The following is a 288,358-nucleotide window of genomic DNA, read 5'->3' on the forward strand; positions in this document are numbered from 1 at the left end:
AGGAGAATTGTACATACGTTAGGGAAGGCCATCTGTATTTGTGCAAGCAGAACTGGGCTCTTTCACATGCAGACCAGTTTGGTGCTTACGTGTACTGGATTTGCGTGACTGGAGAGTGCATGAACACATGAACAGCTTGTGTGTCAGCAAGACAGCTTTTTGAAATTTTGACCTAAGGTACAAGTAAACACACGTACCTGTGCCACTGTAATGATAAATGGCATTACCACCAAATTGATTTTGCTAGGTGTTAGAGAACTCTGTACTTACTGAAGCTTGAAAGACTCTGCTACCTACTAAGTGGCCATTAGTACCAAACACAAGTAATTTAGTTTTGCTTCAGTGCAAGGTTGTGGCTAGGGAACTGAACTGGGATTCATTGACCTCCTGTGTAACAGGCCATAGAACACCTCCAAAATAATTCCTTTTGAAGCTAGAGCATATTTTTTTTAAAAAAAAAATCAGTTTCTCAATCAAGATTTAAAAATTGCCAGTGATGGAGAATCTATCACAACCCTTGGTGAATTATTCCAGTGGTTAATTATTCTCCGTTAAAGGTATGCCTTAGTTCCAGTTTGGATTTGTCTAGCTTCAAATTCCAGCCACTGTACCCCAGAGACTTAAGTTCACTTGCTAGGTCATCTTGGGCAAGTCATTTAATCCCTCTTATTTACACTGTATACTTTAAGTGACCCAGTACACTTTAGGATCTTTAGCACTTATTTGAGTATTGCTCTTATCTTTCCAGTTCATGTTTAAGTTGTCGCCTCATTTTGTTCACAATAAATATTTGCATATAAATGAAGTACTTGAATTTAGGCACATCCAAGGCTAGATTTTCTGAATACTGAGTACAAAACTGCACCTCCAATTACTGCTACTGCACCCATATTTGGAAACTGGACATAAAAATAGCCAGTTAAGTATCTAATCATTTGCACGTTCTTAGCATGACTGCATTCACATTTACAACCAGACGGCGAAAGCGTTACAACTCAACAAGTGGAAAGAATTACCTGGGAAACCAAAGCAAGAGCTTCTCTGTGATCCTGTGTGAATTCAAACAAGTACACATTCACCTTGTACACAGTGCAGCCAATCTAGAATACGGTGCAAAAGTATGGAACTTGCCCAGCTGCCTGATTTCTACTACCACTGCAGAAGCTCCTGTTTAATGTTAACTGTTGCTTCATGCTTATACACCACCTGGAGCAAGGCTATCACTTTCCTGCGATACCAACCCCCCTGTTCTCTCCCTCTCGAAAAAGCTGACCAGCTGGTTTTTAACAGCTTTTTAAGATAAAGCTGAAAACTTTATTTCATCTCTCCCTCTACTAGAAGCTCTGGTTCTATTCCCCAGTCAAAACTGCTTTCACCTCCTATGCTCCGCTTCAAACACCGGTCCATGTCACTTCTCCCCAACCAGGCTAACAGCCTCAAACTACTCAAGACCTGGCTAACCTTTGCTGCTAGTTAAGCTTGCTGTCTAGCTTCTGCCATCTGTTGGCAGAGGCTAATATTCCTCACTCTGTGCCTTTGTTCTCATCCCCAGTCTCCATTTTAATCTGTTACTTTAAACTCTATAATGCATACAGACAACCGAGGCTTTGAAGGGCATTAGCCTTTCCTACTCCTTCCCCCTCACACACACAAAACATTTGTGCCCAAACTTTCCTCTCATGGCCCCCCTCCCTTTTACCTGTAATGGAAGGTGCTGTGCCCTTCCTCACCCCCCACAGGCCAGGGCAGAGCAGACCTGGGTGGCATTCCTTCCCTGTCCCCTGTGGGGGCTGGCCCAGGCCATGCCGTGCTCCCTGGGGACCACTGTTCTAAACTGTCACAGAAAACTTGCTCTGTTTAATAAAGGAGCTGCATTGCCTTGGAAGGGGGGTGGGGGGGAAATGACACACACAAAATGATGAAGCAAAGGTTTGTTGCATTCTTTTCTATATCATTTGGCCTCCTTTAGCCTTCTCCAGTTAGAACCACTTGAGCTAGTAATGATGCTCCACCTAAGCTTATTCTCCAGGAACACAGGTGAAGGATTCTTAGCCAGGGACTTTACTGCCACTTTCTGGACAAAGGTAGCATGAGGAGTGACATCAAGTATGTCTAATATAGGAGTGATGTCAGCACAGCTCCACGTTTTCTTGTCTCCCCCCACAGGCATTACGAAACAAACCCACTCGTCTAGGCTGGAGAAAATAGTTTTATGGGGAAAAAACCATAGGTTTGAATATTGACTCAATGTTATAATCAAAATGGCATTTAAATGCTTGTGCAAATAAAACCCTGCAATAAGAGTAAAACCACAAAATTTAATAAAAAGTCTGGTTTTATTTTAAAAAATTTACAAGTCTCTTTTTTAAACCTCAAACATCTACATAGCTGAATTATTCACATCTTCCATTAGATGTGGCTTATTGCTTCAGCCCCTCTCAGCAAAGTACCACATGACTAGAGTTCCCCCTCTGCAAAAATGTATCCACCACTTTACAAAGCTCTTGTGCAGACTTAAAAAAAACAAAACAAAAACCTTTAGTAAAGCCAGCTGTGCTTAAGTATTTTATATATATATGAAAAAGGTGACAGCAGGTTAACGATAGTGCAGATGGCAGCAGTTTCACTGGAGGTTTGCTTGACTTGCTCTTTGCTCCACTCCAGAATCCACTGCTCACAGGGCGGTGTATGCAGGCTAGCTGGGATGCCAGAAAAGGCCACTGAAAGCATCCTGTAGGGCTCGGTGACAAGCAAGGGAGGAAGTGTAGCCCCCAGCAAGATCCTGTGGAGAGGTAGCTCGGACATGGTTTAGATATCTGAAACAAAGAGAAACATGGTTTTAGGCCAAAACCAAATATCACATATACTGTGGGAACCCCAAGTAGTTTTTAAGTTCTCACCACTGAAAACTTTTCCAGTGATGGTAAAAATATCACTCAAAATCTAACTAAGACCATTAGAAACTACAGTGATCAAATATACTTAGAAATCATTCAGGATACTTCGCTTATTGAACAATTACGGGAGAAGCTAACATACTTAAAGCACAGATTATTAAAGAGTCAGACCACATATAAATATATTTTGTATAGTCTCAAAATCTAGATTCCTAAAAGTTTTACTGATTAAATAATACAACATAATGGCTTGTAAAGTTCAGAAAACAAGGGTTCCAAGACCTCGGGCACGTTTCAGAGGCCACGCACCTGGAAGAACCTGCCCATGCGCGTATAACAGTGTTCCCAACCCTTTGTGTGCCGCGACACACCTTGATGTACCTTCCATTATTTTGAGGCACACCACATGGTCTCCAAATGAACTCATGAATATTCATGACCCAATCCCAAACAAGGCTTCCAAATGTATTGGGTAGGAGGATTTTGGCCCCTGCAGCAGAATTTCTTACCCCCCACATCTGCCCATCCCAAGCCCAGCAATGAATTCTGCCCCCAACCTCCAAATCAATCCTGTTCCCCAGTCTCCAAATCAGTTCTGTCCCTACCCTCCAGTCCAGCCCACACCTCCCCCCAATTCTGCCCCCCACCCGCACCAGCTGTACCGCCCCACCACCTCACACCCATCCCCCACACCTCACTTCTGCTTCTCCTGGGATTCTTCTCCCCTCCCAACCCTGGGGGGCTGTAGCAGAGTCCCTGCTCTCCTTCCAGGCTGGGGAGGGGTGGCTCCAAGAGGCTCTTTCCCCTCCCCCAACCCCCAGCTGGTGGCTGCAGGAGGGGGGGGGAGAAGAGGGAGACTGAGTTCTGATTGGTTGCTCTACCCCTGGAGCAGGCAGGGTAGTGAGGCAGACAGCCAATCAGAAGGCAGCTTTCCCCCCATTCCTTTCTTCTTCGCTTCTCCCACTCCACAGGGCTCTGAGCAGGGGGTTGGACTAGATGATCTCCTGAGATCCCTCCCAACCCTGATATTCTATGACTCAAATTTGCTATCTTAACCTTACTTTGGGGAGTGGAATGTGACGGATGCATAATATTCGCACGGGGCCTGGTCCTGGAGAGCAAAAGTACAAACTGCAATCCACCTTCAACACTAATTAAAGTACAAAGGAAGGGTTTTTGGTTCTAGTGTAGTTTTTCAAAAAAATTAGCAGCACACCTGTTCAGGCCTGATGGCACACCAGTTGGGAAATACAGGTATATAATACAGCCTAGTATGTGTGAAAATGCATCCCCAGGTGTGCTCACAAATTTCAGGTTTTCTGGGTGCAGTTAGTATCTATGCATTTTTCCCCCAGTTGCTTTTGTCACCGCTCTTGAAAATCTAGCTATTTGTGGTGAGTAAATTCAAGCACTTAGTCAAGAACGTGAAAGATATCAGACTCTATAGAAGTCTATGGAACCACCTGCGTCTGAAGTCCCCTAGTAACTCACAGGACAAGCCCGGAGGGACAATGGCAATACAAGCTTCCCTGCATTGCTGTGAAGGGGTCTTTGAGGAGTTCTGTGTCCAGTTAATGCTAGACTGCCAGTAGACTGCTGGTGGGTTTGGTGACGCCAGTAGACTGCGTTCTGCTCCCAGAATGTCTATCTGAAGCAACTCCACTGAATCCATGAAGTTACACTGGTGCAAGGTGATTGCAAAACCAGACCCATTAGTGAATGAATCCTTACAGCACCCCTGTGAATTAAGCATATTCCCCATTTTACAGATAGGGAAATTGCATCAGACAGGTGTCCTCAGAATCCCTATTAGCAAGTGGACAGAAACCAGCAACTCATTTCACCAGGGCTGGAAATATCCAGACCAAATTTGAACCAGTGACCTGAAGCTGGAAGAAGCTACGCTCATTGTGTGTCCTTGAGCTCTTGGGCTCCCAAAAAAAGGGCTGGAGAGAGCAAACACTCAGGTTATTTTGCCCACTTAGAACTACCAGTAAAGTGGCAGTGTTGTATGAAGCAGAATGGGGCTAAATGGGGCTTGAATGTTTCATTTAGTGCCATAAACTCATAATCCCTGCCCTGGCATAATAAAGATGTAGGGCCAGATCCTCACCTGGTGTAAATTACTTTGGTGCAGCTATACCCATTTATACCAGCTGAGGATCTGGTCCACAGAACCCAATTAAGCACATCAAATCCCCAGGGTTACAGCTTGTCACCACCAGGAGAGTGGCTGCCTCAACCTTTAAAAGCCAGATACAGTACCATACATGAGAATTGGTTTTCCACAGTTGTAATGAAAGCCACTAAAATTAAACTAGCTGTACCAAGATGTGATGAATCAAAACAAGTTGCACCCGGGAAGGTTGAGTCATTCCACCTCTGGCTTGGTAATTCAAGCATAAACTTGCAATGCGCACACAGCCTTTTTATATGTTATCCTGAGAAACCCAAAACAGCTGCACTTCTGGCAGGAAAATACAGGACCAACAGTAAAATATCCAAAAGAGTTGCATCTTTTAATTTATGACTGCACTGTTTCCATAAAGAGTACATAAAACAGGTCAGCCTTTTTAGGTAAAATGTAATAAAACGGTCATACCCATTGATGCCATAAATGTGTAAAGAATGTTATTAAATAATGATTAATTACAGTCCGAAAACTGTATTTCTCACACCTAATAACTATAATGCACCCACGTGAGCGATATTTCTAACTGAGTTATTGTTAGTAAGATGCTAAGTTAACAGAGTGAGTTTGTCTTTTATTGCCAAATCCAGGTACGTACCAGTGCTTTATATTAACGAGTGCAGGGAAGGCTTCATGGTGCTGAAGACAAGCTCTCAACAACATGGACATTACATAGTACAAAGAAACTCCCTTTCAACATCAATGTTAACCTACAAATGGGGGTGGCGGGGTGGGCAGGGGACTGGAAGTTTGTGCCATTTTTAGCTTCTTTATGACATATGAAAGAAAGCCTAAGAGAGTTCCTGGTTTTGTTTTATAAAGAACAGATTTTTTTTTTTTTTGCTTGTCCTTTAAAACATTAGGAACAAAAGTCTTATGTTCCCTGATTTTACTGGAGGATATCTGACAGCTTTTCTCCTGAGTTAAAAACACCCCCATCACCCATAATACCAGTGAGTTTTACATAGTCTTAATAAAAATCATCTCTCATCTCAATCAATCAAGTTTTACTTGCAGCATGTTTTTCTCTTGGCAGAACCTTAATAGTTCTCCAGTCTTCCATAGAGTCTTCCAAGAAAAAGATCTGAATTTTTAAAGTAAAAAAAACCCAAGCAAGGTGGGGTAATACCCCCAAACACGCCTTTTATTGAAAAGCTTTTCAAACCTTCCTCAGACATGGGGGAGGGGAGGGAAGAATGGGAGGACAGTCCGTTGTTTTCCCCTTTCCAGATCACCTTTAAATGGGAGTGTCAGTCTTATAAAGAAGTCTGATTCTACAGAAATTATGGCCTTCACAATCAACTAGTATGTGATCTCTGAAGCAGCACAAAAATCATTACTGCTGAAAAGGTTTTAAACCTAATTTTACCATGGCAACTTGCATTAATTCTTGTTTGTCCAATAAAACAAACAGGATACATTGTTGGCTTTCAACTGAGGCATTTATTTTCTTGTTAGGTAATGTTAACTTAATGTTCTTAACCCCTTTAATTACTGTGGTACACCAGAGCATTTTAAAAATGCTCTGCCACACTGAAACCACACAATGAGAATTAAGTGTTTTGCCTACTTTTTCACATTAATCTACATCTGTGTTATTTTAATTCCTTCATGACCATTACCCAAGTTCATCTCTGAACGGGATTCCTGGGGTTTCTGGCAGAGGTCAGTATCTTTTCATGTACACCTTTACAACAGCACCAGGAAGAAGAGCTTGCCAAGTCTATTTCCAAAAGTCAAGCTCAGTTGGGTTTTGGAACCTGTAGATAATTGCTCCGACTAGTTAGCAAATTCCAGCACACTGTGTCTGTTTTTCATAGGTTTATTTTAAGTATCTGTAAATCTTATATGCAGAAACCAGGAAAAAGAGGTTTGCTTATTCTGGTGCACGGTTTTTCATGTATCTTGTTTTTACTGAGAGCAGACTAAACTCTAAGGTTAAGAAAAACATGCACTATTATTTTTGAATAAGGTTAAAGAGCCATGTGTTCTCTAAACCATGGCTTTATACTCTTTGCATTTGCCATGTTGCCAGTGCTCTGCTTCATACTCTGCCCAAACAAGTCCCCTTTCCGTAGCTGCTGCTATTGATCTTCCCCCATTAACCTAGCGCATCAGTTAAAAACACACTGTATTTTGTACTTCGTGAGTCTTGAGGAATTTCGTTCTTGACCAATGGTTTCTCATCACAATGTGAAATAATCCTCCTGTTTTCAAGGAAAAGGATGTACTTTACAATTATCCTAGAATCTTCAAGGCCAAACTGGTCATTTCAGGGGGTGAGCTTCCCCTTATATTTTCCTCCTCCCTTCAAAGGCCTTGTGGCCACTCCTCTAGCAGGAATGGCTGGACACCACTCAAGCAGTGGTCAGCAGTATGCAACATGTGAATGGAGCACTCCCATTTCTGAAAGGCTAGGGGACCCCAGACTTTACTTTCCAAGATGGCAGCACTTCATTTTGACTTTGGCTTTCTGATAAAAGCTTCTCTGGTAGCCCTTTTGCATGGTCACCTTTTATAACTGCAGTAAGAGGAACATAATCAAATAGTTTAGGCTTAAAACTGGGCCTGCTTAAAAGCAATTCTAGTGTAAAGTTACAAGTTTGTCCAGATGTTTCTTTTTAAATCAATCAGTTTTAGGTAGAACAATGTTATCAGAGATCCTGTCCACTTTCCAGTTTCTAGCAAAGGGCCCAAACATTTCCTTACTCCACCTATTCCCTTGCCCACTGATGACACCCCTATCCCCCCGCCAAAAAACACCCCACCTCCTAGCTGCTGGACCATCATTCCTCTGCACTTTAAAACGCTAAGGGAACTGGGTCCGCAGTGCCAAATGCCCTCTTCAACAATTGTATTAAAAATGGTTACTAACCTTTCTGTAACTGTTGTTCTTCAAGATGTGCTGTTCAGATCCATTCCATGTTAGGTATGTATGTGCCGCGTACACAGTCACTGGAGATTTTCCCCTCAATGGTATCTATTGGGCAGGCTCTGGTGTCCTCTGGTGCCATGCACTCATGCACCAGTAAAAGGGGTCCGGCCAGCTCCGCATCCTCACGATTCCTTCTTGCCGGCTAACTCCAACAGAGGGGCAGGAAGGTGTGTCATGGAATGGACATAAGCAACACACCTCGAAGAACAGTTACAGAAAGGTTAGTAACTGTTTTTTCTGCTTCGAGTGGTTACTCATGTCCATTCCATGTTAGTCTACTCCCAAGCGGTACCTTAGGAAGTGGGCTCAGAGTTCATGGACATGCGGATTGCAACACTGCTCTACCAAACCCAGCATCACCGCTAGCCTGCTGGGTGATGGTGTAGTGGGATGAAAAAGTATGCACTGACAACCAGATTGCTGATCTGCAAATATCCTGGTTTGGGACCCGGGTCAGAAATCGACCTACCATCCACTGGAGGGTAGAAGGCCGAGATGGCCGGTAGGTGTACCTTAAAATCAACGAAATAGCTAGGCCCTGCTGTCTCAGATGAAGCAGATATTCCAGCAGACACAACTACATTGAGAAATGCTTCCACTGGCGAGGTAAGTCACTCCAGTAGATAGTTTCCTATTACGTAGCAAGACTTGGCGGAATCAGCTGGGTTTAACCATGGTTAGCGGAGGGCCTTGAGGTTCAGGTGAAGCAATTGGCTGTGATCTTGTGAGATCAGGTCTGGGAGGAGAGGGAGTGGCATCTGCATAGCTACTGACAGGTCCACTAACGTATAAAACCAGTGCTGGCATGCATGCTGGAACTATAAGGATAACCTTCGCTGTGTTCTGCTTGACTTTGAGTAGGACTTTGTGCACGAGAGGAATGGGGAGGGAAACACATAGAACAGGTGCGTTGTCCAAAGAAGCAGGATGGCATCTGTGAGCAAGCCCAGGCTGCGCGCATGTAGAGAACAAAACCGCTGACACTTCCCTTGTAGACCATTTTACAACCAAGCAAAACAGGGAGTCCACCACCACTGGAAGATGGTCCTGGCTATATTGGTGTGAAGGGACCACTTGTGGTGAAAGGAGAAAGATCTGTTGAGGTAACCTGCCAGATTGTTCTGGGCTCCCGGAAGGTGAGAAGTTTCAAGGTGGATCGAGTGTTTCACACAGAATTTCCACAAGTGAATAAATAGCCTCTTGACATGGAGGGTGGGGTGGAGAAGAGAGCATATCCCTCCTTGCCTGTTGATGTAAAACATGGCAGCTGTGTTATCCGTAAGAACTTGAACAATCTTGCCTACAATCTGGGGTAAAAACACCTAGTGTGCTAAGCAGATTGCTCTGAGCTCTCTGATATTTATGTGAAAGGAGAGTTCCTCCTGGGAACTTGAGTCCTGAGGTGCTCAAGATGAGTCTCCCAATCTATCTCAGATGCATCTGAGATTAGGGATACTGAAGATGGGGGAATGACAAAGTTAATGCCCAAGCCTACCGATTGGGGGTTCCCTCAACCAAACTAAGGAGACAAGGACCTGAGCAGGAACCATAACCACAGAGTTCAAATGACGATGGTTTGGCGAGTATGCTGAGGTGAGTACACCGGCCATGTTTTGGTTTGGTGAGTACGCCAGCCATGTTTGAAGAGGTCTGAGGCGCAGTCTCGTTTGCTGTACCACATATGTGCACATGGCCATATGACCCAATAGTCTGAGGCAGAAACGGGCTGTCATGATGTGGCAGACCTGGACCTGTGATAGCAGGGATGACACTGTCTGGAAGCAGGCCTCTAGGAGGAAGGCTCTGACCCAGGTGGAATCGAGCACGGCACCAATAAACTCTATCCTATGAATGGGGATGAGGGTTGACTTCTGCTCGTCTATCAGCAGGCCCAGTGTTTGGAAGGTAGCTTGGAGCAGGTAGATGCTGGCTGTCACCTGGGTCTCGGACCCGCCCTTGGTCAGCTAGTCATTGAGGTAAGGATAGACTTGCACCCCTCGCCTTCTGGAGAAGGCCACCACTATTGCCATGCATTTTGTGACTACTCACAAAGGGGAGGACAGTGAACTGATAGTGGGTCTGGTTCATGGTTTGCTGAGAAACCTTCTGTGGTTTATGGAGATGTGAAAATACAGTCTTTTAAATTGAGGGCAGTGTACCAGTCCCCTGGATCCAGGCAGCAAATAATGGAGGCCAGGGAGACCATGTGGAATTTCAGTTTCTTGAGGTAATTGTTGAGGAAATGGAGGTCTAGTATGGGTCTGGGACCCCCTTTGGCCTTCAGGATTAAGAAATAATTGGAGTAAAACCCTTTCCCTCTCAAGATCTGAGGTACCTCCTCCACAGCCCCTACCTGGAGGGGGGCTTGTACCTCCTGGGCCAAAAGCTACTCATGAGAAGGATCCCTGAAGAGGGACAGGAAAGGGGGCTGGGAGGAGGGATGGAAATAAACTGGAGAGTAACTTTCCTCCACTGTACTCAGTACCCAGCTGTCTGATGTAATGAAGGACCACACTGGACTGAAGTGGGAGAGATGGTCCGAAAACAAAAATGGGGCAGGATCTGGTACAAGAACAGATATAACACCCTTGAGCACCCCATCAAAAATTCTACTTGGAGCCTCCCGAGAGTGCCTGGTAGCAAGGCTGAAGTGAATGGGAGTGGTTGTCTGCGTTTAACCAGTTTAGCTTCTTAAACAGGTCCTGACAAGACAGTGGAGCTGAGAAGCGGACCAGTTGTTGACGTCCGAAGTGTGTCCTCAAACGCACCAGGGCATATAGACCCAGGGACTTGAGGGTGTCTCTAGAATCCTTTAGGCCATGAAGCTTGTTTGTTCATTCTTCTCTGAACAAACTGATGTGGCCTCCGAAGTGCCTTCAAATGGAAGGTCCTGAATGGACTGTTGGACCTCTGTTGTGTCTCCTTGCGTCCTTTGCTTTGGAGGTCGCTCCTTGTTGTCCATCTGTCCCTCTCAGCCGCTAAGGCCACCAGGAATCCTGAAGGGGAATAAGAGTACAAGTATTCACAGCCTTAGGTGGGAACAAAGTACTTCTTTTCAGTCCTTTTGGCAGTGGGAGGGAGGGAGGACAGAGAGTTTGCCAGAGGTCTTTAACCAGTCCCATAATGGCCTCATTGAGAGGGAGGGCCACCTTTGACGGGCCCTTGGTGGTCAAGATATCAACCAGGCTGTGGGAGGATTCTTTGACTACCCCCATTTCCAGCCCAAGGTTTGAGATCACCCTTTTCAACAGCTCCTGAACAGCTGCGAAGTCGTCATGAGGGGGAATATGCACACCCCAGACACTGCATCATCTAGGGAAGAGGAAGAAGAGGCCTGCACCGGCACGGGGTTCATCTCCTGCTCCTTCTGCACCAACCAGGTCCTGCAGGTTGGTACCGGGCTTGGTACCGGAGTGTGGGTCGGGTGCCGGTCATAGGGATGGGGGTGCTCTTCTTCCTGAAACTACAGAATTTCGGCATCTGGAAGAGGGCCTTTGCATCAGCGGAAAACCCCGCAGTTCCAAAATGGCCATTGCATCTGCATAGACCAGTGCCCACATGTACTTGCAGTGCTCCTGCACCAGATCCACCAACTAGTAGGGCTGCCTGGGAGGAGAACTGGCAACGGTTCCTCAAGTGGGAATATGACTCCACTTTGAGTCCGATGACAAGCCTTCCACCTGGGACCATGGAGAGGCAGTATCCATCGATGCCAACGAACGATGCTGAGGAGGGAAGACCTGCATTGAGACAAGCAAGGATGGTTTCCCTTTAGATGGTACCAAATGGGAGCCTGGGGCCACATGCTCCCTTCTGCACCCCGTTATTGATGCTACTGACTCTTATACCACTGGCGACATCAGTACTGATAGCACCAGCAGGTTCCTAGCTGCAAAGAACACCTCCAGGGTAGATGCTATCATGATCCCGCTTGTGCTGCTTTGCCCTTTTAGTGCTGAGGGATGGTCTGGGACAGGACTCAACAGCGTCTGTACATGAGGCGGAGTCACCGGTGTTGCCCTTGGAGCAGGGGCAGAGGAGTGGCCAGACTCATGTCGCACTCCACTGCATGCCCCGTGCTTCGTTCTCTTCAGAATCGGGGAAACATCCACACTCAGCCAGCTACTTCTTATGTTTTTTCTTTGGCACTGGTGAAGGACAACGGTGCTGAGAGATTCTCCCAGCGAGAGGAGCACTTTGTACCAACACTGAGATACTGAGTGCCAAGTCTGACTGGGTTGGCTCTGATGAGGGATAGAGCACCACCTTGTATCAGGAGGGACTTCAATCTGGCCTCCCGGTTCTTCCTCTTACAGGGTTTGAAACCCAGGGACCAAATCTGGTAGCAGTTCCTAACAGGAGTCTCTCTCAGGCACTTCAGACAACTGGAGTGTGGGTCACTCACAGGCATAGGCTTGTTGTAGGAGGCACTGGGCTTGAAACCCAGGAACCGAAGCGTGCCCCGGTACCAGGAGCAGATGAAACTCCGCTAACAAGGTGAGAAGCACAAACTATCTATATACAACTAATTTACAACAGTCTAAACTGAGAAAAATTAAGTACAGGGTACGGAGAAACATAGGAAAAGGACTGAACTAAGACCATTGAGCAGGAGTTTGCCAAAGCAAGAAGAGCTGTTCCAGCAACTGTTGCGGGCGGTACGAAGGAATTGAGAGGTACTGGTACATCAGCACACAGGACCAGAGGACACTAGAGCCAGTCTGATGGATACCACAGAGGAAGAAATCTCTGGGGACTCTGCATGCAGCGTGCGCACACCTAATGTGGAATGGACATAGGCAGGCACTCAAAGAAGAATACTAGGTTTTTGTTAATACTTAAAAAAAAAAATTAGGGCTAAACTACTGACAGTCCCTTTGAAGTAATGGGAAGAGATGATGCGAATACATTTAATTCACACTAGTTTACTAGTGAGGTACACTCGCAAAATTAAGTTGTCTGAAAGTAATGTTTGAACTCTCATTAGCAGTAAAATTTAACAAACCCTTGAAGTAAAATTGGATGAATAGAAGATATTTAAATGCAAAGACTGTTTAGACGCTGGTGCTAATCGATAGATTTTCTTATTCAGACATTTATCTGCATTAGGACAGGGCCTAGAGTCCAGGATTGAATTGGGCACTATAGAAACCTGTAACAAAAGGTGATATAGCCCATACAGAGGGCTCCTTGGAGCCAGCCCATATTCAAGTTAGTTAACATCCAAGGAGTGACTGTAGTAGTTTATAGCTTTGAGTTATTGTAATTCAGCAACATTACGAAATAGCCTGAGTCAGCGCTGAGATAAGAAAATACATAACGGTGCTGTGGATTATCTCATGGATCCTTCTCCAAACCCATCCCAGATTAAGAAACTCCCATTTGGGGTGTGCTGTGGGATCATCTGTGGCACACATACAGCTACATTTTTGGAATATAGATGTTCTTTATTTTTAAATCTGCTAGCCAGATGTTTTATGGGAAATGAGGGGAAGATAAGAATAATTCACAAGTTGTTTGACAAGAAGAGATAAAGTAAATCACAATTCACCCTGTGATTCAATTTACTGCCCGTCTGACCCCAGCATCTAAAATGTCGTGAAACGGGGCAGACAATCCATCTGGGAAATCTTCCAGATTCAACGTTTAAATAAGAATACAAAAATGATAACTCAAATACTGGCTGCACAAAGCAAGTGGATTCCTTCAGTGTTGAACAATGTCACTAGTTACAGTGCTTGTGGGACAGTCTAGTTAGTGACCAAACCGAAGACAGGAAAAAACAGCAACTGCCATAGCTACTGGCAAGTTTTCAATACCTTCCCTCCCTGGTGCACTTAACTCTTTAACTACCATCAAAATGGCGTAACACCAATTCAAAAACAGATTGGGAATAAGGGCTATTTCGAGAAATTCACTCTCTGTGACACAAAGTCAGCTACTGCCATTGTTATTTTATGAGCATACACCTCCTGAATCTTTCCACAATATGCTGGTTTCATTAGGCGCACGAGGCCTCTACAATAAGCTTCAAACATATTTGTTCGTGGAGCCTTTCAGAGACGCGTCCTTTTCAAAAAGCGTCCTTTTGGTACCACGTCCTTTTGGTACTACTTCTGGTTTTGAACATAAAAACCAAGCAGTTATTTCACTGAGAACTTCTTCGAGTTAAGTATATTGCTGCACAAAGCTCAAGCTCAAACCCAGTGGCTTCCCAGGTTGTTAGTGTAACTAGGTGGAGGAGATTTATACCAATCTAGAAATAAGATGTATAAAGAATTAGGCTGTATCCAGTCTTCTGTTTGCCCACTGGGGCATGCCTGGCTTTTGTTATTCCATATATCTCCTGAGCTGATGGAACTCACGTTCCAACAAGCAGTAACTTTTTGCTTGAGTTGATAGTATGGCAAGCTTCTCTATCTCCATGCAATTGAGGCAGGATTTGTTTATAAAATACATCCAATTCTAAAAAGTCTCAAAGTGCATTATTATGTTTTATTATAGTAGCACCCTGAAGCCCAGCCAGGATCAGGCACGTTTTTGCTAGTTGCTATTCAAACATATATTGAGAGTCCTTTCACCAAAGAACATATAGCCTACGTTAAGAGAAAATACAACAATTGTGCAACCAACACATGGGAAGAGCGTGTGTGGACGGAGAGAGGCAGCACAGTGACAGGAATACTTGGTTACATATGGGCCTGTTCCAAAGCCCTTTGAAATCAGTCAGAGTCTTTCCATTGACTTTAAAAATGGGCTTTCAATTAGGCTCTTAGGATACAATTTGTTGGGCAGGGTTTGTTTGTTCGGCTTTTCTTGTTCTTCAAGCTATAACTAAATGAGCTATTAATCACGCCAATAATCCTGCTGGTGACCTGCCTACTCAATTGCAATTATAACTCAACATTTTAAACAGCAACAAGAGACTCACAAACACAACACACTTGCACCCTCTTTCCCAATCCCCAACACACATTTAAATGCCTGCGAAGAGCCTTGTACCAGGCCTGTCAGCAAGAACCAACAGGAGAAGTGAATTCCAACATTTTATTGGAAACACCAAGCCATCCTGGGAGACGGTTAGCTCAACAGCTTCATCTCATCTCAGTTGCTATGGTGGTACGTGGAAGGAGAAGCAACCTCTCAACATAGCCAAGACATAACCCATAATGGTCTTCATAGACCAAAGTTAACTTTCAATTGCACCTAAAGGGAACAGGAAGCCAATGAAATGGATAAAACTGGAGCAACCAGCTCTTTGCTGCAAACCCTAGCAAACAGGCCGGCAGCTGCATGGTGAATGACACTGGGCGCATTAGCTGAAAGTTTCAAGTGGTCTTGTAGTGGCACAGATAATCATGGCGAGAGGTCCAGGTCTGAGAGAACCAGCTGTAGATGAGAAAAGTTTGCTTTTGGTCAATAGCACCACCAGGGCTGTCCTTAGGAGGTGCAGGGCCTGGGGCAAATCAGCCTGAATTGGGCCCCCCTTAATATTTTTCATACAGGTGAAATCTGGTCACAGAGAACTTCAAGGGCAGCTGCTGGCCACAAGTTATTATTGATAGCACTCAGCTGTATAATTATGTTATATTATATTGTAGTTCTTTTTTATAATTATAATGAAGTTCATATAATTAAAAAAAACCTTCACCAATCACGATCAGTGTCGCGCCGCTTACATTCTGAAATCCACCTTCCTGGACCTCCTTGCAGCAAACTCACTTCCCAGGTGCATATGGTCTCACTACCCTCCGTGGATTTTTTTAAAAAAATGTAATTATGCATTTGCAACACTGAGAGCCCATGTCTCTATATGTGCCCTGGTGCTGGGGGACCCCAGGACTATCCAGCATGGAGGGGGGGCTCTAAGATCTGTTTTCTCTGGGGGTGGGGCGGGAGACAGAAAAGCAGATGGATGGAGGATCCCAGTCCTGGTGGGTGGTGGAGACAGCAGAGGTGTGAGACCCCAGGTCCTGGTACTGCGGAGAGGGGGACCCCAAGGCTGGAGAGCTGAAAGGCAAGGAGGATCCTGAGGCAAGGGGCGAGATAAGGGCTGGGCCTGGTCAGGAGATGGCATTGGAGGACCCCAGCCAGTGCTGGGGAAGGGGAGAATGGGCAGTGGAAGAGGGAGGTGTGGGGCACTGGGGGGACACCAGTGCTGGGTAACAGGCAAGGGATGATGGAGACTACTGGCTGGCACTCACCTGTGCTACGGGTGAGAGGCCCCCTGTGCTGGTGGAGGGTCCCACCAGAAAAGGGAAGGGTCAGGGTCAGCCTGCCCTGGCATGAGTGGTTAAGGGGTGCCAGGACCCCGTGGCGGCAGGCGATGCCGGGAGCCAGCAGAGCGGGCTAGGGCCGGGTCACTTGCTGCTGCCGCCGCAGAGACTGAGCCCAAAGCCGAGCCCAGGGGGCTGCAGGCACCAAAAAGAAATAAACGCCTGGGCCAGTGAATGTGGGTCGCGGGCGTGACCCCCTGCTGCCGGCACCAGGCCCCCCGCTAGCCCTTCAGGCCGCCCTGCCTCCCCCCTACATCCCTCTGCAGTGAAGGGCCCAGGGCAGTTTCCCCGGTCTGCCCTATGGTCAGGACAGCTCTGAGCGGCACTTAGTGAAGTAGCAGCAGGGCAGGGATCCAAGAGCAACCTGTAATGCAGTGTGCGACAGTAAACAAAGGAAGCAATCGATCTCAACCCTGCATCTCAGTTTTTCTTCTAGAAACCATAATCTCAAGATGACATCGCTATTTCAAACAGGCTCCAACCTTGAAAACCCAAGGATGTCTTTGAACCACATCCTCAAGGGGCCTATGCCAGCTGGACAGAGCCGGCTGCACTCGCACCCCTCCCCCAGCCATACCACAACGCATACCTCCTCCCAGGGGGCCAGCAGAGTGGAGCCACGGAATTAACTCTGGATTTCCACTGGTGCAAGTGAGGGCAGAATCAGGCCTGTAAGCTGTACTCATGGCGTACAGCACACGGTCACTGTACCGTCAACTAGGCACTAAACTGTGATTAAGAAGGTTCTACTCTTTTGGGCCCCAATCCTGCCAACACTTAACTGCTGAGGGCAGTAGTTACATTATGAGCCAGACCCATCGGCTGCATCTCATGGTAATAAGTTCTGTGCTCTATTTTTGCAGGATTGCACTCTGGTTGATTAAAGTAAATCCACATATACCTACACAGTGTCAAGGAACACTATATGTCCAGTCCCATAGACACAGTAGCATGCTGATAAATTCAAAAATAAAAGTCTATGGGCCAAATCCTGAGGTCCCCAGTCCTTTCTTACCTCAGGACTTCCAGGACCAAGGAAACATTAAAGCCCTGATTATGCAATGAACTCAGCAGAGGCAGAACCTTGTGCTCCTGTGAAGCCCTGTTGACTTTAATGGGGATCCAGATAAATCTCATGGCAGGACTGGGGTCTAAGGATAGACTTCTAAATTGGAGTGACCCACACCACTTTCATTTATTTTAAAGTTTTAAACAGAAAACAGACTGTTCCACCAACAATAATTTCTCCCAATGGGAAAACCAAAAAAATTACACATCCAAAGCATGAATCCTTAAAGGAAAACTAGAACCTCTTGATTCTTCTCCGTCTCCTCTGTCTGTCTTTTCTAACAAGCAATTGTTTTCAAATGCCTGCCAGGTATCTTGGGCAGGCACACGAATGAGCTCTGTTTAGTAAGGCAAAGATCTTTAAAAACAAAACGCAAATGCCACAGTGTGGTTCAATTAAAATGAAGCAGCACAGAGGTCAGCTACTGGACATCAGCGGAGGGAAGACAAAACTGCAGTGCAAACCAAAAGAAAAGGACAAGTAACCTTAGCCTTGGAGCAGCTGTTCTTTGATAAAGCCAGTTTTAATTCCAAAGGTGGGAAACCAGTTTAATGATATGGAGTTATTCCTACCTCTCTTCTTCCTTTCCTTTTCTCTCTTTGATCAAGGGCAAACATTTCAGAGTGCAGCAGTCTGAAAAAGTGCATGCCTTGCTGTAATAGCAAATGCTGACAAGTTCAGTGGAGCAAGTTCTCGGAGTTCCTTGTTTCAGTTATGAATGCAACAGCGTTGGTCCTTGGAAAAGAGACAGCTAAGGGGAGAGATGACTGAGGTCTATAAAATCATGACTGGTGTAGAGAAAGGAGATAAGAAAGTGTTGTTTACTACTTCTCATAACACAAGAACTAGGGGTCACCAAATGAAATTAATAGACAGGTTTAAAACAAATACAAGGAAATATTTCTTCACACAATGCACAGTCAACCCAGGAAACTCCTTGCCTGAGGATGTTGTGAAGGACAAGACCATAACAGGATTAAAAAAAGAACTAGATAAATTCATGGAGGATAGGTCCATCAATGGCTATTAGCCAGGATGGCCAGGAATGGTGTCCCTAGCCTCTGTTTACCAGAAGCTGGGAATGAGCGACATGGGATGGATCACTTGATGACTACCTGTTCTGTTCATTCCCTCTGGGGCACCTGGCACTGGCCACTATCGGAAGCAAAAGGACAGGATACTGGGCTAGATGGACCTTTGGTCTGACCCAATAGGACCATTCTTATGTTCTTACCATCACTACAGCTACTGTAGTGGCTTTTTAAAGTATCCATTAGAATGTTTCACAAAAATCAATGCACCTTTGAAGTATTTCCAAAATAATTGGTCTTCTAATTTAATCACAGAACGTATGTTTAAACCAAAAAGTCATACCTATTCCTTATACTGGGAGGTTGTGTTCAAGTGTGTCTATGGCTTTTGGGGGTACAATTCTGAACACAACACACAAAAATTCCTAAATCATGAGAAATAAGGTTAATGCAGACTTTATGTCAAGGTCTCGATGCACGTGAACACAGGAATAAAGATATTCACAGAGTAATACGTATTAAGTAGAGCTAATTGGAAAATGTTATTTCTTCTCCCCTCGTAAACCCCCACTTTTTTTTTTTTCACTTTTTGAATAGAAATTTTTCAGAGGTTTGGTTTTCTGATTTTTAAAAAAATGGAAAAATTTTCAAGGAAAGTGGATGCTTTCTGTGACAAAAATTTCGTTAACGTTTTCCACTGAAAAAAAGTTAATGGAAAATTTTCAACCAGCCCCAGGTCCTGATTCTACCCTCCCTGCATTTTTAAATCAGTAACTCCACTGACTTCAATGGAATACATTCTGATTGGCACAGGTCTGAGATCAGCACCAGGGTATTTTTTTTTTTTTATTTAGCATACATGTAAACTGTAGCCTTTGGAGCAGCACAAATTCAAAAAATTGTTGATTGCACATAATATGAGGAAAGGAAGGAGAGAAGCCTCATGGTTCCACAGAAACTAACAATTCATAATACTCTGAAAGCTATAGATTGTTTAAAGCATCGTGCTAACTGAAAGAACAATGAAAAAAGTAAATATTTGTAAGAAAGCTAACTTTCCCCCTTTTCTTTTTGCCATAAACTAGAAAAATCACTCCATGGGTCAGATCCTTAGCTGATGTAAATTGGCGTAGCCCCATTGACTCCAAAGGAATTACATCAGATTACACCAGCTGAAGACCCAGCTGCCATCTCTTGTTTTATACTTGGATTGTAAGCTCTCTGGGGCAGGGACTGTTCTGTGTTTGCGCAGTGCATTACACAAGGGGGTCCTGGACTTGAGTAGAGCTCTTCATCACTATGGTAATACAAATTATAAATACTTAACAATAATAAAGAGATCTCATTTTAAAAAGAAAACTTCTTCCAATAAGGAATCATGCAAGCTAGAATATTCTACCTGTAACTCATACATGTAAGCAGAGAATACTTTTGAAATTCATACTCCAGGCCACACATGAGCATGAAATTTGCCATGTGTGTCTGCACATTAACATGGAAAATAATTAAATGCTACATTTAAGGAGGATATATTAAAATTTGACTGGACAGCACTACACAGAAAGGCTAGAACTCAATTTTTAAACAAAAAAATGGGAATGCAAGCATGAGTAAGAACCCACTTCCAGAATTCACGGTAAGATTTAAATTATTTTTGCTAATGCAAAAAATCCTGAAAGCACTTGTAAAAGCTTTGTAAAAAAGAAAATCAAGCAATGACAGAGTTAATATACATGTTCTTTAGGAAAATGAGCATATCTATAAGTGTGCATTGTAATTGCAACAAGTCAAACTTAAAAAAAAATAGGCCCGATTCTTAGCTGGTATAAATTGGCACAACTCCATTGATTTCCATGTAGCTATGCTGAAAATCTGGCTCAGTGGTTACCTGAAAGTTCTCCTTGTTTTATAAAGTGACCATACATTTTAAAATAAAAAAGGGAAATGGAAAACAGAACCTACAATCAAGTCTTGAATGTTGGAAAACTATATGCTTCCTGATTTATTTATGTTTATTCACACGCTCATACTTTATAATGCAGGGATATCTTAAGTGAATTGTATGCTGGCTTCTCCTACTATTCTTTAAATGTTTGAGACACAAGATCGGTGAGGTAATATCTTTTATTGGACCAACTTCTGTTGGTGAAAGACACAAGCTTTCAAGCTACACAGAGCTCTTCTTCAGTCTTCTTTAAATGCTAGGGATATTTTTTCTTTTCTTTAATAAGTTAGTTTAAAATGGACTTAAATATGCTCAGCTAAGAACCAGCCTAAGTTATATTGTACAAATTTTTTATCTTGTTTCTAGAGCAGACCCTGGCATCTTAGATTGCTATTGTGATATCACATTTTATATTCCACATGCTGACTGTTTTTTAAACACAATAATAAAGCATGAAGGGTGTTTGTTTGTTGTTTGAAAGCCTTCTCTAATGCAAACTGGAATTAATTTCCCCAGACATTTAGCTGGTAAAATAGGTTAATGTTTATTTCTAGAAGGAAGCCTTCCTTTAGTGCAAGTTAATTTTGTCTGTCGTGCCTGTGGAAATGGAGGTTTTACAGGCATTCTCTGATGATCAGGGCACCTGGCCCACCATTTGTCATTTTCCTGAGGTCAACAGCCAGCTGTCTGTCCTCTCAACACCCTGCTTCACCAAAACAGTGATCACATTCTGCCTCACTCAGATTTCTAGGTCTGAACCTCCAGATATAGCAAATCAATCATCCATCGCAGAAACTCCAGAAACAACTGCAAGTAAGCATTTTAACATCCTTGAGCAGCTTTACTGCCTAGCAAGGACACTGCAGTAATAGCTGGAATCCAGCAAAACACTCACTCTGCATGACTAGTATAGATTACACTTTAGAGGACTGCAAAACTGCAGCTACATTTAGTCTATGACTAAATCAGGCTTCACTTGTAATTGACCCTGAAAAAGAATGTCATTGAACGTGAGGGCTACTTCTCAGCTATAATTCCACAGATTCATAGATTTTTAAAGCCAGGGGCCATTAGATCATCATTTTAAATAACTGAGGAGTAGTTTGCTCTTTCAGACAGAATTATGGAGACTTTTTGGCATAGATTTACCTTGTTTTTAAATTTTAGTTATTCTTAGTATAAAGACAACACCCCTCCCTACAATGAGACTACATAATTTCAGTTCCCTATTATACACTATGTTTAGGACAACAAAGAACTACTAGAAGAATTTGGGCATAGTCAAATAATTATTCAAACTTTATTTCATAACTATAAACTATGGCCAATTATCAATTTACATTAGGTAAAAGAAATGTCTACTAAACAAAGATATGTATTAAACTGATTCTGTACAAAGGGTCAAATTCCATTTTGTGTTATTGTCCATGGACTGGGACTGCAAAATTAGGGCCATATTTGCCCCTCAGTTCATAAGGGGATCTTCCACTGGGAACAATGGGAAGTATGCACACATACTGAGAATAGAATATGGCCCTAGCTAACATTACCTTTGCATTCAGCATCACTCAGTGAGGAAAATGGTCACGCAGGGCACTTACTGAGCCATCATTCTTTCTACCTATTATTTGGCAATTTGTGCATGCAATTTGGCCATTTGCTTTCACAAATACAGTAACAGGATGCAGCAATTCAGTTCAAAACTGTGTACCTACATCGAAGTTATGGAACTTAATAGATCATTAAGCTTAAGTTCACACATCTGAGACCTGGGGCTTCTGTCTAAGGGTCTATATACACACCGCAACTGGGAGGTATGTAGCACATGTAGGCATACCTACATGAGAACTAGCTTTAGTAGTAAGAAGAAAAGGAGTACTTGTGGCACCTTAGAGACTAACCAATTTATTTGAGCAGCTGCAGTGACATGAGTGGTGACAGGCGGTGACACAGGCTAGCCACCTGAGTACAAACCCACCCAGAACCCTGAGTACGTACTAGCCACAGCTTCACTGCTATTGTTATTTGAGCAAGCTAGCTCAATGCCCACCCATGCTGCAGTCACATCTCCTGATTGCTGTGTAGACATACCCTAAGGCAGTTCTACATCAGGTTGTATTTGGAAAGTTATCTTCACAACCATAAAGACTAGAAACTTATTTTAAAGTAATCTTGCATTCTGCAGAATCTGAACTTGACATGCTGGCCAGATAAATACAAGCAGGCCAGAAACAGTGTATGCCCTACCATTTTAAATCATAACTGTACAAAACATTAGAAAATGTAGTGTAGGGAACAATCTGCCACTGGCAAGCAGATGGGACAGAAGTGCTAAGAAGTTTTTATCACCCTGAATTTCAATGAACTATACAACTGATTTTTTGGTAGAGTGGCTTAAGTTCCATAATACTGACAGAGGTATTAAAATAACTGACAGAAAGTCATAAGTGGATTTGGATTTTTGGGGTGTTGATAAACGTAATGATTTTTTCCAGCAACTCTGATTTTCTCAGATTTGCATCTATATGTTTCCCCCATGTTCCTATTTACTTCCAGTTTGTCTGAAGTATCATTTACATTATAACTAAATTTCACTGATAGTCTCATTTTATTTCCCTTTGGCATTTATTGAGAAGAGAACACACGTCACTGCTACTTTCATTGTTCAGCCATTAGACCAGTTCCTAGACCCCTTACATCATGCAAGTAATTCTGACTCACATCACCACCTCCCAGTAAATGGTACTATTCACACATGTGAGGATTACTTTCATGGACTCAAATTTTGCAGGGTAAGACCCCTAAACTGCAAGTCCAACCTTAAACACAACCTAATCCTCACTCACTCTTTATGGAATATTTTCTTGGAGTTGAACTCTGGGAGTGTGTTTCACCTCCCTAGACAAAGGGATACAACACAGCTTCTTTCAAGCAAATTCTCTTTGTATTCATCAGTTATTCTTTTAGGATAACAATTCCCCACTGTTCCTCACTCTGCCCTTTTTTGACTTCCTTACACCCCACTGCGCATCATAAATCCTCCACTGCACAGCCAGAAGCCCATATTGATGAACTGTGTCTTTGAGTTATGTGAAAGACTCCATCGAGCCAGCTTACATGTAAATTACACAGATCTCAGCCTCACGAAGGTCGTTATGAGTGCTCTGTCTATAAGTCAGGAATACCCAAAGAAAGAGGGTGGCGTGAAACACATGGGGACTTTTCTTTTTATAGCAACTTTTACTTGGATGTGCAGCTTTGTGGCAAATGACTAAGAGCGCAGTCATTACTTTGCCACAAGCCCAGAGTCGTCGTGCTGTCCCTCAAGCAGCACAGGAGGGAAATATTGACTCAGCATGAGGGGTTGAGAAAAGGTTCTGCCCACCTGTGCAAGCGTGTGGGTGAGGTATGGGGTACACAGCAGCTCCACAGAGCTTGCTTCCCTTCCTCTGATGAATGTTGCCAGGGCAAAACCTTACCTAGCTCCCCTGCCCTATCATGCTGGTCAAGCCACAATTTGGCACTAAAGAAGTGGGACAGAAAGATATAAACCCAAGAAAAAGTAAATGTGTAAAAATGTCAGTGCTACATAGATTTCATTATTCAGGGTTCATTAATAAGAACCCTGAATGGCTACATCAAGGCTACAGACTGCTCTGGTTGGCATACTTTTCAAGATTTATTTTTCCTTGGAGACCTGTTTTACCATTGATGTGGCATCATGAAATGACCTCACATGGTTTTTAGCTCTATGAGGGGGAAAGAGATGAGGTCAGAAATAAACAGGAAGAAAAGAGGAAAGAAAACCACACTCAGAAGAGAGGACAAAACAGGGGACAACAAAAGGGAAAATGTATCCTACCAGAAGCAAGCACTTTCTGTCAATCACAGAACAGGCTTCCAAAAAAGCCACTAGTGGAATCACATCACTTAGTGAAGGGAAAAAACAAGACTCTTATTTTTCAAATCTTGACACCTATATCTTTGTGTTATCAGGGGGATATTGCACCATTGTCACACATTTTGGGCATCAATTCACATTGTGTGACATTTTCAGCTTAATATTACCCCCAAAAGAGAACAAAATGTGCAATGAATTTCTGGAGCCAGTTATTCCAAGCTTTTTATGTCAATCAAGCAAGTGGGTTGCAAACTTGCTCATTCTGAATGAACAATTGCAAGCTGGGAATAACCTTTTTAAAGCTGTTAGTGTAGGTCTTTTTTAGACAGTACTGGTGGAAAAGCACAAGTGTCCAGAGCAAAATGATGGCTGTTTGAATGACTATTTAAAGAAGATGAGGGAGACTAGGTCAAAATGAGGTGAGAAAAAACAGCCAGCATGGGATGGCAGCTGACTAATGCTCTAATGTATTAGACCCTCTGCTTCTTAATTCTCTGGTGCTGCTGATTGGGTCAGCATTTCACTCTGGTGTTGAGGATCAAGTTTACAGCTCCCAGCCGCACTGGCATTTGCTTCTGGGAAATGCTGGGGAAGGGGGTGGGGAGGGAAGAGCTAGGAGTGGAGGGTTATCCCATGAAACTACTATTGGGATAAGAATTAAAAGCATCTGCTAAAGTCATGTGAGCTTTGTTGGCTGAGCTCACCAGAATGACAACCTACAGAGGATCAGTTTTGACCCACCACAAGTCTGTGTCACACAGCAGTCAAGCAGACTTCATACAGAGGGCTAGGAGAAAAGTCAATTTGCTATCTTAGAAAAGCTTTTCTAATTAAGTGAGGGGGGGAAAAAACCCCAAGCCCTCAAAACCAGCCTCCTCCTATCTGTCAGCATATGGTAGGACCTATTACTCTTTGGCGTAAACATAAAATAACGTTAAGCCTGTTTTCCAATTTTAACATAGTTTGAGGTTGCTGTTGTGAAATCTGTACATAATTTGTTCGGTTTTATTGTCCCCAGTCTATTGTTCCGTGATGGAATTTCCAGACAAAAACAATAAAAAGGAAATTTTTTGCTTTGTTCTTCTATTATAAAAGACAATGAATTAGACTATTAAAGGAAATAGGCTTATATTTTAAAAGTTTTTTTGATTAATTAAATCCTTCTCACTGGTAGTATTTAGGCTCTCATACAGTTTCCTGAAACAGCAGGAGCACAGACTTCCAGACTCACATGTGCTGATTTAAGGGTTATTCATTACTTTCATCTGGAAGAGAAAAGTGCTAACAAAGTCGTTACACAGAAGCAACATGCAAGGTCTATTGAAATTCTCCATGGTTTATATGAGAAACATAATTTAAGCCAACTTGCAAGCTGTATCCTTAATAAATGTAAGAAAAGTAATTATTTACTGGTGCAGAAACTGCCCCCTCTAACATGCATGGGCAGCAAGCACCTAAGCATATTAGGGGCACTATGAGGATATGATTAATAAATAAATGATGATTAATTTAATTGCTGAAACCCTGTAGAAGAATTCACAAATTAACACTAGGTGGCAGAAGGCTCTGCCATACTGGAGACACCTGCAAGCAAATATACAGACATACTACTAAGTCTTCCAACAGAATTTAGAAAGCCAGAGAAATATTGAAAAGGCAGATCAGTTACAAAAATATTTGTCTGTTCCAGTCTGTATAATTGTGATTTTCACACCTCCAGAACAGACCTTTTCCATACTCAAAGATGAATGCTATACCTAGATTTATGTACACCTTTTAATCTCTGTCTCACCTGAATTCAAGTTGATACAGACCAGGTATTTATATGGTCAAAGTGAAACTGTGCATGTGAGTAACTAGGCTTTTACTTAAACACAAGAATAAGTGGTCCAATGAAATAACACAGCCAATTGGATCTGATAAATACTCTGCCAAAGCAAGCACTCCCTGTTCCACCTGAGGGATTTGTTCTTCTATTATAAATGAAATGAGGTTTAGGGCATACTTCTGGTCATGAAAAATGCTGATGGTGAACCTTACCCAACCTGTCTAAAAGGAACGGTCGAGAATATCTCCTGAGAATGGCAGCAGGTAGTTTACGGACATGCAGTGGCAGATATTGGAGATTTTGCTATCCATGGCTACATACAATTTTCTGTGGTAAAACCTCCTTATTCCATTTACCATTCTCCATCTTTACCCACCCCTCTTCCCCAAACTGTACACCTCAATACCCACATTTCATCTCTTCTCACCCGACTCTTTCGGTTACAGCCACCATCTTTTTACCTTTTCTCTCTTTTCTCCTTATCCCTTTTTATAGCGCGGTTGCTGAAAGCCATTGAACAAAACTGTAACCTCTGTATATGATGGAAACCACTTCAAACCAGGAGGTGCTACCGCATCCCTAGCATCTGTGGTTGCAACTCCTATGCTATTTCTGTTTCTGATACATTTCCCATTTTTAATCATCTTTAACTAGCAGAAGCTGAACTTGAGAGACAAATGAGTTTGACCTCCAGAGAAGGGGGAGAAAGAGAGGTATCAACAACTCTAATCTGACAGCACTACCATAGGTCAGCTCATGAAGCTGCTTTAATGGTGGGTCCTACCAACTTGGTTAAAAAGAGGAACAGAGGAGAACGCGGAGAGGTGAGGGGAGGAAATAGCTGTGAGAACAAAAGGTTGAGGAACAGACCATGATTATATGCCAGAAAATAAGGGATTGGAGATGGGGAAGGGGAAGTACATGCCATTTCCTTAGGCCAAGAAGCAATGCAGCAAAGAAGATAGAATTGACCCCCACCAAAAATCTCCTAGGATGGCCTATGGCTCAGATCCTCAGCTGATATAAATCAATGTAGCTCCACTGATTTTAAATTAGTCATGTTGATTTACATCAGCTGAGGATCTGGCCCTACAAGTCTCACTATGCCAACTCAGAGCTGTCTGGCACGGTTGTAAAATTGTCATCAAAGCAACAAGAGAGGAATAGGTTAGAAAGTGAAAAAGTATCGGGACTTGTAACTGGCTCATTTGAGGGGAGAGGATCGAGCCACCCACTGCAAATTGCTGTTCTGATGTGCAGAAAAAAAATAGTAAGTAGGAAATCCTATTCATCAAGGTTTCAGTCACTGCCAGCTGAAAATTAATGTATCTGTCTGCATTATGTTTTTTTAAGCAGCACACATGTGAACTGAAAAGGTGCAATGTGTCACCAACCCTTCTCTCCTCTTCATTTTCCTTCTTTTTTAAAACCTTGACTCCCACAGAAAACAATCACATTTCACCTCATCTTTTCCCAGGTTTTCTGAAGTTCAGTTCCTGCTCTGTACCACTGAATACAGTCTAAGTACTAACCCTGACAGCCTATTATTTGACAAATATATATTGCACATCTACTTTACACCAAAAAGCTCTGCAGTTGGTAAGGTTTAGATAGGAAACGAGGCCAATTAAAATAAACAGAAAGAAGGTTATCAATGAATTCCTTAGAAACACATCAGACAGATGCACTGTAACCTAATTAGCATTTACCCAATATCAGAATTTTAGGGCTCACTCACGAGGGGGATAAGCACTCTGGCTTAGAACCAGGAAAAACTCCTGAGCATATGTTTAACTGTGTATGAGTAGTCCCATTGTGCTTTCTGACTAATACTAATGAAACTATTCATGTGCTTAAAGATAAGCACACACTTAAATGATTTCCTTTGAGCCATCAGGGCCAGATGGCTCAGTACCTCGCAGAAACAAGTCCAGAGTGCAATTACCATTATTTTACCACCTCACTATTTTCTTCCAGAGAAATTTTTAGGTATTTTGAAAATATCACATTTATAAAGTATTAAACTAGCGATGCCTGATAAACCTAATAATTTCTGCTTTACAGCTATCCTCAAAGTAATAAGAATTCCTTTCGGATAGCTATAATCAGGATAATCAAGCCGCACAAGCAAATAATAAATTGATAGAAGAAATTAATTAGAAAAATAAGGCCCGTGATCTCTGTCAGTTTTGTCCAGATTAATGATAGAAGTGTAAAGTGAAGGGTGATATTCCTTTAATCTTAAGTGGCAGCTTATGTTGCAATAGTGCTTCAAAATCCCATATCATAGCAGGCACTGAATAGCAATTTACACAATAAGGTAAGTATCTTCACTTTGGTAATTTATACCAGTCAACAGTGTCATTGATTTTTGTCTTCTCATATTCATATTTGAGTTCAAAATTTGGAAATCCCACTCTTATGCCAGCAAGTATATGAAAAAAACCCAAACCATTGATATGCAAACTTGTGACTGCTTCATCAAGACTAACCCTTCACATCTGAAAATCTCAAGTATTATCGAGAAAAATTAATACCTTTTTCCCTGCTATTAAGAAAATGAATGACCTTCACTCAGCCACAGGCCAAAATTACAAGGCAATAATAATGATAATTATCTAGTTGCTTTTATCTGAGTGTACACCATCAGTATTCCATCATGAACAAACACCAATTTAAAAAAAAGCGTATCCATAGGACTGGGAAGGCACCAGGATAAGTTGTGCATATGTTATGATGAAATTTATCTTACTGTTTACTTCAGTACTTGACTGGTTTTCCTTAAATGTTTAAAGAACTTAGTGGAAAATGTAAATAGCATTCAGAGAACAATATATGAACAAGGCCAAATTAAAACGTCAAAACTTCAGGTTGATTTTGCATCACAAGTTTTACACTGGTGTAACTTCATTTATTTCAATGGCATTAAATCAGCATAAAACTGGAGTGAAACTCTGGTGAATCAGAGCCTGTGATGTTTAAACTGTGCACAGCTGGTGAGTTCTGCTTCATGCCTGAACCAGATTAAGGGGAGAACTCTGTCATCTTGGCCCCATGCCAATGAGGAAGAGGTTAGGGAACTAAGGAGCTTCCAGAGTGTTACTCAAGATGATTTTACACCCAGATAAGAATCTCATGCACCTGATTCCAAAACTGGACCTATAAGGCCTTGTCTATACCAGAAAAGTATACCAGTTTAACTATATTGGTCTAGTTAAACTAGGGCAAACCTCTATTGTACACACATTTAAGCTAAATCGATATAAGCAAGGGTTATGAAGCTCAATCTATTTAGTTTACCCAAGAGAGGTTAAAACGGGGCTTGATCATGGTTTGTAAGTACTTAAACAGGAAAACAATACCTGATAGTAGAGGGAAAGTAGACAGAGGCATAATGAAATCCAAAGGCCAGAAGCCAAAGCTGGACAAATTCAGACTAGAAGCAAGGTGCAAATTTGCAACAGTAGACAGCAGTCAATCACTGGAACAACTAATCTAGGACTGTGTCTGATTCTCCATCACGTGAAGTCTTTAAATCAATTTAGGATGTCTTTCTAAAAGACATGCTCTAGCTCAGTCACAAGATATGTGGGCTTGATGCAAGAATCACTGGCCTATGTTATACAGGAGTTCAGATGAGGTGATCATAATGGTCACTTCAACCTTAAGTATCAGAGAGGTAGCTATGTTAGTCTGTATCCACAAAAACAACTAGGAGTCCGGTGGCACCTTAAAGACTAACTGATTTATCTGGGCATAACCTTTCGTGGGTAAAAAAAACACTTCTTCAGATGCATGAAGAAGTGGTTTTTTACCCACAAAAGCTTATGCCCAAATAAATCAGTTAGTCTTTAACGTGCCACCTGACTTCTGACCTTAAAATCCATGACTCTCTAACTGGTTTAAATGTGTCAACGTTAGGGGCTTGCCTTGGTTTAACTAGATTCTATTTTGAAATCAACAGGTGCACTTTAGTATAGACAAAAACTAAGTGTTTCTAACCAAAAACACTGGGCTTTTTCATTTTTATGGTGAATTTTCTTTTAGGCAAAGAGGATTCTGAATTCATGATTTTTTAAAAATCTTGTAAATGGTTAAAATATCTCAAACCACTCCAATATTTTCTTTAACCAACACAAATTATGAAGTAATTTATTTGAACAAAACTATTCTAAAACTGTACCTTCTCTTAATAGATGAGACAGGAACACAGAGATTCTAGTACTGGAATGTGAGCCAGTTGATGAAAAAAAATATAGTTTTATGCCATAATTATTTAATGATGTTGTACTTATTGCCAGAATTAGAAAAAAAAATCTAAAAAGCTGCCCTAAATAGAATGCTGTCCTGTTAAATTGAAAACACATTCCAAGAAATATAAAATAATACCAAACTGACCCATGGTGCCAAATCTAAGTTGTACAAAGTAATGGGCTTATTTTAAATAAAGTACATTTAGTAGTAGAATTATAAGTTTTTCAGAAGTTATATTAAAATAATAATTAAGTTGATGCCCAGAGTCAGAAAAATATTAATGTCACATGAAATTGCCTCTGTGTTTTATGTAAATTAACCTTCATTTTAACCAGCTGCAATTGGAATCAATTGTGTGTCAATCTGAAAACATCTCTTTAAGGCAACAAAACTAGAGGCAAGGATGAATGAATATTAGCCCTGGTCTACAGTGGGGTGAGGGGGGCAGGGAGAAATCGATCTGAGTTACGAAACTTCAGCTACGTGAATAACATAGCTGAAGTCGACCTACTTAGATCAACTTACCATGGTGTCTTCACCGCAGTGAGTCAACTGCTGCTGCTCCCCCGTCGACTCCGCCTGCGCCTCTCGCGGAGCTGAAGTACAGGAGTCAACAGGAGTGCGCTCAGGGGTCGATTTATCATGTCTAGACTAGACACGATAAATTGATCCCCGCTGGATCGATCGCTGCCCGCCAATCCGGCAGGTAGTGTAGACATGCCCTCAGAGTCACAACTGAAAGGAATTTTCCATCATTGCTACAATTTGGAACAGTAACATTGAAACAGAGAAAACACAAAAGAATGAAAAAACTGTGACCACGTTTCTGGCAAAATTGACAGAGTCAAGCGCGGGCTTGCAAGAAAATGGAATGAGAACTGTTTTGACAATGGCTTATGGCTTTTATTTAAAGAGGACATTCAGCATTCTATTAAACCATATACAATACAATCATAGCCCTGTGCTTGCTTACTTACAATAAATATTCTTGAAAAATACTGTAAGGACAATGTTCAGCAAGCGTCTAAGAAGGAAATATGTTTGACCACACAGAGCAGATATGAAAATATAAAAAACATATACTGGAGACAGAGCTTATCACCAATGGGAGAAAAACAGTAGAGATTGGTTTTCAGAGGTGCTAATCACTTGCAACTCTAATTGAAGGCTGGGAGCTGTGGGTGGCTCTGCACTTTTGAAACTCAGGCCTAGAAAGCTAGGCTCCAATCACTCACACAAAATGCAGAGAAACCCCTGCTAATGTTTACCAGCTAATACCCCTCACCTGCATTAACAGCCTGTAAAATCTCTCTGTTCCTGCAAGAGCTCCCCTGTCTTAATTCCAGTGAATCACGTGGCCACTTGTTATAGCTGCCAGAAAAACATAACAAAAACCTCACCAGTCCCTATTACTAGATTTTCACTAAACATCAATTTTTATATATGTAGAGATCTACCTACATATCTCTCTCTCTCTCTCACACACACACACACACACACAATTAAAGGTATCACAATGATGGACAATACATTTTTGTATACACATTCATTAGATCCATCATTGTGATATCGGTTGTATATGCCCATTAAAAAAAAATTCCCCCAGAATTGGCAGAAATCAAATCCTTGCTTGCCTCATCACTTCCTGATAATACTGTTTATCAGCTGAAGTGATGGAAGAACATACAGACTAAAAATTGAGGGGAAAAACATATGCCTGAAACAAAAAGGAGAAACCGATTGTGGTTTATTTTGCAAACTACAGCCCATAACAGGACATGTACTCCGCTATCCCCCACTTCTCAGTCAATGGCCGTCATAATATAAGGGAAGGGTAAACCTGAGACATCTTTACTTGATGTGATTAAAGAGCTCCACAATAAGATGGATAAATTGGAGAATTCAAATAGTACTGACAAGACATTAAAAAAAAAAGTGTAGTACAGTATTGTCAAGGAAACAAAAGGCTTGATCCAAACCCTATTCAAGCGGGTGGGAGTCTGATTACTTTGATGGGCTTTAGATCAGGCCAGTCATGTTGAACAATAGTCAAAGGAACAGAACAGAGCAACGGCTGCTAGATCAAGTAGAGAAGTAAAAATGTCTAAGAGATAGCTAATTCACCATCTCCTGAAAACCAATATCCTTACAAAAGCAGGTAGAAAACCTTGGAGAGCAAGGAGTTTTTGAGTACTAGGAATCCCAAAGAGATGCAATTGATCTATTTGGTTCTATGACAGATTTAATCCATAAAAGCTTACCTTAAAAACACAGAAAGCACCCATCATACTTAATGTTGTCCTTCATGCATGTTTCTCCCCTACCTGAAAGGCTCTCTGACAACAAACATACTCGGGAGATGAAATTTTCTCCTCTTAGTAAGTCAGTTGCCTTCAATGTGTTAGTGTAATCTGACAGAGAGAGAACTGAATCTGCAATCTTTCTGGCATCTGGGATCATATTCCTCACTCACCTACCCTTGCATACCAACAGTTTCTAAGAAAGCTACCAGTATTTTGATGGGATGTTCCATTGCTAAAGCATATCTCCAAAGGTCCACATAATGTATGCTATATATAACAGATCTTCAATGAAGTCAAGTCATAAGGCTGCAAGGCACAATGCTTCTATGGATGAATGCAACAATTACAGAGAATAACAAATTTAATACTTATTCTTATAACATTAAGTACAACAACATATCCTTTTACTTACTCATTTAACTTTTATCTGGAACTTGCTAATATACAGACCTCAACAGAAGCAGAGTATCAACAGAACAAACTATGGATGGAGTTAATTTTCACTCCATGCATCTGAAGAAGTGGTGTTTTACCCACGAAAGCTTATACCCAAATAAATCGGTTAGTCTTTAAGGTGCCACCAGACTCCTTGTTATGTTAGTCTTAAGCAATATCATAAATGTAGCAAATTAATAAAAGCAAGGTCATTTGCCTGTATAGGACACTTGAACATTGTAATTTCACAAGTTAGAGAGATACAAATTTAAGACAATGAAAAATGACTCTAGCTTGGTCATAGCAGTGCACAAGTCACAAGACGCGTGCTCACAGTTTTGTTGTTACCTTAACAAATAGCCATAAACTGTGGTTCCTGTCCCTCTAATGTTACAATCAAACTTTTTTTCTTTTAAGTCTACATAAAATGTTAGTGCCTTATGCAATACACTATGATACGAAGTCATTAGATTACAGGATACACAACTCTTTGGCATTACTAAACCAAGTGCCAGATCTCATCACATTTTATGATCACTATAACTCAAGTCCAGACTCATTTCCCATTAGCCCCAATTTAACATTTGTGTTCATTGCAGGTCAATGTACAGGCCTCCTAATTAGAAGCAGTGGAGCAGAAAAAGATAACACAGAAGTATGTTTAATGTATTGCTTGTGTAAAAATAGAAACTAATACTTACTTATTGGGTCTTATTATTATGGGTCTTACTAATACTTAGTGGCAAGGGGAAACTGCAACAAGTTCTTTGCTATTGAAGTGCACTTCACTACAGAGATTACTAAGGGTAATGGGACCAGTATTTTAGTTCAACTGTCCTGGATGGCTACCCAGCTGGATGGACATTTGGGAAACAACTTTAGCACATAACGGTGTCTGGGACCAAAAAACTGAAAAAGGCAGGTCCACAGGATGGGATGGAGAAAATTGCAAGAGGAAGAAAATTGTGTTTTTTATTTGGGGTTGGGTCTTACTATAAAGCCTAAGTCCGTCCCCCTCCCACCCCAGCCTGCCATTCTGCAAAAATTGTTTTTGCTCAAATAAACCTGCTTTTATTACTAGCAAAATGAGGCAAATATTTTTGGTAAGCAAGGCAGGCTAACTTCTGATAATTTGCTGGAATGGCTTTCACTCTAAGAATTGAAGCATGTACTGATTTCTTCCACCAGAAGGAGAAGAGCTTTAGTGGATCCCCTTTCACTAGTGTATTGTAGGATCTCCTACACCCAAGTAACTAATACAAGAACAGAGGAGGAAATTTTCAAAGGCACAAAGGGCAGTTAAATACCCAAATCCTATAGAAAGCTACTGGGAGCTAGAAACCTGACCCCACTTTGGGCCTCTGAAAAAATATCCTCCTAAATACACCCAAATAACCAGAGATATTGTCTTATAAAAGAATAAATACCGAAAACTGATTGCCATCTCGGCTCACCTTTGTAGTATCCAGAAACACACATTTGACCATATTTAAGTGCAATTCTGAGCTGACACACAAACTCAGTCCCTGAAACTAGTCCTCTGATGTTTCTAGTGAGTGCTGTTTTGGACAATTTCCACAGTGTTCATCATAGATATCAAAAGCTGAGAAGATCTGTATCGAATTCCTCATCTTTACAGAAAGAACTGTGTTCCAGTTACCAAATCCTTACTTTCTTCTTAAAACAGGAACTAATGGTCTTGTGTTTTTTTCTTTAAACTGGCTCAGCAGTTTTGATGAACATTTGACTCCATTTTTTTTTAAACATACTATATATAAAAGATTCCACTAAGCGCTCTGTTCACTAAAAGCATTGCTGCAGAATAGTATGGCTGTCTGTTGTACCCAGTGATGACATCACAGCATCTCATGTGTTCTCTTGTGGCTATATAGTCTGATCTGTGAGGAGCAAGTTCGCAAACAGATATGACATAGGAATTTGTAGGCTCCCACTGAAGACTTGGCTTGACTGTTGGCCCTTTTTTTTTTTTTTTTTTTTTCAAATCAGTATGTCAGGTCTGTCTCACTCTAAGTGTCTGCAATGTTTATTGATAGTTGCTCTCCATTCATGTCTGTCCTTGGCTGTGTCTTTGAAGTTGTCAATATTTAGGTCACATGAGTGGAGACTCTGCTTAAGGGTGTCTTATAAAGTGTTTATGTTGATTGCCCTTCCTGTACTTTCTGAGTTTCAGCTCACCATAGAGGATTTTTTTGGGGAGTCTACCACCACCCATTCTGATAAAATGACCTGTCCATCTATGCTGAGATTTGATAATCACTGCCTCAAAACTGGTTGTTTCTGTTTCTTTCAAATGTGTAAATATTTATCATTTTGTCTTCCCAGTGGTAACAGCAACACGGGACATTTTTCAAGTTGCTTCATGTGTTTGCAGTAAATTGTCTATGTTTTACACCTGTATAAAGGGAAGGTTACCATTGCTGAACTTATATAATCAGTTTTGTTGACAGTTTGATGGTGTGCCAGTTGAGTATCCTATGATGAAGTCTTCCAAAAAACCTGGCTTGCCTTTCATATTCTGTTTGATAATTTTGATGCAGGAAACTGCCCCTGGAGATGGTACTGCCAAGGAACGTAAAGTGATTAACATTGTTAATTTTGTACCATAGAAAGTGATGTTTGGGCGGTGGTAGTGGTTGACAGGGCTAGTTGAAAGAGGACTTTTTCCAGGCTGATGGTGAGTCTAAACTGTTTTAACTTTATTTAGATGATCTTCTGAATATTATCGGTTGCGCACTTAAGAATAGCTGCAAAGAAAAGACCAATGAGGATCAGTGACAGCACACAGTCTTGTTTCACCCCATTATATATGGGAAATGGTTTAGAGAGCAGTCACCATCTGAGAGCACTTGACCAGTCAGGTCGTCATAGAGTTAATGTGTGTTGTTAACGAATCTGGTGGGGCAGCCAAACTGTCCTAAAGTTTTCCAGAGGCCATTTCTGCTCAGTGTCAATACTATTTTTTAGATCAAGGATTCAACACACAGTTCCAGGTTTTGTTCAATGCATTTTTCCTGAATCTTTCTCTCAATGAAAATCTCTGACCTAATTTAAATCCACATTGGGTATCATGTAGATGTTTCTCTGCTACTGTTTCTACAAGCAAAGTAAAATACAAGCAAGGATTTTATCACCTGCAGATAGTAAGGAGATGCTCCTGTAGTTGCCACAGTCAGATTTTATACCTTTATTTTTGTAGTGTAACTACAATTTCACCTTTGAAATCCTGAGGATTTTTCTTAGTTTCCCAGATATCCCTAATTTTGTACACATAGTTGACAATTTTGGGTCCTGCAAGTTTATTGTATGCTGTCTTTGCTTGGTGATTTACCTGACATCACTTGTTTGATAGCTTTTTGCACTTCTTAAATGGTAGATTACTGGTATATTTCTTCATATATGAGTTGTTGGGTTACTTTCCATCTAGTGTCAACCCATAGATGCAAGAGATTGTTGAATAGCTCAGTAAAGTGCTGCAGCCATTTGTCAAAGAAGTCTCTCTTGTCCTTGAATAATGTAGATCCATCTGAACTGTTTAGTGGAGCTGCTCCTGATTTCAACTGGCCATAATAGCCTTCAGGGAGTCATAAAACAACTTTGTGCTGTTAATATTACTGTAATGCTGTATTTATTTGTTCTAGTTTCTTTTCCTACCAGTTGTCCTTTAGAACATGAAACTGCAAAATATACTTCACACAGCCACACAGATTTTTTTTTATTTTTTTTAAGGAGACATTGGTCTAATTCTTGCTCCTACTGAAGTCAGTGATAAAACTCAGTGACTTCAGTGAGAACTGGATCAGGCTCCATATTTTTAACCAAACTGGGATTCACCCAAAAAAAAAAAAAAAAGTGCCATGCCTTTTTTAAAAGTAACATTCAAAATATTGATCAACGTGGCCATATGAAATGGATTAAGAATTGGTTAACTGATTTTTCTCAAAAGGTAGCTGTAAATGGAAAATCAAGCATCATTATCCAGTGGGGTGTTTCAAGTCACATCTTGTTTTTGTTCCAGTGCTATTCAAAGCCTTTTTTCAATGATCTAAAAGAAAATCATTGCTGGTGCAAATTTCCAGATGACACAAAAATCACTGGAGTGGTAATAATGATGGGGACAGGTCAGTTATAGAGACAGATCTGGATCACTTGATAAGGTGGGCTTTTTTGAACAACATGTATTTTAATACAGCCAACTGCAAGGTCATACATCTAGGAACAAAGAATGTGGATCACGAACTGTATCTTGGAATGCAGTGACAGTGAAAAGGACCTAGGAGTAATTGCTGATAACCAACTGAACTTGAACATCCAGTGTGATGCTGTAGTTAAAAGGATTAACACAATTCTTGGATGCATAAGCAGAGGATTATCAAGTAAGAGTAGAAAAGGGATATTCCATCTATATACAACATTGAAAAATGGGAAAGGGTTCAGAATAGAGCACAAAAATGATTTGATTACTCGAAAACCTGCCTTACAGTGACAGACTTAAGAAGCTCAGTCCATTTCATTTGTCCAAGAGAGGGTTAAGAGATGACTTGATCACAAGCTATAAATACCTACATGGGGAAATAGATTTCTTATACTAGATGGCTTTTTAATCTAGCAGAAAAAGAAATAACGAGATGATTGGAAGCTGAAACTAGACAAATTCAGACTAGAAATTAAGGACAACCTTTTAACAGCGCACATTGGAACCACTTGCCTAGGGATGTGGTGGATTTTCCATCCCCTGAAAGCTTTAAATCAACACCAGATATTTTTCTAAATAATATACTCTAGCTCCAATAGACTCATACAAATGTAGGGCTGAAAGGGACCTTGAGAGGTCATCAAGTCCAGCCCCCTGTACTGAGGCAAGACCAAGTAAACTGAAGCCATCCCTGACAGGTCAAACCTGTTCTCTAGAAACTTCCAATGATGGGGATTCCACAACATCCCTTGGAAGCCTGTTCCAGAGTTTAACTACACTTACATTTAGAAAATTTTTCCAAAAATCTAACCTAAATCTCCCTTGCTGCAGATTAAGCCCTTCTTGTCCTTCCTTCAGCAGACACGGAGAACAATTGATCACAGTCCTATTTATAAGAGCCCTTAACATATTTGAAGAGTTATCAGGTGCCACCTCAGTCTTCTTTTCTCAAGACTAAACATGCCCAGTTTTTTTTTAAATTTTCCTCAGAGGTCAGGTTTTCTAAAACTTTTTTGTCAATTTTGTTGGTGTTCTCTGGATTCTCTCCAATTTGTCCACATATTTCCTAAAGCATGGCGCCCAGAATTGGGCACAGTACTCTAGCTGAGGCCTCACCAGTGATGAGCAGAACAGAACAATTACCTCCCATGTCTTACATACATTTCTATTAATTCGTCCCAGAATATTAGCCTTTTTCACAACTGCCTGACATTGTTGACACACATTCAATCTGTGATCCACTAGAATCCCCAGGTCCTTTTCAGCAGTACTATCACCTAGCCAGTTCTTCCCCACGGAGTGGTTGTGCATTTGGTTCTTCCTTCCCAAGTGAAGTACTTTGAACTTCTCTTCACTGAATTTCATCTTGTTGATTTCAGATCAATTTTCTAATTTGTCAATGTTGTTTGGAATTCTAATCCTGTCCTCCAAAGTGCTTGCTACCCTCCCAGTATGATGTCACCTGCAAATTCTATAAGTACACTTTCCACTCGATTATCCAAGTCATTAATGAAAACATTGAATACTACCAGACATAGGCCTGACCCTGCAGGACCTTGCTAGATATGCCTTCCCAGATTGTCAGAATCATTGATAACTACTCTGAGTATGGTCTTTCAACCATTTTTGCATCCATTTTCTCATAATTTCATCAAGAACCACATTTCCCTAGTTTGCTTATCAGAATATTTTATGGGACTTAACCTTTTACATCCCTAACTGGTTAACCAGTAAGCATTAGGCTTACTGTTAACCAGGCTTAACTGTTAACCCCGCACTGGCTGGAGGGACCCCAGTCCTGGCCATCCCATGCCGGCCCACCAACCCCAGCCCCCCCCCCCCCCCCCCCCGGCACTGGTCAGCCCACTGACCCCAACCGACCAGAGCAACTTCGGTTAACCGGCTAAACAATATAATTTTAATAGTTTAAATGGTTAACTTTTAACATGATATTTACATCCCTAATGGGACTGTGTCAAAAAGTTTACTAAAAAAAAAATCAAAAAAAAATCAAGATATGCCATGTCTCCTGCTTCGCCCCATCCATTAGGCCAGTAACTCTGTGAATGAAGGAAATTAGGTTGGTTTGGTATGTTTGTTCTTGAGAAATCCATGCTCACTATTCCTTATAACCCTATTATCCTCTAGGTGCTTACAAACTGATTGCTTAATAATTTGTTCCAGTATTCTTCCAGGTACTGAAGACAGACTGACTGGTCTAGAATCCCCAGGGTCCTCTTAGTACCTATCTTTAAAAAGGGGAACAATGTTTGGCCTTCTCCAGTCCTCTGGGGCCTATTCTGTCATCCATGAATTCTCAAAGATAATTGTTAATGGAAGTTATGGGCCTGAGGTTCTATAGCAGGGGTGGGCAAACTTTTTGGCCTGAGGGCCACATCTGGGTATGGAAATTGTATGGGGGGCCATGAATGCTCACAAAATTGGGGGTTGGGGTGCAGGCTCTGGCTGGGGGTGCGGGCTCTGGGATGGGGCCAGAAATGAGGAATTCAGGGTGCGGGAGGGAGCTCCAGGCTAGGGAAAGGGGTTGGGATGGGGGGGCGGGCGGGGGGAAGTGAGGGCTCCAGCTGGGGGTGTGGGCTCTGGGGTGTGACTGAGGATGAGGGGCTGGGGATGCAGGAGGGTGCTCCGGGCTGGGACCGGGATCAGGGCAGGGGCAAGGGGTTGGGGTGCAGGAGGGGATCAGGGGTGCAGACTCTGCGCAGTGCTTACCTCAAGCAGCTCCCAGAAGCAGCAATATGTCCCCCCTCCAGCTCCTACGTGGAGGCGCAGCCAGGCGTCTCTACATGATGCCCTGTCGACAGGCGCTTGGGACGGGGGCAGGGTGTGAAGCCCCCTGGCTGCCCCTACACATAGGAGCTGGAGGGGGGACATGCTGCTGCTTCCGGGAGCCAAGTAGAGTGGGGCAAGCCCCTGACCCTGCTCCCCAGCGGGCGCTCAAGGGCCAGATGCGGCGCCCGGGCCGTAGTTTGCCCACCCCTGTTCTATAGCCTATGTTATGCAAGAAGTCACACTAGATCTTCATAATGATCCCTTCTGGCCTTAAAATTGATGGCTGTATAAAGTATTTATATTTGCATATATCTATTATTTTATCTCCACTAGCTTCCACTCACTGGACTACTGTCAGGCATAAATTTGTTAATGCAAATGAACAGTTCCAGAAAATCACAGGAGTTGATTAATAGGACTTCCTACAATACTTTAATAAGATTATTCTTTGTGTTAAAGAAGAGGGACAATGAGAATATAAAGGAAAGGACAATCTAGAGAAGTGAGAGTCGATCTACTAACCTTGAAGGATTTGATGCTCAAATTTATAGATCCTTAGAAGCTTGTATTGAATAAGATTTGCAATATTGACTCTGGGTAAAATTTTCAAAAGCATCTAAGTAATTTAGGAACCTAAGTTCCATTGAAAGTTAATGGACATATTTGTAATATCCAATTTTCAGACAGTGAAAAGTTCAAAGCACCTGTTACAAACACGCTCACCAACAGGACTGACAACGTTTCAATAGCCAAAAATATGTTTTCTGAGAGAATTAAGTCGTCTAGTTGAAATTGTGGGCTTGACTTATCAAAATGCAGAGGGCTGGCACTTAAGATCATGCCCTTGAGTATCATCAGAATTATAAAATATTGTGCAAGACAGAACCACAGCCTCCTCTTAGGGTTAAGGTTGAAACACTTAATAGATCTTTTGAATTCCCCCCTTTTTTTCTTCCAAGATTTGCAGACAACACTGGAGAGTCTACTCCAGTTGTGGTTTTCTGAAGACAGTAGTTTTTCTCTCAGAAGATGAAAAAGCATTTACAATTCTCTTTCCTTTCTACAAATGTCCCTGGAGACCCAGCTTCAGATCCAGTCTCTGGTGACAAATTAAAACACATTTCATGGTCTCATCCTAGTCCTTGTCTTTAAACATAAGGTAGCCATTATAACATTTGGTATAAGTGCCATTGCTCCACTGTCACTTATGCATTTAACGAACACTAAGTGGTGAGTGAGCAGCCACTGTATATATAGAACAAAATTACCCAACATGGTAGGTCCCTGACCCCATAGGGGCCTTTCTGAAATTCCACAACTGTGTGTCATGGCAGACACTCTGCTCTACCCGAGCTAGTCTGGTCTTTAACAATAATTCTAACCTTTGCTGCAAGGATGAGCCCCCCACAGATGCCACTAGAACTTAGCTGGTATTCCCCCACCAATAAATCAGAGCTCAATCCAAGATAGTACATTCAGGTCCAAATGTCAGCTTCTACACCTGAGAGGTGTATGCCACATGGATACATGAGTTCAGGCCAGACATAGGCAATGTCCTCATGCTTCAGTGTCTGGAGCCCAGCAGATCTTCTTTCATGCTGTCCCCCATGCCTTAGGCAATCGTCTTAAACTAAGTGCGGTCTCTCTCCCTCTGCAAACTCACTTCTTACACAGATCCTTTTGGCAGAGTAAAACTTTCAAAAGCACTTACGTGATTTAGCAGCCTAAGTCCTATTTTCAAAAGTGACAGACACTTAGTTTCCAATGAGACTTAGGCCACTAATAGGATTTAAATTAATAAGTCACTTTAGAAACATTCTTTGGAAACATTTATGCTTTGGCTACTCACTCACCTGATCTGTTTTTCTGGGTCAAGACGTGTCGGGGTTAGATTGTAACACCTCCAGGGCAGGAGCCATGCCTTATTCCATAGTTTGAACAGCACTTGGTGCATCCATATTGAATTATAGATCAGCAGCAGTGGCAATGACTTATTACCCTACACAGTGATGTTCATCGATAAAACAATCCTAGTGGTAATAATATTTGTTCTATTTTTCAAATTCAGGAGGGCTGGGCTGCTTTCAACAAGTCCATGAAAAGCCAAATCCCCCCTCTATTGCCCAGCCCAAGCATCTGGGCTTGGCATGGGGAAGGCGGGGGGAAGGAGCAGCAAGGGATAGATAGGAATACGACTGCCTTATGATTCTCCCCATACCTCACTGTGATTGGCTATTCATGCCGAAGCATACTACTTGCCACGGAGGGTGTGTCTGCTAAACAGGGCTCTGTGCAACGCATGGGATGCATACCTGTTACAGCCCCTCGCCCCTTCCCCAAGTCCTAAAGCAACATAGCAGTACCTGCAGCTGCCACACAACCTGCCACGATGGTGAAGAAGGATTTGCCTTTGGGAGTCTTCCCACATATCATTACTACTTTTCTGGGAATATCTGGCCTATTTAGCAGAGTAAAAATAAAATCCATGGAAGCGCCTCACTAACAAAAGGTCCAATTAATGTATGTGGGTGAGGGGGGCAAGTGTGTTTATTTAGATGTCCTTTTTTGTTTCTATTTTTTTTTTAAAGTTACTAAATTTAAACAGATTTCTTGCCCAGTAGGTTGTGGGGTATCCAGGCTATTTGATGTGTTTTACAGCCTCTCCTTTATTTGTATTTCTTGCTTTACCTATTGTTTTTGCTTTCCTAAGGCAGCTGGCTGCTGAAACACTGTTATAAAACCAGGTTGCAAACATTTAGTGGTGTTGCCATTTTAAACACGAGGCTCAGCTGCAACAGCTGTGGGGCAAGGTTTTGCTGTTTCAGCTGCTGGATCCCAGAGAAAGGGCAAAAAATGCTGAATAAAAACAAAATATAAAAACACGAATCAACAAGATTGTGGGCTTTGCACTTGATCACCATCCGTCAGTGAGGCCCCAAATTCAGTAAGTACTTCCTTCCATCCATCCATCCTAGGCACTTACACAATCCCATTACCATAGTATCTGAACGCCTCACCTCCTTTTCGGTGCATTTACCCTCACAACAGGGCTGAAAGTCCTATTAGCCCCATTTAACAGACAGGGAATTGAAGCAAAATGAGGCTAGGGCCATGTCTAACACTAGGAGTGCTTTCCCAGTATACTATACCAGCAAAGGACATCTCCTGCGGACACAGCTTGTAACACAAAAGCTGCACTTCTACCAGCATAGCTTATTCCATATACTCCTGAGTGAAACAAGCTATATCGGTAAAAGTGCAGTTTTGCCATCTACATCTACACTGGAGGCTTTTTGCCAGCACAGCTCTGTTGGTCAGGGATTCATACCTCTTCAGGCCCACAACCAACATAACTATGCCAACAGAGGTCTGTAATATAGATATGGCCTAAGTGACTTACCCCAGGTCACCTAGGAAGTCTTATGGAGCAGTGAATTGAACCGGGGCCTCCTGAGTCCCAGACTACCACTCTAACCATTGGGCCATCCTTCTTACATGGGCTGTTGGACTCCTTGAGAAAGGAGTAAAATGCAGCGATGAGTTCCTTTAGTGTTTATGGGCCAGACCGTGCCGTCATTACTGACACTGAGACTCCATAAACAGTCCCACTGAAATGCATGGACGTACTTAAGGAGTAAGGTCGTACTCCATGAGAGCAAGAGCGGCGCAATCCGACCCATGACAAAGTGACTCACCAGTCTGTTTGCTGCCTTGTGGCTGGATGTGGCGTTATTAGGATTTTCCTCACCCTCGATTTGCTGACCCACTGTTCAGGTCTGCTGTTGGCCCTCTCTCTCTTGTGACTTGGCCCTCACTGTCATGTCTCACCCCTTTCAGCATATGCCAGGGTCCAGTCTGATAACAGTCTGGCAGCCTTGTTTCAAGCTCCAACACCACATCCAGGCCCACTAGGCCTTATGACCCTTGTCTGGAGCCTTCCCCAGGCCTTATAGGAAACCCAATCCCTCCCTCCAGCCAGGGCCCCGTAGCACATGGCTAAAGTCTACATGTTCCAACCTCCTTTTCTGTCCCTGGGCTTCTTCCTATGGCAGCCTGCCTCTACACCTTCTTCCCTAGCTCCCAGAGGAACATTTACAAAAGAAAGACAGAACACAAAAATAGTCCAATGTGCCCTGGCCTCCCTCCTTTCAGGAGATCCCTGGAAAGCAGTACCTGACTCAGCATCCTCAGGACTACAGTGCAGCTTTCACAGGAAGCCACTGCTAGCTGTGTCCTCTGCAGCGCTCCTTCCTCAGGGCTAGTGGGGAGAGGTCTGTCCATCTCTCAGGGCTGGGCTTCTCCCCCAAGATTGGCATACCTTGCAGGTGCAAAGGTGGGGTGAGGCTGCCTGAGCCCAAAGCTGCTCTTTACCTCTTTTTGCCTGGTGTGGGGTTGGTACATCCTGTGACATGGCCCTATGTATTAGTACTTCTCTCTAAAAGAATTTGCTACCATAGCTCACAAAGTAATTTTCTCAGGAGAAAGTCTCCTACCATGAATAAAAGCCTATTCTTCTTTTCTTTTCAGGGCCAGATTCTGATCTTAAGTACACAGCACAGATCCTGTAAAACCAGCTACTGTGTATGTGTACATAAAGGCAGCTGATCTTACCAGATAGCTCAAGATTTTGCAACACTGGTTTGTGTTGTGAAACACAGACAAGTCAACCAGCAGGCAACAGCACCTGAGAAAGCCCTGATCTCTAACAACATGGCTGAAGTACTATTCCAGTAGCCAAACTCAACCAGTCGACACGCTCATTGAGACTCCCGGTGACACAAGGAGCTGCAGTAACCACAGTCCTTTTTTCCCAACCTAGCATGTGAATGGTCTCTATCAAGTTGGGTGCTCCTGATCAATGCCATATTATGAGTGCTATAAGTACATGCAATGCTGTACAATGTGTGAACTGCAACAAACAAAAAACAGTCTCTGACTCACAGAGCTTAATCTGAGGGTGGGATTTTTGAAAGCACTCAGTGCTGGCCTACCTCTGCTCCCATCAAATCTATGTTAAAATTCCCATTGACATCAGTGGGATCAGAGTTAGGCCAATGCTGAGGGTTTGTTTGTTTTTTAAAATCTCATCCTAACAGCCCAAGTGAGTGCAATACCAACAGTTTGGAACGGTGTTTTGTCGCTTTATGGAACAGGTGGGATTCCTAGAGCTGTATGAAGACTGAAAGGAAGGGAACTTGGCATATATTAAACGGGAGGCTGTAAGAGTGGTCTGAAGGAACGTATGAAAGTTGGGGAGGAGTGAAGTAGTTGCATTGCACTAACACAGCTGTTGTCCCCAGGGCCTGCTACTCCTTGCTCAACATTTTATCCAGTTGATGCTTTTTCAAGCTCCCATTTTGGACCAAGAAAAGGAGTACTAGTGGCACCTTAGAGACTAACCAATTTATTTGAGCATAAGCTTTCGTGAGCTACAGCTCACTTCATCGAATGCATCCGATTTCAGGCTTGACAAAGCCCTGGCTGGGATGATTTAATTGGGGATTGGTCCTGCTTTGAGCAGGGGGTTGGACTAGATGACCTCCTGAGGGCTCTTCCAACCCTGATATTCTATGATTCTATGATTCTTTTTGCAAATACATACTAACACAGCTGCTACTCTGAAACCTGCCATTTTGGACCAGCGACTTTGGCAGAACAGGTTCCCTTCATCTGAGTGCTCATCCCTACCAAGTGATAACTGTCATAATGGATTGGAACAGTTACAGGTTTCCCTAACAGCACATCATCTTTCAGGCAGCCTGTTTTAAGAGTGTGATGGAGGCAGGATAGAGGCAAGGTACATAGTTTCCACCCTGATAATCCCAGATAAGGAGTAGGGAGATTTATAAATGTCTCACATAAATGAAGAACCAAGGGATTGTTTTCAACCAAGAAACCAAAAGGCGTAGGAGATGTCCAATGGACTCCTTGGGGTTGGAGAAGGACTGAGCCAACTACTGCAAATCCATGACAGTCTCTTAAATATGTCCTCCAGTATTTTATCCACTGGATCTCAAGATGCCATTATCCTTTGCTGGGAATCTTTCTTTTGGTGAGAAAAGAAAAGGAGGCAGCTACACAAGGTCCTAAGAAAAATGTAGAGGGCTTTTTACCATTTATAGTTTAAAGGCAAAGTCTATGAACAAACCCCATATTTGTGGGACCTTCCATTCCAATTAACTGTGCACTGAAGTGAAACTGGAATAGGATCCCCCATGTGCTTCCTCATTTTGAGATCACCTCAGAATCCAGATCCTCTCACACACACACACACACACACACACACACACAATAGGGAGATTTAAAGTGAAGTGAAGTGAATCAAGGTAATCAGAGTTGAATAGTTTGCCCATTCCATTAGTGCCTGACTGTGCATTCTCAGCTTAAGGAAGAGGAGGTTCCCCCTTCCTGCTCTTAGAAGAGGGATGGATTTTATCTGGGTTTATTCCTATGCTTTCCTCTGTTTTTGTACCTTCTGGAAGAGAGAGACACAGGAGATAAAGGCAGTGGCCAGGGTCCATGTTCTGAATTCTCCTCTGGAGGTGACATAGATGGAAGAAGTGGTAGGGAGTAGAGGAAATGCATGAACACAGCCTTTTCTGCGCAGATCAGGTGACACAGGGGCACAGAACTGCTATAGAACTGGGGTATAGTGGCCTCTTAGGTGAAATTCTCAAGTTACAAAGTATGACTTCCCTTCACCAAGGGAAGGTCATGCCTGACTAATCTAATCGCCTTTTATGATGAGATTACTGGTTCTGTGGATGAAGGGAAAGCAGTGGATGTATTGTTTCTTGACTTTAGCAAAGCTTTTGACACGGTCTCCCACAGTATTCTTGTCAGCAAGTTAAGGAAGTATGGGCTGGATGAATGCACTATAAGGTGGGTAGAAAGCTGGCTAGATTGTCGGGCTCAACGGGTAGTGATCAATGGCTCCATGTCTAGTTGGCAGCCGGTATCAAGTGGAGTGCCCCAAGGGTCGGTCCTGGGGCCGGTTTTGTTCAATATCTTCATAAATGATCTGGAGGATGGTGTGGATTGCACGCTCAGCAAATTTGCGGATGATACTAAACTGGGAGGAGTGGTAGATACGCTGGAGGGGAGGGATAGGATACAGAAGGACCTAGACAAATTGGAGGATTGGGCCAAAAGAAATCTGATGAGGTTCAATAAGGATAAGTGCAGGGTCCTGCACTTAGGACGGAAGAACCCAATGCACAGCTACAGACTAGGGACCGAATGGCTAGGCAGCAGTTCTGTGGAAAAGGACCTAGGGGTGACAGTGGACGAGAAGCTGGATATGAGTCAGCAGTGTGCCCTTGTTGCCAAGAAGGCCAATGGCATTTTGGGATGTATAAGTAGGGGCATAGCGAGCAGATCGAGGGACGTGATCGTTCCCCTCTATTCGACATTGGTGAGGCCTCATCTGGAGTACTGTGTCCAGTTTTGGGCCCCACACTTCAAGAAGGATGTGGATAAATTGGAGAGAGTCCAGCAAAGGGCAACAAAAATGATTAGGGGTCTGGAACACATGACTTATGAGGAGAGGCTGAGGGAGCTGGGATTGTTTAGCCTGCAGAAGAGAAGAATGAGGGGGGATTTGATAGCTGCTTTCAACTACCTGAAAGGGGGTTCCAAAGAGGATGGCTCTAGACTGTTCTCAATTGTAGCAGATGACAGAATGAGGAGTAATGGTCTCAAGTTGCAGTGGGGGAGGTTTAGATTGGATATTAGGAAAAACTTTTTCACTAAGAGGGTGGTGAAACACTGGAATGCGTTACCTAAGGAGGTGGTAGAATCTCCTTCCTTAGAGGTTTTTAAGGTCAGGCTTGACAAAGCCCTGGCCGGGATGATTTAACTGGGAATTGGTCCTGCTTCGAGCAGGGGGTTGGACTAGATGACCTTCTGGGGTCCCTTCCAACCCTGATATTCTATGATTCTATGATACAATGCCTGTAAGAAACAGTTCAAGTTTCTTAAGGTCAGGCTGATGTACCTGAGAACGGAGGAGTCACGGAAGTTCCTGAGTGAAGAGAGAAAGGGTCTGGTATGACAAATCTTAAGTCCCCTGGAGAAATCTCCAGACAAAAAGGTGTTCAAGAGACTCTTCAGAGGAGGGGAGATCACCTGCTTTGGAGCAGGGACCGAGCAATCTCTCATCCAGGGCCAGCCATTTCACATGTAGTTTCCTGCACAGCTCTGTTGGTCGTGCATTTCTGCCTTTCCAGATAGGCTTGCCTACCATTTTGGAGTGAGAAAGCTTAACGTGCCATTAGCCAGCCTCAATTGTCTAGCCCGAGCTGCAGTGGTGGCCTTCCAAGGCGTGGGAGCAGGCACAACCGAGCCACATTCACCCTATAAACAACTGAGAGCAGAGAGGGTCATTTTCTAAATGTTTGTACAGTGCCTAGCACAAAGGGGCCCCAACCTGGCTGGCCTCTAGGCATCTCTGTCATACAAATCTTAAGTAATAATCATCCTCAGGTGGATGTGCATTATGTCTGCAGCCACCTATGAGGACGGGGGAGGGAGGGAGGAAGGAAACAGAGAAGGTTAGCTACTAATCCCACCAAGCCCCATTACCCCGATGTTTTCCAGTTACTTAGCGAAAGGGCAGCTAGCGAATAAGCTCACTAAAGCAGCATACCAGAGACATAGACTATGCTCCTGTCTTGGGCAGAGCGAGAACTTTGCTGCTTAGGGAAAATATCTTCATTGGGACTACAGCTGACTGGTCCTCTAGAAAATGCTTTCCGTGTGGCAACTCCAGATCAGCTGGTAAGGAAATAAATGTTACTGAAAAATAAATTATTTGGATTTTTTGTGGAAACATTTTAAATGTAGAAAAATAACACTACTTTCATACTGAAAGTAACTCAAGCATGTAGAAAATATATTACATCAACTCTAATAAGAAATCTAATCCTGTAATGTTTTCAGGATCACACTTCGTTCAGACACTCATTTGAATTACTATCAAGCTATTTTTAAATAAATCTCTTCTACTGAAGAAAATATCAATAAATCAAAATTATTTTTTAAACTAACGAATTTCCTCTTTTGCAAAGCAATTTGTTAGGTAATGGAAAGGTTTCCAAGGTAGCTTACATTTTCAAATTACAGACATCAATAATTGCTAAGACTGAAAGAGGACAAACAAACCTAACAACGTTTGAATTAAAAAAAAAAATCTGCTTAAAAGATAAACAACTTATTTTTCTTAAAGAAAAAATATGTATGCACACCTGCTGTTCTCCTATCAATTTGAGCAGGAAACCATTTCACCACTGCATCATAAGTAGAAGAAAAGTACTTATTAAAACATTAATCACAGTCCATTATATTCTGACTCACTGCCAAAAGTTCCCATTACATCACTGAAAATATCTATTAACCAAAACCTGATTCTGACAAGTTACAGAAGCGTAGTGTTTAGCCTTTAGTAATGTAAAAGTCTGTTTTAAAAGAACAGTTACACAATTGATTTTGCAGTTGCAAGCAAGTATAATTAATTGTTTTTCTGACATTTATTACTGCAAGGGGGTTGATTTAACTGGTGTTTCTACTGTAAAATTATTCAAAAATTATTTCAAACTTCACTCACCTTTATTAAACACATTTATTGTGACGGTATTAAATACCCAGGGATGGCTAAACAATTTTAAAATGTGCTGGATATACTACTACTATGTAAAAAACTGTATTGTCTTATGTAAATATGGGCCTTATTTAGAACTATGTCTCACAGGAAATTATGCCAAATGAAAACCATCCCCCCTTTTCCACTCCCACTGCATAGGATTTATGATTTTACATTTAAAACCATTTAGGTAAAGAAACAAAAACATGGTAGCATTACCTTCAAGCCTGAGCAATAGCTAATCCGTGAAGTCGGAGTATGTTTAAGTCATTATATCATTATTAGAAACACAGCCTGACTGGAGTATTTTGATTCTGAAGCCAGGAAAACCAACATCTCAATATTTTTTGCAAGCCCAAATCTTCACTATGGGTTTATGTAAAGTATCTTAAAAATATTATTGCCTTAGTTTTAAAAATAGAAGCCTAAAATGACTTTCCATGACCTCCATGACTTCTGCAGTGGCCAGTGTGGCTGATCCCAGGGCCGCCCAAACAGCTGGCCCTTGCCCTGGGGACCAGCTGCTGCTTGGGGGCCCCGGGGGCCCAGCTGTGCCAGCCGCTGCTTAGCAGTTGGTGTGGCTGGCTCCAGGGACCGTCCGGAGCAGCAGCCCCGGGGACAGCTGGAGCAGCCCCTACTCGGCGGCCTCAAGTTGCTGGCGCTGGGGACTGCCCAAGCAGGTGCTGGTGGTCCCCGCAGACAGCCCAGGCAGCAGCCAGTGGGGCTGGCCCCAGGGGACCCCCCCTCCCCCAGAATATCAGCACCCCGGGACCCCCACCTAAGATTTAGTCAGAGGTATCTACAGTAAAGGTCCTGGACAGGCCGTGCGCCGTGATTTTTTGTCTATTGCCCATGACCCATAGTCTTATTTATATATAGGTAGCTAAGCACCCAGCCCTGCAAAGACTTCCGAGTCTGCTTCACTTTACATGAGTACTTTCACTTGAAGTCAAAGTCACTGTGCATAAAGTGAAACACACACAAGTCCCTGCAGGATCAGGGCCTAAATAAGCTACCTGTTTTTCCAAAGTTATGAGCCCCTAACAGCTCCCGTAGTGGCCTATATGTTTAGGATGACAAGCCCTAGAGACCAATCCTTATGAGATACCATTAATTTACACAAATATTTACTCTGATTCTGCAAATACTGATGCAGGAGATTCATAAATTAAACATGTGGACTTCCATGTCTCAGGATCAGTTTTTTTAATTAAATTTTTATGATTAATAAAGGTATCTAGAATACATAATGCCAACAAAACAACTCATTCCTTTATGTCTGTTTTCCTTCCATTTAGACATATCTGGAAATCCAAAACTTAAAGCAAGTGTGTTCACGCGAATAATCACGTTGCCATTCCTTGGACAAATTAAAGTTTCTAAAAGGTCTTCAATTTTTTCTCCTTTTTAAAAAACAAAAACAAATCCATGCTCAGTCACCAAAACAGCTCAACACATTCACCTGGCCACTTCCAGACCCTCCCTTTCCAAAGTCCCTCCCCCACAGTCCAATTTTAGTTTTTAAATAAGAATGTACTATAAGCCTGATCCTCAAAAATCACTCCATTGACTTCAAAAAGAGGATCATATTTATTATTTATACAGCACCATACATGAGCTTTACTGACATATGAACAACATAGTCCATGACCTGCTTAGCTTGCAATCTAGGGCCTCGACCTGCAAACTTGCATCAACAAGAGTACTTTTACACAACCTGAGGCCAAGGGACTTCTTACACTCGGGTGACCAGATGTCCCGATTTTATAGGGACAGTCCCAATTTTTGGGTCTTTTTCTTATATAGGCTCCTATTACATCCCGCACCCCTCCCCCCCCATCCCTGTCCTGATTTTTCACACTTGCTGTCTGGTCACCCTATCTTACACTTATATATGTATTTGCAGGGTAGGAGACTACATTTCTACAATATTTTTCTCTTTTCATCCTTTGGGTGAGGGCAGAATGATGAGACTACAGTTGTTCTGGGATTGAAGGTGAATAGCATTCTTCTTTGATATGAATTACTCACTACTTCTTAGCACCATACCTTCTTGGCTTGGAAGACGCAGCATTTGGATTCTGCAGACAATGCTCCCAGCTTTGAAACATTCCTGACTGAGATGATCGCTGCAAAGAATATTATCTACCAACAATAAAGGTGTTAGGAAAAATGATTGACTGCGATCAAAGCAATTATAAGTAGCCTGTAAAGCTCAATTAAGGCTCCAAGTGACATTCTTTCTAGGAAGAGACTATTTCAAGAAGTATGCTGCCCGAGAGTGGGCCAGCAAAGCCACTGCAATCTCTTGGTCCATTTCATACTTTGGGAACAAATCCCATTTGGAAGGCTGTGGTCTCTGCCACTATTGCATCTATTTCTGGAACCCAGGCCAAGGAGTTGCACTGCTTCTGCGATTTTGAAGAACTCACTACTTCTCTGTTAAGGTACCTTCATTTCGCTGGCTGCTCCGATTCTGACTCGATCACTTTCTCTACAGTTACATTAATAAAAGCCAAGATTAGGTTTCTGCTCCAAAGACAATAAATATACTGTTGTTGGGGCTGCTGGAGTCTCGTTTAGAAGTGTCACCAGATCTTTGTTTCATAGAGAAAAGGATGTGGGGAAGTCTTTCCTATCCGTTCACCTCCAGTGTTTCTGAATCTGGATCCAAAACTTCCCCTTCTTCCAGGAGTGAAGTCTCAGAGTCTGAGAATACCTCATCTGTTTCTTGGACCTCTTCACTGTATTTTTGCAACTTCCTAGATTTCTTGCATGACCTGGAGAGAGAGGAACTGGGTCATTCAGAACAGGATGCCCTTTCCCTTCAACTTTTTAGTTAATTCTTTAGCACTGGATATGGCTGAAATTGCCAAGCAAACCCCTATGGAAATGCTGGTGGTGTCTAGGCTGGATGAGAGGGCAGACTGCCTGGACAGGCCGGGTGGGGAGGGCCACACACTTCTGTGATCATCCATCTAAGTACCTCTTGTGGTCTGTTGGGGAGGCTGGGGAGCTCCAAAGTTCTGAGCAGTAGCAAGAGGAGGTAGTTCTCCTGTGATACCTGGTATGGTGTTGGCCTGTGCCTACTCATGCTCTGAAGGACCGTTATCAGACCGACTCCGTTCCTTACTCTCCTTATGGCCTGATGCCACTGTAATGCTGATACTACTGGGCTTGAATAGCATTATTTGTGGCTGTGTGCCAGAAACAACAACGGAAGCTGGAGAAGGAGCTTCTGAAGACATCTGGACTCTCCAGTTCCTGGGGGAAGGGGGGGAAAGTGGGCAGGGGCGGCTGTCGTTCCATATGGAACACAATCAGGAATTTGCCCTAGCCACCATCTTGATACCAGCTGTACAATTCCCAATGCAGAGGCATGCTGCATTGTGGGGAGACAGGAGAGAGACAGAATTAAGAAGGGCAAGGCAAGGGGGAGAGAAAGGGAGATTGAAAAGGTGCTAGGCAGCCTCCAAAATTCCATGAAAAGGCAGAAAGTTATGGAAGCTTTAAAACTGCATGCACGGGTCCCACAAAAGCAAGATCTTCTGACCAGGAAATCAAGGAGCGGGCTCCCCACCCAGTCCTGATACTGAGCAGGAACTACCCCAGGTAATGATCCCTCGGGTATTTCAAAATGGAGGGTGGAGGGAGAACTTTGGTTTTGGAGGGAGACAGAGAGATCTGGGAGAACTCACTACATAGGACCCTAAACCATCTTAATGCTAATATGAGTGAGCCCCTTAGAGCCAGGTTCTCTATCACACAGGTGGCACACAACCCCTGAAGAGACATCCCCACCTGCTCCACACAGCACAACTGCACTGCTGAAGGGGAAGCATTGACACCTGTGAAGACAAGAGAAGGATTTGCCCCTTAGTGATTCCAGTAATAAAGCCAAAATATGAATCATGGCTTTTTGAAGCCAGCTTAATATTTATCGCTATTTACCATTTTCATTCTTTAGTGCAGTTTACTCAACACTCCTCTGCTCTCAAAGGTAGTTGCTGAATTTTTATTTATATATAAATATACACACGCATTTAATAAACATCATGATTTAGTATTCTGCAAGCTCACACTACAAAAGACTGTTCTGGAATAAATGGTATAATTACATTTCCTACAGTGACCTTGTAATCTCTTGAGTATTTACTCTAGACTAAACAGCCCTATTCAGCTGCCCTGTGTCTGATTGTCGATGAAAGAAGCTTGTTTGACAACTGCTTCTAGCAGAAACATATTTTTTCCATGATTGCATGAAAAAGGTAAAAAAATAACATCACCAGACTAGTATTCCAAGCACAGAGGTTCATGTTAGATCGATGAGTTAATTCTGAAGCCAAACGCCAACAAAAACAATTACTATGGACATTCTGCTGTCATGACCAGCTTTTGAGGTTAATTTAGTGGTACATATACAACTGCAGCCAACTTATACTTAAAGTAACTACATGGTGTATGCAGGCTTCCCTTCTTGTTTCTTCATACATTTTCCATTTTCTTTGCTTTTATAACTCTCCCGAGACCCTTTACAGTTACAGAACCCACACTATACCCACAGGTGGGCAGGCAGGAAGTAAAACTCTGTTTCAAAAGCAGTCCACTATTAATATATTCAATTTCTAATGATCTTGACAGAAGAGCACCATGCAAAACACCATGTACTACAGGGTGTCATTTGAAATGTTCATATGATATTTTTGCCAAAAAGTCGATTTCTTAAACAGTAAGACTTCAGACACACTACAGGCTGATTTCCATTCAGTTGAAAAAAGACAGTGCTTATCTGCCTCTCCTGTATAAACCCTCAGCATTCCAAACCCTTATAACAAAACCTGCAGGATTTCAAATAGTATGTTAAAGCAATATAAACCAGCTCCTAAATCAGCTCAAAATTAACATTGTTTATGAATTGTTATACCTTCCCTTTCCATTTGATTCTGAAGAAGGAAATGCACTAGTTATTCTATTGCATATCCAATATTTAAAATATAGTGTGTTTTCTTCACAAGTCTTTATTCAAAGCTGCTCACTGCAAAGTGCATACAAGTACTTTTTTTTTTTTTTTAAGTGTGGATACACTGCACAGAAAGGTGTCCAGATACTGTTATGTCCCTCAAAGCATAAATACTCCACCTCCTACCTGCCAATTCTCATTTATCAGCAGCCAGATTCAAAGCTTAATGAAGTCAATCAGAATCTTTCCAATTACTTCAAAGGAATTTTGATAAGGCCCTAGGACAGGAAACTTGTTGCAAATCAGAATGTGTGCCCTGCTAGCCAACAGAATTCCTATAAGAATAAAGGGACAGCAACTGCGAAGTATACGTTTCAAATCAGACCTTCCTTACCATTACTCAATCTTTCGGCTCTCTGATGACTGAGCTGGCTGAGAAACTATATTCTATTCAGAGGAAGCAGAATGAACTTAGTGTTCAGAATCAATGGGCCAAAACAGATCAACTTGAAAAGAGCTGCACATTAGAGTTTTTCTCCCTTTGTAAGGCTCAAAAAATATCTGTATCCCCCCGTCGGATGACAGCTGACGTGAAAAATCACCTGTTACAATTTTTGGAATTCAGAGGCCCTGGTACTCCTTCCAATCAATTCTCAGTTATTTTATTGGAAATTAATGCAGAGACTCAGGTTAAGCAGTTATCAGCAACTGACCTGACTGAGAAGCAGACTAACAAGGATTTAAAAACAGCTCAAAGACTAAGACATTACTAATGCTTCTTTAAAAATCACTCTGATTGACAGCTAAGAAATTATACTAGTCATTTCAAAACAAAAGTTCCAGAACACTACATATGTTTCAAATTATGCTACAACATTGCACAACAAAGAAACATGCCCATGTTTTCTACATGAAATAAAGGTTAAAAATGAAAAGCTACCGAAGTTGTAACAGAGCTGAAATCTAGCCTTGTCGTCATTGGACATTTGAAATAACTGAACTGTTCTGAACTAGGGGGAAAAAAAAAATGGACTCAACCCCATTGTTACACTTACAAAAAAGGTCCAAATCTACTTGCTTTACTATTGTGAGAAATCCCACAGAAGCCCAATCCTGTTTCAATACTTATTGTTTGCTCTTGAAACATCATTTTATGTTTACCTTTTAAAAGTCCTAACGAGGTAATATCAGCCACAATGGCAGTTCACCTACAAAAAAAAAGGGAAAGGCCTGACTTGACCACTGCTCTGAATAATGTGGTTATATTTGAAAACAAATGGCTAGATAAAGGGAAATCATATTTTTCTCAAAACAGATTAAAATCCTTGAATCTACTGTCAGCTTAATTTTCCATGATTCACATATATTTACCCAGGACGCTGCTCGAGACACTTTTAGGGGGGAAAAAAATGATAATTTCCATTACATAGACAATGTTACGTGGGAAAATATAGACATTACGATATTTTTAAACTCACAAGGCCTGAATCTCATTTACACAACAGTTCCAGTACAGCACTCGGGCAATGTAACGAGGCCTTAAAGTAGGTGCAAATGGAATAAAACAAAACATCGTTGTAATTTCAGGCCTCTTCACTCTATCAGAGGTGGTGTAAAGTGTAAATGAGAATGAGGCACACCAGGGATGATGTTTTTAAATTACAAGGCATGAAGTTCCAATTTGTCTCAAGATTTCGAATAATAAGAGCAGATTTTCAAGTTACAGAAATGGACAGCAGTCAGTAGCATGCAGCTCTTCCACTGCTGTATTTAGTGTGAGAACATAATGCAGCAAATCCTGCCAGCCTTAGGTGCACCAAACTGTCCTGATGTCCTTAAAGGACATCAGAGGGACCAAAAAAGGACATAGTTTTGATCCTTAGGGTTTTTTTGACTCAAGTTTACATAATAGCAAAGCTATTAGTACTCTCAGTCAGTGGTATTACTGACATGAGTAAGGGAAGATGATTAAGTCAGTTCCCAGTTTTCGTTTTACTCTTTGAATCTCGACATATTTGCAAGTTATTTTGTAAAATTTCTCTTGATTTATAAGTATGAAAAATCCTGCATATTCCAGGTACCAGGACCCTCAGGCATAAATTCAAAGTACAATCACAAAAACACCCAGTGTCTTCCCCCCACTTCAAAACCAAAAAATAACCAACCAGAAAGAAAATTGTATTTTAACATCTCCACCTTGAAAGCCTATGTAAACCAATGGGCCCTGCAATATTATACAAATGTCAGCGCATCTGGACTATTTTGGACCAAAGAGCGAAAGTTCCCAAGTCCCAAAGGTGTCTCACACAGAACACCATGCTAGTAGTTCTCTCTCCTTTAAATCAAGTGATGCCAGCTTGAGTTTCTCTGTTGACCACAGCCATGCCAGTACTGCATAGGTCTCAAGCAGGGAGGTCTCAAGCTATTTAAGGCTCTACAGGTCAAAACCAACACTTTAAACTCCACCCAGAAACCAACAGGCCACCTATGCATATTGCTGAGCACTGGGGTAGATTTCAGGTGTAAGTGCATTGCAGTCTTCACGGCAGGGGTGAGAAAGCACAGATCACAGTAGTAAGGTCTGCATCCAAAAGCAGTGATCTCAATCCCCTGGTCAAATGGAGATGAAAGAGACTTTTTGAATACTGCTGCTACATGGCCATCTAACAGAAAATGAAGCTCCAACAATACCTTCAGGTTGCGAACTTGAGTAACAAATGGTGTGCACAAGAACTTATTTCTCGGTTGCTTTTCATAACCCATCAGCTTCACCTCATTATTCCTAATTGAGCTTTAGCAAGCTAGCATTCCTTCACATCTCAATCCCAAACAGACAATGGGTAAGGCACTTGGCAACATGATATGGGGTTAGATAAGTCAGAAATATAGAGTTGGGCTCCATCAATATAATGAAGACATGCAGCCCAAGACTCTGCACTAACTCTGCCAATGGTCACCTATAAATATTGAATAGACGAGACCACCAGACAGAACTCAGTGAACTCATGAATGGACACTTCGGAAAGATGAGCTGGTGTTGGCCATTCCCCTCTAGGAATGCTCAAAAGGAAGACATTGAGTCACTCAAGAGCCATACCACCACCACCACCACATGAAGCGGATACATCTAGGAATGTCAGCATGGACATTTGATCGTTATCCACTCTATGGACGAGCTCATCTGTGAATGACATCAAAGCATGGCCCAGGGACTGCTCTGATCTATCCATTTAAGGTGCTTATTTGGGTCCCACCACCATAGTATGTGATTGCCTCACAATCTTTAATGTATTATCTATACCCAGAACAACAAGGTTCAAGGTGTTCAGAGGTATTCAGATTTGGCTCACCACAAATGTCTGTTTAAATTTTAACCAAATGGAAGATTAAGGATCCAGACTATCGATATCCTGATTACCAGCATCAAGGGATATTTTTTGAGAAAAAGTCCATCGTTACTCTATATGTGAAAGGGTTAAATTTCAGAACCACCAATAGGATTTATGTTCAGTTTTGTTGCTAATCATTTTTACCCGTTTCCCATCTCAATTACAGACCAGCACCAAACACTCATATTTTTATTTTAAGAACACTAAAAACCGGGATTATGAGAAAGGTAGCCTTGCATTGCCAGCAACTGAGATTTCCCAATACTAACCCAACAGAAGAGTAGTCAGGGGACTATCAATTAGCCATTAGCAATGAGAAACTTTAACTCTCATTGACCAAGTTCAATCCTTGTCTGCATCTTGGCTGGAGCAAATTAGAATAGTAATTGCCACAGAAACACACGTCATTTGGGAATATCATCTATAGTCCAGTGATTCAGGAAGCTATTCTTGAGTTGCACCAGAGGGAAAATTATATATATATACATAACATACATACACACACACACACACACACATACACACACTGCCATTCATTTGTGTTGAAAATCTATTTCTTAATTATTTTCAGGCTTTTAAAGGAGTTGATAGCAAAAAAACACTTAAGAAGGGGACAAAACAGAAGGAAAAAAAAAGTTGTAGCACTTAGTTACCCTTTTCCTTTGAGAGCCTGAAAACAAAATTTTCAAAAACTATTTGAACACTGATTTCTCCATGTGGCTTGCCCATGTTTGAGAAATGGCATGCTCTGCAGAGCTCATCAGTCCCCACACAATTTAATTATCTGAAGCCTAGTGAGTAATTGGTATAGGACCATTAAAATGTGAACCACCATTTTTTAGAAAAAAGTAACAAGAGTCCTAAAATAAGCTCTGGGAGAATTTATCCTCTTTCTTACTCTTCGTGCTAATCACCCATTTGTTCTCAGCAGACTCCAGCGAACTGCAAAAGGAGCAGCCTTCCTTGCTCTGAAGATTGATGCGAGTGTTGTAGAAAAATATGAGGTTAAGACCAGAATATTTGAAGGATCCAGCCTGTTGAGTGCTTTGAAGGTAATAAACAATATCTTAAAATCAATAAAAGATGCTACCAGAATAAAATGTAAAGGCTCCACACTAGTTTGACAGAGTATTTGCAAAAATCTTGGTTCCTGAGGTTTGGATAAACTGAATTCTGCACGTTTTGGGGAACTGTCCAGCAAGCAATAAATTGCCGTTTTCAAGCTGCAATATTATTACAGGGACAAGAAATTTTGCTGTAGTCTATGACTAACTACAGTGTTACAAAACTGAGAAATTTGAACGGTCAAGTGAAACCTCACTAATTTGCATAGACCAATGAAAATATTCACTTCAGAGGGGGACAAGGAGAGAGAGAGAGACAGATGGAGAAACTGAGAATCTGTGTCCTTCTTTTAAATTTAACCTTTGTAATATGGTTCAAGTTAAAAGGGAGCTAAAAGTCTTCAATAGGAGCATGTAACACCATTATGCTCAACTCATCTGCCTCATTCAGCCAGCTGTTTGCAGCTGCTTCTAAGGCCAGCCACGGGACCACAACATATTTGTTAAGCATTTATCATCAACAGATGAGCATGAGTTCATGCAAATACAGAAACAAATATATAAAGGAGTAGGGTACTGCATGGTCTAAGGTGTTAAAAATACCCAGTGGAATGGGATTTGAGGAGTAACAGCAGGGCACATGCAGGATGGGTATATTTGTTTTTAAGTTACAAAAGACCTCTAGATTCAATTGGAGAAACTCACAGTTCCCCCACATGTGGCAGATGACATTCGCCAAATCACTCAAACTCTTTCATCACCTGCATTTCGCAGCCAGGTGGGATTGCATTCTTGAGAACCCCCCCACACACACACTGCCAGAGTACTCCTACCTCTTCCTGAGCATCTCTGCTAAGTGGGTCTTGCTGATGGTGCTTCTCCAGAAATTAAGCATGAGCATAAGTATTTGCAAGGCTGGGGCTATTGTATGTAACATTAGCAGCTAGACTGAAGCCATGCAGTACTTAGAGGGGGTTCACTTTCCAAGAAGCTGAATTCTCCTGGAACAAGCAATCACACACACAGATACTATGGAGATAGCTATTATAGAAAGATTCCAAGATCTCACTGCACACAGGTTACTCAGGATATATGTTATACATGAAATGCAAATGCCTAGGGGGTTCCCCATAGAAAGACTTATTCCCCCCCGCCCCCCGAACATTTTCATCTGTAAGAAGGTCCATGGCTGACAGAGCTTCAGAACTCCCCCTGCAGGAGAGGGCCCCACAGCTGTGTTTTGAACAGGTGGTGAATGCTGGCTCCAGCTATGTCTGGGTTGGGATAGCTGACGAATATTTGCTCTGATAAACTTGATATCAGATAATGAAAATGATAGGCATCAGGAATACATGGGAACACAAACAATAAGTGATTCTAGACAAGCTTGAAGGTCTTTCGGCAGCACTGAGTTTTAGATTGCTTATCCATCAGGGCTGACTGTGTTTTAAAACCTTTTTTGAGACCCCTATGCCCTCCCAGGATGAGGAGTGTAATTTCTCATCTGAAAACACAACGGCACGTGTTGGCAGTGCCCATTGAAGTAAACTGGAATCTTTCCTTGGATTTCAGTGAGCTTTGGATCAGGCCCAAGATGCATACCAAAGGGTCCCTCCCAACTATACTCTCTCATTGGTATTTTGTTTCTTCCCCCCTGACATCCTGCATTTTCATTGTTCTGCAATGTGTTTTCTAGAAGTAACAAGGGTGCACAACCTTGAAGTCAGCCAGACCCAGCTCAATGACACTATCCATCTGGCTGGTTGTCTACGTGTTTAGCGGGTGTTCAGCTACTAACCTCTTTAGCGGTGAGCTGGCATGCCTCTATTGTGCTATTCAGTCTCCATTACCTTGGAACACCAGGCTCCTAAGTTCCCTTCCAAACATGGCCACACACTGCAATGCAGCCAAACTGCTGGGCCAGCCCTGCATTATACTTTGACAAAGTTAAGCTCTATGCTTCATTTCTCACAAACGTTATTTAACTGTAGATGGCAGTCAGTGAATAAATCTACCCTTTTTCATGGCAAAAGGCCCAGCTTTGATATTTTTACTGGCTTACTGCTGGGTAAATTATGCCCCGATTTTTTATTTATTTACTCTTTAATACAGTGCAACTGAAAATGAACAGCTACTTCACTACAGCTGCCAACGACAACCTTAAAAACACTAATGCAATCCAGTTTAGCTCTCCATAGATCTATAAAGGCTAGAGGACCAAAAAATTTTAGCTTATCCACCCAAACAAAACGATGGTTGGGCAGGAAGTCTAATATTTCATTAAGATACTTTTAAAAAAAAAATCTATATGCTGCTGGCAAAGTGAAGATGGTAACATTCCCAGATACAATGCCATGAAATGAAGATTAAAGTTCTAATGTGATACTTACCCTAGCCTTCCTAGAAGTTCAGTCTCTGGAACTTGTGGTCCATAGGTCTCGACTTGCAGTGGCTGATACTCATACAGTGCTTCCTCCAGTTTTTGGATGGGCGCTAATGAAATATGCTGAGTCTGTTGAAAAGGAACAATGAATCTTTAAAATGTGCCATAATTTTTTTGCTGGTTCCTTCACGGAGGTTGGGAGGGGTAAGTTTGCACTTAATGTGATGTTCAGTCCATCTTTAAACAACATATTGTCCATTATATTAGCCATTTCCTGATGGTTATTTTAATTCTTTACTGGACCTACAGTATGGAACTAATGTTTTGTTAGCTATAATTCTTTAGAGGGACAAGAGGAAGAGCTTTAGTGAAATCAGTCTTACCATCAAAGATAGTGTAGCGGCTTCCAGACTCTCTGGTGAAATTACGTAAAAATTTCACTTATCAGAAATAATATCAAACAAATGTCTCTGAGCAATTGCATTAGATTTTGTAATCAATGATTTCCTGAAAGCCCTAATTAGAAAGGGAAGTGACTTTAATTTCTCTCTGAAGGGCTTTCTAAGCTACCATATATAATGGCTCTCGTGATAGACTTTTTACAATGGAACACAACTAATTCATTCAGCAAACTCCCATTTGTTCTGTAACTAAAATATAGAAACACGCAAATATAAAATTTTAATTCCAGATGGTACTTTTTCAAGGCCTTCAGACCACAGAGAAACAAACAGCTAGAATTCCTTTTAAAGCTCCTAACACTCCAAACTCTCAAAACAGGAGATTTGGGGTTTGAAAGGAGAGTCAAAGAAAGGAGAGTCAAAGAAAGAGATAGAGCCTAGTTAGCAGATGTTGCTGTGTGACGTTCGCCACGGATTTGTTGATCTTTCACAGAGTTTCAATTTTCTACTTTATTCTATGGTGCTGACAAAATTACCAACAGCAGAACAGAGAACACTACGATACCCCAAGACAATCTGAGTACCCATTAGGAAAACGGTAGCAGCGTATGTGTGCTCACTTTAAGACAAAAGTGTTGAATCTTTACATAGGGTTAGGCTGTGTGACTCCCACTGGCCAACGCTTACTCAATTCAGTGGATTCAAAGGCACTACTCATGTAAGTAGCTACTCACCAATGGGCACAAGGGGCTCACAGCCTGGCCCATCATGTTAAAGTTAACTGAGGAAGGCGTGGAGGATGTCACGCGTGCGTGTAGTCCAGGTACAATGGCCTCCCTGAATTACAAGCTTAGAAGGCTTCGCTCAAACATACAGAAGGCAGATAAGACAACTGAGGACCAGCCGGTCAGGAGAAATACTATCAGTGATACAGAAAACTAGCCAGAGCCAGGGGCCTTCCAGTTTGGTTGAGATGTCAATGGAGGTGAAGTTTTCTACTGAAAATGGATTATGCATGTGATGAGAATGGATCATTTCAATTTCCTTCTCTCTGCACTGCACAGACGCATAGGGGCATTGCTAAGGTGACAGCTTGCATAGTTCAGGCACTTTAAAGGAGAATTTACCATGAGAAATAAAAGTTCTGAAGTTAGACACTATTCAATCTAGCTTTCATACTGTTATTTCTATGTCAAAAACACCAATGTTAAAATTGAGCAACCAGTCACTCAAAGAAATCAGGAAATGCAAAAGTAAGGTTGAAACTTTAACTGTACCTCACAATATTTTAAGGCATATACAGTGTCTCAATATCATCTGAAGTTGTCAATTAATACAACACATTCAAGTGTTCACTACTTTTATATTTTATAAAAAATTGCTCTCATCGTGTGACACCCATTATGGACTCTGCACTTGGAAACCTTTAGGTTTAAAAATTCAACTCCCGTCCTAGCTGTGCTGTTCAGTCACTAGATATTAGACTACTTCCGCTGTATACACTGCGGGTTTCCCACCAGCAGCTTGGAATAACCTTTCCCTTTGCCAGTCAGGCACCATCAGAACAGTTACAGCCTTCAAAATGTGAAAGGCCTGAAATTATAGAAAAAGCTTTTGTAGCCAGGCTACTGACTGCCCCCAGGTAGTTCTGAAATTTTTAGAAAACAAAAACACTGAATTTTTAAACTTACCATTGTCTCTGCATTTCTTTTGCTGTGATTAACCAGGCTGTGTGCAGGGAGCTTCTGTGGACTGAAACATCTCTGTCACAATATACTCAGAGTAGCAACCGTGTTAGTCTGTATCCGCAAAAAGAACAGGAGTACTTGTGGCACCTTAGAGACTAACAAATTTATTAGAGCACAAGCTTTCGTGAGCTACAGCTCACTTCATCAGACTGCATACATCCGATGAAGTGAGCTGTAGCTCACGAAAGCTTGTGCTCTAATAAATTTGTTAGTCTCTAAGGTGCCACAAGTACTCCTGTTCTTTTAACAATATACTGAATTTCAGAATGGAAAAGTAATATTTTATGCCCTTGAAACTTCCACACAGATTTTTTCTGTGCTCCTTATTTGAGACAATAATCCTGTAACTTGTCCTATTCCAGGCCCCTCAACCGGCTGTACTACTGCCATAGCTCACTCACAGTGCAGCCCAAACCTGAAACATACCTTATGGTTGATGTTTGGAGAGGGCCAACAACCAGGTCTAGTACCAGAAACAGGGGACTTACAGATAAAGAAAAGGCCTGGCAAGAGGCAACAGGAAAGCTGAGGCTGGCCACACAGCTTGAGGACAGGGTTTCAGCACAGGAGCAGACACTTGGCTTTGCAGTTCTGGGAACAGGAACGCTGGCTAAGGATTTCAATCTGCCAAAAGTACATTCAACCACCATTCTACACCTGTTCAGAGTGTAATTAAACCATCTTTTGCCAGGGCCTCTGAAATCAGGGCACAGTTTTGTAAGCCAGGACAAAAGGGGGTATGTGGGCTCCTCCAGAACAACAGTGGGGACAGTAACAACACTTATTACAATATCATTTGGTGGCAACAGTGCCCTAGCCTGTCCATTAGCGTAGACTCCTAAGCAATGAAAAGCCCTGGCATCATTAACTTTCCCAGTGCAGCACACATTGGCATTCACAACTTGACCTGTGGTCCCTGTCAAAGGGCAAGCGTAAGCAGATTTCGCGATAGCAGAAGGGAGTGTGGATATGGTTGGTTTGACTCGGGTCTGCATGTTGTAGTGTGGACATCAGAGCCCCAGGTTCAAGCCTGGGTTAGAAAATTCTTAATGTAGAGTTAACAATCAATCAGTGTAGATGCTCAAGCCCCAGGTTCTCTAACCCACGGTCAACTGACTCGAGTCCCACTAACCATGGGCTTACGTTGCCATGTAGACATACCCCAATGACCATCTCAGATTGCAAGGCAGAGGTTGGGGCCACATCTCTGGAGGGGGTTTTTGCACATCTCCACATCTCTGGAGGGGGTTTTGTTAAGGTTGCCACTGGTGCACTCCCAACACTAGCCTAATGCTAACTGCTCTGGGACTGGCTAATGGAGGTGAGGGACCACACAGGAAAGAGCAGTGCTAGGCTGAGTCAGGCTTCCTCCTCCTCCTCCACCCACTGTGCTGCTGCAAAAGCCCATTCTCCTTTTTGTCTTTGCTGTAATTGGTAGCATAGGGTATCTGTGTTTCATCAGGCTTGGTCTATGGAGTTTCACAGGTTTTAGAGGCAAGAAGAAGGAACCATTATGATCATCTGGTGTAACCTCCTGCATCACACAGGCCACAGAACTTCAACAAGGGATTCTTGGATGAAGCCCTGTAACGTGCAGTTGAGCTAGCGCCTATCTTTCAAAAAAAGATCTGCCCTAGATTCAGAGACTTGGTAAAGTACTTGCTACCTCCCTAGGTCAGTTGTTCCAATGGTTAATTATCCTCACCATTAAAAAACAGTACCTCGTTTCCTATTTGAGCTGTCAGGCTTCAGCTTCCAACCACTGGCTCCTGTTACGTTTCTCTCTGCTATACACTTTGGATTAGGGTGTGGGGTGGTTTGGTCCCAGCCGCTGGGGGCCAGCAGGCACCTCTGCACATGAAGGTAACTGGATGGGTTTGCATTGTGCAAGTACATCTGGACATTGAGGCAGCTGCACAACACAGTTCATTTGCTTTAGCTTCCCAGGATTACAACTTTAGGTGGTGGGTCTTGGCAGCATGGGATAGACTCCCCTCAGTAACAAGAAAAAAAAAACCCAGAAGCTGGGTTGGCTGGCGCTCCTGACACACAGATGTTGGGAGTTTGGGTAATGTCCTTTTCCTGCAAAGTGGGTATTAGTCTTCCTTCACTTGGGAACGGGCTAGATTTGCAGGGAGGACCTGGAACACATAGGAGGGCTAGTGGTTATCTCATGAATTCATCTGCACGGGGCTGTGGCCACATTCAGGCCTTTAGGCAATATAGGCTCCAATACAGGCAATACAGGACCAGGAATATTTGTGCTTTGAGCATCAATAAGGTATGCTGGGGGAAGGAGCAAATTAGGAGTTTGGGACAGCTGTGACCTTCTTCCTTTATACTGCTGGTGGGACAAGTTGCATTTAAAACGTATCTTGCCCAATTAAATTAAAAAGTTTAATAAAGCAGCAGAGATTTGGTCAATTTCACCTTAATCTGGTCTCCAGCCTGACTGGCCCCTATGCATTCACATTATCGTCATCATGGCAAATCTCAAAGGAACGTGGCCTTCTTGCAAATCAAGCCCCATGTGGTTCAATCACTGGCAAAGTGCTCAAGGCAGTCTGATTGTATATTCAGTTTATGTTCATCGCTGGCATTCTTGTCGCACCTCCAAAGCTTTTGGTGCCCGTGTGCTCGCCGGCTGTGTAGCAGCATTCCTTGGTGCACACACTTTGGAATTCACTGGTCTTCCATTCTAATAATAGGTCCATACCCAAGAATACACTCATGACAGTGTCTTGTTGACATTGTTCAGTTTGGTGAACTGCTGTAGCTGACGGCAAAGCTGGTCGGGCAAGAAGGAGCACACACTAGTTGGATTATTAACCCAGATGAAACTAAATCCCTGATCATTACTATCAAACACCCTTCAGACCAGATTACACCCAGCTCAATATTAACCTGTCTGGATGGGACATCAAGTACATGGCAACCGTCAAATATTTGGGCTGGGAGACAGAGCTAGATGATGCTCAAAGGGGGTCGGGAGGAGAAGGAGACAGCCATTCATGAGAGAAGGTTAAAATGGAAGCCATTATGCAACTTGATAGAGATCACTAGAGGCACACACTATTACTTAGGGCTTCTACAATGCATTACAAATGCATAGCACTTTACACTTCTGAGAGGTAGGGATTTTTAAATTTACTATACTCCACTTAGAGGACAGGGCCTGCCTTTTTCAGCATTAGGAGGAGTTTACGACTGAGCTAAAACCAGACTGAAGGTAGTGGGCTCCAAGATTTTCTTTTTGCATTGCTTTATCCTGACAGATCTAGAATTTGATTTTGTGGTCATGGGTAAGTGTTTCTAATTCCCCTTGGATGCTGTAATGTTTGTGTACAAGAAGCAGACAGTATCCGAATGGTGAAAGAAATGGCTTCCAAGAACAAAGACAACAGATATTCCTGTCTCCTCTCCCCACCCCCGATCTTTCTGGCATATTCCTTCCGTTCCGTCCCGTCCCCCCTGCCCCCTCAGTTTAATTTAGGCACTGTGGCTGTCCATTATATTTTGGAGTTTACGGCACCACAAAAACATTGTTAATTAGAATTAAGATGCGTGTTTCATCCTCATAACTTTGTTTATGTAAAAGTTTGCACAGCAAGGGATTTGTGTGCAACTGATTAACCTAAAACATACTGTACATGAATAGACAGAGACACAGGATCAGCTACTTTTAAAATTAATGTCTTTTCTTATGATACTTAATAGCAGATTTAATAATCCAATTTACTTTTTGCTACACTAGATACGCTGTTTACTTAATGCATTTCTCTGTTTAGACAATAAAAAAAGACTTGTCAGTTTCTCTCTCAAATACACTAGCACAATGCTGCAACATCTGGGTTATAGACAGTGCAAGGGGAATATTTCTGTTTGCAAAATGGTTGTTTTTACAAAGCCTAAACCTTTGATGAATGAGACCTAATAATCTCCCTTTGCTGTCATACAAGCAGGGTGACCAGATCTTGGAAACAGAACACCAGTACACCTTCTGTAATATGGCTGGGGACTGGGCATTTGACAATTACTGAACAAGTTGGTAGTTGCCTATTAGTGTACCAGTGCTGGGGTAGGAGCACTTTAAGAGGATGTGAGTTCAAGATACCCGCACTTCCTATCCCTTGGTCTCCCAGCTTCCTTGTCCCCAAAACTCCACCACATTCCCTAAGCCCTCAGACCCTGCCTGCCCTTCACCATTTCCATCCCCCTACAGCTTACCAAAAAAAAAAATCAGAAAAAAGAATCAGAGCTGAGGTTAGCAGAAACAGATTTAAAACATAAGGAATTTCTTCACACAATGCCCAGACAACCTGTGGAACTCCTTACCTAGGGATGCTGTGAAGGCCACAGATATAATTGGATTAAAAAAAGAACTTCATTGAGGATAAATCCACCTACGGCAATTAGCCAATACGGTCCAGGATGCAACCCCGTGCTCTAGGTGTCCCTAAACCTCCGATTACCAGAAACTGGGACTGGATGGCAGGGGATGAATCACTTGATTGCCCTGTTCTGTTCATTCCCTCTCAAATATCTGGTACTGGCCACTGTTGAAAGACAGAACACAGGGCTAGATGGACCATTGGTCTGACCCAGTATGGCCATTTTTATGGTTCTTATCTTTCCACTGCCATGAAGAAGAGAATGAAGGAGGAAGACAATACCAGAGACCACACAATGAATGCATCTGTAGTGGAGAGAGCAGAGATCGATTATGTTGCAGATATTTCCAGTAGTTGTAGCAGAAACCAAGGTTGCTGGGGTCATTAAAGCTTGTCTCAACAGTGCACATTTTTGCATTAGCACATGGTTGTACTAGATGATGTAACAGGTCTTTTCACGCTTTAATTTCTATCTGTCCAGGTACGTACTTACTTACGTGGCCCCTCTATTACCATATTATCTGAGTGCCTTCCATGTATTTAATAATGGAAAGAGTAATCTACAATTCTATGTGCTAGGTCTTCTTTAGTCAGACTGCAATACTGTTATGCACACTGGTAGCTGAAAGTCCAGGCTGTTGCATGGGTGTAATTTATAAAAATCACATGAATTTAAAAAAAAAAAAAAAAAGCCAAAAATGGCTCAGAACTTAAAAACTAGACAGTAACAGACCATGAATCCCAGTGATGATTCAACCAGGTGCTATTCTAAACAAAGAGCTCCCAACCATGCTCCTAGCTGTTTCCATCATATCACACTGCCTCTACAGACATAACAGACTTCAGAGTGACAATCCTGGAATTTTATTATATAGATTCCTTTAGCCACGAGGTCACTCCCCTCCAAAACAATCTATCTGGGGTAAGGAGTATGCTGTGTTTGTTGAAAGGAACTTAAGGAGTCTCTAAGGCTGGAATATTATTACTTCTATTACAGCAAGTCCTGGAACCCCAGTCAAGGACGAGAGCCCCACTGTTCTTGGCACCATACAAAGCAATGCAAAAAACAGTCCTTTTTTGATACATTATCACATAATATTGTAATTATCCAAACACTAAGAGGCAAAATTTAAAAAGAATACCAAACTATTGTAGATTTCACTTACTGGCTATCTTTGAGAAGCCATTTTACTTTTAAGTTCATAGAAATATGTAAGTTTGAAAAAGCTGCTTTGGTGCAGGAGAATTTCTGATGGAACAATGTTCCTGTAAACGTTTTAGATATTCCACCCTGAACCAAATAGCTAATTTTTGCAGTTTCCTCCCTATCCCCCTCCATCATCATTGACAAGTCCATGTCAACAGGGCTGATATAGCTTTCTAATTCTGATTAACTACTTTGTTTGGCTACAGTAATACACAGGAAAAGGAGAGTGAACCTGATAGATTTGGAGGGCTTGGTTAATATTATTTTAACCTTTACCCTCCCTGTCTTCCACAGCCTTTTTAAATAAACACGAAGGATGTCAAACTAAAATGCATAATACCGTTCCCAGGTTTACAATTCCTATACCAATGAGGTATTTCCAATAGGACTCAAACATCTGAAACCCACAGCTCTTTTCTACCCACAGCTCTTTTCCACCCACATCCTTTGAATTCAAGAATAAATCTGATTTCTTCACCAAATTATCACAACTTTTAGAGAGACAGCCCAGCAGCTGCCATGTAAAAGAACCAAGGAACTGATCCAAAGGCTGTCAAAGTCAATGGGACGCTTTCCACTCATTTAACAGGCTTTGGATCAGATCCCAGGTGGCAGTACTGGTTTTAAGGCTCAAGTGGCTCATGTGGAGAGGAGTTCAGACATGTAGAAAATAAAGCTGATCACGTTTGGACATTTACTGAGAAACAATAAAGTAGACTTGAGTTTTGAAATCCAAACAGCTTTAGAAAACACGATTTCACTAGGAATGGCTCTAGTTCTTCCTTAGAGAATTTCCAGCAATATAGGAGAAGATCAACAGTGCCGAAGAGGGGCTATTAATGAAGATGGTTACATATGTGATTTAGTATGTGCAAATAGGTATCTGGAAAACTAACCACATAGTGACTTAGGCTCAATCACATGCTTGCTTGCTTACTTACTTCTGAATTTTCCTTCTGCAATATCCTGACATAAATAATTATCTGACCAGACATTTCTTAAACGCCTGCCAAAAAAGCAACATTTCTCTAATCTCTCAGAAGAAAGCATATGTCCATTTTATAAACTGAAATGTAAAAGTCTTTTGGTTTTGAGCCAGTATCAGGATTTAGTGATTACTCTACAAGAACAAATTCCAGTCCTTTCTCTCTTCACACCAATACTTCAAATTGCCTGTTTGTTACCATTATCCACAGCCCTGGCCACTGAAACACAGTGGTGATTTTGAGGAAAGCTCGTGGGTGTTTGTTGGATTAAGCCACTCATTCATTTTCATCAGCGACTCCAGGGTTCCGACAAGAGTTGTCAGACTCTCCCTGGAGTCCCCGCTAGTGTGTACTGTGCTATTATCTGAACAAGACAGCATTGTGTCTGAGAAAGAATAAAAACACATTTTATGCCACTTCTCAATAACCAACACACAGGTCATCACTGTATTCTTTACCACTCCGCCCTCCAACTCTCTTAGCTGAGTCTCCCATCCATGGTCTCAAGTCCTAGGATCTGCTTCTTTTCTGTGCAATGATCCCTCCGTATAATGCATCCTATTATATGTGGAACTGACCTGGTCATTGCAGGACCATTGTTCTACTGCCTCTCCTACCCTGGTTTTTGAGGGAGTCTATTGGAGGGACAAGCATCTTACCCTAAACTTCACCCCCTTTGATATATTTGAACAGAAGGGTACAGTCTCCTCGCCCTTAAATTGGCTGCTAGGAGTTACTCATAGCGCCTTGCGGAAGCGACTGTCACATTTGCAAGCCTCAGGCACCGACTCACACTTCCTTTTTCCCCATTGTGGCCTTACAGGTGTTGAACATTACTTGTTCAGGCTGAAATGCCATTTTTCAGAGATTCATTCGGTCTTCAGTAAAAAACAAAGTCATTTTCAATGTGTTATTCTATTCCCCAATACTACCATGCTTTGTTCGGAATAACAGATGAAGTAAAATTAAGCAAACTCAGGTTGTGCTTCTACAATCAGATTTACCAGTGTGGACTCCTGATGCCAACGGGAGACACATACATTCCACTGAGGCTACACATAGGCACAGGGATCTGCGTTAGCAATCCAATTGCAAAGTTGAAAGCCTTAATGTAGTAAAATTGAAGTTCTACATTATCTTAATTTGGACAAATGAAAATACCCACGTTAAAGGGCCAAATTTTCAGAGAGGTATCAACCCAACTTGCCTTTACACACAAACCACCTTGCACATGGAGTTTTTGCATATAACCATCACAGATTATAGCATTTAGTACACAAAACTCATTTGCAATCAAAGTGCACACCCAAATGGAGTTCATGCATGTTAATTTCATCTAGATCTTGCATTTAAAAAAAAAAATGCAGGTGAACAAATCAGGGCCATGTTTTGAAAATTTAGCCCGAAAGTTCTGATAGCTAAAAAATGTGTACTAATAGTAGGGGGGTGGGGAGGAGCTACATGTAGTTGTAGTAGACAACATGGGTCCACCCAATACTGCCTATATTCAATGAAATTGGCTTAAGTCTTGGTCCAGATGGATTTACCAGTGTTCTTGTTTTGCTACAGTACAACTCTTTGCAGAATACTGTATGCTGACACAACATTTCAATTATAGGACTATAGTATTTAGGATTTCCTGAAGGAAGACGAAATATGCTCCCTTCAGCAGAAAGCCTATGCTTATGAATAACACAATGCAAACATTCTGACATTCATAAACAACTGTATTACGCTGTCTGTATTTTCCCCCTCCCCCAAAATCTCCACAACTATCATAAAATCATAGAAATGTAGAGCTGGAAGGAAACTCAAGAGATCATCTAATCCATAACCCTGCTCTGAGGCAGGATTAAGTACACCTAGAAATATATATCTCGAAATACTATGAAATATTGCTGTTAAGTTATATACCATATGATGGACAATTTAAAACCCCTCCTTAAAACAAGGAGATGAAATAGAAAACTGAACTTGGTCTTTAAAAGGTTAGACACTCAGTTTGTTTGAAATTAAGAGACCCATAGACATTCCCTGCCCTGTTAAATTTACACTCTGAAGCAAGACAAACTGTAAGTAAAGATACAGAACAATGCCTCAGGAGAGTGATGGTGTAGGGGTTATTAAGGGAGAGAAGAAAAGAGTGGGGGATTCCTGAAACAAATGCATTTTAAGGAGGCATTTGGTGGAGGTAGAGAATGCATCTGGCAGAAGAAAGGAAATAAACAAGGCAACTGCTATGGTGGATGGGGTCAGAATGGAAAAGAACATGCAGCAGAGTGAGAACAGGAGACAAAAGGAGGAGGAAAGTTAAAGGAATGGGAAAAACAAAGGGAGCGAGGGTGAACAGTTAGAAATAGAAGCAACAATATGGAGTGCGAGCAAAATTAGGCATGTAGGAGGTCTGTGGAATTTAACTCTGAAGCAGCAATTTTCAGGCAGCAACTGACAAAGCATCAGCGCATGTTAACCACAAGCAGTCACTATTAGTAAGATATGCAGGACACCGGTTTTAGAAAATTGAAACCCTTATGCAAAACATTTAACTCCTTGATATAACTCTTCATTATTAGCATAAAAAAGATGGAATGGTTTGTAATCTCTGGACTTTCCCATCTTCGTGCAAAGAGGAAACAACATTAGTATGAGGTCCATGTAAAAGAGCCAGAGGAATAACTGTCATGGTTGATTTAGGACTAACACGCACAGTTCACTACCTCCAGAGCAGGTTCAGGATGAGTGAGTGGTAGCACAATCATCCCAACAATACCCTACAAAGGGGGATCAATTCTGTTAAGCCAAAAGAACACCCTCCCCAGAGGTGGGAGGAAGTACTGATTTACTCTTCACACACACACACCCTTTGTTTTTTCTGCTGAGGCTGACAATAGAGGTGCTAACTGCTCTGTTGGGGTGGGTTTGTGATGTTCTTCTCCATCTGTCTAGATTTCTGAGCATGCCTAACGTGATTTTTACAAACCAAACACCACAAATCTTATACACAAACATCTCATTTTTAAGGCCCGATCCTGTGGGGCTCTGAATGCCTTCAAATCTATGACAAGTTGAATGCTCACAGCACCAGAAACTCTTTAAAGTGCTGGCTGATCAACTGAAGCCCCTGGAGGTGGTCCCTCTGTATTAGCAGCATTGAGAGACAAGGTAGGTGACATAACATCTTTTATTGGACCAACAACTGTGTGGCTCTCTCGCCAACAGAAGCTGGTCCAATAAAAGATATTACCTCACCCACATTGTCCCTCTGATATTCTGGAACAGATACAGCTACAAGTACACTGCATTAGCAGAATTGAGGCACGCTAGTAGGTAACAGCATGGCCTAGGATAGTAACATGGATTCAGTGACACACCTTTCCAGTATACTACAGGTTATTAAAATTATTGTTGTTGCAGGGGGGGTTTCTTAAACACGATGACAAGCATGTAAGGCACTTTACAAAACAAACAGAAAACCATGGTGCCTGCCTGGAAGAGTCTACAATCTAATTTTAAACAGCATGCTGGAGATAACTAAACAAGGGCAAATATTATAGCGATGCAATCACAAGGTTTCTACATTAAGGCATGTGTGCATCTCGATGGTCCAGTTTGGAAGGGGCTCATTTATTTGTCATGGTGACAGGCTCCTGTTGGAAACCTCTAATTAAAACACTGTATTAAAATCAAATCGCGGTTAGCTTCTAGCAGCCAGTTTAAGGGCGAGAAGACCGTACAAAGGGGATAGAGGTAAGTGGCTGAGACCATTTTGAACAGCCATCAACTGCATTAGCTCCCAGCAAGTTAGGGGGAAGCTGCAGTAGTGTCTCCTACCACAGGAGTATGTGGAGAGTAGTGCTTTAGAAATGAAAAAGAAATATCCAGCTACAAGATGGGGAGAACGTCATCTAAATTCCAGTGTAATCCAAGGTCCCCAATGAAGTTAATAGAACTCTATATGGGGGAAGGAGTCCATTCGCATGTAGTTCATTGCAGGATCAGGGCCTAAACCAAACGCTAGATGTTATAGTTATGTATCTGTTGCTGAGGTATGAACAAAAATTGGCTGTAATCTGAGGAAAAGGAAGCCTGAGGATAAAATTATAAACATTTGTTAGTCAAAAGACTAAACCTATAAGAAGGGTCTCAATTTTTTTTTGAATTTCAGATGCCATTTCCATATAGGAAAATATGCACTAAGCTCTTCATAGTCAATGCAAATGTTGCCTGGCACTCGGTCAAGGCAGCTGCCATGCTGAGAAATGACCTGAAATACATTGATCATTTGACTTTCCTTCAATCTCATGCTATTAGGCCAATAAAACAAAGTAGAGTTACAACTTAACAAGCCATGTCTAGTATCTTTACACACTTAGCATTACAATTTAATTAGCCTTACTTGTCGGTTTAAGAAAAAACCTCATTTTTTCTTTATTCTGAAATGATTAAGTCCAAATCCCTATACAAGAAGTAGTAAAAATAGCTGGGTTTCTGGTAGCAATAACAAAAATGAGGGCAAGATTAACTCTTACACTTTTATAGCAAACAATCAAAAGCAGATGTTTGAGAATAAAAGTGAGATGTCAAAGTGGTTAAAAAGAGCTTTTCAAAACCAAAGGCAACTGATTAATTTACGGCTTGATCCAACTGTTACTCTAGCCCTTCTCAAAGTTCAATCATGCCCAAGAAGGAGATCTACTCTAAAACTTTGGCTCACTACAGGTTGAAGTCAAGGGGACTTAAGTACTTGCTTAAGTGCTTTGATGAACAGCTGCTGCTGAATCAGGGCCCCAGGGAGCAGAAGTTTCGCACACTGCATTCCCCGGCATTCTGGAGCAAGACATCAGTTTTCAGTCACACCAGAACTATGCCGTGATAAATCTACAGCCATTTTTACACTCCACAGAGCAGAGCGCTTTTTAAAAGAGTATTTATCGATTGATTGTAAAATTAATAGACAGGAAGTTAACTTTTCACATACTTCTAAAATATGGGGAAGAGAATGGCAGTTTTGAAAATGGGATCCATCCTTACATTGTATGGTCACAAACCAGGGTGTTTCCCCAGAGTCCTATCTGAAGGTTCTCCCTCGACATGAAGGGTACATCTCCACCGCATGTTTCTTTTGGCGTCGTCTAGAGTACATACCAACGTAGCCCGCCCCTGCACAGGCATACGGAGCTGTGTAGCTGGAAACACATGGCCTAGGCAAGTAGAGAAAAGGCACGCTTAAGTACACATGTGAGTACACACCCTATGCGCCTTTCTACTCACCCAAGCTGTGTCTCCCTTTCCTCCCTGTTTTACCAGCGTAGTGTCCTGCTGCCTCCATGCTGCCAGAGCCATTCCCCACCCGAGGGAAAGACTCCTACAAAGGGGAGGCAGCAGGGAAAGGCTCTACCAGCTCCCTGTTGCTGGAGCCTCTCTCCACCGCAGGAAAAAACTCCAGTTGGGGAAAGGCCCTGGGGGGGATTTCCCCACTACCTGCTCCCTGCCCTAGCCTTTTATCCCTGGCAGTAGGGAGTTGCTGAAGCCCTTTCCCTGCTGCTGGAGTCTTTCACTAACACATGTAACTACAGATACTGCAGAGTGGACATGGTGTGCTCTTCATTGCAGCATCCCGCTACACATATTCTACACAACACTGGTGTGGTGTGTCGATCTAGCCAAAGCTGTCCAGATCTCCCTGCCTGCGAGGTAACAGAATTTCTTGTGTATGAAGTGTACATTAAGACGTTCATCTCCTGCCTAAAAGTATCCCGGGAAAATGATGCACATTATTTTAAATGGAGGGCTCAATCCTTTAAAACCTGTCTTGTGAGCAATCTTTACTCACATGAGCAAACCCATTGAAATCAATGGCATTACTCACATGTGTACATGTGAGTGAAGTTTTGCAGGTTGAGTTCCTAGCTCTGAATGCAACAGAGGCTCGCCCAAAGTAGTCCTCATCACATCCATCTACAAAGGAAACTAGATTGATCACTGGTGCGAAAGGCATTTTGTATTGTGTTAACTGAAACCTGTTTTCTCAGATGTGCATTTCAATAAGCCTTACACAGGATTACTTTGATGTAAATAATGTAAATTAGGCAAGTTTTGCTTCTGAGCTTCCCACATGTAAATAGGGGTTTTCAAGCCTTTCCAGGCTATCTGGCAGGACAACTAAAAAAAAGGGTGACCTACCTCTCATAACTGTTGTTCTTCGAGATGTGTTGCTCACGTCCACTCCGAGTAGGTGTGCGCTCTCTGCATGCACAGTCGTTGGAAGGTTTTCTCCCTTAGCGGTAGCCGTCGGGTTAGCTGTGGAGCCCCCCCAGTCGCATCTTCATGGAGGTGTATATAGGTCCCTGACGACCCACAGCCTCTTCAGTTCCTTCTTGCCAGATACTCGGATAGAGGGGACGTGGGTGGGTCTTGGAATAGACATGAGAACATCCTGAAGAACAAACAGTTATGAGAGGTAGGTGAAAAACGGTTATCCACCATTTTGTAACTGTTGTTCTTTGAGACGTGTTGCTCACGTCCATTCCATTTTCGGTGTGCGCGCGCTCACATACATGGCCGTTGGAGACTTTTGCCTTAGTAGTCCCTATACGGCCGGCTCTGGCTCCCTCTAGAGTGCTGCGTTCATGCCGCAGTATATCAGGCACCGCCAGCCCCGCGCCCTCTCCGTTCTTTCTTGCCAACAACTCCAACAGAGGGGCAGAAGGGCAGGTAATGGAATGGACATGAGCAACACATCTCGAAGAACAACAGTTACAAAATGGTGGGTAACTTTTTCTTCTTTGAATGCTTGCTCATGTCTATTCCATTGTAGATAACTCACAAGCAGAATCCACAGTGGTGGGCTCAGAGTTCACAGCACATAGTGTGAAGCAAACATGCGGATGGATGACCAGGTTGCGGTGCGGCAAATTTCCTGGATCAGCACCTAAGCAAGGAAGGCCGCCGAGGACACCTGCACCCTAGACGAGTGGGCCATCACAACTGCTGACGGGGCACCTTCACCAGCTCATAACACCAGCAGATGCAAGCTGGGATCCAGGATGAGATTCTCTGGGTAGACAGCGACAAACTGTTGTGTAGACTTACAGAATGGCTTCGTTCTCTCTATGTAGAAGGCCAGTGCCTGCCTGACGTCCAGGGAATGCGGCCTGTATTCCTCATCCATAGCATGAGGGTTCGGGGAGAAGACCGGAAGATACATGTCCTGACCAGTATGGAACTGGGAAATGACCTTGGGCAGAAAAGCTGGATGAGGACGCAGCTGGACCTTGTCCTTATTGGAGCCCCCTTATATGGTCTTCTATGTGAGCATCCTGATCTTGGACAGCCTAGAGGCCGAGGTTAGGGCAACCAAAAAGGAGACCTTCCAGGAGAGAAGCAGAAGGGAGAGTAGGGCCCCATGAGCCTGGACAGCACAAGGTTCAGGTCCCAAGGAGGGACGAGGTCCCAGACATGTGAGTAAAGGTGCTCCAGTCCTTTCAGGAACCGCACTGTCATGGGATGGGTGAAGACTGACCTGCTGTGAAACAGGGGATGGAAAGCGAAGATGGCCACCAGGTGCACCTTGACTGAGGACAGAGATAGGCCCCGGAGCTTCAGATATAGCAAATAGTTCAGGATAACTTGCAGGGGGGCCTCCTCCACCTGGATGCGGCGATCCGAGGCCCATGTGAACTGCTTCCATTTTGCTATGTAGGCAGCCCTAGTGGAGGGTTTTCTGCTGCCCAGCAGGACCTTCTGGACACTGGCGGAACACTGCCACTCCTCCCCACTCAGCCACGCAGAATCCAAGCCATCAGGCATAGCGCTGCCAGATTCAGATGCAGCAGGCTCCTGTGGTTCTGGGGCAGCAGATCCGGCCGAAGAGGCAGCTGCAATGGGTTGGCTGCCAACAGACTCAGGAGCATGGCGAACCAGTGCTGACAAGGCCACGCCAGGGCTATGAGGATGACCGTTGCTTTGTCTTGCTTCACCTTGAGCAGGACTGTGTGGATTAGTGGCACTGGCGGGAAGGCGTACATCAGCACTCCTGACCACGGGATCAGGAAGGCGTCCAACAGGGAGCCCTTGTCTCTGCCCAGCAAAGAACAGAACACGTGGCACTTCCTGTTCTGTCTGGACGTGAACAGGTCCACACAGGGAGTCCCCCGCCTGTGGAACATTAGGCTGACCACCTCCGGATGGAGCGATTGTTCGTGGCAAGACAAGAATGTCCTGCTGAGGCGATCCACCAAGACTTTCTTGGCTCCGGGCAGTTGGGCAGCCACCAAATGAATGGCATGCCACACACGAAAGTCCCAGAGGCTGAGAGTTTCAAGACAAAGGGCCGAAGACCTGGTGCCACCCTGCCTGTTGATGTAATACATTGCGGCGGTATTGTCCATTAGGACCTGCCTTTCAGGTGAGGCAAGAACACCTGGCATGCCAGGCGAACTGCTCTGACCTCCCTGATGTTGATATGAAGGGCCAGGCCATGTTGCAGCCAAATCACCCTAGGTGCTGAGCTGGCCCTGATGGGCTCCTCAGCCCAGGTCCAACGCATCTGAGACCCAAGGTGAGCGAAGGCAAGGGGGTTGTAAAAGGGACTCCCTGCAGTACTGACTTGGGATCCCGCCACGACTGACCACCATGGGCAGTAAGAAGGAACTGAGAGGGCACAGGGCCGGTGGCGCCTGATATACTGTGCCATGACCGCGGCACTCCGGAGGGCGCCACAGTCAGCCCAACGAGTACCGCTAAGGCAAAAGTCTCTGACGGCAGCACACATGGACACACGCACCTACAATGGAAATCGACATGAGCAAGCACTTGAAGAACCACCAATTCTTCTTCTAGTGATTGCTCATGTCAATTCCAAGTAAGTGACTCCCAAGCCTTACCTAGGAGGCGGGAATCAGCGTTTATGGAATCGCTGATTGTAGCACTGCTCTGCTGAAAGATGCATCATCTCTGGCCTGCTGTGTAATGGCGCAGTGCAATGTAAAAGGTGTGGATCGATGACCACGTCGCTGTCCTGCGGATGTCTTGGATAGGAGCTCGTGCCAGGACCACCACTGAGGATGCTTGCGTCCTCGTGGAGTGTGCAGTCAGTGCGGGGGCAGGTATCTTTACCAAGTCATAGCATGCCCAGATACAGGATGTGATCCAAGAAGAGATCCTTTGGGACGAGACTGGAAGCCCCTTCATGTGCTCCACAATTGCAATGAAGAGTTGCACTGATTTTCAAAATGGCTTTGTTCTTTCAATGTAGAAGGCTAATGCTCATCTGACATCCAGGGAGTAGAGCATTTGTTCCCTGTTGCTAGCATGTGGCTTAGGAAAGAACACAGGAAGAAAAAGGTCCTGGTTCATGTGGAGTTGTGAAACCACCTTCAGGAGGAAGGTCAGCACAAGTGCACCGTGTCCTTATAGAAGGCCATGTACAGAGGTTCTGAGGTTAAGGCCTTAAGCTCAGACACCCTCCTAGTTGAAGTCATAGCTACCAAGAACGCTACTTTCCAGGAAATGTACAGGGAGCATATTGCTAAGGGCTCAAAAGGAGGTCCCATCAGTCTAGAGAGCACAAGGTTGAGACCCCATGGGGAAATTGGCTGTTTTACTTGAGGGTACAGCCTATCTAATCCCCTGAGGAAATGGCCCATCATGGAGTTCATGAAAACAGAGACCGGCTAAACTGGGGTGGAAAGCTGAGATAGCGGGTAGGTACACTTTTATTGGTGAGGATACCAACAGACCCTGCTGTTTTAGATGCCGAAAACAATCTAGGATAAAGGGAATCGATGACTGTAAGGTGGAGTGTGTTTTTGTAATGCCCAAATTGAGAATCTTTTCCACTTGGCCAGATAGTGGATGGCTTCCTGCTGCCAAGGAGGACTTCTCTAACAGGGTCTTAGCATGTGAGCTCCAAGGGGTTTAGCCGTGGAGTTTCCATGCCACGAGGTGGAGAGACTGCAGATTGGGATGCTGGAGATACCTGTGTTCCTGGGTGATCAAGTCCAGGACCAGGGGCAAGGTTATCGGCAGATCAACCGACGGGACTAGTCGCATGGTGAACCAGTGCTAGTGGAGCCACACTGGTGCTATTAAGATCATGGCATGGGTTTTAGACAGGACCCACATGGCTTAAGCCCTTGAGTCCGAGACATGTCCCTCCCCCCCCGGACACTGGGAGAGGAAACAGTGGGGGAAAAGCCCCAACTGAAACTTATCTAAACTAACTAAAAACTACTTGACTAACTAATACTAAGTTTTTAAACTATTTACAGGAACAAGAAGAAAGAATCCACTTGGGGATCGCTTGCCGTAGCAAGAGAGCTGCTCTGACGACTGTCACAGTCAGTAAGAAGGAACCGATGAGGCTGCAGGGATCTATATACACTGCCATGAAAGCGTGAATCCAGGGAGCACCACAGCCAACTCACTAGGTACCACTGGGGAAAAACCTTCTGATGACTGGGCACGTGGCGCGTACATACCTCCTTGGAATGGACATGGGCAATCACTCGAAGAATATACATTTGTTTGTGTATAAGCGCTTGTGTTGGACTCACCAAGAAAGGCTGCTTCCTAAGCCTGCCAACCTCAAATCTCAGATCTCCATCAAACTGGAAGCCATCCAACCAGCAACACTGCACTACTGTGCATCTGCAGTCATATGCTGCACCACTAGGTAAGATGTGAACCCTTCTTTACAGGGCAATAGGGGCTTGACTTTGCACCCTTTGAGGCACTGGGAGCAAGTTAGAAACTATACGTTTGGAATAGACATGGCTAATCATTTTCTTCCCCTTTTCAAATGCTGAGAGATCTAGAACAGTTTCCTTTTCTTTTGACATAGGATTCTAGCCTGGAACACAATCACACAAATACTGCCATGCCAAGGCAAGCGCACAAGAAGCATTCAGCATCTTTGGCTTCAAAGTTTTTGTTTTCTTAACTTTTTTTAAATCTGTCCAAGTACTGAAAAGGAAAGAAAATGTATTGCATATAAATCTCACCAAGAAAATGATATTTTCAGCAAAAGCAGACCACAGCTGAAAGCCTTACCAAAAATCCAAATATTTTTACATCATCCCCCTCTCCTCCAACTACCTACATCTTATCTTTGCACAGGAACTTTTGTCCACCCATAATAAATTGAAAAAAGCATGTTTTGCCTTATGTATATTTTTTTCTTTTGGTTTCACATTAAACTTGGGCCAGATTCAAACCCTAAGGCACGGGGTGAATGATTTACATCCCCTGTCCCCAGAGGGGAAGCTGTGTTGGTGGAAGCATTCATTGATGGGGTATGGTGAGTGACAGTTGTCACCCACAAGAGGTGCAGGCTAGTGCAGCTTTATTTGATAGAGCTCCCCGGAAGTCTTGCTAATGGAATCTCCTCAGGAGACTCACTGAATAACTCAGATCAACCTCACCCGATTCACAGGTTGTGCCCATCAACTCCAAGGCCTGCTCAAAAGCAGCACTTACAGAGGGCGTATGCTGGTGTACCCTCTACTCCAAGAGGGAAAGTGAATCCGACCCTTTGTTCAAAGGTTAGTATTTTATTTTTAAATCAATATTAAGAGGTGACCTCCAAGTAATAGAATAGCACCTCTTTAGTTCACACTTGACTGACCGACCCATTGAGAATTACTGAATTTTGTCAATTAGTGAACAAACAATCCAAAAAGCCAGGATAATGCACCACACAAAAATGTACCTGCATTCATTTCCTTTGATGGGTGCAGTTTGGTTTTAATTATTTATAACACTCTGTACTCAGAGATGTACTGGAATATATTTTGTGAGAAATAACCAAGTCTCAGTAATATGAGAGTTGAGCACAGTGCTCGGCTATTACATTTTGGATGAGATATGAGGAGCGAGACTTTTTTTTAGTACAAATTATAAATTATGTGAATTAACATGTACTGCCCAAACACCTCCACAGAATGTTCTAACCAACCTAATTAAGGCCCTCAATCCCGCACAGACTTACACATGTCCTCAACTTTATGCATTCTGTGTAACCCTATTGAAAACAATGGAACTACTCCAAGTGAAGAAAGTTAAGCATGTGCTTGAGTCTTTGAAGGATCAAGGCCTTAGGCCCCAATCCAGCAAAGCATGGAAGCACCTACCTCACTTTAAGCATGCAAGTGGTTTCACTGAGGTTAAGAGGACTAATTATTAGCCTAATCATTCTTCTGGATCAGGACTTAAAAACCCTTACTATAAAGCCAACTGCTTACTGTCTTGCATGATCCCATCCATTTCAATGGGTTTACTTATGGCAGTAAACACTATGCTATTGGTAGCAAGCGACTGCAGGAACAGATGTCAGGAGAGACAATCAGCCTCTGGACAATTGAAAACTCAGCTCTTTTTGGTTTCCCCCTCCCCCCCGAAAAGTGCCAAAATGTTTAACCCTACCGAAGACAGCCACTTTGTCCAACCACAACCAATACTATGCCCTAGCATGTGCTATAGTCTTATTGCGCACTCCGGGTAGCTGGGCTAAAAGGACTCAAACAATGGGGAGGGGTTAAGCGCATGCTTCATTTGTAATATGTAAGTACTCCCACTGACCCCAAACCCAAATTGCTTTGCTGGGTCAGCGCAAGAGTGGACTGAGCCTTTCGTTGGGTTTACTTTAGGTCAGTTCTTTAATGTTACTTGACATTATTATTTTTCTGCAACAGGAGCATCACATCAGCATGGAAAGGCAGAATGTGGCTCAATATTTGGGACGTTTAAAGTAAGAAGAAGGTCTGTTTTCAGTTTGCTGCAAAAATGGCTGATGGAAGGAACACAGGTCCTGATCAAATGTTCATTGAAGTCAGTGGGAGCATTTCTACCATATATTTAATAGAAGACTTCTGATATTAGGTTAGTAGCTTTAATTTTAAACTCTAATGGAAACTCTCTTTAAAAATACAGGATTTCTAACTGTTTTGTAAGGCATATACGTTTATTGTGCTAAATTATTCTAATCTTAGAATTTGAACCCACATCTTGCAAAGACTTACACATATTTAATTTTTACACACTATGAGGAGTCCCACTAAATATGTACATGCACAAGCCTTCATCCTACACAGGTTATATCAAATGGATTAATAATAATCTTGGATTTAACTGATTACTAAACTGCTTCTCATACCGTTTCTAGACCACCAATTTCAATCTGAAATATTATTTATATTCTGCCTAAATGAAAACATACAACTGTAAGGAAAAATTAAGCAAACTTTAAATCGTGCAATCATTTATTTTTTGTGTGAAATAGAAGTGTTCAGGAATTCATGGCAGCAGCCTTTTTAATATTATAAAGACTGTGCTTCGAAAAAGTGGTCTACTACAATATAAATTTGATTCGTTTTAATTATGTTTTAATGTTTTTTTGAATAGATCATGTTTCAACATTTGGCTGCAAGCTTAACATTTGGCTGCGAAAAGAAGAAACTGCAAAATGCAATGCAGACAAACCACAATCCTTTGTAAATTCATGTTTGGGGATGTAGCTGTGTGTTGATGGTATGTAACTAGTTACAAAAACAATAAAATAAATGTGTTTACTGTATGTCATTTATGCATTCTTTCAACAATATAATGCATGCCAAGTTTTTAAAAAACTGTATATATATTAAACTTTAGAAGTAACTGAATAATACAGAAAAACGTATTGATTTGGTGCAATAAGTACAGATCCATTTAAAGAATAACGCGTTCCAGAACTCTTAAGCCTTTTTGGAAATAACTGTGCCTGTCAGGAGCTCTGACTTTCCACCAGTTGCTGCTCCACATGCTATTGCCAATCAGATGCATTTGCTGTAGCACATTCCAAAGTTTACTAATTAATCTCTGCACTAAACCCCACCAATGGCTGTTTGCCATTTGAAAGGATCATCGCTTTTTCTTTAAAGAGAGAGGGTTGAGTTTGAGCATGGGCTTACTAACTCCAAAAAAAAAAGTATTCAAGTTCCATTTTGCTAAATCCATTACAATCTTTTGCTGGAATTTCTCTGTAATAATTGGCCAAAGAAAACACGCTGAAACAAATAATAATTAAAAATGTCAATATAATGTAAGAGGTGATTTTTAAAAAAAAAAAAAAAAAGCCTGACTATTACAAGCTTACTAATGACTTTCATTTGGATATAAAAGAGTTAAATTCTGTAGTGGATACTTTGCAAACTGAAGAGAAAAAAAGATCAGTAGCATTTCTACAAAGTGGCATACACGTTTGAGTTCATATGGTCTGATGATTCTAAACTCTCGATGCATTTCATGTTACGTTTTAAATATTGATTTCACGCAGTACAATCTCTTTCACTGTTTTTAATAGATTGCTCCCATTCAGCAGTGCATGCTAGCTCTGTGACCTTCACAATGACCTCTGGAAAAGCAGTTGTGCATTTTACTGTAGTGTAAATCCTCACAGACAAGTCAAACCTGTTCTTTTTGGCATCCAGCCCTTCAGATGAATACTCTGCTGAGATTTATTATGAAAGGGGAACGAAGGGGCATTATTGCACAACATTCATCCTTCCCATATATCTAAGCTTAATCTTTCACAACCTCTAAAGGCTTTTAAACAAACAGATCTTCTCTTAATTACACAAAGGTTTCTTATTTATCACCGATTGTATGTCATTTTAAGAGTCATTCCTCATTTAGCAAAAAGTAGAAACAAACAGAGAAAGCATGTGCGCTAAGGTGTTCTTTTATTATTACTAAGTAATAATAGTATTTCTTGTTACTATACACTAGGGATTAGCTTTTCCTAGTAAGCCTTCAGGTCCTAAACTGAAATAATATTCCATGTTGTTGTTATAACAGCACATATTGCCCTAAAAGGGTCCATTAATTATTTTTGTGATGCCATGAAGTCGCTACAGGATGTTTGATGGTCTTCGTAGATAATACACGGACAATAAAACAATAATTAAAAGCATATCAACTTGTACTACCTATTGTCTGTTAACCTGAAATCTTTCAGGATGTGAAAAATATTTTAAAATTCACTTTCAAAGTCATTCAATGGAATATTGATGGTTGGCACTACATAGCAAAGAGCAGCTACCTGAGCATAGGTACACCAAGGTGAGATTATCTGAACCAAAAATACAGTTCTTTTCAAGAACGTAAATAAAACCTTAAGCGAGTGGAGGATTCTATGATTTCAAAGAAATCTTCAAAACATTTAATCACAGGAATCATCACACTATTCAGTCATTCTTTAGGATTTGCTAATTGATCTATCACCAAAACTTTTCTTATAGGGGTAAATAAAAGAAGAACTAATGCAGACACAGTAGTATTCTGGTCTGAGACTCAGGTTCAAACTAGCTTATCAGATAATCAGTCAGCATTAACAAAACTGCAATATGTTGATTCAGGTGAATATTCCCTTATCTAAACTGAATTCCTGTGAAAAGTTCTCTCTCTCTCTCAACATCGGCTGTCACAGGCAATTGAAAATGCAGGAGGCCAATGCTCAGACTGGAAAAATAAAGAACTGGTATGCTTCTCACACACACAGGCCATGTCTGGCACAAATATTCTCCCCTCCTCCAGCGTGCCAATAGGCCCTTCCCTGCCATTTCAGCTCCCCCTCTTCTGCCACCAAAATGTAATACAATAGGGTATCTAATGGCTAAGACTGAGCAGCATACACATCTATAAAAAGGCACTGACATTAAGGTTATGCATCTTTCATTGCTTTCCCCCCCGTTTCCCCCACTCCATTCCGTTTTTCCCTTTTCTTCTATTTCCTCTCCTTCTTCCCCCGTCCCTCTTTCCTTGCTTCCCTTGCTATTTTTCATATGAACTCCCAGGTCCACTGGGGGAATCCTCTGGCTGGTGCAGGATGTCCACTGAAGCCCATATATGCTGTGCTAGTCCACTGCAGCCCAGGTTTTCCTTCTTTAGGTTCCCTCCACTCCCATCCCAGGCAGTCTCCTGCTGCCCAGAGCAGGGCCTTTTCTTGAACTTCCAAGCCTCCCAGGCTCTGGCACAGAGCAGAAGTGGTCTGCAGGTTGTAGATAGGTGGCTGGTGTGGCATACTGCCATAGATACCAGTATATCATACCAGCCCATTTTGAGCTCTGAATGAGGGTTCTTCCCATAGAAGGCAATACCATTTTTGTGAAACTGCAAATGTCATGTTCTCATGTCCTTCTAAACAAATACATATAAAAAAAGGACAGGGCCACAGTTCTCTGGAATAGCCAAAGAAATCAATATGACAAAATTGTTCCACGTAGGCCTATTTAAAAAACACATTCCCAAAACCTTTGAATAAGATGACGAACAACAGTCCTATACAGGGGGGGCCAACCTGTGGCTCCGGAGCCGCACGTGGCTCTCCAGAGGTTAATATGCGGTTCCTTGCATAGGCGCTGACTCCAAGGCTGGAGCTACAGATGCTAACTTTCCAATGTGCCGGGGGGGGGGGGGGGGTGCTCACTGCTCAACCCCTGGCTCTGCCACAGGTCCTGCCACCACTCCACCCCTTCCCCCAAGGCCCCTGCTCCTTCCCCTGAGCATGGCATGCCCTTCCCCCTCCCCACCAGAGCCTCCTGCGCACTGCAAAACAGGCATGGGGAAGGCACTGATGGACAGGGCTGCTGGTGGGCAGGAGGAATGGAGGGCTGGAGGCGGGTAGCGGATGGGAAGCTGCTGACATATTACTGTGGCTCTTTGGCAATGTTCATTGGTAAATTCTGGCTCCTTCTCAGGCTGGCCACTCCTGGTCCAATAATATCAGAGATGTACCATGCAGGACATGTAAGGCATAAGTGACGCTAGTTTGACTTAAATTGGGTTAAAAATCAACATAGCTGAACTGGTATTTAGACCAGGCCTTTCCATAATTTTTTACCATGCAGAATGGATTTTAAAACCTCTTGAATTGAGATAGAATCTCCCTATTCCCGGTGGAAACCTACAAGCTCGAAGACTCCTCCAAATATGGGCCCACACAGCAGACGCTTGAGGTGCAGTTGATGAGGCTCAGTGCTAACAGAGCACTCTCCGCTCTCCTGCTGACCCCCAAAGAGGCAAGTGGGGTCCAGGCTAGAGAACGGGTGAAGACTGGACAGATCAGGGGGAAGAGTGGACAAGACATCCCCTCTTGGTCCTATGGAGACGCCCTCCCCATCACCAAAAAACAATGATCTTTAAAATAGCATCTCCCTTCGGCATCTGTGTGAAGCAGCAACCAAAAAAAAAAAAAAAGAATCCCTGGTAAAGTCTCTGAAGGCACGACCCTGGCAGGGAGGTGGCCAGGAATAAAGACTGACAGATACATAGGGGTATGTGTCATGACCTTTTCTGTGGGCCAATGGTAGCAGTCAAAGCCCTATTTCCCCTTAACCTATAAAATGAGGCATGGAGAGGGGCACAAAAATCATGCCAAGAATTCCCACACAGACCTTCCTCCAGATTCCCACAATGAACTCAGTGAGAGTTCTGCCACAGAATCCTAATGGGATCAGAATCAGGTCCTTAAAAACAGGAATTTCTACTCTAATAGAAAAGGATCAAGCCTTGCCTTGCTGAAAACAAAGGAACTAACGCAGAGTGTCCTGAGCTGCAAATCATATAGAAGCTTAGCGAGTGTGCTGGCGTATGTTTATACTGAAAACACTGGCATGCCTACATGTGTACACACACAGACACTGCATTGCTATCTGGGGCCAATAATCGCCTAATGATGGAAATGGTCATATGTCCACATTGCTGACCGATCTAAACGGATCAATCTCAATAATACTGGCCAAGAGGTCACGTTGACTTGAGAATTGACTCCGGCAGTCATGGAAGGAATCATGTTTGGATGATTCCCCTCCTATACTTTGGGGCAGGGACACTAGAGAGAGGGGCAAGGTATTTATTCATGTCTCCTCTCCAAGGGCTCAAATAGGAGGATGGGCCACAGCCTACCTGAAAATACCAAATCAAAAACATTTTATTTAGAAACATGGTTACACAATCCAGCAGGTATAGAAGCATACACGGATTGTGCTGTTAATACATATTCTGTAGTAAGCCATAGCTATTCCAAGGGTGTTACATAAATATGACTCTACATAATATACTATACATATTATGCACAGACCATAAAGGGTTTCTTTACTCTCTCTCACAAAGTAAAGACAGGAGGGCTAGGCCTGTCTCCAGCATCCTCTCCCAGCATTTTCAACACTCCTACACCCACCACATTAAAGTCATAGGCTCAAAGAAATGTAGGGCTGGAAGGGACCTCAGGAGGTCATCAAGTCCAGCCCCATGTGCTGAGGCAGGACCAAATAAACCTAGGCCATCCCCATCAAATATTTGTCTACTGTTCTTAAAAGTCTGCAGTGAATGGGATTCCACAACTTCCCTTGGTAATTTATTCTCCTTTTAGGTAGAAAGTTTTTCCTAATATGTAAAATAAATCTCCCTTTGCTGCAGATTAAGCTCATTGTTCTCCATGTCCACTGAAGGTAGGACAAAAGTAATTGAACACCTTCCTCTTCATAACAGCCCTTATCCCCCCTCAGTCTTCTCTTCTCAAAAAGAAGCATGCCCAATTTTTGTAACCTTTCCTCATAGGTCAGGTTTTCTAAACCTTTTACCATTTTTGTGGCTCTCCCCTGGACTCTCTCCAATTTGTCCACATCCTTCTGGAAGTATGTTGCCCAAAACTGGACATAGTACTCCAGCTGAGGCCTTACCAGTGCCAAATAGAGAGGGACAGTTACCTCTCATGTTTTACAAACAACACTCCTGTTAATACACACCAGAACAATAGCCTGTTTTGCAACTACATCATACTGTTGACTCATTCAGTTTGTGATCCAGTATAGCCCCCCCGATCCTTTTCTGCAGTATTCCCCATTTTGTTGCTGTGCATTTGATTTTTCTTTCCTAAATGCAGTACTTTGTATTTGTCTTTATTGAATTTCATCTTGTTGATTTCAGATCACTTCTCCAATCTCTCAAGGCCATTTTGAATTCTAATCCATACTCCAAAGTGCTTCCATCCCCTCCCAGCTTGGTGAAAACCACCAATTTTGTAAGCACATTCTCTACTCTATTATCCAATATAATATAATATCTTATATAATTAAATATTAAATAGTACCAGACCTAGGATTGATTCAAGGGACCCCACTAGATACGTCCCCCTAGTTTGACAGCAATGTACAACATTCTTGAAGTTAACAAAAAGCCACACACAATGACTTTCTACCTTCTTCCATCTCTTTCAGGGTCTACTTCACTATCTGAGAACAATATCTGGATTAGTATTCTCATAGCAACACTTCCAGCAAGTTGATGGTCCATTGCTTTACTTCTTACCAACTACTGCAAGTGCTGGTGAGTTCAGCTTCCTGTTCTTCAAATATAGACACATTTTCCATATGCGACCTCTGACCTTCCATCTCGTGTCCATAACATAGCACTCACCTGCTTTGGCTCACTTAGTCTTTCTTGTCTCCCTAACAGTCTAAAATCCTTTATATTTAAGGCAGAGCCTTCTTAAAGCATTACAATGAGTACATAAACTCATCTCTCTTTAAGCCCCAACTCAGACTTGAGGCAGACAGGATTTTTAATGATGTTCCTCAGCTGGCATACAACAGAGTATGTCACAAATTATACCAAGGCCTCACACATCCCATAAATAAAAGAATTTATTTACAGGCACTGGGTTTATACACACAGAAAAATAGAGTAAAATTTTTAAAAAAAGTTTACACTTCACTGTATGCTTAGGTATAGTCCCTACCTAAGTTTATTTTCTTAACAAAGAGAGCTGATGGAAATATAGATAAGCCACTAAACTTTCACAGACAAGAATTTTTACCCTTAATAAGAGGTACTTCTCTTTCATGAGCAGCCAATACTGTCAATATTCCTTTTTAGCTACACCTTGACTGACTTTTTGAATCCAGGCTGGGCATATACAGGGAATTAACCTTTTGATGTCCAATGTGGATTGCCTAAAACAATATTCTGTTCGCCTGCCCCCTGCACCTGAACAAACATCTTCAGGAACACTATTATTTAGGTTTCACTGGTACAGAACATTGTCTCTTTGATCAACAATGACTTCCACTGTGATGTTTTTGAGCACATAATGAATACAGCTGGGGGAATATGAACTACTGAATACGTAGACACCCGCTTCCCTTTTGAAATGCATTTTTAAATTTTTTTTTAGTCCCAAACATTGTATTTAAAAAGTGATCAAAAGAGCTGAATTTTTTGAAGCTCTTAGATATACAACTACCTACTTTCTATTACAGGCACACTAATTTAGGCCCAAATTTAGGATTAAAGAGGAAAAAAAGATCATCAAATCAGAGGTCCCTGAACAAGGTGCTACAAATTCCCTCCTCAAACTGAAATAGCTACCAAAAGATGTTACCTGTAACAAACACCTATGTGCTGTACTGCAACCTATAGATCCTTTACAACAGTGGAAGAGGTTCAAATGTACTAAGGTCCAGAATAAGAAGAAAAAGCATTCCTAGCTATATTAAGATATATGCTAACCAGGGTAAACCTGATGTGGGCATGGGAGGAGAGGGAGGAGGAAGACATTTAAAGCAGTTCCAAAACCACTGCTTGGCCACCTATCAGTATATAATATAGTATATAGAGCCTGGTCACAAGATTAGAACCCATGAAAGTCATCATTAAGACTAATGCAAGATAGCAATTTCCCTATGTTATTCCAAGGATTAGGGAAATTTGAAGGGAAATATTAAGTTTAAGCTTGAACCTCAACTGAAGTCTTTCACATTTACAGACCCCTCAGAACATTCAAATGAAGGAACTCAGGAACGAACACCCGTGTGAAATGATACTTTGTGGAAACAGAAAGCCACTTGGGTAAAAATCTCACCCTGCCTGTTTGCTGAGAAAACAAAATCTTTAGGAGACCTCATGAACAAGGCTATTAAAAAGAAATGGAGAAACAGCCAGCAGAAGGAACTCTTAGAAATTGAAAAAGGAGCCTAAAATGCCACCAAACTTACTGCCGTACAATACAAAGCTTGAAACAACTGTCAAGTGATGCATCATTTTATGGGCAAGGTTCAAACGACGTACAAGAGCAAAGTAGCAACTTTTGGTTACCAACAGCAAATGTCTCAAGAGCCAGATCATAAAAGGAGTACTCTCTACCACTTGGCCAAATCAAAGCTCCAGTTAACTGGAATGAAGATTCATACACAGACAGACAAATGCCCTTGATCTTGTTATTGTGCTGAAAGGATAGCATTCTCTAGATCAGTTGGCCTCATGGGCAGCTCGCTCCCTCAAAATTGGATGCAGTCCAGCCGAAAGGCCGACTTAAAGGAAATTGCATACCTCTTTGCCAATTCTCCCTTCGCAGCCAAATCAGTGAAGGTGGCTAGACCTCTCTCAAGTAAGCAAGAAGAGGAGGAAATAGAAATGTCAGACACATGACTTCAGGCAGCATCAGACCAAGAGACTTGGAGACAAGATGCAGCAGGCCATGTCAGTATGGACAACATTAAGTAAAAGACTATGATGACATACTGACACTCAGTCAAACCTCATTAATTCTTTTGTATTTGAGCCTGCCTTAAAGGCTTTGAATCTATTCCACTGTTTCTGTTTCTATGGCAAGTCAAAAGCCTCTTTCCCTAAATGAGCTTTTGTCTTTTACTTTTGCTGTTTATCTTGAAGAGTGCTTTTATCAGCCTATGATCACATTCCACATGTATTCGGATCAGCATAAACACAGCCATGAAGATAACAGGCTGGTATCAGAGGAAGAAAGTTTTATTATTTGTGGAACAATTAAGACATCACTATGACTACTTTTTAGATTATTTCTTCCAGTTTGTGACACGCCAGGTTATACGATTCCATTTATATCCAGTTTGTGATTTCCCTTTACTCTGAAAAAAACTCCCATTGTAATAATCAGTTCCAAGCTCCTGTCTGCTCTTCAGTTTCAGCATCAAAGCTTTCCCTCAAGTTGTTAAAGTATTCTCCTACCGCTCAAAACTCTAACTTTGAATATGGAGATTCTGACAGTCTAGCTTTTTATATCTATCACCAGGATAGTTGAGGTTGGAGGTTTACAAATCACTTGAGCGTGAGACAAACAGGACCATCTTCACAATTATGGAAAAAGATATATTTGCTAAGTAACTTGCCATTTACTGACTTGCTTTTCTTTTTGGTATGCTTACCCTTTAGGATTATAGTGTAGTACTGCAAGTAGCAACGTTTAGCAACATTCGGCACCAATAAAAATAGCGCATTTATATTTTGCATGCTCATGTAGATTAAGAACGGTTTATTAATTTTAATGGTCATGATTTATGTACCTTGTGGCCAAAATATGGTACCTAAAGTACAGATTTATTAAAAAGACAGCAGCACAGAAAAAGTTATATTGGAATAATCTATAATCTGTTTACAGTATATGAATGATTTGCTGTTCCTTCATAAGGCATGTAGGAAGTCAGCACTCCTCAATGTGTAAAGTATTTCCATGTGCTTAAAGCATGAGCTTTCCAAAGAAAACAATGACTGAGAAAATTATTATTCTTTATTTCCCTGCCAGCTGTTTTTTGGAATTTTTCTCCCAGCCACCTTCTTTCTTTCAGTCAGATCTCTCCCTATTGCTCACAGTAACACCTACTCAAGGAACGCAGCAAAACCAAGGACATTTTCATGGTTAGGAGACTTAGTAATGAGATGATCCAGTTTCTTATCTCAGACTCATTTAAATTACATTTTCTTAAGGGCTAGTCACTACCATAACTATACTGGTATAACCAAAAATGGCCATACTAAGGGGTTGTATCATTCTAAGAATAATACTTTCTAAACTGATATTGCTATATGACACAAAAACTGTGTAGACAAGCCCCCAGCCTGACATGCACTTCTATACAACTATTCTGTCTGGGGGTTCCCTGGTCCCCTTCCAGACACTAAGGGTTTGTTCACATGAGACAGTTGCACCAGTTTAGCCTAACGTGTGATTTCAAACCAATTTAGTTAAACCAGTGCAAGTCTGCACAGACAGGACACTCTTATTTTGTTTAAAACCAGCTGTCTCTCAATACAGAAATCCTGGGGATAGATCCTTAGCTCACGTAAATTAATATGGAAATTGAAGTCAATGGAGCAATGAGGATCTGCCCCATGGCCTATATACAAAGTTGCACCAGTTTAACTAAATTGGGTGTAACTTTTCTTTATGGACACCATTACATCAGTTTAAATCTGTCCTGCATTGGTTTAGGTTGCCCCCGTTAAGTAAAATAATAAAAATATGGTATGATTTTAGTAGGTTTTAGGCCTTGGCCAGGAAGTGTTCTTAGCAATTTTGCAAGACTGATTTATAGATCTTTTGCATGATAAATGAAAGTATTTGTACAGTCCTGTGTCTATTGGCTAAAATAATTAAGAGTAATGCTCACAGCCCTGTTGATGTTGAAAAGTGTTTTGCAGAAGAAGGCAAGTATTGACACCCCAACCTTTATCGACACCCCAACCTTACAGTTGAGTAGGCTGAGGCACAGAGATGAAGTGAGTTGAATAAGATCACAAAGCAAGTCAGCAGAGGGAGAATAGAACCCAGGTCTCCTGACTCCCAGTCTAGTTCCCTTTCCCCAGATTATGCTGCCTGACCAGCAGAGAGCATTCCTAGGGGATTATCAGGGACACAGGTGGCAAAGCTATTTGGTATCCCCCTGCTGCCAGGCATCCACATATCATTTTACGAGGTCTACCATTTTACACTTTTCAGTCTTTTTTTCCTTTTCAACTGGAATGCAAGACAACAATCCTGCAATCACACAGTGCAAGATCACTTTAATGGGGCGCCATGCAGGCACAAGGGCTAATGAGTCTCCACACAGGTCCACCCATGCCAATCCAATTGTACAAGTGGGCCTTAAAATGCTTAAGACATTTTCTAAGCAATTGAAAAAATAGCTCATGTAGATTACTCTGCGTCAGTAAAAAGAACTAGGAACATCTTTAGTTCATTGTAGTGGTAGCTTCATAAAATTCATTAGATCCAAAAGTTACAAGGCAATTCTGTAGATCAACTCAACTTGCAAGAGATCCTGTGTTCAATTCCCAGTTAAACCCTCACACAGGTAGGGAATACGGTTGTACCTGTGTTATGGAGGTGATCGGATTACACAGTCCCTTCTGGCTTTAAAAGCTAGGAAATAAACATCTATGAACAGTACTTTAGGATTAATGAATGGCATTTTCAAATTATCCTGCAATCTATTTTTGATAGATTTTCTCCCAGAGAATATTTGCTTCTCCTGAAAATGTTTTATTAATAGATTTTGTCCATCTCTACAGTGAGCTGCTCTTCCTGGGAAACCAGTGGAATAGCTGCAGCTATGGCTATTCTGACGTTTCTGCTCAATAGTCTAATAAACACAGGTCCAAATTCTGCTCACTTTACTCACCCGAGTAGTGCCATTAGCATCAATGGCCTATATAACTTAACTCCAGTGGCCAAGATAAGCCTGGTATACATTGCTTTGTCAGCTAAATACAATAAATTCAAGAGTACAGCTCTCTTCTGAAAAGTGAGAGTATACATGGCATCTTCTTTCTCAGCAGATCTACTCCTTGTGTCCCTTCACAGGTAGACCCACTGACTTTGGTGAAACAAATATATATTTTATTGTTTTTCACTCCTACAGAGCCAACTGTAACTAAGTGAGTGTGATAAGAGTTTTGTTTACTCAGTTCCAGTCATTACAGGTGTGCCAACTCATTGGCCCATATACATACTAATATATGTATATAAACAAATACCACTTTGACAGCAGTAAGGGGCCTTGAAGTGGGCATAAATGTAATTTACACTGCCAGAGCACTGTAAACGTGCACAATGGTAAAGGAGAATCAGGCCCTTTGTCTTTAGCAGGCTTGCATAGGTGTAACAAGAAGTCTTAATTTGGACTACCAGGTCCTTATCATATTACAGTACTAGTGAGGGATAAACTGAACAGCTCAACTTTCCGAGTCCAGGCTAAGTTTGCATGGCTGGTGTGAGGGGACATTTTTATATTCGTAAAACACCACTTTTGACATGGAAACAAAATGAGGTAGTGAAAATCATAGAATCATAGAACTGGAAGGGACCTCGAGAAGTCTGTAGTCCAGTCCCCTGCAATCAAGGCAGGATTAAGTATTTATCTAGACCATCCCTGACAGGTGTTTGTTCAACCTGCTCTTAAAAATCCCCAATGATGGAGATTCCTAGGCAATTTATTCCAGTGCTTAACCACTCTGACTGCGTGGGTCAGATAGTTCAGTGTGGTAACATAGTTCAAAACATTTAAATGCAGAACCTCATGATGCCATTTTTTATAGTTACTTTTCAGATTAGAACCACTCTTTCACCTTAACTGCAAACCAACATAAGGTAATAAATACCATCATTTGCAGTGGTTTATATACTTTTTCACCTAACCTTTGGGGGGGGAAAAAAAACTTCATTAAGTCAACATGAAACACCTAATGTTTAAACACTTTGATATATCAGCAGCTATATAGTAATCACAGAACTAATTAATTATCTAAGACACTGGTTTGTAGGTTGGCACACACAGAATATGATCTGATGACTGATTGCTTTTAAATACAGTATATCTAGCTTACACTTCAAAAAACCAGTGAAAAACATTTAAATGCAGCTATGCGTGTATCTGCCTGAACCCTCACAAAACATTTATTTAATTATTTTTTTAAAAAGCCACTTCCCCACCCTAAACTTTGTCTGTTGTTGCTAAATTTCTTCCATCAGGATATTCAAAACCCACAAGCATGTTGCTACATATTGGATACATATTTCAAGATGTTATAGGATATACATAGCATTTAAGTCATGGGATTCTTCAGACAAATGGTAAAATACTTAGAATACAACCCTGAAGTACCACATTGTAACCCACCATTTAATTTTTGCAGATATAATAAAACTTATGAATTCTGCACCAATGTATTGTTTCTTTAATGAGGGTTGAGTTGTGAAGGTCAGAATTTCCCTTTCCTCTCTGGCTTCTCGAAGTTGGTGTCCTGCTTCCCAGATCACTGCAGTGTTTGTTGCGGTTAATAAGGACATCCAATGCTGCAGTTTCTAATAATGTAACATGCACCATTTTTCTCAGCATGTTTTTCCTTATACTAGAGAGCACAAATATAAGGCCCAATTGTAACAGTGCTGAACTCCCAGAATTCCAAACAGAGCCAATGGGACCTGCAAGTGCTCAATGCCTTTAAAAAACAGCTCCATAGGAACTGTTCTGAAGAGAGCCACTTTTACCTGCTTTGGCCAGCGCACAAATCAATATCACTTCACGTTCTGTTTACTCTCCTACGGCAGCAATTGGGTCTTCCATCTCTGCTGTGTTTTTTCACATGCAGGATTAACTGCCCTTCGGAACAGCCACTAGATTCCTCCACCTCCCAGAGTTCACAGTAAGACTCTGTAGCATAATGACTGCACTTTTAGACTCTAGAAACGGCTACGGTAGCTGCTAGTCAGATTGAGGTCTATTAGCCTGATTTTGGAAGGTGCTGAGCACCTACAAATCCCATTGATTTCAAAAAGGGGTTGTGAGTGCCCAATAACCGAAAATCTGTCTGTCAAAGAGTGCACCTCCTCATGGCTGGGTGTGGCATAGCAAGCTCTCTCCTCTCCAGTGCCGCCTGCTGACAGTCATTTTGGCCCCACAGCAGTCCCAGTCTTCTCGAAACTCGGCCATCTGCCCAGGTCACCATTTTGTTACCCCAGAAGGTCAACAAACAGCTAGAGTACTTACAACTTACAAAGTCTTTGTCTCCAACTTTGGGCTCTTTGGGCCTTGCATGCTCTTTGTTCAAGGCTTCCCAATGTTCTCATCCCCTTAAATCTGGGGACTTACCACCACCTTCCCTGGTGGCTAGTAGGGGAACCGAGGCCCTCTCCCCACCCCCTCTCCACTGGGTTCCAGCCCAAGGTCACTTTAAGTGAGAAGGCAAGGTCTCTCTATTCTGACCCACCCCTGCTTCTACCCAGAACCTCGTTAGATTCATCCTACTCTCAAGGTCAGGACTTGCAGGGCTTTCCCCTGGAATCCCCCAATAAATCTGAGACTAAAAGCACAAACTTAAACCATCTTCCATCCTCCACAGGCTTGACCTTTCATGCCTCAAGTTCCACAGGCTGTTCCTCCACTGATTACCTCCCAGGGCCCCACTCCCTAAAAATCCAGATCCTCCCCTTTTATCAGGGCTTATCACTGGAGCCTACTCCATTCCCAGTGGCTGCTTCATCTCTCTCCTGGTGCTCTGTGAGACTTGTCTAGTCAGGAAATGGCTAGGGCCAATTCTCTCTCTAGGCTTCCGCCTTGAGCCTGCCAGTCTGTCCACTCTCTAGTCCCAAAGCATGACCAGAGAGTTCCTTCCTCTCCTCCCTGCAGCCCCCTTCTGCTCCAAACTTCCTTTCTTTATCCTAACCACCCAACTCCCTCCCCAGCTGAGCTTCATCTCTAATTGTGCCTGGCTCACCCTTCACATGCAATCAGGTCAGGTTGCTTGAGCTCTCAGGCCCACATTATCCTTTCATTTCCTGCATGGGGTACACAACCCATCATACTGGCCCATATAAATTAATTTACAAACTCCAAAACAAACACCCTTACACTGTATTTAACTCTGAAAACCCTAATACTAGACAACAGAAGAGAGGAAAGTTATGATATTTAAGTGTCACCTTCTGTTCCAAACAGCAACAATAAATCTATATTCAAACATTTTACATTTGCAGAAGCCTCATTTGTTTCAAAGAGGTACTTGTAAACACTATGCTCATGTTCGGGAAGTGGAAAATTTACTTAGTTATTGATGTCAGACATTTCAAAATGGCTTAGCCCAAGAAACACCAAAATTAAATAATGTTCACTGAACACTAGTCAGAATTTGCATATTCTCTGCTCTACTCCCACAGACAAAGTTATATCCTGCTGGAAGGTAAACAAAAACTTCCTTCAAGAGCTGAACACTCAACAAAAAAGGACCACATCTCAACAGAAACACAAATGGAACATTAAGGCTTTGTCTATATTGAGATTTTGCCCCCATTTCAGTAGTTGATGACTAGACTTTGAAATAGTTGCAGGCATTGAAAATCCTAGCACAGTGTGGCTTGGTGGAGAGAGCACTGGACTGGAGCTCAAGAGATGAGGGATCTATTTCTAGCTCTGCTACTGGGCAACCTGGGACAAGTCACTTCATCTCTGTGCCTCAGTTTCCCCATGGATACAATGGTATAAAGATGCTTACATTCTTTATAAAGCACTTTGATATTTACTGATAAAAAGCACTATATAAGAGCTAGGAACAACTAATAAATATAATAGCATAGAGGAGGACAGCTGTAATTATCCCAGTCATTGCAGGAAGACAAGATGCAAGGGATGGGGCTTAATTAAGCTGCAACACTATTAACTCATCTGGAAACTATCCAACAATAATTCATACAGTGCAGGTTATCGTAACTTCCTTAATCCTTACTTTCACAGGTTAACTTTGACCTCCCGCCCTTCCTCCGGGGCGCTCACTTAAGGTTTCAGGATCCCAGCTGACAGCTCTTTTGGGCAGAGACCTGCGTCTCCCCTTCCAGGCTTGCAGTCTCTTTGCACCTCACTGTGCCTGTCCCAGCAGGTCTGATTGGGATCCAGCACCTGTGGTTAACCTTTCTCCAGGAGTTGCAACAATGTGTACAAGTTAGCAACCAGCCTTCACAAAGCAAAATACTTTTATTCTTAGGGTGCATTCATTATCAGGGTAAAAGTGTTGCAGAGAAAACATGTGAAAACAATAAAAACATCCTGTACCCATGCTAAAACTTTACCAGAGATTACTCATCAGTTCTAAGGGGTCCCGATAAGCCAAAGTCTTTCCAACCCTTCCACAACAGTGCCCTCCCCTCAGCTCCCCTTGGAGCGAAGGTCCCATCCACTTGCTGAATCAAAAAAGGTCCTGTGCCAGTTTAAACTCAGTCTTTATGCCAAAAGCCCTTTCTTTGTCAGTTACTCTCTGGAAAATTCAGTCTGAACCAGTATATGCAAGTCTCCCCAGGGAGTGGTACCTCTCCAGAGGAGTTTACAAACCAGAGTGATTCATCTTAATCAACCCCCCACACACACACATACTGTTTTTAGTTCCTGGAGGAACTATGGTAACCCTCCCTCCACTCCCCCATAAAACTGCATATAATCCCTGCCCACAGTGATAACAAACCATCCATAAACTTAACACAATATGGTCCCCAAAGATATCGCACGTGATTGCAATATCTATCACAGTTACCACCTAGTGAGGGGCTGCCATCAGCCCCCAACCCCTCTCCACTGCTGGTACCTAGCCTGTCACTGAGACCCCAGCACCATCCCCTTGCTTGAGGCTTAAGGGGCTAGGGAAATGGAATTGACAGTCTCTAGGAGCTCCAACGCCATACCCCAGCTTCTTGAGGGGATGTCTTCCCCGTTAATCCACTTCTCACTCTGGTTTATCAGGGAACCAGACCCTGTATGGAACTGGACACCTGCCAGCTGCTAAATTATGACACCTTGAACCTTAACTCTTCACTTACCTCCCTGGATCCCTACGCTGCTGTGGGGAATGTGAAGAAAACCACTTCATGCTGGCCAATCAGGTAATGAGGGAAAATTCTTTCCCAGTCCCCAAAAAGGTGACTAGTGCAATGCCCACAGCAAATCAAAAACCTGTTGCTATACTAATCCCAGCTGTGGGAGCTGAAGCTCCGGTCAGAAGGTCAGGGCTCATATCCCTCTACTGAGTTCACAGGGGCCTATGGCTAACCTGAGCTCCACTGGCCTGCCCACCAGCCCAACTGATGCTCCCTTCCCACCCCCCCAGCCATCTTCCTCTCCCAATGCCAAGGAATGAGGGAGATTCCTCCTTTTACTTGCCATTCCAGACACAGAGTCATTGTATTTGAGGTTGCAGGGGTGTATTTGCTCTGATGAAGCTCACCCCTCAAAACTAGCATAAACTCCACTCAAGCAAATCTTTATTTTCCCTGTCTATACTTGGGGTTCACATAGGTGCATCTAGTCAATGGCTGGCCTCTGATTGCTGCATTTGGACTGAATTTGCAACCTTGACAAGGCCTAAATTAATATTTAAAGTGCCTATTATATAGAGGACAAAATTAGCCTGTTATCCCTCTAACAAAAAAGGGTAGAAAAGAATCAATAGATAGAATATCTTGTCTGCTAAAGGGCTATTGTGTTATTTCACTCATGTCAACAACAACAAAATTCCAAACTCATTCACATGCTCATGATTTGATCTGCCACTGGAAAAGAAAATCATTTCTTACTTCAATGTAAAAGATCACTAATTCTTAGGCACTGCTGCATGAAGTGCTCAGAGTTTTAAGATGGCTCATCAAATGGCCATCTAAATTTCCAGACCATTTCTTCACTCCCTCCTCCATAGACTATTAGTTCTATTACCTGGATTGGAATTATCACCAATTAATAATTAGTGCCCAAACAGATGTGAACTCTTCTCTTGAAAACGCCAGTCACAAGTTCTCAGTTGCACACTAACGTAAATTGAATCTAGATATATTAATGGCAAAGGGTTCATATAGTACCACTTTGAACACAACAGATGTCTCACATACTAGATTACAGGCAAAGGGCTCACAGAGGACACCTTCCCAAATTTACTGAGATATCCAGTTCTTAACTTTGAGTCAGTATCTATTCACTCTTAAGTATCAATAAAGATAGTGAAGTGTAAAGAAATCTTAGAGTCAAATAATCTGTATTATTAACTAATCTATAAATACCAGCCTTTAACTTTAAAGAAGCAGTCTTTAAACCAATTATCTGCAGTGTTGTTATAGAATAATGGGATAATCTTTTAACCCACAGGAACAGTTTAACATTAAGACATAACAATTGATATTGGACTAAAGTAATTAAATCATAATCTCCACACAATGTATTTTTGCTACAGGGAATCTACAAAAATGTGTTATAACAAGCCAGACACACCCTTCAGTGCTGAACGAAAAGGTTTACGCATAACACAATATATTTTTCCCCAAATCAACTAGAGTTAAAGAGGGTGGAGGAAAGGGAAGTAACCCAGGATGCTCTACGAACATCCCAAGACACACTGTCCTCTTCAGAGAGTTTTGTTTTTTATTTAGTTGATTAAATAATAGACAAAGTGAGGGTAATTATTAATGGAGGAGTATATTCAAGGCAAAGGAGAAGAGCGAGCTTTTATGGCTGCAAAGGTATGAACTACTAACAAAAGGAACCTTATTAAGTGATCTAAAAGCTTTGCAAAAGCCCCACTCAGAGGCTTTCACAATAGTAACTCCTTAAGGACTCGATCCTGCAAAGAGCTGAGCAATTTGGCCCTGATCCAGCAAAGCATTTAAGCGTGTATTTAAACTTTGAACAATGAAATCAATGGGACTACTCAAGTGCTTAAAATTAAGCATGCACTTAAGTGTTTTTCTGGATAGGGGCCAAAGTGGTCATCACCTTCCAGGATTAAGGTTTAAGCGGGGGCTAACAAATACTATAAAAAGGAGTGTTCCTTACCTATCTCCATGCAAGAAATCCACACACCATGAGCAGAGTGGAGATTGAAAACAAGACACAGATTAATTCTGCCTGGCATGCATCTAATGAAGAAATCAAATCCGTCTGAACTGTTTCTGCCTGAAGATAGACCAGCTGAAAGGAATAGCAAAGGAAGGAAACTAGATTGATTCCCTAAAAAATAAATCTTTTACTGTTTAGGCACATTTTAAGAGCACGTCTTAAAAACAAGAAAAGATGACAACAACGACGACCAGTAACAATGACCATTTATGAACATAATCACATGCCACACAAATGGATGCAAGTACTTGAAACACAACACGTAACTATCTAGATCTGTAGACAGGGGCAAACTACTGTAAATGATCGGATTAGGTTTAATCCTCCCAATTCACATAATGCCATATATCTGGGAAACTCTGACGGAACACAAATTATTAAAAAGTATTTGGAGGAATTTTTTTTGGGGGGGGGGAAGGGAGGGTAGAGAGACTTGGAGCACAAACTTGGTACTGGCTCCAAGAACTATAAAAAAACAACACAGACTGGAAAACAGAAGCAGCCATTGAACATCTGCTGGAACCTGAAGCAACAGAGGTAATAACCAAGTACAGTTAATTTGGCCTTAGTTGAAGTCTAAGTTAAAACCACATCCCAACAAAATGTAAAATAAGAATGTTATTTCTAATTAGAACAATGTTGTGAGGGTAACACCACAAGAACATTATTTCTTCACACTTGCTATGCTCAGTTTACTACTGAAATGCATTTCAATGGTGACCTAAACATCCTATGTCACCAGGCAGGAGGATTCATTCTTGAGAATTATTGATCTGACTACTCCTTCCTGTGACTTCTCTGCTTCAGGACAGCATGTCACTCACACTAACCTTGAACTAATTACAGTACAAGATGACAGCACTCAGAATGAAATGCTTGTAATATTCAGACCAAGTTAAGAGAATATTGTTGCCATGATTTAGACAGAGAAAAGCCAGGACACTGAAAACTTAAGGGTGAAATTCCTACCTTAGCTCACACTGTCATACAAGGAGAAGATTGACGATAGGAGATGCAGCATGGGACCAGTGGACAGGACACTAGTCTGGGACCCAGGAGCCCAGATTCTATGATCTTCTGTATGACCTTGGGCAAGTCATTTCACACTCTGTGCGTCAGTTTCCTTTCCCACCCTTTATCTTGCATACTTAGTCTGTAAGCGTTTTGAGGTAGCAACTGTCTCTGTGTGTACTACTATATTACTAGGAATAAATACTATTAGTATTATAAAAATAAAAAAACACAGATGTGCCAGGAATTGGGCTCATTATGCAGCGACAATGCAGTAGAGCTATATATTTCCCCTGTTCAAAAAGAAAAAAAAACTCTCCTCTCCCACCCATACTAGGGATCTAACATTATTCTATGCAGAGAACCTGGATTTGTGCTGGAAATCACTTTAGATAAGCTATTACCAGCAGGACAGTGGGGTGGGAATAGGTATTGTTTCATATTCTCTGTGTATATATAAAGCCTGCTGCAGTTTCCACGATATGCATCTGAGGAAGTGAGCTGTAGCTCACGAAAGCTTATGCTCTAATAAATTGGTTAGTCTCTAAGGTGCCACAAGTCCTCCTTTTCTTTTTGCGAATACAGACTAACACGGCTGTTACTCTGAAATCTGACATCTGATTCCTCAGTTCTCCAGTTACCTGCCCAGGAAGTGCCCTGAAGAGGTGAGCGGTTCTATAGGAAATGACAAGGTATTTAGACAGACAGACAGACAGACAATCTAGTTTCAGGTACTTAATTTTTTAACTGCATGAAATTGCCTCCAAAGAACTTCACTCCTGGAGAGCAGCAATCCTCGAGTAGACGGGTCAGGGAACCATCATAAAAATGGGGTGGAGGGAAAGAGTGACAAGCACTCTGAAATGCTGCCCTACTTCATTTAGATTCTCCAGCACTATTAGTTAGTGGATTAGCTAGGGAACGGCTAAATATTAGAAGCAGTAGTGGTACTGTCAAGCACAGACAAACTATGAGGACCAAGTGGCTCCCACCACCACCCTGTAAGTGGCAGACATGTTGAAAGGAAGCTATTATTGTGGTGAAATGAGCCCTTTCTACATGTGTGAATTGCTGTCACCAGTGCAACACACACCCCTGAATACAAATAAGTATCCTTACAAGGGTATGTTCTGACATCAACTCCCATGTAGACGGATCTCCCAACCAGAAATGCCATTCTCCAAACAGTGGCTTGATTTATTCCAAGACGATTCCTAGGATAATGGCGCATTAGTGACAGCCGTTGTCCCCTTCCACTAACTGAAAACTGTTTAGCTACTAGCACAGACCTGGCACCACCATTTTCAAGACTGTTACTGGAAGTGCAATTAAGATTGCCACACTTTCTGTAACAGCATTAAGCTGGTTTGCAGACTTGGCTTAATAGACATACTCCACTAAGGAAAATAATGTTTAAAATATTCAAATTATGCAGGAAGCTGTAGATCACAAATAAGAAGGGAAATGCCAAGATAAAAAGGTCTACAGCTCCCTATCCCACTCACTTACATAAAACATCAACTCACTAAGGGTCTTCTTCGTAAGCAGGCATCTTGAAGACCCTGTTGTCCGCAGAACTTACCATAATAAAAAAAAGAAGCTAGGCAAAATGCTTCACAAAGCTGTAAGGAAATAGCATAGATCAAGCTTAAACAGCTCTCTCTCAGGGTGGGGGAAGAGAAAAGTGGGTCCTATTCCTATCTAACCTGCGTGCTGTTAACAAAAGGAGCCAACTGAAGGGGAAGAAGTCTACCTTTTCTGACTAATGAAGGATGTTCTCATTTAGTTTATTAAAGGAAGAAAATCACCACTCCTCCAAAAGGAATGGAAACTCAACCTCTAGTATAAAGAATACACATAGGACACCTAAAAAACAGCCAGCCTAGTTGACTGTCTTTCGGGAGACTAAAATGGGCATATTCCTTGGAACTCAAGAGCAAAACCACATAAGTCAGGCTCAAGAACACCTCTGATTTAGACCATTCAAGGAAAAATCATCATATTTCAAGCCAAAAAATAAAATAAATAAATAAAAGTAGAGCACCACAATCAACATTGTTAAGAATGTAGCTGCGTAAACACAGGCTCAGAATCAGCAGGTATAAGGCATTCAATACACACTATCTGGCCTCTGTAAAATAAAAAGTGATCACCAGAGAAGAACAGTCCTAGGTTCAAGCAGCAGGTAAGGGGGAAAAAAAAGAAACCAAATGGGAAGGGTGTACAGTGCTTCCTTACACGCACGCTGCTAAAACTCTCCACTGGTGGACTTGAAGCACTACACCCATAATAGCAACACGACTTTGGTTCTAGATCTACACATCCTATTGCAACAGTAGTTAAGGTGGGATTTTCAAAAGCACTCAGCACTGGTCTAGCTCTGCTCCCATGGAAGTCCATAGTGAAATGCCCATTGCATTCAATGGAAGTCATTGGACTTCAATGGGAGCAGTGCTACGCCAGTGTTGAGCACTTGCCCTTAAAGGCTGAGACTATAGAAAAAACAACGAGGAGTCCTTGTGGCACCTTACAGACTAACACATTTATTTGGGCATAAGCTTTCATGGGCTATAACCCACTTCATCAGATGCATGGAGTGAAAAATACAGTAGAGAGGTACAAATATACAGCACATGAAAAGATGGGAGTTGTCTTACCAAGTTGGGGCTTAATGCTAACGAGGCCAATTCAATCAGGGTGGATGTGGCCCATTCCCACCAGCTGACAAGAAGGTGTGAGCATCAACGGAGGGAAATTTACTTTTTGTAGTGACCCAGCCACTCCCAGTCTTTATTCAGACCTAATTTGATGGTGTCAAGTTTGCAAATTAATTCCAGCTCTGCAGTTTCTCCTTGAAGTCTGTTTTTGAAGGGTTTTTGTTTTGTTTTTTGTTGAAGAATGGCCACTTTTAAGTCTGTTATTGAGTGTCCAGAGAGATTGAGGTGCTCTCCTACTGGCTTTTGAATAGCACTAAAACAGCTACCCCTCTGAAGACTATAGAAGAATATCCTACCTGAGAATTACCACATACAGCACAATCCCACAAACTTGTGAGGGGCTGAGCACCACAGGATTTGAGGGAGCTCTGCATCTCCTAGGACAGTGGTTCTCAGCCAGGAGTCTGGGGCCCCTTGGAGGACCGCAAGCAAGTTTCAGGGGGTCTGCCAAAATAAACCAGAGAGCAGGGCCAGCATTAGACTTGCTGGGGCCCAGGGCAGAGAGTGGAAGCCCAAGCCCCACCACTGAAGCCAAAGCCTGAGCAACTTAGCTTCACGAGGCTCCCTGTGTGATGGGGCCCCAGGCAATAGCCCTGCTTGCTACCGCCCTAACGGTAGCCCTGGTTTTTAATCTACTGAATATGCAGAAATACAGCTGTGGCAGCACAGGTGAGCCTTGGAGTTTCTATAGCATGTTGGAGGGGAAGAAGGGGGGGCTCAGAAAGAAAAAGCCTGAGAAACCCTGTCCTAGGAGGAGTTCAGTGCATCATAGGCTTGGACCCAAAAAGTGAGCGTTCACTGTACTTTTCACCACACCTACCACCCACTTGGTAAATACCACCCACTTTCAAGGTCTAGTCACAGTATATACCAGAGGTGGGCAAACTATGGCCTGCGGGACAGTCCTGCCTGGTCCTTGAGCTCCTGGCCAGGGAGGCTAGCCCCCGGCTCCTCCCCTGTTCTCCCCGCTCCTCCGCAGCCCCAGTTCGCCGTGCTGCCTGTGCTCTGGCAGCACAGCGGCGTGGCTGGTTCTAGCCTGGCAACGCGGCTGCCAGACATGCTGCTCTGAGCGGCATGGTAAGAGGGCGGGAAGCGCGGGGGGGGGGGGGTTTCGGGGTTGGATAAGGGGCAGGGGACCCTGGGAGCAGTCAGGGGACAGGGAGCGGTTGGATAGGGCGGAGGTTCTGTGGGGGAGGGCAGTCAGGGGACGGGGAACAAGGGGGCTTGGATAGGCGTGGGAGTCCTGGGGGGGCCTGTCAGGGGATGGGAATGTGGATAGGGGTCGGGCAATCAGGGGAAAGGAGCAAGTAGGGTTGGATGGGTCAGGAGTTGAGGGGGGCAGTCAGGGGGTGGGAAGCAGGGGCCAGGCTGTTTGGGGAGGCACAGCCTTCCCTACCCAGCCCTCCATACAGCTTTGGAACCCCAATGTGGCCCTCAGGCCAAACAGTGTGCCCACCCCTGGTATATACACAACTGATAGAGTTGAAGGTCAGAAGGATGAAGGAGCCATTACACCATATAGCCTGACTTCATAACACAGACCTGTAAATTTCAACTACTTACTTCTGTGTTGGGCATAATAACTTATGTTTGACTAAAGCACATCTTCCAGAAGGGCATCCAGTCTTGAACTGAAGACACAAAGACATGGAGAATCCACCACTTCCCTTGGAAGTTTGTTCCAATGGTTAATAACCCTCACTGTGGAAATTTGTGCTTGATTTCTAATTTTAATTTGTCCGACTTCAGCTTCCTGCCATTGGTTCTTGTTCTGCTATTCTCTGCATTTTCTTCCCCTGAAGTACTTACTGTAATCATGACACCTCTCAAAATCTTCTTTTTGGTAAACTAAAAAGATTGAGTACTTTAAGCCTCTCACTGTAAGGCATTTTCTCCAGCCCTCAAATCATTTTTGCGGCTCTTCTCTGCACATTCTCTAATCTTTCAATGTTCTTTTAAAAATGTGGACACCAGAACTGGACACAGTATTCCAGCATACATCTCACCAATGCCATATACAGAAGTCATGCACCTCCCAACCCCTCTGATGCTCTACTGCCCTGTTTATACACCCAAGGATTGCATTAGCCTTTTTGGCTGCCGCATTGCATTGGGAGTTTGAGTTAATTGCTTGTCTGCTATGATACCTAAATTCTTTTCAGAGTCACTGCTTTCCAGGATACTGTCCCCCATTCAGTAGGTAGGACTTGCATTCCTTATTTCCAAATGTGCAACTTTGCATTTGGCTGTATTAAAAACACATTTTGTTTGAATGGGCCCAACTTACCAGCGATCCAAATTTTAATCAAGGGTGATCTGATATTTACTTCCAGATCATTGGTACTAGGCCTGATCAACCTTTTTTTTTTTTTTTTTTTTTTTTTTTAAAATCAATCCCTGCAGAACCCCACAGAAACACCCTATTCAAAGATGATTCCCTACTGAGGGCTTTTTGAGGTCAGTTAGCTAGTTCTTAGCCTATTTAACGTGCAATTTATTGATATTTGTATAATGCTATTTTTTTTAATCCAAATGTCTTACGGTATTAAGTCAAAGGCCTTAAAAAAGTCTAAATATATTAGATCTATGCAGCTGCCTTTATGAACTAAGTGCATAATCTCCTCAAAGAATGAGAATTATATTTGTTTGACAAGATCTGTTTTCCAGAAAACCATGCTGACTGACATTGTATTTGTTTCCTTTAAGTCTTTACGAACGGATTCCTTTATCAATCATCTTTTCCATTATTTTGGCCAAGATTGATGTAGGGATAACCAGCCTATAGTTACCGCTTACCTTTTTTGAATATTGGCACATTAACACTCTTCCGGTATTTTGGAATTTCCCTGGTATTCCAATAGTTCACAAAAATTATCAGTAGCAGACCAGAGATTACCTCAGCCAACTCTTTTAGCACCCTTAGGCACAAGTTACCTGGGCCTGTCTATTTTAAAATGTGTATCCCTAGTAGATAGTGTTTAATAGCTCTCTGTTTAGAAATGACCTGGAAAGTACTTCTTCATCCTCATGTGATACAAGCACATCATTCTGCTTCTTTCCAAATACAAAACTAACAATTGTTAAGACGTCCTCATGACATACTCCAATGGTTCCTAAGTCCGAGAATTAAAAATACATAGGAACATTTTGCAGGAAAAAAGGAATAATTAATGCAGCCATCCAGTTGTTTCTAAACAAAATAAGAGTCTTTTTCTGTTAATTCTCTTTACACAATCAAATACACTAGTTTATAGCCCATACTAACAATTCCTAATCCTTGTAGACACAAATAAAATCAACAGAAGAAAACATTCCATGTTAGAGGAACGCAAAAAAAATTGTTTTTATATATAATCTTATAGCTGCAAGTACCCACCTACTATTTGTCAAAAGCTGACACTGTGCTTGGTGCTGTAAAGACAGAGTAAGATGCAAATGCAGTTCTCAAGGGGCTCATGTTATAATTCAGACAGAGAATAGTCCAGACACCCATGACAAAACAGACTGATGTCACAGAGATGCAGGGTTGGGTGCTGGGAGTTTTTTTAATTTTGTCTGTTCTAGGGATTTTTTGAGTATCAATATCGGGTTATGGTTTTGTGGATTATTCAGTCAGTAATGAGAAGATGATTTTAGAAGGAATTTTTACAGTCTTTTCAGGAGACGTTGGAAAATAGATCCATTATTGAGTAGAAAGGATAAAAAAAGATTAGTAACTTGTGATTTGTTTTTATCAAATCCTGAACAGAAGAAATATTTATTTCAGAAAAGAAAATAACATTTATATCATGTTGTGACAGAAAGAATGGAGTTATAAAAACAGGAAAGCTGACAGATCCTTATTACCACAGAACTACTAACATATTTGCCGTTAGAAAAATACTCGTCTCTGCTGTTCTCACTGATTGAGAATGTGTTCTTATTGATGTGACACAGATTTCCAGATTCTCTCTGACACACACAACCTTCTAGTGCACAAAAGAAGCAAAAGGAGCACCAGTCCTTTTCTGAAGCTTCTAGAATTTTAGCTTTCAGAACAGTTACATCAAGCGATGGGGCAAAAAAAGGAACTTTCAATGGATCGATTACATCACAAAAGTTGCAAGGGCAAAATGCACAAAATCTCTTACATTCCAACTACTAGAATGCCGATATTCTTGAATTGCTCTCTTTAAATTACACCAATAATTAGGAACTATACTTATCATTGGTCCGTGTGCTAATGCAAGTCAAATTTAAAAGATATAAATGATCTCAGACTGGGAAAAGCTGTGCTTTTTGAAACAGTGAAATAAAAAGGAAACAAAGAAGTCTTACCATTTTGATGCCAGTGGAAAATGTGACTGGTTTGACTGGTCTGGGTTTTTCCAGCTGCATTTCTAGCTGCGTAGATCTGTCTTTATGTTGAGCTAAGAGCAGGGAGGCCGGCAGATGGGAACTTTCCTGTAAACATGTTGAAAACACAGACTGAAATATTCAAAAGAAAAAGAATTAATGCTGCTCATTCTTCACGACTACAAATTGTGTCTGAAAAGGCCATCACCAGCAGAAAGAGATTACGCTAAATATTCTCTATATGAGAAACAGTTTACAGCAAACAATCACTTTCAGTAATAAGAAAAAGCTGCAGCAGCCTCATAAATCAGCGTAATCTGCAAACAACCATTTTTATAGAATCCACATTAAAGACAATATAACAGAGTCCTTATTGCAACCAGCCAATGCAACCATATTTATTAAAATAAAAAAAATTAGAACTTAATCACAGAAGGGGTAGTACAAAGTAGTATAACTTGGATCAGATGTTTATCTAAGACACATTCTTTCTACAAATGAATTCAGACCAGTTTGAAATTGTTTCCCATTAGATTTCACCTGAGGCCGTTTGGAAATGATCCTTGCTCTGCCTTGCACAATGGCACCATTGTAAGTGCAACCAACAGCATATTTATTTTTTCCTTTACCAACTTATTTTTAGGGAAGCCAGCCAATTTTTTTTTAAATATAAAAGTAATAAAATAAATAGTTAACTTGCTTAACTACTTAAAATCTTACATTTAGGTTACAACAAAAAGATTTTTAACATGTATACACATACCACATTCCAAGTAGAGGTAGACAAATTATTGGCTAAATATTTCTCTATTAAAACTAGTCCGATTATCTCTGAGCCCTGAAATACTCTGACTTCTCTTTACTGTGGAAGTGGGGCAGGGGGAGATCAGAGCGGTTTATTCCCAGACTCCCTTGCTGCAGCACTTTATGCACAATGCGCTCAAGACAGCAGATCCATTTCTGTTCTGGGGAACCAAGGAACTACTGCTTTGTGAACCAAATTTGCTACTAACTTATAAAGCAATTGAATCCTCAAAGCCAGATTGTGACTATAAATATTTTATTTTTAAAAGTTTAAGATAGAAAAATGACTTTCAATGGGAGTTAGGTGCCTACGAGCCTTTGAAAGTCTCCTGAAGTGATATAGAACCATCAAGCAGTGCCCATACTTACTACTGTAAGATTAATGTCCCCTCTTCATCTTTCCTATTGCTTGTTATGCTCACTCACTGACTTGTCTTAAAATAGACTGTGGGTTTCAGGGCAGAGATTGTATCTCACAGTGGGACCTGATCTGGGGTGAGGGATAATACAAATGACAGTGAGGAACAGCACAGTCCTGAAAATGCCGGGGTACAGGTTCAGTACCCTTACTCTCTTCTGCATAGGGACTTCTCCCCTTCCAGTTTACATGCAACTGAAAAGAGAATTTGGACCACTCATTTGCTGTGTTAGCGCCTGAATCTCTGAGCACCTGCATATCATCCAATACACTCATAGTCCAAGTGCGCGCTACAAGTGCTGCTATTCTGCAGCAAATTGTTGAGAAGACCCTACTGAATGCGATATTTTTTTAATTTCAGATTTAATGTGCACTATATGGCTGGGGGGCTCCTTAAGCTTTTTATCCTCCACCCACTTATCACGTTTGTTGTATTTCTCATGCGACAACAAAAGGCAGCCAATTTCTAAGCTAACTTCTCAGCAGTTTCTACATTAGCAGAGAGATACACAGTTCTGGGAAATCAGCATTGCACACTGCTTTTGATTCATTGTTTGTCCTATGTAATAAGCACACAGCCATTTTAGTTAACTATCACTACAGAGCAGTAAAGAGATCGATATCATAGACCAGATCCTGCAAACATTTAATGTATACAGGTAACTTTCCGTATGTGAAAAACACATTGAAATCAATGCAAGCATTTGCCCCAGGATTGTTAGTCATGTGCATAAGTGTCTACAGGATCAGAACTCACAGCTTGGAGGGAAAGGGTGTGGGGGGACTAAGATGGCTTTAAGCTACCTCCACATCTTCCTGATTCTGGGAGCAGGAGATACATCCCCCACAGCGTAATTAAGAGAACCATGGAGGAGCTAAGTCACAGAAGCCTGTCCCTACCTGCCTTCAGACAGCATCACTGCCCAGAATTCCCTCAGCACAATGTGCTTCATCCTTGCCCGGACACGCACTCCCTGTGCCACTCAGCCTCTGGCGCACACCCCCCAGCATAAAAGGTGCTGGGAGCAGGGCTGAGAATCTCAACCGTCATGCACAGGGGAATTAATGACATCTCTAGCACTATCAGTATACAATCACACCACGTGTTCAATATTGTATGTAAAGACAAGTTTACACATTTTGCTCAGACCCAGGATCTGAAAGTCTGGACAGGAAGAAGCATTGCTCAGCGTGACCCATGAAGAGAATAAAGATTTAAATTACAACTGGCATTTTAGTGAAAAGTGGCAGCCATGGAGAAGTCATTTGAAACACTGCCAGCATGAAATCCGTCTAATCCTATATTGGGAGATAGTACGGTGTTGCGGCTAGGACAATGGACTGTGATTCAGGAGACCTGGGTTCTATTCCTGGCCTGGCAACAGCCCTGCGGAGTGACCTTGGACAAGTCACATTACCTGTCTATGCCTCTGTTTCCCCTCCTACCTTGTGCCTGTCTGGTCTACTTAAATTGTAAGCTCTTTGGAGAAAAACAGTCTATTGTATTAATATAGCATCTAGCTCAATGGCTGAAGCCTCTGCTACTGTAATCCACATAAAGTGTAAGAAGCTGTGAACTAGTCTTCAAACTTGCTTTAAAATTTGAACATTAAGGGCAAAATTTTCTCTTGTTGTTGCATGAGACCTCTTAATTCTGCTATTTGTGTGCACTGCTCTCTCAATGACTATGAACTTAATATATGACTGGAGAGCAGGATATTGGAGCTGAGATCTCTTGTGTGCATCTCATATAAATATTTGCCATAAGTTTTTTCGTATTGTTAAATCAATGTTAAAGCACTTTGGAGAAAGCAATGAAAGGAGTATACACTCAACTATTCTCTGTGAAACAATTCCTAAACAGAGGGTGCATTAAGGAGAGAGAAATTTAAAATTAATGAGTGAAATCCTGGCCTCTTTGGAGTTAATGTGAGTTTTGTGATTGATCAGTGGAGCCAGGATTTCACTCCATATGTTACTAAAATGCATATCTTTACCTATAGTTCTAATACTCAATTTTTAAATCCATGTTGACAATTTTCACTTTTGTTTATATTGTGTTTATCTTTTTCATTTCTCTCAATGAAAAAAATGACATTTGTTTTACAGTTAGCTTCACTTTCAGATTTGCAACACAGCAATGTTTAGGCTTTGGGTACTGCAGGGGGGATGTTTAAAAATAAGTGTTCTCATAGAAATTGTAGGAGTTATTGAAGAAACTTATTTCTGCTGGTTTTATAAAAGCATAATTTTACAAAACTAAGCTTTGAGCCAAATTTCGCAGTCCACTTTCAAAACTAGAGAGACATTCTAAAGTTTTCTTACTTTCCTTCTCTGCCTTAATATTACTTGTTGTTTTAAAAATATTTAGATATGTTTTAATAGCAACGCATGTGCAATCAGAGTTAAATTACCTATTTGGTCATGTTATAAAGATTATTTATAACTGCTCTTTTCGCAAGCCATCTGGCGAACTGTATTTCCAGTAAAACCAACTGCTGTGTAAGAAAACAATGTTGGCCCCTACTAAATTAAAAGTGTTTTTTAAAGCAGGATTGAACACACATTTTAAAGTCAGAAACCAGTTCAAAACCTTTTTCCAAGCCATTAAGGAAATATACTAAGTGTACAGTGGAGTTATTAATTGGCCTGCTAGTCAGACTATGCCTAACTAAGCAGATCATGAGCATTACTACCTTAAAAGTTATAAGACTCTGCTGGATATAAAATCTCAGATTGTTGGGGGATTTCCCTTTCTGTTGGGATACATCCACTGGAGTAAAACAAGGGGCCTTTCTGCACATCTATGCTGATGTCTAAGGAAAATGAAACACCAGCTCCTTTCAAAGAATCCAATAAAAGGCTGCCACGAACCTTGGCCCCGGGGCAAGGCAGTTCCTCAGCACAGTCCCTAAAACCGTAAAACAAACTCCTAAATCACATAACACCAATATCTCTACATTTTAGTGGATCTCCCCTTTGGGTCAAAGAAGAATTCTGCATTCTCAGGAAGGGAAGAAAGTAAGTTACATCTTCAAAAACAACCAGAAATAAAATGCAAGAGAACTGGGTTAAATGTAACTTAAATGTGAGAACCAAATGAAAGCAAAGCAAAGAAATTCAGAATTAAGGTTGACACCACATTCTTAAAACACCCTACCAGCATAACAATATTTTTATATAGATTTCCATGCTTTTCTGGTTTTTCTCTGCCCATATTTTTATTTATAAATGTGCATGTGCGGCACACACACAGTTCTAAGACTCTCTCGTACCGCGCATGAGTGTAACAGTACGTTGAGTTGCAAATCCACATTAGACCACACATGCAGGGCATAGGCTGCCCTGTGATCCTAAATCACTACTGAATTTTGGGTGCACAAAGAATGATGGATTAAGAGGAAATCTAGAAGCAATCCCAGAAAATAGGTCACTTTCCAAAAGTTTTTAAAAATAGCTGACCACTATAGATTTCCAAGAACATACTATACCTAACTTAACAAAATAGACCTCTTTTCTCACCACAGTTGTCAATACGCCTCCTATTGTTTGCTAATATTTTCAGTGCGCAAAGCAGATATCCTGATCCTGTACAGTAATTTCTTACAGACGTAGGGATAGGGGAACAGTCAGTTGCTAATTTAATGGATGGGCTTGGTAGACTCACTGGGATAGCCTTTCTGAAATACCAGCACCTTGAATGGTCACAATGAAGTACAATACAGAACACGGACTTTTTAAAACAGGCTTGGAGAAAAAAAATGGGATGGATTACAGCTAGAAGCACCAAAAAAAACCAAACAAACAAACAAAAAAAAACAAAAACCCACACCTTCTTACTCAGTCCAATCGCCTGCATTGTGCATGATTACTCCCTGCATCATTCCTGCTAGTGTCTTACCAGATCTGTTCTCAAATGTTTGTAGGATGAAAGAAAATTAATTAAAAAATAAATATTAAATGTACAAAACTGATATTTTGTATCCACAGCATAAGTAGTACAATTCCATGTCTGAAGCCCCAAGAACTGAATTTAAAGCTCAAAATCTGTAGTTCTGTTTTGATACCCACCAGTTCATCCAGAAGTGCCTGTTTATTCTTCCTTTTTATAATCTGTTGCATTTGTTCCTCTTTCTGTATGAACAGTCGCCTTTGCTCGTTTTCCTGTCGTTCCACTTCTAAAGCTTCCTCCAGCTCCTCTTGCTCCCGAGTCTAAAACAGGAATATGAGAAATTTATTATGGAAAAAATTCTACATTTGGCAGATAAAGTGCTGCCATGGTGCCCTTCCCCCAAGTAAAGGGTGTTATCCTAATGTCTTGGGCAGGGATCTAGAGACAGGCAATGAAAATGATTAGAGACATGGGTAAGGCAAACACTTCCTCTGAAAAGTCTGCGACTCTAGTTTAAAAAAGGAAACAAAAAAAGAGGGTATAGCATAGGGAAAGTGAATTTGGTGCTCCTATTCACCCTCTCTGACAGTACAACAGCAAGGGGAGATTCAACTAAACTGAAGGGCAACAAATTTAAACTGACCACTTATTTAAAAAAATACAGTTGATAATTAACCCGTAGAATGTATTGACACAAGAGATAATTGAGGCCAAGAGCTCATTAGGAGTCATATCCATAATGAAAATAACCACAGTTACATCAGACAGGGATATAAACATGTATGCTTCAGGAAATAAGCCAATCACAAACCGATGGGGCTTAGGAAGAATGACCCCACCTTGGGCAGGTTATGTCATCGTAATCCCCTATGTTGTTTCATGAATCTTCCTAGAACATAAGGCCATACTGAGTCAGACCAATGGTCCATCTAGCCCACTATCCTGTCTTCCAACAGTGGCCAGTGCCAGATGATTCAGAGGGAGTGAATAGAACAGGGCAATTTATCAAATGATCCATCCTGTCGTCCAGTCCCACCTTCTAGCAGCGAGAGGTTTGGGGACACCTAGATCATGGAGTTACATCTCTGACCATCTAGGCTAATAGCCATTCATGGACCTATCCTCCATGAACTTATCTAATTCTTTTCTGAACCCCGTTATGTTTTTGAGTTTCACAACACCCCCTGGCAATGAGTTCCACAGGTTGACTGTGCATTGTGTGAAGTTCTTCCTTTCATTTGTTTTAAAACTGCTGCCTATTAATTTCATTGAGTGACTCCTGGTTCATACGTTATGTGAAGGGGGAAATAAAAACTTCCTTATTCACTTTTTCCATACCATTCATGATTTTATAGATCTCTATCATACTTCTCTCATTTGTCTCTTTTCTAAAATGAACTGTCCCAGTCTTTTTAATCTCTCCCCATATGGAAGCTTTTCCATACCTCTAATCATTTTTGCTGCTCTTCTCTGTACTTTTTTCAATTCTAATACATCTTTTTTGAGATGGGGCAACCAGAACTGCATGCAGTATTCAACATGTGGGTATACATGGATTTATACAGTGCCATTACAATGCCTTCTGACAGGGGTGCTGAAACAATTTTTATAGTGGGGGTGCTGAAAGCCATTGAACCAAACCGTAAACCCTGTATATAATGGAATCCACTTCAAGCCAGGGGGTGTGGTAGCACCCATGCCTTCTGTCTTCTTAGCTATCCCTTTCCTAATGGTTCCTAACATTCTTGGATGTTTGGCTGCTGCTGCACATTGAGCAGCTGTTGTCAGACAACTATCCACAATGACTCCAACATCTCTTTCTTGAGTTGTAATAGCTAAATTAGACCCCTTTGCTTTGTATGTATAGCTGGGGTTATGTTTTTCTATGTACATTACTTTGCATTTATTTACATTGAATTTCACCTGCCACTTTCTTGCCCAGTCACTCAGTTTTATGAGTTCCCTTTAAAGTCTTTTCATTCAGCTTTGGACTTAACTATCTTGAGTAATTTTGTATCATTTGCAAACTTTGCCACCTCACTCTTTACCTTTTTTTCTAAATCATTTATGAATATGTTGAACAGCACTGGTCCCAATACAGATCCTTAGGGGACCCCGCTATTTACCTGTCTCCTCTGATGCATCTGATATTGGACAGTTGGACGGGACATCAGACTACATGGACCTCTTGTCTGATCTGATATGGCAGTTGCTATGTTCCTACAAGTTATACATGACCTGAATGATCTTTGATTTCAGAAAAGGAAATACAGTGCATCACCTTTGCCCTCACTGCTTTATACACATACATGGATATATGGAGGAGCTCTCTATTTGTTAAAACAACAAGGAGTCCTTGTGGCACCTTAAAGACTAACAAATTTATTTGGACATAAGCTTTCATGGGCTAAAACCCACTTAAACTCTCTATTTGTTGGTACTACTCCAGTTCAACACCTTCCTTCACAAACAAGGGAAACTCTTTGGTTCTCAGAAGGAAATGGTTCAAATTTATTATTTTCAGACTCCAAACTCCTAATGACAGGTTTCAGAGTAGCAGCCATGTTATTCTGTATCCCCAAAAAGAAAAGGAGTACTTGTGGCACCTTAGAGACTAACACATTTATTTTACTAATGTGAGTGTTGAGTGCAAAAGGAATGCAGGATCAGGCCTTATTGTGTCATTTCTGTTACTATATTTGCCTGAATTGAAATATTTTCTTCTTGAAATGATATATATTTTTAATGCTAGAAGAAACACTTAAAACATTATAAATAAAAAAATCCTTACCAGGCTACTTTTAAAGGAGAGCAGAACTCTGTCTGAATCATATTTTAATGAAAAACCTACAGGAAAGTATGTATGGCCCCCATACAGACCACGTGTTTTATAGCCCTCTAAGAAGCAGTATCATCATTAGCATTTAAAAAGGCTTTTGTCTTGTTAAAGTATAAAAGTTTGTTTCACTATCACTTGTTTTAGATTTTGCATAAGCCAGGCCTTTGTTTTCCCATTCTCCAACTCTCTCTTGGGAGCTTCATAATGTCTGTGTCTGGATTTTCTTTTCTTCCTTTGGATGAGAAAGAAATTATTGTCCTAGAGTAGGAACGAACACAGTCTCTCCTGAATATTGTCCAAATACACTGCCAGCATACATATGTTTGAAGAGCCTGCATTTACTACCTAGCTATGTCAGTCCCTCTCTCTCTCTCTCTAAACCCTCGTCAAAACAATGAGCACACAAAATTCAGTTGTCAACATGATCTCCTGAAGCAAGCAATCTTTAATAGAGGAGAATACTTGCACATCACGTTTTTCTTACTATGGAGTGTGTCAGTGTGTGTGTCGGAGTCTCTTCTTTTTCCTTTTCTCCTCTAAGACAGCATTTTACAACTATTCCGCTTTAAAATACTTAATTCCTCAACTATTGAATAAGAATTTTTTTAAAAAACAGCAAACTAACCAGTTTTATCTTGTTTTTCTGAATGACTTCTTTGTTATCCTTCTGGTAATTATCCATTTTCTTTTTGGTGTTCTCCAAATCCACATTGTTCGTCAAGTTAAACACTGTATTGATATTTAAAAAAAGATGCATGAAATCATAGTATTAATCTGGTATGCGCACACACACAACCATAGCCAATAAGTATTATTCTTATTTAATGCTCCTTGTCCCTACTACATTAGCAGCATATACCTAATTGAATACGGCAAAAAATCACTTGGACACACAAAGGCCAGATCCTGATCTTTGTTACATCACCGTCAACTCCATAGCAACTTAATTTACTTAAATGGAGTTCTTGCAAACGTCTTCCTGCATAACTGAAAGTAGAACCTGATGTTTTGCTTCCTTCATGGGATACTGGTAGAGTAATCCCCTGAACAGCAACCATAGCCAAGACGCACAAAAATTAGCCATAAACTACTTGTTATAAAGGCCAAGAAGAACCTAGACCAGAGGTCCCCAAATTGTGGGGCACCACCCCCCATCCACACAGGGATACTGAGGGGCATTCAGGGGTGATGGCAGGCTGGGCCAGCCCCAACAGGGGGCAGGGAGGACGCGCCACCCAGCCCCCGCCCAACCCCCACCCCCATCCCCATCCCTGGCTCCCGGAACGGTGCATAACCCCATCCTCAGCCTTGGCACGGCTCTGCACCTGGCTGGGGGCCCGGCTGCCGAACCCCACCACAGTCTGACTGTGGCTCTGCTCCTGCTCCCGCCCTCCGCCTCTGGCCATGGCTCCATCCCTGCCCCCTGACCCACGCTTAGCCTCTTACCCTTTTCCACGTCCATCCCCCCGCCCCCAAGCCGCGGCCCTGTTCCTGGCCCTGGCTCCTGGGGGCCAGGAGGAAGAGAAGAGCAGGGGATTGCAGACAGGAGCAATGGGGAGCAAGATCTTCAAAAGTTTGGGGACCAATGAACTAGACTAAGTAGAATACACACACACCCCTCGTTACAAACGAGGCCCTTCCATTTCCTACGGGTCATTTGCCCTTGCTGAAAATCTCCACATTTATGCAAAGATCCATAAAAAGAAAAACAAGTTAACCTATTACTCAGTGCCATGTGTTGTGCTAAGCCTTCTTTGTACACAACAAATATTAGGAGGATTTTTCTCATTTAAGTTATGCAGCAAGATGAAGGATATGCAGCCAGGCCCTTTGTTTCGCTTAACATTCCCAATCATGTATATCTGAACTAAAGATGCCTCCAGGAATAGAGCAGCTTCTGTAGCAGGCAGATTGAAAGAACTAGGTGTGCAGGGGATTAGTAATTAGATACAGAGCCTTTCACCACTAGGTCACTGGTTCAAACTGGGGTCAAGTCAATTCTGACTCAAAGTCATTATCACATGAAGATCATTTGGTGGCCTCAGTCCAGTTCAGAGTGGACACCAGAGAGATCACCATACCCCTAAAACTAGCATAGATAGCAACCCACTCAGCACGAATCAACATGGAGACTGTACAGTCCAATCACACTCTTTATGTGGCCCCTCCAGAACATGGCTGAGGTACATTGACATGAAAGAGCAGGGAAGCTCGCACTGTCACTGTTAAACCCCTCACAAACTAAAAAGGACACAGTCCCAGCAACAAAAAGCTTGCAATCTGAATCATGAGGAGAGGAAGATGTTCCCGGGGCTAAAGTGCTATCCTGGGAGTCAGGAGTTCAGGGTTCAATACCTGTTCTGTCACAGACTTCTTGTATGACCTTGGACAAGTCACTTTGTCTCTGTGCCTCAGTTTCCCCCCACATCTGTAAAATGGGGATAGCACTGCCCTACCTTGTGGTGCTGTTGGGAGGAAAAAACATATTCAAGATGGTGAGATGCTCAGATCCCCAGTGGTGGTGCCGCATAAGTGCCTTACACACACATAAAGAAAAGGAGGACTTGTGGCACCTTAGAGACTAACAAATTTATTTGAGCATATGCTTTCATGAGCTACATGCATCCGATGAAGTGAGCTGTAGCTCACGAAAGCTTATGCTCAAATAAATTTGTTAGTCTCTAAGGTGCCACAAGTACATCTTTTCTTTTTGCGGATACAGACTAACACGGCTGCTACTCTGAAACCTGTCATTATATACACATGTGAATCACAGAAGATTAGGGTTGAAAGATCTCAGGAGGTCATCTAGTCCAACCCCCTGCTCAAAGCAGGACCAACCCCAATTAAATCATCCTAGCCAGGGCTTTGTCAAGCCAGGCCTTAAAAACCTCTAAGAATGGAGATTCCACCACCTCCCTAGGTAACCCATTCCAGTGCTTCACCCTCCTCCTAGTGAAATAGTGTTTCCTAATATCCAACCTATATCTCCCCCATTGCAACTTGAGACCATTGCTCCTTGTTCTGTCTTCTGCCATCCTCTTTCGAACCTTCAGGTAGTTGAAGGCTGCTATCAGATCCCCCTCACTCTTCTCTTCTGCAGACTACATAAGCCCAATTCCCTCAGCCTCTCCTCATAAGTCATGTGCCCCAGCCCCCAATCATTTTTGTTGCCCTCCATTGGACTCTCCAATTTGTCCACAGCCTTTCTGTAGTGGGGAGCCCAAAACTGGACGCAATACTCCAGATGTGGCCTCACCAGTGCCGAATAGAGGGGAATGATCAGTTCCCTCGATCTGCTGGCAATGCTCCTACTCATGTAGCCCAAAATGCCGTTAGCCTTCTTGGCAACAAGAGCACACTGTTGATTCATATCCAGCTTCTCATCCACTGTAAACCCCAGCTCCTTTTCTGTAGGACTGCCATTTAGCCAGTTGGTCCTCAGCCTGTAGCAGTGCATGGGATTCTTCCGTCCTCAGTGCAGGACTCTGCACTGTCCTTGTTGAACCTCATCAGATTTCTTTTGACCCAATTCTCCAATTTGTCTAGGTCACTCTGGACCCTATGCCTATCCTCCAGCGTATCTACCTCTCCCCCAACTTAGTGTCATGTGCGAACTTGCTGAGGGTGCAATCCATCCCATCATCCGGATCAGTAATGAAGATGTTGAACAAAATCAGCCCCAGGACCGACACCTGGGACACTCCGCTTGATACCAGCTGCCAACTAGACATGGAGCCATTGAACACTATCTGTTGAGCCCGATGATCTAGCCAGCTTTCTATTCACCTTATAGTCCATTCATCCAATCCATACTTCTTTACCTTGCTGGCAAGAATACTGTAGGAGACCGTATCAAAAGCTTTGCTAAAGTCAAGGAACACCACGTCCACTGCTTTCCCCTCATCCACAGAGCCAATTATCTCATCATAGAAGGCAATTAGATTAGTCAGGCATGACTTGCCCTTGGTGAATCCATGCTGACTGTTCCTGATAACTTTCTTCTCCTGTAAGTGATTCAGAATTGATTGCTTGAGGACCTGCTTCATGATTTTTCTAGTGACTGAGGTGAGGTTGACTGGCCTGTAGTTCCCTAGATCCTCCTCCTTCCCTTTTTTAAAGATGGGCACTACATTAGCCTTTTTCCAGTCCCTGGGACCTCCCCCGATCGCCATGAGCTTTCAAAGATAATGGCCAATGGTTCTGCAATCACATCCGCCAACTCCTTTAGCACTCTCGGATGCAGCGCATCCGGCCCCATGGACTTGTGCTTGTCCAGCTTTTCTAAATAGTCCTTAACCTGTTCTTTCACCACTGAGGGCTGCTCACCTCCTCCCCATACTGTGCTGTTCAGTGCAGCAGTCTGGGAGCTGACCCAGTCTGTGAAGACAGAGGCAAAAAAAAGAACTGAGTACTTCAGCTGTTTCTACATCGTCTGTCACTAGGTTGCCTCCCCCATTCAGTAAGGGTCCCACACTTTCTCTGACCTCCTCCTTGTTGCCCTTGAAACCTTTCTTGTTACCCTTCACTTCCCTTGCTAGCTGCAATTCCAATTGTCCTTTGGCCTTCCTGATTACACCCCTGCATGCTCAAGCAATATTTTTGTATTCCTCCCTAGTCATCTGTCCAAGTTTCCACATCTTGTAAGCTTCCTTTGTGAGTTTAAGCTCACCGAAGATTTCTCTGTTAAGCCAAGCTGGTTACCTGCCATATTTGCTCTTCTTTCTGCACATCGGGATGGTTTGTTCCTATGCCCTCAGTATGGCTTTTTTAAAATACAGCCAGCTCTCCTGAACTACTTTCCCCCTCATATTAGCCTCCCATGGGATCCTGCCCATCAGTTCCCTGAGGGAGTCAAAATCTGCTTTTCTGAAGTCCAGGGTCCATATTCCGCTGCTCTCCTTTCTTTCTTCCTTCTGTCAGGATCCTGAACTCGGCCATCTCATGGTCACTGCTGCCCTCTACGCACGGAAGTGCTCAGTAATTCAACAGGACACAAGTGTAGCTGATATACTATTTCCATTTTTTTAATCTAACAGTAGGCAGGAACCCATCTGGTTCCATTAGCTTGTGTTTGTCCATTTGACTTGCATCCTTTCTCCACTCACACTTTGCATAGGTACAGTAGAAGAAGTGAGCTTCTGGGAGAGTTCTGAAGTAGGCAAGAGAGCTCTATCAGCCCACAAATTGGGCAAGAGCATTCCATGCCTAGAGGGCCACAAAGAAGGTGGCAGAGTGGTGGGAGAGGCAGAAGGGAAGAACAAAGCAGGTGTCATTGGCAGAACAAAAAAGGAGAGAGACAATGACAGAGATATAGGTTGCTGCTTAGTAGCTTTTCATCTGGAATGAAGTAACAAGGAGCTGGAACCAATGATAGTGGCACAAGAAAGGTGGTGAGGGGCATGATGCCACTCATATTTCAAACAAAAGTAACTTTGGAAAAATACAGCACGCTCTTGTAACCAGTGAGTTAGCATTCATTTTCAGGAAGCGTGGCTAATTCCACTAGTCTGGGTTTTAAAATAAATAAATAAATAAATAAATAGTATAGCATCCATAAAGCATGACACACTTTTGTAGCTGCCTAAAATGTTTAGGGATAGCTAACTTAATATCTCTAGTTTTCACCCTGACACATCAACAGGAATCATGGGCCTAGGTTCCTACCCAGAGAGCTCAATACTTATCCCTGGGTAAGGGAAACTTGTAATCCCTTCAACTGGAGCAATTGGGCTGAATATGATGAATATAAAGTGGCATGGTAGATTACAGCTAAAAAACAAATGAACAAATGCTTTATACCCCTTTCTTACAAAGAAGTAATGATCGAAAGGATTTTCAGTTTATTTTAGCCCGACTTTCAGAATTGATGAATCCCAGTCTCTAAGGTGCCACAAGTACTCCTTTTCTTTTTGCGAATACAGACTAACACGGCTACTACTCTGACAACCCCAGACTGACTTCAGAGTTATTTCGGAGACAGGACAGTCTTGCGGTTTAGGCCCTTAATTGGACTCAGAAATCTGGGTTTAATTCCCAGATCTGCCACACATTCCCTATGTGACATTGGGTAAATCATTTAACACCTGTATGTATCTCTTCCCTCAGCTGTAAAAATGGGGGAAATAATACTATTTTTCTCCCACACTTCATCTGCTTGCTCTATTTAGATTTTAAGTTTTTAGGGCAGGGACTATCCCTTATTATGAGCACAAACAGCACCTAGTACAATGGACCCTTGACCTCAGCTGGGGCCACTAGATGTTGTTGTAATACAAGTTAATAATAGTGAATGCTCTCTGCCTTTGAAAACTAGGCCCCTTGTGTTTTGAGAGAGATTGCTCAACATGGATTTTCATTTCTTATGCTGCTCTCTCCCAAAAGAGACAGCATTTTTCAACATTATATTGCTCTGAAACCTTAGAATTTAAAAAAAAAAGTGCAGGGAATACTTCTACTATTTTAGCAATGCAACATTTCCTCAAGAAAACCAGTTATTTTAATCTTGTTTTGACCTCCAGCTTTCCAACCTGTAGCTTCCAACATACAAGCTGTTAGACATTTGGGCACAGTGGCTGAAAAGAATGGTCATGTGAAAATGCTGACGTACAACCACATTTCTGATCAGAGCCCGGCAATGAAAGTAGCTGCATGCGAGTGTCAGAACTTCTTACAATTTAAATCCAGCACATCAGCTCTCTAAACCTACGATAACACAAGAAAGAAAAAGCACATGACAGAGGTACACTGCCCTGGCAGGATACCCAGGTACACTTCAGGTGCATGAGGAGGTAGAAAATGAGAAGCCAAATGTCTTTGGTCACCTGAGCAGCAGGGGTATTCCTCTATAACCTCACTGCTGGATGATTTTCTAAACTGGGTTTTACAAACGTGACTGTTTGGAAAAAATTTTTCAAACTGAACCATAATAGGCTGAACAGGTCCTGACACATGCTGACAAACGTCATATCTGCATGGTTCAAAACATTCACCGTGGGACCACAAGGGCGGGGGAGGCAGAATAAATTTCTCTCTCTTTCTCACTTTATCTTCTTAAACCCATTCCAAATCCACAATCGGCCCTTAGAGCCCGTTACTGAGTAGGCTAGACGCCAATCACTCCTCTCTCCTTCCGGCCCCACAGAACAGAACATCAGATTCTTTCTTCTGCTCCCTCACCCAGACTCAAAACAAGGTTTCAGAATAGCTACCTCACAAGCTGTCTTCCCCACAGCTGTAAGCATCAGCTCCCTGCATAGGACCTCTCTGGGCTCTATGCAAGTTCCTCTCCACCATCGTCATATCATAAGAGCATAAAAACAGCCATACTGGGCCAGACCAATGATCCATTTAGCCCAGTATCCTGTCTTCCAACAGTGACCAATGCCAGGTGTTTCAGAGAGAATTAACAGAACAGGCAATTGAATGATCCATCCTGTTGTCCACTCCTGGCTTCTGAAAAACAGACATTAGGAACACCTGGAGCGTACGGTTGCATCTCAGGTCCATCAATGGCTATTAGCCAGGATGGTCAATCCTCCATGAACTTATCTTTTTTGAAAACGGTTATAGTTTTGACCTTCACAACATTCCCACGTAACGAGGTCCACAGGTTGAATGTGCGTTGTGTGAAGAAGTATTTCCTTTTGCTTCTTTTAAACTTGCTGCCTATTAAACGTAATTGGGTGACCCCTCGTCCTTGTGTTATGTGAAGGAGTAAATAACATTTCCTTATTTATTTTCTCCATACCAAAGGTTTTATAGACCTCCATCATATCCCCCCTAAGTCATCTCTTCTCCAAGCTGAAAAGTTCCAGTCTTTTTAATCTCTCCTCATATGGAAGCTGTTCCATATTCCAAATAATTTTTCTTGCCCTCTCTGTACCTTTTCCAATACTAATAGATTTTTTTGAGATGGGGCAACCAGATCTGCAAGCAGTAATCAAGATGTGGGCATACCATGGATTTATGTAGTGGCATTATGATGATGTTTTCTATCTGATTATCTATCCTTTTTCTAATGGTTCCTAATGTTCTGTTAGCTTTTTTCACTGCTGCTGCATATTAAGCAAATGTTTTCAGAGAACTATCCACACTGACTCCAAGATCTCTTTCTTGAGTGGTAACAACTAATTTAGACCCCATCCTTTTGTATGTACAGTTGGGATTATGTTTTCCAATGTGCCTTACTTTTCATTTATCAACACTGAATTTCCATCTGTCATTTTATTGCCCAGTCACCATCAGTGGCATGTGAGCCACTGCCTTGGGGAGGCTAGCCCCCAGCTCTGCCTTTCTGCTTGCGGCCCTGCCCCTTCAGAGCCCCCACTGCTGCTGCCGGGCCCAGCCTCCGGATCGCCAGGAGGGAGGAAGGGCAAGAGATGTGGCCCTAGAGCCAGCCCCAGCACATGGGAAGAGCCGGCTCACAGACCAGGAAGCAGGAAGGGAACTGGGGGAGGAGCATAAGCGGGGCCACTCCTGGCTGTTGAGGGAGGCACAGCCTCCCCCAAACTATGATACCCACCGCCCATGCCAGTCACCCAATTTTGTGAGATCCCTTTGTAACTCTTTGAAATCTGCTTTGGACTTAACTACCTTGAGTAATTTTGCCAACTCATTGTTGAATCACCACCCTTTTTCCAGTGCCTAGCCTGAAGAAGCAGTCAAGAACTGGCAATGGGGAAGGCAGGTTGCAGGGGGAGTGGGTATCAACTGAGGGACAAATCACAATTCTCAGTAGATAGGTAGGTAGGCAGGCCACAGGCAGCAAACAGATTCACTTCCTTGCCTCAACACAGCATCTCCCAGCACCTTCCCTTAATTCCCCCAAAATCTCTAGACATCAAGGTTTAAAACATTAAAGAGTTAGATTTGGTCTAACCTATATTATAAAAACCTACATTGGCAAGTACGCAAGCTAAACTCTTGGATGTAGAGCCTTCTTTGCTGGTCATTATCTAGCCAAAACTATTAATAGCATACATAGTCTAATGGCTAAATCTTCTAAAAGCACTACTTCCTAACCGAAGTTTTAAAAAAATATTTTCGCTATACAATTACAACAACCTAGCTTAGCAGGCTGGCATGCTCCTTTTTGTTAAGGGCATTTAATTGAATTCTTCTCGGTCCGTGAATAACGGCAGATATTTGAGGATTGGTGAACGTAAGCCATAGAACAAACAATACTGCAACCACGAGCATTTAAAATATGGTGTCACCATATTGATGGTTGAGCCCAATTCCATAGAATTTACACTGACCTCAGTAAGGAGAGTTGCTCAGACATGGTCTGTAGAATTTGGCCAGTTACGGGTTTTGAGAGGTGGGGGGTGTAATTTTAATAGCAACATCTAAAAAAAGTTTCAAATCAACAAGCAAAGAGTTAAAACCAGGAATCCTACATTACTCCTAGCTAAAAATTAGTAAAAAAATTTATGAGTATGACTAGCAAAGCAGATGGCTATTCTGCAAAGATTTCAAAGGCAAGCCAGTCTTATTACTTTCTATTCTGAAGCATAATATAAGCTCATATAATGGGCCTGAAAATCTTAAAGGTAAAGACACAGAAGCCAATTTGTATAGGAGAATTATTTACTTCCTTATTCATCTCACATTGGTTGCTTTAGAAGTTGACCTGCCTTTAGACAGCTGCTGAAATACAACAAGAAGCCTATTGTATTTTCCAAAATGTTTAATTCTATTTAGGCAAAACTCCACAGATTTCCTGAAATCCAGCCTTGACAGAGTGAGATAATCTCTATTTTTAACAATGCTAATAATTAATCTCATAACAAAAGGAAAAACAATCTGATAGTTTATTATGGGATTTAAAATTAACCTTTGAGACAAGTCTTAAAGCCATGTGAAGCAACCATTGGTCTGGGAAAGCAGCATTGTTTATGGTAAATATATCCATTACTGGTGTTTAAATCAGCATCATCAAAATCTCTCACACTTTCGATTGAGGACATTACCAACTTTGAGCCTTCTCTTGATAATTAGTGTTTCTTTTAATGCAGATAGCTATTGTTGCTAGAAAGAATTCTTGCCATTGAAGAATATTCAAGCAAGATTCTCCTGTGAGGTAGAATGGCTGGAGGACGTATGCAGGCATGATTCACTGGCCCAACCCCAACCCCTTCCATTCTGGGGCATAAGGAGTTCTTGCTGAAGCAGACCTAAACAGTCAACTAGGTAAATGGACAATCTGCAAGAGCCCCAATTCATGTGCCCAGCCCTTATCCACAAGGGAAATGCCTGGATTCTCCTGCATCAGGGCCACCCATGACAGTAGAATCAGGAACAAGATTTAACCCAAATGGATTAAAAAACAAAAACAGAATTAGAATCACATGACTTTACAAAGCAACCAAAAAGTGTATGGATGTCACAAAACAATCTGACAGACAGTCAATGTACTTTATAATGAAGTTTATGTTATCAGCTGGGATACAGTCAAGATTTTCTTTCCTATTTCCTAATAAGGGAAAAATTGATTTATTGTGCTGCCTTACCAATAAAATAAAAAAAGGTCAATGAATATTTCTCCTACAGGTTAGCACTTTCCTTATTCTCAAGTCCATTAATTAGCCAATAGAAATTAAAAAAACAAAATTGTAAATCATTATCCTGCGATATTTTATACACATGGACTTAGTGCTTAATGTAGATATTACTGGCTAAGACAGCTACAAATTAAGTTAAAAACTTACTGGTAAGTATTGGTGTAGCACAAACATCACTTTTTCTACCCCATCATTTCTAGCCTCTGCTTCTGAGCAGTCATCATAATGCTCATTGACACTTAGAGACTGGGAGTGGCACAGAGATGACCCCTGAAAGCACAGAGCTTCAAAACGAAGCTGATTGCCAATGCTCCACCACCTCCCCCCAAAACACTGCTTTTGCCATCTGCAGTTGATGCTGAAACAACCCAACCTCTTCTGCCCATACCCTCTTTTAGGGGGCCGGTGGAAAAAAATCAATACGCCATCTAGAAAAACCTAAATTAGGTATTATGAATTATGGATGTTCCATCTCAGTTCTCTTTTTACTGTAAAAAGATGTTTGTTTGTTTGTTTTAAAGTGCTTGCACAGTTACAATTATTTCCAATTACTCATCCCCATCAGGTCAAATAAGGGACATTTTGGCTGGGGAGGTGCAGAAGCTCTCTGTATCTCTGTCGTCTTTTACATTTTGAGAGAGCTGCATGCCTTTGCATTGTGTCGTTTCCTTCGTTAATGAAGTTAATGTGACCCACAGGGAAAACAGGGAAAAAGTCACAGGCATTAGTTCTTTACATCCAGTAAACATTCACTAGATAGTAATTTTGGCATGAACACAAGTCACTACACAATGGTTACTACAAAAAAGGCTTTGAAAAAGTAGAAATGCCCATAGGGCACATGAATAGTAGTCACTTTTTCCCACTTGACTATACTTCATGCTTTAAAAAGCAGTAATTATTAACAACTATGTGTATGGTAGTAATGCCTAGAGGCCCTACTCAAAGATCAGGACCATACTGTGCTAAGTACAGTACACACACATCCTAAAAGGACAGTCCCTGTCAAAAAGAGCTCAGAACTAAGTTTAAAAAAAAATAGTTTAAGAAGCAATATGGAAGGGAAAAGAGTAGATAGCATACAAAAAGGGTCCGGCTCACATTGTTGTACTTGCAGCAGTGTTCTTTCTAAGGCCTATTCCTGCTCTTTGTGAGGCACATGTATGTCCCATTGATTTCAATGAGTGTTGTGCCCAGCTGACCCAAAGCAGAATTTACCCCATTCATTTTTTCTTGGTGTTAATGACAATTAAGTGTCTACAATATGCTAAAAATTGTCAAACTGATTTTTCGTGGGGAATTACCATTTTTTTAAATGGTTGCATTCTAAACCACTTCAAAGTGTGGGGGGGAGGGTGGAAATATTGGCAGGTCAGTACCACAACGTTTATGTTTGTTGCTATATCACCAGCGTTCTCCCTGTTCTTTCTGTTTAAAAAAATAAAGGAAAATAGACTAAGCATAATAGGGTTCTTGTGAAGGGGAAATTAATCTTTCAAATAAGGTTATAGATCACATCTAATGAGAGAAGACACTGTAAAAGACGTGCTCAAGTTGAACTCCAAAGAAACAACCATTGGGGAAACAGCAACAAAAATGTCCCAGGGGCTGCAGAGATAGACACTGCTCCATGTTTTATATACTTTGTTCTATTAACCACATTTTTATTTTACAAACAGAAAAGGAGTACTTGTGGCACCTTAGAGACTAACCAATTTATTTGAGCATAAGCTTTCGTGAGCTACAGCTCACTTCATCGGATTCATAAAAGTGGAAAAATTGGTTAGTCTCTAAGGTGCCACAAGTTCTCCTTTTCTTTTTGCGAATACAGACTAACACGGATGCTACTCTGAAACCTATTTTTATTTTAGGTCTTACGGCTTATTTATTTATTTATTTACTTTTAAATTTACCAGGCATCCAGAGCAAGGTGAAGCTGAACTTCAATCCACTATTGACCTCTACCAACCTCAATGGAAGGTCAATTTCTGCTTCCACCTATACCAGCTTCCTAATCTGTGTGCTGTATCAGCAGTCAACAGCAATTGTCATGTATTATATAGGGGCCAGTCGGCCATGCAGTGCTATAGCATGGTACTGATTTGCACTTGGTTCACATTTGGTAATTTAACATCAACCATGAGAGCTAGAAATATAAATAGAATCTTAAAACTCTGTAGAAAACTTGATGGTGCACATACTCCTACCCACTCAGCCAAGCTTTCCATTCATCTGAGGCGAATGGATGTTTCAAGCCATGGTAATAGCAATAATGAGATGGAAGCCTATGGCAAATGCTGCAAAATATTCTCTTCTGTTTCATAAGCACAAAATAGATTCTCCCAGCATCATTTCAACAATCTGTCTAAGTTGCTAGAACCTCCCACAGACACACACACTCTACCTACCTCTCCCAAAGGCTTTGGCCTGCCTGGCTATATCTGAAGTTTCCCAGACAAACACATTAACTCTCCAGTTTCTACCTTCTGATGCCAACAACAACATGCTACTTATAGCTGAAAAGGTGGGGAATGCAACTCTCTGAAGCTAACACCAACAAAGTTTAGAGGAATGCTTACTCTTCTTTGCTGAAGAGTTAAAAGGGAGCAAGATCACCTTCATGTTTTCTTTTAAACCTAAATCATTGCCTTCCCTGAAAGTACCCAGCCCCTTCAGTCCACCTCCAAAAAGCAAACAAACAATTTAAGAGCGACTCCTCTGAACACTTCTATTTTTGTCTATGCAGACTCCATCACCTTTCCATAAATCTTGAGTAACTCTAAAAAAGTGGAAAATGAACTCCAATACAAACAAATTCCTCCCTCAAAGGGCAAGTCTCTGCTTCAGCAAATCCAAGGAGAAAGAGTTCAGCGTCTGCTCCTAAACCTTCCTCTCCCGCGTAGCAACATAAAATGCTGCCACAGTGGTATGTAAGGTCATCTGCTTCAAAGCAGCTTCCAACTACTGTACTCACAGAAGCAAAATGATGAAAGACACCATATGGCTGCTGTCATGGTAAACAAAGCTAACAGAGGCATATAATAAGAATTCGAATTTTTCTTCTTTGTTTAATCTTTTCTTTTGCAGCACCACCAATGCCCTGTGTGCATTTCCTTTCCAGCAATAGAACACCACTTCCTCTATGCATCATAGTTTTTCTTTTGCAGATAAATGTTTATTACTTAAATATGTCCCCCAACTGGACAAATATGATTAAAAATGTAAGGAGAAAGTAATTAGATAAACATCAGATACCATGATAAACCCTATTAAAGAAATGCAGCTTTGATATTCTATTAGGCAGTCGGAAGATAAAAGCCTGTGGTCTCATGAGCACAGCACATCAAAAATGTAAGCATTAAGACTTACCAATTTCTTCTACTTCTTCCAGGAAATCATTATATTCCGTTAGACTGGGAAAGTCATCTTCTCTTTTATTGTATCTGAGAGAGACGAGAAACTAGTGTTTGCATAATGCACCGAGATGGCAGTTGAATTCAACACTGGGCTCACTTCATACATGGTATATATGGCCAAGGATTATTATGGTCAGAATACTATATGGCTCCTTTAAAGTGAAATAGGACTGCCCATCCCCCAGTGAAGAGACCACCACTGTCTGAACCAGTGCTACACCTGAGTCTTTATCACGTTTCTGGAGCTGCAAAGAAGTGGAGGCATAGGCTAGCGTGTACCAATTCCAAATCAGCTCCTCAGACACTACTTAAAAAAAAAAGAGCAGACTTACTAGGAGTACTCTCAGCTAGAAAATAACCACCTCAGCTCCTTGTGGAAATGGCTAAAGAGTATGCAGTTTGGCTTTGTGTCCAGCTCTGGTGCAGCCATTAAGTGCCACCGTATTTGAGCCCAGGCACCCACACCTCTCAAAGCTCGCATGTGGGATGCAACAATGACACAAAATGAGGGACAGACAAACAAACATAAAATGTTGTGGGATTCATCTCTTCAGCATCAGTAACTCTTTCACACAATCCTTTATTTCTGACCAAAACAGTTTTCAGCAGTAAAGGTGAGAGAACAACAATTTTACTCCTGAGGGAATTCTGCACACACAAAAAAAACCCCACACCCTAAAAATTCTGTGCACAATATAATAAAGTAACAATATAATCATGCCATTTTCAATTATTTTTGGTAACTTTATTTCAAAATACCTGTCAGCAAGTATGTCTGTAATAATAAAACAAAAAAAAAAGATTCAGGAAATGTTGGTAGACTCTTTACCAACACTTGTATGTCAAACACAGAAGACTTTATGGATATGTCTACACAGCAAAGAAAAACTCAGGGCTGGCCAGTGCCAGCCAACATGGGCTGGAAAGGGTCAGGCTGTAGGGCCTGTTTAATTTCTGTGCAGACTTCTGGGCTCAGACTAGAGCTGGAGCTCCAGGACCCTCCCACCTTACAGGGTTCAGCCCCAGTCTTCATATGTGGGACCCTCACATCTTCAAACTCCATGGTTCAAAACCTAGGTCCAGATGCAACAATAACAAGGCTCCTGTTCCTTGATCCACTCACTGATTCACCTCAAAAAGGACAAAGCAACTATTGTCCTCGCACTCTAGAGCCAATTCAGTTTGGAAGGTAAACCCTTTTCAAGGAGGCAAGCACAACAACCCCACATTACACAGAGTGGACCTGGTTAGGAAAGCAAAGACACCTCAAGGTCATGATGAGCCTCTGCTCCTAATGAGGTCAACCAGTTACATGGCTTGCAGAGCAAATCAATTCCTTTTTTAAAATTAGGCACTTAAATCTTCAAACAAAACAAAATTAAGACATCTGAATCTTTAGATCCACACACACATACTCCCATTGGCAAAAATAAATCCTTTTTTGAAGATGGAAATAATTTAAGTCCATTTGAATTTAGTTTTCTGAACTACAATACTCACACTTTCAATACTTTCTTCCGAATTTCCACCTCCTTGTCGATGGCAGGGTCTTCAAAGAGCTGCACTCTGAAGTTGCTTTTCCGCAGCGGGGTATCACACTCCTGACAGTTTCCGGCCCCCCGGACAAACAGCAGCTCCACACAACTCTCGCATCTGACAGAGAGAAAAATGAGTTAAATGAAAGAGTGATGCTTAACAGTAACTGCAAGGTAAGTCTTTCCCCTGTTTATTATTTGCACATTATTTTTAATTTTGTGTGAATGAGAGTGACAGCAAGGAAACACTGTGCTCATGAAAGGTGCCAGGTTAACATCACTAGAAACAAACGTCCTCTATTCAAAGTACCCAAGAGCATCATCAATGGCAATGCAAGTTTCCCTACATTGGCCTGGTCTAAGGAAGCCCCCTCCAGGCTTTATTCTCCCTGTTTAAACTGCTTGGCCTCTTTGCTGAGAACACCAGGTAGCCTGCGTTCTCACTGCAAAGTGGGGGAGTGGATGACGTGGATGGAAAAGAAGGGGAGCTGGCGGAAGCCTCCTGGGTAATTGTGGAATGAACATAGGGTTACCTGCACTGTAAACTTTTATCTGCCAGGTAGTCCCAGACATCTAATGATGAAGTTGTAGGCTGCTTAAACTCATAACAAAATGTCTGCTGTCCTCCTTTCTGTATAGCTGGACAATAAGGGTATCACAATCTGGCCCTAGCCCTCCCAGCAATTATAAATAGTACTGTAACAGTTCTGTCACTCTGGACCTGAGCTAGATTCAAACCAGGCTCAACCACATTCAAGAGATTCTATGTCCCATTATTACCAATGCCCAGTGTTAGAGTCCCCTTATTTTTTCTGCTCATAAATTCAGAGCACTGCACATAAATAGATTGTACACAGAAACAGCATACCCCGCCTCACCCCCCAAAATGCTGATTCCTACCACATTAACGAGCATCTTCGTTTTTAACTGTCACTTGCTAAATGTCAACTGACATTTAACAACAAAAGAAGAACACCCAGAGGACACTGAAACCAATACAAAACTCAAGATGTATTTGGGTACTCGTACCATGCAAAATACTAGCACAGGACAACACCTGTTGCAGTCATGTCCTATTGTTGAGGGGGTGAGAGAGAGAGCGCGCTATTTATATCTTCGGTACATTAAAGCCATGAAACAGTTCTATACTAATGGCCAAGATTCACTGTCTCTTCCTAATCTCAGGATGCCAGGCAAATTATTAGAGAGTTCAGAGAAACACTGAGACGGCTGTGAAGGAACTTGAAACAAAACTTCCATCCCGCTGAGCAGACCGGTTCCATTACTTATTGAGGCAGAGCAGGCTAGAGTGACCTAATTTTATTCTGCCTTCATTTAAGATTGGAAATTGCAGAACAGTGCAACTGTAATTAGTTGCTCTGATGTTACTTTGCCATTCTGCTTGAATGCTATCTTAAACACTGGCCAACTCCATTCCATTAACCAATCTTCCTCTTATTTATATTTCTCTCTCACACGCACACACACACTTACTACTTCTACTTCAGAAGCACAAACATTTAAATACAATTTATCAAAGAAGGAGGGGAAGGAAAAAAAAAAAACTTTTTAGCACATTTGACCAGAAAAGTGATGCACTACAAGGATGTCAGCTCAAAAATTAAGCTTCTGTTCAAACTGTTTTGCCTACTATCATTTACAAGCAACACCCATAACTGAAATAATAGAAAGACAGTGGGAAGGAAACATTTCCTTTCTACCACTATGTTTACTCTGTGCATGTGACAACCCTACGTGTATAGACAGTTTCATTGTTCCCTTGGTTTAGGCAGTCAATTTTGTTTGTGTGGGTCTCTTGCTATATCACCTGGTGCAGAAGAGGGATGGGGGTAGGGGACAGATTTTAATTTTTAAATTAGGGAAACAAGGCTGTAAAGCTACAAAGATTTGCAGGTTGACCCAGGCGCTAATGTTTTTATTATAGTATTGTCTAGGGACCAACTGCAAACAGGACCCTACTGTGCCAGGCACTGTGCAAACACAGTAGTACCTGAAGCAACGTAACATTCTCCCTCCCTCCCTCCAAATTGACTAGATATCAAGTTCAAACTAGACCCGACTCTGAAAGCATCCCTACCTGAGAAAGCACTGAAGCAAGCGCTCTAGTGTTTTCCCAAATTGGGGCCAGTGTCTCTTGAAGGCTAGAAAATATCTGTCTATACCAAAAAGGTGCCAGGACACCTCTAGCTGGGAATTCCATTTCACGTGCTCAAGTTCCCATTTTCCTCACACACCAAATCCTGCCTTCCATTACTTATATGCAACCCCTTTTGAATTCAATAGGGGTTACCTGGGACTTTTTAAAGGGCAGAATTTGGCACAGAGCAGGCAAAAATCTCTTGCCCAACAGCAGTATCCTCACTATCCCAGAGAACGATTACATAGAGTTGAAACTCCACATTTCCTTGCTGATCGGCCATACCTGCCTTCAAGCAAAGGGAGGTCTGGCCACCTTCTCAACGACTGATCACAGACACGTTTGATCTCAAGAATATTCTTGTTTTATTAAAAGAAAAGAAATAATCTCCTGAGATCCCATCTGACTGGTTCTCTTTGATCTCTTTGTGTACCACTAAACCCAAAGAACACACTTATAAGACAAGGGCAGGCTGCAGGAAAGAGGGGATTAATTACATTTGGAAAGTGCATACAGGCCCTGATCCTGATTAGGGCCCTGCTGTGCTAGGTGTTGAACAAACAAGAAAAGAAAAATATGGTTCCTGACCCAAAAAGTTTATGAATCTCAATCCTGAAACATGCAGGCGAACTGCTGCATCCACATGGAGTCCCAGTGGGGTTCTCTACAGGCACAGCAGTCAGACCACGTGATGCATGTAGCGTGACCACCTTTTCAAAAGGCAAAAGCAGGACACATGTAGGAGATGCCGCCCCTCTCTGTGACCCCACCCCCCACTCCTCCTCTTCCCCCAAGACCCCACCCCTGGCCAGGCTGGAAGCCAGTCCAGGTTAAGAGCCACCCAAGGAGCCTTTTGTGCTGCTGTGGGGAGTCCCGGACCCTCCGCCTGCCGTGGGCAGGGGGCCGAGGGGCCCTAGAGCAGCCCCAGTCCCATGTCTCCACCCCCAAGGCAGGTGGAAGGTCCAGGGCTCTCCAGAGCAACTCGGACTCCCTGGGCAGCTCTTACTACTGCCTGGCTCCTGCTTCTGGCTTGGCCAGGGGGAGAAAGACCAGGAGATGGGGCCTCATGGCGAGTGGAAAAGGCCAACCTCAGCAAGAGGCTGGGGCCACCCCTGAGCCTCACGCAAGCATGGAGCAGCGCCACAGGAAATCCAGGACAAATGCTGTCCCAGAGTCATTCAGCCCAGGACTGGGACTTGAACTCTGCATTTCAGGACTGTCCCACCCAATTTGGGATGGGTGGTCACCTTATTTGCACATGGTAGGATCATGGCCTACGATGACATCACAGAGCTGTCCCAAGGAGGGTCACCCATAGGCTATGTAGATTCAGACAGACAATGTATCATGCATCTATTTAGCAGGAATAGTAATACCAGATAGTGTAGCATTCCCTTACCTGCCCACCTTTGGACAATTCCATTTAGGAACTGGCAAGCCACTTAGCCTTTGCATATCAGTTACTCTACTTAATCAGGACAGGCATTTTTGGCCCCAATTCAGCAAAGCCCTTAAGCATATGCTTAACTCCAACTGAAGTCAGTGCTTAAGGGCTTTGCTGAATTGGGTCCTTTGTCAGGATTTCAGGGAACTAATATAGCCTAATAATAACAAAGGTTATGGATTGCTGCTTAAATCAGGACTGTACATTTGTTCAGACCTGGATCCTGCTCCCATACAAGTCAATGACATAATTCCTAATGATCTCAGTGGGAACTGGACCCTGAATAACGATGCATTCGACAGTGACACGTGATGCTTAACCAAGTCAAAAAAAGATGGGAAATTGTGAACTCCAGTCTTAATACAGAATGTGTCAAAGAAAACTACGTATCATTTGTATTCAAAATACTTTATTTAATTTTACATTTGTGTGTGTCCTAAAAAACACTTTCTTAATTGGGAGGAGTCATCCACCAGGGTATCTGGGTGGATAGGCAGTGGGGAAAGGAGTTACTAATTTCATCTAAAAATAGTCACACAAACGTCTAGAAGAGACTGGACTCTTTACAGTAGAATAAGATCAGCAAGACCCAATTATCATTACAAAGGTCAACCAACATTTGTAGAATACTGGCAAGATGTTCTAACAACTTTTTATCCCCCTTCAGAAGTGCCAAATGTTAAATGAACATCTCATGCTTATATAAGGGCCTGCTCTATGATTATGCTGAGAAGCGTGACAGACTGACAACATTCTGCAATATCATGAATGAACTGTATAGAATGAAGATAAAAGTTATGGAATTAGGGTTAATACCTTTGGGGTAAACTGTATTAAAATGCAACTGTGTATGTGTTATTGTGGCATTATATGTACCTTCCTTAGTAAGGAGGGGGGATACTAATGTACTTCCTCCTTATCAACCCTTTTCATGCCACTCCCCTGGAGAGGTATGCATATATTAGGGATGTAAATATCAGTTTAAAAAGTTACACAGTTAAATGATTTAAATTATATCATTTAACTGGTTAACCCGGCCCAGCAGGGCCTGGGACCTCTCCAGGGCTGGGGTCCCTCTGGCCAGATAGCTTGGTGTGGTGCAGCCGGGACCCCTCCTGCCCACGCGGCGCAGCCAGGGTTGGGATCCCTCCAGCCAGCACAGGGCCGCCAGGGTTAATGGTTACGGTCGGTTAACAGTAAGCCTAATGCTTACCAGTTGACCTTTTACATCCCTAGCATATATTAGTTCAAACTGGATTCTCCAGGGATCAGCAGACAAAGGACGGGTTTTTGGATAAACAGTCTGGTTTTAAACTGGCTCAGGACCTTCTTCCTGATCCAGCAAACAGAAGGACCCCTGGTCAATGGATGGCCCCAATCCGTAGGGTAAGTTGGAAGGACTGGGCCTACTGAGGCCTTATTCTGAGCTGAACTTGTAACCACAGGGAATCCCCCTTGCAGGGGGCATGAAGGACTGTTCCTGTCAGAATCCATGTTAGGGTTAGGGTGAACCCTGGTAAGCTTATTAGCTTACTGTAGATACTTTTATTGTTTTAATGTGTTTTTTCTGTAATGCTTTTTACTTTAAGAGTAAAGCAGGCTTCCTTAGACAGTGCTGTGTGGTACCTTATACCTGGAGCAAATAAACCTATTATCAGTCTCTGAAGAGAAAGCAAGCAGGTGTCCTTGGGCAACTTGTCTATGCTGGGGGTAACCGTGCAGGCAGGGAACGGTGCAGCCTGGAAATACCCTGGTCAGACGAGAAAGACAAGAATCTCCACCGTGAGAGGCAATGGCTGGGGAGCCGGAAGCCCGAGAGTGGGCACCCTTGCTGGACTACTGATGGGAAATACAGGAGAGTTGCCCTGAACTGCATCAGCAAGATGGCATATTTATGAGGAATGCAAACAACAAAATGGGAAAATGTATTTAGCATTGTGAATGCATTCACAACACTAAATTACTTTCTACACTTAACCTAAATATTTAGTTGGTAACGGACCACGTTAAAGAGATCTTTCTCTGTTGTGCTTTGGAAACATTTTTTAGAAGTTTAAAGTTTTGTGGGGAGAACATTAGATATTTCACAAAATAAGCTCCACTTCCTAGAGCTGGGCATTTATTTTGGACAAACCATCTTCTAAAAAACAAAAAAAACAAAAAACCCAACCTTTAAATAGTAAACACTTGGGTGTGATCCAGCATTTTGTGCATCTCCCTATGGACTGCACTCGGTGTGGGTGGAGGGAATAAAGAATCAGGCCCCGCTGATGCTATTGCTATGTTAAGACAAATGGAATTAGTTCACATTTTGATGGTACTGCATATTGTTTTAGTCTGGTTGGCTGCAGAGCAAACAAAACAGCAGCATAAAGGAAGGGCTATCTCTGCAAGCAGAAGTGCTAGAAATGCTTTTTAATGAAATCTTAGATTCTGCTGAGTACAGCAAGTCTGCAGAAGAAGCCTAGATCCACGGCCATTACTCATTCCTAACAACATTTTTATGGTATTTTTTGTTTTTGAAGCAGAGCAGTAGAGTTGTTTTATTCTCCTTCTTTGCAGAGTTGGGTTGTTTTTTGTTTTAAGTAGAGATGTACGTACTTAAAAAAAAAATCAAATATTTAACTACTTCTATCTGCATTTTTTCTGGCATTTTAACCAACATTCTTCTATAGTTTAAAGTAACCTGCATTTCATCTATGAATCATTCTGCCTAGGCACAGTTCAGATAAAATGAGAACAAATCTGAACATTATCCCAGACTCAAATCAAAACCAAAGTGCTTCAAAGTGGGGGGGGAAATAGAACAATTATTTTTCTTTTTTCATTTGCATTTGTCTCAACCTTTCTAGATTTCAGATGGAGCCAGAAGAAGCAGCTCCAAGAAACCAGCAGAAGAGAGATTTTGTTGTATATGTGAATAGGAAACATAAGAAATCTCATAAGAAAAGCTTGATCTAGTAAGATTTCTACCCTGATTTCCAAGCCGCAGATGCTTTACAGAAAGCGGACCACCCTTTTAGTGCAAATAAAAAGATTTCTAAACAGCTTTCAAAGTTGTATTTATTGCACAAGATTCACATGTGGTTAATAGCCACCCATGCTCCACAGCCGTGTCTGCTGCACACAAATACTGAGTAAAGCTGTGGCTGACTGGTTATTACAGATTTGTTTTCTGAGATTATGCATGGTACAAGGCATAGACAGGGCTGCTGGGCTACCAGGCACTGCCCAGTAGGCTGGTTCTTTCCATGGGCTGAAGTAGTGCTCAGTTCTGTGGTTCCGAAAGATTATGGGATTTGGGCCATCACATGAACATTTTACGGGTCACAGACCGAAAACGTTGGTGGCTGGGGGGCAGGGAGGTGGGGGGGAAGGGGAAGGCAGGCAAGCAGTTTTGCAAAAGGGCCTGGTGCTTCTGAGTAAGAGGAGCTGTGAGAGCAGCTGATGGGACAAAATGAAGGTGGAGTTGCTATGAGGCAGCTTCTCCCTCCTCCCATCCCTACAGCTCTTTGCTCTAGGGGTTGGGAAACACTGCTCCACGGGACTGCAGCACAGGTTGGAGAAAAACTAATGGTTTTTTTTTTTGTTGTTGATTTAAAAAAAATTTAGTTATTTGTTAAAAATAAACCCAATTAAAATTAAAATAAAATGTAATACTAAATATAAGGCCTTAATTTACTATAGCATCTTAAAACATTAAATAAAATAAATATGCTGAATTGATGAGTGTCTATCAAAAACTTGAGTTAAAAGGCTGCTTTTCTATATAAAGAAGAATCAGGGAAAGCCATCTAACTTTTGAGGTAAAGCTTTCTAAATATGGCATAATAGGGGCTGTACTACCAGGTGCAAGAGACCGGCGAAGTCATCACAGGCACTGGGACCCAGCCTCGGACTCCAAACAGAAATTCCTGAGAGTAAATTTACCCAGTACCTCTGGGTTAAAAAGGAACATATGCCAAATGGAAAAAGTGCAACAGAGATGCAAGGCCTGGTTGTCAGAATGAAGCAACATTATGAAAAACGCTCCTTAGAAGGCAATGATGTTGAAGATGATGTGGACACATCTGAACAATCTGGTTTACTAATTTTTGCACCATTCTTATGTACTGCCTACCGTGTCTTACTAGGTCAGTAAATGATAACTTAGATTCTTGTCATAAATTTGCATCTTGGGTGGATTACTTATGTATTTCAACATGTGTGTGTTACCAATTATATTTTGATGTTTGTTCATTGTGGTAGTATTTTATTGATTAATTTTTTTTTTAACTGTTCCTGCTGGATTTATGAAACGATTTTTATTGCTGAGTATAATCAAATATCCTAGGTGAAGGCTTCCTGTTTAAAAGTAAAGTTGTATTAGGCATTTATGAATTTTAAAATTTTTTAAAAGTTTTTTCCCCAAGCTATTGGTATGTTGTTAGAGATAAGGGTTTAAACAGATTTAGATAATCATTATGATTTATTAATTATTTTCCCTATAAAACTGGGTTTAGAATAAATTACATCATTTAATCAGTGGTACAAACAGCTACAGAAGTACGAATCTTCCATTTAGGATCTCAACTTTTTAAAATCAGTGCTCTGAGTAACACTCGCTGACCATGACATTTTCTTAACATTTTGCTTCAGGTTCCATCTTAGACATACGGGGTTATGAATGCCCACCCTTTGCAATGTCTACAACATCAGAATCATCTGCTGGCATCACCAGCAGTGCTGCAACTAAACAAAACATCAAACAGTAAATTACATGTATCAAAGAAAAAGAAAGACTTTCTTCATCATCCAATCAAACCATGGATGTGCTGGTAATGAGGACCAGCAAATTCCAGTGAGACTCCACAGATAAAAGTAGCTTGGATTGTTTATACAAACAAATTCTCCGTCGTGTCTTGTTCACAAGAAACATTTCATTGACATGGTTCAGTCATTATGACCAGGCTACACTCTATCCAGTAGATCAGACTTTGTTGGAAGGTTACTGGATACAGGGTACAAGAAAGCAATTGAACAGCATGCAAAAAACATTGACAGGAAATTTGTTAATCTGAATCTTGATAGGTGGAGCAATATACACAATGATCCAGTGGTATGTGCTTGTGTGACAACAGAAGATTCAGTTGTCTATCCTACAGAAGCAATTGATACAATAAGGAAATGCACATACAGCAGAATATTCAAAAGTAGCAGCAGTAAAAGCTATAACAAACTGAACAAAAATTCAAGTGTATAGCTTTGTCACAAACACTGCTGCAAATGTAGCAAAGATTAGAAGAAATCTAGAATAAGATAATGAAGGGAAATTTATAACGTATGGCTGCAGTGCTCAGCTGACGCATCTTTTATCAAAGAGACTTAAGTACAACTCTAGGAATAAAGAAAAACGTTGTTGAAGTAGCAAAATACTTCTGTAACAACTGCTTTGCTTCAGCTTCACTGAACATAGCAGGAGGATGCAAAACTAGTTCTCCCCCAACATGTACAATGAAATTCAGTGGTTAACTGTCTTCAGCTATTTATTAAGAACTTGCCTACTCTGACCATTTGTGAAGAAAATCGTGGCAAAATAGGTGGAACTATCACCCCCAAAGTAGTCAAAAAAATGTAGAAGATACGCTGAATATACTGAAACCTATTTCCATCGCCTTGGACAAACTTCAGAAAGATTTCTGTTGACGTTACAGGGACAAACCATCCCGATGTGTCGAAAGAATAGTAAATACGGCAGGCGACCAGCTTGGCTTAACGGTGAAATCCTAGCGGATCTTACACATAAAAAAGAAGCTTACAAGAAGTGGAAGGTTGGACATATGACCAGGGAAGAGTATAAAAATATTGCTCGGGCATGTAGGAATGAAATCAGGAGGGCCAAATCGCACCTGGAGCTGCAGCTAGCGAGAGATGTTAAGAGTAACAAGAAAGGTTTCTTCAGGTATGTTGGCAACAAGAAGAAAGCCAAGGAAAGTGTGGGCCCCTTAATGAATGAGGGAGGCAACCTAATGTGCTTTTTTTGCCTCTGTCTTCACTAACAAGGTCAGCTCCCAGACTGCTGCGCTGGGCATCACAACATGGGGAATAGATGGCCAGCCCTCTGTGGAGAAAGAGGTGGTTAGGGACTATTTAGAAAAGCTGGACGTGCACAAGTCCATGGGGCCGGACGAGTTGCATCCGAGAGTGCTAAAGGAACCGGCGGCTGTGATTGCAGAGCCATTGGCCATTATCTTTGAAAACTCGTGGCGAATGGGGGAAGTCCCAGATAACTGGAAAAAGGCTAATGTAGTGCCAATCTTTAAAAAAGGGAAGAAGGAGGATCCTGGGAACTACAGGCCAGTCAGCCTCACTTCAGTCCCCGGAAAAATCATGGAGCAGGTCCTCAAAGAATCAATCCTGAAGCACTTAGAGGAGAGGAAAGTGATCAGGAACAGTCAGCATGGATTCACCAAGGGAAAGTCATGCCTGACTAATCTATCGCCTTCTATGATGAGATTACTGGTTCTGTGGATGAAGGGAAAGCAGTGGGTGTATTGTTTCTTGACTTTAGCAAAGCTTTTGACACGGTCTCCCACAGTATTCTTGTCAGCAAGTTAAAGTAGTACGGACTGGATGAATGCACTATAAGATGGGTAGAAAGTTGGCTAGATTGTCAGGCTCAACGGGTAGTGATCAATGGCTCCATGTCTAGTTGGCAGCTGGTATCAAGTGGAGTGCCCCAGGGGTCGGTCCTGGGGCCGGTTTTGTTCAATATCTTCATAAATGATCTGGAGGATGGTGTGGATTGCACTCTCAGCAAATTTGCCGATGATACTAAACTGGGAGGAGTGGTAGATACGCTGGAGGGCAGGGATAGGATACAGAGGGACCTAGACAAATTGGAGGATTGGGCCAAAAGAAATCTGATGAGGTTCAATAAGGATAAGTGCAGGGTCCTGCACTTAGGACGGAAGAACCCAATGCACAGCTACAGACTAGGGACCGAATGGCTAGGCAGCAGCTCTGTGGAAAAGGACCTAGGGATGACAGTGGACGAGAAGTTGGATATGAGCCAGCAGTGTGCCCTTGTTGCCAAGAAGGCCAATGGCATTTTGGGATGTATAAGTAGGGGCATAGCAAGCAGATCGAGGGACGTGATCGTCCCCCTCTATTCGACATTGGTGAGGCCTCATCTGGAGTACTGTGTCCAGTTTTGGGCCCCACATTACAAGAAGGATGTGGATAAATTGGAAAGAGTACAGCGAAGGGCAACAAAAATGATTAGGGGTCTGGAACACATGACTTATGAGGAGAGGCTGAGAGAACTGGGATTGTTTCGTCTGCAGAAGAGAAGAATGAGGGAGGATTTCAACTACCTGAGAGGTGGTTCCAGAGAGGATGGTTCTAGACTATTCTCAGTGGTAGAAGAGGACAGGACAAGGACTAATGGTCTCAAGTTGCAGTGGGGGAGGTTTAGGTTGGATATTAGGAAAAACTTTTTCACTAGGAGGGTGGTGAAACACTGGAATGCGTTGCCTAGGGAGGCGGTGGAATCTCCTTCCTTAGAAGTTTTTAAGGTCAGGCTTGACAAAGCCCTGGCTGGGATGATTTTATTGGGGATTGGTCCTGCTTTTGAGCAGGGGGTTGGACTAGATGACCTCCTGAGGTCCCTTCCAACCCTGATATTCTATGATTCTATGACTCTATGATTCTGTTGAAATTTGGAAAGAACCTCAAGAGACATCGGAGAAAGAAATAACCAACAAAGTTAAATTACAGGCAGGAAAGTGGATAGATCAAGCACTTATTCCACCATATTTTCCTGTGAATATTCTCCACCCAAAGTACCAGGATAGATCCCTAACTACTGAAGAAGATGCTACTGCTATGAAATGGACATCTAATAAGCCCCCCATAAGTCATGCCAACCGTAATAAATTTCAGGCCTGGAGGTGAAACATTCAAGCAGTAGGCGTTTGCTGATGTTTGAAAAGAAAAGTCACACCACTTCCACCAGCTCAGTGGTGTGACTAGCTTAAGACCTGGAACCAGAGTTTGTTGAAGTACTAAACAAGCTTTTGACAGCAGCAGCCTCTTCTATAGATACAGAACGAATATTTTCTTCATTTGGACTAATTCATTCGAAATTGAGAAAAATCGATTAGGAGTTGAAAAAGCAGAAAACTTGTCTCTCTTCCAGTTTACGAATAAAAATTAGGAAGGAGGGGATGAGACCTACTAGTTTTAAAAGTCTGAAGGACAGCCTAAGTGACTTAGGTGAGTAGTTACTTAAGTTCCAATCACTTTCACTTAGGCATATTTGAAAATTTTCCCAGGCTGACCTAGGAAATGCACTGACTTCAATTCTCTGTTCCTTTAATAAGTCATTTAGTTGTAAAAATGAAACACGTTTTGATAAGAAAAGTTTATATATCCAAAACATTTAATGTTGTTTTGTTTAATAAAAAATTGTATATGCTGTTTTGTGCATTTAAATTCCAGTTTCCATTTCTAATGCAGCTTAACACAAATCAAGAGCAAAAAGTTAGTAATTAATATCTAATTCACGATTTTTAACATATTAAAAAATAAAATTAGTGAGAATCTGAAATATTAAGCTATATAATTGCTTACATAAACGTATATTGTTATAATGCACCCATCTAGGCAGCAAAAAGACGTACCAAATCTAATGTAAATACTCAATTTAGTTGTAAGTTAACATGTTTTAATGGTTATATCAACCAATGAGAATGTACCTTTCTTTACAAAATAAAAGTAGTAAAAACTGATTTAATTAATCAAGGTTTTTCATTTGGAGATTTAAATCAAAGCGATTGAAATCAGCAGTTTACATCTGTGATCTCAGTCACCCTGCTGCAAAAGAAGATGCACAGTTGCTCGCACACATGTACAGAGCGGAAAAAGAGGAAAGAAGGAGCACACTTTCTTTCTGTCCGTGTTCTACTGGGTCCTCAGGATGCATGGATTTTCCTGTTCTCATCTGGTGGAGGTATGTCCTTGCAACCAGTTAGTCAGGTGCTCAGGGACATTGTGCCAGGTAGTTAAAACATTTTAATTTGGCAGGTAAATGAACCAGTCATGCTACCGTTCACACTGGTAGTTCACATACAATCTTGGGAATAGAGTTCCTCAGGGCAATGGCAATGGCACGATTTTGGTTCCAGTCAATCAGAATCATAGTTCCACTTTAAACAAAATACAAAAAGCAGACAGAGTTACATACTTTATAAGCTACCATAAGCTGCCTGCAGGACTCCTCTTGCCAGCCCCCAGTGATGAACTCTGGGTGGCAGAATCTCACACAGAAAGCGACTCCTTTGCTAACCATTTCCATTTTCACAATTCTCGTGGGACTCCCAGACAGCCTAATCTTTATTCTGACTTTTAAAGAATTCAGTGTGTGGTACTTTTTCTGGATCTGTATTCTGTCAATTCTCATTGTCGTCTGCCAAATTTTGTGGCCAAATGAATAATCTAAAAAGATTTTTTAAAAAAAGATAGACACTTCTTCCTTTGTTTCATTATTTGCTTGGTCAGACTAATCCCTGCACTATTTCCCGAGAGAGAAGTGACCAAGTGAATCCAAATATCTGTAAGTACATGTCTGCTTAAAACCCTATTCTTCTAAAACTGCTTACATATTCAAATTGTTCAGTAAATACAGAGCAGCTCATCTCAGACATAAGACATAGCAGACGGGGCAGTGCTGAGAGCAACTCAGCCTGCTGAATGGTGATTTCAGTGAAATGATGTATTAATCGTAGCAAAAACATTTGCACCACTCATTAATGTGTCAGTGTTTCCATTATAAATGTATTTCCAATGGCTTGAACTCTGCCATAAGAATTTGCTGTGGGCTGGAACTTGGCTCATACTTTCTTAGCGTACACTTGAGCCATGTTATTTTTTAAGCAGCATTAGAAGAGTCTTTTGTGTTATTAACTTGAGTGGGGAGAGAAGGAGAGAAAATATTATTGTACATTGCAGATTTTAAAAATGTTCTTAATGAGAGGTTACTATCTAGCCAATTCGTCCCATAATCTAAAAATGAGGAATATCAGTGCAGTGGATGGTAGTGTCAACTGATTGTAAACATTTGAGAGTTTGACTCAACTGGTACCACAGAGTATCTAAATATGTGTTTGCTTGACAATTCCCAAGAAGTCATTACAGCATCAGGAAATAAGTGCTTTCACAATGACTGTGCATACCAGAATACAGTACATACAAAATTTACCCAATACACCGGAATAACTACTTCAAATCCATTACAGCCTACTGGGCAAATACAAGCAAATAACTCCTTTAGTACCCATTGCTAGTTTTGAATAAGATCCTGGCAAGATTTCAGGGTGTTCTATCAATTACAAGAAATCCATGACTCAAAAAAAAAAAAAAAAATCACCTGTCTGTGGCCCGTCAAGCTAATTTATCTCCCAGGACAGCTAACAAGAGTTAGTAGCTGTCCTCTTCATAAATGAACTTTTAAAAATACTGAAGAGCATTTTCAGTTACAAGAGTCTCTATATTTGTCCTGAACTCAGCTCCCTAACTCATTTAAACCATGGTCTGATTCAAATATTGTCCATTGGCTCACAAGAGCCAAGACAAACACGTTTATTGTTAACAATTTTAAGATTGTGTATGGAGCTTCTAATGCGACACTTAGGTTCCTCCCAACCGCAATTCCTGCATCGTGAGAAACTTCCATGCCATCCTGTGCATTATTTGTTCTTATGCTACTCCTGAAGGTTTTACAATTGTTTGCTTACTTATTTTGAGCATCCACTTGGCCATGCAAAAAACACACAAAATGCAAGAAACAGTCATAGACATTTAAAATTAGGGCTGTCAAGTGATTTAAAAAAAATGAATCGTGATTCATCACATTGTTACACAATAATAGAATACCATTTATTTAAATATTTTTGGATGTTTTCTACATTTTCAATTATATTGATTTCTGTTACAACACAGAATGCAAAGTGTACAGTGCTCACTTTACATTTGTTTGATTACAAGTATTTGCACTGTAAAAAAACAAAAATATTTTTCAGTTCACCTAATACAAGGACTGTAGTGCAATCTCTATCATGAAAGTTTAACTTACAAATGTAGAATTATGTACAAAAAAAATGCATTCAAAAATACAACTAAAATTTTAGAGCCTGCAAGTCCACTCAGTCCTACTTCTTGTTCACCCAATCACTCAGATAAACAAGTTTGTTTACATTTTCAGGAGATAATACTGTCCAGTTCTCCTTTACAATGTCATCTGACAGTGAGAACAGTGTTCTCGTGGCACAGTTGTAGCCAGAAATTTACGTGCCAGATGCACTAAAGATTCATATGTCCCTTCATGCTTCAACCACCATTCTAGGGGACATATGTCCATGCTGATATCGGGTTCTGATCGATAAGAATCCAAAGCAGTACGGATCGACACATGTTCATTTTCATTATCTGTGTCAGATACCACCAGCACAAGGTTGATTTTTCTTTTTTGGTGGTTCGGGTTCTGTAGTTTCTGCAGCGGAGTGTTGCTCTTTTAAGACTTCTGAAAACATGCTCTACACCTTGTCCCTCTCAGATTTTGGAAGGCACATCAGATTCTTAAACCTTGGGTCGAGTGCTGTAGTTATCTTTAGAAATCTCACACTGGTACCTTCTTTGCGTTTTGTCAAATCTGCAGTGAAAATGTTCTTAAAATGAACATATGCTGAGTCATCATCCGAGATTGCTATAACAGGAAATGCATGGCAGAATGGGGGTAAAACAGAGCAGGGGACATACAATTCTCCCCCCAGGAGTTCAGTCACAAATTGAATTAACACCTTTTTTTTTTTTTTTTTTTTAAACAAGTGTCATCAGCAGGGAAGCATGTCCTCTGGAATGATGGCTGAAGCATGAAGGGGCATACGAATGTTTAGCACAGAGGTGGGCAAACTACGGCCCGTGGGCCACATCTGGCCTGTGGGACCCTCCTGCCCGGCCCCTGAGCTCCTGGCCCAGGAGGCTAGCCCCTGGCCCCTCCCCCGCAGCCTCAGCTCACTGTGCCAACAGCGCCATGCTCTGGGCGGCGGGGTTGTGAGCTCCTGGGGCAGCGCAGTGCAACACCCAGCCTGACGCGCTGCTCTGGGCTGTGCAGCGGCGTGGCTGGGTCCAGCCAGGCGGTGCAGCAGCAGCTCCGCCAGCCACCGGTGCTCCAGACAGAGCGGTAAGGGGGCAGCGGGGCTGGATAGAGGGCAGGGGATGGGGGGGTTGAAGGGATCCCAGGGTCCATCAGGAAGGAGAGGGGGGATTGGATGTGGCGGCAGGGGGCAGTCAGAAGCAGAGGTTCCGGGGGCGGTCAGGAATGAGAAGAGGGGTTGGATGGGGCGGGCGGGGGGGTAAGCAGTGGATGGGCCAGGAGTCCCGGGGGCTATCAGGGGACAGGGGGAGTTGGATGGACCAGGAGTCCCGGGGGGGCTGTCGGGGGCGAGAAGCAGTGGGGGGTTTGGATAGGGGTCAGGGGCCAGGCCATGCCTGGCTGTTTAGGGAGGCACAGCCTCCCCTAACTGGCCCTCCATACAATTTTGGAAACCTGATGTGGCTCTCAGGCCAAAAAGTTTGCCCGCCTCTAGTTTAGCATATCTGGCATGCAAATGCCTTGCAATGATGGCTACAAAAGTGCTATGCAAATGCCTGTCCTCACTTTCAGATGACATTGTAAATAAGAAGAGGGCAGCATTATCTCCTGTAAATGTAAACAAACTTGTTTGTGTTAGCAATTGGCTGAACAAGAAGTAGAACTGAGTGGACTTGTAGGCTCTGAAGTTTTACATTGTTTTGTTTTTGAGTGAAGTTATGGAACAACAACAACAAAAATCTACATTTGTAAATTGCACTTTCACAACAAAGAGACTGTGATACAGTAGTTGTAGGAGGTGAACTGAAAAACACTTTTTTTCGTCATTTTTACAGTGCACATATATGTAATCAAAAATATATTGATTTCAATTACAACACAGAATACAATAAGTATAGAAAAACAGCCAAAAGATTTAATAAATTTCAATTGGTATTCTGTTTAACAGTGCAATTAAAACTGCGATTAAAAAATTAATCACGATTAATTAATTAATCATGAGTTAACTGCGATTAATCAACAGCCCTATCAAAAATAAATCAAAGGAAGTTATGGAGCTTACAACAGTCAAATATTCAACTTAACAATAAGTTAGAAGTAAGGCCCATTTCTTTGCCTTATGCTCTATTTTTCAACAGAATTCATTACTTCAAAAAATGCACCTATGAAGGCGAATAACTGGGACTACAATAAAGACTCAGTTTTAATGACAGATATTTAACTACGAACAACAGGAAGATAAAGCTGGTAAAATTTGTGACTTTCAGAGGGCTGGCCACTATTTTCAGGCATGACCACAGATTTTTGAGTGCCCAACTTGTGATTGGGAAGGTGCTTAGCATTGTCTGAAAACTCAGGACCTTTTGGGGCAACTGAAGTTAAGCACGCAAAAACACACTTTTGAAAACCATGGCCCATATCCCTCCCCCTTTGGGGAGGAACCCTCAGCTAGGCCCAAATTAAGCAAGGCCTGTGCTTAATTATCAGCCTGCAAGTAAGCAGTCTCATTGTTTCCTTAAATCATGCAAGTAACAAGAGATTTTATAAATATTTGTGATTTGCAAAAAACAAAAGTGGGGTCAGGGAAAAAGTCTGGCAGGACAAGGACTCTATAGTACCAGGCACAACATCAATCCCCAACAAAGTACAGGGTAGCGAAGAACATTTACAAGCTTGTTTTGCTACTATAACTGTTATTCTATTTGTAAAGATTGTGTCACAATAGATAGCGCTTTTACACTTCCCTAAGTGACTTGGCTGGACTCAAAGTGAGTCAGTGGCAGAACTAGGAATGGCATCAATGAGCAAAATTCTGGCCCTATTGAAGTTAATAGCAAAACTCTTGAGACCTTTTACGTGACATAAACGGGCCATAACAGCCCCAGTTCCACCAAGGAGATGATACCTTCCTGGCACAAGCTACCATCCTGGTTTACAGGCAGGGCTACATTTGGCAGCACTATGGAAATTCCCAGCAGTCCTGGGGCCCATAGGAGAGGCTGCTCTAACTCAGATAGGCCCCTGGGGCCTCTCCAACCATCAAAGCAGCCCAGGATCAAAAGAGCGCCAAATGTGGCTAAGGGTCCCTTTAAACCTCCCTTTTTCTAAGATGGGAATTCCAGGTTGTGCTTCTTACAAGCCCAGCTCAGAATCTCACCCCAGCTGTTTTGTTTTCTGCTGTTACCTAAATTGGTCTTCTGAATGAACTGTTTTAAACCTGGTGTCATAAATATAAAGGGAAGGCTAACCACTTTTAAATCCCTCCTGGCTAGAGGAAAAAACCCTTTCACCTGTAAAGGGTTAAGAAGCTAAAGATAACCTCGCTGGCACCTGACCAAAATGACCAATGAAGAGACAAGATACTTTCAAAGCTGGAGTGGGGGGGGAACAAAGAGTTCTCTCTGTCTGTGGTTTGTTTTTTTCCCAGACCAGAGCAGGAATGCAGGTCAGAACTCCTGTAAAGGACTAGCTAGATATGCATTAGATTCTGTTTTGTTTAAATGGCTGAAAAAATAAATTGTGCTGAATGGAATGTATATTCCTGTTTTTGTGTCTTTTTGTAATTTAAGGTTTTGCCTAGAGGGATTCTCTATGTTTTGAATCGGATTACCCTGTAAGGTATTTACCATCCTGATTTTACAGAGGTGATTCTTTTACCTTTTCTTCAATTAAAATTCTTCTTCTAAGAACCTGATTGCTTTTTCATTGGTTCTTAAGATCCAAGGGTTTGGGTCTGTGGTCACCTATGCAAAGGAGAAGGATTTTTATCAAGCCTTCCCCAGGAAAGGGGGTGTAGGGTTTGGGAGGAGGGGAGGGAAGATGTTTCCAAGCGGGCTTTCCCTGTTATACATTTCTTAGACACTTGGTGGTGGCAGCAATAAAGTCCAAGGGCAAAAGGTAAAACAGTTTGTACCTTGGGGAAGTTTTAACCTAAGCTGGTAAAAATAAGCTTAGAGGGTTTTTCATGCAGGTCCCCACATCAGTACCTTAGAGTTCAGAGTGGGGAAGGAACCTTGACACCTGGTCTTGCAAAACATACCGCTTTTTCTGTTTGGTCCTAAGAAGAAAGAGCCTCTAAGATAAACCAGTTTCTCTCCTTCGTTATTTCAGGATACACTAAGCTGCCAAAACAACACACCCCTTGGGACAGATGTAACATCACAGAGAATACACGGGTAATGGATGGAGGAACAGACAATGGATGAAGCAGGGATTTTACACGCTGCTAAAAATAAAGGAGTTGAAAGGCACGTCACAGCATTGTTACATATACTGAACGGAAGGTGCAAGATTACAGTTATAAAAGTTACCCAACAGCATTTAGCAAGTTGAATCCAGGGATGACTACAACTTGTTGTGAACTAGTAATGAAGAGAAAAATATTAATTTTTGTGTAGAAAACTTTTTATATACATCTTAACTTGTTAATTTGTCTGAAATTTAACAGGATACTACAAATAGCTCAACAACCATTACTGTCCTTCCCTTAAGGCAGTGCTCCACCCACCTAGGAGGGCACAGAGCAACATGCAGCGAGGCACAACAGGGCCCAGGCCAGCCCCCACAGAGGGTGTGGAGGGAGGTCCACCCAGTCTCACTCTACTCTGACCCCAGCCTTGGGCTTGGCCCATGGCCCCTGCTCCCAGCCCCACTCCCGGTGGATTGTGGGCAGATTACATTAGAAGTCAGAGGGGGGCACAAACTTAAAAAGTTTGGGAACCACTGCCTTAAGGTCATAACATTAGGAGGTACTTCCTAACCACCTAATTGTAGATGTAAGCCTGTCTTTCATAGGCCATATCCCAGAAACCCCACTCTCCCATCAATAGCCTGGAATTAACTCACCTAGCTTCCAAAGCAACAGTATGGGTACATGCACACATCACATCACAGCTATCTCCGGAACACTCGATACCTAAATCTGCTTTCTTCTTTCTAAGCACTTATCAGCTTTTGGATTCCCACTCAAGGGCACTATGCCAAGTTGTTCACTTTCCTTTAAACACAGGATACTAAAATATGGAAGAAAGCTAAATAAGTCACTGTTTTTATATCTTAAAACAGGATAAAAATATAAAGTTGACACGTTTTTGTGAAATAAGTAACATGGATCCAACTTTTACTAGTTGAAAAAGAAATAGCTTAATAGCAAGCCTAAAATAATTCATTTGAATTTCTTCTCTCCCACGTCTGCGGCCACAACACCTTGTGCTGTGATCTCTCATATCTCACAAGCTAAACAAGGCTGATCACGTCAGTACATGTGCTGCAGGATGGGGTGCGGATGATTCAGCAAGTGGTATTTTTCCTTCTGAATCAGTACCATACCATTGTCCCAACATGGTTTTAGGGGCCACACTGCGACCAGAGCTTGGTCTTTCACATGAGACAGCAGAGGTATTAAGCACTTTTAGTGATTAAAGATCCCATAGTACTTTCCATAAGTGTAGTGTTGGCAACCCAAGTTTCCAGGCCAAATTCCAAAGCTGGTAATTATACCTTGCTTCCCTAAATTCCCCCTGGAGTTTCAACTGGAGATGGTATTCTTCATTTCCTGTCCTAAACCACTGGGAGAGCTGCTTGCTGAACAACTGTTGTGTTCACTACAGAAGTAGCTGTATGTCACAAGTGGGTGAAGTGATCACTGAACATGTGAGACTAACTTAGTCTACTGGTTTATACACTCTAAAATCCTTAGGGGCCTATGATGTGTTATTAATTATTATTTAAAACTACAATAAATCTTAACTCAAACTCTAACTCGCTACTATAACTAATAAAGATACAATTTTAAAATAGTTACTTGCAAACCTTACAATACTACACAATAGAAACCTCTCCCATAGGTAGTGAAAAACCCAGAATGGAAAATGGGGTGGGAAAGTTTCCTTATTCACTTCATAAACAAACACTAATAGAACATGTTTACTGTTCAAATACATACAGGAACTTCTCCTGCAGACACAGCTATCGCCACTCGCGGAGGTGGTTTTATTATGCCAACGGGAGAACTCTCTCCTGCTGGCATAGAGCGTCTTCACCAGACATGCAGCTGCACTGCTGCAGCACTTCTAGTGTAGACTAGCCTTAAATTCCACTGACTATCTTTTGAAAATAGGACTTAGGTGGTCTTCGAAACCTGACTGACAGTGAATATGAATACCTGTGTCTCAGTATCTGTCTGAGCCTTTTAAACAAAGGACACAACGTGCAGAAGGAAACAAACTCAAGACTTCTATGACAACAGCTGTTACAGTTGGTTTTAAGCTTGTTTAAACAGGGTGTGATTCCTTAGAGAAGGGCCCTGAAAACATAACAGCTAAAAATTACTTTTTTGAATACATCCTGATCTTCCAGCTATATGTGATGGAGTGGAGAGTGTTTTAAAAACTTAGTTATTACAGTTGGTAGAAAGTAGTAAAGTATACAACTGTAGTACTACCATAATTATTTTAACTGATTTAATTGGGATTATTTTGTCTTCACTTTGAAAAGGAAGCCGATGATTATCTCCCTACCCTCAAGTGGTCTTCTTCCAAGGTTGAAAATAGATACAAACAAACAAAACAAAAAACAAAATCACAAAAATGGAACACGTTTCTGCTCAGTCCCATACAACAGCACACAAAAAAGGTCTTTAGCAGGCATAAGGACAAACACCTCACCAGATGTAGCTTTCAAAAGATCTATGATATTTTGAAAAGATATATTGATGTGAATAACGGACGTGACAGGGCAGATTACTCTTGCTGTGTGAATAAAAGGTTTCTTTTCAACAAATTGTCAGACTTAGCTTGGTTCTTGGGCTTATATTTTGTATCTGATTTAATTTTTTTCTTTTTTTTTAAAAAGGTCTACAAAAAAGGTAGATTTGTAGATCTCTAACTCCAACTGTGTGTGGTGCGGCATTATGCGGAAGTTAAAAATTCAGGAGAGATTGGGATCTCTCTGGTATATTAATGCTAACAAAAATCTTGCAATTGTTTGCTATGCAATAACAAAACATGTCCCAACAAAATGACCACTTCAGCATAATGCAACAACACACAATTTTAGAATTAGGGATCTACAAATCTATCTTTTTGTCAGACCTTTTAAAAAAAAATTAAATCAGATACAAAATATAAAACCAAGAACCAAGCTAAGTCTCACAATTTGTTGAAAAGAAACCTTTTATTCACAGCAAGAGTAATCTTCCCCTTCATGTTTGTCCTTCACATCATAGGTTACCAGAAGTTGCATGTCCAGAAAGCTCCTGACAACAAGGCCTAATGTCATCCCCCATAAACAGCAAAGTTTGAGGACCTTCGGAAGAGGTAAGTCACGATATTAAAGTTACGTGTTTACTTTTTAATAGTTGTAAGCACTTATGTAAGATTTATTTCATCTCCTTTCTAGCTAATTTCTCCCCATCCTCTATTCTTTGCGTCCTTGTTTGCTAGGAACTTGAGTAGGAAATTAGTAAGAACATTCTACCAAAGGAGAAACTTAAGACACGTTTTCATTTCATTTTGGAACCTCTTGCTCAATGTGCAGCTTTAATACTCACGGCCTGCCCCATTTTCATATAATCCCAAAGTGCCCATTATCACATCATCTTTTCTCAGCATGACATTCAAATACAGAACTTGCTTCACTGCTTCAGAAACAATGGAGGCCTTAAGAATGTAGAGGAACACAGAAATGATAAATATCTCAAGGATGCCTTCATTCTTTAAGTGCCCTAGAACATACAGCCTGTGTCCAGTGAAATGGTACTCCCAGAGCTGGTTATTGTTTTATGAAATACGTATTGGCTTATTACACAAAATGTACTCATTTAACAGGGTACTTTGCTACTTTACCCTTGTGGTGGGGAAGTGTTGAGAATTTGACCTACATACAACTCAGTGGAGAATGTTCTCTTTTATCACAAAATACATACATGTAATTTTTTCAACAAAAAAAACTGTACCCTCTTGAGATTAAACTTCAAAAAATAAATAGCAGCTGCTATTTGAGTGTGATAAATAGACCAGTGTATGAGTTCCTACTACTTTTTTGTAGTTGCAATATTTTAGGACCCCATTCAGTGGGAGTACTTGCTGCCTAAGGTTCTAAATAAAAGTAAGAGTGGGATAATCAAACTGTTAATTAGCAAATCAGATTTCTCAGCCCACTTCCAATAGATTTTAGGAACTGAAGCCCAGATCCTCAAAAGGTATTTAGGTGCCTATTTCAGGATCTGGGACCAAAAGCCCAACCCAATTCACAGTGAAGTCAACAGGAGAAATCCCATGGACTTCACCACTTGTGGAATCAGTAGATTCGTTGCTGGCAGTACCAAAAAGGCAGTGCAAACCATTTCTCCCGGCTCTGTTGCACATGCCTAACAGCAGTATCACGGTGCAGATTCTACTATGCAGTCATGCTTCTGAAAATAAAAAACTGTTGAGTAAGAGGGACAATCAGTTACAACAAAGGGGTGGGGAGGGAATTGCAAAAAGACATGAATGGGGGACCTAAGAAACAGAAACTGGAGCAGGATGGATTGATTTAAATCTAGGCAATATTTATCACCAAAATCAATTTTAATCAGCTTTTCCATTTGTATTTCAGTTATCTTCTAAAGAAACAGGCACTCTCACTGGCTGATGTAACCAATAAAACATGAGCCTTTTCACTAGATTTGATGCATCTTTTTGCTACCTAGGAGGGTACACTATAACTGTATACATTTATTTAAGCAATTATATATCTCGATATTGTCAGATTACTACTTGTACATTTTTAGTATGTTAAAAATAGCAAATGATATGTTACTTATGTACTAGATAATTAACTTTTTACTCATGGTGTGTGTCAAGCTGGTAAATGGTATTTAAAACACACACACACCAGCATATAAAATCTATTTTTATTAAACAAAACAAGCCCCCAATACAGTACATGGCCGACAGTGCCACATTAGGTAGTGTGACCTCAAAAAAGTTAGATGTTTTTCCCCTGCTTCTTTATTTAAAAGAAAAAGCAACCTTTAACTCAAAGTTTTTGATAAAGGTCATGGATTCAGCTTTTTCTTTAAAATATTTTAAAAGATTATTATAATTTCAGGCCTTAATATATTTTGTATTAAATTCAGATTTAATGATATATTTGTTTAAAAGGGGAAAAAAACAAAAAACTTTATAATTTAAACAAATCCAATTTTTTTTAAATCAATTTTCAATCCACCCTGAGCTGGAGTAATCGATTATAAACACCCATGTATTTTGCATATCATTATTTGGGGGATCTGGTGAAATAAATCACTCAGTTTCTTTTTGTCAAGATTCCAGAATCCCTGGAAGGAATTACAACCATGCTATGAACAGTTGGAGGCAGGTTACTCCCTGTAGGCCAGATTCTGATACCCTTATTCAAGCTGCATAGTGCCTTACTTGACAACTGAGGTCTGTAGGGCTGTCTGTGGAGTAAAAGTACCAGTCAAAGGGTACATCTATCGGGGATCGATTTATCATGTCTAGATGAGACGCGATAAATCGATCCCTGAATCGATGCCTGTACTCCACCTCGGCAGGAGGAGTAAGCGGAGTCAACAGGGGAGCCGCCGCGGTCAACTCACTGCTGTGAGGACGGCCAGGTAAGTCGAACTAAGATACTTCGACTTCAGCTACACGAATAGCTTAGCTGAAGTTGCGTACTTTAGTTCGAACCCCCACCCCCAGTGTAGCCCAGGCCAAAGTGAGTAAGGGAATCAGAACCTGGCCCAGTGCAGCTACACTAGGATTATCAATGATTTCAGACCATGGTAGAGCTGCTTTTCGTTTTACCTAAATATTAGCTCAGCAGGGAGAAACAGTAAGAATTAGACCAAGCTGCTAGGTATTCTCATGCTGCTCTGTAATTGTACTATAGAACGTGAGATCTGTACAGAATATTCAAACACAGCCTTTTATTTAGGATTGCTATAGTTATGTTAAAAGATACACACAGGTTATATTGTTTCTTAACCAAGAAACATATTGAATAGAATTTTTTCCTACTATTTAACTAAATCACATGCAATGAAGATATTTCTTCAAATTATCAAGAACCATAAAAACACGTAACCAACCTGCAACAACCAACACCTGCATTGGATCTCACAAGAGACATGGCATTGGGTTAGTAGCAACCTGCCACTGGATTAGAAATGGATGGTATGTGACAAACGGACACAAAGCATCGCACACGATTTATAACCATTCTGTAGGTGGGCTATAGTCACCCTTGACAGATACCAGAGAGTCTGTATTTTCCTTATACTTTGACAACAGTTGTCTAACTTTTCATACCACTAATGTCTGATTGAATTGCATACCCTTCTCCAAAGCCATCATAAGAAGGTAGAGTAGATTTTTCTGATCATTAGAGGCTTTCGGCAGCATTTCGGTAATTAAGAAGTTCAGATGTGATGGCGACAGGAATTTTTTTCTCCCCTTTTTACAGAGCAGCCAAAGCAGCCAGCAGCCTAACCTATTTTACTGACCAGTTTTTTCTTTCCCTCCCAAACCTGATGCAACTCCCACTGAAGTCAACAGCCAACAATTTCAAATGTGACTGAAGATTTAGGATGCCCTGCTAAAGATGGCTTGAAGTGTGGGTGCTCAGCACTTTTTGAAAATGGGGCACCTTCAATATCTCTCAAGTACCCAAAAATCATTAGTCACCACTGAAGATCTTGGTCCGTGCAAGTTACATGTGTGCAGTTTCCTCTGGTATGTAATGAATATCTAAAGATGTGACAAGTGGTTCTCCATTGGTAAGGTAACTCCCTTCTCTTCATGTGTCAGTATATAATGCCTGCATCTGTAATTCTCTCCATCTCCATGCATCTGAAGAAGTGGGTTTTTTACCCACAAAAGCTTATGCCCAAATAAATTGGTCGAAAGGTGCCACTGGACTCCTTGTTGTTTTTGTGGATACAGACTAACATGGCTACCCCCTGATACTTAAAGATGTGACAAGATGCCAGAACATTAACTGGGTACAACCATCCACTAATGGGCCTAATCCTGCAAGCCTCGCACAAACAGTAACATTAATGTCGATGGGAATAACCTTACAAACAAAAGGCTACTTGCATAAATAAGAGCTGAAGGATCAGGCCCTTTGACGTTACAAGTAAATACCCTGTGAAATTAAGCATTTGCAGATCAGAGCCCTCCTTTACTTATTTTCCAAGGCATGCATTCAGCATTCTGCTTTGGTCTAAGGAAAGCAGTTAACTGTGTGCTTAAGTCCATCACTGTTCAGTAAAGCACTTAAGCATGCACTTAACTGCTTTCCTGAATAAGGACCTCTGTGCTTCTTCCCCTGCTAGAGGTGATGCTATTACTGCCACGTAAAGCAGCATAAAGAGTGAAGATCACTGTTCCAGTATAATTGATGTCATCAACTATTGCAAGGAAGCTCTCCCCCTGTACTTTGGCCTTGCCAGGTAAAAAGCTCTTCAATTCACCTCTGAAGCCTATAATCCTTAGTCTTATTTAAATCTACACATGTATTCTGCTAATGATGCAATTTCAATTAGCTTTTTCTAAAGCGTTCAGATCCCCATCATCAAATAAACCCACTTCCTTAACTTTTCAGCTTGTATCTAACTGACAATCCAAGCTGTTTCTAACCCATAAAACCACACATATTTTGGACAAAGGTGTGAAATGTTACACTGTACGTCTACCTCTAACTTTGGAAAATGCTACAATGCAGTAGAGCAAGAAATTCAAATCTTATCTATTTCCAGAAGACAAAATCTAGGACTTATTTAAAAAAATTGGCACCAATTTAAAAATCGGCAGGACCTGTACAGCACGTCAGCTATTTTATAAAAACCAAAGGTTATGTCCTCTCGCTACAGACAGTCACACTAAGCAGTAACAACCTGAAAATGTTTTTGTGCAGGCATATGCGCACAAAAATTTGAAGGACTACTATACCACTTTGATGACAGAATTCAACCAGAAATGACAAACAGCAAACTTCTGCAGATACAGTACATTAACTTTCTAACAGTTGACACTGCACTGGGTGTTTTCTCCGGAAAACCCTGAAAAACAAGTCTGGTGACAAGCAGGGCGACCCACAAACTAAATGTACAAAATTAACCAGTCAGACAACAAAGTTCTACAGTAAGAACTATGCTATCCTTGCTCACCAAAAAAAAAAAAAGTCACAGATTCCCAGAAGGATTGAAAGCATGATGGAGAGAAATATTTCTCTCTATTTATATTGCCAAAGCCTAACTATCGCCTCACTCCACTCATCTGAGAGGTAAATTAGCTAATTACCTACAGCTGATAGTAAATTTACATCTTTTAATTCACATGAGCTGGTGGTTAGTTCCTGACCTGGCACTACTGGTACAACTGTGCTGCTTCTCTCTCCTGCTGCCCTTGCAGTAACTCAGTAGAGGTCAGTTAGACTAACAGAATTATATCAGCTGGTGCTACTCCTCCTCCTGTGTATGCACACGAGCACAATCTCCTTCACCCTCCCCTTCTTTGCAATCCCTCTCCCCAAACCTATACACCAGCCATTATAACATGCTCTAATTTTTCAAACTTGTTTTGTACTAAAAAAGAAAATAAAAATTCGAATCTAAGCTCCTGATATTTTGAGCATGTGCGCACATTTATAACAGCCAAAAAATACATCTCAAATGCCACCCCATTCATCCAATTATTCCTAGGATTGCAGAGCAGTTGGCTGCACATACAACAAATAAACTTTATTTCAATGTGTTTTCTTTAGGGACTACAGAAAAGGTCACTGATAAAGTATTCTAGGGCAGTGGTTTTCAAACTTTATTTCTGGCAACCCAGTTGAAGAAAATTGATGCCCACGACCCAACAGAGCTGGGGATGAGAGGTTTTTGGGGCAGGCGAGGGGCTGGGGATGTGGGAGGGGGCTCTAGGCTGGGGCAGGGGGCCAGGGTGCGGGAGGAGGTCAGGGCTCTGGGGTGGGGCCAGGGATGAGGGGTTTGGGGTGCAGGAAGGGGCTCAGGGCTAGGGCACGGGCTTACCTTGGGCAGCTCCTAGTCAGCAGGGCAATGGAACTGCTAAGACAGGTTTCCTGCCTGTCCTGGCACCGCGGACCACGCTGTGCCCCGGAAGCGGCCAGCAGCAGGTCCGGCTCCTAGGTGGAGGCACACAAGCAGCTCCATGCAGCTCTCGCTCACAGGCATTGCCCCCCACCCCCAGCTCCCATTGGCTGGGAACCAGTGAATGGTAGTGCAGAGCTGGTGCTCAGGGCAGGGGCAGTGCACAGAGCCTGTGGCCCCTCCACCTTGGAGCCAGACCTGCCGGCTACTTCCGGGGTAGAGCGCAGCATCAGAACAGGTAGGGACTAGCCTGCCTTAGCCAGGCAGCACCACCAACGGGACTTTTAATGGCCCAGTCAGCAGTGCTGACCGGAGCCGCCACGACCCAGTGCCTTACATTCTGCGACGCAGTACTGGGTCACAACCTGCAGTTTAAAAACCACTGTTTTAGGGGGGGGGATCTTCCTTAGCATACCAGGATAATATGGGTTAGCCTTTTCTCTAAAAAGTGTTTAAAAGGAAGAGACATCCTCTTTCCCACAGTGGTAAGAAAGAAGTATTTCCTTATGGCTTTATTGGCCATTCTTTCATATCTGTTGTTGAAGATTCAATAATGTGAAGCTCACACTCCTGCTTATCATAAATATAGATCTCAGGAAGAGATGAGTCAAAAAAGTCTGCTCTCAGTTATGCCAGTGAGTTGGGAGGAGGATTTGAACTGTAGAATTATATTTAAGTTTTTACATACAGTAAAGTATTATAAATGTAAAAACATACATGATAAAAGTAGGATAAATTAAATGTTGTTTAATTGCATAAAGATGTGACTGCATTAAAAAGACAAAAGTAGGTTTCAGTTTTGCTAGCTAAGCAGTCATTTCTCCCGCTGGGCACAGAGTCAAGTATCTCAAACTGTCACTAGCACCTGCATTAAACCCCCACCTACACAGTAAACAATTGTCATTGAAAGACAAACCCTTGTGACTTTTGCTCAGCAGCTTAAACAAAACCAGTTTCAAGGGAAGCTAAATGGTCCTTTAAATGACCACATCTAAAGAAGTTTTGTTTTGACAATATGTGATCATGTCATTTTTTTCCTTCTGAGGGTCCAAGTGGGATGTGAAAATGTTGTATTTCACACGAGAAGGATTAAAACGGACTAGGATCTGCATTAACTAAAACACTGCTTCCTCGTCAGTCTCTCTTAATTAAAAGGTAATGAGTTGAAAAAAATACACACACAGGTGCTTTTTGCTATAAATTTAAAGCCCAATACTTCAAGCACTTACTACCAAGGCTAAAAGCCTGAGCCAAAGCCCACTGAAGCGAGTAAAAACTTCCATGGGCTTTAGATCAGTGCCCAAACACCTAAAACCATGAGCAGTTCCACGGGTTTCAATAGTAATCAGCTACTGGCCCAGTAGTAAGTGTTTGCAGGATCAGGCCCATCAAGATGATTGGACTCACAAGCAAAAACAAGTCCCACACACTAAACAGGCACAGGAACAATAAAACCTTAACACTTCAAGAAAGAAAGAAAAAAATATACAAAGAAGTAGTTTGAGGGCATTAACTTTCTGAAGCTATATGCTTCATTTATCCACCCTCAGTGAAACTTTTATACTTCTTGACCAAGGTCTTGGCCGCACGCACAACATTCTCATCTTCAAGCACATCACATATGTGCAGTTATGTTACAGCATCAAAGTGGTAATTATATAAAATATCATCATGAGATGGTGAGGTTGATGGAAGCCAGCTTTTCAGTTGTTCTGGGCCACATGGAGAACATTCGTTAGTGTTTATTCAGCAAGGAGAGAGATACACTGAAGGGAGACCTGAACACTCTTTCAGGAAGAAGAATCACACTGAGCTCAGCACGAAGTCTATATCCCTCCAGCTTCCGCCCTCTACTTTAAGTCTTTTCCAGCTCTATTCTTTTCTGCTCAGCCCTAACATTCACACACAAATTTACTGGCATGGATCCTCCCAAAAACCATGCTGTTATGCAATGCAAGTGGCTTATAGATCATTTAAGCCTGCAGCAAAGAAGAATGGAAGATTATTTTAATGGAGCGGGGGGGACTGTGGACTGGAATGCACTGGTAGAAGGGATACAGAGCCTTTTGCCTACCCAACCTGGAGTCACCAGCGAACATTTTAATTTTTTGGTACATTGCCTGCTGACACTTGGTTTCACTGCTCCCTCAAGACCCCACAGAAATGTTTCCTCTATTTCACACTCTGCTGGTGCCATATGGGGAAATGCACTGAGTCAGTCACTCCCAAAGCATTTGGGAAAACCGGTTACAACACAAAAGCCTTCGTCAACTGCTGAGGAGTGCTTGCAAATGTGATGAATGGCAGAGTGCCTCCTAGCACTCCATCCTGAAAATACGTAATGCACCTGGTCCTGCGCACAAAAGGCTGACTCACCTGTGTGACATCCACTGCCTTTTGAAAAGACACAGTCTACCACCGCAGAGACACAATGTACTTTCACCAGGCTGACAGAATGACTTTTCCTTCTCCTTCTCTCCAGCTGCACAATCATACACAGATCGTATAGCTACAAGATTACTCTCCAAACCAGGGGGAGCAGAGAGATGACCTTACACGTCTGCCCACTCGTTGAGTAGACACTCCCTGACATAACTCTTTGACTTCTCTTTATAAAAGAAGCCAACCACACAGGTTAAAAAGCCATTAGATCTGCAATCCAAGCAGCTTTCAATACCATATGAATCCTCTGACCTAACATGTACCTGAAACTTTGATTGGCCCAGCTACGCCACACATGGGTGTGAAAAATTCATACCCCGAGAGTCTTAGTTTAGTTGACCTAAGCCCCAGCGTGGACACTCCTCAGGCAATGGATGAATTCTTCAATCAACCTAGCTACTTGGAGGGGTGGATTAACTACAGCATCAGAATAACCTCTTTCACCACTGTAGTAAATATCTACACTACAGCAGCATAGCTGCAGCACTATGGCTGTAGCATATGTAGCGCAGACATACCCCTAACTTGGGGGGGTGGGGGGAGAGTATCAAATTGAGTGAATCTGTTTGGGAAAACTGTTCCTTCCTCTTTCACTTGGTATTGATCTCTGTTCTAACCTTCCCAACTCAGACTTCTGTCTGCCTTTTAAACCGTAGCTAATTAGAGAATTTTTCCATTCCCCATGAAGAACTTTACATTGGAGTAACTGGAAATTGTTCTTGTAAGTACCCATACTTGTACGATTCAAAAAAGTTTGGGATAAATGTTAATCTCTAAAAGCATTATTCTTCCTAAAAATGTGTCAGAGTACATTAAGTTAACCTCATAAGCATGAAAATAATTAACCATTTTTATTAATCTTATGTTTGATCATTTCCACACATTTACTTTCCTTCTATGGATTCATTAAGGTAAAATGAAGAATGTTACTAACACAGAAGTACCTTTATGAGTACCATTCACCCTGACGAGTAATGTTTTGTTCAAGGTATTTTATTTATACTGCTGACCATGCCAGGAGGTGGTCTGGAGGCTAAAAATGAGAGACTCAACTCAATTTAGGATTAACAAACAATTTTAAACTATGCCCCATAAAAGGGTCCCCCCACAATTTTAGACAGCAGATCTCCCTTTAGACATTCTCCAGGTGTTTCTCAGCATAGTTTTCCTTTCCTTTCAGTCTACAAAGATGACAAGCATCTATAAACATTCGTGTTATTTTCTGGAAGATCAGACAGATTTTGCATAAAATCAGAAATAAAAGCCTTTCAGAATTTAAATTATATTCAAATCTGAGCTACACAGTGTCTAAGCAAATGCAGAATAAAGCCCCTACATGTTCATACTAACAAGCTAGAAATAGTAGTAAACTACAACATATTATTCCTGGGGGCATTCTGCATGACTGTGCGCCCACAGACATACACAGCCCCCTGCAGAATCCCTGTGCTTCCCTGCAAAAAACAGCAGGGAAGCAAAGGGAAGCCACAGGGCTGGGGGAACTGGGGGGGAGAGGGGGGGATGCCCACAGGTGCAGTTTGGGGGGGGATTCCCCCACAAAGGCAAGGCATGTGGGGGGCACACAGGGTTATGTGCCACTGTCCTCCCCCCCCCAAATCCCTATTTCTGCAAGCACAGAGCTGCCCAGCTGAAGGAGGCTGTGTCTGGGCAAAGCTGACTCTGCAGCTGAACACTGCCTCCTGGGACCTAGCACCAGTTGTGCTTCCCTTTTGTGTGCTGGGAGCCTTCCTGTTTTCTGTGCAACAGTGAGTGCCCGCAGTGGGGCTGGGTAATAGGGGGAAAGAGGCAATGGTAAAGGAAGGGTGTGGAATAGGGCAGGGGGATAGAGAAGAAAAAGGGGAGAGGGGAACCATGAGCTAGCATGCAGAATCCCCTCAGCATCAGCAGGCCCATCGAACCCTCACCCAACAGACCCTACCCCCCCTACACCTGGATCCCTCTGATGAGCCCGCCCACACCCAGACCCCCACCCCTCTGATCCCCAATCAGCTGCACCTGGACCCCACCCTATCAAACCCTACTTCCCCAGCACCCTCCCACATTTAGGCTCCCCCCGCTGAACCCCAATCACTTTCACCTGGATCCCCTGCAGAGTCCCATTGCCCCTGCACCCAGAACCCCCACAATGAGCCCCTGTGCATCCAGATCTCCCACTAAACCACTTGCACCCAGACTGTCCCACACAGAAGCCTCTCACCACACACCGGGATCCCCGACACAGTAAGCCCCTCCATGCTTGGATCCTGCTGGGCTGAGCCTGCCCACCCACACCTGGTGCAGAGGGGCAGGGCCCCGGGTGTTTCTGGGGCAGGCCCAACCCTTGTACTGTGTCAGGGTCAGATGCAGCCTCACTGCCAAGTCCCTGTACCGAGGGAGGTGAAGGCTTCAGGGTGATCTCCCACCTCAATGCAACCAGTGGCCTGTGCTCCCCATTGCCATGCTGGAGCCACATTTATTTATTGACAAATAAAATTTGCAGAATTTTAAAATAGTGTGCATAATTTTTATTTTTTTGGCACAGAATTCCCTCAGGAGTAAACATATTGACTCCAACAGTGCAAACTGGAGAAATGCATAAGAACTTCTGAGAGCCGATAAAGTTCTACACATGGTGTCTGTAAAGCTAAACAATGCTGTGTTGAGCCTGTTGTACAAATCCAAGTAAGACAGGCACCATATCTACAATATGGAGCCTAGCAACATGGACATACATTAGCACTGAGCACTGTAGAAGTTTCGGTGCTTTGGCACACATCTCCAGTAGGATATGGACTGAGGCCCATTACGTGTCAGTCAGTTTCCTTTTGTGCCGTTACGCTGTTTTAATATGAATGTGATAATAGTGCATAATGGCACGAGGCAGATAATCATTTCATTTGCTATTGCTGCTTACAGAAACAATAGCTAAACATAGCTTAACATACAAAAGAGGAGACACATTCTCTCGGACAGCCATGATGGTGAGACCACAATAAGAATCAACTTTTTGAATGAGTATGATTGAAGCATGCAGGTAATGATGTGTGTGAACTTAGATTTACACAATTAATGGACTTAGCAACCTGCATTATCATTGTGCGGGAGTCACCCCATGAGTGCTCTGACAAATAAAAACCCTGTGCAGGAACATACATGATTGTGAAAGTGTCTCAAGAAAGACTCAGATGCTCATCTTTAATCTCTACTGTGCTTGTCTTTTTATACGCAGTAAAATACATAATTTAAGAGCTTGCAGATAAAATATTCAAGTTGCCTTGAAAATGTTTATATTCTCTCTGAATTAACTTTCACTGCCATAAGCACAGAACACAGGTTGGATAGCACAGATAAGTGATGTTTACTTCAACCACTCTCTCAATGTTAAAGAAATTGTTCCAACCCTGGCAAAACAAACTAATGTCCACATCGTGACCTAAAAAACAAACATATGTATTTACTACATATCCTAGTACAAATCTGTGCATGAACTCTTTAGGCAAGGACAAGGCTGACAAGTCAGATGGTCTGATGTCACTCAGCGGAACATGAAAGCCAATCACTTCAAAGCTTGTGACTGATAATATCTTAAAGACAAGTCCTGTCCCACCTCTGCACCTTCAGCGTCACGCTGTAAATAAGCCAAGTCAAATATGAAGAGAAAAGTGACTGCTCTAGGACAGACAAACAGCCTAAATCCACAGCTATCAATTTACTGTAAATAAACTGTCCATCTGCATTAAGTCAACTATTTGCCAGAAAATTGGTATCGGAATAATTGATTATAGTTTATTTTCCCCTTTAAAATTATATATGTAATGTTCTGATCGCACAAACATTTAGTGACATCTATGGGGCTACGTATGTGAGTTATTCACTTGTTTGAGTGTTTGCAGAACTGAGCCCCACATCTGTGTTACATCTTGTTTCATAGAATTAAATCATCTGTTCTGCTGTAGGCTCCTAAAAATTGCCTGGAAAACAAGAACTAAAATTTTAAAAATAGCAACACTTTTTTTTTAAAAGCCAATACCCATCACACGAGGCAAAATTCCATTTATGTGCTATGAGTATCCAGTAAAAGTATCCACATCACTAATGCACATCTGACATTTATTGGCAATCCCTGTAGAGTGGACTATGGCTGAATGGTCAGAGAGACTGAACTACCTTCTCTCAACACTAGAGATTTTAGGCAAGATTGTCACCCCCCATTTGAGACCCTTTATGTTAGGTAAAAGGGCCAGAATAGCATAAAAGTGCCCTAAAAGCTCTACATAAAGCTGAGGGAGAATGCCTCTGGTACAGGAGCTGAGGAAAACCGCTGCAGGCTGTCCTCCAAGCCCCTCCTTGCAAGCTATGGAATAGAGGTGTCATAGCGCTGCAGAGACTCCAGGCAGTGCTGCAACCCAAAAGCAGCCAGGGACAAGTTGCCATAACTTAGACTGCCCCACAAGACTGTCTCTTATGCCAGGAGGTGCTCCATCCTCCAGAGCAACCCAGAACCGGGAGGGCAAAGTCACCTTAGGTCCCACTTCCCCCGAGCTGCAAGTTCTGCGCTGAAGCTCTTAGAAACAGCACAGAATCTCACCCCACTGCCTTTAGAACAAGATTTGGCACATTAGTGGGGCACTGTTAAGGAAGCGGATACTGTCACTGCACATTCTGGGGAGAGAGGATTTCTGTCTCCAGAGCTGTCGGCCTGGCATCCCACATCAGTGCTTCTTATTTAATTAAAAGGAACCATTACATAATATTAAAATATTGACAATGATCAAGAAAATCTTAAGAGGGGGGTGGGGGACATGTTATACCTAGGATGTTTAATCCAACTCAGTTTTCACATGAAACATAGTGAGAACACATACACTATTCCTTGAATATAAGTGTTCCGTTCATTTAGGTATTCACTTACAGTGTAATACAATTCTCAAAACGACATTCAAAGTAACACATCCCATGCAAACTCAAATTTTGTAGTACCAAGTTCATCTATTAAACAAAGTAATTTCATTTTAAATCCATAGGTAGATAGAGAGAAGTAGACAAGTACACACAACCAAGTGGGGGGGTGGGGGGAGAAGGAGAAGAGAGATACTCCGTCTTCCAAATTTCCCCTAGGACTGTTACACAGGTTGTATTAGACGTGACAGAGAATTTGTCTCATTATTAAATATTATGGTACTACATTCAATGGCATCACATTATACAGGCCTCATTTTGCAATTAACTCCCAAAACAGAAGTTAAATAGGATTATGAAAAATAAGAGGATCTAAACTAAATAAACACAGGCAGAATAATATACCTTTTCATGTGACCAAAGTGTTGTATTTTCAATGAAAATTTAAAATATCATTACCACTAATGTGAGCCTATATGGATTAATAACACCTACAATAAAGTTTAGAAATAACTGGTTTTGTTTACTACAAGGTTACATCACATGCCCAAGGCTAGTAAGCAAAATAAAACTCATTGCCTTTTCTTACTCTTTTCCAGCTGAGACTTGCATTTTGGTTCAATATATTAGTCAACAATATACAGAACTCTACTCAGATTTTCATTTATTTCCAATAGGATATTTCACAATTATGCCTACACTTTTCCCCATCTACCGTAATTAGCTCTAATAGGCCATTATTTACTTTGTACAGTAAAACCTACCCCCTCACACAAACTCAAGACATTTGTAGTTCTTGTTACCTTAAAAAACCCTAGACTTACTTTTGAAAAAATACTATGCCATTAGTAAATGAAAATACCATGTATATTTATAATTAGTTGCCAACTTGCTAACATTCAATTAATGTAGGGCCAAATTCTGCAGTCCTCACTCAAGCAAGAATGCCACTGATTTAACCCCACTGGTATTGTTTTCCCTAATAGCTAAGGCCTGAGACTAAACATTTTTAACTGCCATTATCTAGAGTAGCAAAATAACAGCTGTTTGATGACTAACATTGTAAAAAGCTCTGGATGAGTTATGCATCTCAACAATGAGGAGGAAATCAGACTTAACATTTGGACAATATTAAGAATTTCAACATTTCAGATGACAATGGGATACACTGTTAGCAAATAAATCAGAGTTATGGCTATAGGCTGTTGTTCCTGTTACCCGAAATCAGAACAGAGGCTCATTAAATATGAATAAATTTCAGAATGCAGAGGCACTGCACCATATTGATAAAAGCTCCATTAAACAATTTAACTCCTTCCATATTTTGGAGGGGAGGGGGAGTTAAAAAAGTGAGGATAGATTTTTCCCCTCCAATCATGTCATCATTTTTTTCACTTTTCATTTATAAAAATGCCTGGATTTTAAAGGAACAAAATATTGGGCTAACAAAATTTACAGTAGGAGTGAATGTAAACCATTATATTTAAAAGCTATTCCTTTCAACAAATATTTGCCTTTTATTATGGATTACAGTGTGAAATTTCAAGTATGCAAAAGGACAGGGGGATTGCTAGAGAGCTGTAACTGATCTTCAAAGTCATTTTGTCACAGAAACTATAAACCTGCCAACAAAATACTGAATATCTGACAAAGGAGACAAAAAATAGACTGGAAAAGGAAAAATTTGTCTGGCAAACACTCAAAGGAATAAACTTTTAGTGCACCAAGAAGGAAAGGACAAATATAAAACTGAATAAGAGTGTTAAATAAGTTCTCTACCTAACAAAATAATTATGAAATAGAACAGGCTTTTTTTATATTTTATTTTTTTCACCCAAAAGACTGAAAACAATAAATAGACCAATTACAAAGAATACAAGTCTGATACAAGACTTATTTTATTTTCCACTATAATTATGGAAAAGGTCAAGTGATTACCTCTACCTTATTATGTAAATTATACACACAAAAATATGTGAAAAAACTTTACTAATGCTGCAAACTCTCAAAATTTAGCAGATGACAGAATCAAGGTTGCCTGTACAACCATCTATCACTGTTCAATGAGTGGTGGTCCCATGCCTTATTCACTGCACACTATTCAAATCCTACTCTGAATATAATCAGATGAGCTTTTCTATGGTGCTCATCACTATAGTATCTGAGTGCTTCACAAACACTAATTAAACTTATCTTCACTAGAACCCTGTAAGGTGAAAGGGTATTATTCCTATTTTACAGATGGGGAACTGAGGCACAGAGAGATAAAGGTCAGAAGTGTCCACTAATTTGGGGTGACCAATTTGAGACATCTAGGACCTGCTTTTTCCTAAGCACTTTGTATGTTCAAAGCACAGTTCCCATTGAGTTCACTTGCAACTGAGAGCGATCAGCACTTCTGCAAATCAGAAACGACTGTCGCAAGTCAAGTAATGCAGAAGATGAACATACAATTAGTGACAACTTGTGAAAAGTGGCTGACATGATTTGCCCAGCATCACATATGAGCTCTGGGGCAGAGATGGGGTAGAATCCAATCGTCTAGGGCAGCATTCAATTGCCTTAACCATGAGGACATCCTTTCTCTCCTGCTTCATACACCACAAGTACAGCAACAAATAAACAAGGGGTTCTACAGACAATAACCTCCTTCACTACAGAACCCTGATTCATCCCCAGAGCAGGTCCTGTGGGGGGAAAAAAACAACTAGAGGGAACCTTAAGTCTGGCATTGCCTAATTTGAGTGCTTGACTTTTCAATATTAACAACATTCTTTTAACTTAGATTTGTGCACGATTAGCTAGGTTTTTAAAATAAAAATAAAAAATAGAATTTCTATCATGTGGCATCATAATGACACCCACATAACTCATGAGCAGGGTTGGAACCTTTACATCCACCACACAGACCTCTCTCACTTGAGCTAAGCGGGTAACTGATTGTTGTAGTAGGTTACCATCCTCTGCATGGATCAGCACTAGCAGAAGATGAGGTACACTTTGCAAGTGGGTTTCACAAATGTTTACAGACAGCAAAAGAATGATGAGACTCAGGAATCCTGGGGTCCTTTCCAGGCTCTGGAGTGGTGCAGTGTATCGAGTGGTCACAGACAGTGTGGATTTGATTTAAATCACTAGTCAGGAAGACTCAATTTAATCATGGATTTCTACATAAAAGTGCATTCTTGTTGGTTGTTATAACCTTAATACATATTCTTCACAACTCAGAGATAGATGTAGGTATCATTTTTAGAAGGTTATTTCATTTACCAAAGGTAATTGAAGCAGATATTTATGAAGTCATTGGGAGGTGAACTATCTCCAATTCAACAGGTTAATAATCATTAATATTTGGAGGATTTTCTTGCCATGCTGTATTAGGAGGAGAACTTCACCAGACAGACATTTAAATTGTTTTATTTAACTAAAAACAACAATGTTCTGTATTCTGGATTTTTTCTGCAACAGTAAACATATCATATTTCAACAAAACAAGCAGATGCATTTTTGAATTTAGTTAACATTCAAGTTTTTAAAAATCAGGTTTGTTTTTGTTAAAATTGTTTTTAACTAAAGTGGTTAAATGAAATATTTAAACAAAACAAAAATTAAAATTGACTGTCAGCCAAGTCAACATGAGAAACTTAAAATATTGGCTTCTGCAGCTAACTCAGTCATCTTCACCTTCATTTTCCTGTTTGTTCATAATCTGGGAAAGAAAAAACAAGCTTTTCTGCTTGTTCAGGTCCCAAAATATTTCTCAATTTGGAATGAATTAGTCCAAAGGAAGAAAATATTCTTTCTACACCAGCAGAAGAAGCTACTGCTGTTAAAAGTGAGATCATCACTTCAACACTCTCTGAATCCAAGTGTTTAAGTGACTTCCACCAGTTCACTGGTGTGACTTCCTTTAAAACATCAGCAGCAAACATATTTCTTGAATGGTTTACCCTTAGCTCTGAAGTTTATTATAGTTGGCATTAGGTAGAGATGATTGCTGGATGTCCACGTCATAGCCAACTCCTCTTCTTCAGCAGTTAAGATTTGACCCTGGTACAGAGTACTGAGAATATTTGCAAGAAAATGAGCTGGAGACAGTGCTTGTCCCATTCATTTTTTAATGCTTGTAATTAAACTCTGTCTTTACATACTTCGCTTTTTCAGATCTCACTGAGTTCCTTCCAAATTTCAATAGCGTCAGCAATAAAACAGCTCTTTCCCTGCATTTTGTTCAAGGCTAAAGAAATAGGCTTCAGAATACTCAGCAGGTGTTCAACAATTCTCTTAACCCTAACATTGAGAACTTTGGCTGTGACAATGCCATGTATTTTTTCACAATTTTGTTCACAAACTGTCATCAGATTAGGCCAGTTCTTGATATAGTGCTCGAAACAGTCCACTACTGAGTTCCACTGCAAGTCTTGTGGGAGAGTTAGCGTGGTTCCTCCCACTTTTTTCAGAGCAGCTGCTGCAAAGTGGTTGTTACGGAAGTATTTTGCAATTTCAACAACATTAGCCTTTATTTCCTGAACACTAAAGTCTTTGGCGAGGAGGTGCATCAAATGAGCACTGCAACCATATGTTACTAGCTTGGGACTCTCTTCTAAATAGTTTCTTCTCATCTTGGGATACATTTGCAGCATTGTCTGTGACCAAGCTGCGTACTAGACATTAATTTCTTTTCCCCCCACAGTTTGTTATAGCTTTTACTGCTACTTCTTGAAAGTATTCTGCTGTGTGTGCATTTCCTGATGTATCAGTTGTTTCTGTGAGGAAGACATTCCCTTCTTCTGTTGTCACACAAGCACATACAACAGGATCATTGTGGACACTGCTTCACCCATCAGGACTCAGGTTAACAATTTTTCCCTCTAGACCTTTTGCACACTACTCAATTTCTCTTTCATACACTTTATCCAGCAATTTGCCTGTGACATCTGCTGTTGGATGGACTCTATCCTGGTCTTAATGACTGAACCATGTTAATGAAGTGTGGGTTCTCAATCATACGGAAAGGAAAGTTAGTTGCATAATCAAACCAGGCAATTTTTCATCAATTACCTCTTTTTGTAATCTGCTTGTTCTTATAACAAACTTATCTATGGTTGTTTCTGGATGATGGAGATTTTTTTCTCCTTTTGCTACAGGTGATATCATGTATGTCATATAGCCACACTATGTGACAGAAACGCTATCAGTGACAGATAACTCTGAAACTATAAAAAATGATGGTGATCTTGAAGGTGGATAGTCTTCAGAATCCTGTATGTTGAGGATGGATTCTCCTAAACAATATAAGTCAATGCAGTTATTTAATTATTACCAAACTGCTCATTTAGTATTACTCATTGCATTCACTGACACTCAGTACTACTTTAAAAGTGAAATTGTAAAAGGAAGATCTGCCTATGTCAGCTATTTATTTTTTTATTACAACTGCATCTAAAATGATAGTACCATAGAGTAACTATATTTTTTGCTCAAACATGAGAATTCAAGAATAGTCCAGAAGGAAGACAGGCAGTCCTTAAGAAAGAATTATGAAATAGAAAAGTTTACCAACCTGAAAATCCTACATGTTCAGACATGTTCTTTTCATCATCTTCAACGACGCTTCCTCCTAAGAAGGAGCACGTCTCATGATGTTGTTTTATTCGGCCAACCAGGACTTGCATTTCTTTGTTGCACTGTTTGGATTTTGCACGCATGCCTGTCTTACCCATAGGTAGAGGAACTTCACTAAAATATTACCAAACTTGGTCTCTTTTACAGCCTGCTGCCATTATAGGTTTTCCCTTCTAGTGAGAGAATGGTATGGTAGATCTCAAATCAATGAAGACTACACTCAGAAAGACCTCAAGACTTCTGGAATATGCTGCTCAAACAGTTTCACTTTTGTTTATACTGCCTGTTCCTCCCTTCTCAAATTTATCTCTAGACTTCTTCTCCTTGTCCAGATCTATTCTGCCCCCAACAATCTTCTATTCACTGAACTTTTTGAAACTTTGCATTTTTAGAGAGAGGTAAGTGTACACAAATTTGCAGAGGGACAACAGGTTTGAGGTCTGTTATTTCTCACCTCTGTATATTAAATTTAAAAACATTTTTGCTGTTAACAAGCATGTTATTTCTGGAGACATAAATCCACAGTTTGAGAACTGCAAAGCTAAGCATCTCTGATGGTATCTTCTAGACTGAGCACTGAGTCCCATTGGGTAGATAGAAAGATTAACCTAAATAATCTATACAGAAGCCCCTGAAACCCCATAAGATTGGGTCCCTAATTCATGAACTATTGGAACTCATTTACAAAACTTTTCTTAAACATTACATGAATATATTGTCTCATAGTATAGAATTAGAATTTATAATCCCTATTCCTATGATGAGATATCTTTGAGCTATAATGTATCTTAATTAAAACTATCTTTAGATAAATGCTTTTTGAGGAAAAAACCTATTTAAAAAATCCGATTTAAATAAAAATCAAAATTGTTATGATTTTTTTTAAATCATTGATTTTTATCCACCCTGGTCACAGACCTTTCTGAATATTTCCCACCCCTAAGCTTGCCCCTTCTGCCTCCTCTCCAAGTTGCTACTGTCACTATCCTCCCTTCCTCACCTTAGACGTCTCATCCCAGTCCTCATCTCCTTGATCAGCCAATTCTGGTTCCCTCACTCCTGATTCCTCATCCAATCTGTCTCATCCCCACCACCTTTGGCTCCTAGTCCCAGTCTGACTCCCCACCACTTCCCAGTTTCTTTATCCAGCCAATCCCAGTCTCCCCTTCTCCTCTCAGCTCCTCATCTGATCTCAGTCCCAGTCCACTCCCTTGCATTTTCCTCACTGGTTCCCAATCTCCTTGACCAACCAGCGACCGTCTCACCCCCCAGCCCCAAACTCCTAGTTACAGTTTCTCTGCCCTTCCCAGTCTCACCAGGATACTTGTCCCATTCTACTCCTTTCCTTCCTCTCAGTCCAGCTCTTGTTCTCCCTGCAGTCAGGTCAGGAGGGTTCCTCGGTCGTGATCCCTGTGTGCCAACAATGGGGTCCCTGAAAGCACAGGAGAAACAGGCTCCCTGCTCTTAGTTCCAGTGACCAGACTCATTCCAGCCCAGAGCAGTCATTACAGGGAAAGTCCAGATTAGCCCTGGGTTTGCAGCATGCTCAGTCACTCTGCAGGGATGGTGCATGCATGACATGGTCAGTGCTAGAAACTGTGAGGGGCTGAAGCATGTTAAATGAGGATAGAATCTTTAGAGGTTTTTAGCAGCTAAAAATCTAAGTCTCTACTGAGCATGTGCAAATTCAGAAAAAAATTCAAAGGTTTATAACTTGGTCAAATTTGGGTGTATTTTCAGAGCCCTGATACAAAGGCCACACCTTTGCCAAATTTCAAGTCTGCACTACAAAGCATGGAGCTTCTGGCAACCTTTTCCTTAAGAATTTTTTTAAATGTCAAAACATTTTTTCTTAACCTCATTCTTGGAAACAGCGGAATGGTTTTGGCTGAAACTGTAAAAAATAAATAATTTTAAAAAAAAAATCCAGCCTGAGGCAGACACCCAGCATGGAAAATTTCAGCCCAAACAGTTAATTTGGCAAAGTTATAGCAACTGAAAAGAGGGTCTTTAAAATTGCTTGACAGTTCCCACTGTAACAGACGATGCTGCCTGAATATAATTATTGCCATCTCATTTTAGGTGTATCAAACTGCTTGGCATTTACAAAGCAGTTAGAGAACAGAACATTTTAATGCTTTTCTGGCTTTGGGGTGGGGGGGGGAGGAAACGAAACAAAAACGTTTTCCTCAATACCCAGAAAAGTTACTTTCCTGTTTCTGTGGTACTACAAGTCAGCATGTTCAAATCAAAGCCATAATTCTCTTATGTACATCCTTAACTTTACTACTGTGAGCAATCCCATTATTTCAATAACTTTACTACTCTGAGTAAGCCTAAGTGTTTGCAGGGTTGGAGCCCAATTGGTTTCTGGTTCACTCATAAATAGCTACCACTATAGACCCATTTCAGAAAGTTTTCCCTGCAGACTGTGCAAAACAATTTGCAAGATGACTTTTACACACACACACAAATATCAAGGGGCCCTAGGGGTGCGGAAGCACTCCCTGGCTTGAAGTGGTTTCCATCATATACAGGGTTTACAGTTTCATTCAGTGGCTTTCAGTACCCCCACTATACAAATTGTTCCAATGCCAGCACTTATAGTATCTTTAAACTTAATAGCAACTAAGAAAGAATATTGTTCTCAGAGCTTCAGAAATATTATACATCTAGAAGGTGTTCAGAACTAATCCAATTAAATAAAAATCAAACTTTAATCATTTACTACATGAATTACTGCTAAATTCTCCCCAAAAGGCCAAAGCTCAGAAGAGATATCTGACAAAGTCAACTCCTGCAATGAATTCACAAAAATTCATAAGCACCTTTCATTAGGCAGAACAATTAATTGAAAAGGTTAAACAGCCATGGTCATTATTATAAATTGAAATGTTTGTATAGTGCACATATAGCCGTTATTTAATATAGATCATTAAACTGAAGACAGAATTAAGACTTACCACACTGAAGTATACACATGTAACTCAGCACTGTTTCTCTGATATTCCATTAATGTAGTTTATTTTATTAATTTCCAGGTTTTGGGGGGCGGGGGGGAAAATCCCTTTAGAAAGTAAGCTACACACCTGCATTGAGTATTCCTTTTAGCTGTCAAAAAGAGTTGAACTGGATTTCTTCAAACATTGCCCCTGTAGCTCCCAAAAAAAAAGCAAAACCATATACAACCACCATCACCCCAAATATCAAGATGATGTAGACCAAGTGGAAGACAGAATTAAAATATTCTGAAGAGCAACTGTGTAAGAATGGCACCTTTGTACCTGCTTTGCTACCAGTTGAAAGTGATTATTCTAGACGCACTTTCTGCTGTATTCATACACAATCACTTACTTTAATAACTAAAATCATATTTTTACTACTTTTCATTCTTCTGAGCACTTTGAAGCCAATACTGCTCTGTGAAACTGAGCTAGATACTGTTCTGGTTCATACATCAACAGAATTATTAACTTGACTTTCTGGTTCAAGTAGTCTACTGGTGGGTGTGAAATGAGACCCTTGGCCAAAGTTTTCAGAAGCATCTAGTATTTTTGGGTGCCCAACTTGAGAGGTCTCAAAAGGAATCTGTTTTCAGAAAGTGCCAAGCACCTACCCTCTGAAAAAAATCAGTCCTCTTTCAGATGTTTCAAGTTGGGCACCCAAAAAGACTAATTTCAGAGTAACAGCCATGTTAGGCTGTATTTGCAAAAAGAAAAAGTACTTGTGGCACCTTAGAGACTAACCAATTTATTTGAGCATAAGCTTTTGTAAGCTACAGCTCACTGCATCCGATGAAGTGAGCTGTAGCTCACGAAAGCTTATGCTCAAATAAATTAGTTAGTCTCTAAGGTGCCACAAGTACTCCTTTTCTTTTTGCAAAAAGACTAAGTCACATTTGAAGATTCAGGCCACCTGAATAAATAGCTGGTCTGGGTTTTTCAGGGCTGGCATTTAGACAAAAAATTATTTTACTTGTAAACTGACAGATTTGATCAACAACAAACAGAAGCTCAAAATCACTTTTCTTTTGCCAAAGTCACCTTTCCAAGCAGGACTGCAATTAAGATTTCCTAAAGACTTTTACAAAAATTTTCACGATACAGAGTATCACTTACAGAGTCTTGCTAATCTAACAAAAAAAAGATTACAAAATAGACATGCAAAAACAAGCTCAACAGTACAATCAGAATCGAGGCAAGATTTCGCACTGTTTACAAACAAACAGCAACAAAAGAAAAGAACTGTACAACAGAAACATTAATACTCCATAAAAAAAGCTGACTCAGAGCCAAACCTATAAAAATGTGTTCAGATAATACTCAAGAAAAATTCTGTGTCATTATAGAACTAGATACCCAGTTTCTTTTCTTGTGCTATTTCAATAATAATGTAATCACCTCCACGAGAGACTTAAAAATGACTATATGGGAGAGAATAGAACTCAGATCATCTAAACCCACAAAAAAATTGAATAAATCCAAAAAGCTAAAGGAGAAAGGCTGTCTAGGTTTCCAAGTCTTAAAATTCCAGTGAAAGACGCAGCAGGTCCCTCAGGGAGCGTTAACTGTAGAATGTTCTTTTGTATCTTCCTTTAAAGAAGAAATACACTTCCCATGTTAAGTCAAAGTTGGGGAGGATATAAGCTTCTGCCTGCATTTTTTTTCCCCACTAGTGCTAATTTTAACAAAAACTTCCTATGGTGAATTTGAGTAGACGTATAGAGATGAAGGAGCATACGGATCTACTATCACCTTAAACACACTCTGGGACAAATTCTGCTCAGCTCCACCAGTGTAAATCTGGAATAATTCCAATGAAGTCAACAGAATTCCTACAGATTTACACTAGTGTTTAACTGGGAACATAATTTTGTCCCCAGTTGTTGCTATTAATGTGGTCCCTGAAAGCATAGCAGGCACTTTACAGACCATATAAATAGACTAAGTCCCTGCCTCAGTTGATTATCTAAAGGCCCAATCCTACATACCCCTAGTTCCCATTAAATTTGTTTTAGTCAGCTGGGACCAGTCACATGACTAAGCACTACTCATGCAAGTAAGCGTTTTCAAGATCAGAACCTAATTTTGGACATAACGCACTGGAAAGAACAAGCACAGGAAGGAATGGGGAAAGGAAAGCTAAAGGTTGCATACATAAGGTAACATGGTTATTCAGTGTCAGCGTACAGACATTTGGCAGTTCCATTAAAGTTGGTGTGTGCGTGTTGACAGTAAACTATTGTTACATTGGATTATGTGGAAGATATAGGGTTAGGTCTCATTTTACTAGGAACTCTCTCCCAGGCTTCAGAGATAGGAAAGAAACAACCTGTTCAATTATTGCCAGATATTGCTCCTACAAACCACCCTATAAGGGCCAGAACAAGGTATGTTATCGACCTGATGCATCTGTAGTGGAAACTGAGGCCCTGATCCTTTGAATACTTATGCACATGTAACCTGACTGAAGTGAACAGTCTCACTCAATTCAACAGGAATACTCAAGGGAATAAAGTTAACATACACTTAAGCATTTGCAGGATCAAGACCTTAACCTCCAGAAATAACTCCCACTTGTTACAACCATCTTAAAACCCAATTTCAGATTTTCAGCTTTGATGTTAATTTTCTGCAGTCTCTAATTTTATTCCTACAATACTTTGCTCTCTGCTGCAGTAATTCAACAATGTAACACCGGATGAGACATTATATACTTTCACACGGTACAAATATATCCAAAAGGTTCCGGGCTACGCTCAATGCTGGCATAAACAGACCCAGCTTCACTAAAGTTGCATCCACTTATGCCAGCGGTGAATTTGGCTCCCAAGGAACAACTTAAATGTGTCTAAGCTAAAAATTAAACCTCTCCTCCCTTTGTCTGTATGGCCATTAAAACAGCAATCAGAGAAGTCTGAAAGGATGCAGCTACCCCACTCAGGAATTCCCAGAAGCAGATATAAAACGGTTCAAGGGAGACTATGGATCCCCTAGGAGAACTCTAGGAATAGATGTCTCCCAGAGCAAGCTTAAGTTAAGCCTTGAAAGATGTTCTAATTTGTTATGTTGCTACCTCTATATGGGAGCTGTATTAACAAATAGAGAAAAATTAACCCATGTCCTCCTAGGAAAAGAAAAGAGGAAAAAATAATGTAAGCTTCTAATAAGGATCCTAATCACATAACGAGAAACGTCAGGGGAGACTGAAAAGTCAATTTGCTCTAGCAACATAGACTTCGTATAAGGTAGCTAGTTTATTAGCCAGTAGGTAGAAGAAGAAAAATACGAACATCTACACTGAATTATGCAGCAGGTAGTATTAAGAACCCAAACTTTGAGTCTGTCCACTTGTGAAGTGCTCTTCTGGGATCTGCATCCCACTCTCAGAGTGGTCACTCATAGTGGCTGAAATGGTAGAAGTAGCAGACCCAGAACTTCAAAGAGTTGGCCCAGTTTTTGTGGGCTTGCAGACCTCTCCATCCCTTCTCTCCAGGAGTCATGGGATCACAGGGAGCTGGACCAGCAGGTCTGCTGCAGAAGAAACCTGGGTTTTGTGGGCTTGTCTCTCCAGGAGTCCAAAGGCCCCATTGTTGGCTGAAGCAGCAAGTCCAACAGTGTCAGGAAGGAAATCCTGGCTTTAAAGGCCAGCTTCCCTCCCCGCTCTGAACAGGAGAAATACATGAACTAGCAGTGGGGCTAGGCGGCTGGACCAGTGGCTCCAATTAACTTTTTTTTTCTCCTTTTAAATGCAAGATTTTTATGTCTTATTGTTGAAGGCCATATGGCATGTTTTACAGCCAACAGTAACTTTCTTTACCTGATCCCATTTGTGGTAACAACCTTAACATTCTTTTAATGAAGTTTTTGGTGGATGAATTACCTTTCCTTTTTTTATGTAAGCACATCGGTAGGATATGTTTAAGCTGCCCACTAAAATTCAGTCTGAGCAATAAAACCCAAGAAAGCAGAGCAAAAGATAATTCATAGTCTCAAATGAAGTGAGGTGGATTAAAACTCCATTGGCAAACACCCTCCCCCCCCCCCCCGGCCGCCACCGCCTCTGCACGCTCCAAAAAAACACATTAGAAACCATCAGAGCAATCAAAAATTTTCATGCATGCACGGAGGCTTTCTAATGCACTTCTTGAGACTAAATTTTTTAAAAGAAAGGCAAAGCCATCAGTGTACCTTAGAAACCAATGCCCTGTAAACTCTAATGGACCATTCCTTCCTTCAATTGGACACCCTTCTTTTTCCCCAAAAACCATCTTTTTAGCCAAACATTTAATTTTTTTGCACATTTATTACTGAAGGCCACACTTTCTGCTTTTTTATTTTTTTAAAAGGCATTCCTTACGCTTGGACTGAGTACTTTCTATGTCAACTTTCATTTTGCAGCAAGATTTTACTGCCCATTTATCATCCTCCCATCCTCATGACAAGATTTATAGTGGAAAAGGATAATAAAATGTTACCGTAACTCCACAACCACACACTAGTTCTTACTTAGTTACAGAGTCTATAATATTAGTCAAGCAACAACGAAGGAAAATAATTTTTTAATAAATCCACACACATTCTCATAATAGACTCAAAGACTTTAAAGACAGAAGGGACCACCCTGATCATGGAGTCTGACCTGCACATTGCAGGCCACAGTACCTCACCCACTCCTGAAATAGATTCGTAACCTAAGTTCCCTCTAAGCTGCGTGGCTGTGAGCATGCGAGCAAGATCTACCAAGCAGACACCTGGAAAAGAATTCTCTGTAGTAACTAGGGTGACCAGATGTCCCTGTTTTGTAGGGACAGTCCCGATATTTGGGGCTTTTTCTTATATAGGCACCTATTACCCCCCACCCCATCCCAATTATTCACACTTGCTATCTGGTCACTCTAGTAGCAACTCAGAGCCCTCCCCATCCAGCAGTTGACGATTTTTGCTACTGGCAGTCACCAATAGGCCACACACTGTCATAGGCAGTCCTATCATACCATCCCCTCCATAAACTTATCAAGCTGACTTAAAGCCACTGAGGTTTTTTGCCCCCACTGCTCCCCTTGGAAGGCTGTTCCAGAACTTCACTCCTCTGATGGTTAGAGACCTTCATCTAGTTTTGAGCCTAAACTTGTTGATGCCAGTTGTTCCTGTGTGCACACTAGTGCTTCACTTAAATAATTCCTCTCCCTCTCTGGTATTTATCCCTCTGATGTATCTAGAGAGAGCAATCATCTCTCACCTCAGCCTTCTTTTGATTAGGCTAAACAAGCCAAGCTCTGAGAGTCTCCTCTCATAAAGCAGGTTTTCCATTCCTCAGATCAACCTAGTAGCCCTTCTCTGCATCTATTCCAGCTTGAATTCATCTTTCTTACGATGGGAGACCAGAATTTCACACGGTATTCCAGATGAGGTCTCACAAGTGCTTTGTATAAGGGTACTAACATTTCCCTGTCTCTACTGGAAATACCTCGCCTGATACATCCTAGGACTGCATTATCCTTTTTCACAGCTGCATCACATTGGCGGCTCAGTCATCCTGTAATCAACCAATTCATGCAGTTAAAGTTTGACATTTATCCACTAAATGAAAGTTGTGACAGAAGGCTAACATATACCCTTATCTCAGTGTGCCTATATGACACACACGTGCCCCAATCCTGCAACCAATTGCACATAGACACACTCCACAGAGATCCACAGACTTCCAAGGAACCATGTACAGGGATACGCCCATACATAATCAATTGCAGGATCAGGACTATGGTATGTAAACCCTGGGACCTGATAAAGGACCACACATAATGTAATGATTTTGAGCAGGAAAGCAAAAGGGCACTAGAATAACCTTAATTCAGAATCTTGCATAATGACAGGTTTCAGAGTAGCAGCCGTGTTAGTCTGTATTCGCAAAAAGAAAAGGAGGACTTGTGGCACCTTAGAGACTAACAAATTTATTTGAGCAAAAGCTTTCTTGAGCTACAGCTCACTTCATCGAATGTAGCTCACAAAAGCTTATGCTCAAATAGATTTGTTAGTCTCTAAGGTGCCACAAGTACTCCTTTTCTTTTAACTCAGAATGTCATTCACTCAGAACCACAATAGCATATTAACACAGACTGTGTGATCTATTACCCCTTTCTTTTCCCCCCAGCTCCCCCACTGATTGGGTCAGTGGTGTCTCATCATTGTCAGGGCTGTCATCTGGGCTTCCAACTTGGTGACAAAATGTTATGAGATATAAGTTGAAACTACTAAAATGTCAACCCCTCAGAAACAAGATTACTAACATAGAAGTGATCATAAAAATGCAATATTAAACTACTCAATACAGAGAGAGAGAAAAGGCCACATTTGTGCCACAACAAGGTGGGGCGTTTACAGGTACAATGCATGCCAATAAATTCAAAGATCAGATTCCCACACTCACGTTAACTTTATCCTCTTGCATGTATGCTTTACTGTAGGGCAGTAGTTCTCAACTAGGGGTCTGGGGCCCCCTAGGGGGCCTCGAGAAGGTTTCAGGGGGGCCTCCAAGCAGGGCCAGCATTAGACTCGCTGGGGCCCAGGGCAGAAAGCCAAAGCCAAACCCCCACCGCATGGGGCTGAAGCCCAGGTCCCTAAGCCCCGCCACCTGGGGTGGAGGCTGAAGCCTGAGTAATGTAGCTTCGTGGGGGACTCTGTGACATGGGACCCCAGACAATTGCCCTGCTTGCTACACCCTAATGCTGGCCTGGTTTTTATATGCAGAAAACCAGCTACTGTGGCACAGGTGGGCTGTGGATTTTTTTATAGCACGTTGCAGGGATCTCAGAAAGAAAAACATTGAGAATTCCTGCAGTACAGCACAGTGTCAAATTGGAATGTGCTGGCCTGTCCTGAAAGAGATAGGGACCCCTCACAGCCCTGGATAGCTTTGAACAAGAATAAGTAGTTGGTAAAGTTGCAAATCTCTTTAGCCTCGTCTAGATTAGGATTTGGATGCTGTTAAATTTAACATGTGTTACAGGCCTTGTCTACACTAAAAATTGTTAGCAGGTTAGCGAACACCCTCAACATCCTAACGCAGACAAGGCCAGGTGACCGTCTCCACTGGTTTTTGGGTGGATTACCATAAAGTGCACCTACTTTTTCTTCCAACAGCTGCACTATTTCTTCAGTGGCGGTAACTAGTGCTCTCCTGAACATACATACAGTCAAAGCAGCGAGTGGAGCATCAATCACAGGAGCTAGAGAAGAAATGACTTAGTCCACAGTTCTGCCCCAACCAGCCAGGTAGTGTTGTACCCCCTCCATTTTAACAGTCATAAGGAGGCCCACGACAAATGTGAATGTGATAAGGGCAGCAGCAATCCAACATGCTCCTCTGGCAGCTCTAACTTCACAAGGACACCTGGGACTCCCTGCCTCGTAACCACTCACCATAACAAAATCCGAGAACCTTTACAGTTGGGGTTTTTACATTGTTGCACAGCAGTTACACAGGGGAATCTTTCAATGGTTTGGTTTCAGCTACCTCAGGAGACCACATCTCTTTCCATGCCCTGCCACAGCAGCTGAGGTCAGCTGATACATTATCACTAACATCCCTAGATTCATCCAGCTAAGGAGTTGCTTTCAGTAGAGGCTCTGCAGTTCTGTATTTCACTTCCCTGCACTGCAGTGATTGAGCTTTTAAAACACAATGCAAAGCTCACCTGTTTACTCTGGCCTTTACTGGAAGTGTGCAGTGGTGTATAGTTATAATGTAATCTATTATTAAGGGGAAATGTGCATTCAGCTAAAGATTTGTCGTACTGATTATATAGGACACAGTTCTGACACCCTTACTTCACATTATCAATGGCATTTACTCACTTGAGTAAGTTCTCCTCAGTAGCAATAAGCATTGCTGAATCAAGCCCATATTGCATTTGTGCACAACCTCAGACAACAGAGGTTTTTTTTAAATTACTATGCATGCATAATTTATTATTTTCAACAAAAGTGCCTATGTGTAGCTAAAATTACAGGAAAAGGATACGAAATATAAAAATTATAACATTCCACTTGTTTATGCTTTTACTGGAGAAGCAGTATAGAAAAAACGCAGTGTCTGAAGTTTACAAGCAATAATCTACTGCACCACAGAAGCATGTTTCACAGACTCCCTTTTCCCCCTTGAAAGTCTGCCAGTCAAGTACTAACCAGGCCTGGCTGGTCCTGGTTAGACTTAACCAGGAAACAGACATATTCAGATGGACACAGTTTTGCTTCTTAAAACAAAAGCAAAACATTAAACCATCCAAATACTGCCCTTTTATCATATTCAGTTCACGTGTACATCTGCTATATAATTACTTGAGTTTGTTAGCCTTCTAGCTTTAAAATTTTATAATCCATTAGAAAAATGGTGAGTTGAAAAATTGAGGAGGGTTGTTATTGCAGTAAAAAGCTTTCACCAGTGTTCACTCAAGTACGGAGGGATAGTTCAGTGGTTTGAGCACTGGCCTGCTAAACCCAGGGTTGTAAGTTCAATCCTTGAGGTCATTTAGGGATCTGGGGTAAAAATTGGGGATTGGTCCTGCTTTGATTGGGGGTTGGACTAGATGACTCCAGAGGTCCCTTCCAACCCTGATATTCTATGAGTAGATCCAACCTCTCTATAGATGCATACTATAAACTTGCATGAAAATTATGAAAGATCCACACAACCAAACTAACCATCTCCTAAACCAACAACAGTCACTAGCAAGAATGATTCCTCAAATAGGTGCATCTGAGAAAACATTAAGGTGTAATGAGTGATTGAGTTAATCATGATTTCAATTGTTCGTAATATTTTCATTTCCAAACCAAAGTTCTTCCAACAAATCAGCACATGTATTCCTCATTCAGGGCTGCACCTGCGCCCAACTTTTAAAACACCACTTTTTTTTTTAAGTTACCCAAGTGCACATAAAAAAAGCAGCCGATGAAAGTTTTAATTGGTGGAAAGTGCTTTCTCCTATTTTCCCAACTCAGACAACAACTGACAACAACTCAGACAACAACCTGGAGCTGCAGCTAGCAAGAGATGTCAAGAGTAACAAGAAGGGTTTCTTCAGGTATGTTGGCAACAAGAAGAAAGCCAAGGAAGTGTGGGCCCCTTACTGAATGAGGGAGACAACCTAGTGACAGAGGATGTGGAAAAAGCTAATGTACTCAATGCTTTTTTTGCCTCTGTTTTCACTAACAAGGTCAGCTCCCAGACTGCTGCGCTGGGCATCACAAAATGGGGAAGAGATGGCCAGCCCTCTGTGGAGATAGAGGTGGTTAGGAACTATTTAGAAAAGCTGGACGTGCACAAGTCCATGGGGCCGGACGAGTTGCATCCGAGAGTGCTGAAGGAATTGGCGGCTGTGATTGCAGAGCCATTGGCCATTATCTTTGAAAACTCGTGGCGAACCGGGGAAGTCCCGGATGACTGGAAAAAGGCTAATGTAGTGCCAATCTTTTAAAAAGGGAAGAAGGAGGATCCTGGGAACTATAGGCCAGTCAGCCTCACCTCAGTCCCTGGAAAAATCATGGAGCAGGTCCTCAAAGAATCAATCCTGAAGCACTTGCATGAGAGGAAAGTGATCAGGAACAGCCAGCATGGATTCACCAAGGGAAGGTCATGCCTGACTAATCTAATCGCCTTCTATGATGAGATTACTGGTTCTGTGGATGAAGGGAAAGCAGTGGATGTATTGTTTCTTGACTTTAGCAAAGCTTTTGACACGGTCTCCCACAGTATTCTTGTCAGCAAGTTAAGGAAGTATGGGCTGGATAAATGCACTATAAGGTGGGTAGAAAGCTGGCTAGATTGTCGGGCTCAACGGGTAGTGATCAATGGCTCCATGTCTAGTTGGCAGCCGGTATCAAGTGGAGTGCCCCAAAGGTCGGTCCTGGGGCCGGTTTTGTTCAATATCTTCATAAATGATCTGGAGGATGGTGTGGATTGCACTCTCAGCAAATTTGCGGATGATACTAAACTGGGAGGAGTGGTAGATACGCTGGAGGGCAGGGATAGGATACAGAGGGACCTAGACAAATTGGAGGATTGGGCCAAAAGAAATCTGATGAGGTTCAATAAGGATAAGTGCAGGGTCCTGCACTTAGGACGGAAGAACCCAATGCACAGCTACAGACTAGGGACCGAATGGGTAGGCAGCAGTTCTGCGGAAAAGGACCTAGGGGTGACAGTGGACGAGAAGCTGGATATGAGTCAGCAGTGTGCCCTTGTTGCCAAGAAGGCCAATGGCATTTTGGGATGTATAAGTAGGGGCATAGCAAGCAGATCGAGGGACGTGATCGTTCCCCTCTATTCGACATTGGTGAGGCCTCATCTGGAGTACCGTGTCCAGTTTTGGGCCCCACACTACAAGAAGGATGTGGATAAATTGGAGAGAGTCCAGCGAAGGGCAACAAAAATGATTAGGGGTCTGGAACACATGACTTATGAGGGGAGGCTGAGGGAGCTGGGATTATTTAGCCTGCAGAAGAGAAGAATGAGGGGGGATTTGATAGCTGCTTTCAACTACCTGAAAGGGGGTTCCAAAGAGGATGGCTCTAGACTGTTCTCAATGGTAGCAGATGACAGAATGAGGAGTAATGGTCTCAAGTTGCAGTGGGGGAGGTTTAGATTGGATATTAGGAAAAACTTTTTCACTAAGAGGGTGGTGAAACACTGGAATGCGTTACCTAGGGAGGTGGTAGAATCTCCTTCCTTAGAGGTTTTTAAGGTCAGGCTTGACAAAGCCCTGGCTGGGATGATTTAACTGGGAATTGGTCCTGCTTCGAGCAGGGGGTTGGACTAGATGACCTTCTGGGGTCCCTTCCAACCCTGATATTCTATGATTCTATGAAGAGATTTTATTAAATATTGTACTAAGCATGAAAAGTTTCACACACACCCCACAAAAAAAAGTATCTTTTCATAAAAAGATGTGACTGAAAATAAGGTTACGTAGTCTGAGTGCTATAACATGAACCAAAAGTCTTGCTGAGAAACAGCTTTACAATAGCATACATACAGAGCAGCCAAGTCTATTGTTGTGCTATTACTCCTGAGATATCAAAACCCATGAAAGAAAAACAACAGTAACATCACAAAACAGCTACAAATCCAGTTGGATTTTACAGCCGGTAGGAGCTTCCAGTTTCAAACACAAACACTAACCTACAACATGGCATCTTATTGCCAAACCACCTGGACTTTAAAACAATTTGTGTGCTGAACAGCTGATGAACAGGATTCATTGCTGGCTTTCAGGCCTTTCTGTGCAGGGGTAAACTGAAGTCCCTTTGCACACAGCAGCACTCCTCAGAGACTAGATTTAACTGAGAATCCTCCAGAAGTAAAAACACACCCATATTTAGGGCTGAGAAATTCGGGTTAATAGGGGACAAGCTATTGCAATCTGAAAGCCTGCAGTACAGTCCGGGACAAACACACAGGTGACATGCAGCTGCTTCCCACCAAATTATTGCAACCATACTGGAAGCAAAATAAGTGGGCTCATACCCACCAAGTGCTTCCCAAGGGTCGAGATGCTCAGCTGCTTTGCGTGTAACAGTCTTCACAGTCCCTTCGCCCAGGAATGGGAACTTCAGGCCGCAGTATGTGCAGTGATATCACACACACACACACACAGTTGTAGCAGCAGCAATCCCCCCCCGTCACACACACACACACACACACAGTAGTAGCAGCAGCAAGACCACCGCCCACAGCTCCTTCCTCCCGGGTGGGAGCTTCCCTCCTGAGCCTGCTCCTCTCCCCCACCTTGGGCAAGGTGCTTCACACCCACACCCCGGAATGCTTTTGGCGGAGTGATACCCCCCCGCCTCCGCACAGCAGCGGCCGCCGCCGCCGCCTCTCCCCCTGGCGGGAGCCCCAGGCACCTGGGGGGGGGGGGGGGGCGGGCTGGCGGCGCTCGACGCTCCCCATGGCAACACGGCCCCCTCCTCCCCAGGGCCCGCGTGCAGCAGCACTTACAGCGTGTGCCCGCAGACATTCACCATCAGCTTCAGGGAAGGGTTCCGGTACTTGGTGGTCTTGCACCGCGGGCAGCCCTGGTCATCCATGGTCGTCTCCACCCCGCTCCTGCCAGGCACCAAGCTCCCGCCCCCCCCCTCAGAGCAGTGTTACTCCAAACAGGGCCCGGCCGGGCCTTTAGCGCCGCAGAGCAACCGTTCCGCTCACAGGAGGAGCGTTCCCCTCATGTGCTTTGTGAAAGGCGGGGGGGGCACGAGGAGACACACACAAAAAGGCAGTCAGTTGTGCGTCGTGTCTGTGCCATACACAGCGTCTCTCCCAGTCCCTTCTCGTTTGAAAAACAACAACAAGATTTTCAAAAAGAAAAGGAGGACTTGCGGCACCTGAGAGACTAGCAAATTAATTTGAGCAAGATTTTGTCATTCACGTGCATTTTAATCCGAATGCAAATAAATAACACAGAATGCAAATAAATATCACCGCAGGAGTGTAGAGACAGACATATGGTACAATAATATCTATCAAAAGCCTGATGCAGCCTTATAAAGTCCAGGGCTTTTCAGTCTTATCCTGTACAAAATATTCAACTGATTGTTATACTCAACACTTAGCATTTTAGGAAAGGTTTCAGAGTAGCAGCCGTGTTAGTCTGTATCTGCAAAAAGAAAAGGAGGACTTGTGGCACCTTAGAGACTAAACCACTTTATCTAAGCATAAGCTTTCGTGAGCTACAGCTCACTTCATCGGATGCAGTGATGAACTTCATCCGATGAAGTGAGCTGTAGCTCACGAAAGCTCATGCTCAAATAAATGTGTTAGTCTCTAAGGTGCCACAAGTCCTCCTTTTCATTTTAGAAAAGAATTTCAGGTGCTATACAGCATGTCCTCAAAAGCACCCAGATCTGCTATTTGTATGAAGTGTAGAGAGGTAGGGAAATTGATAGATTAACCCATTAAAATGGAGGAAAGGGCTATTATTAAAATTTTGCATTTGATGACTCTTTTCTATTTTCTTTGGTACTTATCATAAATAATAAACCACACTCCATTATGACTTTATTTAAATCCTGGGGTACTCGTGACTCAAATAACTTGCTTTTGTGATTTATGCTGTCAACAGATAATAGAATCAATGGATAATAGTACAAAATGTAAAAAGAGGATAGAAAAGAATGTACACTGTGCAGATAAACTTTGTTCTTGCCCATGCACTGAACCTAGTCGTTCTTATAATCAGGTGTTTGGATCAGCTTCTGCTGCTCATCATCAGGGATTACTCGTTTTGCTTTGATATTTTATTTGCCTTGCTGTATCATGTCCATTTTACTTTACTTGCCAACTCTGGGTGATTTAAGGTTAGGAGTATAGTTTCATTTCTTTCATGTTTTGTGTATTTATGCCACGCTATTTATAGTATATGCTTTAACATTTGAAAAATAAGACGCTTCATTTAAGGGTTTGTAACAAATTCTTCTTGATCTTTCACAATCCCATTTGATCTTGGAATTTTTGTTTTGGTTTTGGTATTTTTTTTTTTTACTGTTTAATCTTCTTGGGGAGCTGCTGTGTTTTAAAGGGGGTCAGATGAATAAATAAATAAATGATCCCATCTCCACATGCATATGCTGTAATTCTGAGGTGGCAACATGTTCTCTGGTTTATATTTCTAGTTTAGCCAACTAATTTTAAAAGGTGACTTTCTCCCCTGTTTAATAATCGTTGTGTTGAGCTTTCCTTTGCGCTGCTAATGATGAAATTCTCTGCTTTATAGTGCTGAGACATCCTTTAAGTAACTTGACTAACAAACACAAGAGGAAAGAAGAAACAAAACACCACCAACCCTTTCTAACTTCAGGTATAGGTGTTTCAAGTTGGAGGGGGGGAGGAATAAGGGAGTTTGATTGACGGTTTCTATAGAAACCGCGGATCCTCCGCCCCCAAAATGTGAAATGGCCAATGAGTGGGCTCGGCTGGGCCCACAGGCTGCTTGTACCATATAGTATGCAGCGAGCGGAGGAGTCACGTTGGGGGGAGCCGCGGAGAGGAGTGATCCGTTTACACTACTTTGCTAGTGCAGCTATCTTAATGGTTACTGCGTGGCCGGGAAGAAACCTGATCGGCTAGATCCAGCCGAAAGCAGGAGTGGACTTTGCGGCGAGAGAGAGAGAGAAAGGGGGGCGGGGGGGGAACATGTCTTCTGCCTCCCCCACGGACAAGCTCCCGAGCGCGGTGGTGATCAAGCAAGAGAATGTGATGGAAATCCTCTCCGAAGCAGGCACGATGCCCCAGGAAAGGGCAGCCCTCCACCCTGCACCACCGCCCCCGCCGGCTGCTGCCCCTTTCCCCATGGAGCAAGCAGGCTCCGCGGCTGCGGGGGAGGGAGCTGCGGATCAGATACGGCTCCACACTGAACTTTTGGCCAGGAATCACCATGCCGCCTCCGCCTCCTCCTCCTCTCCCTCCTCCTCCTCCCAGACCCCCCTGGCTTTCTCCCCGGATCATGTAGCCTGTGTCTGCGAGGCGCTGCAGCAAGGTGGGAACCTGGACCGCCTGGCCAGGTTCCTCTGGTCTTTGCCCCAGAGCGATCTGCTACGTGGCAACGAGAGCCTGATGAAAGCCCGGGCGCTGGTGGCTTTCCACCAGGGCATCTACCCGGAGCTCTACAGCATCCTGGAGGGCCACAGCTTCGACTCCTCCAACCACCCGCTGCTGCAGGAGCTGTGGTACAAGGCTCGCTACACCGAGGCGGAGCGAGCCCGGGGCAGACCCCTGGGGGCGGTGGACAAGTACCGGCTGCGGAGGAAGTTCCCCCTGCCCCGGACCATCTGGGACGGCGAGGAGACGGTGTACTGCTTCAAGGAGAAGTCCCGCAACGCGCTGAAGGAGCTCTACAAGCAGAACCGGTACCCGTCGCCGGCCGAGAAGCGGAACCTGGCCAAGATCACCGGGCTCTCCCTCACCCAGGTCAGCAACTGGTTCAAGAACCGGCGGCAGCGGGACCGCAACCCCTCCGAGACCCAGTCCAAGAGGTGAGCGCCAACTTTCCTGGCTCGCCCGCCCCGGGCTCTTTCTTCCCGTGCAAACATGGCGCTTACCTTCAGCAGCCTGCTCCTGCACGCACCCCCCCCCCCCAGGCCGGCCGGCCGGCCCGCGGGCTGGGCACCGGGCCGGAGCTCAGGTCTCCTCCTCCTTCCCCGCCAGCTTTCGCTTTCTCCCCGGAGCCACACAGCCCCTGCACTCCCCGCACCCCAGGCTCTGTGTGTGTGTGTGTGAGAGAGAGAGTGAAGCGGGCGATCGCAGGGAAGTTTCCTGCAACCAACTCGGGGCAGGTCTGCGACTTTTCCCCCAACTCACAGGCAACGTGTGATCGCGGCTGAGAAGTTGCTAAGTGCCCCCCCCAGCCCCTCAAAATCACAGCTCCTCTCTCCTGCGCGCACACCCGCACGGGCAGCAGACGCTGCGCCCGGCTGAGCTCTGTGCCATGCTTGGGGGAGTCGGGTAGCTCTTTATTTGACAGAGTTAATCATTTGCGGAGTTTTTAAAGTCGTGGGGGCGGGGGCGTCTTGTCGCCGCTGCTCTGTTTTGAAATCTGATTCTGAGCGGGTTCGGATCGGGTGTCACTGCGATCCGAGCGGGGAGCACGGGCGCTTAGCTCCCACCGGGCCTGATCCAAAGCCGGGTGAAGTCAATGGGGAGATTCCCACGGGCCTCCTTCGAGTGGGTCTCCTGGAGCTGGCTGGGGCTTAGTCGATAGACTGTTGGGGATGGGGGGAGCTCTGCACACACACACCCCAGTCAGCTGGTTTTTCCCACGTTCTTCACCCTTTACGTGTGTCCCTGCAATTTTGACTCAACAACAGGATCCCCAGCTCTGTGTCTGTGCCCAGTAAGCCCTGCCCTGGCTCTGGGGCAGGGGACCCAGGCACAGCCCTGGCTCCATACACGTTGCTCCTTTGTGGGCTAAGGAGACATGGGGGCTGGGAGTGGGGCCGCTAGGGGGAATTCCACCGCCTTCAGCCGGCCAGGTGGAGGTGACCTCCCTGCATACAAGCCACATTCCAGCCCCCTTCCTTCCTTTCCAAAGGTTGTGGGCAGAAAAAGGCCTCAAGGCATTTCTCAACCAAGGGCTCGATTGTGCTGATCCAGGCCTCTTCTCCCCCCCCTCCCGCCCCTTTTTCGGGATACATCAAAGGGACAAATGGCTGTGGAGAGAGACAGAGCAACCAACAACAACAAAAACTAAGAAAGAAAGAAAAATGCACTCAAGAGCAGACAAGTCAGTAAAAGCCAAGCCCTGGGTGGCTCAGAAACAGAGGGAACCTGTGTACTGAGGTCTTGGCAGGACAAGGAGGGATTTAGATGGCACACAGCACATTTAACACCCCAACCCCTAAGGCTTGTGGGGAGGTTGTTGGGATCTTCCCTTGGTGAAAACTTCTGGGCGTGTTCCATGGAGGTTTTGATCACCAAATCCTTTCCAATATTAATTGCTCCCTGCACAAAAGAGAGAGGAAAGAGGCACCCTTCTTTTTCATTTCCAAGCACCTGGAGGCAGAGTTGGGCTGGAGCCCTCTCTGGATCTGCCTCCATGAGTCACTCTCTCTCAGACTGTTAGGTTCGTCTCAACTAATAAATCAAAGCAGTGCTGCTTTTAAAGGCTGGTGGCAGTCTGGGTAATCCCATTCTTCAGAGATAAAAATTAACCAAATACCAGGATGTTTGATCATACTATATGCAACCACAATAGATTCCCCCTCACCACCCCCTGGGAAGTCTGGAATATTTTCTTTGTCTCTTTTGTAAATTAAGGTTCCCGTGGGTCACTTTCCTCTCTTGGGAAAGGAGAAATTGGAACAGAATGGAGCCTTCATGATAGATCTAGACGTTCAAGAAATGCAACCGGGTGTGAGGTATTTGGGGGTGGTCACGGTCTCCCCTTTAGAATATCAGTGAATCCAGTGAGCCTGGCTTTATTTAACAGGAGACAGTAGATACTTTCAGGGTTTAACAGTGCTCACTGGGACCCTGGTTTACCTCTTACAGCTGCCACAAGGCACAGTATAACTTACCAAATGGCTGCTCTTGGGCTTGCTGGATTTCACACATGCACACATCATTCCACAGGGCAATTTAGCAGGCAAAGAGATGGCCCTGAGGCAGTTCCCTTTGATTATTTTGGGTAGATGACCACAGAGAGAGAATATACTTACAGGTCTACAATCCAGTCTGTAAAGTTTCACACTACTCATGATAGGCTTTACTTTTTTTTTTTTTAACCTTTACTGTCTCTTAAATGGACTTAAGGCTTGCTTTAAAAACCAAATGCAAACAGTAAGCATAGCTGGATATTGTTTTATGGCCTGTGATAGCCATAGTGACCCCTTCTGAACTTAAAACCTATGAATAATGTCATTGTAATGAAATATCGTATTTCCATCTTTCCCCATAGTGAGTCAGATGGCAACCCTAGCACAGAAGACGAATCCAGTAAGGGACAGGAGGATTTATCTCCACATCCACTCCCCAGCTCGTCCGATGGAGCTACCAGCCTAAGCCTTCCCAATCACATGGAGCCAGTGTACATGCAGCAGCTTGGAAACACAAAAATATCTTTAAGTTCTTCTGGTGTTTTGCTGAATGGAAACCTAGTTCCTGCCAGTACTTCTTCTGTCTTTATTAATGGGAGCTCTTTTCTTCAGGGACCCAATGGAGTAATCCTCAATGGTCTCAACATGGGGACTTCACAGACAGTAACTTTAAATCCACCCAAAACAACTTCAAGTGCTATGAGCAATGGAGTGTCAATCACAGACATATTAGTGTCTTCTTCTGAAGATGTCAAGGACTTCAAAATCCTCCAGGCTTCTGTGTCTAACACTGCAGCAGCACCAACACCATACAGCCCCAGTAATGTACCTGTCTCATTTCCAGGGTTAATACCAAGCACGGAGGTGAAAAGGGAAAGCATACAAACTGTTGCTTCTCAAGATGGAGGGTCTGTAGTTACTTTTACTGCTCCTGTCCAAATAAACCAGTATGGCATTGTCCAGATCCCTAATTCAGGAACAAATGGCCAGTTGCTTAATGGAAGCATCGGGTTTTCTCCTCTGCAGCTGCCTCCTGTTTCTGTGGCAGCTTCACAAGGTAAAAGTTTTGTTTGCTAAAGTAAAGACCTTTTTGGGGGGGAAATGGAATACATTTCATCTTTAATAGTGTGTAATATTTGTGCAGTGGTGTATGGTTACAGCGTCCTGGCAGCTGCAATGTGCAGTACATGAAATCATACATTACAACATCTCCCTGTAACAATCAGTTCCCTCGATTTTCAAAGATCAAGTTATGTGGGGTATGAACTTTTTTTTTCTAATGCAGCAAAAAGGAAGGTCTGGTATTTGACTGTCTTTTTTTAAATACCATTCTAGGAATCCTTCCGTATTAATCTTCACAATTCCAGAAATGTGTTAAATCAATAAGTAAAAAAAGAAAAGATTATTGATTAATACTGTCTTAAAACTAGCCCAGCAGCTATCAGAGAAAATATGTACTGTTTTTTAACCAAAGCATTTTGTAAAAGTAAGTTAAAGCCACTAAATATACAGGAACAACAAGACTGATCAATTGTGCTTGTTAATCTGTCTATCCTATAATTAAGAACAACTAATCTAAAGAGAAATCAGAGAAATATGTGATTCCTTGTAGATATAAAATGTTAAGATGCTTTGAGTAAAGGTAACAGCCCTAGGGAAATGTATGTTACCGTGGATTAACATACCAACTATATGAACTCCTTTCAAAAGATTATTTTAGAGGTTGCCTTAACATTTATTAGGGATTGATTTTTCTGGATAGTAAGGGAGAAAATCTGTGTAAAGCAAATCTAGTTCTGGATCATTATTTTGATTTGGGTAAAGTAAAGTAAATACAAAGCTGAACTATTCTATAATTTATTAATCTTCAGCATCTTGCTGTTAGGAAAATGTTTAAACCAAATATGAATCTCTTTGTAATAGCAAGGACCATGAATAATATAACAACAATCAAATTGTACTGCGTTTTAGCTTGTTTGCGGTGTATGTGTGTAAGGAGTTAATTATTTTTCCAGTAAAGAGGAATGTAACGAAGGATGGAAACTATAAATCAGCACTGATATTATTCTGAACTATGCGACGCACTGTCATTGGAAGTTATTGGACAAATAGCTTAGTGAGATCAAAAAAGATTAGCTATTTTATTTGAATACCATCTGAAATTACAAGGGCCATTAGTGTACATGTTCCAAGGCATAGGCTGACAGCCAGCAAAGGTGAGGAAGAAATTTCTCTCCCTGAAAGAGTGTTGGACAGCCTTAAGAAGCTGTGTAAACCTTTATCTGGAACAGTCAGCATTTTCCCACATTAGAGAGAGGACACCTGACTAGGCAGAGTGTGATGAATCCCCAGTGGGGATTCTAGGGTAGAGAAAAATCAGAAATCTCCATGTTTACTGTTTAGCTGTTTTTAAATTGTGAGACTAGTGGTTAACTGGTTTTGTATTCATAGTGAAATACATTCCATGCTATCTTAAGCAAGCTGCTATAATTTATTTATATCTTATTCCTACATAACTTTCAATTTCCTTCCTTCATTTTTCTAGTGTATTCATTGGGCAGAAATAATTATGGTAACCAAAAAAAAGTCTCTAGGAGCATCTTGAAAATATTAGCTAATGAAAACTAAGGGGGAGGTAAAGAGTCCGCATTTTAAACACTCCCTAAGTAGCTATGTGCTGTACATGTTATAAAACAGGTATCTACAAAACCAATTACAGCCCCTTACAAGTATCATTCTAATAGTTTCCGGAAAGAGATGGAGAATTGGAGATGTCAAAAGGTGGAAACCGCTCTGAGAGCCAATTTATCTTGTCCATAGAGACACGCTATAATAATGACTCTTACTGGACTTGCTGTATAACCAACTTTGGGTCCAATTCTGCTCATTGAGTAGCTCCGAACTCTCACAAGAAGTCCTATGGATTTTAATGGGAGAATCCAGCTTGAGTAATTTACTATTCAACATGAGTAAAAGTGGCAGGACTGCGCTCTTAGAAATGTATTCAAAGGATCAGTGTTGATAGACAAAATAAGACACTTTTGAATACTAAATTGGCAAAAAGAAAACCTGGTGAAAGGTATTATTTGAACATGTCTCTGCAGGGTTACACTCTTAGCTTTTAGCTCAGTAGTCACTTACTTCATGAGATTTTTTTTATAATTTTCCATGTGTAATTTTAGTCTGTCATTGAGCTGTCTTTACTTAGAAGCTTTTTATGTTTCTATTCTTTGATGGAAATCTAGTGCTAGCTACAAAGGAAGGCCAAATCGTGTTCATTTTAATCACACGGGTATGGACTATTTGGCCACTCAATGAGAGCTTGAAAGGTGTTAACGTACCAGAAACTTTTTTCTCAATTCAGAAGTAAGTTGTATATTCAAGAGCTTTCATTCATTCATACCTAATGTTCTCTAAAATACTCCAAAGAATGTTGCTTCTATGTTGCCTATAGTTCTAGCTTAAATTTCCTAAAACCGAGGAGACCAAAGCGTATACTAGAATAACTTGCATTATTACACAACTTCCCATCAACTATAATCTATACTTTCTTTTTTTCCTAGGTAACATTTCAATAAATCCAAGTACATCAGATGGGGGGACTTTTACAAGTGATTCTTCGACAGTGCAGCAAGGAAAGGTTTTCTTTAGCCCTCTTGCTCCCAGTGCAGTGGTGTATACAGTTCCCAATTCAGGTCAGGCAATAGGATCTGTTAAACAAGAAGGATTGGAAAGAAGCCTTGTGTTTTCTCAGTTAATGCCCATCAGTCAGAATGCACAACTAAATGTAAACGTATCTTCTGAAAATGTAGCTGGTGGAGGCCTCCAGTCCATGGCTTCCTCCTTAGTAAATGTAACTCCCTCACATAATTTTTCCCTAGCTCCACCTTCTCTTTTAAATGCTGCAGAACTGAACTCTGGTATCTCAGAGAGTCAGTCTATGTCAGCATCTGTAACAAATACATCTACTGTGATATCAGTCAGCAACAGTAACTATGCAACTCTTCAGAACTGTTCCCTCATTACCAGTCAAGATCTCATGTCAATGTCTACAGCACAGCCTGCGCTCGGGGAAATAGTTTCTGCAACTGGAGACCATGTCAGTCATCCATCTGCACAAGTTCATCTGGATTTTGTCAGAGAGCACAGGTTAGTTCTGCAGTCAGCACCTGATGTCAAGGAGAATTTCTTATCCAATTCTGAGAGTAAGTCAACCAGCAACTTAATGATGCTGGACCCAAAATCCAAATATGTTATGAGTAATATGGTTGACACGGTCTGTGAAGAACTGGAAACGGACAAAAAAGAGCTTGCCAAACTCCAGACAGTTCAGATGGATGAAGATATGCAAGATTTTTAACTTTTTCTTGCGTTTGGTTTCAGTAGATAAGTCTCCTCATGAGGCCTTAAAAAGCATCACGTTTTTTCTCATTTAAAGAAAATGCTAATACAATTCAAAACAGAAGAACATTTGAGTAATCTGCATTAAAGTACATGGGAATCTACAATAATGGAATTAGGTTGCCACATTTTGTTTGCATGCAATATGCTCTTTTAACCAGACTAAGGGAGGCAGGTTAGAAAAAATACAAGCTAAACAACCAAGGAGATGTGCGTTGCTCTGGTCTACTAATATAACCCTAATAGTTTGACTAGAATCTTCATGCCACAACAGAATTTCATAATTAAGTATACACTCCTAATATTAGCTAGGAAAATGAAATATCTTTATAAAAAGGTAGAAACAATGCAGTCTTTGTTGTTTACTTCTAGTCCATGGGCATTGAACAGATTTTAAGGAAATAGACGATACCTCACAAGCTACTTTCATGGTGTTTGAGGTTAAGAAACTAAACACAATTGCAAATAATATTGTTGCTGTTTTTTCCAGCAGACTTCTGTTCATCCCAAAAATCTTGCTTCAAACTTGTGCAGATTTCTAAATGTTATGACTAGCATTTTGCCAGTTCAGTGGAGAAGGGCGGCGGGGGGTGCATTTGAAACTCTAATTATGCAACTCTAAAGCTTTCACTCCAGTATGAATGTAAATATTATTTCAGTTATTATAAAGGAGACTTTTTTATTAGTACAATGGATTTTATTTATGGTTTACGTTGGTCTATTTCACTTTAGATACAGTGCATTGAAATGTTTTCTGACTGTTTAATTTATTTTTATCGTTTGAACAGGAAGTAAACAGTTATTTTCAACAAGGTTTTACTTTTTTGTAGGATTTTCAAGTGATGAGTTTTATCAATAGACTGTAAAAGAACAATGTTAATCACACTGAAGCTAGAAAATGAACTCCCACTATTGCAAGACTGGGACATTTTTCTCTCCCATCTTTGTGTTTGGGTTTTTTTTTTTTGTTATGTTTTGTTTACTTAGTAATTTTCAAATTAGTTAAATGTATTTTTACAGAATTCCACGTGCCTTTCTTCCTAGTGGCCTTATATCCTTGTTACTAAAGCACAGTGGCAAGAGGAATGAAAACACTTGTGTGCAATTATCCTTCCTCAGGGCCAGATTCTGCCAGCCTTACTCTTGTGAGTAGCTCCACTGAAGTCAATGTGTCTACTTTCCTGAGTAAGACAAGTTGGTCTCTGGGTCGTTTTGGGTGAAATTTGTCATCTGTGTGGAGGGCCAGAGTTTGGCCCTCTGCACCATTTAAGCCCTGCAGAGGGGGGTCCACAGAGGTACAGTGGGCAGAGCAACCATGAAGAAAAGCCTCACATAGGCCAGTATGGACAGCTATGATGGGCTAGGCCAGGGAAGGTGGTTCTACATTTACAAGGTTCCACTGGCCCCAAAACCCCCTGCAACTGGTGTGGAGGGGTTATAGCTGCTGTTCCATCACAGAGGCCCTGATTCACAAATGCCCACAAAAACATGTATTTATGTGCCCTTCCTAAACAAAGGGATGCTTTCTTCAACAGGGCCATAGGCTGCAACAGGAACCCCTAATGGTTTGAGGGAGATGTGGAGCGGCGGTATTTGCTGGCTCTGAGTTGGGGAAAGATTTCAGCTCCCTACCCCTCTGCACTCCACTCAGAACACTCAGGCTCCATATGAATGGAGCAGATTTCACCATTTGTCTATAGGATTTTTTTTTAACATGAAAAAGCACAACCTTAAGCTTTAATAATAATAATAATAATTAATAATGCAGATCTATGAAGAACTACTCGCTGTTAATTTTTTTTTTTTAACTCTAATGTGAATATAAACAGTACTTAAAGCATGAATTAATCCTCCTAAAAGGCCTGGTCCAAAGTCCATTGAAATCAGTAGAAATGCTTTCAGAGTCTTCAATGGACTTTCAGTCAGGCCTGACATGAACTGATGTAGAACATCTTTTGTAAAAAAAGACAAAAACAATGTAAAGGAAAGCAAATTGAGATAATGTCAGTTCTGTCGAGGAGCATCCCTGTCTCATCCTGTCTTGATAGCTAACTCGGTCTATCTAAATTTTTTAAAGGAAGGGCTTTTTCCATGTGCTGTGTGACACTAGGATAGCCTCACTGTTGTTTTGCACTATATTGCATACAATTTATTCTTGTAAGTAACAGCATGGAACCTCTAAGCTGAGCAGAGAATCGTTCCATTCAACACTGCAGCCGAAGTCTGAGGGAAGGGGCAGGAAGGAAGTATATGTTTTGTAAAAAGAGGTCATTGAGGCTTTCCAAAGTATATGGAGAAAAGAAAGCAACTAGCCATTTGGCTACCTCCCTGACTTGCATAAATGTTGTTAAAAGCAAGCCATTTAAAACGTTTATTATTATTAAAAACAAAACTTGGAGCCATCAACTGCCCTGAGTCTGCATGCATGCCTCCCACTGACATGAGGTGTGGTTTGACTGCAGGATGGGAAGTTAGGGACTTAAGAGTTCCAGTCTTTGCTCTGTTTCAGAGTAGTAGCCGTGTTAGTCTGTATTCGCAAAAAGAAAAGGAGTACTTGTGGCACCTTAGAGACTAACAAATTTATTTGAGCATAAGCTTTCATGAGCTACAGCTCACTTTGCTGTAGCTCACGAAAGCTTATGCTCAAATAAATTTGTTAGTCTTTGCTCTGACACTGTTTCTCTCTGTAATATCTGAGCACCTCGCATGCACCATCTATGGCCTGGGACAAGTCACACAATCCCCCTGCCTCAGTTTCTCCATCCATAAAATGAGGATAACAATAATAATTATCCACTTTGCAAGAATCTTGCGAGAATTAATTTGTTATTGTTTGAAGAGTAGAAACACCATATGTTATTGTGTATTATTATTACATGAATGGAAATTGTATGCATGGATTGAAAGCTGTGTGTGGCTCTAGAAATGTTCTGAGCCTCATGTTTTGTTCTGCAAAGCTCAAACCGTCTTTAGGGGGAAGTTTGTGAATATTTCAGATAACTTTCTCAGCTGTTAAAACAATCAGATATTATAATAGAATTGCTATGCTGTTCTGCCAGCACACATGCTGCTGGTAACTTTTCTGTTTGTATTAATTATGTTACTGAGGCTCTGAATTACTTGGCTATGCCGTGTGGTTGACATGAAAACGGTATTTGTGATAACAGTGGTGCATATCTCAGAATGTCTGGTACTTTTAACAAGAGTATTGCCCGTTCTACACAATGTAGGGACAGCAGGGGGTGCAAAAATGTACATAAAGCAATGGATCAGGACAGAGCCAGATAAGTCTATTCTAGTCTTCCAGAAAGCAAGTAATTTATTTTCTCTTTACCCCTCTGCCCCTTCAAAAATAAGTGTCATTCCCTCTATATGATCTAATATAACCTCATGTTTTCTGCAGGTACATATGAACAATGCAAAGTGTCATTGCCCAGAACAGTGTTTTTATAGCGGCTATTTAAATAGTATTTTTACTCCTACGGTAAAATAAGGTCAGTTTATTATAATGTGGTCCTTGCATAACTGCCCAGACAAGCAGACCACCTCCTTTCTTTACACAGTACACATAGACCTTTACAATACTTAGGGCCAGATCTTCAACTGCTGTAAATAGGCAAAGTCCCCTAAGCAGCTTTGAAAATCTCAGCTTTAGTCTTTACTGTGATGTTCTCTTGTTTAAATGGAAGACATATTTATATTTCGCTCAAGCATAAAATACCCTTCTTTTCCCCTCATCCATTTAATGTGGATGGGTATAAAGAATCGTGTAAACTTTTTGAAGTATGTATGCTATACTTTTTGACTTGTAAAGTGAAAGGCAGCTTGGCATCACACCATGGCCATCTACAGGTAGTAAAGTGCACAGTGACCTAAAGAAAAGGAGTACTTGTGGCACCTTAGAGACTAACAAATTTATTTGAGCATAAGCTTTCGTGAGCTACAGCTCACTTCATCGGAGCTAAGTCCCCTGGAAATTGTATGGGAAATGTTACCAAATTCTGCTAAATCTTTGACCTGGATTCTATAGAAATGTTTGGGAAATCTGCTGAAAGCTTAGTAAGCAAATTCCCTCAAAATGTAAAGTTTTTGAACAAATTTATTATTTTTCTTAATTTCACCCTGATGTTGCTGAGAACTAGAAGGCTCATCTATGTAGCAGAGCATCCAGTCAGTTGCCTCGTTAAATCTTGCAATCTTATTCCTGTGAAGTGTCCTTTCAACTGAATCCAACCACACTGAATAAGCATGTTCATGGACACAGTTAGGCCACATCCTCAGCTGCTGTAAATCAGCAGAACTTCACTGATGTCAATGGAACTATGTCAGTGTACACTGACTCAGTCTGTGGCCCATTCGTTTCATGGAGTTATACCAGGTATGAATTTGGCCCAATATAAAGTGAAATAACTAACATGGTTGATCTATTCAGAGTGTTGTAATTAGATTTCCAAGTTAACACCGTATTGAAATTAATGGGGCAGTTTATACTTCTTAGAGTTATTGTTTCACCATGTCTGTGAACTAAGGAAGACAGAATTCCATTGATTCACATTAAGAAAATTGTTTTCCCAATCAGAAGGGCTAGAACCATTTTTTTTTTTAAATGACCGCTTAAATTTTGCAGTGAGCATTGGGAATACCCCAAATCCATGGAGAGGCAATAAGGGCCAGGTTCTGTCCTCAAGCCCTATAAAACCCTATTGATAGCAGAGACATTACAGAAGGCAGAATTTGCCCAAATTTGTGTGGAATGCTTGGAAAAGTCCCTGTGCATAGCTTTCCAGTGCCTGTGTACCTTTCATGACAAAAGTACAAAATGTATCCCTTCTGCTTCATATGAAACAAGTGTGTGGAACTCCAATAGGCATGTGTCATAGAGTCTTCATGATCAATAAATATCTTAAGTCATTAAAATATTAATAATTTTGAAATTCTGGAAACAAAATAGTGAAATTTTACAAGAAAGGAGACCCAAAGTCTTCCTATATCTCTTAGAAATCCTATCTTGAAGATATTTTATATTTAACTTGTACATTTCATATAATTTAAAACTACCTTCTTACATTTCTACAGTCAAGGAGCATGTGAATCTTTTGGCTTTCAGGATTCACATTTAAAGGTTTCAGAGTAACAGCCGTGTTAGTCTGTATTCGCAAAAAGAAAAGGAGTACTTGTGGCACCTTAGAGACTAACCAATTTATTTGAGCATAAGCTTTCGTGAGCTACAGCTCAGCTCACGAAAGCTTATGCTCAAATAAATTGGTTAGTCTCTAAGGTGCCACAAGTACTCCTTTTCTTTTCACATTTAAAGGGTATCCATTCTTTTGCTGCATGTACTGTTTGTCCAGAACTAACCAGTTATTTCTGTAATCAATATGGGTTTATTGTGCCTTACAACAAAGATGAAATCTTTACAGAATGTATGCATTAGAGTAGAGAATAACCAGAAGTCTTTATTGTACCATTAGGTGATAGAGCACAAAGCCTATCATCCAATGTTTTTGTGCTTATGACCCAACCAAAGAGATCTAAGGTATGTATGTTTGTTGTACTGTAATAGGGGTTTGTGCCTGGACAGTTAAGTGTTTTATTTGTATTCTGAGATGATGTGAACTTATTTTTCTAAACACTATACTGAATAAACTTTATATTTATACACATCTTGTGCTGCAAACAACTCTATTTATATTTTACATCTGAATGCAGAACTTCCGTTAGAAATATAATCTGAACTAGATATATATTTGTAAAGATTTATTCTAAAGGTAATGGCTATAGAAAAGATGTATATTCACTATAGGCCTGCTTCAAACTCCACTGAAGTGAATATAGTCTTTCTGTTGACTCAATCAGTTTTGTAGCAGGCCCTAACTTCGCTTTTAAAATATCAAATTAAAAAGTATCATGTCTGCTATTTCATACTGAACCACGCCATTCAAAATCCATGTATATTACTGAATTTATAGGAAAGTTAAACAGATACAACATCAAAACAGGCTTCTGATTACTAACAGTATTCACAGCTCGCTCATTTTTCATCCAGGTATTTTCTAAGCTCTCACACACAGCTTGTGTATTTTGTAAAGGTAGGTTGACTTAATCCCAATTTAAACTGAACTATTTAAAAATTGTGCAAGTCACTGAACATCTGTTTTGCTAGATTTGAGAACAGACGGATCTTTGCACCACCTTAGTACTGAAGTATTTCAGTGGTACTGAATTATTTTCATGTCCTTCACCAAGTTTTAGGGTTACGCACAGTTGCTGTTTTTGGTCCAAAAACAAATTTAATATCAGTAAATTCAGCTATAAGACTCATGTATATGTGGCATAGGAGATTGTTTTCCACAGTGAACATCAAGTTGCATGAAATATAGCTTGTATGTAGCCATGCAAGCACATAAAAAAACATCCCTTAACATGTTCAAACCTGGGGTATGTCATGTGATGTAAGTTGAGGTTTGACTCCCATTTAAAACTTTCACACGGGTTTTCATGTTCAGAGACAACTTTGTCACTTTTGAACTACAGTTCACTAGACTTTTACTTTTGTTTTCTTTTAGTCATTGTGATGGCCGTCGCTCAGGACTGGTTGGTAGGGAGGGGAGTGCTGCCTAGTGGATAGGGCTTAAGCTGGTGACATGTAGGGAGTTTGTTGGTAGAGGAGCCAGGGCCCCTCTCACTTCACTAGGCTCCAACCCAGGGCCCTTTGAGGGTGATCAGAGCTCTGTCAACTGTGGAGGCTTAAGGCAGCCCTCCCTGGGTCACTTCTGACCATCTCCCCCAAGATCATCATCTGTAGTAAGGCAGTGTGAGGGTAACTACCCCCTCCTGGGGTATGGCCCAACCTCCTGGACCAGCTCAGTCCAAGGCTTTTCCCTGCTGGGGTAGTCCAAATAAAAATAAAGGGGATCAATCCAGTCCAAAGTTCACAGGAGGGCAATGCTTATCTGCAGCAGGCCCTCCCTTCCCTCAGGGACGGGCCTTTAGGCAGTTGGTTTGGGAGAGATTCTGCCTTCCCTCAGCTCATCTCCCTGGAGCTGTGGCAACGGATCTGTTCTCCTTCCTGGTCTGCCCCCAAATGAGCTGCTCTTCTGTCTTTTAGCTCCTTCTCTAGTTGGTACATTTGCTCCAGATGTGGCCATGCAGGGCTAGTTGAGGTCAGAGTAGTTCCATAACCCCTTGTTGCTCAGTGTGGGGTTTGTATACCTCATCACATTCACCTCAGAGTTGCTCTACTTTGTGCAGGTTCCCAACAGTCCCTAAGGACTGTTCCATCATCAGTCTGAATCATCATCCATGAGCTGTAGCTCACGAAAGCTTATGCTCAAATAAATTGGTTAGTCTCTAAGGTGCCACAAGTCCTCCTTTTCTTTTTGGGCATTTAGAGACACCACATCCATGCCTCTCTCCGCAACCATATCCCTTTGCCAGGAGCCTGGATGGGAGCCACTCTAATAATTCTGCACCACCCAAGGCTTTCCTCATGCAGGGGAATCCTCAGAGGGCAGGATTTGCTGGAGCAAAGCTGCTAGAACACAGACCAGAATCATAGAATATCAGAGTTGGAAGGGACCTCAGGAGATCATCTTGTCCAACCCCCTTCTCAAAGCAGGACCAATCCTCAATTTTTGCCCCAGATCCCTAAATGGCCCCCTCAAGGATTGAACTCACAACCCTGGGTTTAGCAGGCCAATGCTCAAACCACTGAGTTATCCCTCCCTCCCCACCAGGATCTGGTCTATTGTATGCAGTTGCCTCCAGCAACAGGGCCACACGCAATATTAGGATTTGCTTCTGGTGTGTAATTCTAATGCTTCAGAAGTTTGTTCTTTTTTGGAAAACTCAAATCATTGTGTTTAATGCAGCTGATTTTTAAATCTCAGTCACTTGATTCATTTAAGCCATCAAAAAAGACCATCCACTCTGAAAGCACATGGCAGGCTGTTTGCTTGTCAGACTTTATCAAAGTCATTCTGCTATAAAGAAGCGGGAGAATGATCTGAAATCATTGGCTGCATTATTAGGAGGGAGAAGTGTCTGTGTACCTGGGAGCAGAATGTGACCCGGCACTGGCCTCCATTTCTGCTTTTATAGCTTGCGGTTTGGTTTCTATATTTCATTTAAAGGAATCAAACTGAGAGTCTAAAAACAGCAACAGTAAATGCACAATTAAGGCCTGATTTTTCAGATTTTGGAGCATCTCCAGCTTCCACTGACTTCAGTTGGAGTGGCAGGTACTCAGCACTTGTGAAAAATCAGGCCCATAATGTCTTGATCATTGTAATTACACTTCATAGGCCAAATCCTCACTCCAGCACCTTCTACAGAACTGTGTAACCTGCACAGGCTCTGCAGCTGCTGAAGCTAATGCAGATCCTGAAGAGAAACATCCCTAAGGAACATGAGACACGCTCACGTGGCTGCCCAGTTCTCCTTCCCAGAAGCAGAGTTCATGACTCCATTGCCCACATCACTTCACTGTGCCTCAGCTTTCCTGCCTGTAAAATAGAGAGAATATGTTCCTACCTCCCAAGCCTGTTGTGATGCTTAATTCATTAAGGCTTGTTCTGCTTCCAGATGGCAGCTCCATTCCAGTTGAACTCAGAGCAGGAACCAGAAGCTAAAAGCCACCTTTGGATATTGGGGTCAACTGGGGATGGGAATAGTCTCCTATAAACTGATGTAGCCCAAGGCTACTCCAACATATGCCCTGCTCCAACAGCCTGGACCATCAGGTTGGCTTGGAACCATCAGGGAATCACTCTTACCCCAGGGGTATTCCCCAGCCAAGGATTTATTGGCTTTGCAGCCCCTATACTCCAGCAGAGGTGGAGTGCAGAGGTTGCAGGGAAACCCCAAAGTAGAACCTCTGTTGCTTACACGAATGGCAGAGTTGTAGCTAGACAGCTGCCCAGGCAGATGGGGTGTAAACTGTAGCACATTTCTGTTACTACAGGCCTGTGGTGAGGGGTTCCATTTCATTCTAGGAGAGAAAACAGCACAAGTCCCTAGTTGTTTATTCTCTGGCAGCATGTGAGCACATGGAGAAAAGGGGGCATAACGTTCAGGAGGGTGAGCAAGTTACTCCCACAGGCCAGCCCCTTTTACACTGGACACCTTGGAGGGTGGAGGGAGAACCACACGCTGCCAGTGCGGTACTCGAGCCAGCTGGAGTAAAGCAGCCTGTCAGGGCCTCCAGTGTCCCTGCTGTAGCTAACCTGCTGGTGGGGATACTTGGTGGGAGATGACATTTGCTCCCAGTCCAGCAGGAAGACCAACTAGAAGACGAGCCCAGTGTGGGAGGTCAGGGCCTCCTGCCCTGCAGTTTTTGACCCAGTGGGCATACTAAGCCATTAAGAGGCTCCATCTCCCCACAGTACCAGTTCAGGGGTGAATGTTCTTATTCCCAGGGCAGGATACAAGTGCATTTTAATGGAGGGCTCCCCAGATATTTCATATACGTACACTCATGGCATGTCAAGTATCTGTATTTAGGCTATTATACCAACCTGTCTCTGCAGTACCTGAGTATCTGTTGAGAATTTGGTCCTAGGTGTCCAGTCGATGCATCAACTCAGACATGAATCTACATTTTGTTTTTAATTGAAAAAGATCCATAGAAATAGGAATTTAACTACCAAAATACATACTTAAGCAACTCAAAACCCGTAAGAGCCAGAAAATTCAGCACTGAGGCTAACAATCCAGACTGACACACCTGTGAAAAAATCTACTGCACTGGGGCCAGCTTCAATAAACATAGCACCTAGTTTGTGTGCTCCAGAAGCTGGTGCGAGCCTGTGATTGTACAGAGAGAAAGATGAAACATCCAGAAGCTGCACACAGCTCAGGGAAACTGAATGGAGTAGGAGTGAATCTGCTGGTTAATCAGGATACATAGTCATGTAAGACATTCATTCCTAACGCTGCGGCGTCTCACAAAGAAAGACCTGATTTGAAAAGTTTTGGGCCAAACAATAGCTGCTGTTGTTGCAGCAAAAGTACTTTAAAACGCACTAACTGGAAATACTATAGAATGTTAAATTCAGCCATTTTCCTAGTCTTCTTTATGGCTGCAAATTGCCATACAATTAGTAATATTATAGTGGTGCTTTAAGGCCCCAACTGAGATCAGGCCACATTGCGCTAGGAGCTGTCCACACTTCATAAAAGACAGTCCCTCCTCTGAGGAGCTTACGATAAAATACACAAGGCAGACAAAGGGTGGGAGGGAAAACCAAAGCACAGGGAGGGAAAGTGACTTGCTCAAGGTCACACAAGAAATCAGTGGTAGAGCTAGCATGAGAATCCAGCTCTCATGCCCAGCCAAGTGCCTTATCCCCCGGACCACAGTGCCTATCAATGAACAAAGTATCATCAGATTCAGCTCAGGGGCTAGTCCCAGCAAAAGCAATAGGAGTTCTGCCCACCTTTACACCGAAGCGGAGTTTGTGTCATATATATATTAAGGGCCAGATTCTGATCTCACCTACACTGGTGTAAATGTGGAGCCAAACAATTTAAAGTAATGAAATTGCTCTGGACTGTGATAATAGACTGTGATCCTACAAACGCATATGGACAAGGGTATTTTAAACACATATAACCAATCCCAATGGCAGGTACTATCTATATAGCGGCAGTATGACAGGGACTGCAACCTCTGCAGCCACGCCCACTCCTGTGCCTGCAGGTGGTCCATTGACACGCAGGAGCAGGGAGTTGAGTGAAGTAGTCTGCATCATGTGTAGGGCTGGCAGAGATCACAACCCCTCACCCCCAGGACCAAAGGAAGAACCAGATTGCAACTAGAAGCAACTCCCTAGAGGGGCTCTTACATGGGTGGAGTTATCTGGAGAGTCATCCCAGTCAATCAGAAACATTGGACTCTGCCTCCTACAGTGGGAGGGACTGAAGAACCTATCACTACTGAGTGTATGGAACCATTTCCCCTACCCAGAATGAAAATCTCCAGGAGAGACCAATTTCTCAATTTTAGACCATTTTATCTTCTTTTTTTTTTTTCAGGTACCATTTTTCATTTTATTTCTAAAAATACCTTCCAGATAACCACATTAATTCATTTGCACTAATCTGTTCTTGCTACATCCAGAATTGCCAACTCCAAGTGTTCAAAAATCAGAGGTGTGGCCCCAAAAAATCATGAAATTGGTTTAAAAATTATGAGATTTTAAAAAAATAATACATTTTGGATTTTTTTTATATGTCTTTTGGTTTCTGAGTCTTTAGGGCATGCTTGGGTCATGTTTTCAGGCTATTCTGAAACCAAGACAACTAGAAACTTTTTTAAAATTTAAATTGAGTCTCACCTAATTATATGCCTACAGGAGCTGGGGCTTTCAGAAAAACACCAAATATAGTGAGATTCATGATAAAATTATGAGAGTTGGCAACACATCCCTCAGGGTTAAAGTACAGGTCTGGGAGTCAGGTGATCTGGGTTCTGTCCGCAGCTCTCCAATAATTTTATGAATGGGATTATATTATGGGGTTACCTGTGATAACGAGACTGGAATCAGTGACTCGGGAGGTCCCTTCCAAATCTCTGTCCTGTGTATTTTCATAAACTTCCTGTGTGACTGAGGCAAGCCACTTCCTCAGGTAACCTCACTGAACTTTGGTTTCCCTCAGCTATAAAATGGCGATATTAGTGCTTGCTTACTTCAGAGGGGTGTGGAGAGCATTCCTTAATGCTTTTAAAGTGACACAAGCTCCTCAGATAGAAGGTGCTATAGAAATATGTGGTGATATTATTACCTCTGGCAATCTACACTTTATACGTCAATATGAGAGGCTGACCCTACAATCCCTCACACAAATGAATAGCCCTTGCTCATATGAGTTGTCCCACTGTGACTAAAGGTTATTCATATGAGTAAGGGTTTCTCTTGTAAGCAAACTGTGAAGATTCAGACCTTCAGTGGGGAACATTTTAATTGAAACTGAGCATTTCCAAATGTTGTAGCAAGTTTCCATGTGTTACAGAATAACAGACATATCAACTGAAAGCAACCTGTCTAAGTAGTTTCCCTTTCAGACTGCTAACGTTTTCAGACATTCGGAGAAGCTATTTCAGGTTGTATCTGTTCACATGAGTCCTGTCTTTGCTTTGCACAAAAAGGTCAATAACAAGAAAATATGTTTCTTCTTTCATAGATTTCAAAGCTAGAAGGCTTAGATTATCTGTTCTGACCTCCCTGCATAGCACAAGCCATAGAATTTCACCCCGCTATTTCTGTATTGAGCCCAATAATTTATGTTTGGCCAAAGCACATCTTTCAGAAAGACATCTAATCTTGATCTGAAGAACTTCATGAGATGGAGAATCAACCACTTCCCTTGGTAATCTGATACAATGGTTAATTACCTTCACTGTAAAAAAATATGTGCCTTATTTCTTTGGCCAATAGATATATTACTTCCTGAGGCAGTGCAGGATAGGTGCCTTCTTGGGTAAATGTATCCTTACATGATTGGGGAAAGATATAAAAATATACAAATGACTTTTAAAGAAAAGGAGACGGTAATGCTAATTTTATTGCTCACAGGTGGTTTTTAACCTTTGGGACATACATTATGATATGACATTTTCAGTCAACATAAAAGAAAGGTACAAACAGTATTAAGGAACATAGTATCATCTCTATGCATGGGTGTAGTGCATGTAAATCCCTGTGCATGGATATGATGTCATGCCCCTTAGTCATCTTCAGATTTCACCTCTGTTACTGATACAGCTCAAAAATGGTAATGTGGCTCCCATGCCCCAACAGTTCCCAACCACTTCCTGGTTCAGGAACAGCCCTTCCTTACCTGGTCTGGGGAAAGGGAAGTGCATTGGGGAGGAGGCTGACAGGAGTTGTAGTCCTATGCTTTGCAGATCCAGCACAACTCTTTCAAAAACATTAATAATAGGTCATAAATCTGCCCAATGACTACAAAGTAACAAAAGCATAAACTGGGATAACACCGAAGATCATCGATTAAAAGGAAGAACATGGTGATCATCAGCTCTCCCCTTAAAAAGAAAATAATAATAAATAAAGCCACACTACTGAAAAAATACCTCCCGGTAGGAAGAAATGAAACATATGGAGTGAGATGAATTTATGAACCCATCCCCCTACCCAGAAGGAACATTTCTGGAAAATTGAGACAAATTCTCTCATCTCCACTTGGGGGGAATGTGCCATACATTCAGTAAAGTCAGGATTTTTGTAGTAGTACCCCCTCCTCCATGTCACTATCAACCGTTGGGTGCGCTAAGTGTGAGATACAGCTTGCAGAACCTGCTTGCGGAAGTTTGCTTTGCCCGACTGAAGTCTTCTAATCTTACAGAATTCTGTGAATGCATGCAGGGACACCCAAGATTGCTGATCCACAAAACCGCTTATATAGTGCACTGCACCTGTTAGCCTGTGAACTTGCCATTGCCTTCTTGAAATGGGCTTTAATCTTCAATGGAGGAATTTTCCCCTTGGCTTTACATGCCTTGGAAAATCCCCCCTAATATATCTTGCTGTAGAGGACCTGGATACTTTCTGTCCCCTATTAGGATGAACAAAAGCAGAGGTTTTACTGAAGGGTTTTGTTCCTTTTATATAGATCTTAATTGCCCTCTGGCATATAAGGTGTGCCACACCCTTTCTTTCAGACAGGCTGGATTTGAGTAAAAAGAGTAGAGCAAAATCTCATGGGAATTGACGGAAGAAGGAAATTGTCTTCGGGATAAAGGAAGGTTCTGTCTGTAGTACCACCCTTTCATGATGGGGGGTGGGGAAGAACAATTCTGAGGGAGGACAGAGAGAGCTCCCTACTCTGATAACCTTTGAGCAGGTGTTAGAGGCACTAGAAAGATGACCTTAATTGACAGGGAATAGTGACAGTTTGGACTGGGGTTGAAAAGTGGAAATGAGAATGTATTCAATATTATGAAAAGATGCCATAGAGCTACCCTATGAATAGGAGGTGGTCTGATTACAGTGATAGCTTTGAGGAATTTTTTGACATGTGGGTGATGGGGTCAGGGAGGTAGACCTATGGCTACCGGAATTGAGGATCTCACTGACACCTTAGTTCTGAGTGTGTTGTGCTCCAGCCCCAGAGACAGGTCTGCTTATAAGAATTCTAGGAGCAATTTGACTGAAGGCAGTCCTGATGTGCTCCAGGAATCAAATCTTCTCCATATTATTGGTGGAAAACTTTCTGTACTACAGCAGGATTGAGAACACATCACTGGAATATCCTAGGGATTTTTTTAAGTAGGACCTCTCAATAACCAGGCAGTCAGGTTCAGAGACACCAGGCTGCAATGGAACAGGCCCTGTGATGGTAGATCCAGAGCAGATCATGATATTACCGGTGGAGCCACAGACATCTCCATGAGACCTGAAAACCAGTGTGGTGTGATCAGCATCATTGCAGCCTGTTGTCTCAATATCCATTAGATTGTGTGTGTTATCAGCGAGAAAAGAGGAAACACATAAAGCAGAGCCCTTGGCCATACCTGGGAGAAGGGGTGGATTCCCCTGCCCTGATGATCTCTCCTACTGGCATAGAAGTTGTTCATCTTGATACTGGAGCTGGATGCACTGAGAGGCCACATTGGTTTTCTGAAAATCTGGACTATGCGATCAAACTTCCTCTGATGGAGGCACCATTCTCCCAGCCCGGGTTTTTGTGGCTGAGCCAATCTGCCATGACATTCAATTTTCCTTTGATATGTATGGCTCGCTCTGAATGTTTCTCTTAGCCCAGCTGATGAAGGTTGTGGCTTCAGATTGTAACGAGCACACTAAAATAGCCTCTGTGAAAGTAGACCAGGAGCCTCTTCTAAAGTGACTGCCTGTGGCAGGTGAGCTTCCAGCTCCAAAATGGCTGCCCTGACCCCACTGTGAAGGGAATAGGGGGCAGGGGCATGAAACTGATTTCTCTGTGCTGCCAAATGGGGGGAGGGATTCCTGAGCACAGCACAAAGCAGGGGTTGGGGGGCCCCTTGACAAGACATGTATCTGTCTGTCACAATGCTTTGACTGGTGATGTGGAGGAAGGAAGGTGACTCGGGCCCCAGAGGTTTACACTGCACTGGATTTGCTGGCTGGAGCTTCTGAGGTCTCCGTGGTTCACCCTCCAGAGGTGGGACATCCGGCGATGGGACCTGGTCTGTGTCAGTGGCTGCAGATTAAGCCGTTGGTGTCCTGGACACTTTGTTCAGCTCCTGAGGTCTCTGCAGTTCACCTTAGCTGGGACACCCAGCATTGGGGCCTGGTCTGCATCAGTAGCTGTAGATTGAGCCCCAGGTATCCCCAAATAGCTTTTCTGGACCTCTTATTTGTCCACAGCCAATGCCACACTGTCCAGGTGGGGCAGGCCGGCAGTCTGTTTTCTAATCAAGAAACCACCAAGGTTGGAGGAGCAAAAGGAACACTTTTCCGCTTCAGAATATTTGGTCAAGGGTGCTGAGCACACAGAAAGACCCTGCTCTTTCCCTTCTTTTTCACTTTTTTTTTCCATTACCAGGGCTAATTTTGGGGGAGAGCTTGGGGAAAAAGTCCCTGCAATTGCCTGGAGCTTTGTGGCCCTCAAAAAGCCAGCAACCCTGCACTAAAAGGTGAAAAAAAAAGGATCTAGAAAAAAGGGAAAAGAATCAGGGTATAGACAATCTGCAAAGACAGCTGCATCTTTGGAGACAGAGAAAATTCTGGAGGGGCTCTCCTATGGGAGGAGTTATCTGGAGAGTCAGCCCAGCTAAACAAAAACATCTGACTCTGTCTCCTACAGCGTGTGGGACTGAAGAACTCATCACTGCTGAATTTATGGAACTATGCCCCAAACTGAGAATATCAGAGCTGCCTTTGGACACCCAGTTCCCATTCATTTTAAATTAGGCTTTTATACTAATTTACTAGTTAATTTTTAATTTTCCCCTCTATATTTCTGTACAATGAAACAACTGTTCCATGTCTTGCTGCCTTAAAAAAAATGGATCAAAGATTTTAATATCTTCTTTAAAACAAAAAATTTTAGTGCCAGATATTCAAAAAAGTTCATTTCCTATTTAAGCACCCAAATAAATTGGACGGATTTTCAGAAATGTTCAGCATCTGGCAGCTCCCACTGACAACAGTAATGGAAGCTGCTGGGGCTGAGTCCTTTTGGGCCCTGATTCAGCAAGGTACCTAAGCACATGCCTTATTTTAAGCATGTGAGCTGATTGCAAAACAGAGGGGACACCTTGAAGATACAGCCTTTAAGGCCCTTTAATCCAATAGAATAACAGTAAGAAGTTCTTGTATAATGATTGGGTAAATTCACTCTGATCTCACAATCCTGCTACTCAGTGAGGTGTTTATAGGGCAGTGTGACAGGTGTGCATACCCCGCACTAGCTAAGACGGGGTTAAACCCACATTATGGACAGCGGAAGTCCTGCCCTTCAGATGCTGCAGCAGTATAAAGGGAGGAAGCCCTCATCATTCAGGGCTGGATGATGGAGGAGAAGGACCTGTGCTGGAAGTGCCTGCTGAGGACTGGCTATGGCCCCTGCTGGTGGAGATCATAGGCTCCAAGAGTCAGCTTGGACCCCTGCGACCAACGGAGCCCCAGGAAGTGACTGGTGCTGCGGAGCCTGGAGACCCCGAAGCCTCATGGACTGCTGCACCAGAGACAATGGTAGGAAGTGACCCAGGGAGGGTGATGGAGTAGTATCTCCCACTCAGGTAAGCTCAGCATGTTTTGGTGGGATTCCCCGCTGAGCCAGTGATGGACCACTCCGCCACTGTCAGGACCCTGGGTCGGGGCCCCATGGAGTCAGGTGGGCCCAGACCCCCCCCATCTGGGCCACCAGCCACCCTTGTGGGTGGCCCCTCAGCTGCTGGCTACTAGGCCACACTGTCCTGTATCGAAGGGCCGCGCTATTGATTCTGGCTACTAGGGCACGCCGTCGTGTATCAAAAGGCTACGCTATTGATTCTGGCCTCTAGGTCACGCTGCCCTGGGTACCAGAACCATTAACTTTTCGCTGGTCCTTAGACCCTGGGATGCTGAGGTCAGAGATGAACAAGCAGACTTAATGGTGTTGTCTGCATACCCCCTGGTGCTCCCGTTTTGAGCTGGGGTGTGCATACATTGCCACAGGCAGTACAAAATAGATGCAAAATACAGCAAATGGGTGCATGGGGGAGTTAGTGTAAAGAGGAGAAAATGTTGTTGTATGGATAATACCCTTCCACAAACCACATTAAAGTGGCCAAATGGCTCCAAATCACCTGTATTGTATGTATTTAGCTGAGTTTGCTCTGATATTGCACTCTGCAACCAGCCCCCAAAGGGCAGCCAGAGACTAGTGTCAAGGACCCTTGGGGAAGGGAGGAAAGGGAATGGAGACATGAGAGAAGGAGAAATGGGTAGAGTAGCCATAACCATACCTATACTGGCTACAAGCTTAGGCCCTGATCCCACAAAGGCACATAAGTATGTGTTTTCCTAGATTAGGGCCTTAGAAATTAAAAGAACTTGTATTTTGTGATCAGATATTCTTATTTGTTGCCATGTAACAATGCTGCAATAATAATAGTTGAGCTAGTCAACATTTTTTTGAATTTTGAAATTTTGGCCAAAAAATCCCTCAAGTTAAATGAAAGAGTAGAATGAAGGAGGTCAGAGAAGCCTGTGACTTTTTCTCCTGCTTTTGATCAACTACAGCGCTGGTTGAAATATTATATGTCCCTTATTTTCTGGGTCTGGCTCAGATGTAACGCCAGAGGGTGAAAATATCACAAGAATAGCTGATGACTGCCACATTGGGCCAAAACTCAGCTCACTACAACATCTATGCTTCACTTCCCTATCTGTAAAATGGGGATAAATAGCATTTCCCTAGCTCACAGGGAGTCTTACGGATAAACACAATAAAGACCATGATATGTTCAAATACCATGGTAAGGGGACCAGATAAATACCAATGGATAGATTAGATTAGATTTTATAAGATTTCAGCACTGCTGAACTCAAGTCCTAGCATTGTTCATTCTCAAACTTGGACTCTAAATCTAACCCAGATCCAGAGTGCTGAGCAGCAGTACCTTGTGATCAGTTGTACTTGTAAGTTATGATGGGGGCAGTGGATTTACTGGCAGTCCCCTGGCTCCCTCCTCCCTGTTCCTGACCATGCCACCTGTCCCATTTTCTGTCCTGAGGCCCTGCATTGTAAAGAGGCTGGAGCAGGTATTTGCTGAAGAGAAAGGGAATAACACTCACCCTCTAGCTGCCTTTCCACTTTGCTAGGCCTTTCCTTGCCATTGTCTGTGATACCTACATTGTTCTGCTCTCCTCCTTGCCATTTATGGAGGAGGGAACATATGAGACTTAATTATAAGCAGGGCCACATTATGACATTCTGAGGCCCTAAACTATGTCAAGTGTAAGAGGCCCCATACCATAAAAAAATATAATATTTTCACAGAAAGGACACTGAATATATAAACACAAAAGCTTTATCTTTGTATATATACAAAGGTGAAGTTGTAAAAATAGAATAATAATCTAACTAAAACATGTCTTGCAATATGCCTGTTTGCAATTATAAAATAGTTTCAAATTAACAAATTTTCATCTATGATTTCTTAATTTGTAGATATAAAAACTTTATCTACATCATCACAAAAGCAGTTACAGTTACACAGACCAGCTTACTTAATGGAAGCAGTACAACCTGCAGTATGTCTGTTTGCACATCACATTAATTTTAACACTGAAATTTAAAACCTTTTCTTTCGTGATTTTTTGGAGAGCAAAGTCACTGATGTCCTCAAATGATAAGCTATGGAGTTTGTCACTTTTGATGCACAGAATGCTTAGGGCAGATAGCTTGTCTTGCAGCACTTTCTAGACAGACATATCTCTTTGTGTTCACTTCTCTATCCTCTGTCTCCCCCAGGACCACTAATTAATCTCGAGTAAACACCTCAGACACACAGAGTAACAACAAGCTATATGTGCAAAAGAGAGAGAATTTACCAGAAAAAAGACTGGTAATCTCTAGACAGGCATTGAGAAAGTGAGGAAAAACTAGCTTATATTCAAGCAAATATAATGAATATTATAGACTTTAATAGCCTATAAGTCATATATACACATAGTTTGAAATAACTTGGTCACCAAATACTGACAATATTTTGATATATATGTATATCTTCCTTCACTTCTCTCAAAACCCTCTATTTATCCTTTCGTCAGCACTCTGCTATTTACCATGAAGGTTCCCAAAACTGACGGAGGGAAGCCAACACAAATTTATCCTCCTCAAGATCCACTCAACCCAAGTCCGTAAGATGATCACCTACAAACTCAATTACGTGAAGTATGGATAGCGCATGAAGCAGAAAGTGGCGTACACACTAAAACACAATTGAAGAAAGAACACACTAACACATAAGAAAACTAAGGAAAACAGGAGTGAAGGCACTATATGACTGAGCGTGCTGGACCGCATAGGTGCCAACTTCATGGGTGCTCCAGGGCCGGGGAAAAATTATTGGGTGCTCTGCACCCACTGGCAGCCAAGCTCCCCTCATGCCCCCCCCACCTCCTCCCACTCTCCTGAGCGTGCCGCGTCCGTGCTTCCCGCCCAGCGTAGCACACTCCGGGAGGGAGGGGGAGCAGCAGGAACGCGGTGCACGCAGGGGAAGAGGCGGGACTGGGGCAGGGATTTGGGGAAGGAGTTGAAATAGGGGCAGAGTTGGGGCGGGGACTTTGGGGAGTGGGTTGGAATGGGGGTGGGGCAGGGGTGGGAAGAGGCAGGGCAGGGGCGGGGCCTCATGGAAGAGGTGGCGTTCGGGTGGGGCCATGGACGGACAGGGGTCAAGCACCCAGGGGAAAGAGGGAAAGTCAGCGCTTACGCTGGACTGTAAACAAAGATGGTAGGCTTCCGGTTATTACCAGCTAAGGGGGACGCTATACATGACATCACTCCTAGGAGGAGTCCCCTACGACTAGGAGCGTGGCAGGGTGGCTTCACGACACGGCCACTTCCAACCTCACATTTTTCCTGATTTTATCGGCCGTGAGATTATTTATTTAAATAAGTTATGATGGCACAGTCAGAATTTTACCAGTAGCAGCTGGCTAATAAAACGCTGCTTTAGGAGACGGATAGCAGACTTACTCGTAGAAATACTAATTTTACAAGTGCAATCATAGTTTTTTTTCCCCTCAGCCCTGGCCTCCCACCTGTCAATAATGAACAATTAGTGAAGGGGTAGGATAAGGGCATTTGTGTAGCCAGATGTTTATATTTTTGTCATATTTGAATGAAAAGTCTATATTTAGAGAATATTATTTTTCCCATATCCCTTTGTTTATCAACCGATTTTGATAAAATTTGAAAAGGAGTCAGTTTTTTCTTTTTTAGAGGCCCCTCACTTTGCGAGGCCCTAAACTGTAACTTAGTTAGTTTATGCCTTAATCTGGCCTTGATTATGAGCCTTTATGCTTAGTCCTTAGTGCTCCATTAGTGGCCATCTCTCTCTCTCTCTGTTTTGCAAAGTCACTCTGAATTTACACAAGTGCAATGGAGATCAGACACTGACCCTTAGGCTGATCATGTATTCTAAGTACAGTTGGTTGGAAACCACTGATTTCCGCCTATCCTTCCCTTTGTCCCTCACTTCACCAATACAAGATGGTTCCCCCTATTATATTCTCCTGTGCTTGGTGCAGTACAGTTTCAAGTGACCCAAGTGATGGAGCTTCCACCACTTTCCCTGACAGACCATTCCTCAGTCTAACAGATCTCCCCATTTTGAATTTTTTTCTGATATGCAGCTTAATTTTTCTCTTCTGTAATATGAAATGCTGTCTGACATTTAATAGCCTGGTTGGCTAATCTGTGAAAATCCTATTAATGGCATTTTGACTGACAACCTACCACTCACGTTTTGTCTAGCAAATCTACTTTGATTCGTTTTACTTCCCCTCATCTCTTTATTGTCAGAGTAAGCCTTAAAACTTGCTTATAGTTATATATACCATCTCCAATACTGCTTACTCCTGTCATTAGCAGAAACTTTTGGTTTACAATACAACCATTTCTGAATTCTCCTCCATCTTCCTACAGGTGAGCCAAGCCCTCAGCTGGTGTAGAATGTCTTGGTTCCATAGGCATCAGTGGAGCTAAGCCAGTTTACACCAGATGAGGATTGGACCCACGCATTTTCAGCGAGGTCTCCTTTGTTGTTAATTATCTGATGCTTTCCTTTAAAAGCAAAGTCCAAATACACTGGGAAGGCTGAGTGCCCATTTATGGGAAAAAGCAGCGAAGTCATAAGAGGTTTGTACAGAATAGTACCCTTGTCACCTACTGGGGAAAAGTGAGCTTGTTTGGCATCAAAGCCAGTCACTGAAAACACAGCCTCACCAGCAGCTGTGTTGGCGGCTGTCCTCAATTAGCTTAGTGTGGTCCCAAAAATAGAACACACCCTCTGTTCTGTTATATAATAAACCACTTGCTATTTGAAATGACAATATTTAATTTTCCTATTGTGGACTCTGGCAGCTTCCTGCATCACAGTCACACAGCAGAGGAGGTCAACTTGGAAATGGGAGAGCAATGTTTAGTTCATACCACTTGCTCCAACTTCCTACATGACCTATGAGTAATTAGATGACTCCCTCAATACCTCGCTCTCTCTGTATCTGGTTTAAAAACTAACATGGAGCCCAAGTGTCTGTATGCCTCCAGGAATAGTCGCTCTGCAGAACAGACTTCTGACCATCCTACAGTACACTGGATCCATAATAACAAGGTCCAGATGCCATCCTGCCAACACATTTATTATTCTCAAGTAAACAGAGTCCTCTGTCCAAACTCCAGGTGTACTTTCTACTTTCATTTTGCGAAGTTCAGGCCTTCAGCAAGTGCTGGTCAAGATCTGTTCTGTGCTGTAATCACTTCTGACCTTTTCCTCCCCTATCCCCACTGCAGTGGCATTATCAGCAACTGCTAATACAAACCACCCCTTTCTACAAAGCCAAGTGGATGTGGTAAGCAGTTAATTAAATATAACAATCACCTGCAGGCAAAATTATTACTAATTTGAAATATTTAATATATGGGAAGAGGGGAGAAATACCCACACAACTCATAAAAACTTTAGGACCTCACTAGGATTAAAAATATCTTTCAAAGACACCTGGAAAAAAGTAAGCTTTAGTTACTGAAATGGTTTTGAGTTGAAATTTGATTTTACAGAATTCCACAACCGCATAAACCCAGTTCTCTCTGAACCTTCCAAGCTGAGGGATAGTCTCCCAGCTGGAGTTTGTGAGCATAACTCCAAAGCCTGATTATCCAATTCTTTTCTTTCACTTTGAAGGACCAAAAGAGGGCTCTGAAGTGCTTTTATAAACCTCAATACAGCTCAAACCTTGTGGTGCAGAACCCATTACATCGTAATCCTGTATATACACTTCTAATAGCTTTTCTACCAGAGGGTTAAGCTAATTTTCCTATAGATCCATGGCTCCCTCTTCCATTCTTATACGGCTAAATGACATTTGCTCCCTTCTTAAAGTATGGATTATTTCTAGTCACTACAGAAACATTACAAATACTAGATCACTATCATCACCATACCTTGTAGCTTCTCCTAAATTGCCTCTATTTTTTTAATTATTTGAATAAATTCCTGTTGTTTTACACTAACAGAAATTGCTTATAATTCCCCAGTGTGGGGGTGGGGGGAAATGATGTAGAAGACATTAACCATATCCAGTAAATTCTCCCCCAAACTGTGTTTAGGGGACTCCTTTGTTTGTTTGGTGGCTTAAAGCCTGGTCTATTTATTTTATATATATATATATAAACTGTTTCTAAAGATGCCTGCTGTGAAACACTGAAATGTTGTACAGTAAAAACCAAATGCAAAATATTATAAAACCTAAAAAAAGAACCAACCAGCCAAATACAATACATGGCCAGACAAAATCAAACATTCTGGCTCCAATACAAACCCAATAGGCATCAGGCAAACCACCCCACCCACAACGGGAACAGTTCCCAGCTAGTAAAAGGAATGTAGAAAACAAAAGGGCAAGGCGAGGGCCCGGAAAAGAATGGTCACAAACAGACTAGCTGAAACGTATGAGACTTGCTGCGTGTGTCCAAATACAGTCAGCATGGAACTCTGGCACACCTCTCCTGGGAGGGAATTACACAATAAACAAGGACCCTCCACCAACAAGGCCAGACTAATTCTTGTTGACCCTAGGGAGGTACAGAAAACTTTGCCAACTATAACTGATGGCCACAGAAGTGGCAAGAAGTGATCACTCAATTACTTAGGACCCAGATTGTGAGGGGCTTTATGTACTGGTGCTAAGAACCTCTATTGCATCCTTTGAGGTACCAGCAGCCAGTGGAGATTGCAGAGTGTGACATCATTTCCTTGTGCGTACTCTCAGAAGCTGGTGAGCAGCCTTGCACTGAAATTGTTGCAGACCTTAGAAGAATTTCCAGGGAAGCTCAGTTCGGAGTGCATTGTAGCATTCACAGCCAAGAGACTTGGTGGGACTTTACGGATAAACCAGAGATGGCCACAACCACCCTTTCACCCACATCTGGGGCATAGCCTGGTCTTGTGGCATCAGGTGAGGACTCAGGTAATCTGGGTTCAGTTCCCAGCTCCACCACCAATTCTCTGTATGACTCTGGCAAATCATTCATTCTCTCTGTGTCCCAGTTCACCATTTGTAAAACAGAGATAAAAATCCTTCCTTTGTCTGCCTTGTCTATGTGCAGTTTAAGCTCTTTAGGGCAGGGACTGTCTCTTATGTATATACAGTGCCTAGGACAATGGGGCCCAATCTCAGCTGGTAACTAATAAATAAAATTAATAATAATCATAGTATTGTTGCAATTTGGCTTCCATGCTGAGAAAGTAGGTGACTCCAGGTCCCATCCCCCCCATGACTCTCATGTACTCTCTGCATACCAGACATGCACAAGCTGCTGACAAACTTCACAAACATGTATAATCTTTTCTAGAAATTCTGCTAATTCTTGCATATTTGAAAAAAAAATATAGGTGTGTATGCACAAGAATGGCCAAGTTCACTTAAAAATGCAGAACTGGTTTGAAAAGGGATTATATACCAATAAAAATAAAATAATGCCATCTTCTTAATCGGCTTGTCAGCTTCCTGTGAGCATTCTGAGATCTATTTGTTCAGTTTTAATAAAATCAGTTTTTACAATTGCCACCCTAGCTCAAAGAGAATGCAGAGGAAATAGAATGAGTTAGAGCTGGAATATGAGAATGATCAGAGGCATGGAAAAGCTTCCTTCTGGAGAGAGATTTTAAAAGATTGGGCCTGTTTAGAGAGGAGGTGAATGAGAGGGGATGAGATATTGATATACTGAACACAGATTGGGTACTTCTTACCAATTTCACAACCCAACAACAAGGGGGCGTTCAATTAAAGTGAAAGCCAGCAAACTAACAAGAAGTATTATTTTCCCCTCCAATGTGTAAGTAGCGTGAAGGACTCATTGTCACAAGATATCACCAAGACCAAGAGTTTAGCAGGATGCAAAGAAGTATCGGACGTTTATATAGATAAACAGCATATCCTGAGATACAATAGTGAGTTTGGGTAGGGATATAAACCTTCAGCTGCAAGGCATAAGCCAACCTCTAACTGATGGGGGTCAGTAAGAAACTTTCCCCATGGGGGAACTGCCCATAACTGCCTACTGTAGAATTTCTTGAACCTTCCTCTGACAATTCTTGTGCTGGCCACTATTGAAACAGACTCACTATTCTGATCCAGTATGGCAGTTCCTAAGTTCCTGTTTGCCTAGCAGACCTCTTCTATCTCTGGGAAAGTGAACTGGAGTCTACTCTAGCTCACGCTTCAACTGACTTACTAATGGATTGCAGGATTTTTATTCTTGATGATGTATGAGCCAGAAAGATCTCAACTTGACTTTCAAATTACAGGCTGAGTTTGTGGGGCCAGCAGTTGGGGGTGGGAACCCTCATCCTTTTCTTTATAAACTGATCAGATTTGGTCGAAAATCAAAGAGAGGCCAATGTTTTACTTTCACAGAGTCACTTTGTAGAGTAGACCCAGATGTTAAGTTCCTTGGCACCATCTGATTTGGATGCATTGGATATTTTTCTAGTTTCTTAATTGCTGATTTAGAAATATTTTCATTCCTTATATAAAAGTGTAATGCAAATGGATGGAGCAAGATTGAGTCTGTGCATCCAAACAACACATTGTAGAGTAGCACCTTTCCAAAGTATCCTGGATATCTATTACCTAGACTGTTTGGACAGACAATGTACCAAATGTTTCATTGCCTAGGGCCCTATACAGCCAACTTACTTTTTTTAGCTGAAAGCACTAATGTAGAAAGGCATTTGGGAATTAATTATTTAATTGGTACAAAGGTTCTGCTTCTCTTGCTCCTCAGCTGCCGTTATACATATGTTGCTCTGCAGAAAATTACAGGCTAAAATCCATCACACATTTTACACTGGTATACAGGGGCTCCACTCACATCAGTGAATTTACATCAGCGTAACTAATAGCAGAATTCAGCTCCAGGTTTTGAAAATGCTCTTTGAAACAAAGTGCAAAACCATCAGTTTGTCTCCCCACTGAAGCCCCTTTTTAATTCAGTCTATCCATTACTGATCACTCTTTTGACACAACTATTGGAAGATTATTCCTTTTAAATAGTAAAACATTCATTAGTAACCCTGTTTGGTTGGGAAGTCAGAAATATGGATCAGTTCTCCTTAAAGTGTGCTCTCTGGATGCCTTTGTTGAAGATAGGGCAGCCAAAAGCATAGAAAAGTGTATGCCTGAAGCTGCACTTTGCACATTGATTTAGCTCATTTACCTCCAACTTCTCAGTTATTCTATACATCATAATCACCTGTTTTATTTAAAATGTTTTAATGATGACTGGTGTAGAAGTAAATATCCTTTGGGGCTGCCTCTGTAGTGGCTGGATGCAACTTTGTCACTATAAGAGCTAAAGAATCGGGCACTTCGTGTCTTACTAAAAAAATATGCGAAGTTTGGCTCTAGAAAAGAATTTATTTTTAATTTAAATAAATAAATAAATAAATAGCCTGAAGTATTGGGGTAAGACGATGTCAGGCCCCTCTATCATTATACCTCTGCCCAGTCCTAGTAACCTGGAATAAGTCTTGCAGGGCTGGATTGACTGCAGTAAAGTTGAAGTTGGTGGAGTTATGCTAGCAATTAATTTGTCCTCACCTGGCTTATATTATCAAACACAAAATACATTGTGCGTTTGATTTTTTTAATCTCCTCAAATGAAATAAATGGAACTGTAACACTGTGCTTTTATAAGATCCCAATAAATGAGGCTTGAAGGACAATATTACCCCAGGAAGATTCAGAAACAAGAACTTTTAATAACCATGGAAGCATGAAGTTCCTGAAGTGCCATCAAATTATATTGTGTATAACATGGGTGTCTGGGAACTGTAAACCTATCCATCTGTGTTCACCTATCCTGAGAGACAGATGACCCTCATTTTCTCCTGCAATGCTGCCATATGTCACTCATAACCGGCAGTTTTATGATTGTAAGAAGGGGAAAATATAATGCCAGCTTTTTTCTTGAAAAAAAGCCAACTTGAGAGTATTAGCAAAAGTTGAAATGATTCCATGTGAGGCAAAAGAGGGAAAGGACAAAAGCACCTCTTCAAATTAGATGGAGCAACGTTGGAGATGATTGAGGCATATGGACACCCACACAGTTTGCAAGAAAGAACTGAGAACCCCCAGACTTTAGCTTATTAAAGATGACCTTTCCCCTCTCTAAAATTTCAAAGCTGACGTTCCAAGTGCTGAACAGACTGTGTGCCATATGTAACATGACCTCGGCTCGGCTCTGCCAAAGCACTGATGGCATCACTAATGAGGGGTGAAAGGTCCTTTTCTTGCAGCTCTCTCAAAAACCCACCAACACTGTCTGTGTACTAAGGTCTCCCCCACCCCCAACCCCTTTTACAGGCTAATTTCATTTAATACAGAGCCTTACACAACACGTTTTTAAAAGAAATAATAATACAAGGCTGGCTGGCTTCTGACCACAGCTGGACTGCAATGTGCACAGTGCCAGAGTAAAGAAAATGTTTGTTTTGTCTCAGAATGCAAAGAGTGTGGGTCAACAGAGCCGTTTATGTAAATCTTGTCTCTCATTCATTCAGCAGCCACATGAACTGAAAGCTGTTTTGCTGTTTATAGAACGAGCAAACATTTTGCAGCAGCCAGGTTTGTGCGTATTTTTTATTTGTTTGTTTGTTTGTTTAACTTGATGAAGAAGGGGCCGGGGAGGCTTTGCATATGTGCAAAACTGATCTGCTAATGCTGTTTGAACTCTAAAGATCAAATAAACCATGATCACACACACACGATGCACGGGGGACCAGGACTACAGAGTGTGTTAGTACAAGATACAGCCATCCAAGGCTGAGCTGGGGAGATGTGTCCCTATATGGATGGGTTAGTGTAAATCTATGAGCATGAATCTGTTGCCGAGTGTGTAGGAAAGCAAACCTATGAAAGGGAAGTGGGTTGGGGACGGGAGGGAGGTAACTGGTGTCTGGGAAAGATGCCTTGACGTCTGATGTCTGTCTGTGGATAGTCAAATCATGCCTGCAGCCTTTCCAGGGGGGAGCTATCAAAGCCAGGGCAGCTGGGAGGGAGGCTACTCCCACTTACAGTTCCCCAGACTGGACAAATGGTCTTTTCTTTTTTTTTTTCAAACAGCATCAGCTGAAGGTTCAAGGTTGTTTCTGGGTCCTAAGTATGCCTTTGGAAGTGGTTCTCCAGACAGGTGGTTTCTGGGTCGGACAGTGGGAGCAGTTCCTGGTTCTTTAGTCTTCTCTGTTTATCATGCCCTAAAACGTCATCAAGTTCAAGAATCGTTATTAATCATTTCTCTGGGGCTCAGAGGGATTGTCAATGGACACCAGCTTTCGGAGTGTGCTGCCCCTGGAAGCCCGATCATCCAAACCATCCAATTCCCCTGGGAAACCTGTCCTGTGCGTCCATCTCCTTGTGCTTCCTAGGGCTGCGGATTTCTGGGGCTGGGGGCTGGAGATTCCCCGCTTCTAAAGGGGGGAGCGGGGATCTCTCAGCTGCTCTGGGGTTTGGCAGAAGGGGCTAATTAACTCGGATACTCGTCTTTAACCGACTTTTGAGAAGAAGTAAACACCGATGCAGACATAAAAAAACCCAGGCCGAGGGGAAAGCTGCAGAAGCGGGCAGGTTGTCTGACCACCAGCTCTTCGAGAGGAGGCCGACCGGCCACCGCTCCAGCCAGCGACTCCTTCCTTCAGTAAAAGAGCGCCCCCTCCCTCTCTCTCTTTTACTCTCTGTCCTATTCCTCTCTTTCTCCCCCTCCTCCTCTTTTCATCTCCTTCCTCCTGCACTCTTGCCCTCTCTCCCCCTGGCCAGATGCCGCCGCCACCGCCTCCTCTGCCCCTCCCCAGAGTCAGCCAGTTCTCCGAAATGCGGTGGCCCAGTTTGCACTCCCAGCGGACTGCAGCTCCAGGAGCCAGTCTGTGGTCCTCGGGTTCCTGGTCCAAAACACCACAACGACTAAAACCTCAACCCCGAGCAACAATCGAGAGAGCCGAACGGGGGCAGGAGGAAGCCGCATTGCTTGGAGCAGAACTGGTCCACGCCTCCCGAATTCCGGCTTTTCCCAGGGGGAAAAGAACCGGAATTAATTCCCCCGGGGGAGGTGGGGGGTTGCGAAAAAAATCCAGTTTGTCCATCAGTCCCAGCTTCCGCCTCCAGTCCCAAATTCTAACCCCATAATGACCATCGGCTGAATGTTGAGCAATAATTTCAAGGACCTTCCTTTAGGTGCCGGCCAGGGTTTAGATATATTGCCCACATCTGATTTCATTTCTGTCTAACCAAGCAAGGGGGGCAAAAAACCCACAACAAACTTGTTCAAAGCCTGGCTGGGGAACAGCTATCTTTGGGCGGGTTTTAAAAATGTGAACGGGGCCCTATATCCAGCCCGAACTCCTTCATAGGTGGGAGGTTTTCTTCGTCGCCATAAGAGCTAGAAACTGAATCTCTCTTTAATAATATGCAAGATGAAATTCGGCAAAGACTGATAGGGGCGGCAAGGCCTGTATGAGGCGCCACCGGATACCAGCAGAGCCTGGTATCCACTTCCAGAAATGCTAAACTTCAGAAAATGCCCCTCCAGATCAAAGAGCCACAGAGTTTGGAGCAAAGGGGCTGAATGTGACCAGGGTTCCTGTATTTACCCTGCACTGGGCTCTGCCCTCAATCAGAAAATCCCTGGAGTCACACATCAGCTATCTTCACAGACAGCTGCTTTCGCTTTTTAATACGTTATTTCATTAAAATCTTCTCAAACTAGACAAATCTCAAAAAAAGGTTAGTAAGTAGCTCTGGGTAACACAGCTCCCAATCCTAATAAACATGACCCGTGCCCAGCGTCATTTCAACAGATAGCAAACAGCAAGAGGCTGCTTGTTTTAGAAATACTCACCCATCAGGACTTTTGGGATGAATTTACAATTATGGGCCAGATCTCCCACGGCCATTCGTTACTCAGGCAAACTTCCCATTAGCTTCCCTGGGAGTTTCCCCGATGAGTAATGGAGAGCAGGATTGGGCCCTGTTTCTTTCCTAAATTCAGAGTCTGAGAAACTATTGCACACACACACACGTGGTTTTACAGGGTTTCTGGCTGAGCTGCTTGCTTATGGTGGGCTGTTTAACTTTGTTTTTAGAGTTCCAAATATTTCTTTAAAACGATGGATAAACAGGATGGGACTCCATACCAAACAGGTCAGCGAGAGGGCAGAGGGTGCTGCTGATATGCCTGTCTTCCAAATTCAGCTAAACTATTCTTATGCCAAAGGCTACATAATCTCTGGGGGGTTAAAACTCTTGTAGGACCTGGTACACTATCTGTGTGTATATCTCTACATGCGTGCACTGTACGTTTTATATCCATCCGCCTATGCTCTTATTAAATATGGTATACCCAGGAAAACAGGTTTTTTAATTAATTATTTTATTTATGTTGATTGTATGCTGCTGTATTATGGGGTGGAGGATATATACACATAAATACTCTCAGTGAGCCTATTCGACAATACTTGTTTTGTGGATTTACTGGCGAGTGGGAAGCTGGTGTGTAAGAACCGAACCACCGAGCCACCTAGAACTCGAACTAAAGGATCAGTGAAAGAGCAGATCTACTGCCCAATTTGTCTGCAGCGCTTTCCAGCCTAATTCAAGATGCATTATCTTATTTAAAAGGGGCTATGGCAAGAAGTTGCAATTATCATTGTCTCGGGTTACGGCAAATTCCATTATGCTGAGAAATGGGAGGAAAACAATGCCGTGAAAATGCGAATTGTCCTGCTAATAATGCGGGGAGTGCGTGAATGCAGCTTGTTCTCTGTCTGCGAGCAAGAGCACCGGGCAGCTTCCAGTCCTTTTTAATGCTCGAGGCTAATCTTGATAAATGATGGGAATTAATTTCCTAGCTAGAGCACCAGTTTCATCCACATCGTCGGGTCTGAGCTGCTTGGATGCCAAGTGAAATGCAGAGGACGCCCCTAGAAGGGCAAGGTGGTGCGAAGGTTTCTCTCCGGTGGGAAAAGCTCATGAAAACTGAAAGACACTCGGCAACCTGAGGGCGGATAAATCCGGTGGGTGCGGACACCATCCTGTTGCACAAAATGTCACAGACACACAAGACCTGGTTGTATGGGAAGCTGAAATGCTCAATACCCAAACAATGGGAAAATTCGGTAGCTATCAGTGCAGAAAAGGAGTTAAATGATGTTGTTGTCCTTTGATTTAAGAAGCTGCTCATCCAATTCAGTTTCAGATTATCCCGGGGCAGACATATTCTCTCTCTCTCTCTCTCTCTCTCTCTCTCTCTCTCTCTCTCTCTCTCTCTCTTTCTCTCTCTCTCTCTCCCAACCAGCCCCAACATCTTGAAGCAATCAGCAGCTGAGAAGGGACTCGTCCCCCTGGCATCTCAGGTTAAAGAAGGAGGTCCAGGAAAATGTGGTAGAGCCATTACAAGAAACCTGAGATGCATTCATCAGGGACTCCAATTGCCATCGCATTAGGATTGATTAGAGACCAGCCAGTACCGTAATGACCCGGAAAGAGGGGCATCCAGGGATTATTAATATAGACATTTTTCTAAAAGGGGAATCCATATTACCAGGATGACTATTTGTGTGCAAATTCACCTGCGCAAAACAGGTAGTTGGTGAGCCGCACAAATTGTACCTCTAACTTCAGCTAAAAAAAGAAGCCCCATGAAAATATACCTGAAGGTGTAAAACCCTGGACTCCTTCTATGTGGTAAAGACAGAGGTCACAACGAAATAATGGACTATCTCCCAGCCTTGATCATGTAGGACTCTTGTGGGCGGTCTCTGAGCGAGCAGGACATCAGGCCTATGAATATAACGCCTCCCTGAAAGTTACTAAAAAAACCGGTGCTCTGGGGGGATGGGAGAATTTTTAAAAGTCCCCATTTCCTCACTGGTGCTTGTGTTTGACCCGGCTGTCGGGGGTTTTGGCTGCTTTGCCGAACAGTCTGAACCGCACACAGACCCTAAATATTGTAAAGATTTATTTATTTTTGGTTTAAATCTCCGTTTTAAAATTAAAACTGAACCCCCCCCCCCACGATATTGATTAATGCAAAAAGCAGAACAAGCGAGGGATTCCAAAGAGAGCTGTACAAACAGCGATGGTCAGTCTGCTTCTTAGCGCTGTGCGCCAAAACAAATCAGCCCCTCATGGTCTCGGTTTAAATGCAGCTCACTGGATAATTAACTCCATCTTTCCAGCCCAACTTAACTGTTTATTTAGTGTCACCCTGTATTACCATCACTAGCACTTTCCTCTGAACAGGAGGAGCTGGAGGCTTTCACCTCCAAAAAGGAAATTCTTCTTAGCTTAGACAGATTCAGCATCCAGGATGTACATTAGTGCAAAAGAAAAGGGGGTGGGGGGGGAACCTTTGATTGAGAACTCGGGAGAGAGAAAAAAGGCGAGGGGAGGATGCAAAGAAAAACATATACAAACGTTGTCAGCCAGACTAACGAAGAAAACGCGTGATCACCTCTAATCCTTTGAAAAATGTTCCGGTAACTATACAAAGAAAGAGCCCTTTGTATACAACTATATCTTATGTGAATCATGTCAAACGCTGGTCTTTTGGGGGTGGTTGGGGGCGCTTGAGAAAGGCTGTCCCCCCATTCATTCTAACATCTCTTGCTTTTCTGATCTGTTCTTTGGAGGTCCAAGTGCAGCTGGGGAACTTCCAGCGTTCCCCCAATGCTTTGTATTTTCTTTGTCTGAACATTTCCAATCCAGGCGTTCAGAACCAACACGCGCCCCGCAGAACTTTGTTTTCCTTTGCTTTTGTTGCAAACCCCAGGCACAATTGTCATAAAGCATCATACATCTGCACACACGCACCCCCTCGCTCCTTGCACTGCAACTTAAAGCCAAGGAAGAAGAATCCCAACAGCCCCTTTTCCACGTTTCAAACTCCTACAAACTTCTGTCTTCAAACTACTCCTGATTGTTTTTCCTTGTGCTTGGGCGCTAATGCCACGAAGCGCATCCAGGACAAAGGGAGGCGATATTTTCTGAAAGATAGACAAACCGGACAGATTTAAGAAGCCGCTCCCTTGCCCTGCCCTTCCCAAGATGCCTGCTGACACCAACTTTGTTTTTACAGGTGTCTTGGGGCAATTACTAACAAGTAATTAAAGGTTCCATTGGTTTCCAGGCATCTTGGGCCAAGGCTTCTATAGATAACAGCAAGTAATATGGAAAGAGTTCTGTCCTTTTTAATTTATTAAAAAAAAAAAAAAAGAAAATACAAATCCTTATTGTTTAGAAATAAGCCAAGGAAACTGGCTGTCTCCCCTGTGCCTTGCAGCTGGGAAGGAGGGCTGCAGAGATCCGGTATCACGTTGCAGATTCTCACTAAAGATAACGAAATGTGATCTATTTTTCAGAACAGCAAGTGGATGGGAAAGAAACCCCTTACAACACAAAACTCATTTGCTAATGGCCTGGTTTTGTATTTCTCCATCTCAAGGTTCGGAAATCGCCCGACTTGTGTTACTGCACTTCCAGTTCGCCCAGTCGAAAGAGCATATTCTAGTCTCAGCAGCAGGCTGGCTCCCCAGAATTCGGCGGCTCTGCTTGTTAGTTGTTATTGTTTTAATCTTATTGGCGCAGAGACTTGACGGAGCTGGGAGGTTTCTCATCAAATCAAGAACACATCCGCAGATGTGCATCATATCCGTGGCCCTTTTAATTTCACACTCATAAATTGTCGGAGTCCATCCATAAATAAAAAACGGACCCAAGCGCTTCCCAAACCGCGGTGATATGCGTGGCGCAGTTGCGTGCGATCTGCTTAATTTTGCAATGTATCCGAGTAACCCTGCGGATAGCTATAGCATGAATATCTCATTATGGAAGAGCACAAAATAATGGCCTGTTTAATATTAAACCTGTAAAGACATTTGATTTAAGGCCTGATGAAAATGTTGCAGAGGTCCCTTCCTCGCTTGTCTTTGCTTTTGAGAGGAAAAGACTGCAGTCAAAGGCGTGGTCAATTATCCTTTACAACGATTTTTAAATGAAATATTTTGATTAACATGAGCTACATTTTATTTCGAGGGGAAATGAAGGCTGTGATCTGGGATTTGAAATGTTGCTCGTTTTCTTTCTGCAAGGAGGGGGGGGCGGACTATGAAACCTACACTCTGTTTTGTTGTTATTTGGTTATTGACATCAAATGGTTTTGCTGGAACAATAAAACCCTTTCTGTGTGATTTTAAAAGGAGAAGTCGGTTAGTGTGGCTTTTAAATTCATGTCATTTTACCTCTTTTAGTGGTTTAAAGTGAACGGTTTCCATTTTGGGAAAATCCGTCCCGGCCAATAATTAACATTCATAATAACTGGTTCTCTTATGCGGGATTGAAATAGTAGGCAGTACCCGCGTGAACAAGGCACTGTCCCCCCCTTGGTATGGGATTTTTGATTACATGGAAGAATAACCATTTTGGAATAGGAAAGGAAGGTTCTGGCGAAGCACTGGCCGCATCCGAAGAATTTGCTTATTCTTAACAATTGTGGTGTTTATTTGGTCAGACTTTTAACGATACACAGCAGAGGCAGGCGGAGGAGAACAGAGTATCGTCTTCAGATGGGAAGTATCTCCACCAGGTATAAATTTCCGTCTCTCTGCTCACTAAGTTTGTCAGATCCCTACTCCTTGAAAAAATTACAACTTATTTCCTCATTTAAAAATATTAGCCAAAAAAAAAATCACTTAGCAAACTCGCGTTTGAACATGCAATTTCTATTCCAGGAGACAATCACTGGAAGTTGCAAGATCATAGATTATAATTCTGCGCACTTGCTCTAGACTTTAGGGTATTAGTTGATTTTAGAGCTGGGTTTAAGACTCCGTTCCGGTCCCCACACAGCTGCCTTGTCAATAAGGATCTGTTCCAAGTAGAGACATTCCTTCTGGCAGGACATTGCAGCTCTTTAAGACTTCATCTGAAACATCATAAGTACTAAAATAAAATGGCAAGGGAAAATTACCAGACACATGGTCATGGGATATAGAAGTGCCCTGACGACTCCAGTGTAGTAAGTAAATCCATTGTACAGACAGTGGGGGCAGTGACTTATTTTAAATAGCTCACACAGCCATTATATATATTTAAAAAAATAATCTAGGCATACGTAAGTATCAAAGTCCGCCTTCAGCGTGTTTCATTGTAGATGAGAACCCTGACTTCGGAAATGCCCAGTGTATTGCGTTCACACACACGCATATCTCGCTATGAGCTTTTAGAGTATATATTTTTTCTCTATAAGACCTCGAAAACCAACGATTTGTGGAAAACACGAAAGTTGTTGGCATTTAAGCAGAGGCAAATGTGCCATTCCAAATGGCAGGGAGTACGGAACTGCGGGCATCAGTGTATACAAACAATAAAGCCGGTGTCACTACACTCTCATTTCTGTGTCAGCCACAGACGTTCCGCACTTAACTTTAAGCGTCTAAAATCAAATAAATCCAAATGTATTTCGTGAGGAGAAACGGGTTTTTAAGAGCATCGCGATTGTGATTAGCACCCACTAAGTGAACTCATTCTTAAATCAAAAGCATTCTGAAGGGTACTTAAAATTCTGTTTTCTGCTTATCTAATCAAAGATAAATACAGTCATAAAGACACTCGCTTCCCACCATTCGGCTTTCCTTATCTCTGCTTATTGTTCTTATCGCCTACCCTGTTCCCTGCTACTGACAATAGATTATCTTTGTTTAGGGAGGCTAATTGTTTTCAGAATCTTTTTTAAATAATACCTGCTTTTGAACAAGGTGTGCAAATGAGGATTAGGATAATTAAAGCGCCGTTTGTTTGTGTCAAATACTCTGCATGCACACACACACAAAAGAAAATGAATATTGCACAAACACCTTTCATTTCTACTACACTTGGGGACACACGTTCATTACTCCACTCCGAAGGCACAACAACAGAAAGTGATGCTTCTTTACTTCTTCTTCTACAGCATCCTATACTGGGGAGCTAGGTCCAAATCACAACTACCCAGTGTTAGATGGATGATTGTATTTGACTAATTCGAACTCAGATCTGCTTCAGTCTAAACGCTTTGCCCCTCTCCCTCCACCCCCCTAAAATAAGCAGCACTTTCAGTTTTGCCAGTGCCAGTTTGCAAAGCAATTCATGGCGAAGACACTTTGAATGAGGGCCTTGGAAATGCTTCCAGCCTCTCCCCCCGCCCCCCCTTCACACACAACCACCTCTCACCCTCCTGTCCTCCAACCCAAAGTTATGGCTCTCCTTTATTATTTATCATGCTCCATAAGCTATTCATCAAGCCGTTATTTATTCATTCCCAACATTAAGGTAATTAAATATGAGCTCACATGGAAGGAGCCGAGCTGAGAGGGACCAGGAGGTGGGGGAGGGGACGTTTTTAAGGGCTGTAATAATTGATTTGTGCAGAGATGAGCCCCCGCTCCCCTTAGGTGACACTTGAGACGGGGCTCATGTTGCAGGGCCCTGACGTGTCTCCCCTCCCGGGACGGCGCGCGGCTCCCCTCCCGGGCTCTCTCCCACACGCTCAGCCACTCACTCATCAGACCCCAGCCGCGGCAGCAGCTCGGCTCGCGGGCCCGGCCTCCCCGGCTCAGCCCTGCTGCCTTGCAGGCCGCGCGCCTCTGGCGGAGCCTCCGATAGGCGCGCGGGGGCGTCCAATCAGCGCGGCCCGGCCGCTGGGGCGCTTTAAGCCTGGCTGCGGCGGACGAGCCACAAAGTTCCCCCAGCAACAACCCGAGCATCCCACCCCGCGCTCGCGCCCAGGCCGGGGCTCCGCGCGCCCCCCGCCGCTCCGCCGCCGCCGCACCTGGGAGCGCCCGGCCTCGCGCCGGCCTCTCACCTGGCCGCTCGGGCGGGAGCCGTCCCGCCGCCTCCTCTCCGCAGCCGGGACCTTCGGCCGAGCCATGTCCATGCTGCCGTCCTTCGGCTTCACGCAGGAGCAAGTGGCCTGCGTGTGCGAGGTGCTGCAGCAAGGGGGGAACCTGGAGCGGCTGGGCCGGTTCCTCTGGTCCCTGCCGGCCTGCGACCACCTGCACAAGAACGAGAGCGTCCTCAAAGCCAAGGCGGTGGTGGCCTTTCACCGGGGCAACTTCCGCGAGCTCTACAAGATCCTGGAGAGCCACCAGTTCTCGCCCCACAACCACCCCAAGCTGCAGCAGCTCTGGCTCAAGGCGCACTACGTGGAAGCCGAGAAGCTGCGGGGCAGACCCCTGGGCGCCGTGGGCAAGTACCGGGTGCGCCGAAAATTCCCCCTGCCCCGGACCATCTGGGACGGCGAGGAGACCAGCTACTGCTTCAAGGAGAAGTCCCGGGGCGTGCTGCGGGAGTGGTACGCGCACAACCCCTACCCCTCGCCCCGGGAGAAAAGGGAGCTGGCCGAGGCCACCGGCCTCACCACCACCCAGGTCAGCAACTGGTTTAAAAACCGGAGGCAGCGGGACAGAGCAGCAGAGGCGAAGGAAAGGTACTTGCCCCTGCGTTTTCTCTCTTTTTACTCCCCTGCCGTGCGCTTTGTAGGGCGGCTTGGGGGCTGCGTGGATCTGTCCGTGGGGCGGAGGGGGGGGGGGAGCCGGCCGTAAAGCTCCTGCATTTGGATGTAGCTGATGAACAAGAATTAGTAGCGGGGTTTTTTGGGGTGTGGGGGAGGGGTGTGTGTGTTTGTTTCAGCCCGCTTTTAGCGCGAGCGACGAGCCGGAATCGTGATCCCCACTGGGGTCTCTGTCCCGCCCCGGCACCCCGCAAAGCTCCGGGGTGCGGTGGGGGGTTGTTTTTACGGCGGCAGGGCACACCAAATGGGAAAGGGTAGCCAGTAGCTCCCGCAGAGGGAAAGGTGATTCCCGCATCTGGCTGAGGCTCTGCCCGGCGGTGCTTTAGGGGATATTGTGCCTCTGGCATTGAGAGCAATGCTCGGGGAAGAATAAACATCGGCTAGGCTGCGCGCTAACCCGCCAGATCACTCCCTTGGAGTCACTTTTTAAAAGCAAAAGCTGGGTTTCATTTCCCCCTTGAAAGTGCGGGCAGGAGAAAAACGGGTTGGGTATTTTTCGCGCAGAAGGCTGGGACGCGATTTTTATAAGGCAATGAGATACGCTCTGAAAAGTCTTCGCTCTTCCTCCCCGCATCCGGACCTATTCGGCTGCTCCCCATCCCCACCTGCCTAACGCCAAGGGTTAAATCCACTTCTAGCTGACTTCTGGAGACAGCTTTGTCACTCTTGCCTTTTGTTTCATCCCTTACCGCCTGAGCGGGGGAATGGGACTCAGGGAACTTTGTGGCAGGCAGAACAGCCAGGGAAGTAAATAAATAAGAAGCTAGGCATTAAGGAGAGAGCGTTTGATTCCCTGCCTTTTATTCACCCCCTCGTCTCTCGGGACTTGGGGTTGCACTTCCCTCTGGCAGGGCTGCACTGTGGCAGGGGAGTGCAGCCTGGGGTCCGGAAGAGAACGAGAAATCCGAGAGGCTGTAGCCGAGAGTTTATGAAATTAACCAGGAGTGAGTCAGGGCTGAGACACTTTCAACCGCACACATAGATCGGGGGGTAATAGAAGCGTGAGGACCGCCTTGGGTGGGAAGGGGGTAACTAACCCCTGTGTGAATCGGCTCGGAACCACGTCTGCAGTTCGAGCCGGATTTCAATTCCAGCAATGAGCGTGTTATGAAACCAGGCCTCTGGCTCCCTCCCTTCGAGCACAAGGAAACTGGGCACAATGTGTCCTGCTCCCGCACTAATCTCGCTACCTGCCTGCTTGGTTAAATCCCAACTCCCCGTTAGCACCCACGGGTTTAGAAGGCTTTCTAAATATTTGACCAGCCACGCAAAGGGCAGTTTTTAATTTTAAAAAGCCCTTGTCCTCACCTAAGTGAACGTGCACATCAGTGACATGAGGTCGTGCAGCTGTCTAAATAGGCCCAACACGGCAGCTCCCGCGATGAATCCGGATTAAAATAGCAAACGCTCTTCATGGTGTTTTTGAATATCGGTGTGGAGTTTTATTTATTTATTTGTAAATAAAACGTTTTCTTCAAAACAGCTGTTTGTTGCGAGGTGACGCCCGCACAGTGAGACACGTTCGTTGAATAGAGGGGGTTTGATTTAAAGTTTCTCTGTAGTTTGGGTAACGCGCTACACTGATGCATTGAGGATGAGTTGCTAGTTTCCCTCGAGGCATTCGCGAGGGAGAACGCCGAAAGAAATGGCGCATCCACTGCTTTTTTCATGCTTCTTTGGAGCAGAATACAAATTGAGTCTCGCTTTAAGTTGATGAGCTGCCTCCTTGTCCCTGCTTTGTAACAAACTGGATGCATTCTCTTTTTCTTAGGGAGAACACTGAAAACAACAACACGTCCACCAACAAAAGCAACCAGCTCTCTCCCCTGGATGGGGGCAAACCGCTTATGTCCAGCTCCGAAGAAGAATTCTCCCCCCCACAAAGTCCAGATCAGAACTCAGTCCTTCTATTACAGGGAAACCTCAGCCATGCCAGGAGCTCCAACTATTCCCTGAGCGGCTTAACTGCCTCTCAGACCAGCCACAGCCTTCAGGACTCCCTGCTAGGACCCCTCACCTCGAGCTTGGTAGACCTCGGGTCCTAAAACAGGAGCAAGCTGCCGTTACAGCAATGGAAACGGAGGTTTACCTCGGCGATAAGACACTCGATTGTAAATAGAGGACCGGACACGATTTTACAGCTTATCTGGTGATTCTTAACACGACTTACAACTCTCTTTTAAAACGCTCCCAAGGAGTCCCCTCTCCTCTCCTATCTAACACGCTTACAGCTTTCCCATTATTCTTCTCCAAGCAGCCAAAGGCAGAACACGGCGGTTCCCTGTGATTTTCTCTCACGATGTCCCTTCGAATTCAATTACATGTTACCAGGAATGACAAAATAACTGGATTTGAGTCAATTCGAAACAAAGTGCGGAAGATCCAGTCTGTCACCTACAGGGGGGGGGGGAAGAGATCGATGAAAAGTCTTTCTGTAGTTGGGGAAATTTATTCTCATTTGAATTCTTAAGAACTAAAAGGGCGATAATCTACAAGGCCTTTTATTTGGGAGGGAGGTGGGAGGGGAAGTTAAGTTTACATTGTTCACATTTCGTGTTAACAAAAGATTTCGGTGTAGATTAAATTTTAAAAGATGCAGTATTAGAATAAAAAACAGTGCCTATGTCTTAAAGCAGATATACGAGGCAATTAGCTAGAGGAACTTCAATGACCATTAATAGAGCAAACATTCTTGTCTTTTTTTTTTTTTTTGTGGTGAACTTTCGAAATGCATCAATGTGACTTAAACTAAAAATAATAAAAAAAAATAATAACTACGGCTTCCTCGGAACAATATTTCTTATTATACCCTGACAACTTTCATGTCAATATGGCATACTCTTGTTAGCTTGCCCCTTGCCCTCACGCCATAGTTTGTCTTGCAAAAGGATGCAGAGCTGGAAGCTGGAGTATTTGTTACCAAAATTAGCATGTGCTTTCAGGTTTTTCTTTTCTATTGTACCTAAACAAGCCTAAATTAAATAACAATAATTAATAGAATACAAAGAGTATGATTTTCTTTGAAAAGATGAGTTCTGTCTTCTTATTCCAGAATAGTTCTGTTTTCATTTCAAATGGTTTAACTATTTCCTTTGCTGAGGGTTATTTTTGGCAGAAAAACAAGACAACAGGGCTATCTCAAAGAACTAGGTTGGTCCCACGCTGAATAACTGCTTTTTAAAAAAAGATTTGTTCAATGTTTATTTTTTAGAAGCATTGTTTATCCACTAGCTGTTTTCAGACACGTTCATCGTTATCTGGATCCTTCAGGGTTAACAGTCTTGCTGACAAGAGCATGGGGAAAGGACTGCACTGCATTTAATCGTAAGAAAAGGAAAACAATAAAAATAACCCCTTACGCTATTCGCTTGTATTGGAATGCAGACTGGATGCGTGGGGAACCTCTTGCTGCCAGATAAAGGGCAGAATTATTAATAGCAATAAATTTGGGGTGGTATTACAGGATAAACCTCTTGTAGGTTCTGAATTCAGCTTAAAAATTAGCAGGCTAAATGAACTATTAATTAAAAACCAACATGCGAGGCTCGCTTGTGCTGCTCAGGGAGGCCAGGGAGTTTCTCCCAGTGAAAGGCGTATCCTTCACAAGCTCAGCTTTCCATTCCCGGCGAATTTGTCTCCCTTTGAGCTAAAATGTTCTGCGTTTATCCAGGAAGGGCCCGCTCCTGCAGTTCGGAGCCGTCCCACTCAAACCAATGAGAGTTTTGCCCGAGATGCGGACCCTTTATAGAGCAGTTTGGCCTGAGTAAGGAAGCCAGGATCGGGCACTTCCCGGAACCGGAGCAATGCCAGGCAGAAGCCGGGCTGTTGCGGTTCAGCCAGTGAGTGGCAACACGGGCCCTCAGGCTGCTGACGGGAAAGCGCCGCATTTCCTGTGCTGGGCGTTTGAATCCCCATTTTTCTCTGGCTCTCTAGCCCTTCCTCTGTTCACTTGGGTTTAGCACTAATGATCCCAACCTCCCCTGTTAGTGTTTTGGATCATTAAGTATGTGTTTATTTAAGTCACTGCAGTGTTTACTCTCCAGGTCTTGGGCCATGGAGAAATGTCACCCTCTGCAGGAAGGTCTTTTCAGGAGGGATCTCTCCGCATTCTTCACATTCACTCCAAAAAAACAAACAGGCTGCCTAAAGATAGCTCCCAATGACCCAGACAGCGCTTCAAAGCTCCCCGCGGAAATCTCCCCTGCAAACCAGGAAGGACAACTCACTTCCATTTCTGACACAGCTCCCTCCGGCCCGCTGCTTTAGGGCCAGATTCTGCTCGTGGTTAGCACCGGTGTAAATGCCCAACCGGATGCAATTATACTCCGGTTTGACATCGCAGTGCAGAACGTAGCCCTTCGATTTAGCAAGCTATATTGCGAAGCTAGTGGGGCTGGTTTTTTTGTTGTTTTTTTTTTTTTTTTTGCACCTCAGTACAAACCACTACAACCCTCCATGGTGCCCTGGTCCTGTAAACTGCAGTGTAGAATCAGATCACATTGAAATGGCACGGATATTGGAAAAACTACGGCGATTCTTGCTTCTAAACCCAACCAGAGAGCTTTGCGCCGCAGCCCTACGCTTGATGCAAGCGCCTCGGTGCACACAGCCAATGATCAATCTGACGCCTTTCCCAGGCTCTAGTTGCCAGCCAACTCTGGCCTGCTGAAATTCACACCGAAGAGAAAACCCTTGGACCTACTGCCGCCTTCTCTTTCAGAGAACAGGCTGTTAACATAGTGCCCTTTTAGCGAGAGAAAAGTACCGGACAAGGCTGAAACGGATTAGCTACAAGGGCTGCACTTCACATCTCCATTTCTCATTTCGAATATTTTTGTTCAACGCTGTCTCCTTATAGGATAGTGTAGAACCATAACGATGACTATAATAAGCAATAATTATTCGATGGTCATTTATGGAAACATCCCAGCCACCTTTGCAAAGTAAAACTTAGTGGGGGGAAATAAAGGAAAACAAATAGCAAATCAATAGCTAGAGGAGCCATCCTCACCTACGCTTCTCGCTCGACCGACAATCAGCAGCTGAAGGCCTACCTAAATCTGCCAAAGAAACGGGTCAACACTTTCCGATTTCCCTTCATAAAGTGCCCCGTTCCGCTATTCCCAGTGCAGACCCAACAGCGGTTTATTGGAATATGCTCCAAGTGACTGGAAGCGCTCCCGTGCCTGATTTGACAGTCAGGGCCCAGCAGGTTTGTGGAGCTTGGTCGGGGACAGGCGCGTAGCTCCAGGGGTCCAGTTTTAGAGGGACGTGTGCTTCACCCAGTTCATATGACCCATCAACACTGGGCTCAGTTTGGAAGGAGGCAGAGCTGAGCGAAAGGAAGGTCAGAGCAGACCGAAAAGTGCACACGAGCATGTATGTATGCGCGGGAGTCGACCCTGTGCCTTTAAGCAAGACGTGAATTCTGGGCAGGGGTTTGTGTGTGACACACAGAGAGCTGTGTTGGAGGACATAGCTGGGACGACCAGCCCATTTGCTCATCGGCCGATGACGATGCATTTGTAGTGATTTGGGGCGCGATGCTGATTTCAGAGACACCTGCCCTAATGTGCAGTAACTCCCCTGAAATCCGCGCAACCCACACCAGCCCCTGGCCCTTTACACGATAAACACCCAGTTAGGCCTGTACCGAAACGCAATTGGAGAGAAAACCTGGATTTGTGCTGGAAATGGCCCAACTTGATTATCATACACATTGTAAGGAGAGTGACTTTAGCTAAGCTACTGCCAGCAGGAGAGTGGGGTAGGGGGAGGTATTTTTTCATGCTTTGTGGGTATAAAAAGATCTTCTACACTTTCCACAGTATGCATCCCATGAAGTGAGCTGTAGCTCAGGAAAGCTCATGCTCAAATAAATTGGTTAGTCTCTAAGGTGCCACAAGTCCTCCTTTTCTTTTTGTAACTGGAGCGGTTCTCAGTTGCAGTTAGAGGATTTATGCAAGAGCTAGGCCGCTTTTCAGCTTACAAAATCCGCAGCAACGCTGCTGCTGGAGAAGAGACGCCCCCCTCTTCCTTCCAGGGAAACAGCTGTTGGAAGCCGGGGTGCGCCTGTCCTTGGTACCCCAGCCTACCACCCCTCCCCTTCCCACCTCCCCAGCCCATCTCGGTTACTGCTGGCTGCTCGGCCTTGCAGGGAGCTGGTAGCGCTGCCGGCACGGGGCCTGGTGGTGGCACAGGGAGGAGGACTGTCGGGTTTCACTGCGGACACAGAGAGATGGGGCGGTTTGTACTGTCGCTTAATTTGGACTCAGCCAAAGCCTGCCAGCCTGGCGGAGGCAGAGCTCCCGGTGAAGTCGGGAGACACCGCTGCAGGGGTTCCCCTTTAATTCCAATTGCCTGGATCGGACCAGGATTTTCCCACCCTTCCCCTCTGCTGCCCGGGGCTTGGCGGTGGGACCTTGCAACGCGCGTTGCTCCTAGACCTTAGGCGCCTTCGCCCTGGCCGGGGAGCTCAGGAGGGGGCTAACAGCATGTGCGGGGGGCGCCCCTCCCTGACTTCACTACCTCGGGTTGCAGCCCTCCGACCGGCTGCCCCTTCTCCTCCACTGGGAGCTGCCGCCGGGGATCAGCTTTGCGCTGTCCGTGACTGCGTGTGGCCAGGCTGGGCGAGTCCAGAGGACGGTTCCGCTGGAGGAGCGAGAGAGCGGGCCGAGCCACCTCGGTGCGCCCTGCAAATGCGGGCAGATTGGTGGGGCAGCCAGGCCCGGCCCCGTCTTCCCTGCCGGGGGGCTGGGACCGGCCACGGCCTTCAGCTCCCTGCAGCCCAGGAGCTGGGCGCTAAGGCAGGGGCGGGCCTGGAGGCCAGGCTGGCTCTTCCTTGGGAGCACCCGGGGATGCTGCAAACCAGCCACGTGGCGAGCTCTCCTGGGGCTCGGCACGGCCCCCGACGGCTACCTGGGCGCACGGGCAGGGGTCCCCCCTCAGCTGCCGCTGGCAGGGGCATAAGGGGCGAAGGGGGGCACGAATGGGCAGGCCAGGCCGGGTACGGCACTAGCCAGTCTCCTCGGAAACGCCAGCCGGGCAAGGGAATGACAGGGGCCTGCAGTCCCGAGGGAGCTCAGCTTGCTCCCGATCCGCCGCGCGGGCCCACTCTGTGCCAGCCGAGTTCCCGCAGGTGGCTGCTTGTGCCACCCCCTTGGGGCGCGTTCAGTCTATGCAGGGCCCGGCTTGGGGACCCCTGGCCGCCTTGGAGCGCTAATAGGGCGGAGGGGGACCAGCTGGGGCGCCCCTTTCCCGGTGCCCGCAGCAGGGCGGGTTTAGCTCCGTTGCCTAACTCGGGGTAAAGCTACACGTGCCTTGTCTTTGGCCGGATCGCGAGTGGGGTTACCCCCTTCCCCAGTGAAGAAGCGGCCTAAGTCCCCTGGGAGAAAACCTTTGGCTCCCAGCGCCTTTCGTTCCCCCAGCGCCCGGGAGCCTTTGCAGCGAGGCCGCGCGGACTCAGCTCTGTTCCCAGTGTAATTCCTGGGCTCCTCAGAGATGGGTGACAATGACCCCATCCACCCTCCTGCCCTGCCTCCAGCCTCTGCGGGAGACTCGGGTCCCGGAAGGTTGCCCTGGGGGAAGGAGGAGAGTCAGCCGGAGTTTGGGGGAGTGGGTTTAGCCAGGCACCGAGGATCGGGCTCTGCAGTCTTGGGAGGGGGGATGGCTTTCCGTGGCGGGCTCCCCGAGCTCCGGGGCTGATGGGCTGTAGCTTTACCACACTCACGCCTTCCCCGACGTGGGCTGAGGGGCTTCCTCTCTCGCAGCCCTGATTTGGACAGACAGAGGGGCCCGATCCTGCTCCCAGTGTAGCCAGTGGCAAAATTCCTAGTGCTTTCAATGGGAGCAGGATCGGGCCCAGGGAGCAGGATCCCCAGGATCGGGGATTTCTTAGTTGCACCTGTGGCCACCTGAAACCCGTTTGCCCTCTCCCGGCCCGCCCTGCCAGCAGCTCCCTTTACTGCGTTTAATACAATGGGGTCGTTGCACGAAACTCCAAACCCGGGGAATCCGTTTAAAGTAACCACAGACTTTGTCGCTTATCTACGCAGCCTTGACACCCCAAAAGCGAGACGTTAGGAAAACGTGGCATAAATCGTACGTGCGGTTGGATGTGAGCAGCTGTTAGTTGGAAAATATTTAATCGGGGGAGACCCTGGGCGAAGCGATTGGGCAATATTTAAGGAAAAACTGGGTAAAGCCGTGTCTGTCTATAAACTGCACCCCTAACTTGTTCAAAAGTGGATTTTCTAGAGAATCCACGGGTTCCTATTGAAGGTGTTGTAGGTCTACCCTTCTGTAGGAAGCGACTGCTTAAAACCAATGATCCATCTACATCGGCGAACAAAACACCTCGAGCTGGTTGAATACCGTTTTTAAAAAGCCCTTTAAAACTATCATTTTCCTTCTTAGAAAAGTTGGGGGACACGAGCCAGCCCCGGAAGGGCTGTTACCTCCTTGACTCGGCCGAGAGCTGGGGTCCAAGCCGGAAGAAGACCTTAAAAAGCGCCCTGAAATCACTGGGAAGCTTGAGCTTTCGGAGGATTAGGCCCTATTGAAAGGGAAACCCAAGGAGAAGTTGGAAGCAGGTAGCGAAGGCTGACCTGTTAGCAGTTCTGGCAGACGGATTTATCGGGCCAAGTCCAGGGGCCGGAGCACTGATTTTAAAGGAGATGCGCCCCTGAAATCAACTGGGATTTTAATTCAAACCCCACGGCCGGCTAGGCTCCCATGGCTTTCCCCCCGTCCCAGAGAGAGAAATCCCTCCCGCAGAGCTCCAGGGGCTCTTTGATGGGGTGGGGAAAATTCACCGGACCTGTTAGCAAAGAGATCCACGAAGCTGCAAGAACGGCTTGGTCCCAGCCAGCGGCCCCAAGCAAGCCAAGCCCAGACTCAGAAAGAGCCCGATCCTGGAGTCCTGCCCGAGGCGAGCCTTCCGGGGGCTGGCAGGGGGGCTCGGAGTGAGAACCAAACCCAGCGGAGACACAAGCGGAAGACAGGCAGGGCGACCCACTGAAATACAAGCCCCCTGGCCCGTGCTTATTATGCTTGGGGCAGTTTCGTGAGACGGGTCTCGGTAGCCCAGGGCACTGGACGGAAAACATTGGTAGCAGAGAAAAGCAAGGCAAACGCTACCCGATCGGGGCGGATTTCACCTCATCTGTGAGCTTTTGTTTTAAAATACATATTACTAGCCAAACGCACGTCAACACACATTTGGGGCTGACAACCTTCCGATCGGGTCACTGCACTCTGACAATCCTCGAAACCCAGGTCATGACACAGGGTCCCACCATGAGGGGTTTCTCTCCCCTGGCTCCCTCCGCGGTTACACAGGGACTGAGCATCCACGCGGATAGACAGGCTTTAATCTGGTTTCAAACAGCTCGAAAGGAGTCAATTCCCGGCCATGGAGCTCAGCCTGTCCACTTGCCTCGCTTCCTCCGGGCACTAGTTTACAGGAGTGGTGACTCTCAGGGGACAGTCATAAACACAGCCGCGGTCCGTCCACAGGGGACCCCTTGCTGTCTGGTCCAATCCAAACAAGCATCCCCTTTTCTAGCAAACCAGGCTCGATGCCTGTGCAAAGACTGAGACTGGCTGCAAACCGTGTCGCTGAATTGTCCGTACCCGACTTGGATTCCGTCCTGTTGCTCCCCCCAATCTGTTTGCCACCTCGCTGTCTGTTTATTGGTGCGACTTGCGGCAGAAGCGCCTGCAAAATACAGTTTTTAAAAGGGCAAGGAAACGCTGATAGACGCTTTGGAGGCCCAATCTCCCTACTCCCCCCCCACTAAAGTCAAGGGGAGCTTCTGATGACAAAGGAGGGCAGAAATAAGTGAACCGTCCTCAACTCAAGAAAAATCAAGGGGTCTTAACATTTCTGGAACGAAGAAGTAATTAAACATGTAAGCAGAGGAAGTCTTGCCCCTCTGTACCTGTGTGGTGAATACTCTACACCCGTACAAATGCTGGGTAAACATGATATGCTGCCTTCTAAAGCCAGGTTCTTGATGTGGATGTTATATTGCCCAGGGCTTTAGCTCTGCACAAATAGCTGGTCTAGGGAAATCAGTGAGGGGAATCTATAACCAATGGCTATTTTCAAAATAAACAGACTAGTGCTTAGTTCATATAGAAAGCAGGATTGTCTTACATACAGTTTATCTCCTGCCTAGAAAAACCCTCCTGTTCCAAAACCTCCAGGCAAAGAATGACTGTATAGCTCTCACCACCCTGCTCTTTTAAAAGACAGTCTTTGATTTGAGGCCCCTAGCTGCTGCAGCTCACCCAGTATTGGAAATATTTGTCGTTCAGCTAGGAAACACACACACAGGCTAAAGTGTGACATTTGCTCAGCTAGAATCTATTTGCAAGCAAGTTCAAGATTAATCCACAGTTTCAGCTCATAATACAAAATAAAATAATTAAAACCCTACTGACAGTCCCCAAAGAACAGCTCTTATGATGAGAATTACTTAACAAAATACCCCAGGATTTGGGGTTACAGAAGAATGAAAGAGGCACAAGAAGTTCAGCTGAGATTAGCCATTGTTAAAAGGACATTGGATGATATTTTAATTAATTAATTTTATTATAGAAAAGAGATATGGCTGATATTGGGGAAAATCATTAAAATACGCCCCCCTTTACTCAGAGAAAAGCTTTTGTAATTATTTCCCAACTACTTTGAAACAGAGACAGGTATAAATAGGGGAAGCCATACCAGGGAGCAGAGAGGCAGAGACAGACAGGGTAGGGAGCAGAAGCAGAGGCAAATAGGGGCTGACAGGCCAGGGAGAAGATTGTTCCCTCTTTTATTTCCACACCACTTCACTTGGCTGCAGTCTGCAATTTTTTGCTAGCTCCTGTCCACACACTGAAGTCCCAGCAAGTATTTCATAGGCAGGCCACAGCCACCTAGCACATATTGTTTTCTCACCTTGCTCGTCTTTGTTTTTCTACAGGCAAGAAGGAGTTAATTTGATTTTTTAAAACAGATTTCACACTGTGTGTGGGTCAGCCAAAAAGGAGAGGAAATGGAGAACAGCAAAATGATTAATTCTACCTGCTTTTCCCATGAGCGATCACCTGCTTTCGGGGTCATGAATAGCAGGTAGCTCTCTCAGTCTCCAGCTCTGAGAGGCTCATTTGTTTGGTGACAGCTGAGTGACAAGACCTGAAACCCGAGCTCTCAACTTTGCCTGATGTGTGGATAAAACCCTGGATGTTCCCTCAAACATTTCAGGAAATGAAAGTTGTAATGTGATCCCTTTTGCGCCCACATCTCCCCCAGCAAACACAAAAGCTCAAAGGAACCTTCTCAGATTAAATTCAGCCTGGAGATGATGGAAGGAAAATGGAGAGCAGGCTGAGAAAGCTGGAGCTGGCAGGCTTTTCTTCAGCACTTATTGGAAATGTCTGCCCAAGCAGGGATTTAGAAAGGTCACCCATTTCACAAGTGCTTCTTCCTCCTGCAGAAGCATACCTTGCTGCCTGGATTAAAATGGCAACCTCTCTTCCAACTATACTAGCAAAGGTTTTGCGGGGTTGCATGTTCAGAGCCGTGAGCATGAAACTCAGTATATGAAAACAAACCCAAAACCCACCACCCACATTTCATTTACTGGGTCACGGTAATCATGGGTCAGGGCATCATTCATATTCTAAACCACGCCACTAAATTTTAATCATACTTAGCACTGAATGTGTTCAGAAAATGTTGCCATTATTAACTAATAAATCCTCAGGAAAGCTGTGAGGTAGGAAGGTATTAGTATGTCACTTAGCATAAGGCCAGAATTTTCAAACCTGGCTACCTAAATTCGTATTTCGGCACCTTCTTAAAAACAGGATGTTCAGAAGTGCTGAGCATTGATGGCAATGGCACACACACGTGCGCTATACCTTGGAAAATCAGGCCTTTTTATTTAGGTGTCTGCATATGGATTTAGGAGCCTAATTTTAGCCCCCCAAGTTTCAGAATGTTGGCCTTATTGACTTGCTCAAGATCACACAGGAAGTGAGTGCCAGAGCCAGGATTAGAACCCTCCTAACTTCCTCCCTTGGGTTTAATTCACTAGATCATGATCCCTTTAAAGAGACATTCAGGGGTTGCTTGGAGCATTGTCCATTTAAAAAATAAGTTATTTTATACTTAAGACTGTGGGTCACTGCACACCAACACAGAAAACACTGCACAAACACCGATGAAACCTCTATACTGCACAGGTCTTAGGTCCTTATTCTCTATGGCATACTCCAGCTTTATGACAGTGTTACTGCACCCAACGGGAGCAAGATTAGCAGTGCAACTCCACTGGACTTGCTACCTAGGCTCTCTTTACCTATAATGCATCGACAGCTTTGTATCTGAAGACTGACTTGCATGGGATAATTGTGCCTCAGACTCATACCTTGTGCCTCTGGTTTTGCTTGTTATGTAGAGATGTCTATCTGAAAGGAGCATTCTCACACATCTTCCCAAATTTTGCCATCTCGCACAATTCACTTTGAATGTGCATATTGTGTGCAGTCACATGGATACCAATAGGAATAGCACAGACACATCCATGGCAGGATATGGCCACCCTATGAGCAGAAGTAAATCTCAGAGGGCCAGATTCTGATACCCTCACTTGGGTTGAACCCAAAGGGATTTCTTATAGAGCACAGTGGCAAAATCTGGCCCTAAAAGCAGCTTGGTTTGATCCAGAATGAGAAAAATAGCTGACATGCTGATATTCATGTGCTACCTTTGTTCCTAGCTGGAGTGGAACACACTTTTAGGTGTAAAGAGAAGGAGGACTTGTGGCACCTTAGAGACTAACAAAATTTGTTAGTCTCTAAGGTGCCACAAGTCCTCCTTTTCTTTTTGCAGATACAGACTAACACAGCTGCTACTCTGAAACTTTTAGGTATGGAAGTCATAGCTAACCTTTGATGGAATAACAAGTGTTTTAGTCTCCTGACTAGCTAGGCATGATCTGTCACTTTACCAATCTTTGCCCTTACTGGATACATTTTTGGTTTGGATTTAATGAGGTAACAAGGTTAAAACCCATCCATGCCTCTGGCCATGTTTATTTTTCTTGCTGTCAAACCTGTAATGATGCTGTATTCCAATGATTATCCAGAAGTGTCAGAACCCTCCCTCTTTTACCCTAGAATCAGTCATTCACCGTTCCCCCAAATTTAGATTGAGATTGAAGTCTCCCTGAAGTATATAATCCCAATAGTAATTTTCAAGTTAAAGATACACATTTAGATTCATTATACTGTCCTGTTTTCACTTCCTGAAAAATTCACCTTAGGGACAAGAGATTCTTGTCAATTTCTGTGTTAGTTCTTTATTTAAAATGCACCCACTCAGTGCACCAGGTTTGTCATTTACATCATCTAAATCAAAGCTTTCCATGCATGGTCTCAGGCCAATGGTGATTTTGGTGGAAAATGTAAAGAAAATCCCCTTAACATATTCTGAGTCATGCAAGACTGGGGAAAAAACACTTTTTCATCTTAAGAAAAATTTATCTTTATAAAAAATTTTGCTCACTAATAAAAATTCACTTTTCATCAGTAGGTATCAAAGTGCTTTACAACGTAGCATTATCCCCATTTTACAGATGGGAAAACCAAGACACAGAGATGAAGGCATCTTCCCCATATCATACAACCGGCCGGTGGCAGAGCTGGGAATAGCACCCAGGTCTCCTGAGTCCCAGTCCAGTGTGCTATCCCCTAGGCTGCCCTGCCTCTGCTTATTTAAATAATAAATTGTATTTTATGGTGTTATATTATTCCCACTAATACAACACAAAACCACTGAAACAAAAAATTCCAAAGAGGTTTGTGGCTAATACTCCCTGAAGAAATGAAGTTTTGAGTGAGTAGCTGCTCTCCATTCCCCTCCTGCCTCTTTCCCAAGTCAGGGTAACTAGGTAAGGGGGGAGGTGTTCAAATCTGGCCTTTAGAGAGCAAAATAACTTGTTTAAATTAGAGGAGTATTTTGGAGTGGGTGCTTCAGGGAGGTCTGGGTAGGGGACAGACTCCAGCACATCAATCAAGAAAGAAGTCCCAGAGCTTACCGAAAAGGCTGCCCGCTGGCTCCAGTTCATTTCAGATAACAAATATGATACCGTCCTCCTGGATCATATGGGGCACCTCCTACATTGCTGTTTTACAGAGGCAGGGTGAATGAAAACATGGAACAAGAGCCAATATCTTGGCTATACTGTCTTTGGCAGCGATTGACAATGCCAATGAGACTTCAATTCCTGTGCTTGTTGGTTCCCCCCTGCACCAACAGAGCAGAAATAAAAGATTGTGAGCTTGGCCAAAGCTGGGAGCACAGTGTTATATTTTCCATCTGAAATGAAGTGAAACTGAAGCTGAAATGAACGGCGGTCTTCACTTCCTTGACTTTCAGCAGATTTTATGATGCATGTAAATTGGAATTATGTTGTCATTTAAATTGCCAAAACTTTTAAGATTGAAAAACATAACACTACTTCCCCCAAAATATAAAATGGCTGTTATCTGAGCCTCGATCCTGCAAGAACCTCTGCATGCAGAAAGGCCACTGGAGTTGATTTTTTATCAGGACTTTCCTAGGGCTCCAAGATATGCCTTATAGTAAGAGACTTAAAAAGCTCAATCTGTTTCTAGGAACAAAGACTGAAGGCCAGGCTTAGAGGAGAGGGGACTCCATTCTGAGAAGCAGTGACTCTGAAAAGGACTTGGGGGACATGATGGATAATCAGCTGAACATGAGCTAACAGTGCGACGCTGTGGCCAAAAGCGTGAATGCGATACTTGATGTATCACCAGGGAAATCTTGAGTAGGAGTAGAGAGAGCAAAAAGAACAGGAGTACTTGTGGCACTAACAAACTTATCTGAGCATAAGCTTTTGTGGCCTAAAACCCACTTCATCAGATGTATACAGTGGAAAGATATAGTAGGAAGATATGTATACACACACAGAGAACATGAAAAAATGGGTGTTGCCATACACACTATAACGAGAGTGATCAAATAAGGTGAGCTATTATGAGCAGGAGAAAAAAAACCTTTTGTAGTGATAATCAGGATGGCCCATTTCCAACAGTTGACAAGAAGGTGTGAGTAACAGTAGGGGAGGAAAATAAGCATGGGGAAATAGTTTTACTTTGTGTAATGACCCTTCCACTCCCAGTCTTTATTCAAGCCTAAGTTAATGGTGTCCAGTTTGCAAATTAATTCCAATTCAGCAGTCTCTCATTGGAGTCTGTTTCTGAATTTTTTTGTTGTAATATTGCGATTTTAGGTCTGTAATCGAGTGACGTGGGAGACTGAAGTGTTCTCCGACTGGTTTATGAATGTTATAATTCTTGACATCTGATTTGTGTCCATTTATTCTTTTACGTAGAGACTGTCTGGTTTGGCCAATGTACATGGCAGAGGGGCATTGCTGGCACATGATGGCATATATCACATTGGTAGATGTGCAGGTGAACGAGCCTCTGATAATGTGGCTGATGTGATTAGGTCCTATGATGGTGTCCCCTGAATAGATATGTGGACAGAGTCGGCAATGGGCTTTGTTGCAAGGATAGGTTCCTGGGTTAGTGTTTTTGTTGTGTGGTGTGTGGTTGCTGGTGAGTATTTGCTTCAGGCTGGGGGGCTGTCTGTAAGCAAGGACTGGCCTGTCTCCCAAGATCTGTGAGAGTGAGGGATTGTCCTTCAGGATAGGTTGTAGATCCTTGATGATGCGTTGGAGAGGTTCTAGCTGGGGGCTGAAGGTGACGGCTAGTGGCGTTCTGTTACTTTCTTTGTTGGGCCTGTCCTGTAGTAGGTGACTTCTGGCTCTGTCAATCTGTTTCTTCACTTCAGCAGGTGGTATTGTAGTTGTAAGAACGCTTGATAGAGATCTTGTAGGTGTTTGTCTCTGTCTGAGGGGTTGGAACAAATGCGGTTGTATTGTAGAACTTGACTGTAGACTATGGATCATGTGGTGTGGTCTGGATGAAAGCTGGAGGCATGTAGATAAGCACAGCAGTCAGTAGGTTTCCGGTATAGGGTGGTGTTTATGTGACCATCGCTTATTAACACTGTAGTGTCCAGGAAGTGGATCCCTTGTGTGCACTGGTCCAGGCTGAGGTTGATGATGGGATGGAAATTGTTGAAATCATGGTGGAATTCCTCAAGGGCTTCTTTTCCATGGGTCCAGATGATGAAGATGTCATCAATGTAGCACAAATGGAGTAGGGGCGTTAGGGGATGAGAGCTGAGGCAGTGTTGTTCTAAGTCAGTCATAAAAATGTTGGCATACTGTGGGGCCACGCGGGTACCCACAGCAGTGCCGTTGACTGTATAGAGAGGTTATTTTACCTTTGTATTTGGCTCTGGTGCAACTGCTACTGGAATACCGTGTCCAGTTCTGGTGTCCACAACTCAAGAAGGCTGTTGATAAGTTGGAGAGGGTTCAGAGAAGAGCCATGAGAGTGATTAAAGGATTGGAAAACAGGCTTTATAGGGATAGTGTCAAGGAGCTCAAGCTAGTTAGCTTAACAAAGAGAAGGTTAAGGGGTGATTTGATCATCGTCTATAAGTACCTACATGGGGAACAGTGACTTGATAATAGAAGGCTCTTCAATCAGTAAGACAAAGATATCCCAAGATCCAATGGCTGGAAGTTAAAGCTAGACAAATTCAGACTAGAAATAAGGGGCACGTTTTTAACAGTGAGGTAATTAAGCACTGGATCAATTTAACAAAGGTTGTGGTGGATTCTCCATCACTGGAACATTTTGAATCAAGACTGGATGTTTTTCTAAATGATAAGCTCTAGCTCAAACAGGAATTAATTCAGGAAAGTCCTATGGCTCGTGTTTGTTATAAGGCAGGTCAGACTAAATGATCACAATGGTATCTTCTGGCTTTACACTCTATGAATCTATTAATCTATTTAGTTTATCCAAGAGAGGGTTAAGAGAGGACTTGGTCATGATCTACAGGTACCTACATGGGGAAAGGGATTTCTGATCGTAGAGGTCTCTTTAATCTAGCAGAAAAAAAAGCACAAGGGCCAATGGTCAAATGAAAGATTCAGTGGTCCAAAGATCTAATGGAAGCTGAAGATTCAGACTAGAAATAACACACACATTTTTAAGCGAGAGTAATTAACCACTGGAGCAATTTACCTAGGGACATGATGGATTCTCCATCAATTAAAGTCTTTAAGTCAAGATTGGATGTCTTTCTAAAAGATATGCTATAGCTCAAACAGAAGTTATGGGCTTGAATCAGTGATTACATGGTGAAATTCCGTGGCCTATGACATGCAGGAGGTCAGACTACTAGATGATCATAATAGCCCCTTCTGGTTTTACAACAATGAATTTGTGAATATAGAGTACCAATGTGAAGTGCTGATTGTCCTCATCTCCCATTCATTTCAATGGGAGATGAGGGTGCTCCATATCTCCCAAGACAGGACCCCTAGATAATAGGACTGTAGTGGGGCAATTGCCCCACTCCTGGAGAAAAGAGTTAAAAGCAGCCCAGGAGAGGGCTGCTGCTGGGAAAAAAGCTGATTGGCCAAGCAGCCTCAGCTGTGGCCACACCCCAATCAGGGCCCAGCTGGCTCTTATAAGAGGGCAGTGAGCCAGAAGTTCAGGCAGTCTCCTTCTAGCTGAGGTGTGGGATGGACCTGGCTGTCTGGGAAGCTTAAGGGTACTGGAGTAAAGCAGGGCTGGGAAAAGGCCAGAGGAGCTGGGGAGCTCCGGGCTGGCAACTCCCCAGGCTGCAGGGCCTTGTTCAAGGCCCCTGGAGGTACTGGGTTGCAGAGGAAGGCGGCAGGTCAAAACCTCTCTTGCCTATGATGACTGGCTTGTACAGACTGCAGTTGGCCCCAGTGAAAGGGGGCTAGATAGTGACTGGCAGTAGCCCATAGGCTGAGGCAAGGTGGGGATAGTGAGTGGGGGCTCCCTGGGGGAGGGGAGACCCAGATTTGTGGGGTATTGCCTGCCAGGGGGCAGCACTCTGGCATGAAAGGGGCACCAGAGTCCTGGGTGGACTCGGGGCCCAGTGGCAAGTGAGACACTGGCCTGCAGAGGGTGCTCTGGAGGCTGGAAATGCTAATTCCCTGGACAACCAGCGGGAGGCGTCGCAGGGGTGAGTCCTGCCTTGCTATAGGCATGATTAGTAGAAGTAAGTTCTATGGCCAGGGCTGGCCCACAACATTTTGGCACCTGAGGCAGGGAGCTCAAATGATGCCCCATGCCCCCTTGCTTGGGCCAAAACTTTGACAGGTCTCAGTTCTGCCTTCTTCCTGTTCTACTCCTCTCATGGTACTGCTCTGCTACCTATCCCAATAAAGGAGAACTAATAACTTTAAATGCCTTGTTCTGTAGCTCACAGAAGCTTATGGTCAAATAAATTTGTTAGTCTCTAAGGTGCCACAAGTACTCCTTTTCTTTTTACTTATCTTTCAAATGCCTGAACAGCAAATGTAACTTTTCTTGTCTGCATAGTAAATACTGGCATTTTTATCTGTTTGAATAATCAAGGTGGTGCTTTCTCTGCCTTCTTGGTTGCAAAGATTTGAACTGCTTCCTGAAGGTCCACAGTCTGGGCCAGCTCATGCTCTGTTAAGATGGTTGCACGGCTGACCAGCTTCTCCTGTGTCATTGTGGAGTGTAGATGTGTTTTTATTAACTTCAGCTTGGAGAAGCTGCATTTTTCACTGGCAACTGCTATAGGAAGTGTTAGAAGTACGCGCAGAGCAACAAAAGCATTTGGAAAGAGGGTGGTCATCTTATTTGTGCACATATATTCCAGAACAGCCTTTGGAGTTGATCCTGCTGAAATGTATCTTGAAAAGGCTTTCAGTTCATCACCTAAATCACTCGCATCAATACCGTTCATGTCATCATGTGTCAACACTGTCTCTAGTGCCCTATATTGCTTGTGTAGATCTTCTTCAGGTATAGTGAGGAGTTTTGGAATATCATACAACATCCCAAATATACTGCTGTGTTCCTTGAGCTGCATGAAATGTTCTTCAATTGTCTGTATTGCACAATCTAGCACCTGGTTAAAGAATTCAACTTTGAATTGTTGTTTGGGTTCTCTTATGGGATTATGCTGTGCCTCGTAATCAAAATGCCTTCTTCTTCGGTGACTCTTGTATTCTTGAATGGGTGGGAAAATAGCTTCAGTGTGAAGTGCCTCTGCCAACTTCTGTGCACTCTTCAGAACATTTTGAAATCCCTCATCTGACCCGTAAGACTGTAGGTCTGACTTTGCTTTGTCCAGTTGTTCCATTGCTCCAGATATATCAAGGTCAACACCTTGGAGTCTCTTGCTTACAACATTTATTTCAAACAGTACGTTATGCCACAACACTAAGCCACACAGAAATTTGAAGTTATGTATGTTTCTGGTGATTCAGTTTCCCTCTGCCACTGTTCTCCCACGAACAGTTCCTGTCATAGATGATACCATAGTTGCCATTATGGAGGATAATGCTATCTTCCCAATTTGGTGTTTGATAGGCTTTATCGCCTCTACTCGACTTTCCCATCGTGTGGTACTCAGTGGTTTCCATGTCAGAGAGGATGTTCCCAGATGTTGCTTCAAAATTTGCCATTGAGTTGATGCAGAGAAAAATACATAGATGCTTTGAATTACATTAAAAAATTCAGCAGCCTAACTAGAAGCTGATGCTGTATCACAGGCCACCAAGTTCAATGAATGAGAGCTGCATGGGACAAAGGAATCTCAAGGCTTTAACTCTCAGATCCATGTCTGCACTCCTCTGTTGGCACCATTATCGTAGCCCTGACCTCTCATGTCAGCTATCGCAATTCCCGTATCTTCCAGCTTTTCAAGAAGCACATTTGTCATAGCAGCTCCTGTGGTATCATAAATGTCAATACATTCTAGAAGATGCTCTGACAGTCACCTGCAGGGACATTTTCACTAGGTTCTGTTGTTGTTACAAAACGCACCATTAAAGTCATTTGTTCCGTATGGCTGATGTCAGGTGTGCAGTCCAGAATAACAGAGTAATATCTTGCAGACTTCAGATCTGCCAGAATCTTCTGTTTGACTTTTGTTGCCAGTAACTGTATGATCTCATTTTGAATTGTTTTTCCAAGGTAGTGGTGTGTGTACATTTCTTGGGTGGTGACTCTTCTTAGATGAGTACAGCATCAAACTCAGCCATCAGCTCCACAATTTTAAGGAAGCTTCCATTGTTTGGCACATACAGCTGATCTGAAGTGTCAAGCAGTGCTAGGTTTTGGTAGCAAGCATTCTCACAATGGCAGTGAGCCTTTTCAGAACATTTTGCCAGTAAAGAGACTCTGATGCAATCTTCTCTTGAGGCTGATCATCTATGGTGGCCTTTAACCTTAGTCTCATCTCAAGCTCTTTCCACCTATGGAATGCTCTCTGGAGATTTGCTGCCTTCTCATGGCATGCCAGATTTTTCCAATCCTTTGTTTCTGTAGAACCCAATGTTGCTGGAACATTAGACTGGAAGAGTTTGCAACAAAAACAGTATGCAGCATTCTGGGTTTTTGAGTACATAAGCCATGGCCTCTCCACTTGGTCACCATTGGGGATTTCACACCAGTAATGTGTTGGATGGAAACTTCTATTTTTCATTGTCTTCGGGGAACATGAAGTTTTTACTTGCTGTGGCCCATGCAGTACAAGAAAGTCCCTCAGGCTACTGCTCAAGTGGGTCCACAGTCCTGGATCATCTAGACTTAAGGAACTAAACTCAGCAAGAGCTGTTTCCTGCACCTCCACCACACTCTTCTCTGATCTACCCTTTTTCTTCAGGAATGTGCATGGTTACATCCATTTGAGATGGAGATATGGATGCTGAAGTAGCTGCCAGGTCACCTGCACTCTGGCTAACTGGAAGATCAGGCATCTCACCAGTCACATCTTCACTGGGGCCAGAAGGCTCACCGTGAACATTTGTGTCTGTGTATCTCAGGAGATCTCCTTCCTTAGACAGAAAAGCTTCCTTTGCTTTCTTTCTTTTTCTGAGTGCTGCCCCAGAGGGGCGTTTTCTTCTTTCACTCATGACTGCTGTTCTGTGCCAGCTATATTGGCTCTCAACACTCAGTTATAGGGGACAAATGAGCAGGCTCGTAGCAGGGCCTGAGTGAGGGAAGATATCAGCGTCTTAAGGGCCTAACTGGCTCCTACTACTTCAGTTGACTGCCTGTTCTCCTCAAGTGGGTTCAGGGAAACAGCAGGAAACAGGAAGCTCCCTGAGAAGCTGGGGTTAATCAGTCCAGGCTCCTGGGGGTGCTAGAGAGGTACATAAGAGGCTCCTCCTCCTCTCTCCCTGCAGCTCCTGCTGCTTTCTGTTATTCCCTCTCACCTTTTCGCCTGCCTGCCTGTTATGTCTCTTGTGCCCTCCTTCCTCCAGCCCAGCACTCCCCCATCTCTGTGCATCTAGAGCAGAGAGAATACATATGCACCAGCAGCAGACACAATTTTCTACACTCTGGGTCTTAGTGGTGCCCCCCCCCCCCCACAGTCTGGCACCTGAGGTGGCCGCCTCAGTTCGCCTCTTGGTAATGCCAGCCCTGACTATGGCTTAGCAAAGCAATTCAGCATGTACTCAACTCTGAGGACATGCTCAAGTCCTACTAGAATCAGTGGGACTTAGACATGTGCTCAAAGTTAAAAAGGAGTTTGCATGCTTCGCAGAAGTGGGGCCTTTGCCTGGAAGCAAGTGTTCTCAGGACTGGGCCATTAGGCTGATCCAAAGCACAGTGAAGTCAAGACGCCCACAGATGGTAAACATGAGGAGCATCAGCAAATGCCTTAATCTGAAAGCGCTGAATATTATTAATAACAATGAGCGTATGACACTAACATTAACAATTGCTGTAACTAGCCAAAGGCAACGTCTTCATTTCTGCAATTGCTGTTAGTTCCTCTCATCTTGACGGATGGGGGAAGGATGCAGTTTACACAGTAACCAAAGGGCACTAAGATGATATAACAATGTGACCAAACGCTCAAGAGATCAAACACGCTAGGGCAGCTGTGACTGTCTGACCCTCCAACAGTGCCGTAGGCCCAGGCATCAGCAGATACCACACTAGCATGTATAATACAACCAGCTGGGAGTGGTGTGCTCAGCACTATTATTAGTGACGGCCTATCATGCATTCCTCCTAACTTGAACTTGTGCTTCTGTTAAGGGTCCTTTTTTTTTTTTTAGTGACCTTTTATTAGGGGAAATATCTAGACTCACAGGCTGGGACTCTGTTGTGCCCTTACTTAAGCCCCAATGCTGCAACATGACGCCCATGGGTGACCCATGCCCATGTGGAGCCTGGTTGACTGCATGCGTCAAAGGTCCAGAACATACTGCAGGGTTGGGCCCTTGCTCCCTTGCCACCTCACAGAATCCAGCCTTGGGACATGGATGTAAGCAAGGGCTGAATTTGTCCCCAGAGGCCAATGAAGGATTCGGGGTGGTATGTGAATGGCAGTATGGCTCTGCAGGGAGATTTGCTGCCACGGAAGAGGTAGGATCAGAGAGGGGCCCACACAGCTGCCCCAAAATCTGTGTTTTCTCAGCCAGTCTGGGACATGTGCGTGGTTAGAGTTTTTCCCAATGCCATTTCCAGGGACCAGTAAAACCCATCCATGTGGCCTAGAAGGTGATCTGCTGCCTTGGCTTTTCCGCTTTCACCCATTGTTGTATGGAAGGAAATGATTTAGGCCCTAACCACTAAAGGACTGATGCTGCCACATTGAAGTCAATGGGAGTCTAAAATTTGAAGACCCCCTTAATTTTCTAGGGCCCATTTCTGCAGATGCCCCCAAAGCAAATGGGGAATTAGCAATGTTTTGAGATTCATATTTTGAGCAGGTAGCTATTCCGCCCTCACACCCCTTCTCCTGCAGGATAACGTCCCCACAGCGAGGTGCTGGTGGCCTCCAAGGAAACTGTACATTCTGGCTTTGCAACTGGAGAGAGATGGCAGCCAGTTAGAAAGAGGAGCTTGCAGGGGGAAGTGGCCAAAATAGGAGTGCCAAGAGTCGGGAGAATCCTAACCATCCTGGAACACAGAACTTCCCATCATCACACACAAAGAAACAGCAGCAGGATTTGAAGCTCCATTATTAGCAGGAATCTGTGCAAGAGAACTCGCTAACAGCTCAGAGCTGAGGTCATCCATAATTTTAGTGTCCTGCCTAGTGACCTGTAAGGAAGGCTCGGTTACTCCAAGGAGCAGAAAATTACTGTTAAAACCATCTTCAGACATAGAACATGAAACTGGTTTTAGGAAAAAAATGAAGTCTTCCAAATACAGGCTCCAGTGATCTGCGCATATGTAACCCCATCCCAAAGGACAATATCTCAGTGTGAAATCTCAGCTGATATGATTGTTCTCAACTGAAAATCAAAACCACAAGGATACCAAATGGTTGAACCAGAGTCATATCATCCATGTGACAAAGAATGCACATTCATGTGAAAAACATGATCGCATTGTGTTTCATAGAAATGGCTCTGGGCTGGTTTTAAAATATTTTTTTAACTAACTGTACCTACTTTGTGGATAAAGGATTCCAGTCACCTGGGCTATGAATCTGGTACCTTTCACAAGTGCTAAATTCATGAAACATTTTTAAAAGTGAGAGCAACATAAATGCAATGTCTGCAAACAGCCCGAATCCAAAAGAGAGATGTTCATATTGAGTGAAATTAATCACCAACCAGAGAATCAGCACTGCCCTAAGAACCACTGGGTTTAGAAGAGATGTTAGGGCTGCACAGGTCACAGCACGGGGGTGAAATTCCCTCGTACAGTTTAATTGAAAGTGTTTTCAAACTAGCCTCAAACTCCTTCATTTAGGGCCTTTTTATAATTATATCTGACAGGGAACATGCAATTGACCTCGCAAGCCTTGCTCATATGTGTGATCGTTATTCATAAGAGCAGTCACTTGCTTAAAATTCTTACAGTGCTGCTTTTTACAGCAGTGCAGCCTCTGATTAATGTACATATATTAAATGGGACTGCTCGCCTGAGTAAAGATTATTCACACAGATAAGAGTTGCCAGGATTAGACCCCAAGCTTGCAGTTGTGCCATATGCATCATTCTTAGCTCAGAAAGTCCTGGAGGCCCCGATTCATCAGAATACAGAACCACATGCTTAAATTGAAGCTTGTGATTACGTGCTTTGCTGAATCAGGTCCTTTGTGCTTTGAAAGTCAGGTAATTCCTTTTCGATTTTCTAAACATTTTCTAGTTATAAAATTGGTTGCGGGGGGGGGGGAGTGTGGCAGGGAGCTGTGCAGTTGTGTCTCCCCAGAATGTCTGATGCTCATCCCCCATCCGGGTGAATGCTCATTCAAGGCCTCATATCCCATGCTTCGTGGCAGAACTGGGCAAATGCCACAAAACACTTCCTAGGAGTATTCACACATCAGCGGTGTCCCTGTCCCTTCCACAACTGCTTTTCACGGACATGTCAGCAAGCAAGGTTCATGCACACAAATACCTCTGGAGAGTGCATTCTGAGCTGGTGCACTCAAGTTCTCATGGAGTGCGAAAACTTCCATGTGCTAATATCCACCGGGGAAATGGTAGGTTTGAGATGAGATGGGACTCAGCTTGACACAAGGAGTGGAAAACGCTCCCAAACCCCTTGCCAGGGCCCTGACACAGAGGCAAATAACTGAATCAGAGAACGCTCTGATCACCCTTTTTTCATCTAGGTCTGCCCAAGCAAGTGCAATTACTTTGTGTCAATAGCTCTGGGGTTAAAGAATGTTAGACCAATGAATGCAATACACTTGGTAAGTTTTATTAAAGTATAGGACGCTGCTTAACGGGACATTAAGAACTTGAAATCTAATCAATTAAAAAAAGTTAAAAGTAGTTTCTGGTACTACACCCACTCCAACACCCCCGTCTACTGTTGCGGTTTTACAATCATATTTCCTGGGTGGATTTTTAAATGTTTCTCTCTCCTGCTGTCATGTGAAAGTCCCACACAAACAACACAGGAAACAGTCACTGACAATACAGTAGAAACAACTAAACGGACTGTCCACACAGTGCTATCAAATGCACAGAGTAAACAGAATGAAAAAAAAAAAGTTACCCCAATTTCATCTCTTTCAGTTACAATAAATCTTAGATATCACTTGCAACAATAACAGGAAAAAATTCAAACAGAAAGGTGACTTTCAAACATGATGTGTCCCTGTAATACAGCAGGGGCACAGAGTTCCCAACACTCCTGGCCATACCTCTGACATGCAGAGGCAGTTAAATCTAACAGGTAGGACGGAGTAAGTGCACACCTGTGCACACACAAACACACAATTACTTTGCATGAATGTGACGAATAAAGAAACTCCTCTGCCGGCAGCCAGTACATCTTGCTACAAGTAGCCTTATTTTCTAGGAATGATGTTTCTGGCAAAGCTTGCGTGGGACAGAAGAAAATGTCTATAATTTTCTAAAATTCCCTAATCCTGCTTATTTGCTCCCTTTCCCTGAGAGAGTCAAAGCCACAGTGTCCTCTTCCAACCCGTCTCCTAATTAGAAGAGAGACTCAACCAGTCAGGGAACAGAAACAATATCACATGACCAAACACAGCTCACATTTATGACTACTGAGTATCGAATACTTGCAGCAAACTGGTTTGGACTCAAGCCACAAAGAGTCAAAGGCCCAAACAAATAGTTTGCTGAGCAAATCTGAAAAAAACCCAAAACCTCTCAAGAAAACTGATCTGCTCACAAACACATTCCATAATCCAAAAAAAAGAGAGAGGCTAAATTAGCTGAGAAATTACATGATGGGAATTATTTGCTGAACTCTGGTTTACAATATGCTCTTTCATTGCACTCTTTGCAGGCTCAGCTGGAAATACTGAGGGGCAGAGCCTTGGGCGGTGTAAATCAGCAGAGCTCCATGGAAGTCTTTTTTACTTCAATAGAGCTCCACTGATTTGCAGCAGCTCAAGTTCTGACCCGACACTGGCATGGTTTGAAGTTGCCTCTGGCTACATTCTGTTTCACTGTGTTATCCAGTCTTCCTAGGTTTTCTTGTATTGTCTTTTTGGGCTTTATGCATTGGTAAGATGTATGCATTTTTAGCCATTTGTAATGCTATCACAGTGATAGAAGGGCCCACATGCAGCCCACTTCCTACGCTACCAAGAAAAGTTCTTTCTTACACCCAGATTAGTCTATGCACAATGAATGTACTGACTGTTTAAATCTCATTTGTACACCCAGTTTCTACATGTATTAGGAATAAATTCCAAAGCTTTTCTGCCCAGCAATGCATTCTATAATCAATTGAGGCCAGATCCTCAGCTGGTGTAGTTCCATGAGCTTCAGTGAAGATATGCTGATTGACACCAGCTGAAGATATGGCCTGCCGAGGTGTGTGAACAAAACCTTACTTGGAAAACTCCTGAGCATTTAGGCCCACTAAGCTCATCTGTATTGTGGAGTTTGAGTGCCATCCGTTGGCTGGATTGGCTTATTACATTGTCATCATTCTGGCTGCTATGCAAAATCAAAGGCTTTGGCAAAAGTAAGGGAGAATAAAACTAAAAATGAATATATGGCAAAATAGTGACATGCTTACTCATAATCAATAAAGGTTAATATGAATCTATGGTACATCCTATGTGTAAATGGTGCTCCACAGATACAGGGCCTACCCAAATCAAACCCACAGCTGGAGAAAGTCAGGGCCAGGCACCAGAAAGTGTGCAAGTCTACACTTGAGGAGTTTCCTTTGGGCTAGAGGCTTTGGCCCCTTCCTTTCTTCTTTCCCCTGGAACAGGCAGGAGATTTAACTTGCTAAACAAAAGAATGTCCCAAGATTCTTGTAAAAAGAAAAGGAGTACTAGTGGCACCTTAGAGACTAACCAATTTATTTGAGCATGAGCTTTCGTGAGCTACAGCTCACTTCATCGCTTGTGGCTCCTAGGAAACCCACAGAGACCAGAACCACCTACGTGGAGTTTCCACACCTGTCTCTGGCCCCCGCACTCCCATGATAGCATGCCTTCTTCAGAAGCTTCGCTCCTTTGCTGTCCCTGACAGCTGGTGCTTCCCACAAGCTCGGCATTATCTTGCTCTACATAATCCCCTTGGAAATGGGGAAATGATGCAGCACAGAGAAACTTCTCCTGCAGCCCCAACCTCTCCCACTGCAGACTCTCCTGACCCTGGAAGCCCAAATCCATGTGGGGTGTGAAGGTTGAAAAGTTACCACAAGCGGAGGATTATCCATATAGTACTACTGGTACTCTTAGCAGAGCCGGGCAGATATTTCCCTCCCCTGCAGAAAATTTCAAGGCAGGCATATGTTTGTTTTTTTGAAAATCTGGAAACTTGAAAAATAAAATATGTTGAGGCTGTGGCTGCTGGCAAGTTTTTAGCCAACACCAACTAAAACCCATGTTCTTTGTTTCTGGGCACTCAGTTTTCAAACAAAAAATGCACATTTTCAAGGACAGCAGATACTTTCCATTCAACTTTTCATTTAGTTGAAACCCCAATTCTCTGCTGGAAGAAAGTTTCAGTTAGAAATTTTGGACCGGCCCTAATTATTAGTTGAGGGCTGGCTATGAGCTCAGCACTGTACAAGACACAAAATATTGACCGTTCTTGCCTTGAAGAATGTATGGTCTGAGCAAAATTGAGCCAGCCCGGTCAGGATGCACCAGGAAGCACTGAGGAGAGAAAAAAAGGCTGTCTTTGTCTTTTTTATGTTCATATCTACACTCAGAGGCAGTTAAACCTAACAGGTAGGACTGAGTAAGTTTGTATTATTATATCAGCCTTTCATTTCTTGTGGGCAACATGAGAGAAATGACTCCTTAGGAGGATGTGAATGAAAGACCAGATTCTCAGCTGGCACAAATGAGCATAGCTCAGCTCCACTGATTTGCAGGTCAGTGAAGTGGTGCTGATTTACTCCACCTGATGGTCTGGCTTGAAGGTAGTACAATGGCTTGGCAGATGAGAACTGGGAAAGCATTCCACGCAAAGAGTGTGACATGAAAGAAGCTGGGGACATGGGTATTGGCTGTCCTGGAGAAATTTTAGGAAGAATATTGCAAAGACTTCACACAAGAGAGAGACAAGAATTGTGCAGCCACATTTTCAAAGTAGCCTCTAACCATAGCTGTCTGAGAAACAGGCACCCCAGCTTAAAAGTCGCCTTTGAAAATGTCAGCCTTAAAAAAAAGTGTAGGCCTGCTTTTCAGAAATGGGGAGAGCTAAAAGTGCCCACGGACTTTTCCAACAGAGCTCAGGACCTCTAGTAATCAGACCTAGGCTCCTTTAAGCAAAGTCGCCAAAAGATGAAGGAGAGAAATGGGTTGTGTTGGAAATGCATCTTTCCTATAATACCACAGGGATGAGTTGGGGAGAGAACAAAAGGGAAAGGCTTGATTTTAAATCCAGACAGAAACCCACTGGTTGGAATCAACCACAATGGAACAGGAAAAGTAAAATGAGAAAAAGTTGGCCACAGCTGTTTCTTTCACAGGCTCTTCCCAACTGGTCATAACAAACAAACCCACATGGAGAGGGGGCTTGTTACCATTTACTGCTGCCGTGTCCCGGAGAGCTGGGAAAATTGTCTAACACAAGAACAAATCCTGGAGCTCAGCCCATGCTGCATGCCAGTGCTGACTGCCAAGCTCAGGAAGCCAGTGAAACTAATGAACACCACCACCACCAAAGGCATGCCGTTCCTTCCTCCTCCGCTACCACCGCAAGGACTGTGAAAAGCCCAGGAGCTGCTATGGAGCCAGTAAACACTGAAATATTTGAAGCTGGCCGTACCTGTTCCAGCCAAAACAATCTCCGCTCAAATAATTTGTGCAGGAGAATAAAGGTAGTGATTCAAAACCAAGGGTCAAAAGGGAGGCAAGTGGCTCTGGCTCAAACCCTGAGCATGGCAGGAAAAAAAACTTACAGGATTAGTGCCAGGGGAGGTGGGCTAGTGCTTGCTCTCTGTCTCAACTGCAGTTGAGGGTCCTAAACTGGGATTTAGGAGAGCAGAGTTCAGGACCTGGCTCTGCTATGGACTTCCATGGGTAAATCACCTGAGGCCTGATCTGAAATCAAGGGAAAGGCTCCAGTTGACTGCAGTGGTCCTTGGATCAGGCTCTGTGTGTCTCAACTCCCCATCTGTAAAATGAGCATAACAATTACTTTGTTTCTCTCCCTTTGTCTGTCCCATCTATCTAGCTCGTGAGCTCTTTGGGACAGGGACTGTCTCTCACTATCTACTTGAACAGCTGCCAAAATAACAGTGTGGTTGGGGCTGCTCTGTGCTGCTAAAACATTATTAATAAGAACTTGCTCTCAAATTTTCCTCTCTTGCAAATTACACCCCAGCTCCTGGCACCTAGGCTGTGTGTCTAACGCCAGTGCTGCACCCCATTAGCAATGTGCTTTCGTCGGGCTGTTTAGGAGGTCGTCTTCATTAAGGCACTCTTTCCTTCATCTCCTTAGCCTCCTCTCCTCTCGTCTCTTCTCCTCTCCCCCCCCCCGCCAGAAGATAATGATGCTAATGATGATGCTGTTTCAGTGAGCACCAACCCACCGGCTAACCCGACAGGCCAAGCATTCACTACTTGCCAAGCTGGCACAATGCCCTCTTTCCTGGCATCGGGCCTCCTTGGCTTCTTTGCTAGCCTGATTTTTATTGTTTGATTTTTCCTGTCTTTAAACTCCACGGTTGATGTTAATTAGGTGACCATAGACCTGTGATCCTGGTGAGGACACAGAGCTTTCAAAAGCCCACAGCTAGAGCCCTGCCATGGCGGGCGGATTCTCCACGGCTTGTCCAGCTTGAATAGAACCTCAAAGAACAGCTCTGCTAGGGTCTCCTGTTGCAACAGAGCTACCTCAGTCCAGGTAAAGCGCCCCCTGCTGGACACTCACCAGTCTGCTGTGTTTGGAGCTGCGTGCTTCCTTTGGTCTGAGTAGGCTACAGCCCTGTCTCTTTCTTGAGGTCTTTGGCCACTTCCTGGGCATAGGCTCTCTGCCCCTTCATGGAAATGGGACCTTGCAGGCCAGCTGCCGTAGGGCCCCCAGGACCAGTGCTGATTCCTTGCACTCCCCAGGAGCTTAAGCACACCCTCTCCCAGACCTCTAATCTGGGTTTACAGGTCACCTCTTCAGGGGCACGTCATAGTGAAAGCAAACAGTCACCTGGGTTTTGTAAGGGTTCCAAAAACCAACCACTCTTCACTTAGCACAAGAAATATACAGACCTAGACAAAATAATAAAACCGCGACATGCATTTTCCTTCCTCAGTTTCCTCACCACTCTGGACTGTCTTTTGCACTTAGGTCAGAGTTCTCTAATGAGTCCAGGGGATTCCCCCCACCCCCATGTATATAGCTGCTCCTCCAAATCATGGAGTCTCCCTTCTCTGCAGCCAGTTTCCTTCCTCCTTGGCTGGTCCTACAGTTATAAAAGCCCCTTCTGCAACAAAAACATGCCCCTCTCTTGCTCTCTCCTGCCAAAGCTTTCTGTGTCTCTGTGAGTCCCTCTGAGTTTCCCTGAGTCTCTCAGATTCTATGTGGTTTTTAAGACCCAGTGTTAACACTTGATCTCTTTGGTTTCCTGTTTGGGGGTTTTCCACTCTCCAAACCCCTGCTCATTTCAGAGAGGTCAGAAAAAATTGGTTTCTACTAGGAAGCAGCCATCCCATTGTCCTAAGGTGCTCCCATTTGAATTTATTAGCTAGAGGAGCGGGGCCCCCAACTTGCTATGAAAACTAAACTTCCCATCCTGTGCCAGGGAAATCACCATAACTGGCATGCTCGCATTCTCCTAGCAACTATAAGCTACTGCCTTCTCCAGTGACAAGTCACCATTGAAACACCTGCCATATTCTGGTGTAGGGTTGCCAACTTTCTAATCCCTGAAAACTGAACACCCCTGTCCTGCCCCTTCCCCCAAGGTCCCACCCCCATTCCCTGAGGCCCTGTCCCCGATCCCCCTGGCTACCCTCTCCGTTGCTCACTCCCCCATCCCCTGGGAGTTGGGGCTGGGACTCACCTGCCACCTGCAGAGCTGGGCTGAGAGGAGCTGATGTGGAGCCTGCCCAATTGGGGCACAATGGGGCTTGGCAGGGTCAGTCCCTGGAGTGAGGGGCTGAGGTGAGGAAATCAGGTCACAGTGGGGCAGGGGATGTCCATCCCTGGAGTGAGGGGCTTGGGAAATCAGGGCATAATCGGGGGGCGGGGGGGAGGAGACTTGTTACTCCACCCCGGATGGCTCCGGTACTTACTGTGGAGCCAGGTCCCAGAGCCAGCCAGTTCTCTGCCACAGGCTATGGGGTGGGAAGAGCAGCAGCTGCTTAGCAGAGCAGGCTCCAGCAGCAGTTGCTGCTCTTCCCACCCCTGTGGCGGAGGCCGGTTATTGCAGGTAACTGGACTTTAGGCATCCAGTCAGCACAGCTGACCCAACGCTGCCAATTTCCCTTTTCCACCCAATGTTCTGGTCGAAAACTGGACATCTGGCTACCCTATTCTGGTGGCTCCAGCTCCTGCAGGACCGAAGTAACATTGCCCCCATGAAGAGCACAAGCAGTCAATCCAGGCTGCTGGGACAAATGGGAACCTGGGCAGTGTCCTAGTGGAAAGTGTTGTGGTTTCTGAGGAAGTCATCCCACTCCCAGGTTCTAATCCTGTCTAATCTGGGAGAGGAACAGTAGCTAGGGCACTAGCCTGGGCTTGTGAGATTTGGGTTGAATTCCCTATTCCAGCCATAGACTTGCTGTGTGACCTCGGGCAAGTCTCTTTGGGCTTCAATTCCCCAGCTGTAAAATGGGGATTGAAGCACTTTCCAACCTGTGTTGTGGGGATAAATACAATGAAGGTTGTTAGGGGCTCAGATAATACAGTGATGGAAGCCACGTAAATACCTCAGATAGAACTATTCCCGACAGTGCAACAACCAGGAACTAGTTAAATGGAATTGCAGAACTCCCTGGGCTTGTAACATTCCCACCCTCGGTCCCCAGAAGGGACAGAAAGGTTCTACCACAATAGCCTGTGAAAGCGATCAGAGGCTAGTGCAGTTGGCTGTGGCAGTATGAACCATGGCATAACGCCCCTAAAATCTTTCCATCTCCCATCATTGGATGCCATGCTAGTGAGGACACAGCGGGAGGCAGCAAGTGCATGGAACTTGACCGCTCTTTTGCAGTGTGGTCACACGCTGTCGAGTCAGGCTAAAGGGCCTCTGATGACGCTATCGCAGTAAGTCTGTAGTGGAGACGTACCCTTTGAGCCACGCCACCAGCCACAGAGCCTGCATAACTAGTCCTGGGAAGACCGGGTCAGGGATTCTCCTGTGGCACAGAGAGAGCAAATGGGCTCCAACGCCTCCCCCTCCTTCCTGGTGGCAGAAAGACGATGGTCGGAGGGAAAAGGGCACTTCTGGAGTACACCTAGGCAGAGCTGATCCCAGGCAGCTGTTTCAGCCCATTAGGGCGGTTGGAAGCCAGAATAAGTTGGAGTAGCCTCAGCCTGCCTCTCCACACAGCAGCCCAGGCTTGAGGGAGGGCCGGGGTCAGCTCTACAGCACCTGTCCACGGCCCCCTCTGATTTGTGCTAGGTGCTCCTTGGCCACGTCTCCACATTTGACCACATGCTTCCAGTCCAGCTTAAAGGTGGTGGTGCTCCTCTTGTAACATGGCAGTGTCCTGGCTCCCTTCTGTACTCCACGGTCCCAGCGACCTCAGAAAGAACGTGGGGCATACAGGCCTGCAGGCTCAGGCTCCTAGCATGGTAATATTACCATACGTACTGTTTGGTGATTTATGGCCTCAGCCAGCTCTCACCAGAGCCTAGGGAACATCCTGGCCTATGTCCATCATGCTCTGGGCATGCGCTGTGTTTTGATGCCCTTCTGTCTAGGGGAAAGGCTTTGTACTGTCCATGCCAGAACACTGGAAAATTAGTCAAGGAAAAGGAAGCCAGAACAAAACAAAGGCCAATCAGGTAACGTGGAATTAAAATCAAAATGTAGAACCAGCCGAGGAAAATCAAACCCCAAAGCATTCCACATAGGTCCTGAATGCTCAGTAACACCTTAGCTGTGTTGTGAGAAGAAGGATGGGCTTATGGTACAGCTCCTAGCACAGTGGGGGCCTGGATCTTGCTTAGGACTTCTAGGCATGACTGTAATAAGAGAGGGGTTTTGTGACTAGGATTCTTTTCGATAGTGTTGTTAACAGTGGACATTCAATTTGAACGTATGTATTGATGTCATTTGATGCCGTGAATTTTAATGTGTTGAGCAATGCATAGGCACCTAGAAGTGGTGTTTTTATAAACCGATCTCAGATGAATGCAAATATAATAATGACCACCACCACTATTGCAGATGATACTTCTAAGGTCCTCTCCCCTTCATGCACACACACAACTCTTTTTCATAAAAAGCCCCCTCCTCATGTGGGCTTGCCAGGTATAACGTCATGAACACAAAGTTTTCCTGCGGTTGGTAAAGTTGTTTAAAGCTCTAGTTCAATTTTCTAAAAAATGCTTTTTATATTGATTCCATATGATTTAGGCCCTTCGTGGCTGGCGTGCTTCAGGGAATCTGAGCCAACAAAGTGTGTTTAAGAGTTTTGATTTTCCAGTGGTCTAATATATATATAAATGTCAGAGCTAGTGAAAGGTTCTGGACAGACAACCCTGGAAGGCCACAGCAGGCTTTCTCAATGCCCCAGCAATGCACTTCCACCTTGCCCTGAAGGGACCATTTACCTATGTGAATCCCTCAGTTCTTGGCCTCTGCTAACTCAGTGATTACATGAGGGACATCTCTCCACTAGAACTGGGCTGGACAGAGACCACCACCGGCTCATTTCACACAGCTCAATAAATGGCTGTGACTTTTAGTCACTTCTAGAGATGAGCCACTAGATCTGAGTCTGAATGGCTTGTCTCCATCCTGAGTCAAACCAAAAAGCTGCCATCCCAGTGTAATACACAGGTTTAGAGACGGTCATCAAATCTCCCAGCAACTACCTCACATCTCAGTGATCTCTCTCTTTGCTCAGCCAGGAGGGGCCTGAGTTTTTAGTGCAAGGGGGCCTGGGACGGATCCTTGCTGACAACCATGGTGTATATGCAGCCACAGGTTGTTACAAAAATACTTCCATGTGTGGGGGTCTGAATGGCATATCAGAGCCCACAGGTACCCACGTTTCAGAAGGTTGGGATTCAACTCACTATAGATAGTTTCAGTCTGAACCTGGCTCCAGGGTTCAGAGTAAAGCTAGCGTTCTGTCCTGGGGCCAATTGCTACCAATGCAGGGTAGATTATAATCAGTGACCCAGTGGTTAAAGGCTCAACATGCCCTTGCCAGTCTCCTGAGCCATCCCAGTCCCTCCACCCTGACGTTGTTCTTATGTTTTATTTTTAGAGCTGCTGCTCCATTAGCCCTTTTCTGTTTGTTTTTGGTTCTTATTTTTCCTGGCTTCTCCCAACGTTTTGGTTCCCTCCTTACTCCTCATTCGGATGTTTATTCTCTGGGTTTGTTTTCCCACTTTCCCAAGGCACCTTCTTTTTCATATGTTGCTGGAGATGCTTGTTTGGCCTGGAACCAGCACTTGCAACAGCTGCATTGGGAATGACCATTTGCAACAAGCCATTGTTCAGAGGGGCCTATCTGTGACGAACAGATTTGGGTATTGTACCCTGGTTTGCAGCCAGCCTGCACCTTTTACTACCCAGACATTTCAGCTGGGTGCCAAGAATGTGCACATTTCTTTTTGTGGTCTTCGTAGCATTGACCCTGCAGTGGTTCCACCTCTATTATTGCTTAGGCTTTCACTCAAGGACCACTCACTCAATCTTGCATCCCGGCAACTCTTCCTTTTGGCTGGCGCAGCCTATCTGGGGAGGAGAAGTGGCTTTGTTCCAGTTTATGTGGTCACAAGGCTTTGGCAGGAGGAAAGGCTTTGTATTGCTCTTTCCCATTCCGTGCTCGTTCTGCTAAATACAGTACAGAGCTCAGGGAGCTTTTTTCAGTTGTGTGTTTAATGTTGCCCTTAAGTCCTGCACCACTCCTGGCTACACTGGATTAAAAGTGTTGGGGCCTTAGCCAGCTCTGCATGGGCAACTTCAGTGGGAGTTCTGCACAGTCAGACCTCTCACGTCCAATCAACTGCAAGTGAACTTACATTTGCCCAAACAGCATCATGCATGTAGTATGTTTTTATGATTTTGTTTTTTCTATAGTGTACCAGATTCTTAATATTTGTATACCAGTAGCACCTAGAGGCCCCAACTGAGATCAGAGCCTCATGGTGATGGGTGCTGTCCAACCATGGAGAAAGAGACAGTTCCCTATCCCAAAGAACTTCCAGTCTAAATGGACAAATTAGACAAAAGGAGCTATTATGCCCCCCTTTTACAGATGGAGAATATAAGAAAGGAAATGACATGTCCAAGGGCGGCTGGAAGTAGGGCCTACATTTGAACCCAGATCTCCTGAGTCCCAAACCAGGGCTTTTACCTGAGACCATCCTCCACCCCCCATTTTTATACGATCTTTACAGGGGTTGCTGTTGATTGGTGAGCCACAGTGAATGCAGCATGTTTAGAGATGCGTACACTGTGCTCTCTCATAGGCGCTTGTACTTCTGTTCTCTCAGAGTCTAAATAACAGTCACTCAGATGGAAGGTGTCTGCTGCTGGCTCATTGTGTATGGGAAAGCGATAAAAGTTTACATTGACTGTAAACAAATACCAAGGCCGGGAAGCTGACATCGCATTAACTAGCTCTTGTTACCCCTCCCCCCACCACCTTCACTCTTCAACAACCAGAGGAACTGTTTTCACTCTGTATTTGTTCGAATGGCTCATAGCTGCCTGGGCACGCGCTTCTGTTTCAAAAAACAGGATGCTTCAGCTCAATGGCTTTTACCTACCGCACCTTTTAAAATAAAAATACCTTCACCCCTTTTGAGACAGGCAGATTAGAGTCAAGTTTTGCTTCTTTCCTCCTCCCACGCAGGCTTGTTCTCATACCACATTTGTGCCCAACTGTTTTTGAGAACATGTACAATTCACTTTTCCCTTCATCTTCCTGGTCAGAGGTTTTGTTTTTCTAAATCTTCCTTTATTATGACTTGTATTAGAGTAGAGGCTCCAAGCAAGATCAAGTCCCCATTGTGCGCTTAATAAACACATAGAAAGGGATCGTCCCCGCCCCCCGGAGCTTTTAATTTAAGTGGATAAGATAGACAGAGGAAGTAATATTATCCTCATTTTGCAATGACAGGGACAGAGAGAGAAATTGATTAAGTAACTTGCCCAAGGTCCTGCAGGAAGTCGGTGACAGAGCTGGAAATTGTACCCAGCTCTCCTGAGTCCCAGCCCAGTGACTTAACCACTATGACAGCCTGAACAGCCTTCCCAGCTTTAACTCTAGTCTACTTCTGATCATCACTAAAAATGATAAGATGTGCACTGAACATCATGTTATCAGTCTCTCTAGATCACACTGTGAGGATTCTGTCTCTATCAATCTTCATCTCTCATTTTGTGTCTTGCTAGTACATTTGATCCCGAGACATCTCACATTTCTTTACGTGGTTGCTGAATGTAAGATAAACCAGCATCCATTAATGAATTACTGCATTTGATGTCAGATTATAAAGCTGAATTATTGATTTCACTTAATGGGCACAGACCCCTTTTTTTTATTTTTTAAAGATTCCTTCAGATTCTCAATCCATTGAGACAAGGGCACTACAAAGTCTCTGAAGTGCATGTATTTATTAGAAGACCACCCAAATGAAAGAGATAGTCAATGATCAGTAGAACACCTTCTAAATTTTAGCTAGATGTACACCAACATTTGCAGGTAGTGAAATTTTTAAAATGTTGGCAGAGAGCTCAGAGCCTGTGTATGGGCGCTTATTAGAGTTATACATCAAATCCATGCAATAAGAGCACTCAAGCAGAGAAAAGCTTCCCTCTGACCCAGCCATGTGGTGCATCATGGAAATCATGGGACTGTGGGTTCACCATGGGAAGTGTAGTCCACCCAGGGTGCCTGCCTAGAGAATGGTGCAAGACTGCTTCCATGAAGCACCACTGCATCATAGGAAGATGCAATTTTATGTTGAACTGAGTTGAAATGAAATGTTTCAATTCCGTTCAAAAAATTGCAACTAATGGATTTGATTCAGGAATATCAAAATGTTTCCTTTTGGTTTAAAATACAGCAATAAAATAGTCCAACATTTCAGAATCAGAAATGTTACGTGCGCACTAAGTTACTTCCTTTATCTCTAAAAATGGTGGCTAGCCTTGCCCACTTCTTAAATGCCTGGACCAAGGTTCATTGCTCCCTAGCATGCCCTGGCAGCATGTAATCATCATGGTACGCAGAGAGTTCAGAGAACTGCATTTCTGTGGCTGCGTTAACTCTAACCCTTGAAAGATAGCTTGTACAGCCCGGAATATGAGTCTTTGGTTGTGATGAATCAGCACAGTGGGGGCAGGGGCTGCAGCATTCTATTGAGAAGGCGGCATCCATCCTTCTTGGTATCTGAGTGGAACCGTTGCCCAAGACTGTCCTGATTAATGGCCTGTTGGGCGGAGAAGCCTGGCTTGTGGTCTTCCACTTTGTGAGAACTTTCATTTATGGCTGTAGTAGTAGTCGTAGCAGCATTGGGCTTGCTGGCCCCTAGTTGGTAGGGACTGTCAAATACTCTGAGAAGATGCTGCAGGTGAAAACCAGCTCTCCTGTGGAGTCAGACCCCGCCCCCCATATAAGTTGGCTCAGCAACCTGGACTTCAGTGGAGCTACAGTGAGTTACATCAGCTGAGAATTCAGCCCATGGTTTCTTTCAGTCTGAGTCTTCAACTGCTCCCTCCACTGGGTAATTTTACTCCCCACTTAGTTCAGCTCCCAGGGACTCCCCAACCCTCCTCAGTCTCCTTCCTAACGGGAGAAATCAACACCAGGTGGGTCCACCTGTGCTTCTTGCTCATGGCTGTTCTTTCCTCCGGCCCCCACAGTGCGGGCAGACACCTGATAGTCTCCTGCTCAAGGAGGCTGGTTTCAGCCCTCTCCCTGCCAAACAGGTCTGGCAAGGTCTATGCGCCATGGCAGAGGCCTGTAAAAGAGGAATCTTATTTTACATTTACACATTCATTAGAGCAATCCCTAGGCTTTCCTTTACATCTACCAAATGGTCAAACCAGGACATGGCTTTTGCCCCCAAGGAAAGGATCAGGAGGGAGTGAAGATGGAAGCTGAAGTAGTTGGAGACAGAGTACATAAGAATTCACACACTGATGCAAGACAGACAAGACTCCCCGGAGAGTGAAATGTGAGCCACTGTTGGCCCATAGACCAGGAGCAGCAAGACATAACCAACTCACAGTTACCTTGGGCTCCCCGCATTGTCTGTTGTATCCACCTGTTGTCCCTCCCTTGTTTTATACTTAGATCAGAAGCTCTTTGGGGGCAGGGACCGTCTTTTTGTTCTGTGTTTGTATCACACCTAGCACAGTGGGGCTGGGGCCTTGAGGTGCGATCCCCATGCAGATAATAATAAAGACCATTAAACACTACCAGCATTCTTCAGGCAGGAGGAGGATTCCAGGTGGAATCTCTCCTTTCATAGACCAAAATACCATGTCAAAGTGTTTCAAGGAACAACCAAGTTTCAGTCAAGGGGCAAAAGTGAGATCTGAGGGAAACAGCCCTGAAGTCATTCGGGCTTTCTGATCAGCTCTTCCAGGATGTATTTACAGTTTGAATGGCAAGGAATAGCCCATATGATCAACTTTATTCATCTTGTTTAAGAAAACAAATCCTTCCCCTATGTGTACATCCATGACTGGGACAGCACCTTTCCCACAGGTAATTTATAGTTTAGGGATTGTCTACACTCTGGTTAAAGCCAGCAGGGTAGCTGCCCCCATGGAAACCCTTTGTCTGGACATGCTGCACTGGTTTAATCTGCACCAATGCAGGTTTACCTATTGTTTATTATTTGCATTATAGTAGAACTTAGAGGTCCTGGCTAAGATCAGGCCCCATTGCGCTAGGCGCCTTGCAAACAGTGAGAGACAGTCCCTGCCCTGAAGAGCTGACAGTCTAAATAGACAAGACAGACAAAGGGAGGGAGGGGAAACAGGCACAGAGCAGTGAAGTGACTTGCCCAAGGTCACACAGCAGGTCAGTGGCAGAGCTGGGAAAAGACCCTGATTCTGCCCTGTCTCCTGCATAAAAGAACTACTCACAGCTTGGAGCCTTTGCTCCGTATTTCCACAAGGGGAAGGCTCAGCTTCAGTCCCCAGAATTACACCAGCCCAGCCCAAGAGGCCTAGCAGAAGTGCTCGGCAGACTTCACCTCAGAAGACCGTAATATTTGCCAGGTTCCAGCAGCAGGCTGATATTCACAAACATTGCCTGCCAGCATTCTGTGCACCGCCTTGTTTCCCCTTGTTCTGCTCTTTTCAGGGAAGGGACTCTGGGTAACTTGGACTCCTAAGTCACTTTGATGCTTTTGGACAAGTTCCATTTTCCAGAGTGGAAGCTAAATGCTTTTGTCACTTTTGAAAAATTTGCCCCATTTTTAAAGTGCCTAAGTGATTTAGGCTCCTAAGTCCTATTTTCAAATCTCTATAAGGACCCTAGGAGACTTTAGGTGCTAGTATTAAGAAAATGGAAACAGTTTTGAGACAAAGATTAAAAAAAGATGGGCTGGGGGGACAAAAAATAGCAATGCTGACATCTTTTAAAATATGGGCTGATTTCTTTAGCACAGATGTTGTCTGTAAACTCAGTTTCATGATTCAGCATTTCCATTTTAAAATAATTTATAAGACTAAGAGTGAGTTAACACCAGATGTGTGTGATGGAGTCATGTTCTGGTCTAAAACACGGAGTGTGCTTGTCATGATTGAGAGATCCATTAACACTCTTCAGCGCCAGAGTCTACTCCCAATGTGGCTTCTTTACAATATCTAAAGAAAGCCTGAATGTTTGCATTTGCTGATTCTTGTTAGCTTTAGAACTATCAAGTCTTGTCTTCCCTGCAGGATTCTTTGGAGAACTGGAGAGGAAGCTTTCTCAGCACATATGCTACCTGCTCCCCTGGCCAGCTTTGCTCCCCTGGTCATGAGGTGTGTGGAGGCCACTGCCAGCGTGGTTCCTGTATAGAGGTGGCCTTTTTAGAATGGAATCTTGGACTTTCTTCTTTACCCTAGAAGCCTTTTCTTCATATAAGCTACTTCAGCCTCTAGTCACGGTGATGTCGAAGGGAGAGATGGGGCACCTGGTCATTGCAGGAGGGCGGTTTTGGAGACCAGGATTGAATAGTAGCACTATCTGTAGTATCACCTGCTAGGATCAAGAAAGCAGTGTGATTTAAAGGAGGGTGAAAATCTGATGCATAAGCATGAGCATGATGGGAGTTTTGGGAGGATGGTCCCTATACCACTTTTTTAGACTCAAAAGTCTTATGCAAGGTCCTCACCCAAATGGTATCGACTTCTGAGAGGACTGATGCTACTCTTTGGAGAATGGACATGGCTAGTCCAGGGACAAAGCCCAAATGTGGCTACCAGTCACCAGCAAAAGAGGTCATTGGCTCAGAACAGCAGCTTGCTCAAAGACTGCCTCATAAAAAGAGAACCTGGAACTTGTCTGACTTCAAAAGAAAGAATCCTATTTTCCAGCCCCTAACCAGAGCAAATACATTCTGCCAAGGAACCACACCCTGTCCCGCCACCTTGTGGCTGAAGGGGAAAATGAAATGTCGGTTTCTTCTTTGGGCCTCTTGTTTCCTGGAAGTAGCACCAAACCCCACCCCCTCCATGGGCTACTGCTGAAGAAGAAATTGCTACAAAACCCAAACTTGTTGTAAAAGGTGGATGCTGACATTTCACTTCCATCATCATATTTCATAAGCAGTCCACCACTCAGAAAGGCAAGTTCTAGTGTACTGGGTTCCATGCTGTTGAGTATGTTGCCAGATCAGAGAACTGCAGGGTCATTTGTTAATTGGAGATAACTTTTTTAATGACTTGGGAGTTTTGCAAATCTGGAAAAAAAATCCTCTAACCCTGGGATGGAACTTGCAATTACTTCTTTTGTTTTTATTTAAACGAATAGTGTTTTACCAAATTTTTAACCTACTCAGGCCCCGATCCCGCAGAGATTTATGTATTATGAGCAGTCCCATTGGTTTCCAGGGGATTGTTCACAGTGTGAAAAGTTAAGTTTGTGTGTACATCTTTGCAGGAGCAGGGTCTTAGACTGTAGGCTCTTTGGCAGCAGGCACCGTGCTTTTGTTTATTGTTGTACAGTGCCTAGTACAATGGCAATGGAGACCCAACAAGTAGTACATTAAGTACATCCATGTGCCACTGACATTAACTTCAAGGCAAGACAAGCCCAAGGTTTTTGCCTCTAGGAATATTGTGTCAGTGACTCTGGTAGGGCCTGTTATTTATTTCTATTGTAATTATGTTTACATTTAAAATACAAGCTGTTAGGTTAGGCCAGTATTAGAAAAAAGTAAAAAGTAAAGAGACAGAATCAGATAATGAAGCTCAAAAGTATTTACCAGCAGAAAACGATTAGGCTGTGATAATGTCTAAAGGGTTAGAGATGCAATGAGACATCTCCCACACAACAATAGCTTCTTTAAAAAAATAAACGCATGGCATTCATTTTTAATTTGCGTGAAGAAAGACAGTTCTACAATTGCCATTTCAATGCTGGCTGATATAATGAAATATTGACACTTTGTCATTTCTGTCCCTTTCTGTACACTTGCTAAGGATCTCTCCTCTGCTGTGATATCTACAAAAAGCCATGACAACAGTTAGGCCACTGATGGGCTGAGATCAATGCCTATCAGGCTGAGCAATATTGTCTCATTGTTACCTTGTATTCCCCAGCACTGGCTGTTCCCATCTGTTGTCTCTTGTCTTATACTGAGATGGAAAGCTCTTTGGAACACGGACTATCCTTTTGTTCTGGTGTTTTACAGCACCTAGCACACTGGGGTCCTGGGCCATTACTAAGGCTTCCAGGTGCTATGGTAATATGAATATTTCAAAAGTGTACAGGCCAGATCCTCAACTGCTGTAAATCAGTATAGCTCCATAGACTTCAATAACTTACTTCAAGCATTGAAGTCAATGGAGCTGCACCTTTTACACCAGCTGAAGATCTGCCCTCATAGATTCATGATACTAAGGTCAGAAGGGACCATTATAATCATCTAGTCTGACCTCCTGTACAACGCAGGCCACAGAATCTCACCCACCCACTCCTGTGAAAAACCTCACCTATGTCTGTGCTATTGAAGTCCTCAAATCGTGGTTTAAAGACTTCAAGGAGCAGAGAATCCTCCAGCAAGTGACCCGTGCCCCATGCTGCAGAGGAAGGAGAAAAACCTCCAGGGCCTCTTCCAATCTGCCCTGGAGGAAAATTCCTTCCCGACCCCAAATATGAGGAAGCTTATTTTTGTCTCCTCATTTTACTTCCAGTGCTTGAGAATATGTACACAATATGTAGGGAGACAAATCATAGCCACTTTTATTCCCACATTATCTCAATGAGAGGGGAAATACTCCTCCCTGTATCTCTAACAATGTTCTTTGACAGATGAGCGCTGACCTACTTTGCACTTAAGCCAGATGTTTACATTTATGAATGCAAAGACATTTCAGTCAGGCTAAGAGAAGAACTACTTTACAGCTTGTCTATGTGGTCTCTTGGGCTGAGCAGCGAATTTCACATGAAAAATATAGTTTGTGGTTTAATGCAAGAGGCTTTAAAGGCAAAGAAACATGGGATAGCATTATGCATTTTTAAATGGCATCTCATAGATAGAGAAGAAGGGAAATTGAGCTGTATCTTTTTATAACAAGCTGAAAACTCCTTTCAATTTAAAGATAATAATAGTCACCCATAGCCTGTTCACCAGGTCACATTCTTACAGTGCTTCAGCTTCATGTCAAAAATCTCATTGTATCAGGCTTTTCTACTTTCTAGGTAGCAACATAATCCAGGGTCATGAAATAGGACTGGCACTAAACCACCGTATTGGATTATTTCTCACCAGCTACCATCCCAATGACATGAGCCTCATCTATAGTCCAAATGACAAACCCAACCACCTTGGAGTTCTAATCCCAAATCTGAGATGTCACTGCTTTGTGGCTCAATTTCCCCATTTATAGAATGGGGATAATATTTCCTGACTTTGCAGGTGGGTTGAGGATTAGTTAATGTTTTCTCAGTGCTACACAAATCCTAGTAACACTAACACAAAATGGATAACTGCAGAGATTGCTTCTTTTTAAAAGCCTTAAATCCTAGGGACAGATCAGCAGCTGGTGTAAATCAGATTGACTCCAATATAACTCTCTACAGATTCACAGATTCCAAGGCCAGGAGGGCCCACTGTGATCATCTAGTCTACCCTCCAGTAGAACACAGGCCATAAAACTTCCCCCAGAATAATTCCTAGAGCCTGTCTTATAGAAAAGCATCAAATCTTGATTTAAAATTTGCTCATGATGGAGAATCCACCATGACCCTATGTAAATTGTTCCAATGGTTCATGACTGTCACTGCCAAAAATGTACAGCTCATTTTCAGCCTGAACTTGTCTGGCTTCAATTTCCAGCCATTGGATCGTGTTCTACTTTTTTCTAGACCAGCTCATTATCAGCTGTTTGTTCCCCATGTAGGTACTTATAGACTAATCAAGTCACCCCTTAGTCTTCTCTGTTAAACTAACTAGATTGAGCTCCTTGAGTCTATTGCTATAAAGCATGTTTTCTAATTCTTTAATAATTCTCGTGGCTCTTCCTCAAACCCTCTCCACTTTGTCAACATCCTTCTTGAATTGTGGGCACTAGAACTGGACACAGGATTCCAGCAGTGGTCACACCAGTGTAAAACAGAGGTAAAAATAACTTCTCTACTTCTCCTTGAGATTCTGCTGTTTATGCATCCATGAATCACATTAGCTCTGTTGACCACAGCATCACACTGGGAGCTCATGTTCGGCTGATTGTCCACCACAACCTCTATAACCCTATGTGGGGTACCCAGTGTTGTGAGGCACCTTGCCCAAGGGTGCTGGAACAATTTTTATAGTGGGGATGCTGAGAGCCATTGAACCAAACTGTAAACTCTTGTATATAATGGAAATCACTTCAAGTCAGGGCATGCTGCTGGAACTACGGGTGCTGCTGTATCTATGCCCACCGCCTGCCCTTAGCATGAGGAAATCTTGTCTGTGACTGCTTATGGGTCAGATTCCCAACTCCATTGACCACAGGCAACACAACCACTCTCCTCTAGGCCTCCCAGGCTCTGCTGTTCTCTGCAAGTTAGTGATAGACACACTTCACCTCTTGAGCCCTCCTAACATCTCCTGGAGTGTCTGGCCGTGGGCCCACTGAACACATGCAGTATTGACAGATTCGTTGGTTCCAGAGAAACAGTATACCCCAGCTTACCAGTTCTACCTCAGGTCACTGCTCCACTTAACACAGCACTTAAATAAACACATTTAATTTCACTATAAACATAGCTAATAAGGCACAGGGATTCAGGTAATCTTATACCTTTCTGCATTGTTATTGCTAAATCCCTACCATTTAATAATGGTCCAATACCTTTGTTAGGAATTTTAAAGTATATTAGGAACAAAAAGAATTCTTCTTTTTATCCTTAACTCTTCTAGCCATTGAGTTTTCCTTTGTTCCTTTGCTTCCCTTATCAATTTTCTACAATTCCTAGCTTCTGATTTTTATCTTTATTACTATCAACCTCCCCTTTGTTATCTGCCTATATCAGCTGAAGATCTGGTCTATGGTAATTTAGTTTTTAGCTTTTATTTTTATTGAGCCTACTCTAGTTTATGAGCTGTTAGTGCACAATTCCAATTTGTGTGTGTGTGTGTGTGTGTGTGTGTGTGTGTGGTGGGGGGAAGGAAGTTAAATATAAGAACACACAAAAAAACCCAAACCGGCAAATTTCATATTAATTCATTTGCACAAACATGTAGTACAAATATTTTCCCAGAGTATTTGAAAATCCTCATTTGCTTTTGTGCTTCAGCCTGTTATCCCAAGTTAGTATTTCAGACTTTGGGCTCTGTGTCTGAAAATAAAGACATAACTTACCTGAACTTGGTCATTAGAATTCAGCAGAATGCTGTTCAGATGCCAAAGCTCTTTTGCTGTGGACAATTGGCACGTGATTAGGTATTGATTAGATACAATACATACAGGTGATTTTCAGGCACAGAGATTCAACTCTGATCTGATATGTGCAGGCCAGAAGTTTTCTAATGGGAATCATTTTCCTAGTGAGACAGACCCTGCAGGCATAAAAGAAGCAGGGGGTCAGCTTTTAGGGGCCGAACAAAGAAAAGGGATAGTGGGCCAGATCTATCATAGCTTCACTTGAAATGAGCAAAGCTATACCAATTTACACCAGCAGAGGATCTGCTTCTTTATCTTTATGCATTTTAAAAAACTTTTAGTATTACCCTAGGCCTACTTTTTTCAGGTAAAAAAAAAAAAGATATTTATTTGGGGTGTCAGAAGAGGTGGGTGGTGGAGCAAACTGAAAAATTAAAGAGCAGCAGATCTCTAGGCATAGCTGGCATACACCCGAGACTTCAGAAGGCTGTAAAGAATAGAACCTTGGAATCTCAGGAAAATTTGCTACTGTACTGTAGGTAGCGAAAATTTTATCTTCCAGAAAGGTGCTTGGGCGATTCTGGGCAGTAAGTCTTACTTCAGATACAGGAAGACTGAGTAAAGTGATGAAATGATTCTATAACAGAGATACTAGGAGCTGACTGGGGCTAACCAGCACTGCACCAGTGAAGGAAAATCATGTCTCTCTAGTCTGTTAGACTTCCTTGAGCAAACAATCAAAGCAATGGATAAAAGAGAACCAGTTGTCATAATTTGGACTCTCAGAAAGCCTTTGACAAAGGCTCACAAGAGCCTAATTAGTCATGGGAGAAGAAATAAAGTACTCATGTGGATTAGAAGTTAGCTAGGAAACAGAAAACTGATTAGAAATGAGTGGTCCTACCCAAAGTGAGCAGGTTCCCAAGGTTCCATACTAGGACCAGAGTTATTCAGTGTATTTATTAGTGCTATGGAAGGGCAGGGAGAGCAATAAAATGGCAACAGTTGGAGATTACAAGGTTATTTAGAGCCAAGTCTAGTCTAAAGAACAGCAAGGAGACAGATATAGCCAGCTGAGTAGGCAGCACAATGGCAAATGACATTCTTCATTGACAAATACCAGGCAGTTCCTTCCAACGTGCATAGTTTGAACTACTTATGCATATTGATGGGCTAGACTTACAGTATACCTAAACTCCAAGTCACTGAATTCTCTTTCATTGACTAGAAAGGGCGTGGACATTGGTCACTCTGAGCAGAGGGGCAACAGTCTAACCAACAAGAGGTTGAAAGAAGCTTCCTCTATTGGTGGGTGTCACAAGGCCAGAGTAGAATCGAAGAAGAGAGGTGCAGGTTCATTGGAGGCTCAGGACTGAGTGCAAGTTACCATCTCAGGGTGCAGTTTTATTGCAGGGACAACAAGCTGACACCAGCCAAGTCTCCAGCTGCATGTTTCCCTTCCATGCAGTTATACAAGCAGGAGAAATGAAGAGTGCATGGCACCTGATCAGCACAGCTTGCCTCTTCTGAAAGCAGCTCTCTTTTACATTGGTAAGCCTAAACAATCTCCGCTACCCCCAGTTAGCTCCTAGCTGGGAGCATCTCCCTGAGTAGCATCTGAACCTTGTGCAGGAATTAATGCCCCAAACTCCAGGCCATGGCCTGACTCAGCTGCTCCCCCTCCTAGGGACACTACTGGGACCATGTGCAGCAGGTTATCAAGCTTCCCTCCAGGAGCAGCCAACAGACCCGTGCCTCCCCTCATAGCAGGTTATTTGGTTTATTACACTTTCCTCTGAAGCTGCTGGTACTAATCATTGACCAGGTTAAATGGATCACTGGTCTGATTGGCTCTGGCAAAGCCTAGATTCTCCTGGCATCTGGAAGTGAGCCTCCTAGCTCGTCCCACACTTACGCCCTGAAAATAGCTGTGTAGACACAGCAACTCGGGCTGGAGCTCAGGCTCTCACGTCAAAGCCACAGCTAGCACGAGCCTCACCAGCACAAGCCTGTGGGCCTGGGCTGGGAGGCTTGCTCCCAGATGCAGTGAGACACACCCTCTGGGGCAAGAGAAGAGAAAATGCCGCTTGGCGGGATTCTCTTCAGCAACAAGGCCTGGCCTCACCAGGCTGCTATCCCTTCCTCCAGAAGCCACCTTCTCATTGAGCTTAAGTGCTGTCTTTGACATCATCCCACCACCAGGGAGCAGTCAGGAGGACGGTAAGGGTCACTAGGGAGATATGCTGCTTATCAAACCGTGAACATATAAACACCCTTACAAAGCGATGAAGAAACAGTAAGCAAGGGGTGAGTGGAATTAATGACAAATATTGAAAGACAACAATTCTACAACTTGCCCTGTGTCCCGTGACTCCTGACTGGCTGGCCCTGACTTTTCCTCGGGGCTAATACAGCCAGAGATGCACTGTTGCTCAGCAGTGCTAGCCACCGAAGGAGCACAAGACTGAGAATCAAACCCACATGGCAACACAGATTCTGTTACTAGAAGGCTCCATTCTGTCCCACATCTACCCCCACAAGCCTTATAACCCCAGGGCAGCCTCAGAAAAATGTGTCTAATACTTCTTGAGGTTACACTAGTTTATACCAGTCAAGAGCCATTCACTTTCCTGGCACTTTCCCTAATTTATACTAGCGTAACTGACAGGAGAATCAGCCCCCTGGTGTTTTGTATCCACTGGAATGTCCTGGTAAAACATGTAAACACTATCTGTATAACCAGTGTATAGCAATAACGAATATACTGCATGAATGTAAATGTGGCCATGTGGGGCCTCTTTGGCCACTAATCCAGGAATATTTTACCTATGTCAATGTCTGTCTCGTTTCCTCATGCTGCAGGCCACTTTATAAGGGAGCTGGGAGCGTGAGATGAGCTCTCACCTCCTACACACAATTCCAGATCTTTCATTCTGCTGACCATCAGGAGTGGCTGCATGCAAAACTACTGCTCCACGGGTATATGAGAACTGCTGTCTGGTATCCTAGAAATGCCAGTGGCTCATGTTCTTAGTGAAATTTGTTCATATATAAAGAATGGTAAATATCAATGTCTACACATGGTGGAGCTATTGCTCCATGTCTAGCAGAATGTGATTTCATCACACAGTATTAATGAGGCTTTAAAGCAATTAAAGGGTCTAGAGAACCATTCAGTGAAGACAGGTTTCAGAGTAGCAGCCGTGTTAGTCTGTATCCGCAAAAAGAAAAGGAGTACTTGTGGCACCTTAGAGACTAACAAATTTATTTGAGCCTAAATTTATTGTAGCTCATGAAAGCTTATGCTCAAATAAATTTGTTAGCCTCTATAGTGCCACACGTAATCCTTTTCTTTATTCAGTAAAGAGACATCATTGTCTCTTAAATCTCTGGTTTTGAGATTGCAAATGTCAGAGGGAGGAGGATGATTTTATTTGTTTCCATCTAAGTGTTAGAAACTGGCAGATTTCTAACCAAACACTCAAATAAAACAGCTTGTGCTACTGTATTCGGAATGTCAATGCAAAGTACAGGTAGCCATGAACTCCTGATTTGACTCCAAGATCTGTCCTTCTACAATGTTGTTTGCAATCCAGAGCCAAACTTCCCAAAGATCAGGGTGATGAATTAAATTGTTCAGTTTTGGCTCATTGCACAGACAAATTAAAGCTGCAAATTTGAGTGCAAACCCATACCCAAAGTTTTGGTTCAGGCTCATCCACCTCTAGCAGAAAGAGGAAAATACATCAGGTCACCTTAAATTTAAGGCCAACATTTTTCAAAGTGATTTTGGGTGCCTCAATTTTTGGCTACCCACCTTGAAACACCTTCTAGTGGCCTGATTTTCAGAAAGTGCTGAGCACCTATTCTCTGAAAATCAGACCCCTTTTAAGGTGTCAAATTGGAGCACCCAAAATCACTTGCCACTTTTAACAACCTTGACCTAATTCATTAAATGAGTATTTGATTCTGCTGCATGGTCTAGAGATAGAAACAAAGGACTGGGAGCCAGTGAGCTCCTGACACTGACTCCCTGTGTGATCTGGAGGAAAGGCATTTAACCTGACTGTGCTCCAGCTCCTCCATCTGTAAATGTGGAATAATAGTATTTATATAACTAGTTAATCCTTGAAAACACCACTGATTATTATTATTATTATTGTGTTGTGTGATGCTGGATTGGTAAGCAATTCTGCTCAATGCTTTGAACACATGAGGTGCTATGAACACTTATGCTCTATTTGTTATTTTTACTGCAGAGAGTGGAGTGAAAAATCACTATTTCCAACCAGTCAGAAATTGATATTTCAACATTTGTTTTCATTGTGAATTGGACTAAACATTAGGGAAAAAATGTCCAGGGAATGAAAAATTCAAAATCATTGTTAACAATTCAGCTTTTCAACTGCACAGGTGAAGCTGGGCCCTAGTATCAGCTTTAAGCACCTGATCCAAAGCCCACGGACGTCAGTGGCAAGACACCCATTGATTTCAATGGGCTTGTGATCAGCGCCTAACGAAGGCAGGCTGATACTCCAGGGGAAGGGAGATTGCAGTGGATGGCAGTTCAAAATCTGGGAGCCCAGTTAGGAGTTGTGGGGGAAAGGGAAATCTCCCTGGGGGTTGTTTGATTATGGGCTTTTCTGTAGTGCTTTTGTGAGCACCTCACATATGGGATATTCATGATGTGTTTCTTACACACACCCATATGAAGGAGGGAAGCATCACACTCTCCATTTTTACAGATGGGAAACTGAGTCACAGAGTAATTAAGGAAAGGTCTATACTAGAAAGTATATTTAGACTGCTACAGTTAAAACAGCCAAACCCACCTAGAGTAGATGCTGTTATGTTTGTATGAAAGTGCTTATACTGGTATAGTTTTGGGAAGTTTGGGAAGCAGAATAAACTATATTGATATAAGGCAGTTACACTAATATAACTTAGTCTATGCTAGGACTTTTACTGGCATAGCTAGGGCAGCAAAATCAATCAATCAATCAATCCTTCCCCTAACTGATCTAGCTATGCTCACCAAACTAGTTCAGGGCAGACTAGGCCCCAGTAACTTCTCCAGGTATGAGCCTCCCAGCCCAGGTAGAGAGACTCGTGCTGGTGGGGCTCAAGGTAGCTTGAGAAAAAGAGCAGTGTGGATGTTGTAACTCAGGGAGGAGCTTGGGCTCTGAAGCCTACCTGACCCCCGCCCTCCCCGGTTTAAGAATCTGAGCTTCAGCCCAAGCCACAACATCCACACTGCTATTTTTTTGTGCACTAGTGTGAGTTTCTCTACCTAGGCTGGGAGACTTGCTTGCAGCTGCAGTGCATACATACACACAGGAAATCCAGATAAACCTGGGAACAGACGTCAGGAACTTGGAATCGTCGTTAAGATCCTTACCCACAAGACTCTCCTTCTTTAAAACCCCACCCACTTCCCTGACTGTCTGAAGTCTCCCTGACCCCACTCCCCTCTGCCAAGGGAATCCATGGAAAGAACACTTCCAACCCACATCCCCACCCAGCTGCCACGCACTCACATGCCGTATCTCTCCCTTCTTTGTATAAGAAGTCACCCTCCCTCTAGTTGTGGGTCTGGCTACATTGCAAAATATGTTTGGCCTCTGGCTCTATCCAGTGCTGGATATGCCTGATATAGCCAGCTAAAACAAGCCAGGAAATTCATTAAAAGGAAATATGCCAGTCTTCATTTTCAGACGGAACCCCTTCTTCCTCCCTCTTGGCTCTCTATGCTGGCTTAGGAATGTAACCCTTAAGTTTCCTTAAGTTTGTGGCTTTTCATCAGGCCTGTTAGTATTTTAATACTTGCAGAACATTCTGGCTGCATGATGGTTTCTACTGCAAGACAAATCCTTAAGTGTTTTACATACTTTGCCATTGTACCAAACCATCTCCTAAAATACTGCATAAAAATAAATCAGTTAGTGCTACCAATGAAAGAACCTCCCCACCCAGCTAGAGCTGCAAGGAACCAGACTTTCTATTTCATGGGAAATTCAACAATTTCAAAGTTTTTTTATTACCATTCTGAAATGGAATGAACATGCCAATTTGAAATTTCCTGCTAAATGAAATTCTTAAAATAGTTTTGCTTCATTTCAATAAAATTGAAACATTTTGTTCTCATTTCAACCTTTTGAAAATGTTTTCATATTAACAACAACAACAAAAGAGTGAATTTTATTCAAGAAGTCATTTCAAAATGAAAGAAGTTCCATTCTAGAAATGTCAGAATGGAATATTGTGACTTGATCGAAATGCTTTGTTTTGGGTTTTTTCCCCCAAATAAATGTAATCAAACCTGTTTCAATTTTGGCAAAAACAGCATTTTTTAAATAAGCTGTTTATACAAAAAATTTCTGATGAGCTCTATACCTAACAAATAGTTGTTACATGCATTGAAAGGATTCATTCTAAGTCCTGTGTTCAGAGCCTTATTCAGTACATTTGATTGTATACTTCCTGGATTAGAAGCAGTACATACACGTAAAATATTAAATGAGTGACTTATGAGTAAATAAGTTCCCACCATAGAAATCATAGAATCATAGGACTGGAAGGGACCTCAAGAGATCTAGTACAGTCCCCTGCATTCATGGCAGGACTAGGTATTGTCTAGACCATTCCTCCCAAGTGTTTGTCCAACCTGCTCTTAAAAAATCTCCCAATGATGGAGATTCCACAACCTCCCTAGGCAATTTATTCCAGTACATAATCACCCTGAGAGTTACGAAGTTTTTCCTAATGTCCAACCTAAACCGCCCTTGCGGCAATTTAAGCCCATTGCTTCTTGTTCCATCCTCAGAGGTTAAGAACACTTTCTCCCTCCTTGTAACAACCTTTTATGTACTTGAAAACTGTTATCATGTCCCTTCTCAGCCTTCTCTTTTCCAGATTAAACAAACTCAATTTTTTCAATCTTTCCTCGGAGCTCATGTTTTCTAGACCTTTAATCATTTTTGTTTCTCTTC

General features: G+C 42.9%; 3 protein-coding genes across 9 annotated transcripts; 2 read left to right on the forward strand and 1 right to left on the reverse strand.

The window, feature by feature from the left end:
• Positions 1-2,317: 2,317 nt before the first annotated feature.
• Positions 2,318-189,442, reverse strand: MNAT1 (MNAT1 component of CDK activating kinase). Of its 7 annotated transcripts, none has more exons than XM_073349928.1 (8): positions 189,304-189,442; positions 133,447-133,599; positions 131,900-131,973; positions 118,591-118,694; positions 115,306-115,446; positions 109,995-110,120; positions 61,512-61,633; positions 2,601-2,816 (listed from the first exon to the last, which is right to left on the reverse strand). In XM_073349928.1, exons 1-8 carry the CDS (start codon positions 189,390-189,392, stop codon positions 2,696-2,698), a joined length of 930 nt encoding a protein of 309 aa, XP_073206029.1. In that variant the 5' UTR covers positions 189,393-189,442; the 3' UTR covers positions 2,601-2,695. The 7 variants fall into 7 exon arrangements, with proteins under 7 accessions (XP_073206026.1, XP_073206025.1, XP_073206029.1 ...); XM_073349927.1 differs by having other exon boundaries at positions 109,995-110,144; XM_073349926.1 differs by lacking the exon at positions 2,601-2,816 and adding an exon at positions 51,558-52,488 and having other exon boundaries at positions 109,995-110,144.
• A 2,046-nt stretch (positions 189,443-191,488) lies between these two features.
• Positions 191,489-199,479, forward strand: SIX4 (SIX homeobox 4). The gene is made up of 3 exons (XM_073350737.1): positions 191,489-192,332; positions 194,753-195,447; positions 197,954-199,479. The coding sequence occupies exons 1-3, from the start codon at positions 191,494-191,496 to the stop codon at positions 198,748-198,750; spliced, it is 2,331 nt and encodes a 776-aa protein (XP_073206838.1). The 5' UTR covers positions 191,489-191,493; the 3' UTR covers positions 198,751-199,479.
• Positions 199,480-235,163: 35,684 nt separating this feature from the next.
• LOC140913927 (homeobox protein SIX1) lies at positions 235,164-238,964 on the forward strand. The gene is made up of 2 exons (XM_073350738.1): positions 235,164-236,024; positions 237,880-238,964. Exons 1-2 carry the CDS (start codon positions 235,465-235,467, stop codon positions 238,151-238,153), a joined length of 834 nt encoding a protein of 277 aa, XP_073206839.1. The 5' UTR covers positions 235,164-235,464; the 3' UTR covers positions 238,154-238,964.
• The last annotated feature ends 49,394 nt before the right edge of the window (positions 238,965-288,358 follow it).

The sequence above is a fragment of the Lepidochelys kempii genome, chromosome 6 (genome assembly GCF_965140265.1).
Source record: "Lepidochelys kempii isolate rLepKem1 chromosome 6, rLepKem1.hap2, whole genome shotgun sequence".
Lineage (NCBI taxonomy): Eukaryota > Metazoa > Chordata > Testudines > Cheloniidae > Lepidochelys > Lepidochelys kempii.

Coding starts and splice junctions, on each gene's coding strand:
- MNAT1 (XM_073349924.1), bottom strand. CDS start 189,392: ATGGATGACCAGGGCTGCCCGCGGTGCAAGACCACCAAGTACCGGAAC. Junction 118,695..131,899: donor GGAAGAAGTAGAAGAAATTG/GTAAGTCTTAAT, acceptor ATATCAATACAG/TGTTTAACTTGACGAACAAT. Junction 110,145..115,305: donor AGGCACTTCTGGATGAACTG/GTGGGTATCAAA, acceptor TGAATATTTCAG/TCTGTGTTTTCAACATGTTT.
- SIX4 (XM_073350737.1), top strand. CDS start 191,494: ATGTCTTCTGCCTCCCCCACGGACAAGCTCCCGAGCGCGGTGGTGATC. Junction 192,333..194,752: donor TCCGAGACCCAGTCCAAGAG/GTGAGCGCCAAC, acceptor CTTTCCCCATAG/TGAGTCAGATGGCAACCCTA. Junction 195,448..197,953: donor TTCTGTGGCAGCTTCACAAG/GTAAAAGTTTTG, acceptor TTTTTTTCCTAG/GTAACATTTCAATAAATCCA.
- LOC140913927 (XM_073350738.1), top strand. CDS start 235,465: ATGTCCATGCTGCCGTCCTTCGGCTTCACGCAGGAGCAAGTGGCCTGC. Junction 236,025..237,879: donor GCAGCAGAGGCGAAGGAAAG/GTACTTGCCCCT, acceptor TCTTTTTCTTAG/GGAGAACACTGAAAACAACA.